Raw genomic sequence first — 288,358 nt, 5'->3', positions numbered from 1 at the left:
ACTATATCACTCCTCCACTGTATCTAGGAAGAGAGCTATAGTTGTCACTATAGGCAGCTCTCCTCATATGGACTCCAAACATGTCTGTATCTTTTCATCTGCAATACATGGGGGCAGGGCAATCAGTAGTTTACAGAAGATTGCTGGAAAGGACGATATTCTTCAGTGCAGCTCACAGGAAATGACAAGGACATGATATTTCTGGCAAGATCCAAACATATTTTCTATATTTGCTGAAATTGTTCTTAGCGGGCAAAAAAAAAAAAAAAAGACAACTAGGGCAGCCATCACATATAAGGACATTAGGCTGCCATATATTGCATTTTTGGTCTTGGATTAAGTCATCCTTTAAATGTGCAATATTTTTCACATTTATTAGCAAATAACCAAAGAAACACTGAGAATAATAACACTTGTTTTCAACCAGTAATGTCTGGTTTAAAGATCCTTTAAAATGCAAAGGCAGGCTTTGGCTCTATCATTTTAACTCATATTGTTCACATGTTTTAAAGTTAATATTGCCTAACATTTATATGCTTACCCAGATTTAGTGCATGTGGCACCGTTTGAAGAACAAATAAAGAATACAATAGTAAGGACTTTGGTTTTGTCACCCCTGTCCAGGCTTTCTTTTTCATTTCATCAGCTGGTGGAATCATTCCCTCTCTATGATTAGGTTTAAATTTTAACCAGTGTGCAGAGGAAGTTTGGAAATTAATATAAGACATTTATGCTTGAAGTCCTTCTTTATATTTTTATTAAAAAGTGTGCAGAAAAAAATCGCATACACAGGCCTGGCATGTATAACATTTAAAGTGGTTATAAACGTTTGATTTTTTTCCTAAATAAACATTCCTATACTTACCTGCTCTGTGCAGTGATTTTGCACAGAGCAGCCCTGACCCTCCTCTTTTGGGGCTTCCTGCCAGAGCTCGAGGCCCCTCCTCTTCATCGGGTGCCTCCATGGAAAGCCGAATTCCATAGGGGCACCCGTGCGGGCTCGCTCCCGAGTTCTGCTGCTGCGTCCATTGACATTGGCAGCGGGACTCAACCCCCTGCTCTTGTGTCACAGCTTTTGATTGACAGCAGTGGAAGCCAATGGGTCCTGCTGCTATCAATCTGTCAAATGAGGAGAGCAACAGTGGCTGGAGCCACTGGGCTTGTGCACAACGCTGTATAGGATCAGGCTCAGGTAAGGAAAAAGGGGGGTCTGGGGGGAGAAGCTGCAGCACAGAAGGTTTTTCACCCTAATGCATAGAATGAAACATTTTTTGCAATTATGGCAACCAGCACTGCAGCACCCTGAACGTTCGTTTTGTACAGAACCACCAAGGTATCTTTTTTGCTGCACACTTCTATGTGCAGAGAATTTTGCTTTGATCCCCCCCCCCCCCCCGCTATCTAAACATGGAATGCAGGCAAATAAAGCTGCAGATCCACACATTTATATATTAAAAAAAAGCAGACCTCTAGTCTGATTATGCACATACATGAATTAGAGAGCCCTCACATCCTCACTTCTGTTATGGTCATGTTGGGATATTCACTATTTGAAATGACCCTTTAAAGAGAACCAAGCGCTAAACAAGAGAGGGCTAAACAAGTGAAGACGCTACATTATTAGAAATTCCTCTGTGCCCCTCTATGGTTTTGTTTCTCATTATAACTGGGCTCTAATTTTCCCTAGCTTATGTTCAAGATACACTAACTGCCACTCCACTGTCCAATGAGAGTACCTTTGCTAGTCACAAAGGCAGTCTCATCAGACAGTGAAATGAAATTTGACAGATCTTAGCCATGGAATTAAGATTTCAGTTAATAAGTGACACTTAATTATCCAATTTCCCAAAGCATTCCCTTGTTCATCTTCCCTTTGCCATGTTCCTTGAGATTGTCATGGTACCAGAGATTGCCACATACCCTAAGATTATGTTACTAAAGGTTAATATATTGCCTTTGATTGTCATGTTAACAGAGACTAACATGTTCCCTGAGATTGTCATGTTACCAGAGTTTGCTAAGTTCCTTTGTATATGTTACCAGAGAGTGCCATATTGTCATATTACCTGAGATTACTATGTTCCATAAGATTGTCGTATTCCTTGTCATTTAACCAGAGATTTCCAAGTTCCCTGTGATAGTCATGGTACCAGTGTATTGCCTGGGCTTGATTCCATTATCCTTAGATAAAGAGTTCCAGCCAGGGCTTTTTTTTCAGCGGGAATGTGGGGGAAAGCAGTTTTGGCACAGCCTTTTAGGGGTACAAACAATAGTAATTGGGGCCTAGTGTGGTTTTGTACGTGTGAGATACATACACTTTTTTTGATCATATTTTCTATTCCGCTATTCAATAAAAAACTTTGGGGATCAATTAAATTGTGGGATAGTCTGTGTTGGTACGTGTGAGATCCACCTTTCCAAGTTTTTGGGGTTCATCTCATACTTCTTTTTTTTTTTTTTTTATATTTCTTTATTAAATTTTCCAGGTAAAAAATTATTTACAACACTCCAATCGCTGGAGAATTTTTTCATATACATTTTACACATATTACCTTTTATCCCTTTTTTTTTTCCCCCTCCCTTCCTTATCCCTCCCCCCCCCCCCCCCCCCGTCTCTTCTTATCATTCGACTCCTATTATTTCTCTGTATTCCCTTGTGTCCTTAAACTCTTGCCACTCATCCCAAATCTCCTCTTCATTCCCCTGTTCCTCCTCCTCTCAGGTCCTCAGCTGCTCCAACTTTCTTATTTTCTCTACTTTTAACAGCCAATCTTTCCTGGAGGGGGCCTCTTCTTTTTGCCAATTAAAGGGAATCAAGCTCTTAGCTAAATTTAATAAGTGAGGGAGTAATGTTTTTTTATATTGCTTCACTGACATATGGGTTCCATGAAACATGCATTTCCAAGGATCCAAGGGAATATCTATTTTAGTAATTTTATTTATTAATTCTATAACTTCGCTCCAGAATACTTTAATTTTTGGGCACTCCCACCATATATGGGCTATAGTCCCTACCATCTGACATCCCCTCCAGCAAAGTCTTGAACTCTCTACCTGAATTCTTCCCATCTTATCAGGAGTGTTGTACCACCTTGTGATCAATTTATAGTTCATCTCCTCCGTGTTGGTGTCTATCGCGGATTTATGTACTAATTGAAGGCTCTTATCCCACTGTTTGTTGTTACTACACGGGCCGAGGTCTCTTTCCCATTTTTCTTTTAATGATATTCCTCTCTCTTTTGTTATTGTTAACAGTATTTTATACACATTCGAAATATTATTTATTATCTTATCCTTAAGACTTAATTGCTCAAAAGGGCGGAGGTCGTTTATATCTCTCAATGGCTGCGGTAGTGACAATGTGAAGTGCTTTAGTTGGATATACCTCCACTCATTTATCTTCCAGTTTTCTTTCCTTTGTTTCAGCTCCGCCAAGGTTATAATTTTCCCCTTCTGTACTATATCCCCTAATTGTGCTTCTCCTTCTTCTATCCATTTACCTAATTCCTTCTCTTCCCCTGGTGCAAAAAATGTTGTGCCCTGTAGCGGGATCAGTGGTGAATTGTGTTTCCAATTTTCTTTTTTATGTATATTATCCCAAACCTTAATAGCATGTCTTGTGATTATATGCGTGTTAGTGTCCAGATTTCTAAACCTCTCAGGTATCCATATAACTTTTGCTAGGTGTGTACCACTCATCGTGCTTTCTATTACCACCCAATTTCTATCATTATTTTTTTTTGTCCATTCTATCACCCTTGTGAGTATTGCTGCAAAATAATAATTTTTAAAGTCGGGTAGGGCTAGTCCCCCTTGTCCCTTACCTTTACATAGTGTAGTGTACTTTACCCTTGGCTTTTTGTATTTCCAAATAAAGCGGGATATTAATCTTTTAAGTGTTTTAAAAAATACTTGAGGTAATGAAATCGGAATCATCTGGAATTTATATATAATTTTGGGCAGGATTATCATTTTTATCGTATTTATTCTCCCTATCCAGGAAAAGATTCTCGGGGATAATCTATTTAATTCTGATCTTACTTCATTCAGAAGTTCTAGAAAATTTGTTTTGTAGAGTTTTTCTGGAGTTGGGGTTAATTTTATCCCTAAATATTTAATCTCATCTTTTCTCCAGTTGAACTGAAATTATTTTTTTAAAAACTCCTCTTCTTGTTTAGGGATATTAATATTTAATATTTCTGATTTTTTTTGATTAATTTTTAAATTGGATAGTTCTCCATATTGTTTCATTATTTTAATTATGTTGGGCAAAGTGATCCTCGGACTACTTATGTAAAGCAGGATATCATCTGCAAAGGCAGATACCTTATGCTCCACTTGTCCCACCTTTATGCCCCTGATGTCCACACTATTTCTAATAGTTGCCAGTAGTGATTCCAAAGATAGGACAAATAACATCGGAGACAAGGGACATCCTTGTCTTGTTCCATTGAGCATTTTAAACGAGTCTGACAAAGTTCCATTGACCTTTACCTTTGCAGTTGGTTGATTATACAAAGTTTTGATCCAGGCCAACATTCTAGGTTTTATTCCCAACTCCACTAGGGTGTTTATCATGAACTCCCAGTCTACCCTGTCAAATGCTTTTTCCGCATCTATTGACAGGAGTAGACTGGGAGCTCTGCTTTTTACCATATGGTCTATCAACAGTATAGTTTTTATCCCATTGTCCCATCCCTGTCTCCCCGGGATGAATCCTACTTGATCATTATGTATCCACTCCCCCATTAGGTTCTTCATTCTAGTGGCCAAAATTTTTGTGAATAATTTAGTATCAACATTAAGTAGGGAGATGGGTCTAAAACTAGAACATAGTAACGGGTCTTTTCCCTCTTTCCGTATAACTGTGATTGATGCTGACAGGGCCTCTCTACTCATCTCGTACTGAGTCCCTATTCCGTTTATATATTCTTTAAATCTTGGGATTAAAATGTCCTTAAATTTTTTATAATAACCTATGGAAAACCCATCCGGTCCTGGGCTTTTACCCAGGCTCGTTTCTTTAATGGCTCTCTCTATTTCTTGTTCTGAGATTGGTCTTTCTAAGAATGTTAACTTTTCCTCATCTATCTTTGTCAGTCCTGCGTCTACAAGGTATTTTTTGATTTTCTCCCTCCTTTCTGTTTCATTCCCCTGTATCTCACCTTTCTTTACTGCATAAAGATTTGCATAGTAGTTTTGGAATTCTTTGGCTATTCCTGTCGTTGTTTGAATTATTTCCCCATTTTTATTTTTAATTTTATCTACAAATTTTTTTCCTTTCTTCTTTTTCAGGATTTTTGCTAGGTTTTTCCCAACCTTATTACTTTCAATGTATTTTTCTTTTATGCATCTTTTCATTTCCTGCTTTATTTCCTGTTCTAGCAGATCTTTCAATTCTTCTCTCTTCACCTCAAGTAAATTATTTATTAATATATCTTGTGTATTTTTATGTTTTTGCTCTAATTGATGTACTTCTGTCATTAGCCTAATCTTATCTTTTATTCTTTCTTTTTTCCTTTGGGTCCCCTTTGAGATAAATATGCCCCTCATATAAGCCTTATGAGCTTCCCATACTATGTCTTTTGGTGTATCTTTTGTATCGTTTATTTGAAAATAGAATTCCAACTCTTTCACTATTTCTTTTTCCCACTTTTTATCTCCAAAAATCTCCTCATTTATTTTCCAAGCATCCATCCTAGGTCGCTCTTTCGCCATTTTTATTTTTACCATAATGGGGGTATGGTCCGACCAAGTCTTGACCCCAATCTCTGCCTCGCTTACCCTTTCGATCCACCTATGTTCGATTAGTATATAATCCAATCTTGAGTATGTTCCATGTACACTTGAGTAACATGTATAATCTCTATCTTTCGGATGGAGAATTCTCCAAATATCTGCCAGTTGATTTGTAAATAATTTTTCCTTTATTTTCTTTGCCTGTACTTTATTTATCCGTAGGGTTTTTGATGTGGTATCTACTTTAGGGTCAAGGCAGAGATTGAGGTCCCCTGCCAGTATGACTCCTCCTTTTTTAAACTCCATTAATTTTCCCAGTACTTTACCTAGGAAGTCTACTTGTCTCTCATTAGGGCTATATATATTTACTAGGGTCAAATCTTCATCTCCTATTTTTCCTCTTAAAAAGAGGTATCTTCCCTCTGGGTCTACCTTTCTCGACTCTAGAACAAATCCAAGGCCCCTAGAAATGCCAATGGCTACTCCCTTGGACTTCCTCCCGGGTGAGTCCGCGTAATACCAGGTAGGATGGCTCTTAGAATACAATCTGATATTAGATGCATGAGATAAATGAGTCTCCTGTAAGAATGTCAAATCTGCTTTCAAATAACTAATTTCTTTTAAAATTTTTTTCCTTTTTTCTGGAGAGTTTAAACCTCGGACATTGTAAGATAATATGTTAACTATAACCATTGTTTCTTAATCTTCATTACTGTCTTTCTCTATCATCTCTTCAACTCTAAAGTGGCCATAAAAACTGTTCAACCAACACCAGGGATCCCTAAGAGATGGCATTAATCCCTCTGATTTTTCTTGTCTTGTGAGTTCTCTTAATTCTTGTATTTTCTTATAGGAGACGTTTTGATCTATTGACTTCTTTTTCCCTCTTTCTTCCCCTTTCCTCTTCCCACCCCTACCCTCCCCTCCCCCAACTATTCCCGGTCCCTCCATCAGGGTTGTCGATTCTCCTTCCTCCCTTTCCAATTGACTTGTGGCCGAGGTCGAGCTCTGCTAGTGGTCACCGTTCCCTCCCATCTTCCCTACCGTAGGGTCTAATGGTGACGGCCCGCTGATCTCCATAGGGCCACCCGTTTTTTATTCTTACTTGCTCCTCCTCCCCTCCTCCCCTTCTCCCGCCAGCCCTCCCCCCCTCCCCCAATCCCCCCGGTCCCCCCAGTCCTTTTTCATCCTTTTGTTTTCATCTTTTTCTTCTGTTTCCACTGATTCAATTCTCCTTCATCAACTTCTTCCTCTGGGCACTCCTGGTCTGTCCAGCCTGGAATATCCATAAGTGGGATTTTTACTGCTTCACAAAAGTCTTTGGTTTCCTCTGGGTATCTAAGGAGTACTGTCCTCCCATCTCTTCTCACTCCTAGGCCTGCTGGGAAGTTCCAAAAGTATTGTATATCTTTTTTCTTTAATATTTCTACCATTGGTCTAAGAATGCGTTTTCTGTTAATTGTCTCTTTTGCCAGGTCTGGGAAAATCTGAATGTCCTCCCCGTCATATTTTAATTCCGGTCTACTTCTCATTTTCTCCCAGATCTGGGCCCTTGTCTCGTATTTATGGAATCTTACAATCACATCTCTTGTTTTCTCTTTTGGTAGATTGGTTGGTTTACGCAACCTATGAATTCTCTCAAACTCAATTTTATCTGTGGTCGCCTTTCCCAGCAGAGGGTTAAATAACTTCTCCAGGGTTTCTTCTAATTTTTCTGTTGGCCCTTTCTCTGGTAATCCTCTTATTCTCAGATTTTTTCTTCGATTTCTATTCTCCTGATCTTCGATTTTGTATAATATATTTCTCTGCTCCATTTTCATTTTTCTCATTTGTTCTTTTAGATTTTTTAGTTCTTTTCCTTGGGACTCAACCTTTTCTTCTGTTTCTTCTACTCTGCCCAGAATATGCCCAAAGTCGACGTGTAAGGTAGCCATCTCGGCTTTGATGGATCTTTCAAGGCTGGCAAACATTTCCCGCATTTCTGATTTTGATGGTGGATAATCTTTTTCATTGAATTCATCTTCTCTATTCATGTCTCCATCCTCTATTGTTATACTGCTTTCTCTTGACACTTGTAGGCTTTCTTCTCCACTTACTCCTATATGCTTTTGATTCTTAGTTTTCTTGGTTCCCTCTGTATTTTTTTTGGATCTAACAACCGGTTGGTCCTCTGGCTGTGTGTTTTGACCTTTTCCCTCAGGTGTCATGTATTTTTTAATTGTTCCTGGGCTTGCTGTCGTTTTTGGAGGCTTCCCTACCACTTCCTTTGCCGGTTTACCTCTCATTGTGGATTCGGCTCTGGGGAATAAGCCCTCAGTATAGCTTCCTCTTATGTCTCTATTTTCAGTATGAACTAAATATCATATACATTTATTCAGTGATTCAAGTAAGAGAGGTCCCACACTTTTTGCACGACAGTCTCACTAGTTCTTAAGCTATACACTCACGCATGATAATATAGCTGTGCTACCAGGGGAAGCTGTTGTTGAAGTCAAACGTATGAAAATTTTGGTGGTTTCCCCTCTCACTTAAGTACTCAGATTCCCGCACATTTCTCAATGCGCGTAAGTAAGATCTGGGGGGTTTCCACCCTCACCTAAGTGAGTAGAGTCCCGCACTTTTTCCAGAACCGTTCAACTAGCTCTTAAGCATACACTTGTAAATAAATACTGTAGCAGTGCTTTCTAAGAAAGCTAGTATTTGAAATTGGTCATATAAGGATTCTGGGGGGTTTCCCCTCTCATTCAAACAGGCAGAGTCCCGAACCTTTTCAACACAAACCCACCTTCTCTTAGACCTTATACTCATAGATGACAATATGTCTTTGCTTTCAGAGAGGGCCGGTATATTATATCCAATAAAGGAGGATTCTGGGGGGTTTCCCCCCTCCCTAAGTAAGCAGAGTCCCACACATTTTTTCCAAACAGTCTCCACAATTCTTAAGCTATACACTCATGAAAGATAATCCAGCAGTACTTTCAAGGAGGGCTGATATTGTGATCATGTGAAATAAAATCCTGGGAGGTTTCCCCTCTACCATAAGTAAGCAGCGTCCCGCACAATTTTCAGAACCATCCCTCTGACTCATTAAACTATAAACTCATAGATGAAAATATACTGATACTTTCACGAAGGGCTAGGAATGAGATCAAATGTAGTGCAATTCTATAGGGGTTTCCCCTCATACTTTGGTAAACAGAGTCACGCACATTTTTTCTCAACAGTCTCATTGACTCTTAAGCTATATACTCCTGGGTGATAATTTAACAGTGCTTCAAGGAAGGCTGATTTTATGATCAGCGCAGGGGGGTTCTAGGGGATTTCCCCTCTCGCTTAAGTAAGGATAGTCCCGCACTTTTTTCAGATTAGTCCCTCTGTTCTATTAAGCTGCATACTTATAGATGATAATAAGACAGTGCTTTTCAAGAAAATCTGATGTTGAGAAATAAACGTACAACCTCTCTGGGGGTTTCCCTCGCACTCAAGCAAGCAAGGTCCCATACCACTTTTCCATCACAGTCACATTAGCTCTTAAGTTATACACTCCAAAATGATGATAGTATTTTTAAGAAAGACTGTTTTGATATCGTTCATATGAAAATTCTGGGGGGTTTCCCCTCTCACCAGTCCCCTTCGGCTAATCTGTGGCGTTCCTTGTAGAGTGGTATGGTGGGGATGATTACGATGTCCAATGTTGCTGGGTCTCTCCAAACTGGATCCCTCCAGCACTGGCCCCTCGGCGGTGTTCACTCCAATCAGACCTTCTCTCCTGATCCTGGACGCCGGCTCTCCCAGCGTCTCAGCAGCCCCTGCGCTCGGCGGCCACCTCTCCAATACACAGCCGATTCCAGTCTCCAGGAGGGACCCAGGGTACTCGTCCTCCCTCCTCCAAGCCTCAGGGAGGGTCGGCAACCAGGACCGGGTCGGGGCCTCCGGGTAGCGGGGAGGGGGGCAGCGAGATCCAGCTAGGCAGGCATCGAGGCTAGGTGAGAGAGCATTCCCTCACATCTCTTTGGGCGGTGGCTCAGAGACTCAGCAGGCCGTCGGGATCAGCTCCATTAGCAGGCTCCTCCCTCCATGTGTGTACGTGTGAGATACATACACTTTTTTTGATCATATTTTCTATTCCGCTTTTCAATATAAACCTTTGGGTATCAATTAAATTGCGGGATAGTCTGTGTTGGTACGTGTGAGATCCACCTTTCCAAGTTTTTGGGGTTCATCTCATACTTCTGAAGATTTGAGGGTGCTGCCTGTTCCAAACTCCTCCTACTCCTCATCCTGCCTTTAGGGGTACAAACAATAGTAATTGGGGCCTAGTGTGCTTCTGTACATGTGAGATACATACACTTTTTTTGATCATATTTTCTATTCCGCTATTCAATAAAAACCTTTGGGGATCAATTAAATTGCGGGATAGTCTGTGTTGGTACGTGTGAGATCCACCTTTCCATGTTTTTGGGGTTCATCTCATACTTCTGAAGATTTGAGGGTACTGCCTGTTCCAAACTCCTCCTACTCCTCATCCAGCCTTTTAGGGGTACAAACAATAGTAATTGGGGCCTAGTGTGGTTTTGTACGTGTGAGATACATACACTTTTTTTGATCATATTTTCTATTCCGCTATTTAATGAAAACCTTTGGGTATCAATTAAATTGCGGGATAGTCTGTGTTGGTACGTGTGAGATCCACCTTTCCAAGTTTTTGGGGTTCATCTCATACTTCTGAAGATTTGAGGGTGCTGCCTGTTCCAAACTCCTCCTACTCCTCATCCTGCCTTTAGGGGTACAAACAATAGTAATTGGGGCCTAGTGTGCTTCTGTACGTGTGAGATACATACACTTTTTTTTATCATATTTTCTATTCCGCTATTCAATAAAAACCTTTGGGTATCAATTAAATTGCGGGATAGTCTGTGTTGGTACGTGTGAGATACACCTTTCAAAGTTTTTGGGGTTCATCTCATACTTCTGAAGATTTGAGGGTGCTGCCTGTTCCAAACTCCTCCTACTCCTCATCCTGCCTTTAGGGGTACAAACAATAGTAATTGGGGCCTAGTGTGCTTCTGTACGTGTGAGATACATACACTTTTTTTGATCATATTTTCTATTCCGCTATTCAATAAAAACCTTTGGGGATCAATTAAATTGCGGGATAGTCTGTGTTGGTACGTGTGAGATCCACCTTTCCAAGTTTTTGGGGTTCATCTCATACTTCTGAAGATTTGAGGGTGCTGCCTGTTCCAAACTCCTCCTACTCCTCATCCAGCCTTTTAGGGGTACAAACAATAGTAATTGGGGCCTAGTGTGGTTTTGTACGTGTGAGATACATACACTTTTTTTGATCATATTTTCTATTCCACTATTCAATAAAAACCTTTGGGTATCAATTAAATTGCGGGATAGTCTGTGTTGGTACGTGTGAGATCCACCTTTCCAAGTTTTTGGGGTTCATCTCATACTTCTGAAGATTTGAGGGTGCTGCCTGTTCCAAACTCCTCCTACTCCTCATCCAGCCTTTAGGGGTACAAACAATAGTAATTGGGGCCTAGTGTGCTTCTGTACGTATGAGATACATACACTTTTTTTGATCATATTTTCTATTCCGCTATTCAATAAAAACCTTTGGGGATCAATTAAATTGCGGGATAGTCTGTGTTGGTACGTGTGAGATCCACCTTTCCAAGTTTTTGGGGTTCATCTCATACTTCTGAAGATTTGAGGGTGCTGCCTGTTCCAAACTCCTCTAACTCCTCATCCTGCCTTTAGGGGTACAAACAATAGTACTTGGGGCCTAGTGTGCTTCTGTACGTGTGAGATACATACACTTTTTTTGATCATATTTTCTATTCCGCAATTTAATCAAAACCTTTGGGTATAAACAATTACATTTCGTGATAGTCTGTGTCGGTACGTGTGAGATACACCTTTCCAAGTTTTTGGGGTTCATCTCATACTTCTGAAGATTTGAGGGTGCTGCCTGTTCCAAACTCCTCCTACTCCTCATCCTGCCTTTAGGGGTACAAACAATAGTAATTGGGGCCTAGTGTGCTTCTGTACGTGTGAGATACATACACTTTTTTTGATCATATTTTCTATTCCGCTATTTAATCAAAACCTTTGGGTATAAACAATTAAATTGCGTGATAGTCTGTGTCGGTACGTGTGAGATACACCTTTCCAATTTTTTGGGCTCATCTCATACTGCCGAGGATTTTAGGGTGCTTCAGTCTGCCTCCGGCCTGTTCCGAACTCCTCCTACTCCTCCTCAAAAATTGTAATCGGGGCCTAGTTTGTGTTTGTACGTGTGAGATACACCGTTTTGTAAAATTTGTCCTATTCCGCTATTCAATATACACCCTGTTTGAGTGTAAAAAATTAAATTGCGGCATAGTCTGTATCGGTACGTGTGAGATACACCTTTTAAATTTGTTTGGCGCATCTCCTTCCCCCGCCAAGGATTGCAGGGCGCTTCAGTTTGCCTCCTGTTCCCAACTCCTCCTACTCCTCTTCCTCATCCTGCCTTTAGGGTACAAAAAATTGTAATCGGGGCCTAGTCTGTGTTTGTACGTGTGAGATACACCGTATTATAAAATTTTTCCTATTCCGCTATTCAATATACACCCTTTTGGAGTGTAAAAGATTAAATTACGGCATAGTCTGTATCGGTACGTGTGAGATACACCTTTTAAATTTGTTTGGCGCATCTCCTTCCCCCGCCAAAGATTTTAGGGCGCTTCAGTTTGCCTCCTGTTCCCAACTCCTCCTACTACTCTTCCTCATCCTCCCTTTAGGGTACAAAAAATTTTAATCGGGCCTAGTCTGTGTTTGTACGTGTGAGATACACTGTTTTATATCCTTTTTTCTATTCCGCTATTCAATATACACCCTTTTGGGGTGCAAAAAAATAAATTTGCGTCATACTTTGCATATTTGACTGTGAGATACACCCGTGCGATACTGTTGTTGTTTTGTTCCGCTATTCAATAAACACCTTTCTAGGGCAAGATCTTAAATTACAGAAATATGAGGAGACCGTCAAATAGGGGCCGTGGCCTGGGTCGTGGTGCTGCTGGTAGAGCTCCTGTTGCAAGGAGAGGACGTGGTCGATCTGTGCCAGCTACACGCACAAGTGAAACACCTTCCTCAAGTGTTAGTAGGCGACAGAACCTGCATCAGTATTTGGTAGGGCATCGTACGCCTCTAGAAGTGATGAGGCCAGAACACAGAGAGGCGATAGTAGATTGGTTTGCTGCTGACAGTGCCTCCAGTTCCTTCACATTGTCTCCCACCCAGTCTACTGCAGAAAGGTCAGAGTTGGCACCTGCAGTCGATGTCCAACCGTCTTTCACCTCACCCCCTTGCAAATCAGGCAAGCAGTATGAGCCCCAAGCCATACAGCAGTCTCTTGTTCTTTTTGAGGACTCTGTCAGCAGGGTTTCCCAGGGCTATCCACCTAGCCCTGCCCCAGAAGTGGAAGAGATTGAGTGCAGCGATGCCCAACCACTTATTTCTCAAGATGAGTACATGCAAGGACCATCGCAGCACGTCTCCGATGACGACGAAACGCAGGTGCCAACTGCTGCGGCGTTCAGCATTGTGGAGACCGACAAGGAGGGCAGGGGTGAAGACTGGGTGGAAGATGATGTGGAGGACGATGAGGTCCTCGACCCCACATGGAATGAACGTCATGCAGGTGACCTGAGTGGTTTGGAGGAAGAGGCGGTGGTCGCACAGAGCCACCAGCACAGCAGAAGAGGGAGCAGGGTGCAGAAGCGGAGCGCCCGTGCCCTAGACACTACGCCTGCTACTGCCCAACGCAGCAAGGGAACGAGCCCACCAAAGTCAGCTCAAAGGAGTTCTCTAGCGTGGAAGTTCTTTAGAAAATGTGCTGATGACAGGACACGAGTGGTTTGCACCCTGTGCAATCAGAGCCTGAAGCGAGGCATAAACCTTCTCAACCTGAGCACAAACTGCATGATCAGGCATCTAAGTGCAAAGCACGAGCTGCAGTGGAGTAGACACCTTCAAAACCAAGAAATGTCTCTGGCTCATCCTGCTTCCTCTTCTGCTACAGTCTCGGCCGCTCCAGCCACATCTGTAGTGATACCGACACCTGCCACCCCGCAAACAGAGGATCTGTCAGCAACACCACCACCTGGGTCACCAACCATCTCCACAATGTCCTGTGGAAGCGTTCAGCTTTCCATCTCCCAAACACTTGAGAGGAAGAGGAAGTACCCCCCTACCCACCCGCGATCCCTGGCCCTGAATGCCAGCATTTCAAAATTCTTGGCCTTTGAAATGCTGTCATTCCGTCTGGTGGAGACGCACAGTTTTAAAAACCTTATGTCGGTGGCTGTCCCACAGTACGTCGTGCCCAGCCGCCACTACTTTTCCAGGCAAGCCATCCCTTCCCTGCACAACCAAGTGGGGGAAAAAATCAGGTGTGCACTGCGCAACGCCATCTGTGGCAAGGTCCACCGTACTACCGATACGTGGACCAGTAAGCACGGTCAGGGACGTTATATCTCCCTAACGGCACACTGGGTAAATGCAGTGGTGGATGGGCCTGAGGCGGATAGCAATTTGGCGCATGTCCTTCCACCACCGAGGATTGCAGGGCTCTTCAGTTTGCTTCCTGTTCCTAACTCCTCCTACTCCGCTTCCTCATCCTCTACCGCCTCCTCATCCGGACAGCGTAACACCTTCACCACCAACTTCAGCACGGCCAGGGGTAAACGACAGCAGGCAGTCTTAAAACTTGCCTGTTTGGGGGACAAACCACACACCGCGCAGGAGTTGTGGAGGAGCATGGAACAGCAGACAAATGAGTGGTTGCTGCCAGCGAGCCTCAAGCCCGGCCTGGTGGTGTGCGATAACGGGCGAAATCTCATAGCAGCTCTGGGCCTAGCCGGTTTGACACACATCCCTTGCCTGGCGCATGTGCTGAATTTGGTGGTTCAGAGGTTCCTTAAAAACTACCCCGATATGTCAGAGCTGCTGCAGAAAGTGCGGGCCATCTGTGCGCACTTTCGGCGTTCACACCCTGCTGCTGCTCGCCTGTCAGCGCTGCAGCGTAATATCGGCCTTCCCGCTCACCGCCTCATATGTGACGTGCCCACAAGGTGGAACTCCACCTTGCACATGCTGGAAAGACTGTGCGAGCAGCAGCAGGCCATAGTGGAGTTTCAGCTGCAGCACGCACGCGTGAGTCGCTCTGCGGAACAGCACCACTTCACCACCAATAACTGGGCCTCCATGCGAGACCTGTGTGCCTTGTTGCGCTGTTTTGAGTACTCCACCAACATGGCCAGTGCCGATGACGCCGTTCTCAGCTTAACTATCCCACTTCTATGCCTCCTTGAAAAAACAATTTGGGCGATTATGGAAGAGGATGTGGCACAGGATGAGGAGAAGGAGGAGGAGGATGAAGAGGTAACATTTCCAAGGCTTTCAGGGCATTCGCAAGGGGCTCCGAGGGTGGGTACCTGCACACACAAACGCCAGGGACACAATTGTCCAGCAGGGGCACAGTTCTCGAGGATGAGGAGGATGAGGAGGAGGAGCTGGAGGAGGAGATGGAACCATGTTCACAGCAGGGTGGCACCCAGGCCAGCTCATGGCCATCACTGGTGCGTGGCTGGGGGGATACAGAGGACACGGACGATACACCTCCCACAGAGGACAGCCTTTCGTTGCCTCTGGGCAGCCTGGCACACATGAGCGATTACATGCTGCAGTGTCTCCACAACGACCGCCGAGTTGCCCACATTCTAACTTGTGCTGATTACTGGGTGGCCACGCTGCTGGATCCCCGTTACAAGGACAACGTACCGTCCTTAATTTACTCACTGGAGCGCGATCGCAAGATGGGCGAGTACAAGCGCACGCTGGTAGACGCAATGCTGCTGGCATTCCCACCTGACAGCGGGGCCACAGTGGAAGCACAAGGCAGAGGAGGAGGAGGAGGAGGAGGAGGAGGAGGAGGAGGAGGAAGAGGAAGAGGAAGAGGAGGAGGAGGAAGAGGTCGCCAACGCAACCAGGGCACCGCCAGCACCTCAGAAGGCAGGGTTAGCATGGCCGAAATGTGGAAAAGCTTTGTCAGCACGCCACAACAAACAGCAGCACCAGCAGCTCATATGGAACGTCTTAGCAGGAGGCAGCATTTCACCAACATGGTGGAGCAGTATGTGTGCACACGCCTAGACGTACTGAATGAGGGGTCTGCCCCCCTTCAACTTCTGGGTCTCCCAAGTTGGGCACATGGCCTGAGCTTGCCCTTTACGCCTTGGAGGTGCTGGCGTGCCCTGCAGCCAGTGTATTATCTGAACGGGTATTTAGCACGGCTGGGGGCGTTATCACAGACAAGCGCAGCCGCCTGTCCAGAGACAATGTGGACAAGCTCACGTTCATTAAAATGAACCAGGCATGGATCCCACAGGAATTTTCCGTACCTTGTGCAGAATAGCGATGGATACCGACCTTACCCAGCCATTGTTCTATTTTTGCTCTTTCTCACTCTTTTGGGGTGTACCCTCATTTGCAATTTGTGAAAAGAAGCAGTGTTGGCTACCTCGTCCTCCTCAGGGCCAGATTAACGTAGGAGCTATTGGAGCTGCAGCTCCAGGCCCCTACCTTTATATAGGCCCCAGGTTGGCAATATTCACTGTTACCGCTCTTCTGTCACTTGTAAACACAGAAGTCTGGCTTCTATGCTCGCTTCCCCAGGCAGCTCCCTCAGAACCTCCCCACACAGCACGAAGGCCGGACAAGGAGGGACAGTTGCCGATGCATGGATGTGTTTATGGGCTTCAGAGACAGCATCCCATGTTGAATTAGGCATGCATGGCTGCACCCTTCCTCCTCTGGGTGCATGCCAAGGCACGGCCCTTAAGGCCCTTCAGAATCCTCAGCACCAAGCCCATGATGCTCTTAATCTGGCCCTGGTCCTCCTCCACCGCCGCTTCCACCTACACCGCCCATAGGTGTGCGCAGCCTATTGCATTAGGGTGTGCACCCCAAATTTTAAATACACATGCATGTGTTTGCCTACATGTACATGGCCCCGAACATTCCCTGCTGGCAAAGTGAAATAGAGCAGAGCAGGTCCGAGGGAGATCTTTCCCATCTCCTCACTGGCAAACAGAGCGATAATGCTAATGTGCCCTAGGTGATTAGGGTGTGCCCAGGTACACCCGGCACACCCTGTGCGCACGCCTATGACACCGCCACATCCACCACCACCTCAACCTCCCTCCTACTCCATATGGGCCTCGTCCTTCAGAGATGAAGAACATTGTTTTATTTTTCTTTTTTTTTTTTGTTGTTTTAAGTTATTTCCCTATCCACATTTGTTTGCAGAGCACTTGCCATGCTCTTAAATATGTTTTGCTGCCATTTGCAGCACTCTAGCCCTTTCCTTTGGTGTTTTAGAGCCATTTTAGTGCCTGAAAGTTCGGGTCCCCATTGACTTCAATGGGGTTCGGTGTCCGGGAAAAGTTCGGCAAAAGTCCGGGACACGGACCCGGACTTTTTTTTAAAGTTCGGCCGAACCCGCCGAACACGGACATCCAGGTGTCCGCTCAACTCTACTCACAAAGTATTCAGTCTGTAGCTCTCTCTGAGTCCAAGGGTAGAGCAACATTATGCTCCAGCCTTTCCCCTTTTATCTCACCTGGATGGCTAATTAACCAATTACCAATCCAGATGAGAGACACAAAGCCGAGCTGGACAGCTCAGAACCAAAGTCCCCTCAAAAACCTGGTCCGGGTTCTGCTAGTCCTGTATATAAGACATAAAGTGATGGGAAATATATCGCACTTCGATGACTTCCCCTTTCCTTATGTCACATATCCCCCCCCCCCGCTCAAGTCACCATGGCTGAACAACTGCCATGGAGAGGCAATGGACACGCGAGAGGACATCTACAGTGTTTTGAAGCTTCCCCGCTCTGTGTTCCACTGTAAGTTTGAATGCTTGTAAAGCCAAGAACCACCTTGTAACTTGGCTGTTCCTTTCTTTATTTTCACACATCCACTTGAGGGGGCTATGGTCAGTGACCAATTTGAACTGTCTACCCAACAGGTAGTACTTGAGGGCGTTCAGGGCCCTTTTGATAGCCAAACATTCTTTCTCGGCAATGGCATAATTTTTCTCGTGTTTGTTAAGCTTTCTGCTGAGATAGACCACAGGGTGCTCCTCCCCCTCTCTGATTTGAGACAGTACAGTGCCCAGACCCACATCAGAGGCATCTGTCTGCACTACGAACTCTTTCCTGAAATCTGGGGTCACAAGCACCGGTTGAGCACACAAAGCTTGCTTCAACCTCCTAAATGCCTTAACAGCCTCAGAACTTCCCGTAATCATGACCGATCCTCTACCCCTGTTCAAATCGGTCAGGGGTAAGTGCAATGGTGGCAAAATTGGGGATGAAGCACCGATAGTAGCCCGTAATCTCGAGAAATGCTCTTACTTGTTTTTTATTTATAGGTTGGGGCCACTTTTGGATCACCTCAATCTTATTAAACAACAACTCACCCTAGCTCCACCGCACTGTGAGAAGATAAAGAGCTACGTGCCGGGCTCAGGCTGAATGTCCAAACCAAATATTTTATGAATAAACCTGGCACACGAAAAGGCTTCTTCCAAGTAAAATTCTTTATTCCAGCATGGATAGCAGTGATAACATAACAAATTTTGACGCGTTTCGGCTTTACACCTTCCTCATAGCATGTACATGTACAATAAAACTTATATAATGTGAAAACTGCTCCTAAAACTAGGGGCGGTACATACTGATTTGCAATTAACATCAATACATAACACCAGGGAAGAGGTGGTGTGTTCAAATCGGTCAAAAATCAAGCAAGGTGTCCAACAGTAAAGTAAACATTAACCCTTAATAAACTTCACAATTATTTCAAGAAAAGGTTCATGTCCATCCTATTGTTCACACGACTAAGTGCTCTTGTGTTGAGATTGTGTATCCACCACACCTCACGCTGTAGTAAAGTATGGTGTATATCACCTCCTCTAGCTGGTCTTCCAACCTGCTCTAAACCAAAAAAGAAAAAAGGACTAAGCTTACCTCCATGGATTTCTCTGAAGTGTTTAGACACACTAGAAATATATTTGGCATTGATGTTTGATGCATCATTGAAATGTTCAGATATTCTTACCCTTAAATTCAGAATGGTGCATCCAACATACTGTAATTGACAAATACTACACTCTATGATATCAATGACCATTTTAGAATTGCAGTTTATATAATGTCTAAGTGAATAAGACTTTCCTGTAGAAAAGGAGATAACGTTTTTACTTTTTTTATGTCTTACACATTGTTTACATGTGAGAAAACCACATGGATATGATCCCACAGTCTTCAATCAAGAATGAGATGTTTGAGGATTGTGGGAACAAAAAAGTGAAGGGGATAGCATAGTTCCTAAAGTGGGAGTTCTCCTACTGGAAAAATGACAACCTTTCTGTAAAATGTTGTACAGTGCATTATCTGTATACAAAATGGGAAGGCAATGTTTGACAATTTTCACTATCTGGTCATATTGTGCTGAATATTATGTTACAAAATGTATGCCTTTTCTAATTGTGCAAGAAGAACGTTTTCTATCTTCAAAGACCGGGTTCATTAACATATTATTTTCTTTCTCATTGTCTAATTGATTACCTCTGTTTATCAGCTCTCCACTATAATTACGTCCTTTTAATCTGTCTGATATAAACCTGCATTCTTGTAGGTAATCTTTGTCCTGGGAACAATTTCTTTTAGCCCTGGTGAACTCTCCTATGGGTAATGCCCGTACAGTATGTGGAGGATGGCAACTATTGGCTGGAAAACGAGTTCCCAGCACTTGCTTTTCTGAACGTTTTGGTATTTACTGTGTTATCCTCCTTGTTAACTGTCAAAACAAAGTCCAAATAGGCAATTTGGACTGGATGAAAATGATGTGTGAGATCTAAATTCAGATGGTTAGAATTTAAGTAGCTCATAATCAAATCAATCATATCGATTGGGCACCTCCACATGAGGATCAGATCATCTATAAAACTTGAGTACCATTCAATTTGGTCCCTGTAAGGATTGCTGTGAGAGAAAATTATTTTCCCACCACCCCATGTATAAATTGGCCAAAGATGGAGAAAATTTGGAGCCCATTGATGCTCCCCGACATTGCAAATAATATTGGGAGTCAAACATGAAGAAATTATTTTGTAATAAAAATTCTATAGCCATCAAAATGAATTCACACAGTTCTGAACTATAATTACTGTACCGTGTAAGATGACAATGTAACAATAGGTAGAGGACCAATTGATTTCCTGTATATGACCCAAAAGATGCCCAGTGTCTCTCAAATAACCCGGCAAACGTTTAACTAAGGGCTGTAAATATTCGTCCACCCATTCAATCTTATTGATTTGAGGCTTAACTAAAACCTGACCTATAATATAACCAAAATATTTTGCTCCTCCAACCCCATGGCACATTTTCTTGGGTTGGCTGTCCCGCCTTCCTAAGAGATTCTACTGTCCCTTGCACCCTTGACAAATGAGATTGCCACTCTGGGCTGTGTATGACTAATAAACGTGCAAATAAGCCGCTGCATATTGTCACTGTGGTTTCAGTGTTCTATCCATCATTCTTTGGAAGGAAGCAGGGGCACTTTGTAAACTGAATGGCATCCTCTTATACTGCCAGTGCCCCTCAGGAGTGGAAAAAGCGGTTTTCTCTGTTGCATTGTCTGTCAGGGGTATCTGCCAGTATCCCTTAGTCAGATCTAATGTGGTTATATATCAGGCAGTTCCTGGTTCTGTCAATGATCTCATACACACGAGGCATCAGGTAAGCATCACATTTGGACACATTATTTAACTTTCTAAAATCATTGCAAAACCTTATGCTTCCATCTGGTTTTGGGACCAGTACAATCAGACTTAACCAATCACTGTGGGACTCTTCGATCACCCCCAGCTTCTCGTCTACCTTCAGGTATTTTATACGGCTTTATATTTACTCGAACATGGGTTCAATAATTATGTCATGCTGTATGATTGTGGTCAATTCAGGCTTTTCTGAGAAAAAAATCTGTATTTTCATTTAGAAACTCTTTTGACTCAACCTGTTGAGCCATCGATAAGGTTTCTGCTATTGGGACCTGCGGTGTGGAGGGGCTTGTATATTTTGGAGGGGTTGAGATAACCACCAGGGCTTTTCTGTCTTTCCAGGGTTTTAAGAGGTTGATATGATAAATTTGCTCGGGTTTTCTTTTCGCCGGCTGGTGAACTTTATAGTTTACTTCGCCCGTTTTTTCCATTATTTCATAGGGGCCTTGCCACTTTTCCAAGAATTTACTCTCAAGAGTTGGGACTAAAGTAAAAAAAGATTGGGACTTTAAATGAGGTGCGTGAGAACAACCATCTCTAAGTAAATTATAGCCGGTCATTGTTAGTTTCAACCCTGTGGGTATCACATAGCCATTGGATTGTATTTTCTTGTGATTTTGCAAATTACATTGAAGGCCAGTCATAGATGGGGCAGGTTGGGGGAGGCTTGGGCTATCTCCATGCCCACCTGTCCCTCATCTATCCATTAGCGAGCATATGCTCCCACTGTGGAGACACTTATAAATTAGTAGTGTTAGGACTGCAAGTAATACAGGGTGCCGTGAAGGGGCCTTGCAGCTTACACATGCATTTGCAAATGTGTGTTAACTAAACCCCTGTTTTTAACCTACATTGTTAGACAGGTTGATTCAATTTCTTAGCAGACTGGTCGATGAGTATGGTTTACTTAGGGCCGGTTGTTCTCACACACCTCATTTAAAGTCCCAATCTTTTTTCCTTTATTTCTATCACAGGGATGGAGATGCAGAGCCTTTACAGGGCTTGTGTCTCATTCAAATTCCCAAAATTGCCCATTCGTAACACAAAGTGTTACAAAAGTAGTAACAACTCACTAGACGTGAATGGCAGTAGGGCTGTAACACTGTAAGAGGATTGTCCCATGATCGTTGAAGTGTTACAGCCCTACTGCCATTCACGTCTAGTGAGTTGTTACTACTTTTGCCTTGTCATTAATAAAGACTGTCTGCACTTAGAGCGCTTTTCTTTTTTTCTTTTAAGATCCATCCCGTGGTGTGGTTTTGGGACTAATAATTGTTCCGCCATGTCCTCTCCTTGCTTTACCACTTGGTACAGCAAATAATTTTTTTGCGCCGTGTAGGGGAAGGACATCCCCACCTCCGGGTCAATGGGTTTCCCCTCTATCATTTTTATGTTTTCCCTGGCTCTAGTCTTTTATTTGTTCCGTACGGAAATCGTCCTTTGTGACTTCTAAGTCAGGCACATCTCACTTGGTCCACTTTCAGAACTAGAGCTAGGCACAACATCCTGTTCATTATTCCCAACCTCTGGGTCAGGCTCCACCTCCTCTTGTACCCCAACCATCCCAGAAAGAGGGAAAGGCATAACATCAGACACACGCACAATATCGTCCTTTATTTTACAGTCAAAGGGCTCTGGACTAAGTTGCCTAGGTTCACCTGTAGGTGGAGCAATACCCACCTCTTTATTTTCCCAAAGTCTCCAAAACTGTGGAAAATCTCTTCCCACTATAGCCTCATGGAGCAAAGAGGGTACTACACCCACAGCATGTGTCACAGAGCCCCATGGGGTATAAATTTCAACTAGAGCAGTTTGGTAGTTATGTGTGTCACCATGTACACAGATAACCCCAATAGTGCTAGGGTGATACTTGTTGCAACTGATAAAGTTGCCACTGACTAGAGTGACCAGGCTACCAGAATCTAGCAGAGCTGTAACTGGCTTTCCAGCAACTGAAATAATACACATTTGTCTTTCAACATGTTCCTGACATGATGCAGTACACACCCCTTGTGCAGAGAAAGACATGCGTTTTCTCAACATAATTGTATCACATTGCATAGGTTCACCCATTAAAGGACAATTAGCAGCAATATGTCCTAAGCTATGGCAACGAAAACATTTTATAGGTTCTCCACTCAGTCCTTTATATGGCCTCATGGTCCTTCCTGACCTATCAGGCCAGTCTCTAGGTCCAGAGCCTACAGTCTCGTTATTTACAGCAAATGTCTAATGATAACCTCCCGAGCCCTTACCCCCTGGAATCGGCTTACCAGGACCTCTGGGCAAAACAGGACGATCAAGCAGAACTATACTTAGTAGTTCTGTAGCTGTTGTGTACCGCTCCACCATGTCCAGTAGCTGGGTAGCCGTTTTGGGGTCACCGTGGCCGACCCATTTCCTCAGGGTGACAGGAAAAGCCCGCAAATAACGATCCATCACCACGCGCTCCACTATCTCCAGTGGCGACGATGTCTCAGGTTGGAGCCACTTCCTGGTAAGGTGTATGAGGTCAAATATTTTGAACCGTGGGGGCTTTTCAGCCTGATAGGTCCCCCGAAACAACCGCTGGGCATGAACTGCAATGGTGACACCCAGCCTTGCCAGGATTTCAGCCTTAATTAAATCATAATCCTTAGCAGCTGCTGGTTCCAGGTCGTAGTAGGCTTTTTGGGGTTCACCTGTTAGAAAAGGTGTCATGTCTCCGCCAACCTTCTCGCACAGCAATCCTTTTGAAAGTGGTGAGGTAGGCTTCCACCTCATCCGTAGATGTCATCTTTTGCAGGTAATAGCTGTCACGCTTCACCTTTTGTTTCACTGGGATTGCAGCCACGGGTTTACCTTTTAACTCTAGGATGCTCTGAGTCAGCTCCTTGAGTAGCTCTCGATATGTTTGCTGGGCCTCTTGATCCGCTCGCTGGGCCTCTCGAGCTGCTTGCTGGGCCTCTGCCAACTGGCGATTTGTTTCTTGTTGGGCTATAGTGGCCTGCTGCTGGGCCTCTGCAAACTGGCGGTTTGTCTCTTGTTGGACTGCAGTGGCTTGCAGTAAAGCTCTTATGATATCCTCCATAATGCAACTTGCTCAGGAAAATGCCTGCCAAATCCACCATATGTGGGGGAACAGCTCAAGTGGGGATCACCTTTCCTGGGAAAAAGGCAAGTGCGGAAGCAAAGTTTCTTTTAAGCGGTTTTGCAGACAGAACTTTTATTTTTAAAAGGTTGCAAACTAAAACAAAACACAATAGAAAATAAATCCTTGCCATCTGGCTCTAACTAAACACATGGGTAATCCTATCTAAACAGGTGGTGGGCTTCTCCCATCCACTTCACAAAACAAAAAAGTACTGCAAACCTTTTTCTCTCACAAAGTATTCAGTCTGTAGCTCTCTCAGCAATGTTGTCTGAGTCCACGGGTAGAGCAACATTATGCTTCAGCCTTTTCCCTTTTATCTCACCTGGATAGCCAATTAACCAATTACCAATCCAGGTGAGAGACACAAAACCCGAGCTGGAATGCTCAGAACCAAAGTCCCCTCGAAAACCTGGTCCAGATTCTGCTAGTCCTGTATATAGGACAGAAAGGGGGAGATTTACTAAAGCTGGAGAGTGCAAAATCTGGTGCAGTTCTACATAGAAACCAATCAGCTTCCAGGTTTTATTGTCAAAGCCTCATTGAACAAGCTGAAGTTAGAAGCTGATTGGTTAACATGCACAGCTGCACCAGATTCTGTGTGCACCAGTTTTATTAAATCTCCCCCAAAGTGAGGGAAAATATATCACCCCTCGATGACTTCCCCTTTCCTTATGATACAATATATATATGCAGGGCTATCCGAAAATAGGTACAGGAACCCAACCACGACCCCCCAAACTTTATCAACTTCGAACAGCATCAAATAGTGGGTGTGGTCAGTTTTCACTAAGCGTGGGAGTGTCTTAAAGGGGTATTAAATAACAGGAGTGCAGAGTTCCGGAAGGGAGAGCTTACACACAGAGCGCAGAGTTTGGGGGTGCACTACGTACATAGTGTAGAGCAGTGTTTCTCAACTCCAGTCCTCAGGGCACACTAACAGGCCAGGTTTGCAAGAAAACTGAAATACATCACAGGTGATATAAATTGCTGCTCAGTGATTGCAGTTTTCTAGTCTGCATCTCCCCAAGGTAATACTTAAAATCTGGCCTGTTAGTGTGCCCTGAGGACCGGAGTTGAGAAACACTGGTGTAGAGTTCAGCAGTGTGCTGCATACAGAGTGCAGAACTCAGGGGTGCGCTACATACAGAGTGCAGATTTCAGCCTTTTTCCACAGCTGCTTATCTCTGCATCCCCCATCCACATCTCACTTTCATACTTCTTCAGCTCTGACTTCTGGATGACACCCCTCCCTCCCGCTACTGCCCCCATCTTCTCCCCACCTCCTTAAGAGCTCCACCATCTTCCACATGTCTTACTTTTGTTGCTGTATTAAGCTGAAGCACACAGTCGGCTCTAGTACCTTCACACTGTAGTTAGCTGTAGCTCTCTCACTTGTGGGGAGATCACCCAGTGGGGGAGTTGGCATCTACTCTGCACCCCGGGCACCTGCATCTCCATTGTTCTCATCATGTACTCAGTGTGTGCCATTCAAGAGGTCAGATTGGAGGGAGCCGTTGGTGGGAGACAAACTGTCACTGATAAACAGAGAAGCCGGACTTCTGTGTTTACAAGTAATAGTGGTGAGCGGGGAGCAGAGAGCCTGAGCCATAAGTGGTGGAACTGAGTTCCACCAAGTTCCAGCTGAAAAAAAGCGCTGTATAATATACATATATATAAAACATTTTTTCTAAATGCCTAAGGGCACTCTGTTCTTTCAGTTTTACAGAAAACTATAAAGAGTTTAAGGGGTCAGGGTCTAGAACAGAAAAAGTTTAGGACTTGGTCATTATCTGACCTTAAGTTTTCTGCTGGAGACCTAAGCAGCATGGCTATTCAGGTACACCCCATGAAGAATATGGTGGAGGCTCTCTATAGACACCTCGAATGCCCGTTTATTAGAAGGGAAACGGTAGGAAAAGGACAACATTTTCTAACCGGTCTCATCAACGGCTGTGATACCTTAAGAGCTTGAGATCATTGCCCAATTCAACCAAAAAACTAAAGGATTAGCAGCTGTATGTATCTAGATCAGGGCCGGACTGGCCATAGGGCATAGCGGGCATATGCCCGGTGGGCCGACCTCCGGGCGCATGTAATTTTGAGTGCCAGTCCCAGACAGTGTCCCTCCCTCCGAGTCCCGTCCTGAGCTGGCCTCTCTGCGGCCGGCCGGCCGCATATTCTTCTGGCCGGCCGGCCGCCGGCCGGGTATGTCACTGCACTCACTGTGTAGTGTCCTCCTAGGCATAGTGGCAGGCTGGCAGCCGCCGGGCTGCGCTCACTGCGGCCGGCTCCGCAGGCGCAGCCATCGCCATACTGGAGGCTGGAGGGGGGGACTGGCTGTGAAGGGGGTGGAGCTAGAGGTGACCCCTTCCTGCTTGATCCGAGCCTGGCGGGAACAGTGTGCAGCCGCACCGAAGATACCGGCACCCAAGGCCTGCAACTCTGCAAGGTAAGGAAGAAAGGAACTCTACTCTTTACAAGACACTCTGCTCTGCTTCATCCCATCCATCCCACCTCCATCCCTCTGTTCTGCCTCATCCCATCCATCCCACCTCCATCCCTCTGCTCTGCCTCATCCCATCCATCCCACCTCCATCCCTCTGCTCTGCCTCATCCCATCCATCCCACCTCCATCCCTCTGCTCTGCCTCATCCCATCCATCTCACCTCCATCCCTCTGCTCTGCCTCATCCCATCCATCCCACCTCCATCCCTCTGCTCTGCCTCATCCCATCCATCCCACCTCCATCCCTCTGCTGTGCCTCATCCCATCCTTCCCACCGTCATCACTGTGCTGTGCCTCATCCCATCCATCCCACCTCCATCACTCTGCTCTGCCTCATCCCATCCATCCCACCTCCATCCCTCTGCTGTGCCTCATCCCATCCATCCCACCGCCATCCCTCTGCTCTGCCTCATCCCATCCATCCCACCGCCATCCCTCTGCTCTGCCTCATCCCATCCATCCCACCGCCATCCCTCTGCTCTGCCTCATCCCATCCATCCCACCGCCATCCCTCTGCTCTGCCTCATCCCATCCATCCCACCGTCATCCCTCTGCTCTGCCTCATCCCATCCATCCCACCGCCATCCCCCTGCTCTGCCTCATCCCATGCATCCCACCGCCATCCCCCTGCTCTGCCTCATCCCATCCATCCCACCGCCATCCCTCTGCTCTGCCTCATCCCATCCATCCCACCGCCATCCCTCTGCTCTGCCTCATCCCATCCATCCCACCTCCATCCCTCTGCTCTGCCTCATCCCATCTCTCCCACCTCCATCCCTCTGCTCTGCCTCATCCCATCTCTCCCACCTCCATACCTCTGCTGTGCCTCATCCCATCCATCCCACCACCATCCCTCTGCTCTGCCTCATCCCATCTCTCCCACTGCCATCCCTCTGCTCTGCCTCATCCCATCCATCCCACCGCCATCCCTCTGCTCTGCCTCATCCCATCCATCCCACCGCCATCCCTCTGCTCTGCCTCATCTCATCTCTCCCACCTCCATACCTCTGCTGTGCCTCATCCCATCCATCCCACCACCATCCCTCTGCTCTGCCTCATCCCATCTCTCCCACTGCCATCCCTCTGCTCTGCCTCATCCCATCCATCCCACCGCCATCCCTCTGCTCTGCCTCATCCCATCCATCCCACCGCCATCCCTCTGCTCTGCCTCATCTCATCTCTCCCACCGCCATCCCTCTGCTCTGCCTCATCCCATCTCTCCCACCGCCATCCCTCTGCCTGATCCCATCCCTCCCACGCCATCCCTCTGCCTGATCACATCCCTCCCACGGCCATCCCTCTGTCTGATCTCCACCCCTCCCATGAGGCAGTGGTGATTGGGGGGATAGGGATAACATCAGTAGCGGTGGTGGTGGGGAGGTGGGGATAGGGATGACATCAGTGGCAATGGTGGTGAGGATAGGGATGACATCAGTGGCAGTGAACATTGTCATTCCTATCCCCACCACCACTGCCACTGATGTCATCCTTATCCCCACCACCACTGCCACTGATGTCATCCTTATCCCCACTGCCACTGATGTCATCCTTATCCTTACCACTACTCCCACTGATGTCAACCCTATCCTCAACACTGATGTTATCTCTATCCCAACCACCACTGATGTCAACGCTATCCCCACCACCACTGCCACTGATGTCATCCCTATCCCCACTGCCACTGATGTCATTCCTATTCCCACTGCCACTGATGTAACCCCTATCCCCACTGCCACTGATGTCACCCCTATCCCCACTGCCACTGATGTCATTCCTATTCCCACTGCCACTGATGTCATTCCTATTCCCACTGCCACTGATGTAACCCCTATCCCCATCACCACTGCCACTGATGTAACCCCAATCCCCACCACCACTGCCACTGATGTAACCCCTATCCCCACCACCACTGCCACTGACGTAACCCCTATCCCCACCACCACTGCCACTGATGTCATCCCAATCCCCACCACCACTGCCACTGATGTCATCCCAATCCCCACTACCACTGCTACTGATGTCATCCCTATTCTTACCACCACTGCTATTGATGTCATCCCTATCCCACCACCACCACCACTGCTACTGATGTCATCCCTATCCCACCACCACCATACGAAACTACATACAAATTTTGGGGGCGCCTGTGAACAAAAACCTTGATTTTACTACACGTGTAATATATCACCCTGCACACTGGAATGAGAGCAATAATTATAGGATCATTATTCATGGTTAACTCTGAACTGATGACCTCTATGATCTTTAATAGCTTTGCCTATAGAAAATATAGGGTACTGAAATGTGTTGCTATTTTCGGGCATGCATAGTCTTAAGGTTTGACATGTTGGGTATTTATTTACTTGACACAAACTCATCTTTTATATTTTACCCAAAAATTGGGTAATATATTTTTAATGTACCCTAAAATTACCTGTTATCTCTTAGCCTGGGTTCACACTAAATGCAGACTTCATCTAAATAGCAACCCGTCCATGCAAACAGATTGTGGAGTGTATGTTAGGTTAACGACACCCCGCAATCAGTTTCCAAAACGCAGCGCGATTTGCAGAATCGGATTGCATCGGATTGCAGGCTAAATAAAACTAAAAAACATAGAGAAACCGGTAGTTGTTTATCATTGGTAATTTTGTTAAAAAAAAAAAAAAATGGGCTGCTCAGCCTAAAATGCCCAGGCCTATTTTTTGTCACAGTCCGGGCCTGATCTAGATTGTAAGGTCTAACGAGCAGGGCCCTCTAAATCCACCTGTATTGAATTGTATTGTAAGGGCTCTTTCACACGGCCGCTCCGCTTGTCCGCAAATCATCCTATTTTTTTGCGGATGATTTGCGGACATAATGTAAGTCAATGGCATTGCGGATGTCAGCGGAATACCATCCGCTGACATCCGATTTTCTTCCTTTCAGTTCTGTTCCGTTTTTTGGAACGGAACAGAACCCTATTTTTTCATCCGTTCAAAAAACGTAAAGGAAGGAAAATCGGATGTCAGCGGTGTCATCCGCTGACATCCGCAATGCCATAGACTTACATTATGTCCGTATATCATCCGCAAACGGATGGGATGATATGCGGGCATACGGAGCGGATGACACAAATGTCATCCGCTCCGTGAAAAAAAAAAAGTCCCGCAGCGGAGCTTTCACACGGAGCGGCCGTGTGAAAGAAGCCTAACTGTATTGTCTTTCCTCATATTGTAAAGCGCTGCGCAAACTGTCGGCGCTATATATATCCTGTATAATAATAATAATATTAATTTAATAGTTGTTGTACTGTATATGTTTGTTTTAATACAAAGAAATCATGTTGTTTATACTACTGTGTGAGCCATCGCTTCTTAACTGAAATAAATTGAATTGTTTCTCCAGATATTGATTCAGAGTTTTTGTGTACAATGCTAGTGACCTTCTAAAGTTTTTTTTGTGGACAGAGAAGGTCTTTCTTTGAATTTGGGGGTTGAACAATAAATCATGGAAGATAAGGTTAATCAGTTGATTATGGAGGTAGGGACAAAAAAGCTGGAGGATCGGAGGACATGTCTGCAGGAGCCTGACATTGCACCCACGATCTCTGTGCTCCCAATATACTTCATCAGGGGATCCCCTCGTCGGGACTGAGCGACAGGCAAACTGGAAGTGTCGCTGGAGGACAAGCTCGATGCTCGTATATGATATTTTTGCTTTGACTGCATAGCAAGTCAATTAGAGTTAATTAGCCGTTTTTACCTAATAAATTTGGGAAACAATATTACACTATTTGGAGCCTTCTTTTCCACACATATCAATCACACGGAGGACATAACTGGAGAGTCCATCTGATTACCATAGATGGGATGTCAACCACCTTAGGGAGCTACCAGTTGAGCCCGTTAAAGTAGGAGCCCCGGAGGCAGCTGAAAGTATAGGACCATTCAGCAAAAGATATCCATTTATGCTGTAACTTAACAGGTGAGAGACTGGCACACACAGACGTGTCACTGCACTGGATAGAAAAGACACCAGTCACTTTTTTTGAACCCTGTATAGTGAAGGGACCCCACACTGATTTATATATCTGCACACTGAATGCTGTTTTTTTATATACTTATATTGATCATTTCTGCTCATAGACTCATATTGATCACTTTGTTTGTTTATTTTTTGCACTTATTAGTTACCATACATGGTTGATGTTGGCTAAAAGGATAATTTATTAGGTGTAACCTGCTTATTGGTCACTTTGAAATATCTTCTGATCACTTTACTTATTTAGAGTGTGATACACGTTATTTTTAATTTGTTTAACCACTTCTGAACCGGAAGGATTTTCCCCCCTAATGACCAGGCTATTTTTTGCGATAGGGCACTGCGTTATTTTAACTGACAATAGCACAGTCGTGCGATGCTGTACCCAATAAAATCCTTTTTTCCCACAAATAGAGATTTCCTTTGGTGGTATTTGATCACCTCTGCGATTTTTATTTTTTGCGCTATAAACAAAAAAAGAGCAACAATTCTGAAAAAAATATATATATATATTTTTACTTTCTGCTATATATCATTCCTAATAAAAATAAAATTAAAAATCCAATTTTTTCATCATTTTAGGCCAATTTGTATTCTGCTACATATTTTTGTAAAAACAATGCCAGTAAGTGCATATTGATTAGTTTGCGCAAAAGTTATAGCATCTACAAAATAGGGGAAAGATTTATGTCATTGTTATTTAATTATTTATTTTTGCTGGTAATGGTGGCGATCAGCGATTTTTAGCGGGACTGCAACATTGCGGCGGACAGATCGGACACCTGACATTTTTTACACTTTTAGGGGGACCAGTGACATTACTACAGTAATCAGTGCTAAAAATATGCACTGTTAATGTACTAATGACACTGGCAGGGAAGGGGTTAACACCAGGGTGATCAAAGTGTTAAATGTGTCACTACGGGGTGCTGTCTGACTGTGGGGGGGGGGTGGGCTTGCTGCATGAACACAGAGACCTGTGTTCCTAAATAAGAGGAACACAGGATCCCTGTGTTGATAACTGACAGAACAGCAGTCTACCATGTTTACAATGGCAGACCCCCATTCTGTCTCCACAGGGAACGATCGCGGTTGCCTGCCGGACCCGCTGACTGGCTCCCCCTGTGGCCAATGGGCACGCGCCCCCGCTAGCAGTCCCGTGAAGCAACTTACAGGTACTAAGCACCATCTTGCAAGCACCTTATACTTTGCCTCAATCAGGGCAACATTCATAATGCCCTAATGTAATGTATGCCTGCTGTCCAGGTTTACCAGTCCTCCGCCTCAGGGGCAATGCCTAAGTTCCTCTCCCAAGCAATTTGGTAGAGAAGTTTTTACGAGGGGGAAACAAAGGGTTTGCACAACATAAAGTATGATATCAATGAAAAAATCAGGACATATTGCACAGATTTGATGCACCTGATGTAAGCAGTTTTAGTAGGCCACTGTTTAGGAGAAAAATCTGGCAGGTTTTAACAGCGATATCAAAATTAGACCACATTATTTCATTTGAACTTTGTTTGCTCTGTTAGTTGCTTTATTAGGCCACAGTTTAGGAGTGAGACAAAAGACAGGTTTATAATCAGGGTTTATAATGAAGAGGCTGGAGGACCTCAGTTATGTGGAACGACTACAAATAATATATATATTACATACTACAATATAACTTATTCTCTCTGGAGAAGAGAAGAAAGGACATGATTGAAATATACAAATCTTTAAATGATGACTGTATCATGACGGAAAAAAATTTAAATTTTAGGTCTCTAAAGAGTACAATGAAGCTGAATGAGAAAGGGTTCAATCATAAGCTGCGTAAGGGGTTCTTTACTGTTAGAGTGGTAAGAATATGTAAATTCCTTCCACAGCTGGTGGTGTCATCAGGGAGTGAAGATCAATTTGTTTCTTATTGAATACAATGTGCCGGGATATTGAAAATGGTAGTGACATAAACACACATACCAGGGGTCAAGTCCTGGGAAAAAAAGTGTGGGAACTCACCCAAGATCCCCCCCCCCCCCCCGGCAGATAGGGAGGAGAGGCAGGCAGAACTTGCATTGCACAAGAGGTACAAAGCAGACTGCAAATGTATCAGGAGCGAGCCATCAACCATGTACAGTCACATCTGGCGTTCCCAGGACGCCGGCACATGGCTCCGCAGTGTGGGCTTTTTTTAATGTGTCCATTGCTGACAACAGTGTTGCCATCTGCAGCCTTTGCAGTCAACGCATAAGCCCAACGCTCACCTAGGGACGACCGCCTTAAGAAGGCACCTGAACTCCCATCACCGAGCCCAGTGGGAGCAACACCGTCAGAACCCACAAAGCCACACTCCAGGCTCTCACTGTCCAGCCTCTTCTCCTTTTCCTTCTCCTTCTCGTCTCTCCTCACATTTGTCCTCCACTCCACCTTCCATGATGCTGTCGTCACGTTGTTCTGGAAAAAGGCAGGCTTCTGCGGCCCAAATGTTGGAGCGTAAAAAAATGATGACGCCGGATAACCCTCTTGCCCAACGTTGCTGGCTTGTCGGAACTGATAACCCGCCAACTACTGCCATACCAACTGGTGGACTCGGAGGCCTTTCGTAAATTTGTGTCCATTGGAACACCACAATGGAAGGTCCCAGGCAGGAAATATTTCTCGCAGAAGGGCATTCCAGAGCTGTATGGCCATGTTCAGTGGCAAGTGAATATATCTCTGGCGCACACTGTTGGTGCCAAGATACATCTGACCACAGACACATGGTCTAGCAAACACGGGCAGGGAAGGTATATCACTTTTACTGCCCACTGGGTGAACCTTCTGACGGCCGTCAAGCACGTAACCCATTGCACTCGTGTAGATTTGGTTGTACCGCCGCGGATTGCATGCAGGCCTGCCTCTTCTCCTCCTCCTCCACCTCCTCCATCCTCCCTCTCCTCCTTGGCTGACTCCTCCTCTTCCGCTGCTACCGTCTCTTCCACTGCGCCGCCCAAGATCCCCAGAACCTATTCCAAATGCCAGGTGAGACGTTGCCATGCTGTGCTGCTTCTGTTGTGCCTGGAAGCCAAGAGCCACACTGGTCCTGCACTCCTTTCAGCTTTGCGTTCACAGGCAGATCAGTGGCTGACACCGCTGAATTTGACAGTTGGTAAAGTGGTGTGCGACAACGGTGCCAATCTGCTGAGCGCGCTGAAACAGGGCAGATTGGCACCGTGCCAATGTGCTGAGCGCGCTGAAACAGGGCAAAATAACACACGCGCCATGCATGGCACACGTCCTGAACTTGGTGGTGCAGCAATTTGTTGCCAAATACCCTGGGGTCCAGGATGTATTGCGGCAGGCCAGGAAAACCTCGGGCCATTTCAGAAGATCTTACACAGCCATGGCTCGCCTTGCTGACATTCAGCCGCGATACACAACCTGCCCGTCAGGCGTCTTATTTGTGACTGCCCGACGCGATGGAACTCAACGTTGCATATGCTTGACAGGCTGCTCCAGCAGAAATGTGCAGTTAACGACTACCTGTACGAACTCTGCGGCTGGACAGGTTCTGGGGAGCTTGGGTTTTTTTCACCTCGCCAGTGGCTGCTCATGTGGGGCGCATGCAGACTTCTGCGTCCATTCGATGAGATCACCAAACTGGTCAGTCACGGCCAGGGCGCCATAAGTGACATCATACCTTAAGCCTTCTTTCTGGAGCGTGCATTGCATCGTGTCATTGATAAAGCTGTGGAGGAGCAGGAGCAGGAATATGAGGAAGTCGCAATGTTGGATGAATTCCCAGTGGGTGCTACTCCATCTGAGACAAATCAACAGCAGGAGTCTGAAGAGGAGTCAGAGGAGGATGGTGCTGGGGGGGGGGATGAGGAGGAGCAAGAAGAGCATGCTTTAAACCTTTCTCGGATCCCTGGTGTTATCCATGGATGGGGGGGGGAGGAGAACGAGGACGACATTATCCTGGATGATGAGCTGGAGCCAGGCCACTACACCGCTTTCAGTTTAGTGAGAATGGGGACCTTCATGCTCCAGTGTTTTAAGGGGGACCCCCATATAAAATGCATAAAGGCCAAGGACCAGTACTGGGTGGCAACATACTTAGACCCCCGATACAAACATAAAATGGCGGAAATGTTACCACAATCACAGAAAGCGGTCAGAATGCAGCGCTTCCAGGCCTTGCTGCGGGAAATGCTGCATTCTGCTTTTGCGTGCGCTCGCAGAGGAATTTCCAGTCACAGAGAGACAGTTGCAGGTAGCAATCCAACAGCGCCTGCAAGAAGAGGGCGGTTTGAAGATGTCCTGGTCACTTCAGATATGAGATCCTTCTTTTAGCCGAACCATCGACAGCTGTACTCCGGATCCAGCAACAAGGAACGCCTAGACCGACAGGTGTCCGACTACATCGGGTTAACGGCCGATGTGGACACTCTGAGGAGTGATGAACCCCTGGACTACTGGGCGGGCAGGCTTGACCTCTGGCCAGAGCTTGCACAATTTGCAATGGAAATGTTGGCTTGCCCCCCGTCCAGTGTCCTGTCCGAAAGGACGTTCAGCGCAGCAGGGGGGATCGCGACCGATAAGCGCACTCGCCTAGCTCATCACAGAGTTGACTACCTCCCATTTATAAAAATGAATGAGGCATGGATCTCTGAGGAATTCAACACATGTGACCAGTAGACCATGTTTGATTACAATTCCTCATGATAGGCCACAAATATCCGCCAGACCGCCATCCACCCACAACAATTCATGGTCCCTGTCTTCGGTAAATACAGCGGCATAAAAGGCATTTCATGTCCATTAAATTGCTATTTTTTGGGGCCTATATAGGCCGACACTTACTTCTGTATACTGTGAATGCCTAATGTACCTCCAGCCATCAAATACACTACGTTCTTAGCTGTCCAGTAAACCCATGTGGGCTAATTTTTGGGGCCTGTACAGGCCGGCCCTTATTTCTGTATACGGTGAATGCCTAATGTACCTCCAGCCATCAAATACACTACATTCTTAGCTGTCAGGTAAACCCATGTGGGCTAATTTTTGGGGCCTATACAGCGCCGACACTTACTTCTGTATACTGTGAATGCCTAATGTACCTCTAGCCATCAAATACACTACGTTCTTAGCTGTCAGTTAAACCCATGTGGGCTAATTTTTGGGGCCTATACAGGCTGACACTTCTGTATACTGTGAATGCCTAATGTACCTCTAGCCATCAAATACACTACGTTCTTAGCTGTCAGTTAAACCCATGTGGGCTAATTTTTGGAGCCTATACAGGCCGACACTTACTTCTGTATACTGTGAATGCCTAATGTACCTCTAGCCATCAAATACACTATGTTCTTAGCTGTCAGTTAAACCCATGTGGGCTAATTTTTGGGGCCTATACAGGCTGACACTTCTGTATACTGTGAATGCCTAATGTACCTCTAGCCATCAAATACACTATGTTCTTAGTTGTCAGTTAAACCCATGTGGGCTAATTTTTGGGGCCTATACAGGCCGACACTTACTTCTGTATACTGTGAATGCCTAATGTACCTCTAGCCATCAAATACACTATGTTCTTAGCTGTCAGTTAAACCCATGTGGGCTAATTTTTGGGGCCTATACAGGCCGACACTTACTTCTTTATACTGTGAATGACTAATGTACCTCTAGCCATCAAATACACTACGTTCTTAGCTGTCAGTTAAACCCATGTGGGCTAATTATTGGGGCCTATACAGGGCGACACTTACTTCTGTATACTGTGAATGCCTAATGTACCTCTAGCCATCAAATACACTACGTTCTTAGCTGTCAGGTAAACGCATGTGGGCTAATTTTTGGGGCTTTTTATGGCCGACACTTACTTCTGTATCATGTGAATGCCTAATGTACCTTCAGCCACAGAATACTACGTTCTTAGCTGTCAGGTAAACGCATTTGGGCTAATTTTTGGGGCCTTTTATGGCCGACACTTACTTCTGTATCATGTGAATGCCTAATGTACCTTCAGCCACAGAATACTAGGTTCTTAGCTGTCAGGTAAATGCATGTGGGCTAATTTTTGGGGCCTTTTATGGCCGACACTTACTTCTGTATCATGCGAATGCCTAACGTACCTTCAGCCACAAAATACTACGTTCTTAGCTGTCAGGTTAAACGCATGTGGGCTAATTTTTGGGGCCTTTTATGGCCTACACTTACTTCTGTATCATGTGAATGCCTAATGTACCTTCAGCCACAGAATACAGCATTCTTAGCTGTCAGGTAAACCCATGTATGCTAATTTTTGGGGCCAATACTGGCCGACACTTACTTCTGTATCCTGTGAATGCCTAATGTACCTTCAGCCACAGAATATTACGTTCTTAGCTGTCAGGTAAACGCATGTGGGCTAATTTTTGGGGCCTGGAATGGCCGACACTTACTTCTTTATCCTGTGAATGCCTAATTTTTCAGACTGGAAATTAAAAACAATGGGTCTGTAAAGGTTCCGCCAAATTGTGGAATGGATGCGGACCCATTTTACAGATGTGTGAATGGACCCTATATGTATTAGACATGTATTTACCGACTGCTGTCAGTTCTGGCTGATTTATGAAAAAAAAAAATAATAATATTTTTTGCTGTAAGAAAAAAAATAAATACATTTAGGGCAACTTTTTCAATTGCAATACTTCTGTTATGACATTGTCCATGTGCTGGGACTATTTGTGCACAGCTAGTACATTTTTTGTGGCTGCATATATGACCTAAAGGTTTTTAAAGTCCGCCTCCCATTAAAGTCAATGGGGCCCGCCATGAACTTGTTCGTCCATCTGCAGTAGCCACTATTTTGTTAGCTTTGCTGTGTGCTTAGGGTCGTTGTCCTGTAGAAAGATGAACCTTCACCCCAGTCTGATGTCGAGAGCTCTCTGGAGCAGGTTTTCATCAAGGAGGTCTTTGTACATTGCTGTATTCATCTTTCCCTTGATCTTGACTAGTCTCCAAATTCCTGCCACTGAAAAACATCCCCACAGCATAATGCTGCCACCACTATGCTTCACTATAGGGATGGTATTGGCCAGGTGATGAGCGGTTCCTGGTTTTCTCCAGACATGACACTTGCCATTCAGGCCAAAGGGTTTGATCTTTATTTCATAAGACCAGAGAATTTTGTTTCTCGTGGTCTAAGAGTCCTTCAGGTGCCTTTTGGCAAACTCCAGGTGGGCTTTCAAGTGTCATGTACTGAGGAGTGGCTTCCCTTTGGCCACTCTACTATACAGGCCTTATTGGTGGACAGCTGCAGAGATGGTTGATCTTCTGGAAGGTTCTCCTCTCTCCACAGAGAAACGCTTGAGCTCTGTCAGAGTGACCATCAGGTTCTTGGTCACCTCACCTCCCTGACAAAGGCCTATCTCCCCCAATCTCTCAGTTTGGCTGGGCGGCCCACTCTTGGAAGAGTCCTGGTGGTTCCAAATGTCTTCCATTTATGGATGATGGAGGCCACTGTGCTTATTGGGACCTTCAGCGCAGCAGAAATTTTTCTGTACCCCTCCCCAGATCTGTGCCTCAATACAATCATGTCTCGGAGGTCTACAGACAATTCCTTGGACATCTCATGGCTTGGTGTGTGCTCTTACATGCATGTTTAGGGCCGGTGCTAGACTATTTTGTGCCCCCCCCAAGAAATTGGTTTGCGCAAAAGTTATAGTGTCTACAAACTATGGGATAGATTTATAGAGTTTTTATTTTTTACATTTTTTTTTTTACTAGTAATGACGGTGATTAGTGATTTTTAACGAGACTGCGACATTGCAGCGAACATATATACCCAATGTCCTTGTTTAAGCTCCTAACAGTGGGACTATTGTGGAGGGCTGGAGGGTGGATGTTATCTATATTAAGTTGCTGGTATCTGCTTGCAGTATGCCTTGGGTTCACCAATGCCAATGTTTCCCCACAATCCAGTATCCAATATTTGTCCAATAAATATCTAGATGATGCTATAATACAGTGACTACACAGGGAATTCCGAAGAATATGACTGCTGCAGCTGCAAACTGTGTATAATGTTTGTCTACAGCCAGGCAGCAATTATTACAGGCCACTGTTACACACACAGCACACTGTACCTTCTCTTCTCAGTTCCAGCCTCCACGGTCCACACTGACACTGTTTAGGACAGATAGGGTCTGTGTGGGCTCCTCTGCTCTGTGGGTGGGACCGGACTGGAGGAGGTAATGATGTCATGCTGAGGTGGGCGGCGCGCTGCGCCCACGCTCAGCACCCCATTGGCTGGCACGGCGCCTGTAATGTTACACAGTCCCAGCCAGGCCACAGCTAATCGTAATCGCAACAGAGATTGGTGGGGTCTAGCGGGTGGCGGCATCAACCACCAATCCAATTCGCGCACAGAGATATCGCTGCCTGAACGGACCATGTGTGAGGCCTGCACAGCACAGCAATGCACACAGTGAGTGACACTCAGAGTCAGCACACTGTCACACAGCACTATTCCGGGGGAGCTGCACTGGCCGGCCTGCACCCTCCTGACTAGGCTAGGCAGCAGTGTGCCCTAGGTGGCTGCCTAGTTCACCTGGCGGGAGCGCCGGCCCTGACTGTGGGACCTTAGATAGACATGTGTGTGCCTTTCCAAATCATGTTCAATCAAATTAATTTACCACAGATGGACTCCAATCAAGTTGTAGAAACATCTCAAGGATGATCAGTGGAAACAGGATGCACCTGAGCTCAATTTTGAGTGTAATGGCAAAAGCTGCAAATACTTCTGTACATGGGATTGTTTTTTATTTTTTTATTTTTATTTGTAATAAATTTGCAAAGATTTCAAACAAACAGCTTTCACATTGTCAATATGGTGTATTGTTTGTGGAATTTTGAGGAAAATAATGGATTTAATCAATTTTGGAATAAGGCTGTAACATAACAAATGCATAAAAAGTGAATACTTTCCAGATGCACTGTATATTATAAAAACAAATAATGGCATTCTATGATATGTGGTGCTTTACCCACTAAATGTCATCCAGTTAGGTTTTAGATTTACTTTATTTGATCTTACTTCAGTAAATGAAACATCTTATTGGTTGCTATGGGCTACTACACTTTGCACTTTAGCTTCACCGTATGCACCAATGTATTACTATTACATAAGTCCCCTTATTCTAAATTTCATTTTTAATGTGGTTTTATTTTTACACATGGGGTACTACTCCATGAATTCAACTTAACCAGTTACTATTGCAGAGGAGTCCAACTCTAAAGATAGTTTATAGGACTATTCTGTGGCAGAATGTTGCAATATGATAATGTACATTCCAGACTGAATTACCTTTGTTACAAAACCTGTTTGCTGGAACAAAACTCTTGTCATCTCCTCCAAACATTTTGTTACAACATTAAAAAGGAGGAAGTAAATGAAGTGGATATCACATTTTAGTGTTTTACCTCATTTGCTTTCGCAATAGATGTTCCTCTTCAACAGCTGTTAACAATACAATGGACGAGAAAGGTGCGGCCTATATATTTGTACAAAGACAGTTAAAGCTGCTCACATATTTTCCTGCCCAAGTAGGAATTATTGTATATCTTAAATCACTATTAACCACTTACCGACCAGCCGCCATACACATACTGCAGCAGCTTCCCGCAAAACGATGTACCCATACGCCGCTTTGCGGGAGCTCTCGTTGGGGTGCACGCGTGCCTTCCACCAGAGGAGAAGCTAATCTGTGGGGCTGGCGGCAACAATTGCCGCTGGGCACCCGCGATCGCTCCCTGTGGAGACAGAACAGCGGTCTGCTGTTGTAAACATGGCAGACCGCTGTTCAGTCAGCAATGAACACAGGGATCCTGTGTTCCTCCTATTTAGGAACACAGGTCTCTGTGTTCATTCCATAATTCCATCCCCCCTACATTTAGAAAGCACCCCCTAGGGACACATTTAACCCTTTGATTGCCCCTGGTGTTAACCCCTTCCCCGCCAGTGTCATTAGTACAATAACAGTGCATATTTTTAGCACTAATTACTCTAGTAATGTCACTGGTTCCCCCCAAAAGTGTCAATAAAGTCAGTTAGGTGTCCAATCTGTCCGCCGTAAATGTCGCAGCCCTGCTAAAAATCGCTGATCGCCGCCAATACTAGTAAAAAAATAAATAAATAAATAAATAAAAATGACATAAATCTTTCCCCTAGTTTGTAGACACGATGACTTTTGAGCAGACCAATCAATATACTCTTATTGGGATTTTTTTTACTAAAAATATGTAGCAGAATACAAATTGGCCTAAAATTATGAAAAAATAAAATTTGTAAATTTTTTTTTATTGGGAATGTTATATAGCAAAAAGTGAAAAACGTTTTTTTTTTCTCTTCAGAATTGTCGCTGTTTTTTTGTTTATAGCGCAAAAAATTAAAATGGAACAGGTGATCAAATACCACCAAAAGAAAGCTTTATTTGTTGGGAAAAAAGGACATAAATTTTTTTGGGTACAGTGTCGCACGACCACACAATTGTCAGTTAAAATAACGCAGTGCCGTATCAAAAAATGGCCTGGTCATTAAGGGGGAAAACCTTCCGGTTCAGAAGTGGTTAAAATGTAACCAGACAGGTTACAGATCTGGAAAAACAGTATCTCTCCTGCGCTCAAGTGGTGTGCAAGAAGGTGAGTGATCTAAAAGGTCTCATTGCCCCCTCAGGACCAATAACACTGAAAGACAACAAGAGAAGGGCGCACTGACCTTGTGCATTACCACTAAAAAAGTTTATTAAAATCCAAATAGATAGCAACCATTATACTCACAAACATAAGATGTATACATGGTCGCCACTGTGACAATTTTGGCTCTGAGGAAGAGGGTTCTCCTTCAAAACGTGTAAGCCAGGTCATTGTGGACGTCATCACGCCATCCAGCAGTATAGAAGTGTCCTGGAGGCGATTGGCTCTTATTTCCGGCATGCATGTATACATCTTATTTTTGTGAGTATAATGATTGCTATCTATAATAACATTTTTCAGGTTACAGATCTGGGCCAGACCCAATATGATATGTTGTGGTGTTGGCCCTGAGTGAAGATAGTAGTCAATTCAGATATCAGAGTATGATCTGTAGTCAATAACAAATGGAGATCATTATATAGCTACCTTATATAGCTACCTTTTTCCCATTCTGAACTGTGCAGGTAGAGGGAATGTCTTCCAGCGCTAACTTGTTTTGCAGATGTTTGGTGGTCAAATGCCAAAAGCCACACAAACAGCTGAAGGTGGAGGGTGAAAAGGTGTAACACAATCCATCATTCATTTAAGGACACTAACCTTACACTATGCCCACCAATCACTGCGGCACTACCTTGTATGGTACATGTTCTTTAGTCCATCTCTATACCAATCATGAAAGGACCAAGGACCACTAGATTGAATTTTCTACCCAGGTCAAAGGTTCCTCCCCACCCCCTGAGGGAAACAAAAACCCTCCTTTTAACCAATGCAAAGCACAGTAGAGCTTTCTTTAAGTAGCACTTATCTAAATGTTTCATATCCACCAGAAATGGAACCCCAAAAATAATTACTCTATTCCTTATTTTAGGACATTGGGTGATTTCATGCAACTCATTCCTTTTTGCTCCTGGGTCAACTGTGATGATTGTTAAGCTGTTGGAATGATATGGGATGCATAAAAATGAAAAATACACCTTGCAGAAGATGAACATTGTGATATACAAATATCTTACTGGTGACCTTAGAATAGGGGAAAAACTTTCAGTGGGTGGGAGTTTAAAAAGACATTCGGCTATTCATGGAAATTGGAAGAAAAGCGGTTTAACCTTAAATGTTAAGATTGTAAAGGTAGAAGTTTTTTTTTTTTTTTTATCCTAATACATTCTATGCATTTAGATAAAAAAAAACCTTTTGTGTGCAGCAGCCCCCCTCAGCCCCTCTAATACTTACCTGAGCCCATCTTTATCCAGCGATGTTGCAGGAGTGTCTTAGCTGCCAGAGACTCCCCTCCTCATTGGCTAAGACAGCAGCACGGCATGATTGGCTCCCGTCATGAGATAGGGCAGGGCCATGTGCTCGATTGCTGTGGGGGTACTCAACAGGAGGGAGGGGAAAGGAGCACAGAAGAGGGACCAGAGAAGAAGAGGATCTGAGCTGCTCTGTGCAAAACCAACTGCACAAAGCAGGTGTGTGTAACATGTTTTTTTTATAAAAAAATAAATAAATAAATATGAGACTTTACAATCACTTTAAACTGTGTAGAGGCTTCTTTACTGTCAGAGCGGTAAGGATGTGGAATTCTCTTTCACAAGCAGTGGTATCAGCAGGGAGCGCCGATAGTTTAAAAAAACTATTAGATGGACACCTTAACAACCACAACATACAGGAATATACGATTTACTGTTGACATAAACACATGCACACACACCACAGGTTGAACTGGTTGGACTGGTGTCTTTATTTAACCTTACTAACTATGTAACTAATGTAACATTAATACATACCTGTCCCTCCACCTGTATCTCAAATCCTCACTGCTTTGCAGAGATAAGGCCTCCGGTAGAATCTTTGGCATTAAGCACTTCCAGGTGTTTTGGATGTCTACATCCCACATATTGTGACCTGTCAGCCCCTACATCCCTACTGTGCCTCTGGGACAATTCTGCCAGATGCCATAGCTCTACAAAAAAAGCAAAGATCCAAAATGTGAGCAGCGCTACAAGTAATTACTAATGCTCTTCTTTCAGAGGATTTGGTTTCCATTTTAATTTGAATACAGGGCCTTTTTACAAATATGATGTTAAAGTATATTTCTAGGCAAAACCTTCCTTTGCTCTCTGTGTCCCAACTGATGACGGAGGACCTATCAGTTTACTGACAGCTGCCGGTACCATGTGATAACTGAGACCAATCACAGCAGATCACATCACATAACAATTGTACACAAAAAATGGCTTTAATTCATGCCATCCATTGTGTACTATTATGTCAATCTATGTGATTGGTCACAGTGATCACAGCCCATCTGTACCATGTGATTAGCTGTGGCCAATCACAGCTAGCCACAACAGTAAACACTGAATGAATCCTTTTTATTCAGTAAAAATGGTTGCTTAGTTATTTTATTATTTATTACAGGTGCTTATATAGTGCTGTCAATTTACACAGTGCTTCACATACACTATATCACCAAAAGTATTGGGACGCCTGCCTTTACACGCACATAAACTTTAATGGCATCCCAGTCTTAGTCCGTAGGGTTCAATATTGACTTGGCCCACCCTCTGCAGCTATATCAGCTTCAACTCTTCTAAGAAGGCTGTCCACAAGGCTTAGTAGTGTGTCTATAGGAATGTTTGACCATTCTTCCAGAAGTGCATTTGTGAGGTCAGGCACTGATGTTGAAGAGAAGTGATTTGGACCAGTGCACAAAGCAAGGTCCATAAAGACATGAATGAGTGAGTTTGGGGTGGAGGAACTTGCCTGACCTCAACCCGTCAGTGGCGGCTGGTGCGTTGGGGGCGCAGGGGTGCCGCCCCCCCATCCATGCGTCCGGCCCACTAATCTGCATGCGGGGCACCGTGCGCATGGAGCTCAATGGGTTTTTTTTTTAATCACCTGATTAGAGCCAGAGGCTCTAATAGGCTTCAGAAAAGGGTGGACCCTTCTGGGCTTTTTTTTTTTTTTTGCGATATTAATAAAAAAAGAGCGAAAATTTTGAGAAAAAATTACATTTTCAACTTTGTCTTTTAAAAAATATCCAATATACTCAATTTATGTCATATATTTTGGCCAAAATGTATTTAGCTACATGTCTTTGACAAAAATTCTCAATGAGCGTATTTTTATTGGTTTGCGCAAAAGTTATAGCGTCTACAAACTATGCTGTAAAAACTGAAATTTACGCAGCTTTAATTACTGACTGCCTATCTCATTTCATGAAGTGCTAAAATGGCAGGGCAGTACAAACCCCTCCAAATTACCACTTTTTGGAAAGTAGACATCTTAAGGAAAGTCCTGAGAGGCATGTTGAGCTCATTGAATATTTCATTTTTTTGTCACAGGTGTTTGAAAAATGACTAAAAATATATATATATTTTTTTAAACAAAGTTGTCATTGAAATGATATATTGCTCACACATGCCATGGGTATATGTGTAATTACACCCCAAAATACATTCTGCTGCTTCTCCTGAGTACAGGGATACCACATATGTGAGACTTTTTGGGAGCCTAGCTGTGTACGGGACATGGAAAACCAATCCCCACCATCAGAATTTCAAAGGGCGTACATTTTTCATTGCATTTTCTCACTACCTATAACGGTTTAAGAGGCCCTAAAATGTCAAGATACCACAAAACCCCCCCCAAATGATCCCACTTTGGAAAGTAGACACCCCAAGTTGTTTGCTGAGAGGCATGGTGAGTCCATGGAATATTTTATATTTTGCCACAAGTTTTGGGAAAATTACAATTCTTTTTTTTTTTTTAACACAAAGTTGTCACTAAAAGATGCATTTCTCACACATGACATGGGTATATGTGGAATGACACCCCAAAATACATTCTGCCACTTCTCCTGATTATGGGGATACCCCGTGTGTGAGACTTTTTGGGAGCCTAGCTGTGTACGGGACCCCAAATATCAATCACCATCTTTAGGTTTTCTAATGGCGTAAATTTTTGATTTTACTCCTCACTACCCATCACAGTTTCGGAGGCCCTGAAGTTTCAAGATAGCACAAACCCCCCCCCCCCCCCCCAAATGACCCCATTTCGGATAGTAGACACCCCAAGCTATTTGCTGAGAGGCATGGTGAGTCCATGGAATATATTATATTTTGCCACAAGTTTCAGGAAAATTTAATTTTTTTTTATTTATTTTTTTTAACACAAAGTTGTCACTAAATGATAAATTGCTCACACATACCATGGGTATATGTGGAATGACACCCCAAAATACATTCTACTGCTTCCCCTGAGTACAGGGATATCACATGTGAGACTTTTTGGGAGCCTAGCTGTGTACAGGACCCCGAAAACCAATCAACACTCTCAGGTTTTCTAATGGCGTAAATTGTGCATTTCACCTCTGCACTACCTGTCACAGTTTCGGAGGCCCTAAAATTCCAAGATAGCACAAAACCCCCCCAAATGACCCCATTTTGGAAAGTAGACACCCCAAGCTATTTGATGAGAGGCATGGTGAGTCCATGGAATATTTTATATTTTGCCACGAGTTCCGGGAAATATATATATATATTTTTTTTAATTTTTTTTTACAGAAAGTTGTCACTAAATTATATATTGCTCACACATGCCATGGGTACAAAATACAATCTGCTGCTTCTCGAGTACAGGGATACTCCATGTGTGAGACTTTTTTGCAGTCTAGCCAAGTACAGGACCCCAAAAACCAATCCTCACTTTCAGGCTTTCCAAGGGCGTAAATTGTTGATTTCACTCCTGACTACCTATCAGAGTTTCAGAGGCCATGAAATGCCAAAACAGCACAACCCCCCCCCCCCCCCAAATGACCCCTTTTTGGAAAGTAGACACCCTAAGCTATTTGCAAAGAGGCATGTTGAGTGTTTTGCAGATCTCACTTTTTGTCACAAAGTTTTGGAAATTGAAAAAAGAGGGAAAAAAATGCATTTTCCTGTATTTTTCTTCATTTTCCAAAAAAAAATGAGAGCTGCAAAATACTCACCATGCCTCTCAGCAAATAGATTGGAGTGTCTACTTTGCAAAATGGGGTCATATGGGAGGGGGGGTTGTGCCATCTTGGCATTTCATGGCCTTTAAAAGTGTGATAGGTAGTAAGGAGTGAGATCAACAATTTACGCCCTTAGAAAGCCAGAAGGTGCTGATTGGTTTTCGGGGTCCTGTACACGGCTAGACTGCCAAAAAGTCTCACACATGGGATATCCCTGTACTCAGGAGAAGCAGCAGAATGCATTTTGGGGTGTCATTTCATATATACCCATGGCATGTGTGAGCAATATATCATTTAGTGACAACTTTGTGTAAAAAAAACAACAAAAAATAATAATAATTTTCCCGAAACTTGTGGCAAAATATAAAATATTCCATGGACTCATCATGCCTCTCAGCTAATAGCTTGGAGTGTCTCCTTTGCAAAATGGGGTCATTTTGGGGGGTTTTGTGCTATCTTGAAATTTCAGGGCCTCTGAAACTGTGACAGGTAGTGCAGAAGTAAAATACACAATTTACGCCATTAGAAAACTTGAAGATGGGGATTGGTTTCGGGGTCCCGTACACAGCTAGGCTCCCAAAAAGTCTCACACATGTGGTATCCCTGTACTCAGGAGAAGCAACAGAATGTAATTTGGGGTGTCATTTCACATATACCCATGGCATGCATGAGAAATATATAATTTAGTGACAACTTTCTGTAAAAAAAAAAAACAAAAAAAAAAACAAATTGTCATCTTCCCGAAACTTAGGGCAAAATATAAAATACTCCATGGACTCAATATGCCTCTCAGCAAATAGTTTTGGGTGTCTACTTTTCAAAAAGGGGTCATTTGAGGGGTGTTTGAACTGTCCCGGCATTTGATGCTTAATCTTAGCCACACATCACCCACTCTTCTAACCACTTGAAAACCAAGCCTTTTCTGTGACTTTTTTTTTACATGAAAAAATATATTTTTTTTACTAGAAAATTACTTTGAACCCCCAAACATTATATATTTCTTTAAAGCAGAGGGCATATAGAACAAAATGGTGTATGTTTCAAATTTTTTTGTCACACGGTATTTGAGCACAGATTTTCCAAACGCAATTTATGTGAAAAAAATACAATTTTTTTAAATTTATTGCACAAATACACTATATAATTCCAAATTGTTTGGTAAAATTTAAAAGATGATCTTATGCCAAGTACATAGATACCAAATATGACATGCTTTAAAAACTGCACACGCCTGTACAGCTGCAACAAACTACGTACATTTTTAAAAGCCTTTAAAAGTCTTTACAGGTTACCACTTTAGACTTACAGAGTAGGTCTACTGCAAGAATTACTGCACTCGACCTGGCATTCACGGCGATACCTCACATGCATGCTGCAATTGCGGTTTACATATGACACTAGACCAACGCTTGTGTGCGCCTTTGCGCGCAAGCACGGGGGGGGGGCAGAGGGGGGGCTTGATTTTTTTTTTTATTTATTTTGCTTTTTTATGTTATTTTGACACCTTTCCTTTCATTTTTTTTTTTTTTTAATCATTTTTATTGTTATCACAGTGAATTTAAATATCCCCTCTGATAGCAATCTGTAGTGACAGGCAGGTACTCTTTTTTTTTAGACTCTAGATCTCTCCTCTGACCTTAACGCATCTGACCACACCAAAAATGGTGTGTTAAAATACTTTCCCAATTCCCCAATGGCGCTGTTTATTTCTGAAATGCTTGTAGCTTCCGGTATCTTAGGCCATAGAGATGATTGGAGCCATTCTCATCTCCAATCAGCTCTATGGTTAGATAATTGAACCACCGGCTGCACTCTCGGGTTAACCGGTGAGACAGGAGAGCCAGAGAAAAACCACGGAAGGCGGCGGAAGGCGGCGGTAGGGGGGGGGAGTCCCCTCCCACTGCATGTAAAAGCAGTCTAGCGGCCAATTATCCATTAGGATTGCTTTTACATGTAAGCCGACCGCTGGCTGTAAAAAACGATACCAAGTTGATGCCAAAATCTGCAGGCATCATCCTGGTATAACCATTCAAAGTCCAGCAACGTACCAGTACATTGCTGGTCCTTGTTTGGCATATAGTGTAGGTTTTTTTTTTTCTTTTCATGCAGCCTGTGGGCTGAACGAAAAAAAAGAGAACCTAACAGAAATCACCACAGGAATATTGTGTAGTATTACACACCATTAACCGCCCAAACAGCCACCCACTGAATTTAATGGTGGGTATACATGACAATATTCCACGTATACCTACTGTAAAGGTATTTTAACTGCAGTGGTGAAATCAGCCTACCACAGCTGCTGCCATCAGAGGTATCCATATATGCTGTGCGCAAACACTGTTTGTGTCAGAATATATAAAATCAATGTGGCAGCCGACGGGTACCTGCAAAAGAAACAGGTTAACAAAAGAATGAAAAACAAATAAAAGTACAGTAAATGTACAGTAGGAAGAGTAGAAGAACATAAAAAATGACTGACACGACAACTGTTTTTGGATTTTTTATTTTTTTTTTTGTAACACTTTTTTTTCTGTGAACTGCGATTTTCCAGCTTGGGTCTCTCAAAATGTCGATAGCCATCGAACATCTTTCGAGACCCTGTGTTTGTGTGCCCTACACTGTGTCGTGCTGTACCCTACACTAATACTCTACTAATGTATGGTAGCGCTCGAAACATTCCCCCGATGCAGAGACCAGGTTGGTCAGGACATCTGGGACAATAATAGCGGGTGTCACGCCTATATCCACGCCTGCTAGAGACACAACATCTTCTTTGGTGGTGTCTTTGGGTAGGGGTACGCAGGAGGACATGTGGAAAATGTCTCTCATGCAGCCGGCTCACTGCATCTGGAAGGGGAAGTTGGGCAGGCATACCTCCTGGGTACAGGTAGGCACTGATGATCACTTCCTGGAATTCTTGGAAGGATCCAGTTCGTCCTGACGCCCTGTATAGGACAAAGGCGTTCAGCATAGCTAATTGGAATAAATGAACAGACACTTTTTTGTACCAGCATCTGGCTTTACGGGCAACTAAATATGGCGCCAAAAGCTGGTCGTTAAGGATCACCCCTCCCATATTAAGGTTGTAGTCGTGGACAGAGAGGGGTTTCTCCATAACGCCAGTTGCCATTGGATCGTCGTGTTTGTGTGAAGGGAGGACAGAACGAAAACATCCAGTGTATCCCTCCAATTCACTGCAAGCAATTTGTCCATTTTCAAGCAGGCTCTCTCCCCCCCGAATAAGACAGGAATTTACAAGCCGTTGGGGGAAGCCCCGGCGATTAGGTCGCACGGTGCCACATGCGCCAATTTGTAATTCAAGAAGGTGACTAAATAGTGGCACACTTGTGTAGAAGTTGTCCACGTACAAATGGTACCCCTTTCCGGATAAGGGTGACACCAAGTCCCAAACTATCTTGCCGCTGCTCCCTATGTTGTCTGGGCAGTTGGGGGGCTCCACAGTGCTATATTTTCCCTCATAGACCCGGATACTAACTGTATAGCCTGTGGCCCTGTCACAGAGCTTGTACAGCTTGACCCCGTATCTGGCACGCTTGCTGGGGAGGTACTGTTTCATAGCAAGGCGGCCAGTAAACTTAATCAGGGACTCGTCAACGCAGACAACTTGTTCGGGCGTAAACAAGGCTGCAAACCGCTGATTGAAGTGGTCTATGAGGGGCCGAATTTTGTGGAGCCGATCATATTCAGGGTCTCCCCAAGGACGACAGATTTCATTGTCGTTGAAATGCATAAATCGCAGAATTTGCTCGTATCTCGCCCTGGACATGAGGCAGAGTACATGCGCATATGGTGAAGTGGGCTAGTGGACCAATATAGCCGCAATTCACTATGGTTATGCCCATGTGGAGGGAAAAGCCCAGAAAGATTTTAAAATTGGGAACCGTTAAAGGTTTCCAGCCGAATGGTCTGGCTAGGGGCGAATTTGGGTTGGCGGCTATAAATTGTTGTGCATATAAATTTGATTGATCCACAATAGATCTGAAAAGATCTTCCGTGAAGAACAGCTCAAAAAAATTCAGGGGGGTAAAACAAGCTGTCTCCACGTGGATTCGAGGTTGGGCAGTGAATGGGGGAAGTACTGTAGAATCAGTGGGTTGCCAATTGGGATATGCCAGCGCATCAGGGAGGGCACTATGGGCTCTACGGACCTGTTTTCGAATACGCGGTGGCTGCGGGCCACTACTCGTGCTAGCCACCGCACCAGCTTCAACTGCACTTATGGGACTCGCCACGTCACCAAGTGTTACTGCAGTGCTAGTTGTACTAGGTCCAGGGTGTACTAGGCCGCTGGCGCTTACCAGGCCACCAGAAGGATGAGCGGCACTAGTACCGACACTCTGCTCCATACGAGCACCCTGCGATTCCTGCATCTCATCAACTCCAGAATGGAGTTGGGTACGCCTGGGTCTAACAGGGACCCATCTGTCGTTGGAGCTATCTGTCAGGAAGCTGCTGCTGTCATCAGGTTTGTATACTGACCCTGATTCTACCAGTGAGGCTTCCTCATCGCTCTCATCTGACATGGTCAGTATACTGTAAGCCTCTGCACTACTGTACCAACGTTTGGTCATTTTAGTTAACTAAATTTACCGGTACAGTAGTGTGACTCACAGGTAATAAAAGCACCTGGTTGTCAAGGACTATTTCAACCGCTACTTTTGTGTGTTGTGTTTTTTTGTAAGTGACAGTAATCTATTGATTACTACACTTACCTGGGTGGGGTGGGGTGGGGTGGGCGGAGGAGTTAAACGCAGGTGCTGGCAGGAATCAGTGCTGATCGTGCAAACACCGCGTTTTGGGAACCCTAAACTATGGGGACGCTAGTATAGTTCTGATCAGATCAGATATTGATCTGTTCAAACACTATACTAGTAATGGAAGTGTATGTGTGTGTGTGTGTGTGTGTGTGTGTGCGCGTGTGTGTGTGTGTGTGCGCGTGTGTGTGTGTGTGGTAATCAAGGGGTTATTTCTAACTATGCGCCAGGGTACTGCGCTATTTTAGACTGATGCTAACACTAGCTAATGTCACCTGTGTCACTAATAATAGTGATCAGAAAAAAAATTGTACACTATAAAAGTGACACTGTGACAGGGCAATGAAGGGGTTAACTGGGGGTGATCAGGGGTTTAAATCTTTATTGGGGGTGTGGCGGAGACCCTAAACCTCCTTGGGACAGAAACAAACTCGCTAACGCTAACTCAAGTCACAATCACACTAATACAAAATACAGTAAAACAGTATATTACATGTGTATTAGTGTGCAATGTGACAGGGGGGAAGGGGTTAACTGGATGTGATCGGGGGGGGGGGGGATAAGGGGGTTAAATCTTTATTGGGAGGGGGTGGCGGGTATCCTAAGGATAAAAGGAATGGCCGCAAGCGCTAAACCTGGTCACAAGTCACACTTATACGGTTATATAGAAAATGCTATATACTGTATACAGTGTGTGTTGTAACAGGGGGTGTAGGGGTGATCAGGGGTGGATCAGGGGGTTAAATCTTTATTGGGGGGGTGGCGGGGACCCTAAACCTGCTTGGGACAGAAACAAAGTCGCTAGCGCTAACTCAAGTCACAATCGCACTAATACAAAATACAGAAAAACAGTATATTAAGTTTGTATTAGTGTGCAATGTGACAGGGGGAAAGGGGTTAACTTGGGGTGATCAGGGGGGGATCAGGAGGGATCAGGGGGTTGAATCTTTATTGGGAGGGGGTGGTGGGTATCCTAAGGATAAAAGGAACAGCCGCAAGCGCTAAACCTGGTCACAAGTCACACTTATACGGGTATATAGGAAAATGCTATATACTGTATACAGTGTGTGTTGTGACAGGGGGTGTAGGGGTGATCAGGGGGTTAAATCTTTATGGGGGGGTGGCGGGGACCCTAAACCTACTTGGGACAGAAACTAACTCGCTAGCGCTAACTCAAGTCACAATCGCACTAATACAAAATACAGAAAAACAGTATATTACATTTGTATTAGTGTGCAATGTGACAGGGGGAAGGGGTTAACTGGGGATGATCAGGGGGATATCAGGGGGTCAAATCTTTATTGGGGGGGTGGCGGGTATTTTAAGTGTAAAAGGGAGGGCCACAAGCGCTACACCTGGTCACAAATCACACTTATACGGGTATATAGGAAAATGCTATATACTGTATACAGTGTGTGTTGTGACAGGGCGTGTAGGGGTTAACTGGGCAGGCGATCAGGGGTTAAGTGTGCCTATCTAAGTGAGTGTGGGTGTGCTTGGTGCAGTACTCACAGACTCACAGTTAGATGTGCTCTCTCCTCTCGATGAATCCAAAAAGGATCATGGGAGGGGAGAGCACGTCTTTTCTGAGCCTGTGTTTACATTACACAGGCTCAGCATGGAATCTGATTGGACAGGACCGATCAACAGGTCCAGACCAAAAATCATTGGCCTGGACCTGAGGACTGATCGGTTCTGAACCCAATCAAACCATCGGCGGCGGGGGGGGGGGGGGCGTGGGAGCGCGCACCAGACCGGCGGGAATGAGCGACATAGTACTACGTCACTTTGCCTGCACGGGGCTGACTGCCGCAGTAAATAGTCATGCGGAAATCGGCAAGTGGTTAAAAATAAATACTCTAAATAAGTATGATGACTAAGCCCCTCCCCTTCATGACATTGTTAAAAATGGGCAAACCATGGGTGACCTTAAAATGATGCCCCCTCCTGAAAAAAGTTCTGCGGATGCCCATGTATATGTCATAAGTGAGGATTTAGATCTACTTTATTTGATTTTACATTAGTAAAAGAAATGTCTTATTGATTGCTGTGGGCTACTACTTTTTACACTTTAGTTTCACGCTATCCACTGATTTATTGATATTAAAAAAGTCCAGTTTGCCCTTTTACTGTGGTTTTGTTTTTGCATATGAGGGCACTGCTCCGTGAATTCAACTTACCTGAGATTTAATCAGCAATCAAATAAAGTTTCCTGTTCTATAACGAGTAAAACCAGTAATTGATCATATCTGAATAGTTTCTATTGGCAACAACTCCCCTTTTGCCCAGTTTTAGGTAATCATGTACATTTTTAGAAACATGAGCTGGTGTTTTTACATGGCTCACACTTTTACCCACATCGTGTGCTCTAAGCAAGTCACATGCGTTCTGTGGTTGATGTTCCCAACAATGTCTTGTGTAACTTTTACCACAATATCGTTTCTATCACATCTACTATGGAAGTAGTAAGAGGATGTGGTGTTTTTATGTTTTCTGTAAGAACTGCAGCACGTCATGATACTTCTTTATTGCCAATGCCATTTGCCATTCTATAATATACACACTGATGGAACAGTTCTACCGCAGTTGATCATGGGGAAACACAATAATTCGTCTGCCTTACATCACAGTGTTATGTTGTAAATATGCAAATGTTTTCACATGAATTTATGGAGCACTTACGTGCATTTTGGTTTGTTTTAGTGAACATGTTAATACATTTAACACATACATTGCCTTGAAAAAGTATTCACACCCCTTGAAAGGGGGAAGTGGCACATAATTGTGAAATGGAAGGAAAATGATAAATTGTTTTCTGATTTTTTTTACAAATAAATATGTAAAAAATGTGGCATGCATTTGTAATCAGCCCCCCCAGAGTCAATACTTTGTAGAACCACCTTTCCCTTCAATTACGGCTGCAAGTCTTTTAGGTATGTCTCTAACAGCTTTACACATCTAGAGAATAGAGTTGAGCGGACACCTGGATGTCCGTGTTCGGCGGGTTCGGCCGAACTTTAAAAAAAAGTCCGGGTCCGTGTCCCGGACTTTTGCCGAACTTTTCCCGGACACCGAATCCCATTGAAGTTAATGGGGACCCGAACTTTCAGCCACTAAAATGGCTCTAAAACACCAATGGAAAGGGCTAGAGTGCTGCAAATGGCAGCAAAACATAGTTAAGAGCATGGCAAGTGCTCTGTAAACAAATGTGGATAGGGAAATAACTTAAAACAAAAAAAAAAAGAAAAATAAAACAATGTTCTTCATCTCTGAAGGACGAGGCCCATATGGAGTAGGAGGGAGATTGAGGTGGTGGTGGATGTGGCGGTGTCATAGGCGTGCGCACAGGGTGTGCCGGGTGTACCTGGGCACACCCTAATCACCTATGGCACTTAGCATTATCGCTCTGTTTGCCAGTGAGGAGATGGGAAAGATCTCCCTTGGACCTGCTCTGCTCTATTTCTCTTTGCCAGCAGGGAGAGTAATGTATCGGGGCCATGTACATGTAGGCAAACACATGCATGTGTATTTAAACTTTGGGGTGCACACCCTAATGCAATAGGCTGCGCACACCTATGGGCGGTGTAGGTGGAAGCGGCGGTGGAGGAGGACCAGGGCCGGATTAAGAGCATCATGGGCTTGGTGCTGAGGATTTTGAAGGGCCTTAAGGGCCGTGCTTTGGCATGCACCCAGAGGAGGAAGGGTGCAGCCATGCATGCCTAATTAAACATGGGATGCTGTCTCTGAAGCCCATAAACACATCCATGCATCGGCAACTGTCCCTCCTTGTCCGGCCTTCGTGCTGTGTGGGGAGGTTCTGAGGGAGCTGCCTGGGGAAGCGAGCATAGAAGCCAGACTTCTGTGTTTACAAGTGACAGAAGAGCGGTAACAGTGAATATGGCCAACCCGGGGCCTATATTAAAGTAGTGGCCTGGAGCTGCAGCTCCAATAGCCCCTACGTTAATCTGGCCCTTAGGTGGACGAGGTAGCCAACACTGCTTCTTTTCAGAAATTTTAAATGAGGGTACACCCCAAAAGAGTGAGAAAGAGCAAAAATAGAACAATGGCTGGGTAAGGTCGGTATCCATCGCTATTCTGCACAAGGTACGGAAAAGTCCCGTGGGATCCATGCCTGGTTCATTTTAATGAACGTGAGCTTGTCCACATTGTCTCTGGACAGGCGGCTGCGCTTGTCTGTGATAACGTCCCCAGCCGTGCTAAATACCCATTCAGATAATACACTGGCTGCAGGGCACGCCAGCACCTCCAAGGCGTAAAGGGCAAGCTCAGGCCATGTGCCCAATTTGGAGACCCAGAAGTTGAAGGGGGCAGACCCGTCATTCACTACATGTAGGCGTGTGCACACATACTGCTCCACCATGTTGGTGAAATGCTGCCTCCTGCTAAGACGTTCCATATGAGCTGCTGGTGCTGCTGTTTGTTGTGGCGTGCTGACAAAGCTTTTCCACATTTCGGCCATGCTAACCCTGCCTTCTGAGGTGCTGGCGGTGCCCTGGTTGCGTTGGCGACCTCTTCCTCCTCCTCCTCCTCTGCCTTGGCCTTGTGCTTCCACTGTGGCCCCGCTGTCAGGTGGGAATGCCAGCAGCATCGCGTCTACCAGCGTGCGCTTGTACTCGAGCATCTTGCGATCGCGCTCAGGTGAGTGAATTAAGGACGGTACGTTGTCCTTGTAACGGGGATCCAGCAGCGTGGCCACCCAGTAATCGGCACAAGTTAGAATGTGGGCAACTCGGCGGTCGTTGTGGAGACACTGCAGCATGTAATAGCTCATGTGTGCCAGGCTGCCCAGAGGCAACTAAAGGCTGTCCTCTGTGGGAGGTGTATCGTCCGTGTCCTCTGTATGCCCCCAGCCACGCACCAGTGATGGCCATGAGCTGGCCTGGGTGCCACCCTGCTGTGAACATGGTTCCATCTCCTCCTCCAGCTCCTCCTCCTCATCCTCCTCATCCTCCAGAACTGTGCCCCTGCTGGACAATTGTGTCCCTGGCGTTTGTGTGTGCAGGAACCCACCCTTGGAGCCCCTTGTGAATGACTGGCCTGAAAGCCTTGGAAATGTTACCTCTTCATCCTCCTCCTCATCCTGTGCCACATCCTCTTCCATCATCGCCCAAATTGTTTTTTGAAGGAGGCATAGAAGTGGGATAGTTAAGCTGAGAACGGCGTCATCGGCACTGGCCATGTTGGTGGAGTACTCAAAACAGCGCAACAAGGCACACAGGTCTCTCATGGAGGCCCAGTTATTGGTGGTGAAGTGGTGCTGTTCCGCAGAGCGACTCACGTGTGCGTGCTGCAGCTGAAACTCCACTATGGCCTGCTGCTGCTCGCACAGTCTTTCCAGCATGTGCAAGGTGGAGTTCCACCTTGTGGGCACGTCACATATGAGGCGGTGAGCGGGAAGGCCGAAGTTACGCTGCAGCGCTGACAGGCGAGCAGCAGCAGGGTGAGAACGCCGAAAGTGCGCACAGACGGCCCGCACTTTCTGCAGCAGCTCTGACATATCGGGGTAGTTTTTAACCACTTGCCTACTAGGCCTATTTTTGACATTTGGTGTTTATAAGCTAAAATCAGTTTTTGCTAGAAAACTACTTAGAACCCCCAAACATTATATATTTTTTTTTTAGCAGAGACCCTAGAGAATAAAATGGAGATTATTGTAATATTTTTTATCACACCGTATTTGCGCAGCGGTCTTCCAAACACAATTTTTTTGGAAAAAAATCACTTTTTTTGAATTAAAAAATAAGAATCCAGTAAAGTTAGCCCAATTTTTTTCCATAACGTGAAAGATAATGTTACGCCGAGTAAATAGATACCCAACATGTCATGCTTCAAAATTGCGCACGCTCACGGAATGGCGACGAACTTTGGTACTTAAAAATCCCCATAGGCGACATTTTAAAAATTTCTACAGGTTGCCATCTTAGAGTTACAGAGGAGGTCTAGGGTTCAAATTATTGCTCTCGCTCTAACTATCTCGGCGATACCTCATATGTGTGGTTTGAACACCGTTTACATATGCGGGTGGGGTTTCCGTGTGCGTTGGCTTCTGCGCGCGAGCTAACGGGGACAGGACGCTTTAATTTTTTTTTTTTTTTACTGTTTATTTTATTTATTATTTTTTTTTTTACACCGTTTTTTTAAAAAAAAAATTGATCATTTTTATTTCCAATACAAGGAATGTAAACATTCCTTGTAATAGAAATAGGCACAACAGGACCTCTTTTTTGTGAGATCTGGGGTCAAAAAGTCCTCAGATCTCACAAGTACACTAATAAAGTTGGAAAGGAAAAAAAAAAAAAAAATGACAAAAAAAAAAAAGGGACCTTTAAGTCGGTTGCTCGGCAACGACGTTTGCCGTCGCTCCGGTCCTCCAAGACAATAGAGTCGAGTGAGGGCAAGCTTGCCCTCACTCGACATCCTGTCTGTGAGGATCCGGGACCCGATCGTTTTCCCCGCTGCCGGCGGGTCCAGTAAGCGGGGAAAAGGACCGGGACGCGGCGGGGGGGGGCACCTCTTCCGCCATCCCGGAGGGTGATCTTGCGGCGAATCCGCCGCTGGGACCACCCTTATCGGAAAGCCCATCGCCTGCAGTTTAAAAAAATACCAGGGTTATGGCAGCTATCTGCTGCCATAACACCGGTATTTAGCTTTAAACTCAGGACGTATATGTACTATGGGCCGGTATTGAGGTGGTTAAGGAACCGCTGCACCACCAAATTCAGCACATGCGCCAGGCAAGGGATGTGCGTCAAACCGGCTAGGCCCAGAGCTGCTATGAGATTTCACTCGTTATCGCACACCACCAGGCCGGGCTTGAGGCTCGCTGGCAGCAACCACTCATTTGTCTGCTGTTCCATGCTCCTCCACAACTCCTGCGCGGTGTGTGGTTTTTCCCCCAAACAGGCAAGTTTTAAAACTGCCTGCTGTCGTTTACCCCTGGCCGTGCTGAAGTTGGTGGTGAAGGTGTTACGCTGTCCGGATGAGGAGGCGGTAGTGGATGAGGAAGCGGAGTAGGAGGAGTTAGGAACAGGAGGCAAACTGAAGCGCCCTGCAATCCTCGGTGGTGGAAGGACATGCGCCAAATTGCTATCCGCCTCAGGCCCATCCGCCACTGCATTGACCCAGTGTGCCGTTAGGGAGATATAACGCCCCTGACCGTGCTTACTGGTCCACGTATCGGTAGTTAGGTGGACCTTGCCACAGATGGCGTTGCGCAGTGCACACCTGATTTTTTCCCCCACTTGGTTGTGCAGGGAAGGGATGGCTTGCCTGGAAAAGGAGTGGCGGCTGGGCATGACGTACTGTGGGACAGCCACCGACATAAGGTTTTTAAAACTGTGCGTCTCCACCAGACGGAATGACAGCATTTCAAAGGCCAAAAATTTTGAAATGCTGGCATTCAGGGCCAGGGATCGCGGGTGGGTAGGGGGGTACTTCCTCTTCCTCTCAAGTGTTTGGGAGATGGAAAGCTGAACGCTTCCACGGGACATTATGGAGATGGTTGGTGACCCAGGTGGTGGTGTTGCTGACAGATCGTCTGTTTGCGGGGTGGCAGGTGCCGGTATCACTACAGATGTGGATGGAGCGGCCGAGACTGCAGCAGAAGAGGAAGCAGGATGAGCCAGAGACGTTTCTTGGTTTTGAAGGTGTCTACTCCACTGCAGCTCGTGCTTTGCACTTAGATGCCTGATCATGCAGGTTGTGCTCAGGTTGAGAAGGTTTATGCCTCGCTTCAGGCTCTGATTGCACAGGGTGCAAACCACTCGTGTCCTGTCATCAGCACATTTTCTAAAGAACTTCCATGCTAGAGAACTCCTTTGAGCTGACTTTGGTGCGCTCGTTCCCTTGCTGCGTTGGGCAGTAGCAGGCATAGTGTCTAGGGCACGGCCGCTTTGCTTCTGCACCCTGTTCCCTCTTCTGCTGTGCTGGTGGCTCTGTGCGACCACCGCCTCTTCCTCCAAACTACTCAGGTCACCTGCATGACCTTCATTCCATGTGGGGTCGAGGACCTCATCGTCCTCCACATCATCTTCCACCCAGTCTTCACCCCTGCCCTCCTTGTCGGGCTCCACAATTCTGAACGCCGCAGCAGTTGGCCCCTGCGTTTCGTCATCATCGGAGACGTGCTGCGATGGTCCTTGCATGTACTCATCTTGAGGAATAAGTGGTTGGGCATCGCTGCATTCAATCTCTTCCACTTCTGGGGCAGGGCTAGGTGGATGGCCCTGGGAAACCCTGCTGACAGAGTCCTCAAAAAGAAGAAGAGACTGCTGTATGGCTTGGGGCTCAGACTGCTTGCCTGATTTGCAAGGGGGTGAGGTGAAAGACGGTTGGACATCGGCTGCAGGTGCCAACTCTGACCTTTCTGCAGTAGACTGGGTGGGAGACAATGTGAAGGAACTGGAGGCACTGTCAGCAGCAAACCAATCTACTATCGCCTCTACGTGTTCTGGCATCATAACTTCTAGAGGCGTATGATGCCCTACCAAATACTGATGCAGGTTCTGTCGCCTACTAACACTTGAGGAAGGTGTTTCACTTGTGCGTGTAGCTGGCACAGATCGACCACGTCCTCTCCTTGCAACAGGAGCTCTACCAGCAGCACCACGACCCAGGCCACGGCCCCTATTTGACGGTCTCCTCATATTTCTGTAATTTAAGATCTTGCCCTAGAAAGGTGTTTATTGAATAGCGGAACAAAACAACAACAGTATCGCACGGGTGAATCTCACAGTCAAATATGCAAACTATGCCGCAATTTAATGTTTTTTACCCCAAAAGGGTGTATATTGAATAGCGGAATAGGATAAAAAACGGTGTATCTCACATGTACAAACACAGACTAGGCCCCGATTAAAATTTGTTGTACCCTAAAGGGAGGATGAGGAAGAGGAGTAGGAGGAGTTGGGAACAGGAGGCAAACTGAAGCGCCCTGCAATCCTTGGCGGTGGAAGGAGATGCGCCAAACAAATTTAAAAGGTGTATCTCACACGTACCGATACAGACTATGCCGTAATTTAATTTTTTACACTCCAAAAGGGTGTATATTGAATAGCGGAATAGGAAAAATGTTATAATACGGTGTATCTCACACGTACAAACACAGACTAGGCCCCGATTACAATTTTTTGTACCCTAAAGGCAGGATGAGGAAGAGGAGTAGGAGGAGTTGGGAACAGGAGGCAAACTGAAGCGCCCTGCAATCCTCGGCGGTAGAAGGAGATGCGCCAAACAAATTTAAAAAGGTGTATCTCACATGTACCGATACAGACTATCCCGCAATTTAATTTTTTACACTCAAACAGGGTGTATATTGAATAGCGGAATAGGACAAATTTTACAAAACGGTGTATCTCACACGTACAAACACAAACTAGGCCCCGATTACAATTTTTTGTACCCTAAAGGCAGGATGAGGAGTAGGAGGAGTTCGGAACAGGCAGACTGAAGCACCCTCAAATCCTCGGCAGTATGAGATGCGCCCCAAAAATTGGAAAGGTGTATCTCACACGTACTGACACAGACTATCCCGCAATTTAATTGTTTATACCCAAAGGTTTTGATTAAATAGCGGAATAGAAAATATGATATCAAAAGGTGTATGTATCTCACACGTACCGACACAGACTATCCCGCAATTTAATTGTTTATACCCAAAGGTTTTTATTGAATAGCAGAATAGAAAATATTATCAAAAAAAGTGTATGTATCTCACACGTACAGAACCAGACTAGGCCCCAATTACTATTTTTTGTACCCCTAAAGGCAGGATGAGGAGTAGGAGGAGTACGGAACAGGCAGCACACTCAAATCTTCAGAAGTATGAGATGAACCCCAAAAATTGGAAAGGTGTATCTCACACGTACCAACACAGACTATCCTGCAATTTAATTGTTTATACCCAAAGGTTTTTATTGAATAGCGGAATAGAAAATATTATCAAAAAAAGTGTATGTATCTCACACGTACAGAACCACACTAGGCCCCAATTACTATTTTTTGTACCCCTAAAGGCAGGATGAGGAGTAGGAGGAGTACGGAACAGGGAGCACCCTCAAATCTTCAGAAGTATGAGATGAACCCTAAAAATTGGAAAGGTGTATCTCACACGTACCAACACAGACTATCCCGCAATTTAATTGTTTATACCCAAAGGTTTTTATTGAATAGCGGAATAGAAAATATTATCAAAAAAAGTGTATGTATCTCACACGTACAGAACCACACTAGGCCCCAATTACTATTTTTTGTACCCCTAAAGGCAGGATGAGGAGTAGGAGGAGTATGGAACAGGCAGCACCCTCAAATCTTCAGAAGTATGAGATGAACCCCAAAAATTGGAAAGGTGTATCTCACACGTACCAACACAGACTATCCCGCAATTTAATTGTTTGTACCCAAAGGTTTTTTATTGAATAGCGGAATAGAAAATATGATATAAAATTGGTGTGATTTATCAATAGCACATGTGAACAGCAGTGTCTTATATCATTCAGCTCTGCTGCAGGCTATGGAGGGAAAAAAAAAATTCCCCTTTTAAGTTTGTAATTTTTAACTAGATTAGTACAGACTATGCCACAATTTAATTTTTTTAACCCAAGGGTGTATATTGAATAGTGGAATAGAAAAAAGTGTATAACTTTTGAAATCTCTCAATAATAGCACGTGAACACAGCAGTGTATGATCAGAGTCAGCACAGCACAGCACTGAAGGAAAAACGCTGCACACAGTGACTGATAGAAAAAGACTTTTCTCCCTCCTCCTCAGTGGGCAAAAAAGATTGTGTTCACTGCACCCCACACACAGCAAAATCGATGTGGACCACTGACACCTGCCTATCTCCAGGCTCTCCCTAAAAGGATTGATAAGATCGGTCACTGCAAACCCCCCCCCACACACAGCAAAATCGATTGTAGAAAACTGACCCTAAAAATCAGCAGCCTCACCCTAAAAGGATTGATAAGATCGGTCACTGCAAACCCCCCCCCCCACACAGCAAAATCGATTGTAGAAAACTGACCCTAAAAATCAGCAGCCTCGCCCTAAAAGGATTGATAAGATCGGTCACTGCAAACCCCCCCCCCCACACAGCAATATCGATTGTAGAACACACTGACCCTAAAAATCAGCAGCCTCGCCCTAAAAGGATTGATAAGATCGGTCACTGCAAACCCCCCCCCCCCCCACACAGCAAAATCGATTGTAGAAAACTGACCCTAAAAATCAGCAGCCTCGCCCTAAAAGGATTGATAAGATCGGTCACTGCAAACCCCCCCCCACACAGCAATATCGATTGTAGAACACACTGACCCTAAAAATCAGCAGCCTCTCCCTAAAAGGATTGATGAGATCGGTCACTGCAAACCCCCCCCCCCCCCCACACAGCAAAATCGATTGTAGAAAACTGACCCTAAAAATCAGCAGCCTCGCCCTAAAATGCCCTACAACTCGCCCTGCCTAACACACTCCGACCTGTCCCTCAATTCTATCCGGACACAAATGAGTTTTGCCTGTCTGTCCCTAATCAGCAGCCAGCACGTATGATGTGTGCTCTGTCCCTGAACTACACAGCAGAATGACGCAGCGGCGCTCGGTCTCGAACTTAAAGACTTAGTCACATGCTTCAGATGGCCAATCACAGCTACTAATACATTTGTAGGCATGGCTGGGATGGCTTAAGGCACACCAGTTAAACGCTTGTTGATTGGCTGTTGAAAGCCCGCCATGAAAAGCGCGCCAATGCATACAAAACCCGGAAATAAAACGACCGAACACGGATTTTTACACGAACATACAGTAAAGTTTTCGGGTCCGTGTTCGGGTAACAAAAATCCAATTATTCGGTACGAACACGAATAATACAGTCCGTGTTCGCTCAACCCTACTAGAGAATGAAAATGTTGCCCATTCTTCTTTGCAAAATAGCTCAAGCTCTATCAGATTGAATAGAGAGTGTCTTTGAACAGCAATTTTCAAGTCTTGCTTCAGATTTTCAATAGAATTTAGGTCTAGACTTTGACAAAGCAATTCTAACACATGATTTGATCTAAACCATTCCATTGTAGCTCTGGCAGTATGTTAAGGGTCATTGTCCTGCTGGAAGGTGACCCTCTGCCCCAATTGCAAGTCTTTTGCAGACTCTAACACATTTTCTTCCAAGATTGCCCTGTATTTTTTCTCCATCCAGCTTCCCTGTCCCTGCTGAAGAAAAGCATCCCCAAAACATCCTGCTGCCACCACCATGTTTCACGGTGGGGATGGTGTGTTCAGGATTATGTGTAGTGTAAAGCCCCATACACACGAGTAGAAATTTGGCCCGGAAATTTAGTCCGACGACTAATCTGCCAATTTTCGGCTTGTTAGTATGGTGCTTCCGACAACTGACTCCGACTTTTCGGCCGAAAAAATCCTGGTGTGCAGGCTAGAACACATAGAAAGCAATCCAACACATGACATCACTTCTGAAGTAGAATTCTGTCTGGGGGAAAATTTGTGTGCTGTCTAGAGCACATTCCAACCAACAGACACCACTCAGGACAAAAGACAGACGACCGCTCGGCGGAAATTCGTTGCGTGTGTACGAGGCTTTAGTTTCTGCCACACATAGAGTTTTGTTTTTAGGCCACGTGCAGGGCCGGCGCTCCCGCTAGGCAAGCTAGGCGGTCGCCTAGGGCGCACTGCTGCCTAGGGGCGCAGTCACGGATGCAGTTCTCCCTCCTGCTCCCACCACGGATAATGGCCCCCTCGCACTGCGCGCCCCCATGGATGCTGTCCCCCCTTGCGCTGCGCCCCCCCATGAATGCTGGCCCTCTAGCGCTTCCCTCCTCTTTAAGCGCCCGTGATGTGCAGCTCCGCCCACCGCTACTTCCGGGTTTCGTCACATGGAGCAGTGGGGGGCAGGGAGGGAAGTGCTGGCGGCGGGATCTGGCTGCCCCGGAGACCAGAGAACACAGAATGCTGAGCCAGGAGGAAGCGGTGCTGTGGCTGCTCGGGGGGAGGTAAGATTAGTGCATGGAGACCTTTGTGTGCTCCTGATGTGCCTTATGTTACCTGACACCCTGCTACCCCCTCTCACCTGACACGCCCTGACACCCTGCTACCCCCTCTCACCTGACACCTGCTACCCCCCTCACCTGACACCCTGCTACCCCCCCACCTGACACCCTGCTACCCCCCACCTGACACACTGTCCTCCCACCTGACACCCTGCTACCCCCCCTTACCTGACACCCTGCAAACCCCCCCACCTGACACCCTGCTACTCCCCCACCTGACACACTGCTACTCCCCCTAACCTGACAAACTGCTAACCCCCCTCACCTGACACCCTGCTACCCCCCCTCCCCTGACACCCTGCTATCCCCCCTCACCTGACACCCTGCTACCCCCCCCCACCTGACACACTGTCCCCCCCACCTGACACCCTGCTATCCCCCACCTGACACACTGTCCCCCCACCTGACACCCTGCAACCCCCCTCACCTGACACCCTGTTACCCCCCCCCACCTGACACCCTGCTACCCCCCTCACCTGACACCCTGCTACCCCCCTCACCTGACACCCTGCAAACCCCCCCACCTGACACCCTGCTACCCCCCCCACCTGACACCCTGCTACTCCCTCTAACCTGACACACTGCTAACCCCCCCTCACCTGACACACTGCTAACCCCCCCTCACCTGACACACTGCTCCCCCCCTCCCTGACACACTGCCCTCCCCCCCTCCCTGACACACTGCCCCCCCCCCCAACCTGACACACTGCTCTCCCCCCCTCCCTGACACACTGCCCCCCCCTTCCCTGACACACTGCTCTCTCCCCCCCACCCTGACACACTGTTTTCCCCCCACCCGGACACACTGCTCTCCCCCCCTCCGTGACACTATGAGTAATGCAAGTATAGGGGGGAGTATGGAGAATGCATTGATGCGAATATAGGAAAATAGGGACATTTTGACGTTTTTTTTATTTATTTATGGGGGGGGTGCAATTAGCTGGTCTTGCCTAGGGTGCAGAATAGTCTAGCACCGGCCCTGGCCACGGGACTTCTTATGGCTTTCTTTCAACAATGTAAAACAAAATCTCCTGCGCTCGAGTGCTGTCTGATGGAGTAAAAAGAGGTGCACTACAAACTCAGGTGTTGAAAGAGCTATCGGTCTTGCTGCCCCCTTCATGATCAAGGGTATCCAGAACCAACTGGTAGAGAAGACAAAAAAAGAAAAAGAGGGGCGCACCGACCTAGTGCATTACCATAAAACCATTTATTTAAAATATTAAAAAGTGTACAAAGTACTCACAAGACTGGTGTGATACAACACACATCAACATAGCATATGCAATCTCCAAGGTAGCCAGGTCCCAAATGTAGCGAATGGACATGCAGATGGTCGCATGGGGCTGCTGTGGCTAGGCTGACGCGTTTCAGGGGCGAACCCTCTTCCTCAGAGCCAGAAAAAGTGCTGCTGGATCACAAGCCGGACGGCCGAAGACTAAATGGGAGCTGGCCACACCTCTTCCTGCTCCACCCCAAACCCAAAGGCGGGACAAAGGGGATGGAGGGAAGGGGGGAAAGAAAAGGGAGGGGGAGGGGAAAGGGGAAGGGGGAAATGGGACTCATAGAATAGGAAGGACAGCAAGAAGGGGAGGGAGGGAGGTGTGGGGGTACTGGGACAGGGAAGGAACATGGACGAGGGGGGGCAGGGGCACTTGTCCAGCCCGGGCCAAAACACGCCCACCTTCCAAGGCCAGCCCGGACTGTGTGATCAGCAGCAGAATATACAATAAATGAAACACTTGTTCAAACACGAAAGGAAAAAATAGAAAACCAAATGTGATAAATAATACATTGAAAAAATATATATATACACAATCAATACCTTAAATCTCTGTAGGTTCAAATAAATACTCCACTGCCTTACTTGTGTATCTTCAGTATAACAGCAAGCAGATCAGTGTCAACAATAACCCCTGACCTGCAATAATGCAGGGGAGACACTGTCCATGGAAGTAGGACATTTAGAAATGGAACATTATGAAACATATACAGTGTATTTGGTATGGTACACGGGGACCCTATTGGTATCTGCATACAAAGTGGTACCTGTGATCCTGATGTAGGGTAAGGCGCCGTGACATGTCCGCTGACCGGGACCAGAATGGTACAGTGTGTGCTTGACAAACCCCCATTCGAATGGCCGTTGTCACTATACAGACATGTGTAATATGGAAAATATATTTAAACCAATACTAGCTATTCATTATGTGCATGAAGGAATGCTAATACTGATGGCCAAAGATGGACTATCACAGCCATCCAACTCGGATGACTGTACCACAGAAGAAAAAAAGGGGGGGGGAAGGAAGAGAGAAGAGAGAGATTCACACAACTGTGTGAAGCTCGATCTCCTCATTCAAACCCTTGGGGGCAAGAGACCCCAGGGTGAATATCCAATAGGCCTCTCTGGTACAGAGCCTTTGGTACTTAAGGCCACTATCCAAATCTTTGTTGATGGCCTCTATCCCAAAGACCCTCAAGCCTTCAACACTACTATTGTGTGCATCCAGAAAGTGCCGGGGAACAGAATATTTATCTTTCCGGAGAGTGATGCCACTTTTATGCTTACCAATTCTTACTCTCAGAGGTCTAGTAGTGCGGCCGAAATAAAGGAGGCCACAGGGACAGAGCATCCCATAGACTACATGGGTGGTGCTGCAGTTGATGAACTGGTTGATCTTATAGGTTTTGCCATCAATAGCTGCAACATCTTTTTCTGTGGCACATGTGTGCGCACGTGCCACAGTTGTTGACACCACACCTATAGCACCCCTTTTGGTCAAAGACTTGGCCCCAGGCCCCATTCAACCCATTAGTCTTCCTGTCTCTTCTAACCCTACTAGGGGCCACCATACTTCTGAGGTCCCTAGGTTTCCTGAATATAAGGTTCGGGTATGGGGGTAACAGGGTCCTGTTGGAGGATTTTCCAGTTCCTCCTCAGGACCTTCTGTATTACAGGGGCTTGGTTATTAAACCTGGTACAGAATCTGACCTGCACTACCCCTTCTGTTCCAGGATTTCCCACTTTCACTCCACCTGTGTCAGCCGGAGAGGTGTCATAGAGGGACAGATACTTTCCATAGGCCTCCTACCCGCACTTCCGGTCTTCTACTTCCGGGTGCGGGTTGGCGTGCTTTCCAGGGGAATGACACAGCCATTCGAATGGGTGTTTGTCAAGCACACACTGTACCATTCTGGTCCCGGTCAGCGGACATGTCACGGCGCCTTACCCTACATCAGGATCACAGGTACCACTTTGTATGCAGATGCCAATAGGGTCCCCGTGTACCATACCAAATACATGGTCAACACCAAATGTCCCATTTCTAAATGTCCTACTTCCATGGACAGTGTCTCCTCTGCAGTATTGCAGGTCAGGGGTTATTGACACTGATCTGCTTGCTGTTATACTGAAGATACACAAGTAAGGCAGTGGAGTATTTATTTGAACCTACAGAGATTTAAGGTATTGATTGTGTATATATATTTTTTTTCAATGTATTATTTATCACATTTGGTTTTCTATTTTTTCCTTTCGTGTTTGAACAAGTGTTTCATTTGCTGTATATTCTGCTGCTGATCACACAGTCCGGGCTGGCCTTGGAAGGTGGGCGTGTTTTGGCCCGGGCTGGACAAGTGCCCCTGCCCCCCCTCGTCCATGTTCCTTCCCTGTCCCAGTACCCCCACACCTCCCTCCCCTTCTTACTGTCCTTCCTATTCTATGAGTCCCATTTCCCCCTTCCCCTTTCCCCTCCCTTTTCTTTTCCCCCCTTCCCTCCATTCCCTTTGTCCCGCCTTTGGGTTTGGGGCGGAGCAGGAAGAGGTGTGGCCAGCTCCCATTTAGTCTTCAGCCGTCCGGCTTGTGATCCAGCAGCACTCTTTCTGGCTCTGAGGAAGGGGGTTCGCCCCTGAAACGCGTCAGCCTAGCCACAGCAGCCCCATGCGACCATCTGCATGTCCATTCGCTACATTTGGGACCTGGCTACCTTGGAGATTGCATATGCTATGTTGATGTGTGTTGTATCACACCAGTCTTGTGAGTACTTTGTACACTTTTTAATATTTTAAATAAATGGTTTTATGGTAATGCACTAGGTCGGTGTGCCCCTCTTTTTATTTTTTTGTCTTTTCTTTCAACAATGGCTTTCTTCTTGCCACTCTTCCATAAAGGCCAGATTTGTGGAGCGCACAACTAATAGTTGTCCTGGACAGATTCTCCCACCTGAGCTGTGGATCTCTGCAGCTCCAGTTACCATGGGCCTCTTGGCTGCTTCTCTGAATATCTGCTCTCCTTGCCCGGCCTGTCAGTTTAAGTGGTAGGTCTTGGTAGGTTGGCAGTTGTGCCATACTCTTTCCATTTTCGGGTGATGGATTGAACAGTGCTCTGTGAGATGTTCAAAGCTTGGGATATTTTTATAACCCAACCCTGCTTTAAACTTCTCCATAACTTTATCCCTGACCTGTCTGGTGTGTTCCTTGGCCTTCATGATGCAGTTTGTTAACTAAGGTTCTCTAACATACCTCTGAGGACTTCACAGAACAGCTGTATTTATACTGAGATTAAATTACACACCGGTGGACTCTATTTACAAATTAGGTGACTTCTGAAGGCAAATGGTTCCACTAGATTTTAGTTAGGGTAGTTAGGGGTATCAGAGTAAAGGGGCTGAATACAAATGCATGCCACACTTTTATGTTTACTTGTAAAAAAAACACTTTGTGTTGATCTATCAGATAAAATCCCAATAAAATACATTTACGTTTTTGGTTGTAACTAGAGTTGAGCGCACACTTGGATGTCCGTGTTCGGCGGGTTCGGCCGAAATTTAAAAAAAAGTCCGGGTCCGTGTCCCGGACTTTTGCCGAACTTTTCCTGGACACCGAACCCCATTGAAGTCAATGGGGACCCGAACTTGCAGGCACTAAAATGGCTCTAAAACACCAATGGAAAGGGCTAGAGTGCTGCAAATGGCAGCAAAATGTAGTTAAGAGCATGGCAAGTGCTCTGCAAACAAATGTGGATAGGGAAATAACTTAAAACAACAAAAAAAAACCAGAAAAATAAAACAATGTTCTTCATCTCTGAAGGACGAGGCCCATATGGAGTAGGAGGGAGGTTGAGGTGGTGGTGGATGTGGCGGTGTCATAGGCGTGCGCACAGGGTGTGCCGGATGTGCCTGGGCACACCCTAATCACCTAGGGCACATAGCATTATCGCTCTGTTTGCCAGTGAGGAGATGGGAAAGATCTCCCTCGGACCTGCTTTGCTCTATTTCACTTTGCCAGCAGGGAGAGTAATGTATCGGGGCCATGTACATGTAGGCAAACACATGCATGTGTATTTAAACTTTGGGGTGCACACCCTAATGCAATAGGCTGCGCACACCTATGGGCGGTGTAGGTGGAAGTGGCGGTGGAGGAGGACCAGGGTCGGATTAAGAGCATCATGGGCTTGGTGCTGAGGATTTTGAAGGGCCTTAAGGGCCGTGCCTTGGCATGCACCCAGAGGAGGAAGGGTGCAGCCATGCATGCCTAATTCCACATGGGATGCTGTCTCTGAAGCCCATAAACACATCCATGCATCGGCAACTGTCCCTCCTTGTCCGGCCTTCGTGCTGTGTGGGGAGGTTCTGAGGGAGCTGCCTGGGGAAGCGAGCATAGAAGCCAGACTTCTGTGTTTACAAGTGACAGAAGAGCGGTAACAGTGAATATGGCCAACCTGGGGCCTACATAAAGGTAGGGGCCTGGAGCTGCAGCTCCAATAGCCCCTACGTTAATCTGGCCCTGAGGAGGACGAGGTAGCCAACACTGCTTCTTTTCACAAATTTTAAATGAGGGTACAACCCAAAAGAGTGAGAAAGAGCAAAAATGGAACAATGGCTGGGTAAGGTCGGTATCCATCGCTATTCTGCACAAGGTACGGAAAAGTCCCGTGGGATCCATGCCTGGTTCATTTTAATGAACGTCAGCTTGTCCACATTGTCTCTGGACAGGCGGCTGCGCTTGTCTGTGATAACGCCCCCAGCCGTGCTAAATATCCGTTCAGATAATACACTGGCTGCAGGGCACGCCAGCACCTCCAAGGCGTAAAGGGCAAGCTCAGGCCATGTGCCCAACTTGGAGACCCAGAAGTTGAAGGGGGCAGACCCCTCATTCAGTACGTCTAGGCGTGTGCACACATACTGCTCCACCATGTTGGTGAAATGCTGCCTACTGCTAAGACGTTCCATATGAGCTGCTGGTGCTGCTGTTTGTTGTGGCGTGCTGACAAAGCTTTTCCACATTTTGGCCATGCTAACCCTGCCTTCTGAGGTGCTGGCGGTGCCCTGGTTGCGTTGGCGACCTCTTCCTCCTCCTCCTCCTCCTCCTCTTCCTTTTGCTTCCACTGTGGCCCCGCTGTCAGGTGGGAATGCCAGCAGCATGGCGTCTACCAGCGTGCGCTTGTACTCACGCATCTTGCGATCGCGCTCCAGTGAGTGAATTAAGGACGGTACGTTGTCCTTGTAACGGGGATCCAGCAGCGTGGCCACCCAGTAATCAGCACAAGTTAGAATGTGGGCAACTCGGTGGTCGTTGTGGAGACACTGCAGCATGTAATCGCTCATGTGTGCCAGGCTGCCCAGAGGCAACGAAAGGCTGTCCTCTGTGGGAGGTGTATCGTCCGTGTCCTCTGTATCCCCCCAGCCACGCACCAGTGATGGCCATGAGCTGGCCTGGGTGCCACCCTGCTGTGAACATGCTTCCATCTCCTTCTCCAGCTCCTCCTCCTCATCCTCCTCATCCTCCAGAACTGTGCCCCTGCTGGACAATTGTGTCCCTGGCGTTTGTGTGTGCAGGAACCCACCCTCGGAGCCCCTTGCGAATGACTGCCCTGAAAGCCTTGGAAATGTTACCTCTTCATCCTCCTCCTCCTCCTCATCCTGTGCCACATCCTCTTCCATCATCGCCCGAATTGTTTTTTCAAGGAGGCATAGAAGTGGGATAGTTAAGCTGAGAACGGCGTCATCGGCACTGGCCATGTTGGTGGAGTACTCAAAACAGCGCAACAAGGCACACAGGTCTCGCATGGAGGCCCAGTTCTTGGTGGTGAAGTGGTGCTGTTCCGCAGAGCGACTCACGCGTGCGTGCTGCAGCTGAAACTCCACTATGGCCTGCTGCTGCTCGCACAGTCTTTGCAGCATGTGCAAGGTGGAGTTCCACCTTGTGGGCACGTCACATATGAGGCGGTGAGCGGGAAGGCCGAAGTTACGCTGCAGCGCTGACAGGCGAGCAGCAGCAGGGTGAGAACGCCGAAAGTGCGCACAGACGGCCCACACTTTCTGCAGCAGCTCTGACATATCGGGGTAGTTTTTAAGGAACCTCTGCACCACCAAATTCAGCACATGCGCCAGGCAAGGGATGTGCGTCAAACCGGCTAGGCCCAGAGCTGCTATGAGATTTCGCCCGTTATCGCACACCACCAGGCCGGGCTTGAGGCTCGCTGGCAGCAACCATTCATTTGTCTGCTGTTCCATGCTCCTCCACAACTCCTGCGCGGTGTGTGGTTTGTCCCCCAAACAGGCAAGTTTTAAAACTGCCTGCTGTCGTTTACCCCTGGCCGTGCTGAATTTGGTGGTGAAGGTGTTACGCTGTCCGGATGAGGAGGCGGTAGAGGATGAGGAAGCGGAGTAGGAGGAGTTAGGAACAGGAGGCAAACTGAAGCGCCCTGCAATCCTCGGTGGTGGAAGGACATGCGCCAAATTGCTATCAGCCTCAGGCCCATCCGCCACTGCATTTACCCAGTGTGCCGTTAGGGAGATATAACGCCCCTGACCGTGCTTACTGGTCCACGTATCGGTAGTTAGGTGGACCTTGCCAGAGATGGCGTTGCGCAGTGCACACCTGATTTTTTCCCCCACTTGGTTGTGCAGGGAAGGGATGGCTTGCCTGGAAAAGTAGTGGCGGCTGGGCACGACGTACTGTGGGACAGCCACCGACATAAGGTTTTTAAAACTGTGCGTCTCCACCAGACGGAATGACAGCATTTCAAAGGCCAAGAATTTTGAAATGCTGGCATTCAGGGCCAGGGATCGCGGGTGGGTAGGGGGGTACTTCCTCATCCTCTCAATTGTTTGGGAGATGGAAAGCTGAACTCTTCCACGGGACATTGTGGAGATGGTTGGTGACGCAGGTGGCGGTGTTGCTGACAGATCCTCTGTTTGCGGGGTGGCAGGTGCCGGTATCACTACAGATGTGGCAGGAGCGGCCGAGACTGCAGCAGAAGAGGAAGCAGGATGAGCCAGAGACGTTTCTTGGTTTTGAAGGTGTCTACTCCACTGCAGCTCGTGCTTTGCACTTAGATGCCTGATCATGCAGGTTGTGCTCAGGTTGAGAAGGTTTATGCCCCGCTTCAGGCTCTGATTGCACAGGGTGCAAACCACTCGTGTCCTGTCATCAGCACATTTTCTAAAGAACTTCCACGCTAGAGAACTCCTTTGAGCTGACTTTGGTGCGCTCGTTCCCTTGCTGCGTTGGGCAGTAGCGGGCGTAGTGTCTAGGGCACGGCCGCTCTGCTTCTGCACCCTGCTCCCTCTTCTGCTGTGCTGGTGGCTCTGTGCGACCACCGCCTCTTCCTCCAAACTACTCAGGTCACCTGCATGACCTTCATTCCATGTGGGGTCGAGGACCTCATCGTCCTCCACATCATCTTCCACCCAGTCTTCACCCCTGCCCTCCTTGTCGGTCTCCACAATGCTGAACGCCGCAGCAGTTGGCACCTGCGTTTCGTCATCATCGGAGACGTGCTGCGATGGTCCTTGCATGTACTCATCTTGAGAAATAAGTGGTTGGGCATCGCTGCACTCAATCTCTTCAACTTCTGGGGCAGGGCTAGGTGGATGGCCCTGGGAAACCCTGCTGACAGAGTCCTCAAAAAGAACAAGAGACTGCTGTATGGATTGAGGCTCAGACTGCTTGCCTGATTTCCAAGGGGGTGAGGTGAAAGACAGTTGGACATTGGCTGCAGGTGCCAACTCTGACCTTTCTGCAGTAGACTGGGTGGGAGACAATGTGAAGGAACTGGAGGCACTGTCAGCAACCCAATCTACTATCGCCTGTACTTCTTCAGGCCTCATCACGTCTAGAGGCGCATTATGCCCTACCAAATACTGCTGCAGGTTCTGTCGCCTACTCACACTTGTGGAAGGTGTTTCACTTGTGCGTGTAGCTGGCACAGATCGACCACGTCCTCTCCTTGCAACAGGAGCTCTACCAGCAGAACCACGACCCAGGCCACGGCCCCTATTTGACGGTCTCCTCATATTTCTGTAATTTATGATCTTGCCCTAGAAAGGTGTTTATTGAATAGCGGAACAAAACAACAACAGTATCGCACGGGTGTATCTGACAGTCAAATATGCAAACTATGCAGCAATTTAATGTTTTTTACCCCAAAAGGGTGTATATTGAATAGCGGAATAGGAAAAAGGATAAAAAAAACGGTGTATCTCACACGTACAAACACAGACTAGGCCTCGATTAAAATTTTTTGTACCCTAAAGGGAGGATGAGGAAGAGGAGTAGGAGGAGTTGGGAACAGGAGGCAAACTGAAGCGTCCTGTAATCCTTGGCGGTGGAAGGAGATGCGCCAAACAAATTTAAAAGGTGTATCTCACACGTACCGATACAGACTATGCCGTAATTTAATTTTCTTACACTCCAAAAGGGTTTATATTGAATAGCGGAATAGGAAAAATGTTATAATACGGTGTATCTCACACGTACAAACACAGACTAGGCCCCGATTACAATTTTTTGTACCCTAAAGGCAGGATGAGGAAGAGGAGTAGGAGGAGTTGGGAACAGGAGGCAAACTGAAGCGCCCTGCAATCCTCGGCGGTAGAAGGAGATGCGCCAAACAAATTTAAAAAGGTGTATCTCACATGTATCGGTACAGGCTATCCCGCAATTTAATTTTTTACACTCAAACAGGTTGTATATTGAATAGCGGAATAGGACAAATTTTACAAAACGGTGTATCTCACACGTACAAACACAATCTAGGCCCCGATTACAATTTTTTGTACCCTAAAGGCAGGATGAGGAGTAGGAGGAGTTCGGAACAGGCAGGAGGCAGACTGAAGCACCCTCAAATCCTCGGCAGTATGAGATGCGCCCCAAAAATTGGAAAGGTGTATCTCACACGTACCGACACAGACTATCCCGCAATTTAATTGTTTATACCCAAAGGTTTTGATTAAATAGCGGAATAGGAAATATGATCAAAAAAAGTGTATGTATCTCACACGTACAAAACCACACTAGGCCCCAATTACTATTGTTTGTACCCCTAAAAGGCTGAATGAGGAGTAGGAGGAGTATGGAACAGGCAGCACCCTCAAATATTCAGAAGTATGAGATGAACCCCAGAAACTTGGAAAGGTGGATCTCACATGTACCAACACAAACTATCCCGCAATTTAATTGATCCCCAAAGGTTTTTATTGAATAGCGGAATAGGAAATATGATCAAAAAAAGTGTATGTATCTCACACGTACAAAACCACACTAGGCCCCAATTACTATTGTTTGTATCCCTAAAAGGCTGAATGAGGAGTAGGAGGAGTATGGAACAGGCAGCACTCTCAAATCTTCAGAAGTATGAGATGAACCCCAAAAACTTGGAAAGGTGGATCTCACACGTACCAACACAAACTATCCCGCAATTTAATTGATCCCCAAAGGTTTTTATTGAATAGCGGAATAGGAAATATGATCAAAAAAAGTGTATGTATCTCACACGTACAAAACCACACTAGGCCCCAATTACTATTGTTTGTACCCCTAAAAGGCTGAATGAGGAGTAGGAGGAGTATGGAACAGGCAGCACCCTCAAATCTTCAGAAGTATGAGATGAACCCCAAAAACTTGGAAAGGTGGATCTCACACGTACCAACACAAACTATCCCGCAATTTAATTGATCCCCAAAGGTTTTTATTGAATAGCGGAATAGGAAATATGATCAAAAAAAGTGTATGTATCTCACACGTACAAAACCACACTAGGCCCCAATTACTATTGTTTGTACCCCTAAAAGGCTGAATGAGGAGTAGGAGGAGTGTGGAACAGGCAGCACCCTCAAATCTTCAGAAGTATGAGATGAACCCCAAAAACCCCAAATATCATTCAGCTCTGCTTCAGGTCACAATTTAATTTTTTTTAACCCAAGGCTGTATATTGAATAGTGGAATAGAAAAAAAGTGTATGATTTCTGAAACCACTCAATATTAGCACATGTGAACTGAACACAGCAGTGTATGATCAGTCACTCAGCACAGCACAGCTGAAGGAAAAATGCTGCACACAGTGACTGATAGAAAAATACTTTTCTCCCTCCTCCTCAGTGGGCAAAAAAGATTGTGTTCACTGCACCCCAAAAAGATTGTGTTCACTGCACCCCAAAAAGATTGTGTTCACTGCAGGCCACACACAGCAAAATGGATGTGGACCACTGACACCTGCCTATCTCCTATCCCACACCACACAGCAATATCGATTTTAGTTTGTAGAGCACACTGTCTGACCCTAAAAATCAGCAGACTCTGTCCCTAAAAGGATTGATAAGATCGTAGATCGGGTGACTGCAAACCCCCCCCCCCCCACACAGCAATATCGATTGTAGTTTGTAGAACGCACTGTCTGACCCTAAAAATCAGCAGACTCTGTCCCTAAAAGGATTGATAAGATCGTAGATCGGTCACTGCAAACTCCACCCCACACAGCAATATCGATTGTAGTTTGTAGAACACACTGACCCTAAAAATCAGCAGACTCTCTCCCTAAAATGCCTACAACTCACCCTGCCTAACACACTCCGACCTGTCCCTCAATTCTATCCGGACACAAATGTTTTTTTTTTCCTGTCTGTCCCTAATCAGCAGCCAGCACATTGATGTGTGCTCTCTCCCTGAACTAAACAGCAGAATGACGCCGCAGCAGCGCTTCCTCGAACTTATAAAGACTTGGTCACATGCTTCAGACGGCCAATCACAGCTACTGATACATTTGTAGGCATGGCTGGGATGGCTTAGGCACACCAGTTAAACGCTTGTTGATTGGCTGTTGAAAGCCTGCCATGAAAAGCACGCCAAAGCATGCAAAACCCGGAAATAAAATGACCGAACACGGATTTTTACCCGAATATACAGTAAAGTTTTCGGGTCCGTGTTCGGGTAACAAAAATGCAATTATTCGGTACGAACACGAATAATACAGTCCGTGTTCGCTCAACCCTAGTTGTAACATGACAAAATGTGGAAAATTTCAAGGGGTATGAAAGTTATTGTATTAAACGGAATGTTTTTTGGAGTACATTTAAAACATTTTAAAATAATGCTCAGTTTATGTAAACACATTTAAATGCATCTTAAATATGGAAAAAAAAAAAAAAAGCATGCTTTTTTAAAATGCAAAAATATCAATGGGTAGTCAACATATTCATAAACGAGTAATTTGCAAGACACTAACTAGGAGCCTCCTTATCCACAGGCAGTGCTGTATTTTGGCCTAGGCCAACAAGGCCCAGGCCTAGGCACTGATTAGGCCTAGACTTTGCAGGGGGGCAGCAAAATAGCTGCCCCCACCTCCACCTGAGAATCTATTGGCCACTGCTTGCTAGAGCCGGTTGGCATCTAGCAACCAGTGACGTCACGGCCGTGACTCCCTGGCCCTGGCCATGATTCAAAGTGGATTAGGATTTAACTTCCTCCTCCTCCGCACCTAGTGCTCGTGGGGCCCAGAGAGTCCTGCTGGTCTGGTGACAGTGGGGTGCAGGGCAACAAAGCAAAATCCACCAATCCACCGCCGACAGCTGCTGCTGCTGTTGAGCTGCGGCTTCTTCACACAGTGAGCGGGCAGCCGGCCATCCCTGACTAGAACTGAGAGCCTGCGAGGGAGAAAGTCCTCCACTACCACGGCCCCACCCTGTCCTAAGCAGCAGCGGGTGCAGCATCCCTGGCCCCTCCAAGAGCCTGCACTCCTTCTCAAACCTCCTCTCTGCTCCCAGCTGGGACATCAACAGGCTGCCCGAGGGCCCAAAAGACGAGAACGGGTGGGAGGTATGTGCATCACACACACCTACCCACAGACATGGGGAACAGGAGCGACTGCAGGCAGGGCTAGGGGGTCTCCAACCCCTCCTCTTCCACCCCCCCTCTCTCTCTCACCCCCTCTATCTCTCTCTCTCATTCCCCCTCTCTCACCCCCCCTCTCTCTCTCTCTCTCATCCTCCCTCTCTCACACCCTCCCTCACCCATCAACCTCTCTCTATCCAAACTCCCTCTCTCTCTCGCCCCCCCCTGTCATGAGATCTCAGTGGTTCTTGCTGGGACTTGTAGTCCTTCAATTTTGGATGGCGCTGCATCCGTTAAACAGGAAGAGGTGGGCAAAATTAAATAGGAGGGGGAGGAGGGGCGCCAAATTTTAGTCTTGCCTAGGGCAGCACAAAACCAAAATACACCACTGTCCACAGGTGCCACATATGATCACAGTAAAATTTTTAATATGATTATCAACTGTGAATGTCAGCTCCATCCAGTGTATATGTAGCAATATTTCAAGGACTTGAGCCTGATGTGGGTCTGCCATTGTCACCGATGACACCTCCAGCACATTTAAGTTGTGAACCCAAGTGTGAGAATTGAGATATTGACCACTCCGGCATCTTTGGTTGGTTTTGTTTATTGTATTTTGGGGATGGGAGAAGGGAATGAGTGGGATACTCCTCTGGCTCAACTAGGTTAACTGGGACTTTATACAAAAATGCCCGTTGGTGCTGTCTTGACGTCAGCTGAATGCCAACCAGCGCTTGCTGGCGTTTGAAGATACTGTTATACTGAACTTGTGCTGGAACTTCGACTTTAACTTGTTTGTTAACTCAGAAGATCCAGGACTGTAGAACACTTGACTCCTGACACTCAATTTAGCTCCAAAGTCACTGAACAGCTCCCTTCAGTCCTTCACTGACCAAGGTAGCTCCTTGTCACTGCTTGTGCCAGTGCAACTCTTAACTCACACTGTACACATAAGCTCTTCAGGGCCCAACCGCTGGCTCCCCCTCTAACACTTCAGGGTCCTCTGACTAGGCACCCCCTTTACAGCTAGCTGACTCTTGGATCCCTGGAACCTTCTCTGGAGTGGTCCCCTCCACACTAGGCAGACCCCCAGGGGTAGTTCACAGTACTCACGACCTTGGCAGGCTTTACTGGAACTAAACCCCTCTTCCTCCATTGGTCCTCGGCACACCCGATCCCCTCTGCAGCTAAACTCAGCATTCTCTGGATTCCCAGGCAGCCACCCGAGTCACCCGATCCTTCTGACAGGAGGAGAGACAGCCATACTCTCCCTCCTGGGATTCTGCTTCCCATCATGTGTTCCCCTCAAACTTATACCCACTCCCAGGATCCTCTGTGGCAGAATCTGCCTTCTAGGGTAGATACAGGCCCGAATGTGTCTCTGATTGGATTTCCTCCACTGCCCAATGAGAATCCTCTCATGGAGCCAGTGGGGAGACTCCCCCCTCAGCAGACACACCTGGGAGACATGACAGCCCAGCTGAAATAATGGCCCTGCTGTTAGGCAGCCAAGGCCCACTATACTTTCACCTAGCACCTACCTGTAGGGTGCTACATACAGTGCTTTGCGAAAGTATTCAGTCCCCTTGAACTTTTCGACCTTTTGCCACATTTCAGGCTTCAAACATAAAGATATAAGACTGTAATTTTTAGTGAAGAATCAACAACAAGTGGGACACAATCGTGAAGTGGAACGAAATTTATTGGATATTTCAAACTTTTTTAACAAATAAAAAACTGAAAAATTGGGCGTGCAAAAATATTTAGCCCCTTAAGTTAATACTTTGTAGCGCCACCTTTTGCTGCGATTACAGTTGTAAGTCGCTTGGGGTATGTCTCTATCAGTTTTACACATCGAGAGACTGAAAATTTTGCCCATTCCTCCTTGCAAAACAGCTCTAGCTCAGTGAGGTTGGATGGAGAGCATTTGTGAACAGCAGTTTTCAGTTCTTTCCACAGATTCTCGATTGGATTCAGGTCTGGACTTTGACTTGGCCATTCTAACACCTGATATGTTTATTTGTGAACCATTCCATTTTAGATTTTGCTTTATGTTTTGGATCATTGTCTTGTTGGAAGACAAATCTCCGTCCCAGTCTCAGGTCTTTTGCAGACTCCATCAGGTTTTCTTCCAGAATGGTCCTGTATTTGGCTCCATCCATCTTCCCATCAATTTTAACCATCTTCTCTGTCCCTGCTGAATAAAAGCAGGCCCAAACCGTGATGCTGCCACCACCATGTTTGACAGTGGAGATGGTGTGTTCAGGGTGATGAGCTGTGTTGCTTTTATGCCAAACATAACGTTTTGCATTGTTGCCAAAAAGTTTGATTTTGGTTTCATCTGACAAGAGCACCTTCTTCCACATGTTTGGTGTGTCTCCCAGGTGGCTTGTGGCAAACTTTAAATGACACTTTTACTGATATCTTTAAGAAATGGCTTTCTTCTTGCCACTCTTCCATAAAAGCCAGATTTGTGCAGTGTACGACTGATTGTTGTCCTATGGACAGAGTCTCCCACCTCAGCTGTAGATCTCTGCAGTTCATCCAGAGTGATCATGGGCCTCTTGGCTGCATCTCTGAGCAGTCTTCTCCTTGTATGAGCTAAAAGTTTATAGGGACGGCCAGGTCTTCATAGATTTGCAGTGGTCTGATACTCCTTCCATTTCAATATAATCACTTGCACAGTGCTCCTTGGGATGTTTAAAGCTTGGGAAATCTTCTTGTATCCTAATCAGGCTTTAAACTTCTCCACAACAGTATCTCGGACCTGCCTTGTTCTTCATGATGCTCTCTGCCCTTTAAACGGACCTCTGAGACTATCACAATGCAGGTGCATTTATACGGAGACTTGATTACACACAGGTGGATTCTATTTATCATCATTAGTCATTTAGGTCAACATTGGATCATTCAGAGATTCTCACTGAACTTCTGGAGAGAGTTTGCTGCACTGAAAGTAAAGAGGCTAAATAATTTTGCACGCCCAATTTTTCAGTTTTTTATTTGTTAACAAAGTTTGAAATATCCAATAAATTTCGTTCCACTTCATAAATGTGTCCCACTTGTTATTGATTCTTCACAAAAAAATTACAATTTTATATCTTTATGTTTGAAGCCTGAAATGTGGCAAACGGTCGCAAAGTTCAAGGGGGCCGAATACTTTCGCAAGGCACTGTATATAATGCAGTATTTTCTTTAACCACTTGCCGACCAGCCACTATACTTATACAGTGGCAGGTCCGCTCTGTCCCGCAAAACGATGTACCTGTATGTCGTTTCGTGGAACCGCTAGTGAGGACATGCACACGCGCCAATTGGCCACAGGGGGGAGCCAATTAGCGGGTCCGGGCGGCCGCAATGTCTGCCAGGCACCCACGATCACTCCACGTGGAGACAAAATGGCGGTCTGCAGTTGCAAACACGGCAGACCGCTTTTCCGTCAGTAATGAACACAGGGACATCCTCTTATTTAGAAACACAGGTCTCTGTGTTCATTCAGCAAACCCCCCCCACAGATAGAATTGTTGTTTATAGCTCAAAAAATACAAATCACAGAGGTGATCAAATACCACCAAAAGAAAGCTTTATTTGTGGGAAAAAAAGGACATCAATTTTATTCGGGTACAGCATCACACAAACGCGTGTGATTTAAAAGCATTCAGATGCATTTAAATGCTTCCAAGTAACAAGAAATGCCGGCACACGAATGCTTCGTTTTTTTTATGTGATTTATTCCAGCATGACAGTAGTGTACAACATGGTAAAATGCTATGCATTTTGGATACAGCAATCATTTGTTACAGCATTTTTTTATACATACACTATGTACTGCTGCAGAGATTGAATTGATGGTTCTGGTTTTGTTAGTTTAAAGGAGTTGTAAAGGCAGAAGGTTTTTTATCTGAATACATTCTATGCATTAAGATAAAAAGCCTTCTGTGTGTAGCAGCCTCCCCAGCACCATGAGTCCCTCCCCCATCCGGGACTCTACCCCCTGATTGGCTGAGACACAGCCATGGCGCTATTGGCTCCTGCAGCTGTCAAAGTCATTTACCCAATCAGGAAAGAGAGGTGGCGGGGCTGAACCGCAGCTTTGTGTCTGAATGGACACAGGGAACTGCAGCTTGGCTCAGGTGTCCCCATAGCAAGCTGCTTGCTGTGGGGGCACTCAACAGGAGGGAGGGGCCAAGAGCAGCAACGAGGGACCTGAGAAGAGGAGTATCCAGGCTGCTCTGTGCAAAACCAAATGCACAGAGGAGGTAAGTATGACAGGTTTGTTTTTTTTGTTTTTTACAAAAAACAAAGACTTAACCTAAACTCTGTTATTATTCGCTTCTGCCTGCAGTTGGGGAGTGTCTTTGGCAATAGTGTGAGAATTCTAATTTATGAATATTTATTTACTTCTGGTTAACCATTAAAGTGGTTGTGAACCCACTTTGGTGACATTTTATTTACCTATAGGTAAGCCTATATTAAGGCTTACCTATAGGTACTGTAAATATCTCCTAAACTTGCACCGTTTAGGAGACATTTACAGTGCATGCAGTCGATTACATCATCAGCGCATGCGCTCTAAAGAACGGCCACCTGTGCCATTCCTTCAGAGCCCAGTGCCGTGAACGGCAGCTCCTGCGCGCATGCGCGGGAGTGATGTAATCGCGCCTCCTGCCAATCAGATGGCCGGAGGACGCGAACAAGGAAACAGGGCGGCCGGACATGTCGGCCGCCCTGTCGCTGAGTGGGTGGCACTGCGAGGGCTTCGTTCTAAGGTAAGTATTTCATAATGAGCTAGTATAAACTGATCTAGACTGCCTAAATGCTGATGAATTGTCGATTTATTTTAAAAATATATCTCCTCCTTATTGCTTTATCCTAAACTGCTCCTACTTTCCCACCTTTGATAAGCAGGAGATGCATGTTCTGTGGTGTGTCCACCCTGCTGATTTTTTTGGGCTTCCAAAGAGGCCATCCAGAATGCTCAACGGAAAAACTAATAAAGAAATGTAAAGACCAAATCCAAGTGGTGCATTTTAGGTGCATTTTGTTTAAGGCACATATTATTGTGTATATTCATGAAAGTGCATCAAAGATATCGCAAGCAGGATTTTTTTTTTGCGCACTGCAACTAACATACACATAAAAACGCACAAGTGTAAACTGGACATTGGTACACAGTACCCAGAACATAAAGCAACACACCTTAAAGTGGAACACTGTCAGTCAACATTGACTGTTTTTACTTCTTTTGCTGCTTTCATTAGTAAATGGATAGGAAAGTTTGCTTGGTATAAAGTTTTTTTTATATATTTCTTTAGTTACTTCCTGGTTTCCATGCCTAGGCAAATGATGTCATACATCCCAGAAGTCTTCAGTGCAGGAAGAGGAGAGGAGGGGCTTTCTTACCTAAGCACACCCTCTCCTGTTTGCATACCTGATCTAAGGGCAGATGGATTCCAGGAAGTAAATGCTACTTGAATCATCTGTCCTTACTCAAGATGGCCATGAGCAGAAATGCTAGGGAAGTCTTTTTCAAAGAGATTTCTCAACAAAATAAAGCATGGAGACCTGGATGGATGGGAAGTTGGCTTTGAATATTAAAAATAAATTAAATTGAATTTTGTGGTTTGTGTTGTTCAGATGAAGTGTAGTGATGTCACGAACCTAAAATTTGCCGTTCGCGAATGGTGAACGGGAACCTCCGCAAATGTTCGCGAACGGGCGAACCTGGCGAACCGCCATAGACTTCAATAGGCAGGCGAATTTTAAAACCCACAGGGACTCTTTCTGGCCACAATAGTGATGGAAAAGTTGTTTCAAGGGGACTAACACCTGGACTGTGGCATGCCGGAGGGGGATCCATGGCAAAACTCCCATGGAAAATTACGTAGTTTAATCCATAAAGGGCATAAATCACCTAACATTCCTAAATTGTTTGGAACAACGTGCTTTAAAACATCCAGTGTGTGTATACGATTAGGTATGATGTTGTATCAATCAGGTAGTGTAAGGGTTACGCCCGCTTCACAGTGACAGACCAAACTCTGACAGACCAAACTCCCCATTTAACGCACCGCAAACAGTCCATTTGCAGTGGGCACAGTACACTCTGTGGACTTGACACTCACTGGCAGGCCAGGCAACTGCAATTATAAAAAAATATATATATTTTTAATTTTCAAGCTGCTGTGCCACCGTATATATGAGTGGTGGGCACTGTAGTGGGCACAGTACACTCTGTGGACCTGACACTCACTGGCAGGCCAGGCAACTGCAATTATTAAAAAATATATATTTTTTTAATTTGCAAGCTGCTGTGCCACCGTATATATCAGTGGTGGGCACTGCAGTGGGCACAGTACACTCTGTGGACCTGACACTCACTGCAATTATGACAGAGGAAAAAAAACAATTATTTTTTAAACTGCAGGTACTGTGCCACTCGATATGAGTGTGGTGTGCACACAGTACAGTCTGTGGTGGGTCTGTGGCCTCTCACACATGGCGGGCAGGCAACTGCACAATATATATATATATATATATATATATATATATATATATATATATATATAAAAAATTACTCAAATACCAGCCCTAAAAAGGGCTTTTTGGGGTGCTGTCAGGATGCTGTCCTTACAGCAGGAGTGGACCGAGAACACTATCTATAATCTAATAAGACTAACAACTGTCTCTATTAACAGCAGCAGCAGCAGCACTCTCCCTGCTCTCACTACTTACACTGCTTCAGAATGATCTAAGATGGATGCTGCCCTTGCTTTTTTATAGGAGGTGGGAGGGTGTGGGAGGGAGGGTATGCTGATTGGCTGGAATGTGTCTGCTGACTGTGAGGTACAGGGTCAAAGTTTGCCTCAATGATGAAGTATAGGGGGCGGACCGAACATCAAATATGTTCGCCCGCAGCGGCGGACACGAACAAGCGATGTTCGCCGGGAACTGTCCGCCGGCGAACAGTTCGGGACATCTCTAATGAAGTGTAGTTCTATTTTAATGTTAACAAATGTGAAATATGACACAAATTTCTAAATGTCTTAATTTTGGCAAGTGCTTGCACAATTGTTCAACTGTTAAAAAAACAATGACTGAATCAGCAAATTTGTAATTACAGTGCCTTGCGAAAGTATTCGTCCCCCTTGAACTTTTCGAACTTTGGCCACATTTCAGGCTTCAAACATAAAGATATAAAACTGTAATTTTTTTGTGAAGAATCAACAACAAGTGGGACACAATCATGAAGTGGAACGAAATTTATTGGATATTTCAAACTTTGTTAACAAATAAAAAACTGAAAAATTTGGCGTGTAAAATTATTCAGCCACTTTACTTTCAGTGCAGCAAACTCTCTCCAGAAGTTCAGTGAGGATCTCTGAATGATCCAATGTTGACCTAAATGACTAATGATGATAAATAGAATCCACCTGTGTGTAATCAAGTTTCCGTATAAATGCACCTGCACTGTGATAGTCTCGGAGGTATGTTTAAAGCGCAGAGAGCATCATGAAGAACAAGGAACACACCAGGCAGGTCCGAGATACTGTTGTGGAGAAGTTTAAAGCCAGATTTGGATACAAAAAGATTTCCCAAGCTATAAACATCCCAAGGAGCACTGTGCAAGTGATAATATTGAAGTGGAAGGAGTATCAGACCACTGGAAATCTACGAAGACCTGGCCGTCCCTCTAAACTTTCAGCTCATACAAGGAGAAGACTGATCAGAGATGCAGCCAAGAGGCCCATGATCACTCTTGATGAACTGCAGAGATCTACAGCTGAGATGGGAGATTCTATAGGACAACAATCAGTCGTACACTGCACAAATCTGGCCTTTATGGAAGAGTGGCAAGAAGAAAGCCATTTCTTAAAGATATCCATAAAAAATGTTGTTTAAAGTTTTCCACAAGCCACCTGGGAGACACACCAAACATGTGGAAGAAGGTGCTCTGGTCAGATGAAACCAAAACCAAACTTTTTGGCAACAATGCAAAACTTTATGTTTGCGTAAAAGCAACACAGCTCATCACCCTGAACACACCATCCCCACTGTCAAACATGGTGGTGGCAGCATCATGGTTTGGGCCTGCTTTTTTTCAGCAGGGACAGGGAAGATGGTTAAAATTGATGGGAAGATGGATGGAGCCAAATACGGGACCATTCTGGAAGAAAACCTAATGGAGTCTGCAAAAAACCTGAGACTGGGATGGAGATTTGATCCAAAACGTAAAGCAAAATCTACAATGGAATGGTTCACAAATAAACATATTAGGTGTTAGAATGGCCAAGTCAAAGTCCAGACTTGAATCCAATCGAGAATCTGTGGAAAGAACTGAAAACTGCTGTTCACAAATGCTCTCCATCCAACCTCACTGAGCTCGAGCTGTTTTGCAAGGAGGAATGGGCAAAATTTTCAGTCTCTCGATGTGCAAAACTGATAGAGACATACCCCAAGCGACTTACAGCTGTAATCGCAGAAAAAGGTGGCACTACAAAGTATTAACTTAAGGGGGCTGAATAATTTTGCACGCCCGATTTTTCAGTTTTTTATTTGTTAAAAAAGTTTGAAATATCCAATAAATTTTGTTCTACTTCATGATTGTGTCCCACTTGTTGATTCTTCACAAAAAATTACAGTTTTATATCTTTATCTTTGAAGCCTGAAATGTGTCAAAAGGTCGAAAAGTTCAAGGGGGCCGAATACTTTCACAAGGCACTGTAAATTTCTAAAGAACATAAACCATAGAAACCAGGCCCGGACTGGCCATAGGACACACCGGGGCCAAAGCAACTGCGGTAGCTGAGCTGCTCCTTGAGCCCATGCGGCTCACCCGGGATTTCTGCAGCTGGCCACCTATTTAGTTTAGTAGTTGGGGCCAAAGGGCGGAAACTACCCACCTGCCCCATGATCGTGAATAGGAAGGAGCTGCAATGGATCCAATCATCTGATGCCACCTGCTGGACCAGAGAGAAAGTGAGTGCCCGTGCATCCTCCCTGTGCACCTGAATAGGGGGAGTGGCAGAGCAGCTGCATACAGAGGAGTTGATCTTTTCATTGTCCCGCCTTGGCCAGGAGTTGATCTGGTGGTCAGGTGTGTTCTGGGTCTTCTCCCTGCTGCTTGGGCCACGGGGTGATTCCAATTCTGGGGAAAGCTTCTCATTATCAGCTACCTTTTGGTATGAGATTCTTGCTCTACCCAGTGTCCAGCTTTTGTCAGTTACCTGATCCTATGACCCATAAATACCCTCTTCGACTTCCTGCTGGCGCCTTAGTATAGGTTTTGGTTCCTGCTTGTCTGCTGTGTATGTTCTATTCTCGTTGCTGACCTTGGCTTACTCTGACCACTCTTTGGATCAACCCTTTGGACTGTACTGGATTTGGCTATCGAACTCGACTCGCACTTGACCTCTCTTCGGATCACCCCCTAGGATTGTACCGACTCTGGCTAACAAACTCGGCTCACTCTTGGCTACTCTTCTGGACCTCCTCCCGACCTACTCCTAACCGTGAGTCATTTTCTTATTTGTTGTTCCCCAAGTTTGCTGGTTGCACTTTCATTTGAGGTCCTGATATTTCGGCTAATGGACCCTATCCGTTTCTCCACCTGATACCAGGATAACAAGACTACTGGTCAGGAAACCGGAGGAGCGGTTGGTGTCTCTGGCAAGCCTGACATTTATATTCCTCCTGCAGCCACTAAATCCCTGAAGGAGGGAGAGGAGGAGAAGGAGGCATTCAGCTACTACAGGATGAATATGAAAATATTAATTACTCTATATGCAGCTGATCCGCAGCTCCTCCTAACTTCTTTAGCTGACCCCCCCAGTGCTCCATGGCCCCTCATGCTCTGCAGTTCTAGTGCTCTCCAACTCCCCACATCAACTGCCCACATCCCCCCTGTGCTCTCCACTCTATCTGGTGCTCTTCAGATCCCCCAATGCTCTCCAGCCCAGCCCCAGTGCTCCCCAGCTTCCTTATGCTCTTTGTCTCCCACCCCACTGTGCTCCCTGCCCCACCCAGTGTGCTCTCCGGTGCCCCCCAGTGCTCTGCATCCCCCTGTGCGCTCCAACCCCCCCACCGTGCTCTCCAACCACCCCCAGTGCTCTCTGCCCCCACGCTCCCTACCCCTGCCAGTGCTCTCCTCCCCCTTAGTGCTCTCTGCCCCACCCCGTGCTCTCCACCCCTATCTGTTCCCTCTGCCACCCATGTAATCTTTCCCGGTTCCTCTCACCCCCTGCATCTCTGCAATGTTCCCCTCTCCTTTCTAATGCAGGCTGCTGCAGGGGAGCTGTCAGAATGGAGAGCAGGGAAGGGACCAGTATCATGGGCTGCTCAATCTAAAATGCCTGGGCCTATTTTTTGTCCTAGTCCGCGCCTGATAGAAACGATACATTGCTAATTATTCTTAGGCATTTTCTTCATAGAAATGTCTTTCTCTGTCCATTCCATACTCCATTCAAAGCTAAAGAAAAGGATTGTACTGGATAGTGCTACCTAATCTATGCTAAAGTCCAATTCCAGTAAATATGTTTTTAAAATGTGGCAAAGTGTGGGGAAAGGTTTCTACCCTCTGTTAAATTTTTATTGCAGTCTGTGACTTCAAATAGGTGATGAGAGGAGGAAATGGTAAACCTCTCCAAATACAAAATCTATTTATTTTAGTATATATGGAGAAGAGTAGACATCTAGCCATGTTTTACTGCTATGTATAGTCTTTCTGACCCAGTCACATCCCTGATCATGTCTTGCCCTGGTGTCAGTGGTACAAAAAATGATTAAAAATATCCCTACTGGAGACACCTTTTCCTTCCTATTTACAAGGATACCTCCTTATTCATGAGAAAACGCTTTTGGCTGGAGATGAGCTTTAAATAATCTACGTTTGCAGTTAAGACTTTTTTAATGTGTTATGAGCCAAGTCAAGCCCTGCCCAGTATTACTAAGGTATTACCTATCCAATGTTTTCATTGATATTTTAGTTATAATGGATCAAATCAATCCCCAGCTTCTTTCTGGTGAGTTTGAAATTTACCTATTTTCCACGGTGAAGGGATATTTGGGAAGAAAGAAAGGAGCACCTGCACTTTATTATTTATCTACAAATTTTCTTTGGACTATTTTTTTATCTAGAAGTCACATTTTGGTGGATGTTACCATATTATGGACTGTCTATCATCTATTCAGTATAGATGACAGTTGTGCACATGAACTTTAACCATTTATTAATTTTTTTATATATATTGTTGTTTTTTCACAATATGAAGCACAGTATTCACATAATTTATTTATTTAATTAGCACTATTTAATATTTATAGAGTGGTTTTATAGTGTATATTTACACATTTTTTTGGTTGACACACTTTCAGCAAGCGCTATAGGTAATCACCCTACCTCTGATTACTATATTTCATCAATACGTCAATTTGTAAAAAAAAAAAAAAATCTTCATTTTGCAAAAAATTGTGGGAAAAAATTACAACTTCAAAAAACTCACCTTTTAAATACCTTGGAATGTCTACTTTCCAAAAAGGGGTCATTTGGGGGGTATTTGTACTTTCCTGACTTTTTAGTGTCTCAAGAAATTAGATAGGCCTTCAGTACATCAGGTGTGATCAAGTGTGATCAATTTTCAATGATTAGCGCCATGAGAGCACTGAAAGCTGAAAATCGGTCTGGGCAGGAAAGGGGTGAAAGTGCACAGTAGGCAAGTGGTTAAAATGGTCTGTGGCAAAGTGGAATACTGTTCTGTGGTCAGACGAATCAAAGTTTGAAGTTCTTTTTGGAAAACTGGGATGCCATTTCATCCGGACTAAAGAGGACAAGGACAACCCAAGTTGTTATCAGCGCTCAGTTCAGAAGCCTGCATCTCTGATGGTATGGGGTTGCATGAGTGTGTGTGGCATGGGCAGCTTACATATCTGGAAAGGCACCATCAATGCTGAAAGGTATATCCAAGTTCTAGAACAACATATGCTCCCATCCAGACGTCGTCTCTTTCAGGGAAGACCTTGCGTTTTCCAACATGGCAATGCCAGACCACATACTGCATCAATTACAACATTATGGCTGCGTAGAAGAAGGATCTGGGTACTGAAATGGCCAGCCTGCAGTCCAGATCTTTCACCCATAGAAAACATTTGGCGCATCATAAAAAGAGGAAGATGCGACAAAGAAGACCTAAGACAGTTGAGCAACTGGAAGCCTGTATTAGAAAAGAATGGGACAAAATTCCTATTCCTAAACTTGAGCAACTTGTCTCCTCAATCCCCAGACGTTTGCAGACTGTTATAAAAAGAAGAGGGGATGCCACACAGTGGTAAACATGGCCTTGAGATGTGTTGATGCCATGAAATTTAAAATCAACTTATTTTTCCCTTAAAATTATAAATTTTCTCAGTTTAAACATTTGATATGTCATCTATGTTGTATTCTGAAAAAAATATTGAAATTTGAAACCTCCACATCATTGCATTCTGTTTTTATTCACAATTTGTACAGTGTCCCAACTTTTTTGGAATCGGGTTTGTAGTTTGGTCCTGAAATAACTGTCAGAAACTTCCCTCTCTTCCCGCAGCAGCAACACATGGGAACTTCACAGAGAAAACCATACTCAGATCTAAATTAACGCAATGTATTATAAGCACAAGAACACAAGTGATCTGGACAACACAGTAAATGCATACAAAAAAATGGAAACAACCTACCTAAATAGACACAGATAAGAAGGGGAATCAGGTAGAGCAGAGTCAGGCAGGAGTAAAAGTAAAAGAAAAGAAGACAGGTAAGAAATGGGGGCCACAACTGGTACCAGGTTCAAGCACTATTGACCAATTGCTGGCACCAGGTGACTGCTGGGTGACTTCCCTGGTGGACACTAAAAGAACGCTATTCAAGTCCAAGGACCACCACTTCCACACATTTCAAGGGTCTTCTCTACATCATTCTGACAGGGTACAGGCTTTTTACTGATGCTCCATTCTAAAGAAAACAAACTGTGAGGTTCCATTCACACCTGAGCGTATAATTTTCAGGCGTTATTTTGGGCTTTTATCAAGCGTTTTTTTTTTCAGGCGTTTTTTGGAGCTTTTTTCAGGCATTTTTCAGGTGTTTTTGCAAGTGTTTGGGGGCAGGCATTGAAATCTAACAAAAATGCTTGTAGTAATCTGCCAAAAAAAGAAGCTGATGTACTTTTTTGAGCTTCAGGCGTTTTGCTTCAGGCGACAAAATGCTCCTATGTGAACAGGGAAGATTGAAATGAATAGGATTTTGCTTGTTGGGCGTTTTGAGATTTTACAGATGAGCTTTTTACGAGCTGAAAAACGCTCAGGTGTGAACAGGGCCTAAAACTTTGTGCACCTTTTATTTTTTAATGCACATTAAATGCATTTAGCTGATTTTTAAAGTTCAGCTGAGCTTTTACCTAACTGCAAACAAAAAAGCAAAATATTCTTTACACAATGGTAGTTTTCAAAGAAGGAATTATCCCTTGATATCCCTTTTATTTTAAACATTTTTTAGGACTTATTTTATAAAGTGTTGGCTACACTTCAAAGATCTCCTTGTAACTCTATGTACCTTTGTTAACTGAGCTCCAAAATTTTTCACAGTTCAGGATTACGTTGTTGTAATTGTGGCATAGTTACTATCCTTTATTTTGTCTTTAATGAACTCACACAGATAATATTGGCCTTTTCTCCATGCATTCACATTTACATTGAAATACAGTGTATAACTACACTTCACTATGGTTACCCAATGATTCATATTTCAGTTTGGGTGGAGTAGGTTTTTAGTGTATACACATGGCAGTAAAAAATAATATAGTTAAAGACAATAATAAGCACAGCACAACCAACAAAATGTTTACAGAAAATCATGTATTTTTTTTGAGATTCATGATACATTAACCACTTAAGCCCCGGAGGATTTGGCTGCTAAACGACCAGGGGGTATTTTGCGATTCGGCACTGCGTGACTTTAACGGACAATTGCGCGGTCGTGCGACGCTGTACCTAAACGAATTTGGCGTCCTTTTTTTCCCACAAACAGAGCTTTCTTTTGGCGGTATTTGATCACCTGTGAGATTTTTTGATCACGCGCTATAAACAAAAAAAGAGCGTCAATTTTGCAAAAATAGCAATATTTTTCCCTTTTTTTATATGAAATTCCCCCCCAAAAAAATGTAAAAATCTAAATTTTTTAACATTTTCGGCCAATTTGTTTTATGCTACCTATGTTTGGTAAAAAAAAATCGCAAAAAGCGTATTTTGATTGGTTTGCGCAAAAGTTATTGCGTTTACTGACTAAGGGAAAGATTTTTGTCATTTTTGTTGTTTTTTTTTTTTAACGCGTAATGGCGGCGATCTGCGATTTTTTTTGCGGTACTGCGACATTGCGGCGGACAGATCGGACCCTTGACTGACATTTTTGACACTTTTGGGGTTACCAGTGACATTTCTACAGTAATCAGTGCTATATATATGCACTGTTACTGTAAAAATACACTGGTAGTGAAGGGGTTAACTTTATTTGAGAGGGAGGGGCTGTGTGTGTCCCTAGGGGCGTGATTCTAACTGTGATTGGCTGTGGCTTCAGCTGTATGCAGAGTGATCAACGGATCTACATAGTAGATCCATATGATCAGCTCTCATACAGAGGGGAGAATGACAGGCAGCTTGTTTACACAAGCTGCCTGACTTTCTCCCTCTCCCCCGCAGATCGCAGAGTGGCCGGCGGACATCGGGTCCGCCGGTCACACGCGCAGGGGGGGTCCGTGACCACGCGGGAGCGGGAGCGCGCCTCCGGCGGCGCGCGCTCGCTCCCTAGACCCTCACAAGCTAGTGACGTAGCCCTACGTCACTTTGCCTGTGAGGGGCTGACCGCCGACGTAGATCGGCGTGCGGCGGTCGGCAAGTGGTTAAAACTACCAGTTGCAAACACTGCTTGGACATGAGGAACTCAAATCAGGCAACCTATGCAATAAAGATGGGCTCAGGTGTGTTCAGGATCCTAGTCCAAACCCACCTGCCTGATCCCGCCAGGAAGCCGACACTTCACACCGCTGATCACAGGCAATGAGACACTGTCCGCAGCTGCAGATCGGGAAATGTCTATCTGCCTGTGATTAGCGCTGCGCAGTGTCGGCTACCTGGAGGGATCGGGCAGGTGGGTTGGGACTATCATCCCGAACACGCCTGAGCCCATCTCTAATATGCAACATGCAAGTAAAATGCTTAAAAAATCATAAAGCTACGGAATTTTAAGAATTATTTACATCCTGCAAAACAGTTAAGTACTGCATAATAGGCTGCCTGTCTTTTACAGCTACAGCATCCTTTAAGTGGTATTAAACCCAAAAGCAAACATTTATTTTATGGCAGCTTACCAATTCTTAGATGTGATGGCTGCATTTGTTTTCTTTTTTAGGCTTCCTTTCATTTAGTTCTGCTTCAAATACAGCAATTACAGTGTTGCGACTAACCATTTACCACTGACAGGAGTGCTTACAATGATCAGATTTTTTTTATTCATGTAAACCCTTTATCCCAAATGAAAGAAAACTGTTGCTATAACTGCTTGTGTAACTGTAATGTGAGCTGGAGTTTGGTTTCAGTTTGTTAGTGTATTTAAATCTGCTAGTCCATCTAATACTCCCCTCCCCCCCAGACTGACAATGCTGCTGTCAAAACATGTCTCTCATACAGAGTGTAGGCACTCTAATACAGGAGGTGTGTTACTGGAGAGATCACCAAGTAACAACAGAGGGGAAAAAAGCTTAAAAAAAAAGAAAACAAATGCAGTCATTAAATCTAATGATTGGTAAGCTGAAATATATTACATTTTTGATTTTGGGTTTTATATCACTTTATTGAATATTACTAAAAATGTATTACGTTGTGACAGCAAAGATAACGTTGTTGGGGCTTATGTAAATGGGTAGTGTTTTCCTGCATTTGACATTCATTTTCAATGGCAGTTCAGAGGCTGCATTTAACCTGCATTTGCATTTTTTTGGAAGCAGGTTGGCATAATAGAATATGTCTAAACTGCAGGTAAAGCAGGTCAAATGCAGCCTTTTCTTGTCAGACGCTGCATTTCCCATTCAAACTCAACTGCATGCTTTCAAATGGAAAATGCAGTATTTGACTAGAATGTCTCTAAATATTAACCTTTGGTAACTTTATACATATTTACACAGAAAGCTGCTATTCAGATATGGTCAATGTTTTTTAGTGCATTGCCAGTAGATCAATGCCTTTTATCATACCCTATAGTGCTACAGGCCCCTTCTAGATTTTAATAACTGTCCATGTCCCTGTTAGGGAGATTTACTCTCTCTAATTGTGCTGTCACGTGTCACCAGTTATAAAAGTGAGGGTAAATCCACAATTTTTAGTTGCTGTTAGAACAGGAATAGAGGGGAAATCTTCTAATGGAGACTCTTGATCCTAAAACAACTGTCTAAGGGCTCTTTCACACGGATCCGTGCTGCTCAGCGGGGATCGATCCGCCGATCCCCGCTGAGCCGGCGGATGACAGCTCCGTCTCCGTTTGCAGTGTGGAGAGAGAGGTGTCACAGCTCCCGCTGCTCTCTATGGGGGATCGGATGAGAGTGGACCGTCTGTCCGCTCTCATCCGATCCGATCTAATCCGATCCCTGAACGGATGGAAAAATAGGGTTTCCATCTGTCCAGATATCATGGACAGGATCGGATACGGATGGCAGCGGAGATGTCTCCGCTGACATCCGCTGCCCCATAGACAAGCTACTGACAAACTGCTGACAAGCTACTAAAAGGTAAAAGACACTGGGTTTCTATTGTAAATAATGTAATACAAATTTCTGTAATGTACAGAATTATAATATATCACCACAAATGGACTTCTTAGAGGTAGCAATCTACAGTAAGAGGACGGGTCTCAGAGAAGATAACAGATCAAACATTGCTGCCCACCCATCATAGTAATATGACCTATATTACCTCAAGTGAAGGCAAAGTGTACTATCAGAAAAAAAAAAAAAAATTCACTTTACTTATTAGTTCCTATTAATAAAATCAAGAAATCAGCAATGTCACAAACTTTTCATAGTGTTTCTGTTAGGATCAGCCTTATTGGTCCTGGCTCCCCAGAAGCTGTCCTATATGCTCTGCCTAGTCATCTGAGCCTATGACGGACATTAAATGTGGGAGTTTTCTTGGCCCTTTGCTGGACATCTTTCAGGTAAATGGTAAAAATATAAAAAAAAATTACCAACAGGAATAAGTGTAGTAAATGATGCCAAAAACTGCAACATTTTATAAATTGTCTTATTTAGCTACTTTGAGCTGTAACAGAAACATTATTTAAGCTTTTCTAAGCTCATATACTCCATTATATGCTCACACAATGCTCAAGTCACACATTCAAACTTTATTGAACAAGTGGCAGAAACACTCCAGCCATTCCTTCTTCACTGAGATTTCACCTCTTACTAAGATTTAATCATAATGTTAACTACAATGAATAGTTGTACAACTAGGCCCTAATGGGAACTAAACACATCAATGAAGAGGAACTGGTGGAGTGTTGTTGCCACTGTGAGAGGCTTGCATTTCTATATTCACAGTAAGGGTAGGTGATGAAGCCTGGAGCTTGGCTTGCACATTCGGCTGAAGTGAGCAGCTTAAGCAGCTTGGGACTTAGAAGTGGTGACCTGGATCCATGACTGACTGGAGACAGATGAAAACCTTACTTACGTATAGCTGTAAATGAAAGGAGGTAGATATACAATGGCTGCATTTGTAAAATCTTCTACTGAAATGATAATATAACATAGCTTCTAAAAATGTTGGATTGTAGTATTGTCACTTGAAAATGTGTTTAATCCTTAAAGCTCAGGTTACATTTTTTTCTTTAAAATCAGCACCCGAGACGGCACTTACATTGAATAATAAGTGTCCTTTGTGCTGGTGTCTGCTGTTTGTTGAAATTTTCATTCCTCCGTCCCCCCGAATACTACCGCAGCTGTGAGTGCCTGTGGTCCAGGGCTTAAATTAAAACCACTTAAGCCCAGGAGGATTTGGCTGCTCAAAGACCAGGGCCTATTTTGCGATTCAGCACTGCGTGATTGTAACGGACAATTTTGCGGTCGTGCGACGCTGTACCCAAATTAAATTGACATCCTTTTTTCCCGCAAACAGAGCTTTCTTTTGGTGGTATTTGATCACCTGTGCGATTTTAACTTTAAACAAAAAAAGAGCGACAATTTTGAAAAAATAACAATATTTTTCTCATTTTTTATATGAAATTCCCCCCAAAAAATGTAAAAATCAAAATTTTTTAACATTTTAGGCCAATTTGTTTTCTGCTACATATTTTTGGTAAAAAAAATCGCAATAAGCATATTTTGATTGGTTTGCGCAAAAGTTATTGCGTTTACTAACTACGGGAAAGATTTATGTCATTTTTATTGTTTTTTTTAACTAGTAATGGCGGCGATCTGCGATTTTTTTTTGCAGGACTGCGACATTGCAGCGGACAGATCAGACCCTTGACTGACATTTTTGACACTTTTGGGGGTACCAGTGACATTACTACAGTAATCAGTGCTATACATATGCGCTGTTACTGTAAAAATTACACTGGCGGGGAAGGGGTTAACTTTACTGGTCATCAGTGGGTTAAATGTATCCCTAGGGGCGTGATTCTAACTGTGGGGGCGTGGCTTGTGATGTAACCACAGAGACATACGATCCTACATAGCAGGATTGTACAGTCTCTGCAGTTACATCAGGGAGAATGACAGACAGCTGTGTTTACATCAGCCGTCTGCCTTTCTCCCTCTCCAGCGGGAGATGGCGAGTGGCCGGCGGACATCGGAGCCGCCGGTCACTCGCACGGGGATGTCAGGGAACGAGCGGTGGAGGGAGCGCGCCTCCTGCGGCGCGCGTTCGCCCCCTAGAGGCTCGTGGGTGAGCGACATACCCCTACGTCACTTTGCACAGCAGCGGCTGCCTGCCGCAGTATATTTGCGGTGGGCGGTCGTTATGTGGTTAACCCCTGCAACACTGGAAGATCACAGCTATGGGGGTTTCCAGGGGGGCAGAGGAATGCACATTTCAATGAACATAGCAGTCACGAGCACAAGGGACACTTCATTCAATGTAAGTACCATCCCTGATGCTGATTTAAAAAAAATATATTTAACTAAACTTAAGCTTTAATAAATGCCAGTTAAAGGTTTAATACTGTATTCAGTAATGTGTCCATATTTTGAAGACTTCTTCATGAATGCACATTTTTTAGTGTATAAGTCAGAGTTCTCATAGTTCACATATTGACATATCATTGTCATATATTCTCTGTGCATATGTAATCCAAATCTTTGTCAGAATGGCGTCGAGCTGGAGGCATTCGATATCGTATATTTTTCCAGAACCTTGTGTTTGGAGATAATGAATCTTCTGTGAATGTCCCCTTCCATCGGACAACACCTTGTTTCTGTCTGATATATTTAATGGACTCTGGCATGAAAGTGCAATCAGTTATTTTTTCCATCTCAATCAGTATTACTTTTATTTCATTCCGGATTAAAGCATCATACATGGTGATTTTTTGTTCAAAGTCTGCTCCAAGGTTACTTTCATTGTAAACCTGTCCCAGGACAATGATCAGTCTTCTGCTTTGTGAAATGGCTTCATCAACTAGGTCTGCCATTGCTGTAATCACATAAAAAGGGGTTTTATTCATATAAAAATGTCTAAAAAGCTGAATATAACAAAATAAAGCCCCGTACACACGTACCGATCGTCGGCGAACGATCGGCCATCTTTTGTCCCCGGGCTGTCGGTGTCTGTTGAAAAGTGCAAAGACAGCACAAGAATTTTGTCCGCCGACTACAGCCGACTGCAGAAGTGATGTCATGTAATGGTTAACTTTCCCTGTGTTTTTTCTTTTCTGAGCATGCCCAGTCTTGCAAATCTGCGGTCTGTCGGCCGAATTCTGTACTGACTGGCGAACAATCGGCCGCTCTGGTGTCGGCATACAAAAATTTTAATGCTTGCATGACAGATTCTTGTCGGCAAAATGTGCGCTGACATCTGTCGGAGGCATCATACTAACAAGCGTACAATCGGCAGATCGTTCGTCCGCCGACGCTTGTCTGCCGACGATCGGTACGTGTGTACGGGCCTTAAGCAAGCACTGCTTACAGATCAGATTTTATAAAGCTTTTAGTTCTGAATATTTAGAAGAATAAGTAATTTTAGACCTTAAAGCGGTTGTAAACCCAAAATTAAAAAAAAATAAATAAATAAAAAACCTGCAAGACAAAGGCATAATGAGCTAGTATGCACCACATACTAGCTCATTATGAAACACTTACCTTACAACGAATACAACGAAGCCCCAACACGGACCCCCGGACACCGCTGCGGGCGCTGACATGATCCCACGGCGTCTCTTCCAGGTTCGGCGGCTCCGACGCTGTGATTGGCCGGAGCCGCGATGACGTCACTCCCGCACATGCGCGCGGGAGTCATTTTCCGGCAAGCTCCGGGTAAGGGAAGCTGAAGGTCCGCCGGACCTTCAGAGCGCATGCGCCGCTCGCGTGAGCGACTGCATGCACTGCAAATATCTCCTAAACCGTGCCGGTTTAGGAGATATTAATTGTACCTACAGGTAAGCCTTATTATAGGCTTACCTGTAGTTAAAAGTGAAAAAAAACGGGATACTACCGCTTTAATGGCTAATAGTTTTGCATGATCTATATACTGCATATCTGTTCAAAATATACTCATGCTAATATCATGCTTAATTCAAGAATAGAAGAGTAAAATTCTGTAACTAATATTGCTGAATGAAATATATAATACACCTTACAGTCTTACCTCATTAACCTATTGGCATAGGGGCATATTTATAAAGGAGTGGAGTATCCTTATGGCTATACACCTGCTTTTTAAATATATACTAAAAATATAATTTTCCAGCACATTGATAAAGCCCCGGGTTGTTTTTTTACAAATGTGCTTGCTTCAGGACTTTAAATAAATCTAAATCTGGGCAAGATAGCAAAGAGAAGAACTTTTGTTGACAAAAGTTTTCAAAGTCAGACTACAGCCTCTCCACCAGCAACATATGGCAGATAGAGTTAAACATTTCAGAATGGCTAAGCACAATAAATTAGGAATACACTATATATTGGGACACCTACATTTACACACTCATAAACGTTAATGACATCCCATTCTTAGTCCGCAGGGTTCAATATTGAGTTGGCCCACCCATTGCAGCTATAATAGCTTTACCTTTTTTGGGAAGGTATCCCACAAAGTTTAGGAGTGTGTCTATGGGAATGTTTGATCATTCTTCCAGAAGCGCATTTGTGAGGTCAGGCACTGATGTTTGATGAGAAGGCCTGGCTCACAGACTCCACTTTATCCCAAAGGTGTTCTATCGGATTGAGGTCAGGAGTGTGCAGGCCAGTCAAGTTCCTCCACCCCAAACTCGCTTATCCATGTCTTTATGGAACTTACTTTGTGCACTGGTGTGCAGTCATGTTGGAACAGGAAGGGGCTATCCCCAAACTGTTCCCACAAAGTTGGGAGTATGAAATTGTCCAAAATGTCTTGGTATGCTGATGCCTAAAATGGTTGTAATTATATTCTATGCATTAAGATAAAAAAAAACCTATGTGCAGCAGCCCCCCTAATACTTACCTGAGCCCTTCTCTAGCTAGCGATGTTGCACTAGTGCCTCAGCTGTCTGGGACTCTCCCTCCTAATTAGCTGAGACATAGCACCAGCGCCATTGGCTCCTGCTGCTGTCAATTAAAGTCAGTTAGCCAACCAGGAGAGATAAGGAGCGGGACTCCATGTCTGAATGGACACACAGAGCTGCGGATCGGCTCGGGTGCCCCCATAGCAAGCTGCTTGCTGTGGGGGCATTCAACAGGAGGGAGGCACCAGTAGTGCCAGTGAGGGACCCCAGAAGAGAAGGATCCAGGCTGCTCTGAGTAAAACCACTGCACAGAGCAGGTAAGTGTGACATGTTTGTAATTTTGAAACAAATAAAAAAAAAAACAAGACTTTAGTATCATTTTAGGAGTTCCCTTCACTGGAACTAAGGGGCCAAGCCCAACCCCTGAAAAACAACCCCCACACTATAATCCCCCCTACACCAAATTATATGGACCAGTACACAAAGCAAGGTTCATAAAGACATGGGTGAGCGAGTAAGTAAATAATCCCTGAATTAACCAAAAGACATCTAGAGGTTGATTCAATAACACTAGAAAATGCAAAACCTGGAGCTATGTATAGAGACCAATCAGCGTCCAATTTTTTATTTAATTTTTTTTTTCAGTTAAAAGCTGATTAGCTACAATTCACAGTTGCACTAGATTTTGCACTCTCAATTTTTAGTGAATCAACCCCATAGTTATCCTATTCTCTTCCATCCAAACCTCATCTATATAAACTTTTAGAAAATGTCCATTTAGCTAATGCCAAAAGTAAAGAAGAAACAAATGGGTGACTATCAGTGTGTGTGGAAATCAATATAACACAGAGAATACTATTTGAGGAAACTTGCCTTGCCCAGGTAAATCATCTCTTCCAAGAATAAACAGTTGATAAGCACACTGCTTTTCAAGAACTTCAGGAAGCAACTTGAGCACAAATAAGTCCATGTCATATGCACAGTTTCCCATGGCATTTTTTGGATACATAATGTAGGCATCATACATCTTGCCATCTGCAAATATAATGTAACAATTTCAAATAATGAAGTCATAATTATTAGATTGTTTTCCAAATCAGAATCACTCAAAGTGGCTTTTCTCTTGAGCTAGTTGCCCCCCTCTCCTCAAATTCATTAAAGCAACAATACAACATTCAAAAATCTTAAAATACTTATAGAATACAGTACTGTGCAAATATTTTAGTCAGGTGTGAAGAAATGCTGTAAAGTACTGTTTATTTTTATCCATTTACAAAATGCAAAGTGAGCAAACAGAAGAAAAATCTAAATTAAACCTATGTCTTCAAACCAGCATCAATTCTTACACTTGCATAAAAATCAGAGATATTGTAGGAATAAATTTCTGGTGTGAGATTAACCAATTATACCAAGCAAGTGCTAATGATCATCAATTTCCAATGGAGGTTGAAACACAGTTATTAACTGGAACAGAAACAGCTGTATAGGATGCTTAAAACTGGGTGAGGAACAACCAATCTCTGCAACTAAGGTGAGGTTGTGGAAGACAGTTTCATGTCACAGGTCATATACCATGGCAAGACTGAGCACAGCAGCAAGAAACAAGGTAGTTATACTGCATTAGAAAGGTCTCTCCCAGGCAAGGATTTCAAAGCAATCTGGGGACCAATGAGACCAGGTGGATTTACTTGATGCATACACTCCAGCCGGAGGGTCTCAATATTGACATAGACTTGAACTGCTTCATTTCGGATATATAAAACCTTCCAACACACATTTTACTGCCCCTGATTTTTAATGATTTTTAATTGAATGCCATTGTAAGGTTTTTAAGGTCCTTACTCAAAATACTCTCTATGTATCTCTTCCAATTTTTACCTTTTTTTCCCCCCTTTTTTTGTTTGTTTCCCAAATAATTTTTTAAAAAAAGATCCCGCGCTAGGCGTCTAGTGACAAATATATTTTTCTATGGATCGTGCGTACCAGGTCTCTCACGGACTACTATATCTCATAAGGTAAATTTTTTCTTTTTTTCTTTTTATCTTTTCATTAACTCTTATATCATCTAATTTAACACACCACTACACATGTAATATTCACGATATTATACGTCATAAATTCCGCATATGTATTTTTGTCCCTCCTAGAAGGGCCCAGTATTAATAACTTGATCCAAGTTATATATTATAAACATACCTCAAGTGAAATTAATTCCCTTCTAAAAACCTCCTCACACAGCCAAACCTAGAATGAATAATAATTTTTTATGTGGCCTTACATATACACATTTTTTATGTGGCCTTAAATATATATTTTTATACTCCAATACATTTTCCCTCACAAGTTATACATCTTTTTAATTTTATATTTTTATGCTTATATATGTCCTCACACAGCTTCATTTAGAATTTTATGTGGTCTTATATATGTCTTTTTCTATCACATACAAAAGACTGATTAAGCAAAGACAAGAAAAGAGCACATCTAAGCAAGGATTAAAGAAAAATAGTTTTTTTTGTGTCTTTTCTGCTGCAGATTGTGCACTGTATATCAGTGAATATACTTTTAGGGTTCAGCTGCAGTGTCCTGGCATCTGGAGTGTGCCATATTTGTAAACTGTCTTGCTTGCAATAGAATTTGTACATTTTTTTATGCACTCTTGAGAATCGGCATCCCTGTTACATAGCAAAGCCAGGTCAACTACCCAGTTTTTCTAAACTGCAGTTAAAGTGGTTGTAAACCCTCACATATACTAAGTAAAGTGAACAGCCTCAGATGATACACAAAGAATAAATAAATTCTCCTATATAAGTTTTACTTGTATATCTGCAGTCTTCCCCTCTCTACACCCTTTAAAAAGAACAGATCGTCTTAAAAATCTTTCTTCATTATTCAGCAGTTCTTAGGGGTGGGTATTTGCACTGTGTGAGAGCTGATTGGAGGAAAGGGACACACCCCCTTCACATAGGCAGAGGAATGAAGGAATGTGCAGAGCTGTATTCTGAATAGACAAGCTCCCTGCTTATCTCCCTCTAAGCTCCCTCCCCAACACAAATTTTCAGCTACTGTTCTCTCATGTGTCAGAGAACTTGTCAGAAGTGACTCATGATAATAACAGAGGAACAAAGCACCAGAGAGAAACAACACTTACAGCTTTGGAGACAGAAAAGTAAGCACTACAGATATATGTGCTTAGTTCAAATTTCACAAATAGGGTTTTTACAGCCATTTTAACCACTTTACCTCCAGTCACATTGCTGCTACTGCAGCAATGTGGCTCGTTATCGTCCAGCGACGTAGACCTACGTCGCTGGACTCCGCCCCTTGTGGGCGGCGCGCACCGTCGGAGGCTCGCTCCCGCTGTGTTCAGTCACAGCGGGAGTCGGGCCAGGGGAGGAGCGGCGCCGATTGGAGAGGGGGGAATCTAGTTTGGAGATCCACCCGCTTGTGTAAACAGAGCGGGCGGATCTCCTAAGTGACAGGCAGGGACAGATAGCATGGTTCAGCATAGTTGAACATGCGATCTGTCCTTCTGTCACTCAATCACCTCCCCCCACACACGTTAGTAGTCACCAGGCATACATTAACCCCTCCCTCTCCAATAAAATTAACCCCTTCCCTGCCAGTGTCATTTTTACAGTAACAGTGCATATTTATAGCACTGATTACTGCAGTAATGTCACTGGTACCCCCAAAAGTGTCAAAAATATCAGTCAAGGGTCCGATCTATCCGCCGCAATGTCGCAGTCCCGCAAAAAAAATCACAGATCGCCGCCATTACGCTTTAAAAAGAAAACACCAAAAATGACAGAAATCTTTCCCTTAGTTAGTGAAACGCAATAACTTTTGCGCAAACCAATCAAAATACGCTTATTGTGATTTTTTTACCAAACATAGGTAGCAGAAAACAAATTGGCCAAAAATTTAGATTTTTACATTTTTTTGGGGGGAATTTCATATAAAAAAATGTGAAAAATATTGTTATTTTTTCAAAATAAACGCTATTTTTTTGTTTATAGCGCAAAAAGTAAAAATTGCACAGGTGATCAAATACCACCAAAAAAAAGCTCTGTTTGTGGGAAAAAAAGGACGTAAATTTTGTTTGGGTACGGCGTCGCACGACCGCGCAATTGTCAGTTAAAGCCGCACAGTGCCGAATGGCAAAAAGTGGTCTGGACGTAAGACAGCAAAATCCTCCGGTGGTAAAGTGGTTAAGCACTACACCTTGATTATCAACCTTCTTTTTAGCTCACAGTGCTGTTGTGTCTCCCCTGGTCCTGCTGTTTAGAGAACCATTATTTGTAATTTGAATACATTTATGTATTATATTTATTTATATTATGCATTAGGAATACATAACTGTATTAAACATTGGTGCTTTATACATGCTTGGAGTTAGACTTTCAACTAAAAAAAAGCTCACACAATCTTGCATTGCAGCATATATACCTGCTGAAAAGTTGCTAAAGTCATATGATTTATTTGTATTATTTGACTTGTATTGTTTCCTTTCAGATTTTGATTGATTTAAAGTTTACATGACTTGAAGTAAACTTGTATTTACTACCAATTCTCCCAAATTAAAGACTGACAAATGTAGCAACATGTATGGTCACATACCCTTTAGAGCACCCCAGGAACCATAAAACGTCATGACGAGCTCTATGATTGCAAAGAGAAACTTCATTTTCTAACAGTGGCGGCTGGTGCTCAAACTTTTCGGGGGGGCGCAAACAGAAAAATGTAATAGGCATTACTTTGCGGCAAAAAACGCTGTAAAAAATTGCGTGACTTTGAGGTCGCAAAAGTGTAAAAGGGGCCTTCAGTAATTAAGGTATAGTGTATAGTTTCAATGCAGAGAGACCAGCGTGCCCCTTTTCAATGCAAAGAGACCAGCGTGCCTCCTTTCAATGCACAGTGACCAGCGTGCCCCCTTTCAATGCAGTGACCCGTGTACATGCCCCCTTTAATGCAGTGACCAGCGTACATGCCCCCTTCAATGCAGTGACCAGCATACATGCCCCCTTCAATGCAGAGATCAGCATACATGCCCCCAATGCAGAGACCAGCATACATGCCCCCTTCAATGCAGTGACCAGCATACCATTTCCCCAATGCAGAGATCAGCATACATGCCCCCAATGCAGTGACCAGCGAACATGCCCCCAATGCAGTGACCAGCGAACATGCCCCCAATGCAGTGACCAGCGTACATGCCCCCAATGCAGTGACCAGCGTACATGCCCCCAATTCAGTGACCAGCGTTCATGCCCCCAATGTAGTGACCAGCATACGTGCCCCCAATGTAGTGACCAGCATACGTGCCCCCAATGTAGTGACCAGCATACGTGCCCCCAATGTAGTGACCAGCATACGTGCCCCCAATGTAGTGACCAGCATACATGCCCCCAATGTAGTGACCAGCATACATGCCCCCAATGTAGTGACCAGCATACATGCCCCCAATGCAGTGACCAGCATACATGCCCCCAATGTAGTGACCAACATACATGTCCCCAATGTAGTGACCAGCATACGTGCCCCCAATGTAGTGACCAGCATACATGCCCCCAATGCAGAGATAAGGGTGCGTGCCCCCAATGCAGAGATAAGGGTGCGTGCCCCCAATGCAGTGACCAGTATACATTACCCCAATGCAGAGATCAGCGTGCGTGCCCCCAATGCAGTGACCAGCATATATTACCCCAATGCAGAGATCAGCGTGCGTGCCCCCAATGTAGTGTTCTGAGCCCACTGCTCTACTCCCTGTTCACCCACGATTGTGCTCCTCTGTATAAATCCAACATCTTTATCAAGTATGCGGATGACACCACCGTGGTCGGCCAGATTGAAAACAATGACGAATCGGCCTACAGGGAAGAGATCTGTAATCTGGCAGTATGGTGTGCCACCAATAACCTGACTCTCAATGCCACAAAGACCAAAGAGCCCATTGTGGACTTCCGGAAATCCAACAGTGGGAGACATCTACCAGTCAACATCAATGGAACCGAGGTAGAGCGAGTCTCCAGTTTTAAGTTCCTGGGAGTTCACATCTCTAAGGATCTGCCCTGGCAGCAGAACAGCTTTGGTAAAAAAAGCACAACAACGTCTGTATTTCTTGAGAAGTCTCAAGAAATCTCATTTGTCCCCTGGGATTTTAACGAGCTTCTACCACTGCATCATTGAGAGCATCCTGACCAACTCCATCACTGTATGGTACGGAGGCTCCACTGTGAGTGAACGTAAAGCACTGCAAAGGGTGGTAAAAACCGCTCAACGCATTACTGGCACCCAATTACCTGCCATTGAACACCTTCACCACAGCAGATGTTTGCGCAGAGCTCACAACATCATCAAGGATTCTTCGCATCCCAGTCATAAACTGTTTAACCTCCTTCCATCAGGAAGGAGATACAGAAACTTGCGCACTAGAACCAGCAGGTTCAGGGACAGTTTTTTTCCATCCACCATCATATTACTGAACTCAACATTACACCGCTAATCATTACAAAACAAACACAATAAAAAACTGCATGTAACCTCTGTACTATACATGTACATGTACTACATAGTATATCTTTTCACTCCTCAGTACATCTGCACTATTTATATCTGTATGTATCTTTACCATTACATTTCATTTTGCCCAATATTTCACATTCATTTGTGTATATAATGCATGTGTATGTATATATATATATATATATATATATATATATAGTGTATATATATTTTTTAATTATGCTAGATGGTTATCTGCACTGTAAATATGCTAGATATTTATCTGCACTTTTGCACGATTGCTACATTTTGCACTTCTGGTAGATGCCAAACTGCATCTCGTTGCTGTGTACCTGTACTATGCAATGACAATAAAGTTGTATCTATCTATCTATCTAGTGACCAGCATACATTCCCCCAATGCAGAGATCAGCATGCGTGCCCCCTTACTTACCTGGAGCAGCAGCGGCGGCGATCGGCTTCTCCTCAGTCCCCCGAACGGCTTCTTCTCCTCGGTCCCGGCGGCGCGTCTCCTCCAGTCCTTCCGCTCCCGCCTCCTCCTCGGCAAATGGCATGGGGTTTGCCTTGCGGCCAATCAGGAAGCGCGTATCGGATGCACTTCCTAAATGGCCAGGAGGAGGAACAGTGTAACAATAGCAAATTTTCATTCGCTATTGTCTCACAATAGGTGGGCTCGGGACACATTGCTCTGCGCCCCGGGTCAACCCTTTGCATCGCCCTATTAGAGCCTCTGGCTCTAATCAGGTGATGCAAATAAAAAAAAATCCCCATTGAACTCTATGTGTCCGGCGCCCCTGCATGTAGATTAGGGGGCCAGACGCATGGATGGGGGGGTGGCGCCCCTGCGCCCCTAACGAACCGGCCGCCACTGTTTTCTAAGTTGCTAAGAAAACGGGAATTTGTTTTTAACGTGATTGGATAACTAAAGGGAATTTTCGCAATGTTTATTGTGTAAAGATTATCAACTCCTACAGTAAGTCAGCCTCATTAAGTGGATCAACCTTATCTGTATCATTCCTTTTATATTACCCCTTGCTATTGCAGTTACTAATATCAAAACATACCATTTTGGTGAGGATGGGAAAAACAGGAACTCCTGTACCAAAGAACGAGGTCAACTTTAAAAAGTTTAATGATAATTATGGTGGCAATAATTAAAAATGCTGTTGTCACAAAAAACGCAATCAAGAATCCCTGTAAGTTAGGACCTGTGGAAATTAAAGTAAAATACAATAAATTAATCAAATACATTTAATTGTTTTTAAAGAAACACACAGTTTGTTGACAAAATCACTACGTTAAAAAAAATAAAAATTAAAGATACAAAATGGACATTCCCACAACATAAAGCCTAGCTAATTTAAAGTAGAATAGGCCAAACCTTTTTTTTTTCATTTTGGATAGAACAAGTGGGGAGTATAACCCTGGTCAGATTTTTTTTCACCATCTGTGTCCCAATGCAGAATTTTTCCTTTACTTCCTGTCCCATATCCAAACAGGAAGTAAGAGGAAATCTCTGCAAATTAAAATAATTCCTTGGAGACCCCTAGATCCTCAGAACTAGTGTTCCCATTGGAAGATTTCCCCTCTATTACTTTCCTGTAGACAACTCAAATTTGGGATTTTCTTTTACTTTCACGTTTAATGATAATGGTAAACAGGACAAATAGAGAGGATGAATCTCACTAACAGGGTATAGGCAGCAATAAAAACTGAAAAGCATTTTAATCCCTCTCCACTCTATCCAAAACGAAAAAAAAAAAAAAGTTTTGCCTTTAGTTATACATTAAGTGATAGATAATCAGGGGATAATATGTACATTTTTGTACAAAAAAAGTGATCTTCACACAAGATAAATGTATTAGCAAACATGATATGCCTGCCTCTGAAATGGTTTAGATGCACCAAACTCTCCACTTACTCAATATAATAAAAGAAGACATTAACACAATTGGGGCATCCGTTCAAAGAAGAAGCATCTCTTCATTATAGTAACTAATAAACTAGGTATTGGACAGCCTACCTTACATGATGTAATAAAAACAGCCTACCTTACATGATTGCATGGGCACTAGATCCAGACAATGACATTGATTTGGAACACTGGGGCAAATGGAACTAATGTGAACACAATCAACAAATCTTCTAATAAGGCCAAATATAAAGTCTGAGATGGTATCTTGTTCCGACCAAACACTTAAAATTTAACATTCTCCCTATGCAGATAGGCTTCATGTACCTTAACTGCTGGGCTTGTCCCAAGATCAATTGGTTTTGAACCAGAAATGTTGGAAGATAGACCCAGTAAACCTAGAGGTGGTTAATGCCCTTACTATAAATGCCAAACTATTGTGGACCCTTGCCCTTGAGAACCTGGACAATATACCAAAAGACACAAGAGATATTCAAGCCCATGGATCAAATATATATAAACCAAATAAGGTCACAGCTGAAAGGCAAGAAACAAAAACTCTCTTTATGTGCAGTGGGGGAAAGGGGCTGGGAATACTCAGTTTTCTTTTTTAAAGAGGAAGTAAACCCTCCTCTGCAACTTTTACCTATAGGTAAGCCTATGATAGGCTTACCTATAGGTACTGTAAATATCTCCTAAACATGCACCGTTTAGGAGATATTTACCTTAAATGCAGCCAGTGACATCACTGACACATGCGCTCTCAAGGAACGGCTGCTGGTGCCATTCCTTCAGAGCCCCGTGCCGTGACCGTTGGCTCCCGCGCGAGTGACGTAATCGCGGGTCCGGCCAATCAGATGGCCGGATGCCGCGATCCCGGAAGACGGGCAACTGAACATGTCGCCTGTCATACAGGTAAGCGGGCGGCACGGCGGGGGCTCGTCTAAGGTAAGTATTTCATAATGAGCTAGTATGCGATGCATACTAGCTCATTATGTGCTTCTCTTTCAGGTTGGAAAAAAAATTAAAAATTTGAATGAGTTTACAACCTCTTTAATTTCACAATTCTCTCTTCTTCTTACTTACTCACTCTTAAAGTTTTGGCTATGAAGAAACCTCCAGCTCTAATATTTATGTAGGGAAAAGGTAACTTATATGTATATTCTTACTGATCAATAGCATTAGTAATATTTAATATTTAGAGATAGTATAAACTTTTTTTTTTAATTTATATCTTTTTCAATTTTTTATACATATATTCCATACAATTACATAACATCATCCAACACAACTAGCTTCTACAATAATTTCAAAAACATACCAATATGTCATGTCACTATATTTCCTCAACTCCCATCAATTCACCAAACAAATCATACCTAAATATAACAAACCCCGGGGACAAAAAAGGAGAAAAAAAAAAAAGAAACCGGGGGGAGAATCTCCCTTGATACCTCCTAGAAGGGGAAGGACCGCTTGATCTCCACAATAAGGCACCCCTATACCTTCCCTTAGCCCCCTTTTATAATTGTCTCCCAACCTATAATATATAGTTACACCTCGACCCAACCGTTTCTGCTTCCTCTCCATGACCCCCTCTGCCTAATTCATCTACAAATACTGAACCCAGGGCCTCCATCTACTCCTCACCTGTTCCTCCGTATTTCCCAGCATGGCTGAAAGCTCTTCCATTTTAAAAATCTCATTGACTTTCGCAGTCCAAACCTCTATTCTTGGTGTCACCTCCTGTTTCCAAAAAAAGGGTATACATGCTTTTGCCGCGTTGAGCAATCGCAGGACCAGGGATTTCCTATGACTCCTCGCTGAGCTCTTTGTCAAATGTAACAAGGCACACGCAGGGTCATTTTGTATCTGTATTTTGTATCTTTAATGGCTACTGCTATCTTTTCCCAGAAAGGGCGAACCGCTTTATATTCCCAGAATATATGCAGCATATTTCCTTTTTCCACTCTACATCTCCAACATTTGTCCGATATCGTTTCATCTATTTTATGCAATACTGCTGGAACTCTATACCATCTAGTCAATATTTTGTATCCTGTTTCTTGAATTTTGCTGTCCATTGAGGATTTATGGACTAGTCCTAAGATTTTATTGACTTGTTCTCTGGTCCATGACACATTTAATTCCTGTTCCCATTTTTGTATAAACCGTAGATGCTGTTCTTCTATTTCTTCTGTTAATTGTGCATAAAATACCGAAATCAAATGGCCAGTATTATCACCTGTTCTGCACATATTTTCAAAATATGTCAACTCTCGTGGAACATACCCCCTTTGCTGCACTGCCTTAAGGAAATGGTGTATTTGATAAGCACTAAAATAGTCTAGTGAACCACCTATTGCCTCCCTGATCTCCTCGCTAGAGGGTATAGGGCCATTTTTCCAAATCTCATAAATACGTGATCTACCCTCCTGCGCCAGCTTCCTTACGCTGCCATTTACACATCCTGGAGGAAAGTCTGGGTTTCCTACTAGTGATATCATTGGTGACGGATCTGGAGCTATCCTCCAATGCCTCTGGATTCTTCTTGTCTCTTTTAGTGTTGCACCCACTGTCGGATGTTTATAGATCTCATTTTTTGCTTCATACACTGACCAGGGAGCCGGAGGGGACATCTGCCCAACTTCCTCAATCTCCACATTCACCCATCGTTTAGACATTCTACTACAGTGCCAATCTGTCACCCTACCTAGATGTATAGCTCTGTAATATTTTAGAATATCTGGCACCCCAATGCCCCCTCTAGCTTTAGGGAGAAACATCGTCTGCATCCTGATTCGGGGGGCCTTATTTCCCCATATGTAGGAACGAAATAGACCCTTTATTGTTTGAAAAAATGCTAATGAAACCTCGATCGGGATTGCTTGCATAATATACAAGATTCGGGGTAGCACATTCATCTTGAGTACGCTACATCTACCGAACCATGTTAATGCTAATAATTGCCATGCTCTAAGATCTGTCCTAATCTTTTCTATTAGGGGTAGATAATTCTTTCTATACAATTCTAAAGGGTCCGATGTTATCTGTATCCCTAGATACTTTCGTTTATCTGTAGCCCACTGAAACGGAAATGCTAATCGTAATAACTTCTCTTCTTGGATGGATAACGAGATGTTAAGTGCCTCTGATTTAGTTAAGTTTATCTTGTAATTTGAAAGATTGCTATATACCCGCAAAGCCTCTAAGATACTCGGAAGCGTTATGCTTGGGTTAGTTGCAAAAAATAACAGATCATCCGCAAATGCGGCTACTTTATGCTGTTCCCCTCCAATTTGTACTCCCGATATATCCGGAGCACTCCGCACCCTACACAGCAATGACTCCAAACACAAGACAAAAATAAGTGGGGACAATAGGCACCCTTGCCGGGTGTCATTATTTATTGTAAAATAATCTGACCTCCACTCATTTACTCGCACCGCTGCTGTGGGTGAATTATACAGAGCCATAATATACTGTCTCATTTGCGGACCCAGCCCTATATATGACAGGGTGGCGCGGATGAAATCCCACGCCACCCTGTCAAAAGCTTTCTCCGCATCTGCAGCTAGAAGAACCAATTTCTTCTGTGTTATTCTTGCCCAATGTATCAAATCAATTGTTCGGATTGTATTGTCCCGGGCTTCCCGGGACGGTACAAATCCCACTTGGTCATAGTGTACCAGTTCCTTTTGTGAGGGATTAGCTCGGTGGCGGGTGTGGATGACCCCTTGGGGGGTGCGTTTTCCCAGAGAGGTAGCCGACAAGTGCTTGCAAACAAACAGTGTGGTTTATTAAAGGGTGTTTTCTTCACCAGGCTGTATGCAGCAAAACATCCAAAATAAAATAAAACAGAAAATAAATCCTTGCCTCTGTGGGCGGCTACCTTCTCACAACTGGAACCTGCCTAAGTGTCTGTCTCCAACCTACCGTCGGGCAGACTTCCTTGTCCTACAGTGGACACTCAATAGTCCTTTTATAATAGTTTCACAGGGCAACACAGTCCTTTTGTTTCTTTCACACAGAAACACTTCGTCTTCTCACCTTTGAGACGTATTCACCCTTGGTTACCGTCCCGGGCACACATCACTCCGGGGGGTCTTCTCCCAGGCCCACACATCCTGTCGGGAGGCACACGCTGACTGTCCTCCTGCTCCCAGCCCACATGGCTTCAGGATGCAGCTTCTGGAGGCAGCAAACAATAGGAATTTCTCTGAACAAATTATAGAGCCTTAACTCCCTCATTCTGAACAGGTGAAGGCCTTTCAACTTCCTGCTGGCTAGCTCTGTAGCCAACACCCTAAATTAATTAATGGACTTTCTAACTCAGGTGGAAATGTATCTCCTTCCTGTGACTACATTCCCAGATTTAGCTGACTTCCTGTTACATACCCCCCCCTCTTGTTTCAACCCTAGGGTTGGGACACAGATTTCCAGGCACGCATGTGTCAGGCACTGCTGACTCACTGATAAGCCTCCTATTATCCTCAAGCTTCCGGATGAAACTGTTTTGTCATCTTCATTGACGGATTTCTCATAAATGCCACACAGTTTGTCTCTCATCTCATATACACATTCTTCAACTGCATTTTTGGCATCATTTCGCTCCTTCTCGTTTCTGTCATCTTCATTGACAGCTTTCTCATAAATGTCAGACAGCTTGTCCCTCATAACCGTCTGTCCAATCCACCATGGAGGACCGTGATCCATAGGCAACTCAATTGGGCTAGTCTTAATGTCTTCAACATTCTTAAGACGCCTCTCTCTGCAATCCATAAATGTTTTCCACAAAACTTTGAGAACCTTTGCTTCACTAAGCTTTGTTCCAAGTAGGGACTCTTGACATCCCTCTGTGACTTGAGTTGCCTCTCCATACAGCTGTACACAATCATTGACTTTTTTGTTGTAAAAGGGAATGATCTTCCTTCTTGAGCTTTGCTTGCTCTAAGATGCTGTGCAGAGGATTTTCCAATTGAGACAACAGGCTGTCACACATTTCTTCAAAGTGACCCCTGTTCCTTTTCCCAGAGATATCAATATCATTCACCAAACATTTCATATTCATAGGCAGATCTGAAGCAGTTGCACTCATCAACTTCTTAAACTTTTCGCCCTCCTGAGCGAGTCGCAGTAAAGGCCTACTATTTGATTTGATATTCAGTTTATATTTCTTGCCAAACTCTTCACAGAAGTAGCCAACCAGAACATCATCAACTCTCCTTCCACCAACATAGGGGTTAAAGGCAACAACACAGTTGAACCCAGCGATCTGGGTGGTATCCATTATAGACCTCCTCTCTGCATCAGTGAAGAAGCATGGAACTGCAACACATTCTTTTACAGGTTTCTTCAATGCACTTTCTGCTGAACTATTTGACCGCTCAAGGTCACCTAGTTCTTTTTCTCTATCTGAATTCCACATGGAATGCATCTCAAGATCACGATCAAACTTCTGCCACCCGTCTTTCACCAGTTCCATTTTGGAAACACTCCCTGAAAGGCACTTATTCATTTGCTTCACGTTTTCACCAACAGCCTTAGTTTTCTCCACTAGGTTTTCAGCCTGAACTGAGAAATCACCACATTTCTTACTCAGCTCCTTTGTTTGCTGAAGTTCTAATGATACATTTTCCAATGCTTGAAGTTTTTGAAGGAACGGTTTATTCCAAAGGGGTGATTCAAGCCACATGTCGTCACATTTCTGAGGCTCACTCAGGACAGACCCCAAAACACTGATCCTTTTAAAAACTGCATCAGGCACACTATCCCCTCTTTGGGACAGATCCTCTGTTGCCTGGAATTCCTCTTCCAGTTCCTGCAACGGAATCTTCATCTCTTCTAGTTGCTGTTCTAAGGCTCGCTTAGACTTTTCTAGCTCCTGAACGCTTTTCACAACATCATCCTTGGAGCTGACCAATTCTTCCATTTCTGTACGCAGCTGTTTAACACTTTCTAGTTCAGCCTTACACTCTAGAGCTTCCTCCAAAGAGCGAGCCAAGAACAGGGCTTTGCTCTCGTTATCACGCACCTCCGTTTCTGCACGTGCGCGTTCTTCTGCATATTTTGCAGACACAGTCTTCTCTTCACCAAGCATCTGATCAAACTTCTTTTTCACATCTTCAACACACTGTAATGAACCAACGCTTTCTTCCATGCGTTTTTTCATATCCGCTATCTGAGCTTGCAATGTTGCGACTTGCTCTGATAGGTTTTTCTTTGCTTCCGCCTCCTCTTTTAATTGTTCCAGGAAGCCATTTTTCTCATCTTCCATTTGTTTGAGCTTTGTGCTAAAACTCAGCCTTTGACACCTCTCTTCCTGTAAGAGTTCCTGCGTGTCTTGCAGCTGCGATTCCAAGATAGAAAAATCTTCCGCAATTTCTCTAGATTTGCTGTCTGCTTGAGAAAGCTGATTTGTAACATTGTCCAACTCAACCTGCAGTCGGTTTGCCTTCTCTGACAGCTTAGCACACAATCGGTCACCTTCTGACACCTTGACTTGCGATTCCAGAAGCCGTGCCTCTACTTTTTCCCTCTTATGTTCACAATCTCCTTTTCCCTGCATAAGAGCTTTCACCTCATTGGCTAGCTTCTGGGAATGAGACTGTAATTCTGCCACACAGGCTTCTTTCTCCTTTAACTGCTGCTGGAAACGTTGGGCTTCACCTTTCCAACTTTCACAGTCTGCACGTAATTCATCTACCACATTGCTCAAAGTGGTGAGCTCATACACAGTACTCAGTAATTTAGCCTCTCTTTCACTTTTCTCATTGTCGCTGAGAGACAATGTCGTTTTCAGAGCGACATTCTGTTCCTGCGACTCCTGCAGGTCTATTTTTGTAACTCCCAAACACTGAAGACTTTTTTCCAGCTGATTACTCAACTCCAACATATCAGCCATACTTTGCTTCTGCAAAGTCTGAATTTCACTTTCCTTTTCCATGAGGATGGTATCTTTCTCCATTATAGTCTCTCTGCGTTTTTGCAACTCGACCAAAAGAAGAGCAGTGGATTCTTCCCACTGTGACACATGAGACTTGAGTAGTTCATTCATTTCCTGCAAGTTTCTATGCTCCATTTTAAGCAATTCCAAGGCTTGTTCCTTTTCTTCCATTTTCCGTTGCAAGGCATCCAACTCAGCCCTGCACACATACTCGGTTTCCTCCAAACCGATGGCCTCCATTGGCTGCTGGCGTCTCTGTTTCCAGCCTGCCATGCTCTCTTGATGAGCCTTTTGTTGAGCTGCAAAGCTCCGTTGTTTCAGCATCTCCCCCATTTTGGGTTTACTTTTCATCTGAGCACACTGCGTCTCCATAGCAGTTTCATCAGTGTTGCTAGGGACAACAACCTTCCTCTTTAGTAGACTCTCTTTAGGCATGGATGGGGTTGGTTCAGACGGTAACATCCCCTCCATCCATAGAATCCGGTCTCTCATTTCATCTATCTTTGCATTTTTCAGGCGTTTGGATCGCCCCATCTTCAATAACTCCACAAATTTTTCACAGTCCAGCAAAAAATTTTCAGACCACTGTCTCTTTAACACATGTAGTTTTTCTCTCTCTTGCAAGATCTCTTTTCCTGCACACACAGTTTGTGCAGTCACTTGCACCAGACACAACAAAGTTCATCAAAAAATTTTGAGACCCCTGTCTCTTTAAAACACTTTTTTTTTTTTTTTTTTTTTTTCTGTCAGGATCTTCTCTCCTGCACACATAGATTGTGCAATCTCATGCACCAGACAAAGTTCATCAAACATTTGCACTTCCTTGCAGGGATCTCTGCTTATGCCCACTGCATACCTCCACCATATGTGAGGGATTAGCTCGGTGGCGGGTGTGGATGACCCCTTGGGGGGTGCGTTTTCCCAGAGAGGTAGCCGACAAGTGCTTGCAAACAAACAGTGTGGTTTATTAAAGGGTGTTTTCTTCACCAGGCTGTATGCAGCAAAACATCCAAAATAAAATAAAACAGAAAATAAATCCTTGCCTCTGTGGGCGGCTACCTTCTCACAACTGGAACCTGCCTAAGTGTCTGTCTCCAACCTACCGTCGGGCAGACTTCCTTGTCCTACAGTGGACACTCAATAGTCCTTTTATAATAGTTTCACAGGGCAACACAGTCCTTTTGTTTCTTTCACACAGAAACACTTCGTCTTCTCACCTTTGAGACGTATTCACCCTTGGTTACCGTCCCGGGCACACATCACTCCGGGGGGTCTTCTCCCAGGCCCACACATCCTGTCGGGAGGCACACGCTGACTGTCCTCCTGCTCCCAGCCCACATGGCTTCAGGATGCAGCTTCTGGAGGCAGCAAACAATAGGAATTTCTCTGAACAAATTATAGAGCCTTAACTCCCTCATTCTGAACAGGTGAAGGCCTTTCAACTTCCTGCTGGCTAGCTCTGTAGCCAACACCCTAAATTAATTAATGGACTTTCTAACTCAGGTGGAAATGTATCTCCTTCCTGTGACTACATTCCCAGATTTAGCTGACTTCCTGTTACACTTTATATACGGTAAGATACGATTCGCCAGAATTCTCGAGTACAGTTTAGTGTCATACAGGTAAGCGGGCGGCACGGCGGGGGCTCGGTCTAAGGTAAATATTTCATAATGAGCTAGTATTCGATGCATACTAGCTCATTATGTGTTTCTCTTTCAGGTTGGAAAAAAAATTAAAAATTTGAATGAGTTTACAACCTCTTTAATTTCACAATTCTCTCTTCTTCTTACCTACTCACTCTTAAAGTTTTGGCTATGAAGAAACCTCCAGCTCTAATATTTATGTAGGGAAAAGGTAACTTATATGTATATTCTTACTGATCAATAGCATTAGTAATATTTAATATTTAGAGATAGTATAAATTAATTTCAGTTTCATTGGAAACTAATGTTAGTATATATACATGTGTGCATGTGTGACCATTTATACGCACCCAGTCAATTCATGCGGATGCGTGTTGAGATACACATGCGTACATGTACGGTTGGTGGGCGTCATATTTTTGTTTTTGTTTTGTTTTCCACAGTGTCATGTAGTTTATATATATATATATATATATATATATATATATATTTTTTTTTTTTTTGTATGGCATTTATTGTATTATGAATTTTTTATCAACTTTTATCAAAATTGCACAATTTATGGATATATATTAATGTTTTGATATGATTGCCCTTGATTATAGACTCTTTATTGGTAGAGAAATATACTATGTATATTAGCGCGCCAGAGAGCTGGTATCTATGACCTGGTTGGAATTATATATTAAATAAATTTGTGATAATAAATAAATTAGATAAATGCAGCTGCTAGTAAAGTGCGGGTGCAGAAATTGAAAGAAAAGTATTCACAATAGTGATACCTCTAGCGCTTGCTGTTCCCTAGTGGAAATGCTTATACTCAAATATGTGCTAAAAGTTCATAGGGGAAAATAAATACTCAATAATATATATCACCTCAAAATTAATGATAAAAGTGAGTAAAAAATTGATTAATAAAAAATTGATTAATAAAAAATATAGTCCATCCAATGTATAGTGATAAATCAATCAACTTTTAAATATAAAGTACATAAAGTCCAATTTCAATATATGTGCTAAAGTGCTGGTGCTTCTTCTAATAACTTGGTGCTTCCTTTCCCGTGATAAATAAATAAATTGCCCACTCACCAGATGCTGTGGGTTCTATATGTCTTATGACATTAGAACCAATCGTGCTTCGATAGGAAAAACCTTTCCAGGTTCCGATTCCCTCTCTCTGGATGTGGACCGGCGCTGCGGTTAATCTTCCACCATGGAATGAGTCTCCTCCAACCACGGGCCAAATTGTGAGATGTATCCCTGTAAATCACCTCCAATCACAAGCCGTGATGGGGGAATAAATGGATAGTGTGGTATTGTTTTCCAAAAGTTTTATTGCACACACTAAAATCGCACACTCAGCGGTATAAATCCATCCATAAATCCAAAGGTGATAAAAACAGGTGTAATACACTTCCACGGTTCCAAAAAATTGCAGCAAAGTGAGGAAAAACCGTGCTCAAATTCAAAATAGTGAGAAACAAACAGGACAGGATCGTCATACACGTGTGCTGGAGAAGTGGAGAGCGGTAGTTCCGGTTTGCGTTCCACTCTAGCAACGTATGACGTCACGGCGTGCGTTCCACCTAACGCGTTTCGTCATTGGTTTAGACGTCTTCAGAGGTGGAGTCACACGTCTAGCTCAGTTCTTATATGCCGGAGCTACCACTCTACACTCCGCCTATCTCCGGACATCGAATCTTCTATCGGAAACAGGAAGTGATTCCATGTCCCCGCTTTACCATTGTGCTATACACACCATAACAGAAATAAATCATACCAATTACGTTTATGCTATCTCAAATTGTGTTTCTTAATAACAACAGCCATTCTCCCCCAGATCTATAGCGCTTGGCTTTCATACCTTGTGTATGCTATTTTTATTGTTTGTTAGTTTTCAATCGTACTTTAATTGAATAACAAATTTCTAAAAATATTTATAAATGACATTTTGGTCCATCTTTATATAATTTTATGGCATCGTAATAACTTTATGAGTTTGTATATTGCATAAATATTAATTTAATTAAAACCATTTTATTATTATAAATTAATACTCTTACTAATAGAATATATGGATATATTTAAAATTATTATTTTTTATTTTTTATTCTATATTTAATATTTTAGTGTTAAATGTGTAAAATTCGTGAGTATAGAAACAATAATATTACTACAATAATATTAACAATACTATTGTATAATTAAAATATATCATACTGTATTTAAAATATTATTTTTAAAATTATTATTAAAAAAATATTTTTCAAACTTAAGCGGAAATTAAAAGCGGAAATTTTACTAATACTTTATTTTATGGATTTGATATAAAACAATTAATGTCCATGTCAATGTTCATACCCTTGGGTTGCATGGTAGAAAGTTCATATATCCATGAGACTCGTTTTGAGAAACGGCGATTCGCATGTTGTTACCCCTCCAATTTTGTTCAATCCTGTCAATGCCCAAGATGGTAAGAAAGGTGGGGTCCCTATTATGTGCCTGTCTAAAATGTAGGGAAAGGCTGTGCTTTCTAAATCCTTTCTTGATGTTGGCGATGTGTTCGCCCATACGCACCCTAAGTTCCCTTGTGGTGCGACCAACGTACTGAAGCCCGCAAGGGCAAGTCAGGAGGTATGTAACATGGGAAGTACGGCATGTGATTAATTTCTTTATATTATATTTCTTTTTAGTCACATTTGATTGAAATTCAAGTACTTGTCGTTTTCTAGTTTTTACAGTTCTACATGATATGCACCTTCCACATGAATAAAAACCTTTGTAATCTAAAAAAGTTAAAAGTTTCTTTGGGGGATCCGGGACATTTTTCACCAGTTTGTCTCTGAGGTTAGGGCCTCTTCGGTAGACAAACTTCGGGCGATTCGGAATGACCTCCCTCAACTTTTCATCTCTCAGCAGAAGGTGCCAGTGCTTTCTTATGATGTCTTCCACTTCCTTATATCTTACATTATATTGTGTGATGAAGTTCAAAGAGTAATCCTTATTTTCTTTTTTCTTGTCTTTTAAGAGTATTTCTCTATTCATACCTTTTACATCTTCTCTAATTTGTTCAAGTATAGGTCTTTTATATCCTTTTTCATGGAACCTGTCTAAAATCATATCCGATTGGATGTTAAAATCATGTTCATTGCATTAGTTCCTCTTTAAGCGCATCAGTTGTCCCTTAGGGATTTCTTTTTATCCAGTTAGGATGGTGTCCACTGTGAGTAGAGATATATCCATTCCTATCTGTTGCTTTAAAGTGCGTTTTTGTGCAAAGTCCACTTTCTCCCTTAAATATAGTGAGGTCCAGATAGAGTATTTCATTCTTATTCCATGTTCCACTAAATTTAATTTTGTAACGATTAATATTCAAATCTTCTATATATTTCCTCAGAGTTTCTTCCGATCCTTTCCAAACGATGATCACGTCATCTATATACCTTCGGTACATTATTAGTTCATCTCGTTTTTTTCCCCAGATTTCTTCTTTTTCCCACTTACTTAGAAAAAGATTGGCTACACTGGGTGCATAGCGGGCGCCCATAGCAATTACTTTGTGTTGGCGATAGTATTCTCCCTGATGCCAAAAATAATTACTCTTCATTGCCATCTTCAAGAGTTTCAGAATAAATTATTTTTGTTCCGATTCCAACTCTAGTTGATCCTCTATGGCCCACTTGATGGCTGACAGGGCATCCTCTTGTTCAATGTTTGTGTATAACTATTCCACGTCTATTGTGGCTAAAATGATATCATCATTTTCCCATGTGTGTGAATCGATAAGATTTATAAGATGTTTACTATCTCTGAGGTGTGATGGGTATTTTGTAACCAGAGGTTTCAGATAGGTGTCTAGGTATTCTCCTATACGTGAGAAGAGGGAATCTATCCCACTGATTATGGGCCTGCCCGGCGGTTTTTCAGGGTTCTTATGGACCTTAGGGAGTTGATAAATGACAGGTATCCTGGGGGCTTCGGGAAGTAAATATCGATATTCCTTGTTAGTAAGTATTCCCTTTTTGTGTGCCCTCTTCAGATATTTTTTACATTTCTTTCTATATACGTTTAAAGGATTACTTTTCAGTTTTGTGTAGGTTTCTTCATCATGCACTAGCTTATTAAGTTCTTCATAGTAATCCTCTTTCTTGAGGATCACTATGCCCCCCCCTTTGTCCGCGGGGCGGATGACAACATTTTTTCTTTGTTCCAATTCTCGTATCCCCTACATTTTAGACAGGCACATAATAGGGACCCCACCTTTCTTACCATCTTGGGCATTGACAGGATTGAACAAAATTGGAGGGGTAACAACATGCGAATCGCCGTTTCTCAAAACGAGTCTCGGTGGATATATGAACTTTCTACCATGCAACCCAAGGGTATGAACATTGACATGGACATTAATTGTTTTATATCAAATCCATAAAATAAAGTATTAGTAAAATTTCCGCTTTTAATTTCCGCTTAAGTTTGAAAAATATTTTTTTAATAATAATTTTAAAAATAATATTTTAAATACAGTATGATATATTTTAATTATACAATAGTATTGTTAATATTATTGTAGTAATATTATTGTTTCTATACTCACAAATTTTACACATTTAACACTAAAATATTAAATATAGAATAAAAAATAAAAAATAATAATTTTAAATATATCCATATATTCTATTAGTAAGAGTATTAATTTATAATAATAAAATGGTTTTAATTAAATTAATATTTATGCAATATACAAACTCATAAAGTTATTACGATGCCATAAAATTATATAAAGATTGACCAAAATGTCATTTATAAATATTTTTAGAAATTTGTTATTCAATTAAAGTACGATTGAAAACTAACAAACAATAAAAATAGCATACACAAGGTATGAAAGCCAAGCGCTATAGATCTGGGGGAGAATGGCTGTTGTTATTAAGAAACACAATTTGAGATAGCATAAACGTAATTGGTATGATTTATTTCTGTTATGGTGTGTATAGCACAATGGTAAAGCGGGGACACGGAATCACTTCCTGTTTCCGATAGAAGATTCGATGTCCGGAGATGGGCGGAGTGTAGAGTGGTAGCTCCGGCATATAAGAACTGAGCTAGACGTGTGACTCCACCTCTGAAGACGTCTAAACCAATGACGAAACGCGTTAGGTGGAACGCACGCCATGACGTCATACGTTGCTAGAGTGGAACGCAAACCGGAACTACCGCTCTCCACTTCTCCAGCACACGTGTATGACGATCCTGTCCTGTTTGTTTCTCACTATTTTGAATTTGAGCACGGATTTTCCTCACTTTGCTGCAATTTTTTGGAACTGTGGAAGTGTATTACACCTGTTTTTATCACCTTTGGATTTATGGATGGATTTATACCGCTGAGTGTGCGATTTTAGTGTGTGCAATAAAACTTTTGGAAAACAATACCACACTATCCATTTATTCCCCCATCACGGCTTGTGATTGGAGGTGATTTACAGGGATACATCTCACAATTTGGCCCGTGGTTGGAGGAGACTCATTCCATGGTGGAAGATTAACCGCAGCGCCGGTCCACATCCAGAGAGAGGGAATCGGAACCTGGAAAGGTTTTTCCTATCGAAGCACGATTGGTTCTAATGTCATAAGACATATAGAACCCACAGCATCTGGTGAGTGGGCAATTTATTTATTTATCACGGGAAAGGAAGCACCAAGTTATTAGAAGAAGCACCAGCACTTTAGCACATATATTGAAATTGGACTTTATGTACTTTATATTTAAAAGTTGATTGATTTATCACTATACATTGGATGGACTATATTTTTTATTAATCAATTTTTTATTAATCAATTTTTTACTCACTTTTATCATTAATTTTGAGGTGATATATATTATTGAGTATTTATTTTCCACTATGAACTTTTAGCACATATTTGAGTATAAGCATTTCCACTAGGGAACAGCAAGCGCTAGAGGTATCACTATTGTGAATACTTTTCTTTCAATAGACTCGTTATTGTCATGTCCCTTTAAAAAACTGTGAGGGGAGGAGCCGCTATATCGTTATATATATGAGGGCAAAAGATCTTTGGGGTGTTGAGACCTGAAGGAGGCCACGCCTCCGAAACGTTGTCCTTAGCAACCCCATGAATGTCATGTCCTGGGTCCTGATCGGGGATCTCCCCTCTGTGTAACCGCACTGTCGGCTACAGCATCCGGGTCTTGGAGAGTGTGCAGCGGTGGCTGGACCGTGCGCAGGCGCACCGCATTGAGTTACCTTGAGTCATCTGAGGTGGTTGGCTTAGCCGGACGTTATCCACTTATTAGTGCGGGAACGAACAGCTGAGCCGCCGGCAAGGAGGAGAGTACCCTGTACACATCAGATCGGGGGATATTATTTCCATGCATGACACTACACATGTTTGTGAGTACCTGTTTTTACGGCTTCTATTATTTTTATTAAATGGTGTTACACTAGGGCGGTGTGCGCTCTGTTTCTTTTGTTTTCTGCGTAAATTCAAAATAACAGATTTTCTCTAAATATGTAGTGTTCATAGAATTGCACTACCGGGGGAGGGGAGGAGCCTGAACATGGCGCCGGATTCGAATGCGCGCTAGTGCTGACAGGGAAGCCGCCGGAGACATGCAGGTGAAAGCTCCTGCTCACCTACCCCCCATGAGAGACTAAACTGGACCCTTACACCCTTCCACCTTTCCAGACCGCAAGGAGTACGAGCGGGGAGGACCCCAACGGCATAGAGGTTCGGTAGATCCCTGCCGGGAGGCAGGTACCTCCGTAGAGCGGCGTGCAGCTGGAGGAAGGTCCGCTCCGGAGGAGGAGATCCCGAGCGCCACTAGGGGGCCGCAGCGTACGAGCGGTAGGAAACAAACAAGCAGCCACTAGGAGGAGAGACCCGACGCCGGCAGAGACCGGACCGAGCCACCCGAGGAGGCACAAGGACTAGCGACCCCACTAAGCGGAAACCGATGAGGCATGAGAAACGAGGGACTGGTGAGAGGGTGGAAAACCCCCCCAAACTTTTTCTAAACCCTTAGTATGTATTTATGTTTCACTATATCGGTGCACACCTATATACAGTGTTAACTATATACCTAGCCCGGATCAACCTGCTATATTGGCCATATTTTCCTATGGAAGGACACTGACTACAGAGTGTAGACTAGGACTTGGTTAAAAGTTTCAGGAAGTGAGACTACCCCTACCAATATCCCAGAATACGAGAGGAAAGAGGTCCCCAATAAAGGGAAGAAGAACAAGGGGGAAAACGCATAAACGGCAGGACTCACACCAGGGACCACCGCCCCCTAGAGACCCACGTTACTAAATTACGTGGCAAGATAACCAGGAGGGACATTTGTAAAGATCATTAGAGACTTCATCTTAGAATCATTCTATTAGAGGTACTATCCTTGAATGATGTAAACGGGGGAAAGCCTGAACACCGTTAAGAAGAATCCGTGACTACCGAGGACCACCTGGTTAACCACTTTAATACAGGGCACTTCCCTCCCTTCCTGCCCAGGCCAATTTTCCCCTTTTAGCGCTGTTGCAATTTGAATGACAATTGCGTGGTCATGCAACACTGTACCTAAACCAAATTTATGTCATTTTCCCCCCACAAATAGAGCTTTCTTTTGGGGGTATTTGATCACCTGTGCGACTTTTACTTTTTGCTAAACAAATAAAAAAAGACCGAAAAGTTTGAAAAAAAAAAAAAAGTTTTTTTGTTTATGTTATACAATTTTGTAAATAAATACGTTTTTTTCCTGCACTGATGAGCACTGATGAGACTGCACTGACAGGCACTGATGAGGAGGCACTGATGGTTTGGCACTGATGGGGTGGCACTGATGGGGTGGCACTGATAGGCGGCACTGATAGGCGGCACTGATATGCGGCACTGATATGCGGCACTGATAGGTAGCACAGATATGCAGCATTGGTGGGCACTGATAGGCGGCACTGCTGGGCACTGATAGGCGGCATTGATGGACACTGATAGGTGGCACTGATGGGCACTGATAGGTGGCACTGACGGGCACTAATGGGCACTGATAGGTGGCACTGGTGGGCACTGATGGGCACTGATGGGTGGCACTGACGGGCGGCACTGATGGGCACTGGTGGGCAATAATGGGCACTGGTGGGCGACACTAAAGGATAGCAATGATGGGCACTTGTGGGCAGCACTGATAGGGAGGACACTGGTGGGCATCACTGATGGGGAGGGCAATGGGGGGCTCCCTGAGCCCTGATTGCCATCCCTGGTGGCCATAGTGGGCATCCCTGGGGTCATAGTGGGCATCCCTGGGGTCATAGTGGGCATCCCTGGTGGATCTAGTGGCATCCCCCCCGAGGGTCTGCACTGGTAATCAATGATCTGATTACCAGTGCTGACCCCCCCCCCCTGTCAGGGGAGCCGCCGATCGGCGCTCCTTTGCTCGTGCCTGTCAGGCACGAACTAAGGATAGCCGATCAACGGCTGTTCCTATTTACTATGTGACCAGCCGTGATTGGACACGGCTGATCACATGGTAAAGAGCCTCCGTCAGAGGCTCTTTACCGAGATCGGAGATGCAGGGTGTCAGGCTGACACCTCGCATCACGATCGCCGCTCTGCGCACCCCCGGGGGGCGCCCAGAGCTGTGTTATCCTGCCGCCGTCATATGACGTCCGGTCAGGATAACACAACCACATTCCCGCCGTCAATTTGTAATAGGGCGGGCGGGAAGTGGTTAAATGTACTACCCTTGAAAAAATATATCCTCATATTTACACTGTCTTTTATGAACCATACCCCTTCCTACCTGTAAGAAACTAGGGATATAGCCAAATCCCGGAATACCGGAAAAAAAAAAAAAAAACAGGGGGGGACTATTGGCTATAGCTACACCTATCCCAGCTGAGTTAAGGAGAGTTTTCCCAGTGGGAGAAAAAAGAACACAAGTATAAAAACCAGATATCATAATATATACAAAAGGAGATATCATGTCAAAAATAAAGAATAAACAGACAAAGGAGGTGACGGAGAAACCGCCAAAAATCACAGCAAGTCCTGGGACTATTAGAAAGTATATGACACAAGACGGGAAGGGACAAATAGAATCAGCTGAAAATCAACCAGTTGTAAAATCAAAACAGAACAATGAGGGAGATAAAAAGAACAAAGGTACAAAAAAGATAGAGACATCGGGAGAGGAAAATTTGGATTCATCCAGGGAGAGTACACTGACACCAGGGGACTGTGAACTAGGAAAGGAAGAAGAACAGAGGAGAAAAGATCAACCACCTACAAAAAACAGAAATGATAGAAATGTTCTCTAATCTGGAGAGATCAATTAAATCTGAAATGTCTACTTTATATAGAGACCTAGGACACTCACTGGTTAGAATAGAAGAAACAGAAAAGAAGCTTAATATACACGGGAAAAAAATAAAGAAAATAAAAGACCAAATGAAGAGATTACAGTTAGAACAGAGGAATATGGCTTATAAGATGGAAGATCAAGAGAATAGAAATATATGGAAGAATTTACGGATCAGGGGGCTACCGGAAAAGGGTAGAGAAGAAAAATTAGAAGAAATGTTAGAAAGTGTCTTCAATCCTCTATTAGGGAAAGAAACTACGGATAAAATACAATTTGAAAGAGTCCATAGAATACGGAAACCTCTGAATGCTCCAAAGGATAAACCAAGGGACGTGATAGCGAGATTTCATAAACAGGGCTTGACAAATTTGCCTGAAATCTAGGAGCCAGCTAAAAAAGTTAGGAGCCAGTTTTTTTTTTTTAAACTAACAACCAAGCTTTATTTAATAAAACGGATACTAAATTTACACATAAATACGACTAGAACCCCACTCTCCTCTATAGCGCAATTGGATGGAAACCGACTGTCTGTCTTTTTCCATCCGATGCCATCTGATCCGATCCTCCGATTACCGCTCCATAGAGGAGAATGAGGGGTCCGATCAGGTCTGTCTGAAAAACTGACAGGCGGACCCGATCAGACAGCCTGTGTGAAAGGGGCCTTCGGCTGTATATATAATATAAACATTCTTTTTTTTTTCAATTCTTATTAACCTCCCTGGCGGTATGATTATGTCTGGAATTACATACCAAAAGCGGTACAATTCTTTTCATGGAAATTTGGCGTTATGTATTATAGGCCTATAATTCTTAGTAATTACTGACTTAAACCTGACCAAAACAAGACTCTAGTAGACATCCCAGATGTGATAAATTTGAAACACAAACGCATGAATTATAATCGAATCAATAATATTATTTTATTATTTAATATATAATATATATAATAAAATTATATTATTGATTAGATTATAATTCATGCATTATATATTATATATAGATATGTGTGTGTGTGTGTATATATATATATATATATATACATATATATATATATATATATATACACACATATATATATATATATATAATATATAACGCATGAATTATAATTGAATCAATAATATAATTTTATATATATATATATATATATATATATATGCATATGCATATATATATATATATATATATATATATATATATATATATGCATATATATATATATATATATATATATATATAATATAATATAAAGTGTGTTTTGTGCAACGTTTTTTTTTTTTTTTTTTTTGAATTTCCCTCCCTAGTTCCGCTCCCATGCAGCATTGCTGCTGCAGGGAACGGAACTAGGAAGTGATCGTACCGACGGAGGGACGGAGGAGCGGCGGGACTCTCGGCTGGCGGTCGCAGCAATGAGAGATCATCGCTGGATCGCCAGGAGAAGGTAAGAGAAGCTCCGCTGCGCTCTCTGCAATCCACCCCGAGCGTGACTCGGGGTTACCGCTCCTGCAATGAAAAATCCACCCCGAGTCACGCTCGGGATTACCGCTAAGGCGGTTAAAAAAAAAATGATATATAATATATATGTATATATATATATATATATATATATATATTTTTTTTTTTTTTTTTTTTTTTTAATAAGAATTGAAAAAAAAAAAAGAATGTTTTATTTTTTTTTTTTTAATAATTAAAAAAAGAAAAAATGTATTATTATTTATTTTTTCTTTAATTGAAAAAATAAATTAATAATAATAACCACACTCCCTGTCCACTTACCTTTAAGCAAAGGTAACTGGACAGAGAGATGAAGCCTGCAAAAACGTCCCATCTCCTTCCAAAGAGCAGATGAGAAGGAAGGCATTGAGAACATGCATTACTCCCGGCCACCACAAGAGGGCGCCAGTTCCCCTAGCCTCTCATCTAACAGAAGAAGGCCGAAAAGTCGGGGCCTCAATTTATGGACGGCGTGGAAGTCCGTGCACTCGGGAAAGAAGGTGGGGGCGCAAAAGGGACAGGACAGCTCCTGCAGGGCCCCCCAGGCGCCAGGTCGCTAATTCTAGTCGCAAATGCGACCTGGCGCCCGGGGTTTGTCGAGGCCTGTTCATAAATGTGATGTGAGAGCTCAAATCTGGGAAAAGATGAGGGACAGACCAATAATGAGATATGAAGATGTAGAAATACAAGTCTTCCCAGACCTCTCTCAGGATACAATCAGTAGAAAACGTATTCTAAAACCAATTGTCGATGTATTAAAGAAACAAAATATTCAGTACTTTTGAAGTCATCCTCCAGGACTAGGAGCCCGTAAGGATGGAAAAATGACCCTATTGAGGTTTCCAGAAGACACCCGGACTTTCTGCGAAATTTTGAAAATACCAGTAATGGAAATCCCGGAATGGACAGATCAAGAACCCCCAGAGGAGGTCTCAGAAGATGAAATCGAATGGGAAGAAGAGATAAAGAAGAAACAGAAAACAAAGGAAAAAATTAAAGTATAAAGCCCGGACTGGGGGAGGGTCTGAGAATCGGACTGGGGAAGATGTGGGCTGGTTAGGGGGGAAGGAGTGGAAATGTGAGGGGGGGGGGAACGAAGGAGGAAAAGGAGCATTAAATGAAGAGTTTTAAGAGGGCGGCTCCCGGGAGGTAATAGAGCGCACTTCGACCTTTCACCCCCAAACAGGGATGAAGGGAAGAACTGGTGAGCAAGGGCAGAGCTCAACCCTAGGGGAATGTCGATGGAAGTGGAGAGGAGAGAAATCGACTAGCCTAGTTATGGGGCAAGTAGATACTAGGAGCCCACAGAGGGGAGGATTAGATGGGTGGGGGGGAGGGGGAGGGGGGTGGGGGGATGGTGGAGAGAGAGTGGGAGGGGGGAGGGGCAGAAATAGGAAGAAAAAAAAGATAATAAAAAAATGTCCCGTATATCATGCTCACAAGATAAACAAAAACCTACACACAAGAGGGAGAGCCCGAACCTCCGAGACCACCAGCCAAATAACTCCAGGTGTGATGAAAAGAAAAAGATAAGGAGTAAAACTAAAACGTGGGTAAATAGGTACATCAAGATAAAGGGATGGAGGATGTAAACTTTATATCTTATAATGTACGGGGAATGAATTCACCGGTTAAGAGACAGAGAATCATGAGAGAAATTAATTATTTGAATGCAGATGTAATATTTTTACAAGAGACACACATTACACATTCCACAAATATTAGGTTTTACTCACAAAAACATCCCATATGGTACTATGCGGACTCATTCAAGAAAAAATCTAGCGGAGTAGCAATTGGATTTGCCAGGGGAACAAGATTTGTACTGGAGGAGAGGCTGGTGGACCCGGAGGGAAGGTTCCTCTTCTTGAAAGGAAAGCTAAATGATGAGGAAATCACATTAGCCAACCTATACAGTCCCAATGAGGGACAAGTGTCCTTCTTGGGTAAAACACTGGGAAAATTAATACATTTTAGGAGAGGAGGGGTGATCTTAGCAGGAGATCTCAACCTGAGCCTTGACCCAAAGATAGACAATACAGCGCGGAACCAAAGGATCTCGATTCACCAGAATAAAGAGATTAAGAAAAAACTATACCAAAACCAATTGGCAGATATATGGAGAATCGTCCACCCAAATGAAAGGGACTACACCTACTATTCAAATATACACGGGACATATTCAAGAATCGATTACTTTCTGGTAGAACACTGATGGATAGATAAAGTAATAGAGGCGAAGGTTGGGATCAGAACCTGGTCGGACCACTCACCCATCTCATTAAAAATGAAATTGGGCAAAATACAACCTAAAATGAATGTATGGAAAATTAACGAAGAACTTATCAAGGATAAAATCTGGGGGAAGGAAATTGAGAAAGAATTGAAATTCTACTTCCAAAATAATGACTTAGAGGAGACATCAAAAAACATCATATGGGAGGCACATAAAGCCTATATGCGGGGTATACTTATATCAAAAGGAGTACAAAGAAAGAGAGATAGTATCAAAAATAAAGATAGATTGATGAGAGAGGTGTACGATCTGGAACAAAAACAAAAAAAAAACAAATAAGGATGAGTACACCCCCTTGTTAGAGAGGAAAAAAGAGGAGTTGAAAGAACTACTAGAACAGGAAATCAGACAAGACTTTAATAGGGTGGCAAGAGATATATGTAGAAGGAAAAAAAATTGGAAAAAATCTGTCAAGAATTATTAAGAAAAAAAAAGCAAGGAATTATATAGATAAGATTAAAAATAAAGATGGCGAACTAGTCCACTCAGTTACTAAAATAGCACAGGAGTTTCAAAAATATTACAGTAACCTGTATGCGGTAAAAGGGGAGGTAAAACAAGGTGATCGTACGGATAGGGTAGAGAAGATCAAAACTTATCTGGAAAAAGCAAAAATGCAAAAAATAGATGAGGATAAATTAATATCATTAGAGGCCCCAATTACAAATCAGGAGATAATTAGAGCAATAAAAGAAACTACTATGGGTAAAAGCCCAGGACCCGATGGGTTCACCATCGGGTACTATAAACAATATAAAGATCTCCTTATCCCAAGGCTTGAAAAATATATAAATGGACTAGGTACCAATTTCAACATGAGTAAGGAAGCCCTCTTAGCGTCCATTACAGTTATTTTAAAAGAAGAAAAAGATCAAACGTTATGTTCTAGTTATAGACCGATATCCCTTTTGAACGCAGATACCAAACTATTTACAAAAATATTGGCAATAAGAATGAAAAGGTTAATGAATGAGTGGATCCAGGTAGGTTTTATACCAAAAAGGCAAGGTAGAGATAACAGCATTAGAACAATCCTACTGATGAAACAAATGCGTAAAAATAAAACCCCAAGTGTAATACTGTCGATTGATGCCGAGAAAGCATTTGACAGGTTTGATTGGGAGTTTTTAATGAGAACACTAGAGGAATTAGGATTGGGGCCTAGGATGATGGCGTGGATAAAGACTTTGTATAACCAGCCCTCCGCAAGAATAAAAATAAATGGAATACTATCGGACCCTTTTGAGATGTACAACGGAACGAGACAGGGATGCCCCCTGTCTCCAATGCTGTTTGTGATCTCTTTAGAACCATTATTAGCAACAATTAGAGGCTGCATAGATATCAAAGGGATAAAAGTGGGGAAGGTGGAACATAAGGTCGCTGCGTTCGCAGACGACCTGCTGTTCTACGTCTCTAATCCTAGAATCTCCCTCCCAAACCTAATAAAAAACCTGAAACAATATGGAGAACTCTCAAATTTTAAAATCAACCAAAAAAAATCAGAGATTTTAAGCATCAAGATGAGTATACAGGAGAGGAATAGGCTAGAAAGTGAATTCCCGTTTGTGTGGAGAAAAGAAGATTTAAAATACCTTGGAATTAAACTAACCCCCTATCCAGAAAAACTATATAAAATAAATTTCCTACCTTTATTAAATTAAATTAAAACAGAAATAAATAGACTAATATTGAGAGCCATATCATGGATAGGAAGAGTCAATATTATAAAGATGGTAATTTTACCTAAAATATCATATAAATTTCAGATGATACCAATACAAATCCCTCAGGTATTTTTCAAAACACTAAAAGCACTAATAACCAAGTTTGTTTGGAAAAATAAAAAAACAAGGATTAAGTACACAACTTTAAGTAGAAGTAAGGGAGAGGGAGGTCTAGCACTCCCGGATTTTAAAAAATATTATCAGGCATCAATTCTCACACGGGTGTTGGAATGGGGGAAATATGAGCGCGAAAAAAATTGGGTTAAAATGGAAAATATAATGAGTGACACAGAATTAGGTAAAATGATTTGGATTCCAAAAAAATACAGAAAGCTAAATAGTAACACTCACACTATTACACGACAGGCACTGAAAATTTGGGATATAATATACACCAGAGAAAAATGGAAATATAACTCACCACTAATACCACTTCAAGACACTAAATTTTTTGCACCAGGGGAAGGTAAGGAATATGGAAAATGTCTGGGAGAAGGGGATGTAAGGTTAAAGGATATTATGAAACAGGGAAAAATAATCACGTTTGTGGATTTAAAAAAGAGGAGGGATTGGAATCTCACTGAATGGAGGTACGGCCAGTTGAAACACTTCGTTAATTCTCTTCCCCAGCCGATCAGGGAGATAAATGAATTATCACCATTTGAACAGATATGTATATCTGAGAAAACACGAAATAATATCTCAAATGTATACAAAATCCTGGGCGAAGGTGAGGGACTGGCATTACCTCCATTTGTGGACAAGTGGGAAAAAGAACTGGGTGCCCATAGCCAAGGTTTTCAATGGGAAAAAAGTCTGAAATTGGTCCATAGCTCTGCAATAGACATGAGTATGGCAGAAACTAACTTTAAATTGATATCCCGGTGGTATAATACCCCAGATAAAGTGGGGAATTACCACGGGGAGAACTCAAAATACTGCTGGAGGGGATGCCAAGTTTCGGGCACAATAATGCACATTTGGTGGGAATGCCCAAAAATTAGCAAATATTGGCAGGAAGTCTTAGCCGCTATTAAAAAAATTACCAACATAGAAATTGATAAAGATCCTTGGGTTTGTTTATTCCATGGGACTAAAATGTCGATAAAACAATATAAAAAATCCTTGATCCCACATCTGCTGAATGTAGCAAAAAGGTTTAATCCCCCTTAAGTGGAATGAGAAGGAACCTCCTTCACTTAAGGAGTGGCATTTACGAGTGGAGAAAACGAGAATGTTGGAATCCTTAAGAGTGTGGGGAGAAGATCAATACGAGAGCAGAATAGAGATTTGGGAAACATGGCAAAAATATAAAGAAAGAAGGGACTGTTCCTAGTTAAAAGATAGGGAGGGAGTAGGTAAGCGGAAAATAGGGGGGAGGGAGAATGGGGTGCTTTAGTGGGAAAAATTGTTTTTTTGATGAAAATGAAAAGATGTGTATTACTTTTTACCTTTGTACATGAAAATCTTTAATAAAGAAATATAAAAAAAAAAAAAAAGAATTGCACTACCATGTAAATGGCCGTGAACACTGTGCTCTGCTCTGTTTGTGCTGATGTAAAATGGCCAGCTTATCTTCTTAAATTGACTTCACATCAGCTCACCCCCTCCTTGCACAGTGTCAGCAGAACCCGCCTCCAGGTTCTCTGAGAGATGGGGGGGGGGGGGGAATCTAAGAAAATCAGGGCACAGATGGAATGTACAGGAGATTTCTGAGGGAAGATAGAAAAAAAGAGTTTGGGAGCAGTAGTGGGACACTGCTGTGGGCAAGTATGTAACATGCATGAGATGATTAGTGTGTGCACGCCTATGAGTTGTACTCACTTTGGCTCCGTGGTGTCTGACAGTAGTAGCAGTGACACCTCTGCCGAGATCAGCTCCAGCCCCTCCCACCTTCAGCCCTCACGAGTCAGCTGACCTTTAGTCTCCGCCCCCCGGCCTGGCTCCAGAGACAGCCCAGCTGCTGATGCTGCTTTGTGTCCCGGCTCATAGTTACATAGTTACATAGTTACATAGTTAGTGAGGTTGAAAAAAAGACAACAGTCCATCCAGTTCAACCTATGATGTGTGTGTGTGTGTTTGCTTTTAACCGTACATTGTATACCCCTGTATGTTGTGGTCTTTAAGGTGTCCATCCAATAATTTTTTGAAACTATCAATGCTGATACGACTGCTTGTGGAAGAGAATTCCACATCCTTACCGCTCTTACAGTGAAGAATCCCTTACGCACTTTAAGGTTAAACCGCCTTTCCTCAAGTTTTAATGAGTGGCCACGTGTCTTATTGTATCTCCTTTCTCAGAGCTCACTGGGATGCACCATCTGCCCGCCTGGACGGGGGGGGAGACATGGAGCATGTCGTGTCCAGAAGTCCACTTTCCTTTCCTTCTGCTGTCCCTAACCCGCACAACCGGACAATGAGGAGGGGGCACCTCCGGCGCCCCTGACTTATGTGCACTAATATCAGCCGCCCTGCACACAAAACTGCTAGAAAAAAATGTGGGTGTCAATTTGCCGCCCCCCCTCAAACTGCCGCCTGGGACCAATGGACCCAGCAGGACCCATGGTAGGGCCGGCCCTGCCCTGAGTTAGGTACTTCTTAAGAGGTATTAAACCCAAAAGCAAACATTTATTATATTGTAGCTTATCAATTCTTGTGTGTGATAGCTTCGATATTCAGTTTTTTTTAGGCTTTCTTTCTTTTATTCTCACCCGATGATCTGGCCTGTAAGTCTGTTGTTTTTTAATAGAACAAGTTCTCCTTCAAATATAGCAGTTAGAGTGTTGCAACAAGCCATTTACCACTGTCAGGAGTACTTACAATGATCAGCTTTTATTTTTTTTTGTATGTAAAACATTAATCCCAAAAGGAACAAAACTGTTGCTGTAACTGCATATAAAGTATTAGCTGGAGTTTGGCTTAAATTTTTTAGTGTGTCTAAATCTGCTACAGAGGTTTTAAACTCAATTTAATCAGGGGCCGCATCAGCATTATGGTTGCCCTTAAAGGGCCGGTTATATCTGTAGGATTAGATGTCCAGAGCACCCCACGCCCCCTTACACGAGATGTCAAGAACCCCCCCCCACCATCAGAAGTCAAGAGTCACCCACCCTTCCTTACATCACAGTGCACTCCCTTACCTTGTGCTGCTGCCCAGGAAAAAGATGCGGGGTGGTTCTGGGAAGAAGTGCAGGGTCTGGAGAACCAGAGGAGGGCTGGAGTAGGCTTCCAGAGTCTGCTGAGACCAGGAAAAACAAAGGCAAGAAGGTGTTGCGGCTGCACAGAGAGGTGCAGGATCTGTAGGAGGAGTTCTGCCCTCCTCTCTGCTGCGAATTGCTGAGAAATGAGGGGAGGGGGGCCTTTCTGCAGCTGCACAGAGAAGTGCAGGATCTGGCAAAGGAGTTCTGTCCTCTCTGCTGCCGGCTACAGAGACAAGGTGGGGACAGAAACAAGGGGGGTGCCGCAGCTTCAGGAGAGGTGCGAGGGCCACATGCAATGGCCTGGGGGGCCGAATTCAGCCCGCGGGCCTTGTGTTTGACACCTGTGTGCTAGTGCACCTAACACTGCCCTCCCCTCAGACTGCCAATGCTGCTGTCCTCTGCTGCTCCTTCATCCAAAGTGTTGGCCCCCTAATACAGGAGGTGTGTTACTGGCCAGATTACCAGGTGAAACCAGAGAGAAAAAAGCCTAAAGAAAGAAAACGAATGCAGCCACCACATCTAATGATTGATAAGATCCAATATATTACATTTTTGGTTTGGAGTTTAACCGCTTCCCCACTGCTCACTGTGCTGCTACTGCGGCACAGTGGCTCGTTATCGTCTGGCGACGTAGGTCTACGTCACCAGACATTCCCCTCTCTCTGCGGCGCGCGTGAGGCGCCGAAGGCTCGCCCCCGCTGTTTTCAGTCACAGCGGGAGTCGGGCCAGGGGAGGAGCGGCGGCGATCGCCGCTGCTCTTGCCCGATCGTCGGGGAATCTAGTTTGGAGATCCGCCCGCTTGTGTAAACAGAGCGGGCGGATCTCCTAAGTGACAGGCAGGATCAGATTGCAGGTTTCAGCATAGCTGAACCCTCGATCTGTCCTTGTGTCACTCAGTCACCTCCCCCCCCCCCACACACGTTAGTAAGCACCAGGCATACATTAACCCCTCCCTCTCCAATAAAATTAACCCCTTCCCTGCCAGTGTCATTTTTACAGTAACAGTGCATATATATATAGCACTGATTACTGCAGTAATGTCACTGGTACCCCCAAAAGTGTCAAAAATGTCAGTCAAGGGTCCGATCTGTCCGCCGCAATGTCGCAGTCCCGCAAAAAAAAAATCGCAGATCGCCGCCATTACGCGTTAAAAAAAAAAACACCAAAAATGACAGAAATCTTTCCCTTTGTTAGTAAATGCAATAAATTTTGCGCAAACCAATCAAAATACGCTTTTTTTACCAAACATAGGTAGCAGAAAACAAATTGGCCAAAAATTTAAAAAAAATTAGATTTTTACATTTTTTTGGGGGGGAATTTCATATAAAAAATTTTAAAAATATTGTTATTTTTTCAAAATAAACGCTCTTTTTTTGTTTATAGCGCAAAAAGTAAAAATAACACAGGTGATCAAATACCACCAAAAGAAAGCTCTGTTTGTGGGAAAAAAAGGACGTAAATTTCGTTTCGGTACGGCGCCGCATTGTCAGTTAAATTCGCACAGCGCCGAATCGCAAAAAGTGGCCCAGACGTAAGACAGCAAAATCCTCCAGTGGTAAATGGGTTAATAATGCTTTAAGGGAACTCCCATCAGAAAAGTGGCGTTAGAGCCATTTTGAATTTCAACCATTATATTCAGTGAAGTGTAAGTATTTTTATAGCCAAAAAAATGTGGATTTTAACATTAGTATGAAAAATGAAAACAATTACTCTAGAGGGGAACGAGTTGAAGCGGTGGTGTGAGTGAGCGGAGGAGTCTCGGTAGCGTGACCGAGCGGAAGGTTGCTGACAGGCGGACGGAAATGCTGAACAGAGCGGGGCCTGGCTGCAGCGGAGAGTGGAGCTCACAGTTTGGGTGAGAGACATCCAGTATCTACATCTTTATTAATCACAGACCTAGGCTGAATCAGGGCGGGGCAATCAAACTGTTTGCTTTACAAAGGGCCATACTGATATATAGCTAACCACTGGACACTGCAGATATACATATAGTGCGAGGTGGGTGAACTAGGCCTTAAGCCCACTTTCCAGTCCTAGGCTGTTAACCTGTTGTGACGCATCAAGATTTATTACGTTTACTTCTCTGTGGATTACAACTATTGATTACCTTGGGGAATACAGTTCATCATCCTTACCTAATACTTTCCTTGGATTGTTGTGAATTCCTTGCCGGTGAAGACAAGTGTCGGGATTCGAACCCGTGACCAGCCACATCCCAGGCGGTAGCCCTGCTTACTAGGCTACCGTCCTCTCTGGACTTTCCTCCCTGAACATTCCTCCCTGAACATTCCTCCCTGAACATTCCTCCCTGAAGCCTATTATTTCAACCTTAGTCTTGCCAAGCCTTGCTCATCACCCTTGATTCCTGACACCTGGTACTTCCCTATATAAGTCCAGCCCCGTGCACTCAAGTTTGCTGATTATTGAGCTCCTGAGCCTTGATCAAGCTACTCCTCACCTGCTGCTCTTATCTACTACCACAAATCCAACGCTGACCAGGAATTGACTACCGACTACTCTTCTGCTTTGTCCCCATCTACTGAACTGCTACCTCTGTTGCCGATCCGGATTGTCTGACTACGCTTACTGCTGCCCGCCCCGACCTTTGGCTCGTCTGACTTCTCTCTGGGTATTCCCTTGTCTGCTCCTCTGCCTTTGGACCGAACCTGCACTCTGCCTGGCTGGGTGATCCTGAGGACCGCGTCCTGGTGTTAGCTTGCAGCGCAGTCTATCCCCACCATTAGGGGCTCTAGTGAAAACCAGCTAGCACTTAGTTTCCGCACCTCAGGTGAACCCGTGTCCTCATCAGAGTACTACGTGGTGTCCATCCGGTATCCAGCACCTACTACCTGCCTGCGGTCTTTGCCACTGGGCTCCACTCCTAACTCCGGCCAGCAGTCCTCTGACTCAGGTGAGCCTGTAGGATTGTTACAGAATAATCAGCCTAACTATGGAGTCCGCATTGACCACTCTGTGTAGACAGGTCACTGAACTTCAAGAATTTGGTACTACGTATCAGGAGAAATTTGCCCAGCTCCAAGAAGTAGTCAAAAGCCAACAGAAGGAGATTATTGAACTACAGAGGCAACTCCTAGACGTCCGCGGCGCTGCCGCAGACACCCGCATGCCACTCCCATCAAAATTCGGTGGTGACAGACCCCAGTATCAGGGATTTCTGAACCAATGCCGCATCTATTTTCAGATGAACCCGGCCCCCTTCACCACCGATAAAAAGAAGGTGCTATTCATGATCAATCTCTTGACGGATGAAGCATTAGCATGGGCATCGCCATACGTGGAGTCTAACAATCAGCTCCTGAACAACCTAAACAACTTCATCACCGCCATGAGCCTAGTCTTCGATGACCCCAACCGCTGTGCGACGGCCGAGGGGCGACTACATAGTCTGCGACAAGGGAGACGCTCCGTCGCCGAATATACCGCCGAATTTTGCCGTTGGGTCACGGACACCACCTGGAACCCAGCAGCACAGAGGAGCCAATTCCGGCGAGGCCTGTCTGAAGCAATAAAAGACGAACTCGCCAGAGTTGAAGCCCCGGACGATCTGGATGACTTTATTCAAGTATGCATCCGGATAGATCAAAGACTCTCCGAGAGGAAGAGGGAAAGATTCTGGTCCTCGGACCACAGACCCACTTACTCCTTCTCCTCTACCGCCCAGCGCGACCCCCAGTCAGCACCTGAACCTATGCAGGTCGACGCACTACGGAGGTCTCTATCCACAGCTGAGAAGGAGAGACGGCTGGCGGAAAACCTCTGCCTCTACTGTGGAGAGCCGGGTCATTTTGCCATCAAATGTCCCAATAAGATTCGAAGAACTATTGCCATCACGGAGCTAAAGGAGCAATCACAGACTCCAACCCCGCCAGCAGCCCCTGAAGATAACAATACGGCGGCTCATGGATCCCACTTCATCATCCCCATCCTCATCGACATCGAGGGGCGACAACTCCCCTGTTCTGCGATGTTAGACTCCGGGGTGGGAGGCAACTTCATGGACCTAACCTTCGCCCGTGAAAAGAACATTCCAATGACAATGAAGGCAGCCCCTGTTGACCTGGAAACCTTCGACGGATCCCCACTCTCCTCGGGGCCGGCGACTCATGAGACCATCGAACTACAACTCCTTATAGAACCTGATCACCACGAGAAGATCCACTTCTCGCTGATCGCCTCCCCAAAGTTTCCGGTGATCTTGGGCATCCCATGGTTGGCCACCCACGACCCCTCGGTGGACTGGGAAACCCGCTGCATACAGTTCCCATCCGAGTTCTGCTCGCTAAATTGCTCCCACAAACCCGTGCTTCCACCCGAAGACACCACCATATCTGAGCTATCCGTCAAGGATCTGCTACCCCCTCAATACCGCGAGTTCCAGGATGTCTGCGACAAGAAAAACGCAGACAAGCTGCCACCACACCGACCCTATGACTGCCCTATAGAACTGTTGCCCGGGGCCAAAATACCCTTTGGCAGTATCTACCCCCTCTCGGAGCCTGAACTCAGGACCTTGAAAGAGTACCTGGACGAGGACCTAAGGAAGGGGTTTATCCGGCCCTCTACCTCCCCTGCGGGAGCCCCCTTTTTCTTCGTAGAGAAAAAAGACTCCTCCCTGCGTCCCTGCATTGACTACAGGAAGCTTAACGACATAACCGTAAAGAACCGGTACCCACCCCCACTGATTTCAGAACTCCTCAAGAGACTCCGGGCGGCGAAGATTTTCACCAAACTTGACCTTCGAGGGGCCTACAACCTCGTCCGAATCCGCCCTGGGGATGAATGGAAGACCGCCTTTCGGACACGTTATGGTCACTTTGAGTACCTAGTCATGCCTTTCAGACTCTGCAATGCACCCGCCACCTTCCAGCACTTCATTAACGACGTCCTCAGGGACATGCTCGATCTGTTTGTAGTCGTTTACCTGGACGACATCTTGATCTTCTCCGAAAACCTCGAGCAGCACCACGAACACGTCCGCAGGGTACTGCAGAGACTCCGACAGAACTCTCTCTATATCAAGCTAGAGAAATGTGAGTTTGAGCGAACCACCACTCAGTTCCTCGGATACATCATCTCCCCAGAGGGCCTAAGTATGGACCCGGGGAAGGTCCAAGCCGTGATGAACTGGCCAATTCCGAGAAACGAGAAGGAGATACAAAGATTCATTGGCTTCGCTAACTTCTATCGGAAGTTTATCCGGAACTTCTCCAAGATCATAGCACCAATTACCCAACTCACCAAGAAATCAGTCCCCTTCTCCTGGACACCAGAGGCACAGGAGGCCTTCACCAAGTTGAAACTCCTCTTCACTTCCGCTCCAATCCTAATCCACCCAAACCCCGAGCTGCCATTTACAGTCGAAGTGGATGCATCTGACTCCGCGGTGGGGGCTATTCTGTCACAACGGACAGGGGAGAAGATGCTACTACACCCGTGCGCATATTTCTCCCGCCAGATGTCCCCCTCCGAGAAGAATTATGACATCGGGAACAAGGAACTACTGGCGATCAAGGATGCCTTCTCTGAGTGGAGACACCTGCTGGAGGGAGCCACCAACCCCATAATCGTACTAACTGACCACAAGAACCTCGAGTTCATCCGCAGCGCTAAGAGACTCTCAGCCAGACAGGCCAGATGGAGCCTATTCTTTTCCCGCTTTAACTTTCTCATCACCTATCGCCCCGGATCAAAGAATGGTAAGGCTGACGCCCTCTCCATAATGTTTTCCGAGCCCTCGCAGAGTAACAAGGGCCAAAACAACATCCTACCCCCTAAGAACTCCTGGGCACAATCAAAGAAGGATATGAAAATGACCCCTTCCTTGCCCATCCCACAAGGAATGTCAGCCTTACGTTTAAGAACGGTCATTGGTTTCATCAGGACGTACAGTTATATGTACCAGAAATCGCACGGCTCGAAGTACTCAGACTCAACCATGACTCCAAGCTGGCCGGCCATCTAGGCACAAGAAAGACCCAGGAGCTTCTCTCCCGCTCCTTCTGGTGGCCAACATACAAGGAGGACATCAAGAGGTACATCTCCTCGTGCACGGTCTGTGCCCGCAATAAGACTCCTCGTTCCTCTCCCGTGGGTCTATTACAACCTCTCCCCATTCCCTCCCGCCCCTGGGGCTCGATCTCCATGGACTTTGTGGTAGACCTTCCTCCTTCAAAAGGGATGAACACCATCCTGGTCGTAGTCGACCGCCTCACCAAGATGGCCCATTTCATCCCCTACAAAGGCCTACCCACCGCCAAACAGACGGCCGATCTTATTCTCAGAGAGGTCTTCAGGCTGCATGGGATCCCGGACGATGTGGTCTCCGACCGAGGCGTACAATTTGCCTCTAAGTTCTGGAAGAACTTCTGCTTGGCGCTCGGGGTTAAGGTGAACCTGTCCTCCGCTTTCCACCCCCAGTCAAACGGGCAGACGGAGAGAACTAATCAGACCCTAGAGCAGTACCTACGCTGTTTCAGCTCCCACCTGCAGGATGACTGGCTTGACCATCTCTCCACGGCCGAGTTTGCCTACAACAATGCTGAGCACAGCTCAACCAAGCAAAGCCCCTTCTTTGCTAACACAGGCTCGCACCCGGTGTTCATTCCGCACCTACCTGTCGCCTCCACCCTCCCAGCAGTGGCAGAACGCTTAACAACCCTACAGGAGGCACAAAAGAACATTATAAACAACCTCCAGCTCGCCCAGAGGCGCTTTAAACAGGGAGCAGACAGACGCCGCAAACCCACCCCGGGTTTCCATGTGGGAGACAAGGTGTGGCTGTCCACCAGGAACCTCAGATTGAAGGTCCCCTCCAAAAAGTTGGCCCAAAAATACATGGGTCCGTTCCGGATCTCCGCTCTAATTAATGAGGTCACGTTCTGGCTCGATCTTCCAGACTCCATTAGGGTGCACCCTGTCTTCCATTGCTCCCTCCTCAAGCCATACGTGGAGAACACCTTCACAGGCCGCAACTCGCCCCCTCCACCACCCGTGAGGGTACAGGGTGAAGAAGAATACACTGTAGCAAACATCCTTGACTCCAGGATCCACTGGGGAAGACTACAATATCTAATTGGTTGGGAGGGCTACCCTCTCGAGGATAACTCCTGGGAACCAGAAGAAAACGTCCACGCCCCCAGACTGGTAAGAGAGTTCCACCAACGGCACCCCGGTAAGCCTGCCCCTGCGGTGCCCGGAGGTCACCTTGGAAGGGGGGGGAGTACTGTCGGCATTCAAACCCGTGACCAGCCACATCCCAGGTGGTAGCCCTGCTTACTAGGCTACCGTCCTCTCTGGACTTTCCTCCCTGAACATTCCTCCCTGAAGCCTACTATTTCAACCTTAGTCTTGCCAAGCCTTGCTCATCACCCTTGATTCCTGACACCTGGTACTTCCCTATATAAGTCCAGCCCCGTGCACTCAAGTTTGCTGATTATTGAGCTCCTGAGCCTTGATCAAGCTACTCCTCACCTGCTGCTCTTATCTACTACCACAAATCCAACGCTGACCAGGAATTGACTACCGACTACTCTTCTGCTTTGTCCCCATCTACTGAACTGCTACCTCTGTTGCCGATCCGGATTGTCTGACTACGCTTACTGCTGCCCGCCCCGACCTTTGGCTCGTCTGACTTCTCTCTGGGTATTCCCTTGTCTGCTCCTCTGCCTTTGGACCGAACCTGCACTCTGCCTGGCTGGGTGATCCTGAGGACCGCGTCCTGGTGTTAGCTTGCAGCGCAGTCTATCCCCACCATTAGGGGCTCTAGTGAAAACCAGCTAGCACTTAGTTTCCGCACCTCAGGTGAAACCGTGTCCTCATCAGAGTACTACGTGGTGTCCATCCGGTATCCAGCACCTACTACCTGCCTGCGGTCTTTGCCACTGGGCTCCACTCCTAACTCCGGCCAGCAGTCCTCTGACTCAGGTGAGCCTGTAGGATTGTTACAACAAGTGAGGCCTCACTCTCCAGGAAACTCTTGCAATCCATCATAAAGGGGGCCCTCGTTGGTATACAGAGTGCACTCTGATAGTTACTTTAGTATTGTTATATTGTTTATTCTACATTAAGTTATCCAGTGTAGTCAGTCACTATTATCTGTGGTCACTCTCTAATTACACCAGATTCTTCAAAGTATTGTTTACTGTTGCTGAACGCAAACCTCTAGCATACACATACATTTATTTGTATATGTATGTGTGGCCTGCTTTCCGGATTCTGAGTGCTAAACTAAACCCAAATCCTTGGTTGGGAATTCAGGATCTATCTCTTTAGCAACATTTGTGTTATTTCTGATTCTGTTTGCATATTCTTGTTTTACATCAAAAGTTAAAGCAGTAAACTGATTATTCACTGCAATACTTGTGGTCTTAATCATTCAAAATGACAGAGCTAATGGTGTCAGATGGTTTGGAGTGGGCTCAGGGCACAAGAAGTGAAGAGGATACCCATGCAATAAACCACTCTCTTGGGGGCAGGGCTACAACAAAAATTACAATAATACTATATGATTTATTTTCCTTTATCAAGAGGACTGACTTTGTGCCTTTTTATATAATTAGCTTCAAAAAATATTCTACTCATGTACTTTGGTCTGAAAATAATTGATCATTTGTTTCTTAAAAGAAGATTACTACAGTATATGTGAATACATACCTGGTCGTTTCAGTATAAAAAATGCCTGACTATATGCTGAAATGGTGTCAGCATAACAAAAAAATCGTAGACCATAATCTTCTTCCTTAACACTTAAAAAGGTTATATTTTGGCATAGCACATTTTGTCCATCTTTGACTGCTTTACTGTAAGAAGAGAAGTCATATTAATATTAGCTCAATCCTTCTCTTTAGATGCGTAATGCTAATGATTAAAGCTCCAAAAAAAATTAATTTGTCTACTAAAGCAAACAGATTTCAGGTACATCAGCATTTTATAACATTTGCAGCTGTTACTTATCCCTAATATCCATAAACCTCCCTTTCATTTCCCATGCTGGAAACCATGTCCCTGTTTTCTACTGCTGACTAAGTGTATGATGCATTTCTATGTATTCTGTACATTAAAGTGATACAAAGGTTTGTTTGTTTTTTTAATAAAAATACCAAACATGTTATACTTACCTGCTCTGTGAAGTGGTTTTGCACAGAACAGTCCAGATCCTCCTCTTCTCGAGTCCCTCTTCGGTTTTCCTGGCCCCTTCTTCCTGTCGAGTGCCCACACAACAAGCAGCTTGTTATCGGGGCACCCGAGTCGAGCCATAGCTCCATGTGTCCATTCAGACACGGAGCCGTGGTTCATCCCCCTCTCTCCTGACTGGTCTTAACTGACTTTGATTGACAGTAGTGGGAGCCAATGTCTCAGCCAATCAAGAGGGAGAGTCCCGGGCAGCCGACGCATTTGTGTACATCACTGGATAGAGATAGGGGGCTGAGGGGGGCTGCTGCACACAGAAGGCTTTTTATCTTAATGCATAGAATGCATTAAGGTTAAAAAAAAAACTTCAGGCTTTACAACCCCCTTAATTAACTTAATTGCAACTTTGACTTGATTTTTTTTATTATATGAGTTTTATTATTAAGCCCAATACCAAATCTGGTGCAGCTATGCATGATAGTCAATCAGCTTCTTATTTTAGCTTGTTCAATTAAGCTTCAACAAGACAAAAATAAAAAAGGTGTGTAACCTTCTTTAGCCTAAAATTGCTAAATATGAAGAACAACATGCACCTTGTGTATCAAAAATAAATGTAATGGCTAATATCTAAATGAGTACAGACATAGTACATTAGACTTGACACAGAGGCTGTTTACTGAGGCTAGCTATACATGCTAAACTATGGATGGAGAAATTTCCACTGTCAGCTATTGTATTTAAGCAGCGCGACACCCCCACATGTCACTGTAGTCACTGTTCAGTGGACATTACTTAACTCATCTCCTTTGATTTTTCAATTTTTAGATTTTATAATTTACCTTTGACGATCCAGGTAGTGTCGACAGAGCCACACATGGCTTGAATTTTGTCCAATTCAGCAGAAGCTGGCCCAAAAATATACTATGCATGGTAAACTTTAGCAAAGTGATTATCTGCTTAGCTTAGTGAATCTGTTATGGCCAAGTTCTCTTTAACTTCTTCCCATCCGCGCTACAGCCTATGTACGGCTGCAGCGCGGATTCACATTTTCGGGAGGCTGTTTTTATACGGCCTCCCAGAAACAGTCTCCCCGCGCGCTCCCAGGAGCGCGCATCAGGGAAAATCTGTGTCGGCCGTGTCCCTCGGACACAGCCGATCACAGATCGTCGTGAATGGCCAATCACAGCGGCCATTCACCACGTGATCGGACCGTCCAATGGGAGATGATCTCATATGTAAACATATGAGATCATCTCTCATCACCAGCGCTCCTTCCTCACACGGAGACTGCAGTGTGAGGAAGGAGGGAGAGCTGCCCAGCGCCGGGGACACAGAAGAATGTAATCAGGGCACTGATCACCAGTGCACTGATTACACAAGGTAAAAAAACATGCCCACAGTGCCCGCCATCAGTGCCCCCCATCAGTGCCCACAATCAGTGCCCATAGTGCTGCCAGTCAGTGCCCATCAGTGCCTGCTCATCTAGGCACTGATGAGCACTGACTGGCAGCACTATGGGCACTGAGTGTGGGCACTGATGGTGCTGCCCATCAGTGCTCAGCAGTGCCGCCCATCAGTGCTCATCAGTGCCACCCGTCAGTGTCCATCAGTGCCATCAGCCAGTGCCCATCAGTGCCACCCGCCAGTGCCCATCAGTGCCGCCCGTCAGTGCCGCCTCTCAGTGCCCAGCAGTGCCACCTCTCAGTGCCACCTCTCAGTGCCCAGCAGTGTCACCTCTCAGTGCTCATCAGTGCCGCCTATCAGTGCTCATCAGTGCCGCCTATCAGTGCTCATCAGTGCCGCCTATCAGTGCCACCTATCAGTGCTCATCAGTGCGGCATATTAGTACCTCCTCATCAGTGCCCATAAGTGCCACCTCATCAGTGCCCATAAGTGCCACCTCCTCAGTGCCCATCAGTGCAGCCTATCAGTGCCCATCAGTGCCGCCTCATCAGCGCACATCAGTGAAGGAGAAAAATTTATTTATTTTCAAAATTTACTCGCAGAAAATAAGAAAAACTTTTTTTTTTTTCAAAATTTTCTGTCTTTTTTCTTTTTTTTTGTAAAAAATAAAAAACCCAGAGATGATTAAATACCATCAAAAGAAAGCTCTATTTGTGTGAAAAAAATGATAAAAATGTCATATGGGTACAGTGTAGCATGACCGCGCAATTGTCATTCAAAGTGTGAGAGCGCTGAAAGCTGAAAATTGGCCTGGATGGGAAGGGGGTTTAAGTGCACGGTAGGCAAGTGGTTAATCATCCAGTCATTTACAGATAAAACACAGCTTCACTTTTGTCAGTAAGCTCAGTTAAAGTTGTTCTCAAGGGTGAAGGGTTTTTACCTTTATACATTCTATGCATGAAGGTAAAAAACCTTCTATATGCAGCTGTCCCCCCCCCCCCCCCCCAAATCCTTACCTGAGCCCAGACTAGTTCCAGCAATATGTGCAAGAGCATCTGCTCTATCTACTCTCCTCCGCCTCATTGGCTCAGACACCGCAGCGGGAGCCATTGGCTCCCACTGCTGTCAATCACTGGCAGTGAGGAGGGACTGGGGGGTGGGCTGAGCCCCATTCTGTGTGTCAATGAACACACAGAAGGGGTTCGGAAGTGAGCACAAACGAGTACCCCCAGAGCAAGTGGCTTGCTATGAGGACACTTAGCAGGAGGGAGGAGCCCAGAGTGCCATCAGGGGAACCGAAATGAGGGAGTTTGGGGCTGCTTTGTACAAAACTTTTGCACAGAGCAGGTAAGTATAACATGTTTATTATTATTATTATTTTTTACCTTTAGTATCACTTTAACATTTACTAAAGAAGCAGTTTCTGTTCTGTTTCAAATACAGCTTTATTCATTGACAAAACTCTCTCCAGACAGTATGACCACCTGCTGACTTGGCAGCATCCACAGGCAGCTTAAGGCTCCATTCACACTTGTGCGACTTGTCATGTATCTTTGGACATCAGTCTTATTACAAGTCGCACCCCATGTTTTCCAATGAGAATCGTTCATATCTATGCAACTTACAGTATGCACTACTTTGGTCTGACTTTCATGCAACTTGAGGGCCACAGGCTTCAATGTTAACTCTAAAAAGTCGCATGAAATTTGCACCTGAATATTTTACATGCTGCAGTTTTTTCAGACTTTGGAGGCACATCCTGGTTGTTAAGGAGCCGGCACCCGCCAGCATCCTTAACAACCAGTAAACAACATGGTTTTTAAGGAGAAGATGGCCGCCTGCGTCCTTAACAACCCGTGAATAAGGGGTTGTTAAGGAGTGGGCGGCTACCATGTCCTTAACAACCATTGACTCAACAGCTGTCAGCAGGAATGCCAGCATTAAAAAATAAAAAAAAAAAGCTTGGTGTGGGACCCCCCAATCTATACCAGGCTCCTGAAATCTGGTATGGATTTTAAAGGGACACCATTTAAAAAAAAATTGGTGTGGGGGCCCCCCACAAAATCCATACCAGACCCTTACTTGAGCATGCAGCCCAGCAGGCCAGGAAAAAGGGGGGGCACTTAAGAAACTAAGGGGTGGGACCAGGTGCTGCTAAATGAACCCCTTAGTTCATTTAGCAGCAGCAATAAAGCATAACTGTCAGTCGGTGGGAGCCAGCATCGGGTGCGGACCTTTTATTTATTTTTTCGGGTCAGTGGAGCGGCATTCATCATGAATGACAATGGATATACACCGGGGGATATTTTCTTTCTTAAAATAAAGGACTTGTCAAAAACTGGTTCCTGTCTTTGTTTACACTATTTTTTTGTTTTTGTAAATGAGTAAGGGTACTATGTACCCCATACTCATCCACATGGGGGGGCAAAATCTGTGGGCCCTCTTGTTAACCACTTTAGAACCGCTCACAGTAATACTACTGCGGCAGAGTGGTTCGTTATCGTCCAGCGACGTAGTATTAACGTCGTTAGACACTCCCCCTTCTGGGCGGCGCTTGCGCGCCGCCGGAGGCTCGCTCCCGCTGTTTTCATTCACAGCGGGAGTCGGGCCAGGGGAGGAGCAGCGGCGATCGCCGCTGCTCTTACCCGATCGTCGGGGATCGAGTCTGGAGATCCGCCCGCTGTGTGTAAACACAGCGGGCGGATCTCCATAGTGACAGGGAGTGACAGATCGGACTGTTCAGCATAGCTGGACATCCGATCTGTCCATGACTCACACAGTCACCTCCCCCCCTACACGTCAGTAAGCACCAGGCATACATTAACCCCTCCCTCTCCAATAAAATTAACCCCTTCCCTGCCAGTGTCATTTTTACAGTAACAGTGCATATTTATAGCACTGATTACTGCAGTAATGTCACTGGTACCCCCAAAAGTGTCAAAAATGTCAGTCAAGGGTCCGATCTGTCCGCCGCAATGTCGCAGTCCCGCAAAAAAAATCGCAGATTGCCGCCATTACGCGTTAAAAAAAAAACACCAAAAATGACAGAAATCTTTCCCTTTGTTAGTAAACGCAATAACTTTTGCGCAAACCAATCAAAATACGCTTATTGCGATTTTTTTTACCAAACATATGTAGCATAAAACAAATTGGCCAAAAATTTTTAAAAAAATTGGTTTTTACATCTTTTTTGGGGGGAATTTCATATAAAAAAATGTTAAAAATATTGTTATTTTTTCAAAATAAACGCTCTTTTTTTGTTTATAGCGCAAAAAGTAAAAATCGCACAGGTGATCAAATACCACCAAAAGAAAGCTCTGTTTGTGGGAAAAAAAGGACGTAAATTTCGTTTGGGTACGGCGTCGCACGACCGCGCAATTGTCAGTTGAAGTCGCACAGCGCCGAATCGCAAAAAGTGGCCTGGACGAAAGACAGCAAAATCCTCCGGTGGTAAAGTGGTTAAACGGGGGTTCCAGATTCTGATTAGTCATCCCTGCACCCCCACAACCCCCAGGCCAGGGTTGTGGAGAAGAAGCCCTTGTCCTCATGAACATGGGGACAAGGTGCTTTGGGGGGAACCCCCCCTACCCCAGAGCATCCCCCCTATGTTAAGGGCATGTGGCCTGGTTTGGCTTAGGAGGGGGGCTCTTGCTCATCCCCCCCTTTCCTGGCCTGCCGGGCTGCTTGCACAGATATACTGTAGGTCTAGTATAGATTTTGGGGGGACCCTCCCGCTGATTATTACAAAAAAATTGATGTGGGGTTCCCCTCAAAATCCAAATCCTAAGGGTCTGGTATGGATTTTGGGGGAACTTAACCATTTTTAGGAAAATTTTGGTGTGGGGTTCCCAACAAAATCCTTACAAGGCCCAAAGGGCATGCATTTTTTTTTTTTTTTTTAATGTTGGCAATCTTTTGTTTACATTCAGTTGTCAGTGGCACCTTAAAGGGCAACTTAAACTTTTGTGAGAATTAGTGAAGTATCCCCCCCACCGATTTTCCTAAGTGCAGACCACCTGGTGACCTTAGGACCTCTGCTGCATTTATTGTTAGCCGGGAGAGGAAAAGCTAATGGACACTGTCAGTATTATCTAAAAGAGGAAAATTAAATGTTTTTTTTGTTTATTAACAAATGCAGTATACCACACTGACCTGAACATTCTTCTATAGGCTAACTGCAGCTTGATTCTCGGTAAGTACTTATGTGATAGAACTCTTCAGACAGATTTCACTGTTCAAATATTGAACCAAGTATTGCAAAATTGCCTTTACAAAAAAAAAAAAAAAGAAAAAGAAACCTATTCCCTATAATGCAAAAATACCATTTTATGTGATTTACATATACTTACTATTGCATTCCCTCTATCACTCTGTCATCATCAAAATATTCATTAATAAAAGAATCATTATACTTCCAGGCCAAAAAGAGGTTTCCACTTAACAGAGCTTCACAGGTTACAGTTACAGAAGTTCCTAAAAAGAAGATATAAATACACCATAATATAGAGTACATTAAAAAACATTTCATATTTCTGATATGTGCCTGCTGCACCATGTACTTGGTATGAAAATGTATCCTGTTCTCTTTATATTGCTTCCTTTATGTGAAATCCCTAGTGTTCCTGCCAGTCCCTCTGTTTTCCAATAAAAAACTGACCACACTAAGCAACAGAACACATCGTAGTCAGTTCTCTAGCTATGCTGGGAACTCAACGTGCTGTCCTCCAATGATCAAACTTTTACTGACACACCCCTCCTGCAAAGACTTTAAATGGAAATTTCAGTGTGCTGCTGTTTCTCCTCCCCTACCTCTTATGTAACTGAGAATAGAGAGAATGTAATCAATTATTATAAGGGTAAAAAATGTATTTATAATGCTATTTTATATTAATACACAAATATTTTGCTTTTTATTTCTATTTTAAACTGAATGGGTTGTTTTACAAGGTGATTGTTTACAATCACTTTAAGAGTTGCAGCATACACCAATACTGTGTTCCCACTCTTAAAACAGCAAGCCACCTAAAAAGGTGATGTGCTGCTCCCAACAATTTATAGTAATTCCCATATAAACATATGATCCATTCTTGCTCCCCCTGGCTGAATGCAGGTGTTGCTATACATGTACGAGAACAAAAGCAATGAAAATAAGATAATTTTGTGATAAACGCAACTGGAAAAAATGATCAAATCCAAGCTTGCATAACATCAACTTGTTGGAAAGGAAGGAACGGAAGGCCACCACAAAGGGTTCACTGAACAATGGGGTTGGAGGAAGGAATGTAGTTGCTACGGGTAATTATGAACTGGTGGGAATTAATAGCAGACAGACAGAGGAGAATGGCACCAGGCTTGGGTGACGGGTCCTCTGGTAGCGAGGGTGTTGGTGCTCTGGCTTCCTTCCTAGCAGTCGATTCCCCAAAAGCAACAAGGACCAAACCCATGGTACGGAGACCCGAAGAGCCTAGTCGCATGGTACCGGAGAGAGCTAAAGGAGTTAAGTAAGTGCACGCATGAGGCCCTCGCTTAGTGCTCAGTGGGACCCTAAACTGTCACTGGGAGTGAGGTGACAGGAAAGCTGGACTGGTAGAGCAGGACACAGGCTCAGCAGTGCCCCCCCCCCCCTCTAAATGTTATACTATATTACCAAAAGTATTGGGAAGCCTGCCTTTACATGCACATAAACTTTAATGGCATCCCAGTCTTAGGCCGTAGGTTTCAATATTGAGTTTGCCGACCCTCTGCAGCTATAACAGCTTCAACTCTCCTGGGAAGGTTGTCCACAAGGTTTAGGAATGTGTCTATGGTAATGTTTGACCATTCTTCCAGAAGCGCATTTGTAAGGTCAGGCACTGATGTGGATGAGAAAGCCTTACAGTCTCCACTCTAATTCATACCAAAGGTATTCTGTCGGGTTGAGGTCAGGACTGTCTTGAGGCAGGCCTGTCAAATTCCTCCATCCCAAACTTGCTCATCCATGTCTTTATGGACCTTGCTTTGTGCACTGCTGTGCAGTCATGTTGGGACAGGAAGGAACCATCCCCAAACTGTTCCCACAAAGTTGAGAGCATGAAATGGTCAAAAATGTTTTAGTATGCTGACGACCTAAGAGTTCCCTTCACTAGAACTAAGAAGCCAAGCCCTACCCCTAAAAAACAGCCACACATTAAAATTCTCTCTCCACCAAATGATTTGGACCTGTGCACAAAGCAAGGTCTATAAATACATGGATGGATTTGGGGTGGAGGAACTAGAGTGGCCTGCACAGAGTCCTGACCTCAACCTAATAGAACACATTTGGGATGAATTAGAGCGGAGACTGCGAGCCAGGCCTTTTCGACCAACACCAGTGCCAGACCTCACAAATGCACTTTTGAAAGATTGTTCAAACATTCCCATAGACACACTCCTAAACCTTGTGGACAGCCTTCCCAGAAGAGTTGAAGCTGTTATAGCTTCAGACTAAGACTGGGATGCCATTAAAGTTCACGTGTGTGTGTAAAGGCAGGCATCCTAATACTTTTGGTATTATAGTGTATTTTCTGGAAGATACATTTTGGAAGATACTGTAGGTGTGAAGTGATAAGAAATAAATGTTGCACAGAAGGGATCTGTATGTCGCTGCACAACTGCACACAGTGTACAGCTCATCTCTAAGCTAGGTTTCCCCTTTAATGTTGACTTTCACATGAACGCGGCCCTGCTTGGTCCCGAGAATTGGTTAGCACATACACGCAAAGAGGTCTCCCAACGTGCAGGGCAAGTAAGCCTTGGCCTCAAGGGATGGGGCTCAGTGCTTGTTGCAACTTCCCATCTAGAAGCGCCCACATTTTTAGGCTTCAAGAGGGGTGGAGCTACAACCACCAATGGCAGAAATTTTTTTGGGGGTTTTTTTTATTATCCATTGCTTTTTAATGGGGACAAGTACTATGTGCACAGGACTCCACGGGAGATTTACCAACTTTTGCTTCTGATTATAGGTCTTCTTTAAGTGTATGCATTCAGTTTGAGACATCACCCTTTATTAGAGTTTTTTTTTTTTTTTTTTCAATTAAAACGTAACCAAAGTCTCATTTTTACAAGCTGTGATCAGAAAGTTCTTTATTGCAGAAAAGATATGCAACATTCTGCAAAAAAAGTAACCTACCTGCCTGCTTGCAGTCTGCTTTAGATTGTACAGTGAGCCGTTACATTCCTGCACAGTGCCTATGTAACGGGATGACTGCACTCTTGAGCATGTGCAGGAGCAACATCATCCCGCACAGCTAATGAAGATGACCCCAGCCCAGCACCTGGAAGAAGCCAGGTAGAAGATTCCAGTGAGAGGGGGTGTGTGCCTTTCCTCCAATCAGCTGGCTCACAGTGTATGGCCAAACTTCCCTCCCACATGTGAATCAGGAAGAGAAAATTCTAACAGGAGGTGCACTTTCTAAACAGTCTAGAAAGCTGAAGACAGAACATATACAAGTAGAACTTATTTAGGAGGATTTTTTTCCATCTCTGTGTATCATCTGAGGCTGTTCACTTCACAGAGTATGTGTGAGGGTTTACATCCACTTTAATTTCTGTCTCAGTTTGGGGTAGAATGTTATCTTGTGCAATTTTAATAACACAGCAAAACTCACCTATCTCTGCATCTATGAAGTTATCTGTTGGATATGTTATATTGGGTTTCAAGCTGACTATGAGTGGTAATTCTGCAAAAAAAATAAAAAAAATCCTATTACATATAATGCACTCTAGATTTCAGTACCTATTTATACCTATTATACCATCGTACTGTATGCTCTGCATATACAATAATACATTTTATATTTACTTTTGTACTGAAGGCTTTATGCTGTTTTAGACACCATATAATGAGAAAAAGAAGTGCTAGCTCTTCTCTATGGTATAAATAGACAAATAAATAGACAATCTGTTGCAATATCGGTCCTTAATATAGTGTATAAAGTATTTGACCATGACTTTTCTTAATCATTCTCTTTATATAAAACTATTTGAAATCTATGACTACTATCTATTTTTGGATCATCCCAGGACAATCTGAGAAAACAGAAAACATTAAGATCAAATGTACATTTAGAATATTTTAAAATTGTTTATAGTTAGAAAGGCTCTGACATTGATGCCACTGAAGAGAGGTTATGGTAGGGAGGAGTGGTAAGGGCAGGGAGGTGTAGTGAAGGCAGGGGAAGAGTGATGAGGGTAGGGGGAATTATTAAATTTGGGAAAAAAAAGGAATTATTAAAGGCAGGGAAGACTGGTAAGGGAAGGGAAGATTGGTAGTTACAGAGACCAGGTGTTACATTTGTGTGTAGATCCTTACACCCATAATTGGCTTGTTTACATTATTTCTCACATCCCCCGGAGAGGAGAAACCTTCCAAAAATGGACGGTAACTCACAGGGAAGAATACTGTAAGGTGGAGTTAGGCAAGTGTGGTAAGGGCAGGGAAGAGTGGTAAGTGCACAGAAGAGTAGTAAGAGCAGGGAAGAATGGTAAGGGCATATAAGGGTGGATGTGCATGGAAAAAAAGTGTTGAGGATGAGGTGGCAGAGTGGTGCTTTTTTTTTACATCCTGACATCACTCTCTCTTGTATTTTATTTCACCTACTCCTATCCTGGGCCTATAAGGTCTGGGTGGTTTTGCTCCTAGGGTATATCCCCAACCATCTAACATACCCAACATCTTTATATACTCCTCTGTTTTTTTTAATCTTAACCAATCTCCCCAAATTTCCATGTATTTCTCACAAGAGTCCTCTGCTGCGGATATCATCTTCTCCATGGATCTTGCCCAATCCACCCTTACGGGCCCATTACCTCGGGCTTGGGGCTTCTGGGACTCGCCAGAGCACTGGAATCAAACTTTTAGCAGCATTCAATAAGTGGGGCACTAGCATATTTTTGTATACTGTCACTTTTCCCTCCGTGCTATGAAACAAACAAACCCAAGGTTCCACCTGAGCACAGTCTCCTTTAATTTGGTGTATTAACCTGATAATCTCATTCCAAAAAACTTGTACCTTTGTGTACTCCCACCACAAATGCGCAAACGTTCCAGGGGCTTCACATCTCCTCCAACAGGTTGAGGATATCTCTGCACCGAACCTCTGGTCTCTCTGTGGGGAAAGGTACCACCTAGCAAACAACTTATAACACATCTCTGTTGTCCTTAGATCTACTGAAGAATAGCAAGCTAATCTTAAGACTTTTTCTCTTTTCTTAATCTTGAAGGGGCCCTAATTCCTGTTCCCATTTCTCTAACTAGGGCGGGTATACAGGTTCTAATTCCCTCAGTAAAATCTTATATATCTTTGATATGCTATGCTTAACACATGTGGAGGAGCTAAATAACTTTTCCAGTGGTCTCATATTGCCCCTTCCCCGCAGAGGCTGCGGTAGGGAGTGCACAAAGTGGTGCAATTGTGTATATCTCCATTTATCAAGTGACATATTCCCCTATTTTTGTGTTATTTCTGAAAATGTGCACATTCTGTTCCCTACCATTACATATTGCAATTGTATCACTTCCTTTTTTGCCCATCTAACGAAATATAAATAATATTCTTTCCTGGGTTTAAAATAATTTGTGTCTAATAATAAAATCAAAGGCACATTATAATCCCAGTGTGCTTTTCTATATAAGCTATCCCATATTCTTAAAGTGTTTCTAGTAGTTGTGCTATTACCCAAGTTCCGATATGCCCATGGAATCCAGGCCATCTTTCCCAAATCTGTCCTACTTTGTGTATCTTCAATTCCCACCCAACTCTTGCCTTCCTTATTATGAATCCAATCTGCTATTCGTGCTATGGAGATTGCCTGATAATATTTCTTAAAATTGGGTGCCGCAACCCCCCCGGACCTTTTTTCCTTTATTAATACTGCATAGGCAATTCTAGGATGTTTATGCGCCCATATATTTTATTATAATTGCTCATAATTTTCTGAAATTATCCTGGGGGAGGGTGATTGGGACCATTTGGAATATATAAATACATTTGGGGAGAATATTCATTTTTACTACATTAACTCTACCCAACCATGAGAGAGGTCTATGCCTCAAGCGGTTCAGTTGTTTTTTTGCCCTATTCAATATGGGTATGTAATTGGCCTCAAATAGGGTTGCTGTGGATCTAGTTAGTTAGCACCAAGGTATCACAATTCCTCTCTACACCATACAAAGGGGAATTTGGGCTGGATTGCCTGTTGTTCTTTCTTTGATGTTGTAATATTGAAAATTTCCAATTTGGCAATATTAACTTTGAAATTTGATAATTCCCCATATCTCCCTAATTATCCTAGCACCAATGGGAGATAATACATCATCCGCATATGCTGCCACTTTGTACTCTCTATATTCCCCACTCGCACCCCTTTAATACCTATATTTTTGCGCACTGCTGCCAGTAGGGGTTCTAGAGCCAAGACAACAGCATAGGGGAAAGGGGGCACCCTTGCCTAGTTCCATTATAAAGCTCGAAAGGGGAGGACAGACTGCCGTTCACTCTTATTCTCGCCAATACATCATCCTATCTCCAATATCTGGGTGCCTCAGAGTCTCCAACATGAAGCTCCAATCGATCCTATCGAAAGCCTTTTCAGCATCTACTGACAGTAAAATGGTTGGGTGCCCTTCTCTTTCACTTCATGGATTAAAAGGAGTGACTTAAGGCAATTGTCCCTCCCCTCTCGCCCAGTAACAAAGCCTACCTGATCATTATATATCCATCTTGGCAATAAGGGTTTTAGCCTTTCTGCTATGATTTTTGTGAATATTTTTATATCAGTGTTTAAAAGGGAGATTAATCTATAGCTTGTCGGTGTTGATGGGTCTTTCCCTTCTTTCAGAATGAGAGTTATGTAAGAAAGAAGAGATTCTTGTCTCAAATGTTATCCTTCCCAATTGTATTAAAATATATGCATAATTTAGGGACTTAAATCTTTTGGAACCTTTTATAATACCTAATAGAATATCCATCAGGGCCCGGACTCTTCCCCAAGGTAATATTCCTTATTGCCCATCCTACCTCTTCCTGTGCAATCGGGGCCTCTAGATCCTCTAGCTCCTCCTCGGGCAGCCTAGGGAGGTCAAGTTCTTGCAGGTATGCCCTCACCACTGGATCCTCCTTTTTTACTTTCACTGCCTTCCTTATTCTGTCTGACATTGTACAGCTGGTAAAATAGGAATGGAATACCTGAGCAATATCCTGGGATGCCTTTACTATTTGCCCATTCTTGTATTTAATTTTAGGAATATTGGATGAATTTTTTTTCTCCCTTACTGCTTTTGCTAGCCATTTCCTGGGTTTATTTCCCCATTGATATTTTTCCTTCATCACTATATGAAATGCAGTTTTTGTCTCGTACTCCATAAGAGCCGTTAATTCTCCTCTCTTCTCAATTAATTCTCGCTGCTCTGGAATGCCATTGGATCTGGCCTGTTGTTCCAAAATATTAACTTCCCTTAATAACTGGTTCTTCCTCTCCTTCTTTTCCCTCTTTCTTTGTGTCCCAATGCCTATCAATATCCCTCTTATGTAAGCCTTATGCGCTTCCCATAGAATAGTCTGTGAAATCTCCGGTGTATCATTAATCACAAAGAAACTCTCCAATTCCTTTTCCACCTTCTCTGTTATTTTGGGGTCCTGGATAAGAGACTCATTCAGTTCCCAGGCCCTTTCTCTAGGTGCTACTGTTGAGAAATCCAACTGGGTCAACACTGGGGCATGGTCAGAGAGGCAAAATAGTCACATCCTTAAGGGAGGTTAATAATTGATGTTCTATTAGGATGTAATCAATCCCTGAATAAGACCCATGTATTGGGGAATAACAAGTATAATCTCTCTTTGGATGTCTGATCCTCCAAGCATTGACCAGCTGACATTCCCCCAATAAGCTTTTAATTTCCTTCTGCCATTGTAGTGGGAGACTAGAGAGTCCCATCGATTAATCTATACGTGGGTCCAACTCCATATTAAAAGTCTCCCTTTTATAAGGGAAGCTACAATGAGCTTCCCTTTTTTAAATATCATAAATGTTTTCAGAATTTTCCTCAAAAACGTATTTGGCTCTCTATTGGGTGCATAGATGTTTGCAAAAGTACACTCCGTTTCAGATATTTTCCCCTTATAAACAGAAACCTTCCCCCAGGATCTGCCAGCTGTTCTTTTAGCATAAATATGGTGTATCTATTGAATCCAAACACCACTCCTCGTTAGTGGCTCAAAACCGTGTCACCATAAAACCACATAGGGAAGTGGCGAGATGATAATTTAATTTAATTGAATCCCTGAAGCATGTGTGATATGTGTTTCTTGTAAGCAGGCTACTCATATCCCATAATGGAGCAATTCTCCAGTGAGCCAGGGCTCTTCATCCACGGCCGCGGCAGGTGGAGACCTCGGGCTCAGTATCCATCAGCTCTTCGGATACATGTAGCGGCGGCGGGGGTCGGGCGGCGGGCAGCGATGGGCAGCAACGGGGACTCAATTAGCAGCTCGTTCCATAGCGGGTGTACATGTCATCATGCCAGAGCTCCTCCCCCCAAGGTGACAAAGTGGTTAGAGTGGAGCTGTAAGAGAGTTGACCCAAGGTGTATCAGGGTGGCAAAGTGGTGAGAGCAAGAGGGGAGACAGAGTGTTAAGAGTGTGGGGAGCTGCAGAGTGGTAAGGGGGATCAGAGGAATGGTGATAGCAGGGGCAGGTGGATGGGAATAATCAGAGTAATTGTGGTGGTAAGCAGAATTTTAAAGCAGAGGGATTTGGCATAGTGGTGAGGGAAGCGAGGGGAAGAGAGGATGCATTTCTAAAATACATAAAGATGTTCATGCAAGCGGAGTGAAAACATATTGAACGTCAATATTGGGAGCATCCCTCAACCAATTAAATACCACTGTGATGGACACATGTGCAGCTATGTCATACTCAAGCATGCGCAGTGTATTGTGGCTCTCATCTTGTGGAGGCTTCAACCCTCTGATGAAATCCTGCATGTGGGGTTGCGCAGAATAATAGTAGTAATAGAATAATAGATATTAATATACAGGATTTATATAGTGCCAACAGTTTTCACAGCGCTTTACAACATGAGGGAAGACAGTACAGCTACAATACAATTCAATACAGGAGCAATGGAGAAATTAAAAGTTAATTTGTTAGGTGGAGGATAGGTTTCTCTGAAAAGTTTTCAGGGATCGCCTAAAAGTGGACAAAGTAGAATATAGTGGGACAGATTGGGGAAGGGAGTTCCATAGAATGGGGGAAGCTCGGGAGAAGTCATGGAGGCGAGCATGGGATGAGGTGACAAGGGAACTTGAGAGCAGAAAGTATTGGGAGGAACGAAGGACAATTTTGTTGGTATTTTAAGAGTAGGATAGTGATGTAGCTGGGGAAGAGTTGTGGATGGCTTTATAAGTTATTGTTAGTATTTTTAATTTATTCCTTGGGTGAGTGACAGTCAATGGAGGGGTGGAAGACACTAAGGGGCTGATTTAAGAACATGTTGGCGCATTTGCATCATTCACATCATTAAAATAAATGGAAAACAACTGCAACTTGCACCGGATGCGCAGAATCGTTTTGCACACTAGCACAGATACGTTCTTAAATACAAGTGAACGCGCATTAGGCACCTGCTCAGTGTAATGCTAATCTGCAGGTAGCACATCTTAATGAGCTTTTGATTAGCAGATGAAGTAATTGCTTCCAGCTTTATTCCATTCATTAACTTCCTTTTGAAACAATGCAATATTTATTTTATAGATCTTCCTCTTATCAATATTTGTGCGGATGATCCCCTTGACTTGGATGTGAAAAATCATATTTGCCAAAATGTAATTGTACATGTATATGTGGCCCTCTCCAAAACTGTGCATTTTATGGAGATGGTCAACAATCATTGGTGGATCTTAAACTTCCATGAAAATATCTTCTCAATACATGTCTGTGTATTGTGTATTCTGATCCCGTCACTCCCCCATACACTGTACAATCTGATTGGACAACGATTGCATCTACTCATCTGTCAGACCAAGTCACTCCCCCATACACTGTACAATCTGATTGAACAATGATTGCATCTATTGATCTGTCTGACCAAGTTACTCTCTCATACACTATACAATCTGATTCCAATTTCACCAGTGCACCACAGGCGCAGGTCTGCCCGTGAATGGTTGGTGAAATATATATCACAGGAGATGTAAGGGAGAAAGTGCAGCACCTTGCAGGGTATACAAAATGTGCAAGCATGCCCACAGTCATATACAACATTCCACATGCGTGGGATATGCCTTTGGGGATCTACAAGCCATCTTATTGAAGATCACAACAATGCTTTACATTGTTTTATTCTTATCATGTATATATATCATCAAATCTACACTATTTATCCCAACACTATTTTGCCCTCTATGTCTGTAGGATAACAATTAACACAAAAGGGGAGGTTTACTAAAGCTGGTGCACACAAAATCTAGTACAACTGTGCATAGTAACCAACCAATCAGCTTCTAGGTTTTATTGTCAAAGCTAAAGCTGGATACACACGATACAACTTTTGTTGTTTGATTTCCTTTAGATTTACCTTCAACTATGTAGTGAATGGGTCTGTCTGATTGCATACACATTGAAAGTGTTTAGGTGTTTAGGTTTTACCTCATATTATATTTATAGGGTTTTGGTAAATCTAAAGGAAAAAATCAATAGGAGATTGTAAAATGTGTATCCAGCTTTAATCGAACAAGCTGAAATTAGAAGCTGATTGGTTACTATGTACAGCTGAACCAGATTCTGTGTGCAACAGTTTTAGAAAATCTCCCCTAATGAGTAATATGAACTCTCACTTTCTTTCCTGTGTCTCTTTTTTATACTACTTATGGATTGCAATTTTCTATATTTGCAGTAACAGAAGCATATCTTGTATTTTTAAGCCGTCAAACATAACAAGTTTAGAAAAATAATTTTGTGATAGTAAATCTTTATAATTACCCTTTATGGTATTAGTGATGGACCGTGAGATGTTATAGTTGGTCCCATTGTGTATAAGCGAAGTTACACATGTGTACTTTCCGTTATCTTCTGGAATCACATTTGAGATGCTCAAAAATTGATTTATTGTAAAATATTTGTCTGTTGTCATATCCAAGGGCTTGCATTCCTGTACAAAATGACAACAGCAATTTCTGTATAAATACATAATAAGAGCTTTTCCTTGTTACTAGTTGGTATTATGGTGCAGCTTGGACCAATGTAAGTATGCAGTATGCATATGAAGCAGCCATTAGAAATTTTGGGGCCACATAAAACCTATTTGCCGGCAACCCTCCGACTGCCACCTAACTTTAGGGCACAGGAATTAACAACAGTGGGCTGATAAGTGCTCATTAGTAGGGATGATCGAACGGTTCGGGTCAACCATCGGTTCGGCCCGAACATTGGGTGTTCGAGGTTCGGCCGAATTTAGAACTTTTTGCCCAAAAAGTTCGGAATTCGGCAACCAGAACCGACCAAAATGCAATGGGACAGGAAATGGGCTTTAAAAGCCCGTGATTGGACCAGAACCATCAGTAAAAGCCAATTGAGGGGCAGGAGAATGCTAGGAATGTGATTGAAGTGACTAGGGGGTCCATAGTCCAATCATTAGTGAATACGCCCCCCAGTATATAAGATAGACCCCGCCAAATTCCTAGCATTCTTGTACGGGACATGAAAGAGAGTGGAATGCTGTTCTGTTCTAATGTGTTACAAAGTGTCATTTAGCTATTTTTAGTGTGAGGAAAGGGATATCTAGTGTAGTTAGAGTGCTCCTTTTACACTTTAATTAGCTTCAAAAATTTAGTTTCTGTAGGGAAAGTGTTAAGTGTAAGGGGACCGTAGTGTAGTGTAGGGTTAACTGATAGTGACTGCTATGGAAGGGTGACAAAACCCCTCCATAGCAGGGTGACCGCTATAGAGAAATAATCATTTCTCTGAGTTGCTTCGGAACTGGAATATGGCTTCTCACCAGCCAAGCATTTTTTATGCTGCAGGGGCTGCCACTGCCAGTGCTTTTTTGAGGACATGTTTGATGTCAGACATGACATCTGAACATGTGTATAGGGGGTATATATACACATATATGTCTGTATATATACCCCTAGACATATATAGGTGTGATAGTAGCAGAAATATATGCTTGCGCTAATGAAATCATCTACAGTAATATATTTCTGCTACTATCACACCTATATATGGCTAGGTGTCTATACACATATAAGTATGTGTGTATATATACCACTATACACAAGTTCAGATGTTTTGCCTGCCTCAAAAGAACCCAAAAAAATGCCAAAAAAAACGCTAGTGTCAAAAAAAAAAAAATGCCCAGGTGTGTTTTTGCTGGCATTTTTCGGGGGTTTTTGGAGGCAGGCAAAACATCTGAACTTGTGCACAGTACCACTATACACAAGTTCAGATGTTTTTCCTGACTGCAAAGAACCCAAAAAAATGCCTGCTATTAAACCGGCAAGGTGTTAAAGCAGAGAAGCCAACCCCCTGTGCTGAAAGTGTTCTAATACAAACAATCCTTTTTTTTTTATGGTTCTGGACATGCTACAGAGCTGAAACTTCACAGGTACGCCTTTTAGACCCCCCAGACACAAAATCACACAAAAAAGTTCTTAAAAATTGTCATTTTTGATAAAAAAGCCAATTATTGAAAAAATTAAAAAAAAAAAAAAAAAAAGAGAGATTTTTTTGGATTTCGTATCTGGGGGGTCTAAAAGGTGTACATGTGAAGTTTCAGCTCTGTAGCATGTCCAGAACCATTAAAAAAAAGATTGTTTGTATTAGAACACTTTCAGCACAGGAGTATGGCTTCGCTGCTGTAACACCTTGCCGGTTTAATAGCAGGCATTTTTTTGGGTTCTTTGCAGTCAGGAAAAACATCTGAACTTGTGTATAGTGGTACTGTGCACAAGTTCTGATGTTTTGCCTGCCTCCAAAAACTCCCAAAAAATGCCAGCAAAAACACACCTGGGCATTTTTTTTTTGACGCTAGCGTTTTTTTTGGCATTTTTTTGGGTTCTTTTGAGGCAGGCAAAACATCTGAACTTGTGTATAGTGGTGTATATACACACATACTTATATGTATAAACACACCTAGCCATATATAGGTGTGATAGTAGCAGAAATATATTAGTGTAAATGATTTCATTAGCGCAAGCATATATTTCTGCTACTATATGTGGGGGTATATAGAAATCAATACCCAAAGGGATAAATATCAGTGCAGGGGCAAGTGTGAGTATCTAAAGGTGAATACCCAAAGGGAATAAATAACCGTGCTTCTTATGAAATAATGGATAGTGAAAAAAATGGGATACCAAGTCGCATATGTGGCGAGAGAAGGGAGTATTCCCAAAACATACAAAAAGGTAATAGGGTAACAATCATAAATAGAGTGAGGTGTAATCCTCAAAGGAATATGCTATAATATTAGTCCCACACACAAAAAGTGCTAACGTGCAGGATTATAACTTAGTGCAGTTTATATTGGTATGCTAGTCCAAATGGCAAAATAAAGTGCTCCGGTGCAGATTTTCACTCAGTGCCGCTTCCCAACATGGGTGACTGGTGTGACCTCAGTGACTCTTCAAGTGTGGCCGGTGTGATGGGTCAAGGTGCTCCCCACACTCCCAGGACCACACTTACCAGAAGGGGGGTACCCCTACAGGGGTAATAGGCCTATACTCCAAGTAAGATGTGGCTCCTATATCCCTCACAGATCCTTATTGGGTTCCTCTGGTTCTGGTGTCAGTAGAAGTCATATCACCCTTGTTTGGCTGGAAATATCACTGGGGGTCTTAAGGTGGATGCTCTCATTTGTGTCCCGGATATATATATAAGGAAGGAGACTTGTATAGTGTAGTACAGTTTGAATAATATAAAGTTTATTAAAGAAATGTACTCACGTCTACACAGTTAAAATCAGGCAATATACACAGCATGAGCCAGGGATGTCCGCCACGATCTATCTGTTCCGGAACGCTATGCGTTCCACGCGGTCCGGAAGTGCGTTCCAAGTGTAAAGGCGGAAGTGACGTAGTGATGCTCTATGCGTTTCATCATAAAGACGTCATCAGGAGTGGTCTTTATGACGAAACGCATAGAGCTTCACTACGCCACTTCCGCCTTTACACTTGGAATGCACTTCCGGACCACGTGGAACGCATAGCGTTCCGGAACAGATAGATCACGGCGGACCTCCCTGGCTCATGCTGTGTACATTGCCTGATTTTAACTGTGTAGATGTGAGTACATTTATTAAACTTTATATTATTCAAACTGTACTACACTAATATTATAGCATATTCCTTTTGTTTATAAATAGAAATGTTATTTATTTCCTTTGGGTATTGACCTTTATATACCCACACCTGCCCCTTTGTGGGGTTTGCTCCTCCTTGCTTTCCTTTGTGGGGTTTGCTCTGCATAGAGCCTATGCACATATAGTCACTGTAGCACTTTATAATTACACCTTTATTGTTTGTTGCACTTTCTATGGTACACCAACTATATTGGATATATCAATTATTCTACCACTGAGGTTTTCGGTCACCTCATTTATATGCACTTTAAAACCCCAAGTACCATTGTTTTTATCAGTTATTTGTCCTGCATAATATGTATTGAATATTTAATTATGTATTTCACCTAAAGGTCACTTTAATAATTGTACGCTTACTTGTAACTGGTTTTCTATACTGTGGACACTTTAATACTTCTTCTGTGCCTGTATTATAGTTTTGGCAGCGCCATTTACCTCCTTGTCGTCCTTATATTAGGGAGTACTGTTTGCATGAAGGGGTGTACTTGGTCAGCTACAATGTTTAGGTAGGTGGTATGTGTCAAAGTAACATCCACATGAAGGGCAGGATTAGGGTTTCCCATTATCACATGAAAGCATCACACTGCCTCTGCCAGCTCGCCTTCTTCCCAACACTGCATCCTGGTGCCATTCTTTTACCCTTGTAAGGCACCCTGACTGGTCTGTGGCTATGCAGCCCCATACACAACAAGCTGCGTTGCCCATTTTTTCTGCTTCAGCCCATCAGTATTAGGGACAACATGTTTGTCTCCTGCCTAGTATATCTTACCAACATACAGAAGCCATTGAAACAAATTAATGAATGTTACTCGATTAACCTTTCAGCGGTCATACAGTTATGGTTGATCAGTGTATATTTTTGATGAAAAGTTAAACAAAATTGTATAAGGGTCCATTCAGACTAGCGCGACTTGTCAGGCGACTTGTCAGCCTGACAAGTCGCGCTCGGTCGCTCGCCATAAATTAGCACAGGACCCGTTCTAATAGGAGCGACACAAGTCGCTCCGACTTAGAAAAAGGGTCCTGTACTACTTTGGGGCGACCTGGAGGCGACTTGCATTGACTTCAATTATATGAAGTCCGTACAAGTCGCGCTGTGCACCGCGACTTCACAGGTCACCCCACAAAGTCGGATCGCGCCAGTCTGAATGGGCTGTAAAGCAGGAGTTCTTTAAAAAAAAAAAAACATAGACTGGTTATGTACAGCTATGAAAACACAAATAAAGTGACCCTTACAACAATGTATAGTAATCCATAATTCATGACACAACTGCAGTGTATATTGTACTGCAGCTTTCCATGTACATATTTTAATATATAAACAGTGATATAATATTCATATACATTTAATTTTGACATGGTTTAATACCACAGCAAATCAGTATTCTTAGATAGTAAGTTTCCTTAGAGCAGAAAATGTGTCTGCAGAGCACTCAGTTTGTACAGTGTTGTGTGCAATACTGGATGAATCCGGAGGGTAAATTCTAATGCCATGTACTGCAATATTAAGACTACCCCTCAGGTACAAAGAACCGGGCCCCCTGGTATACGTGGCACTGCAAGGAGTGTAAGCTGCTCCTCTTGCTGTGGGCTGTCAGGATGTTGAGCTGGGGCTCCAGCACTCCCTCTTCCTGGTCAGTGCCACTGTGTACAGTTTGTGCAGATTGCAGTTGCACTCTGCAAGTGCAATTGCTCTAGAGCTTAGTAAATTAGGTAAAGCTTCACTTTGCAAAGGATACCCAATCACATGCAAGGAAAAAAAAAAAGCATTTTTGCTTGCACATGATTGGATGATGGAAGTCAGGGATCCTCCTAATTTAATGAGCTCTTGAGCAACTGCTCTTGCAGAGTGCAGCTGCACTTTGCAAAGTGCACAGTCTATTTACATTTAGTGAATAAACCTCCAAGGTCCCTTTCAGAAGAGCAATCTGATCGGGTACCCCTGTCAGTTTTTCAGGCAGACACGATCGGAGGATATATGCACTAGTGATATCGACCGATATTGTTTTTTCATTGCCGATACCGATATTTTGGTCATCACGTATGGGTAGCGGCCGATATTTTTGTACATTTAAAATTATAATTTTTTTTTTTCACTTTACAGGTACTGTTGTGGAGGGATCTGGGGGTCTAAAAGACCATAAACCCCTCCTCTGCACTTGAATGCTGTAATTTCTTTAATCTGGCGCCGAGTACCCGGAACTTCTGGAAGTTATGTCATGACATCCCTTCTTGCTGAACTGATGGGGCATTGGCTGGTACAGGAGGGCTGGCTCTGACCTCCTTTTATCAGTCCTGTATGCAAATCTCACATTTGACCAATCCCTGTGTAACCTGCAAATCACTGTAGTAGTTGCCACTACTACAGTGATAGCAGGAGTTTTCTAGGTCTAGTGCCAAATGGCTGTAGTTTTGCATAGTAATCACAGAGGATCACTTGCCTCCATTCCAAGAAAGTCTTGTATTTTTTTCAAGAAATACAAGGTGTTCTCTGATTGCACGTGGGGGAGATGTAGAACAGTATTATCACAATCCCCATCTCATCCAATTAGACAACGCCCTGTATTCATTGAAACAAGGTTTTCTCTGAATGGCAGCAGTGCCGAGCGAAAGACCCTCTGCAGTTACTATGCAGAAATTAAGTCTCAAAGGACCAAGAAAACTACTATTATTACTGATGGGCAGGTCGATCAGTCAGGTATGAGATATACATACTTTATATGGTTCAAGCTGGATCGATGTAACTATGAAAAAAAAATCATAACTAAACTTCAGCTTTAAATGAAGTAGGAAAATAATGGTTCTACTGGCAGGATCAACATGTAAAAAAAATTTAGAGGAGAAAAAGAAACACTACTGTGTTAATATTTATTACAAAATGCACTATATATGTAATGTTTTATTTTATCCATGGTTCAATCTTAATGCCTATTTTACAGTTGTGGTCAGGTGGAGCAGTAAAAACAGTCAGTTGGCATACACATATGTGGTATGTTATATGCAACATGGCCTGCGAAACACAACCTATTCAAGTGAATTGAGCCTCACCACAACTAGGTGGTTAGGAGACAACATAATGCCTCCTCTCTACCTATCAAACTCTCCCGGGATCACTCTTCAGAGGGCGACCACAACTATTAACCCATCCCCCTAACTATGATCCTTATCTTAGAGCAGTGATGGTGAACCTATGGCATGCGTGCCACAGCTGGCACGCAGGGCCCTCTCTGTGGGCACGTCAGCTATACTGGGAAGCTGCCGCCGCTGATGCCTCAGCTCTCTAATCCTCCCCCCGAATGGCAGCGATGCTGTGACAAGGGGGGAAGCGAGCGTGGATGGTCAGTGTACTTCCCCGCTCGCCGCCCTTCTGTCAAGCAGCGCTGCACAGGGACAGAGCAACGCTTGCAGAGATCGCCGCCCACTCTGATTCCTCCTGCCTCCCCATTGGCTGCAGCCAAGCACCAATGAGGAGGTTGACAAGTGCACCATGGGACATTTAGTCCCAGAAGACTATGGGGAGAGAGAGATAGAGACTGTGAGAAAGATTGGAGCACCACACTGTGAGCCAGGGACAGAGAGGCTGAGAGGATACCCCCCTGCAGTGCCAGTTACGGGCCTTGCCACGGGCAACCGAAAGTGAGTGGACATCTGTTCGGAGGAAGTGTTGCTGTGTCGCTGGGATTGGTGAGAGGCCCTTGCGGCCAATATCTGTGGTGGTTAATAATTGCAGTGTTGGCACTTTGAAAAAAATAAGTTGGTTTTGTGTCGCAGTTTGGGCACACGGGCTCAAAAAGGTTTGCCATCACTGTCTTGGAGCTTCTGTACATTTCTGCCCATGGCAGTAATGCAGTTCATGTTACAGCACTGGGTAGTACTGCACTGCACAGAACAGCAACTGCTTTAGTTTGACTAATCAAAGCAAAGGAAGACTTCCTTTTTCACTGTGCTTAGTCCACTGAAAACTGCTGACCCCCAAACCCTAAGAGGCGAACATTTGTCCATACACACTTCTTTATAGATCCCAAAATAATTATAATTTCATTTCCTGCAGTAAAAATTGCAACTCTTAGTTCAAATATAGAGGTACCTTAAACCAGTAGAACTGTGCAGTCTCAGCATCAACATATTCAGTTACATATGGACATTGAATTCTCAGCGATTTTTCCCTGAATAGTAGATAATTGTATAATGCTTCATCTTTATAACACAAACCATTATCATTCTGAAACACGTCCACTTTTACAACTTCTTGCAAACATTCTTTTGCATCTCTGTGTATGTAAGAAAAGAAAGCATTACTGTAAGAAATAAACTTATTACCTGAATGAGACCACATGTTCCCAATGGAAACCAAGTCACATAAAATAGGATCATTTGGTTACGTAGAAAAGTGTTTCTCAACCTTTTTTTAGTCAAGGCGTCCTTTAAATTCCCCACAATTCTAAAGGCACCCCCTTCTAAAATTTAAAAAACGAAACAAATAGTTTTGCATAATGCAGCATCACCCACACATAGGACACGCAACATTAGCAGTGATTTATTCTTCCAAAGCAAATACACCTTTGCACACTGGTACTGATTAGTATTCCAATGTTTCTCTTCTCCCACGGTTTCTCTCCCTCACTCACCTAAAGTGACCCTGGGGTTGAAGGAGAGGGGTAGTTGTCTAATGTCCTCCTTATTAACTGATGACATCTTTAGTGTTCAGGACACTGGCAGATGGAAAGTTGTAATGGTGTACAATGAAAACCTGTGGCTTTGAGTAATTAATAGACAGGCTTGATCCAGCTCTTCTAGGAAGGATGTCCACAAGGTTTAGGAGTGTGTCTATGGGAATGTCTGACCATTCTTCCTGAAGTGCATTTGTGAGGTCAGGCACTGATGTTGGAAGAGAAGGCCTGGCTTGCAGCCTCCACTCTAATTCATCCCAAAGGTGTTCTATCAGGTTGAGGTCAGGAACCCAAACTCGCTCATCCATGTCTTTATGGGCCTTGCCTTGTGCACTGGTCTAAATCATTTGGTAGAGGGAGGATTATGGCGTGGGGTCGTTTTTCAGGGGTGAGACTTGGCCCTAAGTTCCAGTGAAGGGAACTCTTGAGGCGTCAGCATACCAAGACATTTTGGACAATTTCACACCAGTGCACAAAGCAAGGTCTATTAAGACAGTGTTTCTCAACTTTGGTCCTCGGGGCACACTAACAGGCCGGATTTTAAGTATTACCTTGGGGAGATGCAGACTAGAATACTGCAATCCCTGAGCAGGAAATTATATCACCTCACCTGTGATGTATTTCAGTTTTCTTGCAAACCTGGCCTGTTAGTGTGCCCTGAGGAACACTGAGTTGAGAAACACTGCATTAAGACATAGATGAGTGAGTTTGGGGTGGAGGAACTCTGCACAGAGTCCTGACCTGAACCTGATAGAACACCTTTGGAATGAATTTCAAGCAGAGACTGCAAGCCAGGCCTTTTCGTCCACATCAGTGCCTGACCTCACAAATGTGTTTCTGAAAGAATGGTCAAACATTCCAATAGACACACTCCTAAACCTTGTGGACAGCCCTCCCAGAAAGGTTAAAGCTATTATAGCTGCAAAGGGTGGGGCAACTCAATATTGAACCCTACGAACTAAGACTGGGATGCCATTAAAGTTCATGTGGGTTTAATATTTTTGGTAATATAGTATATAGTATAGTATAATATAGTATAAGTTTGAAAGTAATTCCAAAAAAAGAATAATAAGTAAATGGGTAAACATGGAAATGTGCCATTGCTGCAACATTTTTATTAAGTTATTATGTTAGTTCCTGAATACCTCGATGCCAACCATGTATATTTTGCATAGATTGTATCTAAGCCCAAAAACAAAATTTAAATATATTGCAGTACTTGGGGACATATTATTTTTCCAGAAAGGTTAATTAAGCCTTTTACATGTATTGTCTTTTGTGCTATTTTATTTTATCTTTTTTTTTTTTTACCTAAATGTAGGCAAGACTGAATCATTTCCTACAAGGGTAAAAAGAGAAAAACTAAAAGGATTTGGATTTTTCTGTCAAACAGCATGTCACACCAATGCTTTACCTCAATGGGGTGGAATTCTTTGCTGCCCCTGTTGATGTTTGGCAATCATTTGATGAACTGACAAATATTTTTTTCAATACTTTTTAGAAGGAATGTACTTCTATATAGACACACCCATATACAGTACCAGGGTCTCATCATTTTCTCTTACCTGTACACACATAAATAAAAGCCTGAATCTTCCAGCCTTGCAGGGAAAAACTTCAGGTAGTTGCTATCTTGATGAATTCTTGCCTGTAGGTCTGTGGATATTTCTATCTTTGAGCCATTTATAAACCAGGTTATGTTGTAACTGTTGCCGGACTCTGGGGGTTCAAGTGGGCATCTGACAAAAAATGGTTCTCCATTAGGGACTAAAGTTTTTGTAGGCTTTCCACCTGCAAGTGAAAACGTGATATATAAATAAAACACTCCATAAAATATGTTTACAAAATGTATTATGAGTAAAAAAAATCATATGTTAACCACTGATGCAATAAATCCTATCCTAAAATTGCCTAGGTCCTAGAAAATGTATTTATGCCCGAGCTTCGAACATTAAAAATATCATTAAGGTTCATGCACAGATGAACTGTTTTCCTGCATTTGACGTGTGTTTAAAATGCATGTCCAACGCAGGTTAGCAAATGTGCATTGACTTCAATAGAGTAACGTACATGACAGTTGAGAGGCTGCTTTTGACCTCTTCTGTAACATATTTGGTGTGATGGGACTATCTCAAAAGTCAACAATTTTGGAACCACGCCTATCATTCAATTACAACAGTAAGGAGGCAACCGATCAGTAAAAACTAGTGATCGACCGATATCGTTTTTTAATTGCCGATACTGATATTTTGGTCATCGGGTATCGGCTGATATTTTCAGAAATTTAAAAAACATTTTTTTTTTTTCAAAGGTACTCTTCTGGAGGGATCTGGGGGGTCTAAAGACCCCAAACCCCTCCTCGGCACTTAAAAGCATTCAAAACCCCAAGTTTAGCTGTTTTGAATGCTCGCATTTTTTTGAATTTGGCGCCGAGTACCCGGAAGTCATGACATCACTTCCAGGTTATTTACACGGAGACCCGATCAGAGCCGAATGCGGCTTTGATTGGGTCCTCTCTTCGAAGGCCGTGCAGGCTGGCTGCCTGGGTCTCCCGGTGGGACGGGAGACCCGGGCGAGCCGCGGAAGGCGACGGGAGGGGGGGGACGTCCCCTTCCACTCCTTGTAATGACAGCCAATCGGCTTCTCAGCAGCATCGGCTGTCATTACAAGACAGCTGACCGTCGGCTATGGACGCCTGTACCGGGGTGATGCCTCTAGCTGCAGGCATCACTCCAGTACAGCACTTTCCCGAAATATCGGCAATATCGGTAACCTCAGGGGCCGATTCCGATATATAGGGGGAAGTGCATATCGGCGTTGCCGATAATTGATCCATCCCTAGTAAGAATCCATTAGAAGCACTCCTGAAAAATAAAACTACATTGCGCTACTTTTGAATCCCGTTTACTTACGCACATCTTCACAGCAGAGAAGCAAATTATTGTCAAGGCTTGGAAATAAACGACCATACTACTTGGCAAACTCTTTTCTCATAACATCCCACAGGGCAGCACAGTGGTGTAGTGGTTAGCATTTTTGCCTAGCAACAAAAGGGTCGCTGGTTCAAATCCCAACCACGACACTCCCTGCCTGGATTTTGCATGTTCTCCCTGTGCCTGCATGGGTTTCCTCCGGGTACTCCGGTTTCCTCCCACACTCCAAAGACATGCTGGTAGGTTAATTGGCTCTAGTGTGTGTATGCATACCTGCCAACTGTCCCGTTTTTCCCGGGACAATCCCGGCAAATAGGAGCCTGTCCCGGGTAATTTACATTGTCCCTGATTAACAGGGACAATGTAAATCATTAAAAACATTAAACAGTGTTGCTCTCTCCCCAGCTATGTGTTGTAGTTCTGGCAGCACGTTGTCTGTCTCTCGGTGCCCGCTCACTCTTCCCGCCTGTCGCAAATTTAACGTGTCACCGGAGGCAGGGTGTCAGCATGGTGCACTTTCCGAAATCCGCCAGCAGGGGGAGGCAGAGCACCTTTCGACAAGCTGACACTTTATAATTGCAGGGAATTGTGATGATAATTTTAAACTTTAGGCAGAAGTAGTGCAGCTGAATGGGAGAATATTTCCAACTCCAAATATTTCCAACTCTGCTACTTTGGCCCCAAGTTTTTAATTCCCTTTTCAAATTCCTGTAATTCTCTCTTTATGAAGTAGACCCTATAATCTGATAAGTAGGCAGAGATTAATTATGCAGAGTGGGCGGAGCTTCGGGGAAGTGGGTGTGGTAAGTAATTGATAGCTGTGCTGCAAAGTGTCCCTGGAAATTTTTTTCAAATGTTGGCAACTATGTGTATGTATGAATGTGACCTTAGATCGTAAGCTCCTTGAGGGCAGGGACTGATGTGAATGTATATGTAACGCACTGCATAAATTGACAGCGCTATATAAGTACCTGAAAATAATAAAATAAATGTACAGTATGTATCAAAAGAAGTTGTGGTAATTTGAAATGATAGATTTCTCTAATTACAAAGAATATGGAGTTCCTTGATGACACACATTTTAATTCATAGCTATAATGCATGATCTTTCAGTCGGGATAAAAACTTTTGGTACTTAAAGCTGTATTAATGGGTCTATTTATAAAACGTGGTGCATGAATGTCAGAAGCATTACTTCCAGTTGAGCAAAATGTCCTGTATTTTTTTCTAAGACACTAGCTCCAACTAGTGGCCAATACGCAGTAAAGTTTTCTCATTAAAGTGGTAGTAAACCCTGGAATTTTATTTTTACCTACAGGTTAGCTCATAATAAAGCTTACCTGTAGGTTAACTACTTCTGGACCGGAAGTTTTTACCCCCTTAATGACCAGGCCATTTTTTGCAATATGACACTGTGTTGTTTTAACTGACAATTGCACAGTCGTGCGATGCTGTACCTAAATAAAATTGATGTCCTTTTTTTCCCACAAATAGAGCTTTCTTTTGGTGATATTTGATCACCACGGCGGTTTTTATTTTTTGCGCTATAAACAAAAAATTGCAACAATTCTGAAAAAAAAAAAACAAACAATATTTTTTTACTTTCTGCTATAAAACACAGCCAATAAAAAAAAATTAAAAAATCAAATTTTTTCATCATTTTAGGCCAATATGTATTCTGCCACAAATTGTTGGTAAAAAAAATCACAATAAGTGTATATTGATTGGTTTTCGCAAAAGATATCGCGTCTACAAACTAGGGGATAGATTTAAGGCATTTTCATTTTTTTTCGTTTTTTACAAGTAATGGCGGCGATCCTGCGATTTTTAGCGGGACATTGTGGTGTAACAGATGGGACACCTAACTGACATTTTTGACACTTTTGAGGGGACCAGTGACATTACTATAGTAATCAGTGCTAAATATATGCACTGTTACTGTACTAATGACACTGGCACGAAAGGGGTTAACACCAGGGGCAATCAAAGTGTGTCCATAGGGGTTGTTTTCTACCCCTGTGGGGGGTGGACTCACTAGATGAACACAGAGATCTATGTTGTTGAATAGCAGGAACACAAGATCCATGTGTTCATCTGTGACAGACCACCGTTCTGTTTCTATGGGGAGCAATCGCGGGTAGCCGGCAGACATCGCGTCCGCCGGATCCGCTGATTGGCTCCCCCTCTGGCCAATCACTGGCTGTTGCACAAATAGCCCCCACAATCCTCCACTGGCTATTGCACGAAGCGACGTACAGGTATATTGTTTTGCACAATAGAGCCGACCTTCCACAGTATATGTGTGGTGGCTGATCGGCAAGTGGTTAAATGAATATCTCCTAAACGTGCATTGTTTAGGAGAAATTCTTGCAAGCAGCAGCTGGTGACATCACTGGCTCATATGCTCTGAAGGAATGGCATACCTGCGCTGTTCCTTCAGAGCTGTGTGCCACGGCCGAGACTCCAGGGCATGCAAGAGTGACGTCATCCTGGCTCCCCGAACCCCCGGAAGAAAACCAGGAGATAATGGAGGCCTCTGCAGCGGTGACAGCGTGCCGCTGTAGGGCTTCTTTTTAAGGAAAGTCTTTCATAATGTGCTTCATTTTAAGGTAAGTCTTTGATTATGATATTGCCTTGCAGGTAAAAACTTTTTTTTTTTCTTTACACGGTTTACTACCGCTTTAAAATAGTTCAGAAACTTATACTGCATTCTGGCCACTAGAAGGAGCTGATGGTACAGGCAATAATTTCACAAGAAATACAGTATATGGTACATTTTGTTCAACTTGCACAAAAGTTTATGACATTTGGGCAGAAAATGCTTTACAAATAGACCCTTAAAGCGGAGTTCCACCCAAAAGTGGAACTTCCGCTCATTTGCTTCCCCCCCCCCCCCTCCGGTGCCACATTTGGCACCTTTCAGGGGGAAGGGGGGAATGGGTACCTGTTTTTGACAAGTACCCTTCCCCACTTTTGGGAGACAGCGCCGTGGCGCCATCCACCAGAAGTTTGTCCTCTTTCCCCCACCGCCGAGCCTATAAGAATGCGCGGCGCGCTTCGCACATGCGCAGTAGGAAACCGGCTGTGAAGCCGAAAGGCTTCATTGCCGGTTTCCCTTACAAAGAATGGCGGTGGCAGCACCCGGGAGCCAATCTGAAAATCGGTTGGGGTGCTGACATTGTGGGCTCCCCGGACAGGTAAATGTCTATATATTAAAAGTTAGCAGCTACAGTATTTGTAGCTGCTGACTTTTAAATTTATTTTCTCCATCTTTAAGTGTTTGCTAACACAAGTTACAACATATTCCTGTGTTTACAGATGTTTATTGTCCACTTACCGTACTGTAGGTTTACTTCTACAATGAGGGCCAGCTACACAGAATCACGTAATGATATGTGTGCCCACCCTCCCGGCTATGCTGTGACTGTCTCCAGAACATGCCAATAACCGATTTCCAGCCAATGAGCTATTGCCAGGACCCACGATCTGCGAAGCAAGTGACAGGAGAGAGCTTTGTGTATGTAAATAACACAAAGCTCCCTTCTGACAGCAGTGATGTTCTGGTTTTTTGTTTCCCTGCAAAGCAGGGCCATACACTGTCACATGTCACAGGCCGGCCATACACATGTCAAATTCCAAACAATTTTTCTGTCAAAAATTGCACCTTTGAATATTTGCTCGATTTTCAACCATTAGCGTTGCCACAGCAACTGCCGATATTTGTGCGGCCGTCGAGGTTGAGTGATCGGCATGTTGGAAATTTTTGGAAAAATTTATAAATTTCTAATCAATGATGGGACAGATGTGCAAGAAATATAATCAAAAAAGAAATGCGCATGATCTGTGACCTGGAAAGAACAGAAGATTTATTTTCCATAACAACATGAGATGAAATTAAAGGCTTAGTTGGTCGAATTTTGACATCAATGGTGGCACCATCGGATTACAAAATGCACAAATGTTTGATTTTTGATTGACAAATAGTTCGGAAATTTGACCCATGTATGGCCTGCATTAGTGAGCCACACAGTAAATACATTACATATAGTTAGGCCCACAATTAACCACTTGACTGCCCCAGATGTTAACCCCTTCCCAGCTAGTGTCATTAGTACAGTGTCAGTGTATTATTAGCACTCATCCCTGTATGTCACTGGAGATGTCAGTGGCAGTTAGCATTTCCCACAAAGTTGCTGTTAGTGTCAGATTACTGATTACAGTTCTGCTAAAAGTCGTTGAACCACCCCCCCCAGTATAGTATAAAAAATATATATATATAAATTCCAGTATATATCTCATAGTTTGTAGACACTAGTCCTTTCACGCAAACCAATCAATATACATGTAGCAAGGTTTCCAGACCTATGGCCTGATGTGGGTCTGCCATTAGTACCGGTAATCTCTCCAGCCTATGTTAGCTGCGACCCTGGGTGTGACAACTGAAGCAGCGACAACTCCGGCATCTTTGTTTGTGGTTTTTATTGGAATAAAGGGGATGGGAGAAGGGAATGAGTGGGATACTCCTTGAGGCTTAAACTAATTTCAATTGGGACTTTACTTCTGAAATGCCCGTTGGCGCTTCCTTGACGCCAGCCAGCGCCAGCCAACACTCACTGACACTGAGAACACTCTGTAGAAAAAAAGAAGTGCTGAATCCTTGACTTATAGTCCAGAAGATCCAAGACTGAGAACTGTAGAATTCCTGACACTGTTGTACTATGAAAGTCACTGAATACTTTCCCCCGCCTGGCACAGCTTGAGGTAGAACTCTGTATAGCTGTCACTTTAACTGGCACGCTCTATGCAACTGCAGGTGCCCTCTTTGACCTTGAACTCTTTAGGGTCCACTGACAATGTACCCCCTCTGTAGCTTCAGGGTTCTCAACCTAGGTACCCCCTTTACAGCTAGCTGACACTGGATCCCAGAACCTCTCCCGGAGTGGTCCACTCTAACTTCAGGCAGACCCCAAGGGGCCATCCTCAGTATTCACGACCTGTGTAGGCTTTCCTGGGACTGGACCTCTCTCTCTCCCCTCAGCTCAACTCAGCACTCTCTGGACACTCAGACGACACCCCGAGACATCCACCTTCCTCAGACAGGAGGAGAGACAGCCATACTCTCCTTCCTGGGACTCTGCTCCCGCCAAAGACACCGTGCCACGCACTTCCCCCCAAACGTATACCCACTCCCAGAATCCTTTGCAGCATAATCTGCCTTCTGGGGTAGTTACAAGCTGGGATGTGTCCCCTGATTGGGCTTCCAACACTGCCCTATGAGAATCCTCTCACAGGAGCCAATGGGGATACTTCTCCTCTCAGCAGGCACATCTGGAAGCCCTGACACCCTAGCTAAATAAATCACAGCCCTGCTGTTAGGCATAGAAGGCCCACTATACATTTACCTAGCACCTACCTGTAGGGTGCTACATACACTTATTGGGATTTTTTTTTTCAAAGACATGTAGCAGAATACATTTTTGCCTAAATGTATGAAGAAATTTGATTTTTTAAATTGTTTTTTGGATATGTTTTCTAACAGAAAGTAAAAAATATTGTTTTTTTCTTTTTTTTTCAAAATGTATGCTGTTTTTTCATTTATAGAGTAAAATATACCACCAAAAGAATACCGTATTTGTGGGAAAAAATTATATAAATTTTGTTTGGATACAGCGTTACATGACCGCGCAATTGCCAGTTAAATTAGCACAGTGCTGAATAGCAAAAAAATGGCCAGGTCATGAAGTGGGTAAAATCTTCCAGGGCTGAAGTGGTTACCCTGTTGCCAACTGCCCCACGTACATATACTGTGGAGCAATGGCTCATCTGCGCAGAATCACTTACCTGTACGTGATTCTGCACTTCCAGGTCTGAGGTGCGCACGCGCAACGCCGGCACTCCCCTCCCGCTGTGATTAGACAATCACAGTGGGAGCCAATCAGCAGGTCTAGCGGACTCGATGTCCAAGGGCAGCCTGCGATAGTTCATGAGAGAAGCAGAATGGCGGTTTGCCTATGTAAACAAGGCCGATTGCCGTGTTGTCAGTAGGGAAGGTAGTGATCTTATGTTTCTGAGAAGCAGGAATGTGGATCTCTGCCTTCCCACAGTACAAGCACCTCCCCCACAGTTAGTAAACGCTTCCTAGGCACACATTTAACCCTTCGAATGCCCCTTCCCTGTCGGTGTCATTAATACAGTGACAATGCATATTTTTGGCACTGATCACTGTATTAGTGTCACTGGTCTCCAAAAAAGTGTCACTTAGCGTCCGGTTTGTCCACCACATCATCGTAGTCCCGCTATAAGTCGCTGATCGTTGCCATCACTAGTAATAAATAAATAAATAAATAAATAAATAAAATAAAAATTCCATGAATATATCTCATTATTTGTAGACGTTATAACTTTTGCACAAACCAACCAATAAACGCTTATTGAGATTTTGTTTAGTAAAAATATGTAGCAGAATACATATGGGCCTAAATTGATTTTTTATTGGAAATGTTTTATAGCAGAAAGTAAAAAATCTTGTTTTTCTTTTTGTCAAAATTGGCGTTCTTTTTTGGTTTATAGCTCAAAAAATAAAAACCGCAGGAGGTGATCAAATACAACCAAAAGAACGTTCTATTTGTGGGGGAAAGAAAAGGACACAAATGTTGTTGGGGTACAGCGTAGCATGACTGCGCAATTGTCAGTTTAAAGTAGCGTAGTGCCGTTTCGCAAAAAATTACCTGGTCATGAAGGGGGGGGGGTAAAACCTTTTGGAGCTGAAGTGGTTAAAAGGAATCCCATGCCACCCCAATATTATCTGTCCAACCTAACTGCCACATTTCCTTTATGTTCACTATTCAACAACCAAGTAGTCCTATGTTTTGTATTCAGCCTTTCTATGTGCATTCCTGGTTTAGATGAGAGCAGGCTACACTAATAGGCAGATAAAGAATTTTCCAAGCAATATTTGCAAGTAAACCAGTATTATAACCCATTCCAATTTAAGAAAAAGTACAACATTAATACTGTACAGAAAGCACTGGCAATTGAGTCCCCAAGGTCAGATACAAATACACCAGAACAGAAAATGTTAGGAGCTCATTGCCTTTGATGCCATGACATCATGCAATATACCTCAAGCATATGCACAGATCAGTTTACAGCACCAGGCTGGCAAGTAGAGGCATTTTTTTCTGCTTCTGTCTCTTCTGCAATAAAAGTCCGCCCGCTCGCCGTTTCTTAGATCAAAATGTTAGTTCCACTTTAAATAAAATGCTCCATGGGGATTGTTTGATCAGTTCTAACATTTTAAAAAGATTAATAGGTAGAAAAAAAGTTTTCCACAAAGATCCCACAAACACAGTCACAGACCAAGAACATGTATGAGGATCAGGAAAGTCAGATAAACGTCAGAGGCCCTTCTCTGTATACTGGGCCTGGGGCAGTGACACAATGTAGTTGAGCAAGAGGATTAGAATGACAACCAGGTAACTTGTAATTGTATGAGGAGATATCATCAATTGCATCCTCCATGTCTTTCTCATGACAGATTTCCTTTAAAGCTGTCTTATTAGACCTGTAATACATTGTGCCAGCAGCACCTTGTACCTCTTATGGTTAGTTAACATGTAAAGAAATACTCCTTGCTGAATTGCAAAATAAATTACTTAAGTCAATAATGACTAATAAAGTCATTGTTGACTCTCAAAGGTCCCAAACCTGAGCCTTCTGACTTGGGTATGCAATGAGGTTGATTTACTAAAGGCAAATAGACTGTTTACTTTGTAAAGAAAGTTGAACTTTGCGAGGAGACTTTCCCCAGAGCTTATTGAATGAGGAGAAGCTCTTCTGACTTCCTTCATCCAAGCATGTGCCATCAAAGATTCAGTTGTTTTTCTTTTCCTTGCATATGGTTGGGTATTCTTTGCAAAGTGAAATTTCACCTTATTCACTATAGCTCCCAACTGTCCCTGATTTTGGGGGACTGTCCCTGATTTAGAACAAAGTCCCTCTTTTCATTTGTCCCTCATTTTGGTCTGATCTACATACAGTAGTTGTATATAAAATGCACTATTTATCTTTCAAAAAGTGTTTCCAAGAGCTAAACCATTCATCCGATTTCTAAATTGCTGCATTTGTAAATGTCATAAGCCAGTATAAGGCAATAATAGTGATAAAAAAAGCACTTGTGAGTTTAACAAATCTTTTTGTTGTATAATTTTCTGTCTACTGGGCACTTTCACCCCCTTCCTGGTCAGGCCAATTTTCAGCTTTCAGCGCGGTCACACTTTGAATGACAATTGTACAGTCATGCAACACTGTACCCATATGACATTTTTATCATTTTTTTTTAACACAAATAGAGCTTTCTTTTGGTGGTATTTAATCACCACTGGGTTTTATTTTTATTTGATAAACAAATGAAAAAAGACCGAAAAAAGACTTGGAGCCTCTGGGGTATCATGTGATCGCTATGATTGGTCATAGTGATCACATGATTACAATGTAAACAAACAGTCATGAATGGCTTCTATTTATGACTATTGTGATGCTGTGATTGGCCCACAGCTTCACATGGTACCTGGACCAATCACAGCATCCTGTACCATGTGATTAGCTGTAGCCAATCACAGATCACAATAGTAATCAAGCTGTAATGAGTGAAAGCCATTCATGACAGCTAAAACTATTGCTTATTTTTAAACACGGCAAGAACTAGGTAAACGTGTAAACAAACATATGTATAGTATGAGAATACGCAACTTATATTTGCCACTTGGAAGACATATAGCAAAGAAAAATCAATACAGGATGCCTTAGGTCATTTTCATGGCATTGGATGAATTACATATTCCATCCAGGGGGGAGAATGGAATAAGACTCTGCTCCAGCGGGAAATACGCTGGATCAGACGTCTTAATGGCACGACCCCACCTGGATTGAATGAAACGGAAAGTTATAGACCCTTTTTGGAGGGTTTTGCTTCAGGAAAAACGGATTTGAGACTATGCACATTATATCTGCACATACTATCAGAAACTATGCACATATAGAGGGTTTAAGATGCAAGGGGATACCTTTGGTGTCTCTCTCTGTACCGATGTAGATGGGGGACGTGACTAGTTGGACTGGGGACTGAACACATTCTTCTTAGGATCAATAGATTTTTTTTCTCCACTGAAATTTTATTTATTTGTATGTAAAATGTATTTTTCTATTTTACATAAATGTGTCTTTTAAGATGTTTCATATGTAATCGCTCAGCCGCAACATCAGGGGTTTATCCCAGTTTGATGCTAAACAAGATGCGGGGCTCAGCGAAATAAAAAGATGATCATGTAAAGTGATTTATGTAATTGTAATATTTTGCACCAATTGATATCCCGGGGGGGCTCAGGCATTGTCAGTCTGAAGGTCCTCTATAGCTTTGAGCACCCAGCACAGGAAAGGCCCAGGTTACATCACTGGGGCTCGCAATATCCCTAAGGGATGAACCTTGGTTCCCCATATAGGTTCAGGGTCTGGACTTATTGTGATACATATTCCTGTGTCAGCGGCTGTGTTCCAAATGTGGGCAGCACATATCTCCAACCGGTAACCCTTGTTTTGATTGGTGGATGTGGGTAGCAGGCATCTGCACAGCGAGTGGGTGTTGCCAGCTGATCCATGGGCTTCAACACTGAAAGTTCTCGGACCGGCGGTGACATCACTACATTAGGCATCACACCGCGCATGCGCGGTACATTTAGGAAGATGCCGAGAGCCTCGAGGAGACAAGCACCATCCGCCACTTGTGGTGGACATAGGAGAGAGGGGAAGCTTCAATTTGGATGATGGAGAGCGGACTTGGATAGCAAACCACATTAGGAACAAGAAGACACTGTGTGACTTTCAGCTTTAATGTAAGTAGTAAGTAGGCCTTTCATTCCCGGATTATTTAGCATGGAAGATTAGACATCTGTGCTCTTGTATACTATGGAGTTGGTTGGAGTCTGAATATGACCTGTACCCCTCTCCCTTCTTAGGGTTACACTGGTGAGGTCTTCACCATTATCTTTCTCCTTTTGGTTGGGGATCGCTTGAAACTCTCCACAAGACATCCAGTAATTTTTGCCCTGTAAATACAATCATGTTATGATCACATGTATATTGGAAAGGGCATCCTGGTTTTGGATACATGTCTCTCCCTATAAGCCCCCTTAGGGGAATCTTGGGAGACCTTTTTCTATATAGTTTATATAAATATAAATATCTTTCCTTTCCCTAGTTGGGGTATACATAGAGGATACAAATATCTCCTCTCTGAACAGATATTTATCTGTATTGGAAAGTGGATCTAGTGGGAGTCTACATGGGACCTGACAAGGCTCTTGTGCTGATCGCTTAAATGTGGAATGACAGACTACTTGCCGGATGGCTACTGGTATGTCAATGGTGCATGGAAACATGAATATATGAATATACGTATATATATATATATATATATATATATATATATATATATATATATATATATATATGTGTGTGTACATACAGTATTATATTTGTATAACAATATATAGAAATATTGAAATGAAGGAATTGTAGCTTATGTATTACAGAGTGGTAGATAATCCCTGATGAAGAAAAGTGGGGGTTCAAGATTTTCAGTATTTTTTCATTTATATTGCAAAAAAAAAAAAAGTGGTGATTAAATACCACTAAAAGAAAGCTCTACGTGTGAAAAAAAATGTTATAAATTTCATTTTGGTACAGTGTTGCATGACTGAGCAATTACAGTTAAAGTAGCACAGTGCTGAATAGCAAAAAATTCCCTGGTCATTAACTGGATAAAACCTCCCAAAGGTTAAGTGGTTAAACTTTCAACTAAGGGCTCTTTCACACGGGCTTTCCGTGTGAAAGCTCCGCTGCGGTCCTTTTTTTTTTTTTTTTTTCACGGAGCGGATGACATTTCTGTCATCCGTTCCGTAGGTCCGCATATCATCCCATCCGTTTGCGGATGATATGCGGACCTAATGTAAGTCTATGGGGATTGCTGATGTCAGCGGATGACACCGCTGACATCCGATTTCCCTTCCTTTCCGTTTTTTGAACGGAGGAAAAATAGGGTTCTGTTCCGTTCGAAAAAACGGAACAGAACTGAAAGGAAGGAAATCGGATGTCAGCGGATGGTATTCCGCTGACATCCGCAATGCCATAGACTTACATTATGTCCGCAAATCATCCGCAAAAAAATAGGATGATTTGCGGACATATGGAAAGCCCGTGTGAAAGAGCCCTAACTGTTTGTCTTCTGAAGCCATGGTGATTTGGCTTGAAGACAGAAGGAAGTTCAGTTTTTCAACAATGCCTAGGGTCATAAGGAGAAGAAGGCAGAAAATAGAAGCATAGATTTAGGTTGGATTCAGTCTTGTGTTTTGTGTTAAAACATGGTAACAAGCTTTAAATTGCATAACACCTTTCAACTGAAGGGCTGCCAGTACACATGATCACAGCCAAAACCCCACTTGGCTCTTTTGCGGTAATGCAATGTGCAGCACCACAGGGTGGTGTATAACAGTGCAGGTGCATTGATTTAGTGCATTGGGAGCACCCCATACACTGATGCACGTTACTACAACACAACAATGTGAACCTGGCTCTAAAGTGTATGATAAGCCAAAATACTTTTTGCAGATTTGTTTCAGAGTGGGGAAGGATTAGCAACCCAATCAAGAGTTTACGGCTGTTTGTTTAACTTCTGGGGAGATTCAGCCCCTCTATTTGGCCTAGTAACCACTGTCACCAGAAATGAAACAAGGGAAAAATGCAGAATTTTGAGTTACCATTGGAACTAGAATAAAGGGGAAATCTTTTAATTGGAACATTTGTTGCAGTAATAATTGTCAAAGAGATTGATTTTCTGTTATAGTTTTTTGTCCTTCTAAAGACTAAGTTACCTTCCTACAGACATTTTTGGGGTCTCTAAATTGTGTAGATTGTCTTCAACTACAGCAATTACTTTAATGATGACAAAAATGCAAGAGGAATTGATGGAACTTTTCAGATGCAACATACCAATTGACAAAAACTTCATAAAAAATGCAATATTTATTAGAAAGTTGAGTTAAAATATTATATTTATAAAAAACCATATACAGTCATAACCCATTCTTACTCTTACACTGAATGGGTATGTGCGCTTACTATGGAGAGGGTAAATTATAGTGACATCTCGTTTTTACCCAGGCATTTGAATGTACTTTGGTAGTTCTATTAAGACTTTTTATGTTTTTCAGTAAGGATGGGCAGGACCAGTATGGAGCTTGCCTGCTGTATAATGGTGCTTTTTTTCTGTTTACAGCCGTTATGAGTAGTGTTGAGCGAACACGGACTGTATTATTCGTGTTCGTACCGAATAATTGGATTTTTTTTACCCGAACACGGACACGGACACTTTACTGTATGTTCGGGTAAAAATCCGTGTTCGGTCGTTTTATTTCCGGGTTTTGCATGCTTTGGCGCTCTTTTCATGGCGGGCTTTCAACAGCCAATCAACAATCGTTTAACTGGTGTGCCTTAAGCCATCCCAGCCATGCCTGCAAATGTCTTAGTAGCTGTGATTGGCCGTCTGAAGCATGTGACCAAGTCTTTATAAGTTCGAGGCAGCCGCCGCAGCAGCGTCATTCTGCTGCTTAGCTAAGGGACAGAGCACACATCAATGTGCTGGCTGCTGATTAGGGAAAGATAGGCAGGAAAAAACCATTTGTGTCCGGATAGAATTGAGGGACAGGTCGGAGTGTTTAGGCAGGGCGAGTTGTAGGCATTTTAGGGATAGAGTCTGCTGAATTATAGGGTCAGTGTCTTCTACAAACTACAATCGATATTGCTGTGTGGGGGGTGGGGTGAATCTGCACTCAATCCTGATCTACGATCTCTTCTCAATCCTGTTAGGGACAGAGTCTGCTGAATTTTAGGGAAACTGTGTTCTACAAACTACAATCGATATTGCTGTGTGGTGTGGGATTGGAGATAGGCAGGTGTCAGTGATCCACATCCATTTTTCTGTGTGTGAGCTGCAGTGAACACAATCTTTTTGGGCTGCAGTGAACACAATCTTTTTGGGCTGCAGTGAACACAATCTTTTTGGGCTGCAGTGAACACAATCTTTTTGGGCTGCAGTGAACACAATCTTTTTGGGGTGCAGTGAACAAAATCTTTTTGGGGTGCAGTGAACAAAATCTTTTTGGGGTGCAGTGAACACAATCCTTTTTGGTGTGCAGTGAACACAATCTTTGTGGGGTGCAGTGAACAAAATCCTTTGTGGGGTGCAGTGAACACAATCTTTTTGGGGTGCAGTGAACAAAATCCTTTTTGGGGTGCAGTGAACAACATCCTTTTTGGGGTGCAGTGAACACAATCTTTTTGGGGTGCAGTGAACAAAATCCTTTGTGGGGTGCAGTGAACACAATCTTTTTGGGGTGCAGTGAACACAATCTTTTTGGGGTGGAGTGAACAACATCCTTTTTGGGGTGCAGTGAACAAAATCCTTTTTGGGGTGCAGTGAACACAATCTTTTTGGGGTGCAGTGAACACAATCTTTGTGGGGTGCAGTGAACACAATCTTTTTGGGGTGGAGTGAACAACATCCTTTTTGGGGTGCAGTGAACAACATCCTTTTTGGGGTGCAGTGAACACAATCTTTTTGGGGTGCAGTGAACACAATCTTTGTGGGGTACAGTGAACAGAATCTTTGTGGGGTGCAGTGAACACAATCTTTGGGGGGTACAGTGAACACAATCTTTTTGGGGTGCAGTGAACACAATCTTTGTGGGGTGCAGTGAACACAATCTTTTTGGGGTGGAGTGAACAAAATCATTTTTGGGGTGCAGTGAACAACATCCTTTTTGGGGTGCAGTGATCAAAATCCTTTTTGGGGTGCAGTGAACACAATCTTTTTGGGGTGCAGTGAACAAAATCCTTTGTGGGGTGCAGTGAACAGAATCTTTGTGGGGTGCAGTGAACAAAATCTTTGGGGGGGTACAGTGAACACAATCTTTTTGGGGTGCAGTGAACACAATCTTTGTGGGGTACAGTGAACAGAATCTTTGTGGGGTGCAGTGAACACAATCTTTGGGGGGTACAGTGAACACAATCTTTTTGGGGTGCAGTGAACACAATCTTTGGGGGGTACAGTGAACACAATCTTTTTGGGGTGCAGTGAACACAATCTTTGTGGGGTGCAGTGAACACAATCTTTGGGGGGGTACAGTGAACACAATCTTTTTGGGGTGCAGTGAACAACATCCTTTTAGGGTGCAGTGAACACAATCTTTGTGGGGTGCAGTGAACAACATCCTTTTAGGGTGCAGTGAACACAATCTTTGTGGGGTGCAGTGAACACAATCTTTGTGGGGTACAGTGAACAGAATCTTTGTGGGGTGCAGTGAACACAATCTTTGGGGGGTACAGTGAACACAATCTTTTTGGGGTGCAGTGAACACAATCTTTGTGGGGTGCAGTGAACACAATCTTTTTGGGGTGGAGTGAACAAAATCATTTTTGGGGTGCAGTGAACAACATCCTTTTTGGGGTGCAGTGATCAAAATCCTTTTTGGGGTGCAGTGAACACAATCTTTTTGGGGTGCAGTGAACAAAATCCTTTGTGGGGTGCAGTGAACAGAATCTTTGTGGGGTGCAGTGAACACAATCTTTGGGGGGGTACAGTGAACACAATCTTTTTGGGGTGCAGTGAACACAATCTTTGTGGGGTACAGTGAACAGAATCTTTGTGGGGTGCAGTGAACACAATCTTTGGGGGGTACAGTGAACACAATCTTTTTGGGGTGCAGTGAACACAATCTTTGGGGGGTACAGTGAACACAATCTTTTTGGGGTGCAGTGAACACAATCTTTGTGGGGTGCAGTGAACACAATCTTTGGGGGGGTACAGTGAACACAATCTTTTTGGGGTGCAGTGAACAACATCCTTTTAGGGTGCAGTGAACACAATCTTTGTGGGGTGCAGTGAACAACATCCTTTTAGGGTGCAGTGAACACAATCTTTGTGGGGTACAGTGAACAGAATCTTTGTGGGGTGCAGTGAACACAATCTTTGGGGGGTACAGTGAACACAATCTTTGTGAGGTGCAGTGAACACAATCTTTGTGGGGTGCAGTGAACACAATCATTGTGGGGTGCAGTGAACTCAATCTTTGTGGGGTACAGTGAACACAATCTCATACTTCTGAAGATTTGAGGGTGCTGCCTGTTCCATACTCCCCCTACTCCTCATCTAGCCTTTTAGGGGTACAAACAATAGTAATTGGGGCCTAGTGTGGTTGTGTACGTGTGATATACATACACTTTTTTTGGATCATATTTTCTATTCCGCTATTTAATCAAAAACCTTTGGGGATCAGTTAAATTGGGGGATAGTCTGTGTTGGTACGTGTGAGAGAGATCCACCTTTCCAAGTTGTTGGGGTTCATCTCATACTTCTGAAGGTTTGAGGGTGCTGCCTGTTCCATACTCCCCCTACTCCTAGCCTTTTAGGGGTACAAACAATAGTAATTGGGGCCTAGTGTGGTTGTGTACGTGTGATATACATACACTTTTTTTGGATCATATTTTCTATTCCGCTATTTAATCAAAAACCTTTGGGGATCAGTTAAATTGGGGGATAGTCTGTGTTGGTACGTGTGAGAGAGATCCACCTTTCCAAGTTGTTGGGGTTCATCTCATACTTCTGAAGGTTTGAGGGTGCTGCCTGTTCCATACCCCCCCTACTCCTCATCTAGCCTTTTAGGGGTACAAACAATAGTAATTGGGGCCTAGTGTGGTTGTGTACGTGTGATATACATACACTTTTTTTGGATCATATTTTCTATTCCGCTATTTAATCAAAAACCTTTGGGGATCAGTTAAATTGGGGGATAGTCTGTGTTGGTACGTGTGAGAGAGATCCACCTTTCCAAGTTTTTGGGGTTCATCTCATACTTCTGAAGATTTGAGGGTGCTGCCTGTTCCATACCCCCCCTACTCCTCATCTAGCCTTTTAGGGGTACAAACAATAGTAATTGGGGCCTAGTGTGGTTGTGTACGTGTGATATACATACACTTTTTTTGGATCATATTTTCTATTCCGCTATTTAATCAAAAACCTTTGGGGATCAGTTAAATTGGGGGATAGTCTGTGTTGGTACGTGTGAGAGAGATCCACCTTTCCAAGTTGTTGGGGTTCATCTCATACTTCTGAAGGTTTGAGGGTGCTGCCTGTTCCATACTCCCCCTACTCCTAGCCTTTTAGGGGTACAAACAATAGTAATTGGGGCCTAGTGTGGTTGTGTACGTGTGATATACATACACTTTTTTTGGATCATATTTTCTATTCCGCTATTTAATCAAAAACCTTTGGGGATCAGTTAAATTGGGGGATAGTCTGTGTTGGTACGTGTGAGAGAGATCCACCTTTCCAAGTTGTTGGGGTTCATCTCATACTTCTGAAGGTTTGAGGGTGCTGCCTGTTCCATACTCCCCCTACTCCTAGCCTTTTAGGGGTACAAACAATAGTAATTGGGGCCTAGTGTGGTTGTGTACGTGTGATATACATACACTTTTTTTGGATCATATTTTCTATTCCGCTATTTAATCAAAAACCTTTGGGGATCAGTTAAATTGGGGGATAGTCTGTGTTGGTACGTGTGAGAGAGATCCACCTTTCCAAGTTGTTGGGGTTCATCTCATACTTCTGAAGGTTTGAGGGTGCTGCCTGTTCCATACCCCCCCTACTCCTCATCTAGCCTTTTAGGGGTACAAACAATAGTAATTGGGGCCTAGTGTGGTTGTGTACGTGTGATATACATACACTTTTTTTGGATCATATTTTCTATTCCGCTATTTAATCAAAAACCTTTGGGGATCAGTTAAATTGGGGGATAGTCTGTGTTGGTACGTGTGAGAGAGATCCACCTTTCCAAGTTTTTGGGGTTCATCTCATACTTCTGAAGATTTGAGGGTGCTGCCTGTTCCATACCCCCCCTACTCCTCATCTAGCCTTTTAGGGGTACAAACAATAGTAATTGGGGCCTAGTGTGGTTGTGTACGTGTGATATACATACACTTTTTTTGGATCATATTTTCTATTCCGCTATTTAATCAAAAACCTTTGGGGATCAGTTAAATTGGGGGATAGTCTGTGTTGGTACGTGTGAGAGAGATCCACCTTTCCAAGTTTTTGGGGTTCATCTCATACTTCTGAAGATTTGAGGGTGCTGCCTGTTCCATACCCCCCCTACTCCTCATCTAGCCTTTTAGGGGTACAAACAATAGTAATTGGGGCCTAGTGTGGTTGTGTACGTGTGATATACATACACTTTTTTTGGATCATATTTTCTATTCCGCTATTTAATCAAAAACCTTTGGGGATCAGTTAAATTGGGGGATAGTCTGTGTTGGTACGTGTGAGAGAGATCCACCTTTCCAAGTTGTTGGGGTTCATCTCATACTTCTGAAGGTTTGAGGGTGCTGCCTGTTCCATACCCCCCCTACTCCTCATCTAGCCTTTTAGGGGTACAAACAATAGTAATTGGGGCCTAGTGTGGTTGTGTACGTGTGATATACATACACTTTTTTTGGATCATATTTTCTATTCCGCTATTTAATCAAAAACCTTTGGGGATCAGTTAAATTGGGGGATAGTCTGTGTTGGTACGTGTGAGAGAGATCCACCTTTCCAAGTTTTTGGGGTTCATCTCATACTTCTGAAGATTTGAGGGTGCTGCCTGTTCCATACCCCCCCTACTCCTCATCTAGCCTTTTAGGGGTACAAACAATAGTAATTGGGGCCTAGTGTGGTTGTGTACGTGTGATATACATACACTTTTTTTGGATCATATTTTCTATTCCGCTATTTAATCAAAAACCTTTGGGGATCAGTTAAATTGGGGGATAGTCTGTGTTGGTACGTGTGAGAGAGATCCACCTTTCCAAGTTGTTGGGGTTCATCTCATACTTCTGAAGGTTTGAGGGTGCTGCCTGTTCCATACTCCCCCTACTCCTAGCCTTTTAGGGGTACAAACAATAGTAATTGGGGCCTAGTGTGGTTGTGTACGTGTGATATACATACACTTTTTTTGGATCATATTTTCTATTCCGCTATTTAATCAAAAACCTTTGGGGATCAGTTAAATTGGGGGATAGTCTGTGTTGGTACGTGTGAGAGAGATCCACCTTTCCAAGTTGTTGGGGTTCATCTCATACTTCTGAAGGTTTGAGGGTGCTGCCTGTTCCATACTCCCCCTACTCCTAGCCTTTTAGGGGTACAAACAATAGTAATTGGGGCCTAGTGTGGTTGTGTACGTGTGATATAGATACACTTTTTTTGGATCATATTTTCTATTCCGCTATTTAATCAAAAACCTTTGGGGATCAGTTAAATTGGGGGATAGTCTGTGTTGGTACGTGTGAGAGAGATCCACCTTTCCAAGTTGTTGGGGTTCATCTCATACTTCTGAAGGTTTGAGGGTGCTGCCTGTTCCATACCCCCCCTACTCCTCATCTAGCCTTTTAGGGGTACAAACAATAGTAATTGGGGCCTAGTGTGGTTGTGTACGTGTGATATACATACACTTTTTTTGGATCATATTTTCTATTCCGCTATTTAATCAAAAACCTTTGGGGATCAGTTAAATTGGGGGATAGTCTGTGTTGGTACGTGTGAGAGAGATCCACCTTTCCAAGTTGTTGGGGTTCATCTCATACTTCTGAAGGTTTGAGGGTGCTGCCTGTTCCATACTCCCCCTACTCCTCATCTAGCCTTTTAGGGGTACAAACAATAGTAATTGGGGCCCAGTGTGGTTGTGTACGTGTGATATACATACACTTTTTTTGGATCATATTTTCTATTCCGCTATTTAATCAAAAACCTTTGGGGATCAGTTAAATTGGGGGATAGTCTGTGTTGGTACGTGTGAGAGAGATCCACCTTTCCAAGTTGTTGGGGTTCATCTCATACTTCTGAAGGTTTGAGGGTGCTGCCTGTTCCATACCCCCCCTACTCCTCATCTAGCCTTTTAGGGGTACAAACAATAGTAATTGGGGCCTAGTGTGGTTGTGTACGTGTGATATACATACACTTTTTTTGGATCATATTTTCTATTCCGCTATTTAATCAAAAACCTTTGGGGATCAGTTAAATTGGGGGATAGTCTGTGTTGGTACGTGTGAGAGAGATCCACCTTTCCAAGTTTTTGGGGTTCATCTCATACTTCTGAAGATTTGAGGGTGCTGCCTGTTCCATACCCCCCCTACTCCTCATCTAGCCTTTTAGGGGTACAAACAATAGTAATTGGGGCCTAGTGTGGTTGTGTACGTGTGATATACATACACTTTTTTTGGATCATATTTTCTATTCCGCTATTTAATCAAAAACCTTTGGGGATCAGTTAAATTGGGGGATAGTCTGTGTTGGTACGTGTGAGAGAGATCCACCTTTCCAAGTTGTTGGGGTTCATCTCATACTTCTGAAGGTTTGAGGGTGCTGCCTGTTCCATACCCCCCCTACTCCTCATCTAGCCTTTTAGGGGTACAAACAATAGTAATTGGGGCCTAGTGTGGTTGTGTACGTGTGATATACATACACTTTTTTTGGATCATATTTTCTATTCCGCTATTTAATCAAAAACCTTTGGGGATCAGTTAAATTGGGGGATAGTCTGTGTTGGTACGTGTGAGAGAGATCCACCTTTCCAAGTTGTTGGGGTTCATCTCATACTTCTGAAGGTTTGAGGGTGCTGCCTGTTCCATACTCCCCCTACTCCTAGCCTTTTAGGGGTACAAACAATAGTAATTGGGGCCTAGTGTGGTTGTGTACGTGTGATATACATACACTTTTTTTGGATCATATTTTCTATTCCGCTATTTAATCAAAAACCTTTGGGGATCAGTTAAATTGGGGGATAGTCTGTGTTGGTACGTGTGAGAGAGATCCACCTTTCCAAGTTGTTGGGGTTCATCTCATACTTCTGAAGGTTTGAGGGTGCTGCCTGTTCCATACCCCCCCTACTCCTCATCTAGCCTTTTAGGGGTACAAACAATAGTAATTGGGGCCTAGTGTGGTTGTGTACGTGTGATATACATACACTTTTTTTGGATCATATTTTCTATTCCGCTATTTAATCAAAAACCTTTGGGGATCAGTTAAATTGGGGGATAGTCTGTGTTGGTACGTGTGAGAGAGATCCACCTTTCCAAGTTGTTGGGGTTCATCTCATACTTCTGAAGGTTTGAGGGTGCTGCCTGTTCCATACTCCCCCTACTCCTCATCTAGCCTTTTAGGGGTACAAACAATAGTAATTGGGGCCCAGTGTGGTTGTGTACGTGTGATATACATACACTTTTTTTGGATCATATTTTCTATTCCGCTATTTAATCAAAAACCTTTGGGGATCAGTTAAATTGGGGGATAGTCTGTGTTGGTACGTGTGAGAGAGATCCACCTTTCCAAGTTGTTGGGGTTCATCTCATACTTCTGAAGGTTTGAGGGTGCTGCCTGTTCCATACCCCCCCTACTCCTCATCTAGCCTTTTAGGGGTACAAACAATAGTAATTGGGGCCTAGTGTGGTTGTGTACGTGTGATATACATACACTTTTTTTGGATCATATTTTCTATTCCGCTATTTAATCAAAAACCTTTGGGGATCAGTTAAATTGGGGGATAGTCTGTGTTGGTACGTGTGAGAGAGATCCACCTTTCCAAGTTTTTGGGGTTCATCTCATACTTCTGAAGATTTGAGGGTGCTGCCTGTTCCATACCCCCCCTACTCCTCATCTAGCCTTTTAGGGGTACAAACAATAGTAATTGGGGCCTAGTGTGGTTGTGTACGTGTGATATACATACACTTTTTTTGGATCATATTTTCTATTCCGCTATTTAATCAAAAACCTTTGGGGATCAGTTAAATTGGGGGATAGTCTGTGTTGGTACGTGTGAGAGAGATCCACCTTTCCAAGTTGTTGGGGTTCATCTCATACTTCTGAAGGTTTGAGGGTGCTGCCTGTTCCATACCCCCCCTACTCCTCATCTAGCCTTTTAGGGGTACAAACAATAGTAATTGGGGCCTAGTGTGGTTGTGTACGTGTGATATACATACACTTTTTTTGGATCATATTTTCTATTCCGCTATTTAATCAAAAACCTTTGGGGATCAGTTAAATTGGGGGATAGTCTGTGTTGGTACGTGTGAGAGAGATCCACCTTTCCAAGTTGTTGGGGTTCATCTCATACTTCTGAAGGTTTGAGGGTGCTGCCTGTTCCATACTCCCCCTACTCCTAGCCTTTTAGGGGTACAAACAATAGTAATTGGGGCCTAGTGTGGTTGTGTACGTGTGATATACATACACTTTTTTTGGATCATATTTTCTATTCCGCTATTTAATCAAAAACCTTTGGGGATCAGTTAAATTGGGGGATAGTCTGTGTTGGTACGTGTGAGAGAGATCCACCTTTCCAAGTTGTTGGGGTTCATCTCATACTTCTGAAGGTTTGAGGGTGCTGCCTGTTCCATACCCCCCCTACTCCTCATCTAGCCTTTTAGGGGTACAAACAATAGTAATTGGGGCCTAGTGTGGTTGTGTACGTGTGATATACATACACTTTTTTTGGATCATATTTTCTATTCCGCTATTTAATCAAAAACCTTTGGGGATCAGTTAAATTGGGGGATAGTCTGTGTTGGTACGTGTGAGAGAGATCCACCTTTCCAAGTTGTTGGGGTTCATCTCATACTTCTGAAGGTTTGAGGGTGCTGCCTGTTCCATACTCCCCCTACTCCTCATCTAGCCTTTTAGGGGTACAAACAATAGTAATTGGGGCCCAGTGTGGTTGTGTACGTGTGATATACATACACTTTTTTTGGATCATATTTTCTATTCCGCTATTTAATCAAAAACCTTTGGGGATCAGTTAAATTGGGGGATAGTCTGTGTTGGTACGTGTGAGAGAGATCCACCTTTCCAAGTTGTTGGGGTTCATCTCATACTTCTGAAGGTTTGAGGGTGCTGCCTGTTCCATACCCCCCCTACTCCTCATCTAGCCTTTTAGGGGTACAAACAATAGTAATTGGGGCCTAGTGTGGTTGTGTACGTGTGATATACATACACTTTTTTTGGATCATATTTTCTATTCCGCTATTTAATCAAAAACCTTTGGGGATCAGTTAAATTGGGGGATAGTCTGTGTTGGTACGTGTGAGAGAGATCCACCTTTCCAAGTTGTTGGGGTTCATCTCATACTTCTGAAGGTTTGAGGGTGCTGCCTGTTCCATACCCCCCCTACTCCTCATCTAGCCTTTTAGGGGTACAAACAATAGTAATTGGGGCCTAGTGTGGTTGTGTACGTGTGATATACATACACTTTTTTTGGATCATATTTTCTATTCCGCTATTTAATCAAAAACCTTTGGGGATCAGTTAAATTGGGGGATAGTCTGTGTTGGTACGTGTGAGAGAGATCCACCTTTCCAAGTTGTTGGGGTTCATCTCATACTTCTGAAGGTTTGAGGGTGCTGCCTGTTCCATACTCCCCCTACTCCTAGCCTTTTAGGGGTACAAACAATAGTAATTGGGGCCTAGTGTGGTTGTGTACGTGTGATATACATACACTTTTTTTGGATCATATTTTCTATTCCGCTATTTAATCAAAAACCTTTGGGGATCAGTTAAATTGGGGGATAGTCTGTGTTGGTACGTGTGAGAGAGATCCACCTTTCCAAGTTGTTGGGGTTCATCTCATACTTCTGAAGGTTTGAGGGTGCTGCCTGTTCCATACCCCCCCTACTCCTCATCTAGCCTTTTAGGGGTACAAACAATAGTAATTGGGGCCTAGTGTGGTTGTGTACGTGTGATATACATACACTTTTTTTGGATCATATTTTCTATTCCGCTATTTAATCAAAAACCTTTGGGGATCAGTTAAATTGGGGGATAGTCTGTGTTGGTACGTGTGAGAGAGATCCACCTTTCCAAGTTGTTGGGGTTCATCTCATACTTCTGAAGGTTTGAGGGTGCTGCCTGTTCCATACTCCCCCTACTCCTCATCTAGCCTTTTAGGGGTACAAACAATAGTAATTGGGGCCCAGTGTGGTTGTGTACGTGTGATATACATACACTTTTTTTGGATCATATTTTCTATTCCGCTATTTAATCAAAAACCTTTGGGGATCAGTTAAATTGGGGGATAGTCTGTGTTGGTACGTGTGAGAGAGATCCACCTTTCCAAGTTGTTGGGGTTCATCTCATACTTCTGAAGGTTTGAGGGTGCTGCCTGTTCCATACCCCCCCTACTCCTCATCTAGCCTTTTAGGGGTACAAACAATAGTAATTGGGGCCTAGTGTGGTTGTGTACGTGTGATATACATACACTTTTTTTGGATCATATTTTCTATTCCGCTATTTAATCAAAAACCTTTGGGGATCAGTTAAATTGGGGGATAGTCTGTGTTGGTACGTGTGAGAGAGATCCACCTTTCCAAGTTTTTGGGGTTCATCTCATACTTCTGAAGATTTGAGGGTGCTGCCTGTTCCATACCCCCCCTACTCCTCATCTAGCCTTTTAGGGGTACAAACAATAGTAATTGGGGCCTAGTGTGGTTGTGTACGTGTGATATACATACACTTTTTTTGGATCATATTTTCTATTCCGCTATTTAATCAAAAACCTTTGGGGATCAGTTAAATTGGGGGATAGTCTGTGTTGGTACGTGTGAGAGAGATCCACCTTTCCAAGTTGTTGGGGTTCATCTCATACTTCTGAAGGTTTGAGGGTGCTGCCTGTTCCATACCCCCCCTACTCCTCATCTAGCCTTTTAGGGGTACAAACAATAGTAATTGGGGCCTAGTGTGGTTGTGTACGTGTGATATACATACACTTTTTTTGGATCATATTTTCTATTCCGCTATTTAATCAAAAACCTTTGGGGATCAGTTAAATTGGGGGATAGTCTGTGTTGGTACGTGTGAGAGAGATCCACCTTTCCAAGTTGTTGGGGTTCATCTCATACTTCTGAAGGTTTGAGGGTGCTGCCTGTTCCATACTCCCCCTACTCCTAGCCTTTTAGGGGTACAAACAATAGTAATTGGGGCCTAGTGTGGTTGTGTACGTGTGATATACATACACTTTTTTTGGATCATATTTTCTATTCCGCTATTTAATCAAAAACCTTTGGGGATCAGTTAAATTGGGGGATAGTCTGTGTTGGTACGTGTGAGAGAGATCCACCTTTCCAAGTTGTTGGGGTTCATCTCATACTTCTGAAGGTTTGAGGGTGCTGCCTGTTCCATACCCCCCCTACTCCTCATCTAGCCTTTTAGGGGTACAAACAATAGTAATTGGGGCCTAGTGTGGTTGTGTACGTGTGATATACATACACTTTTTTTGGATCATATTTTCTATTCCGCTATTTAATCAAAAACCTTTGGGGATCAGTTAAATTGGGGGATAGTCTGTGTTGGTACGTGTGAGAGAGATCCACCTTTCCAAGTTGTTGGGGTTCATCTCATACTTCTGAAGGTTTGAGGGTGCTGCCTGTTCCATACTCCCCCTACTCCTCATCTAGCCTTTTAGGGGTACAAACAATAGTAATTGGGGCCCAGTGTGGTTGTGTACGTGTGATATACATACACTTTTTTTGGATCATATTTTCTATTCCGCTATTTAATCAAAAACCTTTGGGGATCAGTTAAATTGGGGGATAGTCTGTGTTGGTACGTGTGAGAGAGATCCACCTTTCCAAGTTGTTGGGGTTCATCTCATACTTCTGAAGGTTTGAGGGTGCTGCCTGTTCCATACCCCCCCTACTCCTCATCTAGCCTTTTAGGGGTACAAACAATAGTAATTGGGGCCTAGTGTGGTTGTGTACGTGTGATATACATACACTTTTTTTGGATCATATTTTCTATTCCGCTATTTAATCAAAAACCTTTGGGGATCAGTTAAATTGGGGGATAGTCTGTGTTGGTACGTGTGAGAGAGATCCACCTTTCCAAGTTGTTGGGGTTCATCTCATACTTCTGAAGGTTTGAGGGTGCTGCCTGTTCCATACCCCCCCTACTCCTCATCTAGCCTTTTAGGGGTACAAACAATAGTAATTGGGGCCTAGTGTGGTTGTGTACGTGTGATATACATACACTTTTTTTGGATCATATTTTCTATTCCGCTATTTAATCAAAAACCTTTGGGGATCAGTTAAATTGGGGGATAGTCTGTGTTGGTACGTGTGAGAGAGATCCACCTTTCCAAGTTTTTGGGGTTCATCTCATACTTCTGAAGATTTGAGGGTGCTGCATGTTCCATACTCCTCTTCCTCATCCTCCCTTTAGGGTAGGAAAAAATTTAATCGGGCCTAGTCTGTGTTTGTACGTGTGAGATACACAGTTTTTTATCCTATTCCGCTATTCAATACACACCCTTTTGGTGTAAAAAACATTAAATTGCGGCATAGTTTGCATATTTGACATTTGCATATATTGTGCCTTGTTGCGCTGTTTTGGGTACTCCACCAACATGGCCAGTGGCAATGACGCCATTCTCAGCTTAACTATCCCACTTCTATGCCTCCTTGAAAAAACAATTTGGGCGATGATGGAAGAGGATGTGGCACAGGATGAGGAGGAGGAGGAGGAGGATGAAGAGGTAACATTTCAAAGGCTTTCAGGGCAGTCATTCGCAAGGGGCTCCGAGGGTGGGTTCCTGCACACACAAACGCCAGGGACACAATTGTCCAGCAGGGGCACAGTTCTGGAGGATGAGGAGGATGAGGAGGAGGAGGAGCTGGAGGAGGAGATGGAACCATGTTCACAGCAGGGTGGCACCCAGGCCAGCTCATGGCCATCACTGGTGCGTGGCTGGGGGGATACAGAGGACACGGACGATACACCTCCCACAGAGGACAGCCTTTCGTCGCCTCTGGGCAGCCTGGCACACATGAGCGATTACATGCTGCAGTGTCTCCACAACGACCGCCGAGTTGCCCACATTCTAACTTGTGCTGATTTCTGGGTGGCCACGCTGCTGGATCCCCGTTACAAGGACAACGTCCTTAATTCACTCACTGGAGCGCGATCGCAAGATGCGCGAGTACAAGCGCACGCTGGTAGACGCCATGCTGCTGGCATTCCCATCTGACAGCGGGGCCACAGTGGAAGCACAAGGCAGAGGAGGAGGAGGTCGCCAACGCAACCAGGGCACCGCCAGCACCTCAGAAGGCAGGGTTAGCATGGCCGAAATGTGGAAAAGCTTTGTCAGCACGCCACAACAAACAGCAGCACCAGCAGCTCAGATGGAACGTCTTAGCAGGAGGCAGCATTTTACCAACATGGTGGAGCAGTATGTGTGCACACGCCTACATGTAGTGAATGACGGGTCTGCCCCCTTCAACTTCTGGGTCTCCAAATTGGGCACATGGCCTGAGCTTGCCCTTTACGCCTTGGAGGTGCTGGCGTGCCCTGCAGCCAGTGTATTATCTGAACGGGTATTTAGCACGGCTGGGGGCGTTATAACAGACAAGCGCAGCCGCCTGTCCAGAGACAATGTGGACAAGCTCACGTTCATTAAAATGAACCAGGCATGGATCCCACGGGACTTTTCCGTACCTTATGCAGAATAGCAATGGATACCGACCTTACCCACCCATTGTTCCATTTTTGCTCTTTCTCACTCTTTTGGGGTGTACCCTCATTTAAAATTTTTGAAAAGAAGCAGTGTTGGCTACCTCGTCCTCCTCCTCAGGGCCAGATTAATGTAGGGGCTATTGGAGCTGCAGCTCCAGGCCCCTACCTTTTATATAGGCCCCGGGTTGGCCATATTCACTGTTACCGCTCTTCTGTCACTTGTAAACACAGAAGTCTGGCTTCTATGCTCGCTTCCCCAGGCAGCACCCTCAGAACCTCCCCACACAGCGTGAAGGCCGGACAAGGAGGGACAGTTGGCGATGCATGGATGTGTTTATGGGCTTCAGAGACAGCATCCCATGTTGAATTAGGCATGCATGGCTGCACCCTTCCTCCTCTGGGTGCATGGCAAGGCACGGCCCTTAAGGCCCTTCAAAATCCTCAGCACCAAGCCCATGATGCTGTTAATCCGGCCCTGGTCCTCCTCCACCGCCGCTTCCACCTACACCGCCCATAGGTGTGCGCAGCCTATTGCATTAAGGTGTGCACCCCAAAGTTGAAATACACATGCATGTGTTTGCCAGCAGGGAGAGTAATGTATCGGGGCCATGTACCTGTAGGCAAGGAGAAATAGAGCAGAGCAGGTCCCAGGGAGATCTTTCCCATCTCCTCACTGGCAATGCTATGTGCCCTAGGTGATTAGGGTGTGCCCAGGCACACCCAGCACACCCTGTGCGCACGCCTATGTCACCGCCACATCCACCACCACCTCAACCTCCCTCCTACTCCATATGGGCCTCGTCCTTCAGAGATGAAGAAGAACATTGTTTTATTTTTCTGTTTTTTTTTGTTGTTTTAAGTTATTTCCCTATCCACATTTGTTTGCAGAGCACTTGCCATGCTCTTAATTACGTTTTGCTGCCATTTGCAGCACTCTAGCCCTTTCCTTTGGTGTTTTAGAGCCATTTTAGTGCCTTAAAGTTCGGGTCCCCATTGACTTCAATGGGGTTCGGTGTCCGGGAAAAGTTCGGTAAAAGTCCGGGACACGGACCCGGACTTTTTTTTAAAGTTCGGCCGAACCCGTCGAACACGGACATCTAGGTGTCCGCTCAACCCTAGTTATGAGCCATCTTCCTCCTTTGGTTAATACACAAATAAATCCTATGTTCTTTTTTGTTCAGTTCTCTGCATACTAATACTACTGTTTATCCCTCTGTGAGGATCCTTTGCCCCCGTATTGGTCATCTTTGGTAGCAGACATTGAAAGTCACATTTATCATCTTTTGCTGTGAATTGCTGGGCAATTATTTGGAATCAAAATATATTGTTTTTCTTTGTTTATATTACATCCAGTCTGGTCCCTGTATGCATCCTGTGGCCAGTCCTTTTCGGTTTGACATCACTGAGAACATCTTTTGAATAGTTCAGATTATATACTCTAGTTATATATGAGTAACCATGGGGTAAGCATGCTGAATAAACATTCTTGAATATGTATAGATATTTTTGTAATAGTATCTATGAATATTTATACATTGTCTTTATTTGATAGTGTCATGACCCTTAAAGGACAATACAGTTGGGAAAATAATTATGTGATCACCTGCAGATTTTGTAATTTTGCCCACTTACAAAGAAATTAAGGGTCTATGATTTTTATCATGGGGTCATTTAAAATATAAAGACAGAATATCAACCAAAAATCTAGAAAAAACACATGATGCAAATGTCATACATTGAGTTACAGATCAGTGAATAAAATAAGTATTTAATCCCCTACCAACCAATAATAATTCTGGCTCCCACAGACTGGCTACGGTATGTGCTTATGTGGCACAAAGATTAGTCCTGTCAATTTAAGAAGGTGCTCCTAATAAGACACATGTCCACAGAATCTCTTTCTTCCATTCAAACCTCACGATCATGGGCAAGACCAAAGAGCTGTCAAAGGACAAGAGGGACAAGATTGCAGACCTGCACAAGGCTGGAATGGGCTACAAGACCATCACAAGAAGCTTGGTGAGGAGGAGACAACTGTTGGAGTGATTATTAGCGAATGGAAGAAATAAAAAATAAGCACCAATCACCCTCGGTCTGGAGCTCTATTTAAGATTTCGCTTTATGAGGTAAGGATAATCATGAGAAAAGTGAGGGATCAGCCCAGAACTACATTGGAGCAGCTTGTGAATGATTTCAAGGCAGTTATGACCACAGTCACCAAACAAACCATTGGTAACACAATAGGCCGCCATGGATTGAAAAACTTCAGCCCCCGCAAGGTCCCCCTCCTCAGGAAGGCACATGTACAGGCCCATCTGAAGTTTGCCACTGAACATCTAAACGATTCAGAGAAGGATTGGGAGAAAGTGCTGTGGTCAGATGAGACCAAAGTTGAGCTCTTTGGCATTAACTCAACTCGCCGTGTTTGGAGGAAGAAAAATGCTGATTGAGACCCTACAGTCAAGCACGGAGATGGAAAAATAATGCTTTGGAGCTGTTTCTCAGCTAAAGGTACAGGCCGACTTTGCCGCATTGAGGGGCCAATGGACAGGGCCATATATTGTAAAATCTTAGATGAGAACCTTCTTCCCTCAGCCAGAACACTGAAGATGAGTCATGGATGGGTCTTCCAGCATGACAATGACCTAAAACATATCGCCAAGACAACAAAGGGATGGCTCAAGAAGAAGCACATTAAGGTCATGGTCTCCAGCCTTAATCCTATAGAAAATGTATGGAGGAAGCTGAAACTTGGAGTTGCTAAGCGCCAGCCATGAAACCTTAAAGATTTAGAGAAGATCTGTAAAGAAGAGTAGGACAAAATTCCTCCTGAGATGTGTGCAAACATGGTAGCCAACTACAAGAAACGTCTTACCTCTGTGCTTGCCAACAAGGGTTCAGTTTATAACATTTGTATTGTGTTTTTTTCTGGATTTTTGTTTGATATTCTATCTCTATCATTTAAAATACACCTATGATAAAAATTATAGACTTGATTTCTTTGTAAGTGGACAAAGTTACAAAATCTGCAGGGGATCTAATAATTATTTTCCCTACTGTACAGCCCCTGAAGAAGCCCATAAGGCGAAACGTGTCGGGATTTATCATCACAATACCGATACGAAATTAAGGACCATAAGAATTGAGTCATGGTTGTATATGGTTTTATATGGATATAATATTTTAACTCAATTTTCTAATAAATATTGAATTTTTTATGAAGTTTTGGTTAATTGGTATGTTATACCTGAAAAGTCCCATCAATTTCTCTTCCATTTTTTCCAAACACTAAGGGATGTGGTGCTGTAGCTAAATGATGATTCACCCACATTGATCCATACTTTAATGATGACTTTACAGGAACAATAAAGCAAATATAAAGAGCAATCTTAACAATTTCTTACAGCACACAGCAACATTGCATAAATAACTATGCCTTTAAAAATGCACTTGATAATCAATTTTAAAACCACTTAGTGGGCATACTATGTTACAAATATGTTTATTGATTATCCCAAACATATTCCTTTAATACACTGAGCTACATTTTGGATTATTTTACAAAGACATATGAAGAATAGCTCATTAAAAGGGGAAAAATGTAGCTGCAACAGGAAATTGCCAGCACATCAAGAATGTAGACTTGTGGTCATCAGCCCAGAAGTACAAAAGAATGATCTTTATGGTAAAAATGAATGTGGCCATTCTGATAAGAAAACTGTTGAAAATGTGTGTTGTCTGCATGAATCACCCAATAAATTCAAAGTTTCAAACAAAGAAATAATTACTAACAGTTTGATCATTTTAAAAGGGCTACCAGATGCATAGACTACTTTTTTTTTAACTTTATCAGTTTTAAGTACAGATTGCATAAACATTTTCTTTGCAGTCTTCACCTATAGCAGCTGCATTTCCTATAGAAATAATTACATTTACTGGCACTTATATCATAGGATTTAAAGAAACCAGTCACAAGCAGGCTTATGCAGGCATTTGAATATTTAGACTTTAATTATTAGAACTCTCTAGGTGTTTATCTGAACAATATACATCCCCCTTATTTATTTGACTTATGCCCCGTACACACCTTCCGATAATCCTACGACAAAACTCGCTTTCGACCTGATCGCACGATAATCTGATCATTAGTACACAGCTTTCGACAGCCGATCACGACAGTTCATCCAACAAAATCCAAAGGGACAAACAGGAAAACTTCTGTCGTACGACAGCCTCGCGAACGACAATCGTTTCATCAGTACAGTATGCGTCTGCTAAGAATAGATCGACAAAGACCACGCATGCTCAGAAACACTAAAATAGCCTGGCTGCCATTGTTTTTGTTTTGCACCATCTGATACATAGCTAAGCAACTAGGAAGCTTTTCCAGAATCGTACGACAACAATCATACGGTATGTACACATTGTTGAATTTGATGTTAGTATCATGCAACAAAATGCGAACGATAAGTCGTCCGATTATCTGAACCTGTGTACGGGGCATTACTATGCCTGAGATTGACACTTTAACTAGGGAGTCAGGGGTTACCTGCAGCCTGACAGTTGCTGCCCAACCACACGCACTGTAGACTCATAAAATGATGGACAAAAAAGAGACTGGCCTGGAGAGTTTGGAGAACAGCTTGGATCTGGCAGGAGCATAACTGTGAGTATAATGCTGGCCATAAACTAGCCAAAAAATCGTCCGATCGTTTATTTTTCGTCCAGTTAATGGGCACAAATAGAAAATTGTTTTTAACTTTTCAGAGCCGAAAAATCAAAAGACCAGTTTGAAAAATTCTGCCGAACGAACGATAAATTGAAAGGTAATGTATTTCTCGACCGAACTGTTTGCACTAGGCATATGTGACAAACTGAATGAAAAACAGATTTATTTATGTCCATTGAACGATTTATCGTTCGAAATTCGGTCATTACATGATGGCTCTGACGGACAATTTTTCTTTTTTCGATAATGAGTTTGAACGATTTTTCGGCTAGTGTATGGCCAGCTTAGGCTGGTCAAACACTTTTAGTAACAGATTCTTTTATCTGCGTAATACAGCATGAAAAAATAAATAACCCCTGCTGGGATATTGTATTCTGACAGCTACCAGTGGCTGTCAGATTACACAAACAACAATTGCATGTAACTGGATTTTTCGTTAGGTGGGAGAGGCCAACAGGGATGCCTACTATGCAAAATTTCACATGGTTCACCTGGAACAGTGTATGGCCAGATTTAGGGGGAATGAAAAGGGGAGAGAGGAACATTAAGGCTTCGTTCACATATATGCAAATTGGATGCATTTTGAACCGCATCAAATTCGCATGGCATGTGAACCAAATCAGCTTTCTATTGAGCCAGTTCACTTATCTGCAGTGCAGTGGCAGTGCGAATTCAGTACGATTTTATATCCTGTCCTGTGTTTTTTCTGAGCACTGCGGTGCAGTTCAGATGCAAAATCCACTCTCATTGCCTTCTATGGAAACTATTCTGAATCACACATGTCATCAGTTTTGAACATGAATTGCAAAAAAAAAAAAAAAAAAGTGTGGACCCTTTGGGTCTGGTATGGATTTTAAGGGTAACCCCATGCCAAAGTTTATAAAAATAAATAGTGTATGGGGGTCCATACCAGACCCTTATCTGAGCATGCAGCCTAGCAGGCCAGGAAAGGGGGGTAACAAGTGTGTTTGGGTTAGGGGGGGTCTGGTATGGATTTGGGGCGGGACCTCACACCATTTTTTTCTCAAATTTTTTTTTTTTGTGGGGTTTCTCTTAAAACCCATACCAGACACACTGTTTTTTTCTCAAATTTTATTGCTAGTAACTCTTTGGTTTACATTCAGCTGTCAGCGGGGAACTGCTGAAAGGTGATGAGTCATCTGTTAAGGACGCATCGGTCGGCTTCCCGGCCCACTCCTTAACAACCAGCTATTGTTAAAGTGGCCGCCCGCTCTGAAAATTCGGATCTGAAATGTATCTCAAATCACAGCTGGACTGCTAAACAGCTGCTTTGGAAACTCGCAGTGAAAACGGACCTGAAATTCGCACTGCACATGTGTGAAACTAGCCTCAGGGAAACCGTAAAAAGTACAATACAGTTTCCAGATTTTCTATTAACCACATTTTTACTGGTCATGTGGCAAACCTATATACTTAAAAATGACTTTAAATATTTGAAAAGTAACCCTTTACACACAGATGCTGAAAAGCACAATATTTATGACAATATTCTATTCATGTGTAGTTTATACTAATATAATTCCTTAATTGTAAACAATTTTATATGATTCCTAAGTGCCAGTTCACACATATGCGATGCGGGAACCCTGCAAATCCACTGTGGGTTCCTGCATCGCACTAGTCTCGCAGGCAGTTCACACTGCCATATGCAAATCGTTGGGGGTGTCAATACAAAGTTAACGACACCCCAGATAAGTTCGCATATCACAGTGCGAACTGTCATTTCGGACATGAATCGGATCGCATAGGTGTGAACACCCATGTGATCCGATTCTGGTCCTGTGCGACTTTGGTCCAAATGGGATGCGAATTCAACCATACAATCTGTATGGCTGAATTCTCAACACACACATCACATGTGATTTGCAGAGCAGTGCGGTTTGAATCACACGCGATGTATGACATTGCATATGTGTGAACTGGCACTTAAGCTTATAAAAAAAGATAAATTAGTAATTAAAGATTTTATATCTACCATAAAAAGTCATGTACACTTACCTGACAGCAAACACGAGTGACTTAGACTAATAAGAAATAAAATAATAAATAGTTGTCCCCACATTTTATGGACCTGAAAAACAAAAAAATTAAGTATTTTTAGGTGCCTACATAATAACGTATTCTGATATACTTATCAATATTTACATAATTTAAGAAGAAAAAAGTGCAAAGAAAGTAGTATTGTAGAGCTTGCTGTGACCCACCTCTCTTAACCAATGGTACAGTTTACCTGAACTAGATAGAGTAATGACACATACACTGAATTGTCATATTAATTAAATACCTACCTGCTGATTAGTAAGGCTTGAAAGTAAGCATAATGATATTAGACCTGAGGATCAGAAAATGTCCCTCTTCCCTTTGTCACTTGTATCTGCACTGTATAAGAAAAGGGGAATTCTAGAATGTTTACACTGCAATCTCCATGTAAAGATTTGTCCTTGTTTGCTCTATAATACATTCCAGAGATCAATAACTAAAACTAAAAATAAATCAATACTTAGAATGATTAATGTAATAAAAATGGGAATTCCCTTTAACAAGCCAAAACAAATTACATTACCCAGTGTGAGAAGATCATTTGAATGGGGTGGGGCAGCTTTGTAGAAATTATAAACTCAATAAAAAACATTCCAACTTGTCTTAAATATAGAAGCACTGACACTTAAATTAAAAGAAAAAGAGATCCTCCACTCCAAAGTCACACTGCCCCTTAAGATGGGTGCCGGACTGAAAGGGAGTCGTCTGTGCTCTATGCACACCAGAGAAGAGATACTCAGCCACACACCAATGACATCACAGGTTTTAGCAAAATTTTATTCCACAGTCCCAAAAAGAGTCCCTGCCCATGAAACGCCCATGGAATGTCAGAGGTCTATGACTAAATCTTTGTTTATGAAAAGCCTCAGAGTGGGTGTTTCATAGACAGGGACTGTTTTTTGTCTCTGTGGAATAAAGCCCCGTACACACGATAAGAAAATCTGAAGGGAAATTTCGTCCGACAACCGATCTGCCGATTTTCGGATTGTTAGTATGCTGCGTTCGACAGCCGATTCCGACTTTTCGGCTGACAAAATCCTGATGTGCAGGCTATAAAATTTTTGTTGTCCGTAATACAACGTCCGATTTTCGTCTCATTAGTACAGATTTCCACGGAAAGAAATCTTAAGAGCAAGACTAGGCATGCTCAGAGACGAAAGAACACATACAAAGCAATCCAACACATGACATCACTTCTGAAGTAGAATTCTGTTGTACAGGAAAATTCGTATGAAAATAACCATCACTTTCCACATCAGACTAGCATGCCACAAAAAACGGACGACAGATCGTTCGATAATCTGATCGTGTGTACAGGGCTTTAGGCTTTGTGATGTTGTTGGTGTGCAGCTTCCTTAAATTAAAAGGTTTAGTTTTATAATATTTAAGCAAATGCAAAAATGATTGGTAAGGTAAATACTGGGGACCACTTACATTTTAACATTTATGCAAAATACTTTTTATTAAATAGGTTTTGGTAGTGGTCCCATGACTGCTATCACTGTCTTAATGGGGCTGCAGCAGAACTTGTCCTTGTTGGTTGACACTGCTCCCTGCTAGAGTCACTATCAACCAGAAAAAAAAGCATGTACTGGCTGGACAAGATTACATGTAGGATGCCATGTCTTGCAATGAAAGCCTGTTGTACACATGTGGCAGCGCTCACTCTATTATGACAATGCCCTTAATATTTTTTTTATTTTATTTATTTATTTCAGGTACTTACCGTATATAGCGCTGTCAATATACATATACATTGTACATTCACATCAGTCCCTGCCCTCAAGGAGCTTACAATCTAAGGTCCCTATCTCACATAGATACACAGTAGGGACAATTTTTTTATACAGGATTCAATTAACCTACCAGCATGTCTTTGGAGTGTGGGAGGAAACCGGAGTACCCGGAGGAAACACACGCAGGCACAGGGAGACATGCAAAACTCCAGGCAGGTAGTGTCGTGGTTGGGATTTGAACCAGTCGGAAAGGGAGGTTTGGTTCCTCAGGCCAAAAAGAAGAAAGGTGGGATTTTGTAGGCAAGGGTAAACTAAGTCAATTTTATTAAAAGATTTACACATAGATATCGCAAGGTGCAGAAAAAACAAAAAACTAAAAGAACATATGAATAATTCATGTAGCAGGTTTACAGACAATTATGAACCATTTTACTTATTAAAGGTTGAAGTGGTGATTCCCGGTTGTAGAACTGGGGTTCCGACGCGTTTCGGCACTAAGAGCCTTTATCAAGGAAAACAAACACCACCATATTCTATAAAGTGAAAAAGTGAAGAAATACAGAAAAATGAGTGACTTGATGTGCAAGGTCATATCAAAAAGCAAAGTAACAATATAACATGGTTTTTTCTTATTTGTGTACCTAGATTCCAGGAATAACTATGCCCCCGTTTCCCCATCTTTAGGTCAAAATCCATCCCCAGATTGCTCCGCACCAGAATTTTTTTCTCCCCCTTGTTCTCCAGTGCCTGATTGCTTTATTACTATTTAGGAGGTACTCTCCTTCATACTTTATTCACATTGTTTTGCTGACCTTTATTCAAGAATTAATAATTAATGAGCTTTTTTTCATATACTGAATATATTCATTTATTGTAATTGTGTCCAGTATTCCAGGGATTCTCAGACCTGTCACTGTGGGGGGAGGATCATGTGCCTGACAGCCCACCCGGACCTTGTACCCGGCACGGCAAGCCCTCCTCTTTTTGGGGGGCTTTACCTGGAACCAGCGTGAGACCTGAGGCTCTTGCAGCCAGCCAGCAGCACGCTGGGACGGACTGGTTCCATTCTCCGTGTCGGCAGCTTCCAAGTATGCTTAGCCGCGTCACGATACTGACAGGCTGTGCGCGCAGCCTGTTGACACGCACGTACTACGTGCGGCCTCAGCTCGTGATGCTCTACATCGGCGTCGCCCAGTGCGGTACCGCGCATGCGCGACCCGCATATAAGGACGCCGGGGATCCACAGGATCTCACTCCGCTCCATCCAGCGAGGAGTGAAGATCCAGGAGCCGACGGTCTACACCTCCCAGTCACTTCAAACCTCCTCCATCCCATGGAACCTCCAGCCCTTTACTAAGTAAGTCATGGCTCAGCGCCACCTGCTGGCCAAATTTCAACATACATGTATACTATTTTTACATTGATATTTTCCCTACTTGGCAGATACAATTCTACGGACATTGCATCCCGGGAAAAAGGGAAAAAGGGTTTTTTCTTTGACTCCAGAAATTCAGCATTTTTGGGGATCTTTCCAAAAAACCTCCAAGTAAGCAACTTTCAATTTTGCTTCAGTATTATTTTGAGAGAAATTGCTACTCTGTGCAAATAAATAAAAAACCAAAACCCCAACAACCCCCCCCCCCCTTTATTGGCTACAGGTTCACAACCCAGGGACCATTGGAGGACCATCAGTGCCTTTTTCAGCTAATAAATGTGAGTTTTCCCCCCTTGCATACCCCTTTTTTTACTATCCACATGCCTCATTTCCTATGCATAAAACTCTGTCCATCCTCCAGGAAAACCAGGTGTTTGTGGCACACATAGGAGTCTGGCTTTCTACATACCACAGGCTTTTATCTATCTCCAAGAGAATTTTTTTCATAACCTGAGGTAATTCAAACTCCCTTATTCAGCCCCAACTGGACATCAGGTAATACCTACCCGTGTTAAATATTTTGTATTTCTTTAGACCCAACAGGCCCAAGGATCCAGTCACAAGCCTGGGGGGCTTTTGAGCCTGAGAACCCTCCCGCTGTTTTATGGGCATAGTTATTCCTGGAATCTAGGTACACAAATAAGAAAAAACGATGTTATATTGTTACTTTGCTTTTTGATATGACCTTGCACATCAAGTCACTAATTTTTCTGTATTTCTTCACTTTTTCACTTTATAGAATATGGTGGTGTTTGTTTTCCTTGATAAAGGCTCTTAGTGCCGAAACGCGTCGGAACCCCAGTTCTACAACCGGGAATCACCACTTCAATCTTTAATAAGTAAAATGGTTCATAATTGTCTGTAAACCTGCTACATGAATTATTCATATGTTCTTTTAGTTTTTTGTTTTTTCTGCACCTTGCGATATCTATGTGTAAATCTTTTAATAAAATTGACTTAGTTTACCCTTGCCTACAAAATCCCACCTTTCTTCTTTTTGGCCTGAGGAACCAAACCTCCCTTTCCGAATGTACTTAGGGATGATGGCAACATAGTTTAATCTTCTTTGTATATCTCTAAAACCACCCCCAGGGATTTGAACCAGTGACCCTCTTGTTGCTTGGTTGAAAGTGCTAACCACTACACCACTGTTCCGCCCCGCAATATAATGCAAGCAAGACAATGTCATCTTAGCAAGGTAAGCGATTTTGACTAAATAAATATGAGTAGGGAGAAACTTTTTTTTTTTTTTTTTACCTTTATAGATTAAAAAAATTCACAGAAACACATATACAAAGCAAGTTTAAAGGCATAAGACCAGCTACTTATTGTTGTATGTGCTATGGGTTTTTGAAACAGAGAATAGCAGAATCTGTTTCCTTTCAGACTTTCTGTCTCTAATTCAAAGCTTGTATGCTACAATAGAAAGCAAAGTGATATCTAATATGAGCCACTCTGACTCATTAAACTTTGTGCGTAATCTCTAGGAACAAAAATGTAATTAGGATTATCTGGGTGAATGTGTAAACAGGAGCCTATCAACTTGCTGGAAATATTAAAATATGAATTATTTCATCAAATATAAAATATTAGTCATTGGGCAGTTTTAAAGTAGTCTTGGGATAATTTCAAAAATGGCAAACCTGTGGCTATCACAGCAGGGATATATCCATGATCAAGATGTGTATTTATAAAAAAAAATCATATAGACATTTGGCCAGTGAAAATGCATATACATCCATTCTGTGTGAATGGGACAGAAAAATAAATTTTCTGTGCTGGCCAAATGTTTTACGTTCCCATACATCCCCATAAAAGCTTTATCATGAAGATGTACTTGAGTGCTCAAAAGCAGAGATCTCTGGATATCTGGAGTGAGAAATAGGGCACATTCACTTGGGTGTCTAAAATACCACATTAGGATGCACACAGTTTTGTATGCATTTTAACATAGCATTACAGGAATCAATAGGGCCATGCACATACTGCATCTAAAAATGAAAAAAAGTAGGACACAGCTGCATCTAGGGTCTTATATATCAACATATTTTACTCGTGTCTACACATAAAGTAATTAATTGTGTGCATCTAAATACCATCTAAACGCATTTAAGAGCGATAACTTTAGGTACCTATTTTACGCAGGATCTTCTGTTAGCTCTGCCAGCAAGAACCTGCATTCTGTGCAGAAATGATGCATATGCCCGTGTGAATGAAGCCATAAACAACAGTGGGGGATAATTTGCAGAAAACTCAAAAGTCAGTTTTGGGTGGACCAACCCTTTATTAACTGTAAAAAAAAAAATGGCTCCTGTTTTTTTGTTTTTTTCTTTTTAATTGCTGTCTCAGAGATAACTACATCCCCATTTCTTCTTTAAGTATCGTAAAAACAGAAGTGAAAGCTACAGAAGTAGAGAAAAAACAATGTTAACTCTCCCCCACTGTATCCAAAGCATGAAAAAAATCTTTGTACAAGAAATTACCTCCAGTTAGATATGAAAAACACAAATGAACATACCTATTAGTACATCATTAAATATATTTTTTAAATAAAAGCAGTGTAAGTTCTAGAATTTGACCTAGTATGTAGTCCCTGTATAGAAGGGCTGGAGTGTAAGAGGAAAAAGCAGTACAAACAGACAATTAGTTCATGTGCTGACAAGAAGTATGTGCTGCTTCTTTATTCACTGTCTAGTCACAGGCTGAGGTGGGTCCAGGAAAACCTGGGCCCAGATAAAGTGTGTTGAATGATGCTGGACATCAGACTGAGGACATCGAGCAGCAGAAAAAAAAAAAAAAAAGAGAATTGCGAGGGAAATCTCTGGGTAAAATATGAATATGGCAGCAAAAACTTTTCTTTTTGTATTTTATCTTTAAATAGGGTATTCATTTTTATCTTTCGATTTTTTGTCTGGCATTTTGCTTAATACATACTGACTGTAAAAGCACATTATTGAGCTGTTCTTTAGATCTTGCAACATAAAGGTACCAGCCATCTATCATTTGTCAAATGCATCATTATCACCCTGTTCACCATACTATAACTTACGTAAGTTGCATTTCAGGTTTAGGGATGCACTTAAATTACTCCGCACAATACTTAAACCTGACCTGTTTTGCAAGCAGGATACTGTGTTTTTTGGCTCTACACACCCAGTTGTCCTCAGAGATGGAAAATCTGCAGCACATGGAGCAATACCAGTAGTTTGTGGATAAACATATCTATACTAGCTTAAGGATCACTTGGAATTCCTAGTTTAAAATACATTTTTTTAGGTTATGTAACTATACTTGTTTAAATCTATCTGTGTTAGGTGAATGATAATGACTAAAACTAAAAGGTTTTTTGATATTTTTTTAGATCTGCTGTTTTGCTCTTCTCTGGTACAATAAAATGTTCCTTCCTTTTTTAGTCCCCGCTAAAACAGGAAGGTAGGGTGAACATTTTTACTGCTGGACCAAATCATTCTACTGCCAATGACTCCTTCATAAAAGAGTGGCAGCCGCAATTTCTAGTTTCATCAATAGTGGTATAGCTTCAAGTGGACCATTTATTACCTGTATAAATCTGCATGAAAAAAATTCCTGCCACACCAGTATATAGAGCAACAGTATACAATTTGAAAAATTTTCTACCTTTCTTCATTTAAAACTAGTCCTAGAGCTCTAGTCCAGTGAGTCTGCCAAGGCTGAAATTATGTCACCAGTCAGCTGCAAGCAGGGGAAAACATTTCTTCGGTCTTCTCCCTCCCAGTGGTCACCAAAAATGTACATTAAAACTTAGTAGCAAGTTGCAAGGTGAGAGTCTGCAGGAGGAGTTTGATCTGTGCGTGAGATTTGTAAACACAGTCAGAACTACATACTGTAATGGCGCTTTTCCACTGCATGGAACCGAACGGTTCAGCTCGCTTTTGTGCTTTTCCGCTGCTGGCACCGCATGGTACGGTGTAGGAACGGTTCGGTACGGTACGGCGGCGCTTTTCCACTGCATGGAACCGAACGGTACGGCTCTCAAAAATAGTACCACCTCAATTGTGGTTCCAAGAGGTACCATACCCGGTACCATACCCCACAATCCTTTGCATGCAGTCACTACTAGCCACTGATTGGTCAGAGAATCGTTGTTATCCCACCCACTTAACTTTAGTACTACTTTAGTGGAAAAGCAAACCATACCGTACCGTACCAAACCGTTCTAACACCATACCATGCGGTACAAGCAGTGGAAAAGCAAACCGGGCTAAGCAGGGCCAAGTAGAGCCGAGCCGGTACTTGCAGCAGAAAAGTGCCATAAGTACTAAGGTTTACATAACTCTGTTAACCCTGTGTAAGCATCTTGGTCTAGGACAGCCTATCTCAACCAGGGTTCCTTGAAACCATAGGGTTCCTTCTGAGGTTTCAAGGGTTCTTTGAGTAACCTCTAACAAAACCACTAATATAAAGGGCATTTTTCCTCCAATGTTCCACTAATATTAGAGTCTTTATCCTTCGAACATAAATGCAAGGGGTTCTTCTCTGCTGGCCGCAAATATAAGGGAGGCTCTTCACCAATGACCTTTAACCACTTGCCGACCGCCGCACGACTATCTACGTCGGCGGTCAGCCCCTCACAGGCAAAGTGACGTAGGGCTACGTCACTAGCTTGTGAGGGTCTAGGGAGCGAGCGCGCGCCGCCGGAGGCGCGCTCCCGCGTGGTCACGGACCCCCCCGCGCGTGTGACCGGCGGACCCGATGTCCGCCGGTCACTCTGCGATCGGCGGGGGAGAGGGAGAAAGTCAGGCGGCTTGTGTAAACAAGCTGCCTGTCATTCTCCCCTGTGTATGAAGGATGATCATACGGTTCTACTATGTAGAACCGTTGATCACTCTTCATACATCTGAAGCCACAGCCAATCACAGTAGAAAGCACGCCCCTAGGGACACACATAGCCCCTCCCTTTCAAAAAAAGTTAACCCCTTCACTGCCAGTGTATTTTTACAGTAACAGTGCATATGTATAGCACTGATTACTGTAGAAATGTCACTGGTAACCCCAAAAGTGGCAAAAATGTCAGTCAAGGGTCTGTCCGCCGCAATGTCGCAGTACCGCAAAAAAAAACGCAGATCGCCGCCATTACACGTTTAAAAAAACAACAACAAAAATGACAAAAATCTTTCCCTTTGTTAGTAAACGCGATAACTTTTGCGCAAACCAATCAAAATACGCTTTTTGCAATAATTTTTTACCAAACATAGGTAGCATAAAACAAATTGGCCGAAAATGTTAAAAAATTTTGATTTTTACATTTTTTTGGGGGGAATTTCATATAAAAAAATGTGAAAAATATTGCTATTTTTGCAAAATTTACGCTCTTTTTTTGTTTATAGCGCGTGATCAAAAAATCGCACAAGTGATCAAATACCACCAAAAGAAAGCTCTGTTTGTGGGAAAAAAAGGACGCCAAATTCGTTTAGATACAGCGTCGCACGACCGCGCAATTGTCCGTTAAAGTCACGCAGTGCCGAATCGCAAAATACCCCCTGGTCAGGAAGGGGGTAAAATCTTCCGGGGGTTAAGTGGTTAAATAGGGAGAAATGTTCTATTGACAACCAATGTAAAGGATGGTCTTCTGCACTAATCAATAATGTATGATCTTCAACAGTCCACCAATGTGCGGGGTCCATTGCCCTACTGACCATAAATGTAAGAGGCCTTTCTCTGTTAACCACCAATGTAAAGGAGGCTATTCTCCACTGACCTTCAATATAGGGGACAATTTTCTACTGACAACCAATGTAAGGAAGGGCCTTCTTCACTAATCAATAGTATGAAAGCCATTCTTTAACTGTCCACCAATGTGAGGGGTACCTTGCCCTACCAAGCATAAATGTAGAGACCTTTCTTTGCTAACCATCAGTGTAAGGGGGCCCTCTCCACTGACCATCAATGTAAGGGGCAGTTCCCCCCTGACCACCAATTGGATTTAAAGTTTTGATTGTCTGCTTTTCTTTTTCTGGACAATATTTGCAGTTTTATTTCATGGTTATACACACGTAGCTTTAATGATTGTATCTACAACTTACTTCCATGCTCATGTACTGTGAGCTGTAGCTATAAATATGTTTAGCAAGATTCTCTAAGACCTGAACATTTTTTCAAGAGTTTCTTGGAAATAAAAAGGTTGAAGCCACATTCCTGCTACCTAACATCCTCTTGGCTATTTTGAAAAGTTTCCTTAAGCTATGTTTTGTACTTGTTTTTATTAAAAATATATTGAAAGTGAAATAACAAGGTTAGGAAAGTTTGGTCCAGGATGATTCCTAAACAAAGATAACTCCATACAATTGAAGGAAAAAGCAGCTAAAGGCATTATTAGGATTATTCTGATCTTTAAGAGGTAATGAATTCCTGTAATTGTAACACATACTGTAAACAGTACGTTGCATGCATGCACTTAACGTGAAAATATAAACATCATGCTGGGTCCTCTTTAATCCTTTTTACTCCCACCGTCCTACAGCGGTGGAAGAAGGGGATTTGACACACATTCCCAGCAGCTGCAGCCACCGGAAACATGTGTACACTCCACAAGGCAACTTTCTAATTAATGAAATTCCGTGACTGTACAGCTTGCCCGATCATTTTCTGTGACCCTCTAGAGTGTGCCCCTTCCAGGTGACCCCCCATCCTCATGGTAGGTTTCACTAGGTGGTGAGGGGGGAGACCAACAAATATTTGGCTCTTTTATCTAAAGTTAACACTAAATTGATGACCTGTATGGGCTTTTAAAGCATCGCCTATAGAAAATATAAGGTACAACACACAAACATTTAAAGCTTGACTTGTTGGGTATCTATTTACTTGGTGCAACCTCAACTTTTAGATTTAAAAAAAAAATGAGTAATATACATGTTCTTTGCCCTAAAATTAACTTTAGTGTGTTTTTTAAAAGAAAGTATGTGATTGGTAAGCCATTGGCCCTTGTGTGAATATTATGTGCTTAAATAATAGGAACTTTGACCATTTCATTCTACAGGTTTACCGCTTTCAGAAAATATATAATGTTTGGGGCTTTTAATGAATCTTCAGGCCTAAAAAATATATTCTTTTATACTTACCTGTAAAATCCATTTCTTGAAGTACATCACGGGACACAGAGCCATAAATCATAACATATGGGTTATATAGCCACCTATAAGTAAAGGACACTGGCAACCAATGATCAGAATTGATGACCCCATATATACCCTCTCCCATACAGGAAGTACCTCAGTTTTGTAGCAAGCAATAAAAGTACCCATAGAAGAGGGGAGGGACCTTTGTGTCCCATGATGTACTTCAAGAAATGGATTTTACAGGTACGTATGAATCAAAAATTAATTTTGCTTTTCGTACATCACGGGACACAGAGCCATAAATCATAACATATGGGATGTCCCAAAGCAATGCATCTGAGGGGAGGGGGACACCAAAAAATACCGCCATCTGACCCTTAACAGAAGGATTACACCACCGCCTGCAGTACACTGCAGCCAAAAGCAGACTCCTCTTTGGTCCCAACATCCACTCTATAGAAACGAGTGAACATATGCACCAATGACCAGGTCGCGGTCTTGCAAATCTGAGCCATAGAGGTTTGATAGAATGTGCCTTTACAGGAAAAGGTGGAACCTTTACTACTAAACAATACACCTGGGTACTAACCTGGCAAATCCAACAGGAAATCATAGATTTAGATACTGCCAACCCCTTCCTGGGGCCTTCTGGCAGCACAAACAAGCTCTCGGTCTTACGAATCTGAGCTGTTTCCTGTAAATAAAATTTAAGTGCATGCATTACATCAAGAGAATGCAATAACCTTTCTTACTCTGAGTGAGGATCTGGAAAAAAAGAAGGTAGTATAATGTCCTGATTCAAATGAAAGGTGGACACTACCTTGGGCAAAAATCTGGGTGAGGATGTAAAATCACCCTATCTTGATAAAATATCAAGAATAGCTCTTTACAAGAAAGAACTGCTAGTTCTAATACCCTTCTAGTCTAAGTTATCGCAATCAAAAAGACCAGTTTCTTGATCAAAAAGACCAGGGGAGCCTGCCCCAGAGGTTCAAAAGGCTGTTTTGCAAAACTGCCAACACCAAATTGAAGTCCCAAGGGCAATGGTGGCTTCACTAGTAGAAGAAAACGCAATATTCCCCAGACGAAGGTTTGAACCACGAATGGGAAGCGATCGGTTCCTGAAAAAAAAAAACAATAAAGCTGAAATCTGCCCTTTAACCTTGCTCAGGGCTACTTTCACATCTACCCCTGCTTGCAGGAAGAATGGAATTCTCCCAATAATATATGTGCAAGGATGCCATTTCCTGGCTTCACACCAGGCAATGTAGGATTTCCAGACCCTGTAATAAATATTCCTAGAGACTGGCTTTCTGGCGTTTATCAGTGTATGAACTGCAGGGCCAGATACACCCTGCTCTTCCAAGATTAAGGCTTCAATAGCCAAGCCATCAAATTTAGAGACTGCACAGCAGGGTGGAATATCGGACCTTGAGAGAGCAAGTCCGGAAGCAGTGGAAGAACCCAGGGCCTCGTCACTGTCAACCTCTGGATTTGTGCATACCGAATCTTCTTCGGCCAAGCAGCAGCTACTAGGATTACTGGTTTCCCCTCCAGCTGGATCCTGCGCAAAAAAAAAACGCAATATCAGCTGTACTGGAGGAAAGGCATAGATCAGGGAATACTCATCCCAAGGAGTCACCAAAGCATCCACTCCGACTGCGAGTGGATCACTGGTCCTGGACACAAATCTCTACAATTTTTTGTTGAACCTGGATGCCAACAGATCTACATCTGGGACCCCCCAGCGTAGGCAGATCATTTGAAAAATCTCAGGATGTAAAGACCATTCCCCCGGAAACATCTGTTGATGGCTCAAGAAATCTGCCTGCCAGTTCTCTATTCCTGGAATAAACACTGCTGTCAGAAATGGCACAAACTCTCTCTCTCTCTCTCTGCCCAGGACAGGATAATATCCACCTCTTTCTGGGCTGATCAATTCCCTGTGCCTCCTTGATGGTTGACATAAGCCACGGCCGTGGAATTGTCGGATTGCACCCTGACACGGTGACCCCTGAGGTCTGGGCATCCAGAATTTCAGAGCCCGACTGACTGCATGAATTTCCAAATTGTTGATGGGGAGACGACTCTCGACCCAAGACCATTTCCCCTGGACAGTGGCTTCCTCCAGAACTGCTCCCCAGCCGGAGAGACTGGCATCTGTAGTCACCACCTTCCAGGTCACTGGAAGAAATGATTTTCCCTTCTCCAGAGTTCTGGTCAACAACCACCAATTCAGACTCTGTCCTACTCTTGGTAGCAGAGATATGGACCGGTCCAAAGACTGAACTTTTCCATTCCAGGCAGACAGAACGTTGTTCTGCAAGGGTCTGGCATGGAATTGAGCATAGGGAATTGCCTCGAATGTGGACACCAAAAAACCTGCAATATGTTAAATGTTTGCTTTTGGATTTACTATCGCTTCAACTATATAACATGTCAAATTTATTTTCATTTTCAGCAGGGCAGGGCCACAAAGTGGAAATTATGGTTTCCAATCGCAAAATGAAAGAAACCTTTGATGGGTCTGAAATATAGGCACATGAAGATATCCATCCTTGATGTCTATGGATGCTAGAAAATCCTCTCCCTGCATGGAGGCTACGACTGAACAAATTGATTCCATGCGGAAAGAACGAACGTTCACAAACTGATTCAGCACCTTGAGATCCAAAATAGGTTTCACATCCGCATTTAAATTGGGGATTACGAATTGGTTTGAGTAAAAACCTTTGAACCTTTCATTTTCTGGAACCTCGGTTATCACCCTCTGAGCTCTCAGCTGGTCCAATGCCTGAAAGAGAGAGCTTTCTTTTAGGGGATCTGTTGGTATACTTGACCTCACAAACCGAGGATACGGGAACACCCAAAATTCCAGCTTGTATACCTGTGAAATGGTGGAGACAACCCAGTTATCTTGAATTAACTCCACCCATGCCCCTGAGAACTGCAAGAGCCGACCCCCACCCAGTGGGGGCGCCCCCTCACTGAGAGGGCTTAGAGGAAGACTTGGCTGATCTCTGGGCCCAGGGCTTTTTCTGACCTTGCTCCGAAGGCTTGGGTCCGGATGCAGACCTCTTCCTCTTTACAGGTAGCAATGTACTCTTCGCCCCCCGAGATCGTTTGGATATACTTATCCAGATCATCACCAAAAAGGCGTTCTCTCTGAAAGGGGAAGCTAACCAGTCATTTTTTACATGGTAATTCCGCAAACCAGCTCTTTAACCAAAGGATTCTGCGCATATGCACTGTCATCAGAGCAAACCATGACATTTGCCTTATGGAGTCCGTAAGAGCATCTACTGCGAAACACAAAGTGCGAGGTAGATCTGACAGATCTTCCACAGACTCTCCTTGAGAAGGAACTGTCTTGGCCACTCGCATTATGCGGTCTTTCAAAGACTGACACACTCCTATGGCTGCTGCTGCTGGTTGTACTGGAGAACCTGCAACCGCAAAGGTGGCTTTCAAATAAAGATTCCAACTTTTTATCTGCTGGATCTTTAAAAACCTGGGCATTATCTGCAGGACAGGTTAAATTATTGTTAACCGAAGATATGGCTGCTTCCACAGTGGGAATTTTCCATCTCTTAGAAAACTTATCCTCCATAGGATATAACAATGAAAACCTTTTAGGAGGAACAAACATCCTATCAGGATGATCCCAGTCATTATACACTTCTTGCTCCAAGAGTGGATGCATGGGAAATGACCAAGGACTCTGAGGAGGGCACAATGAGCCTAGAGAGGAAAAAGAGGTTTCAGTTGTCTCTAGGGGCGGGAGTTTAAACTCAGCCCGGACCATCTCAGCAAGAGATTGGATAAACAATCTCTGGGATTGAGAGGCTGATAGAGATTCCTTTGACTCTTGACTCCCCGGAAGTGGAAATTTCAGATTGACCTTCTATAGGGTCACCCTCAGCTACATCTTCCACATCCTCTGCCCAATCCTGAACTGATTCAGGGGGCGGCTCAGGAGAGGGGGATCTAACCCGCTTCTTTCCTCCATGTGGTGCTGCAATCATGTCAGCAATCCTACCCTCTAGGCTGGCTAATGCCGATGCCAAATCGTCCTTGGTAAAATAGGCTGTGGCAGAAGTACACGGAGTACCTACTATGCCTAACAACCGTAATGGCTCAGGATGACTCACCAGTCCTGCCGCAGGAAACTGCTATAAGCAACAATCTTCGCTCTTCACGGTGAGCATGATCTTAAAGACCTTCAAGGACTGGGTCCCCTATATAAGAGAGGCCACGACCTTGGACCTGTAAAGCACCGTGCACGGAGTGCCTTTGGGGTTTGGTAATCCAAGGGTCGCGATCCCAGGGTCCAGCCTAGGGATGCACCGATCCGATATTCGGATCGGATATCGGCCCCAATACGGGCAAAATAGCTGGATCGGGGGATCGGTAAAATTAAGAGATCCACAGGCCGATCCGGTTTTGCTCTTTACATAGCATGTGAGGAAGCAGAGAACAGCTGTCAAAGAAAAAAAAAAAAGAGCCTCCTGCAAATGCCTTTCAACTCTACCAGTTAGGGCTCCTTCACACGATCGATCCGCCAATCCCCGCTGAGCCGGCGGATGACAGCTCCGTCTCCGCCTGCAGTGCGGAGAGGGAGGTGTCACAGCTACCGCTGCTCTCTATGGGGGATCGGATGAGAGCGGACCGCCTGTCCGCTCTCATCCGATCCGATCCCTGAACGGATGGAAAAATAGGGTTTCGATGCGTCCAGATTTCACGGACAGGATCGAATACGGATGGCAGCGGGTGTCAGCGGAGGTGTCTCTGCTGACATCCGCTGCCCCATAGAGCTGCATGGAGGATCCGATCAGATCAGCCTAAAAAACTGACAGGCGGATCTGATCGGATCGCCGTGTGAAAGAGCCCTTAAGTAAACACGATGATTACAATGTATCTTTTCGTTCCGTCTGCCGGAGGAGGGAAGTTTAACCTCTTAAAGACTAAACCCATGACATTTTAGATTTTGAATGCAAAATTGTTATAAGTTATCTGCCGATACCGATCCGGAAGTATTATTTTGTTATAAGCTCACAAAACAGTACTTCCGGATCGGACTCGGGATCGGCGATTTCACAAAGCAAAAGATCTGGATCGGGACCAAAAAAGTCAGATCGGTGCATCCCTAGTCCAGCCCCTAAAAATCACAGCGTTACAGGCAAAACCTTGTATCTGCTTCCCGAGGCTCAGATACCATCCTTTTATTCCATTGACTGTTTTAGATGGATCCGATAGCTAACCCCTTAGATCCAGTGATCTTTGTTTGGGGTATGATAGCAAAATCTTCTTTCTTCTTCTTTGAAACATAACAAACATGTGGAGCACCTCTCCAAAGCAACCTTCACCTTTTGACACTGGCAAAAAAACTTCTTGTATGGGAGGGGTTATATAGGGGTCATCAATTCAAATCGGTTGTTAATGTCTTTCACCTATATGTCGCTATATAACTCATATGTTATGATTTATGTCTCTGTGTCCCGTGATGTACGAAAATAAATGATTTTTTTGATATGTGTCCAAAAAATGCAAAAATGGCTATGGCATTAACACACACATGTTCAGGATGGACAAATGTTCCCAAAATCTTCTGTAATAAACAAATTCCTATGGTCATAATCTCCATTTAGGCTGGGTTCACACCTAAATCGGATGCGGCTCAACACAGGGGGTGCGGTGTGTCCCTGTTCTCCGTTTCAGGGGCAAATGTTTGCCTGAATTCGGACCTGAAATGGAGCCAAATACGCACAGGACCCCTGTGCAATCCACTCCGCAGCCGTCACAGAGATGTGTGAACTGGCTCTATTGAGAGCCGGGCACACTCTCCTGTGATGCAAATTGGATGTGGGGAAACCCACATCGAATTCGCACTAGTGTGAACCCAGCCTTAGTGGCCATAATGTGATATGTTTTCTTATTGAGGTATTTCAGACAACTAAACTGCACTTTGGCCACTAGAGGGAGTTGACAATCCTAAGGATTAAAGCAGAGCTCCACCCAAAAGAAGAAGCTCCCCTTGTTCACACCCTACCCCCTCCCACCCCCCCCCCCCCCCACTGCCACATTTGGCAGCTTTGTTTTGACAGGTACCCGCTCCTACTTCTGGGGAAGATTTTGCAACATTACCGGCCCCTCCTCCTTCCTCCATCGCCTCCTGGGACACACGCAGGCTTCACGGCCAGTTTCCCCTTACTTACAATGCCCGCTCCTGCACCCGAAGCCGATTGACAAATTGGCTCAGGGTACCGACATTACAGGGTCCCAAAACAGGTAAGTGTGCTTATATTAAAAGTCAGCAGCTACAGTATTTTTTTTTCCAGACTGGAGCCCCTCTTTAATCCATACAAAAAATACAGAGAAATTTGTACAGCCAGCAACAATGTGTGTGATATTCATCCAACAAATGTTTATAAAATAAGATCCCTAAGACTAGCACTGGAGCTTGATCATTCAGAGATAATGGCACTCAGATATCTTGCTGAGTACAAATAGAACTTTGGAAAACAATCTGCTATACAACAAGTGTCTGTGAGATAAAGAAAAAAAACACCTTAAAATGTCTTCAAATGTCTTCCTAAGCAAGAAAAAGATGTATTGCTAGAAATAGGTGCTTTATATAATGAACATAAAGATAACAAAACTTTTACTGTAAGTATGAATCACCTTGACCACAATGACAGCAAGCTTATCACAGCCGTCTGTAGAACATACTGTGAAAACATGCCTGTTATTCACAGCCCTAGAGACAGAGGTTATTAGGGTTGATTTACCAAATGAAACAGGCTGTTCACTTTGCAGGGGAATTTTTCCCAGAGATTAGTGAATTTGGTGAAAACGTACTACCCAATCACGTTCAAGGAAAATAACAAAACCAGCATTCTTGCTTGCACATAATTGGATAATGAAAGTCAGCAACACTTTACTTCATTCACTAAGCTAAGGTAAATTTTCTTTGCAAAGCCAACAGTCTACTTGCCTTTAATTAATTAACCCCTTTGTGTTATAACTTTAAACATTGATCGTTAGTATTTGCTACAGAAACAAAATGTATGTTTAGCATCCCTTTCATATGGACGGACAGATCAGGTCCACCTGTCAGTTTTCTAGGCAGACTGGATTGCACCACTCTTTGCCCTCTATGGAGCGGCGGGTATCAATGGACACATGTATGTTGACATCTGCTGCTCCATAGAGGCCCATGGATGGTCCGTCTGGGGGATCGGATCAGATGACATTCGGATGGAAACAGATAGGCGATCTGTTTCCATCCAACCACCCATAGAGGAGAGCGGGCTGTGTCCGTGTTCGCTCTGCATAAGTGAGGCGGATCATCCATCCACCTGCTCAGCAGGGATCAGCAGACAGACTCCCCGCTGAGCTGGCAGATCTACTGGCAGAGTCCACCGATCTTAAAGGGGCCTAAATAATATTTACGCATCGGTATTCTAGCAGAGGAAAACATCTGAGACTAATTCTAAGAAGCACCTTACCTATGGATCAGAAAAAAAAAAAAAACATTACCTTGAATTAGGTAAGTAGTTGTGATGCATATTACAAAATACAAAGGTATTTCTTTTTAGAAAGGTTTTCCATTTCTGCTAAACACCTTACAGCAGAAACATGAAAAGACTGTAGCTTTGCACTTTCTTAAAGTGCATCCCAAAGTTTTTTTGGATAAGGTAAGCAGAGCTGGGACTGGGATGGGCAGGAGGGAAGGCTGCCCTGGGCACTGTGGTATCATGTGAGGTGCGGGGGTGCCACAAGGAGAATGGGGGAAGGGAATTTGTGTTGGGGGGCGGCAGGAGGAAAGAACTGTTCAAGGAGGGGAAATTTGGGGAGGTGTGCTAGAAGTGGTGATTTGGGGGCAATCTGTGCTTTCAAAGGACGGGAAGGGGGAATTGAGTGGTTTGTGCTAGAAAAGGTAATATGGTAGAAGGGGACATTTTTTGGGAAGGGAGATTTTTGCTAGTAGGGATGTTTGAGGGGCATTTGTGCTAGGAGGAGAAATTTGAGGGGGGGGGGGTTTGTGCTAGCTAGAATGGAGGATTAGGGATGAGGAAATTGTGCTGGGAGGGAGTATTTGGCGTGGGGGGGGGGGGGTTGTGCTCAGAGGGAAAATTTGAGGGGTAGAGGTTTTGTGCTATGAAGGGGGATTTGTTATTTTTTTTTTGGGGGGGGGGTGAATTGGGAGCATATGCGAGGAAAGGAGAGAATTTTAGCTGGGGGATGGGGGAAAGATTTGTACTGGTAGGGGGATTTCTGCAGGGGGGTAAATTTGTACTGGGAATAGGGGGAATTTATGCTTAGAAGTTGAACATGCAGATTAGTGTTCGATTTCATTTTGTGGTGGAGAGGATTACACACATAATGTTCACACATCTTGGGGGGAGCGCAGTTTGACATGTTCCCCCTGGGCTCTAGGTGACCTTGTAGGGGCGTAAGAGTAAGAAAGTGTCGAAACCTCTGTCATGCTCTTACAGCTGTGTATGTCCCTTCACCTCCAACCCCAATAACTATACACGATTTGAGGGAAAATGTCTTCAACAGTGATACATATACAGCAAGCCTCACCCACTCTAATAAAAAGGGCTTTGTATGTTCTTGTTGGAGGGATGTTCTTTTCTCTCTGTCTTGCTGACCATGCAAAAAGAGAAAGAAAATGTCCCCAAATGGGATACAGCAGTAAAAACTCCACAAAGGTTCTAACTCTTCCTTACCCTACATTTTAAAAATCATTACCAGCTCTGTCACCTACCTGGCTGTAAAATGTAAAAACATGAAAATCATAGGTACATACAGTATTTTATACAAATGTTATCATTCACCCCTATGGAATGCATAAGCATCAATCTGTAGGCAGCACCGCTTGTTAGTAAGTACAGTGTCAATTGTAAACTATGAGCCCAATTAACTATCGGCTGTATGCCATCAAAATAACGCAGGTTGCGAAATTTATCCTATAGCTCTAAATAGGCAATGAATCACAATCTATGTCTCTGTAAAATGCGGCATGTGCGTCAGAAATTGGGATTTTCCTATTTATTTTATATGATATGTGCATACAATAAATACGTTAGTGCCCCAGGCAGTAGGTGGCACATTTTCCTATTCATATTTGGAAATTATGTATATTATTACCACTCAATTTAATCCAAAATGAGTACAATGGGATTGTTAAAGCCTAACTCCAACATTCATTTCACTTTAAATTGTTTGTTTAGGCCAAACTACTGGCCAAATGAACTATTTAAAGTGAAAGATAGGATGGAATTGGGCTTTAGCGATGTATAACATTGTTTTGTACTCCTTTTGGATTGATATTAATAGTATAGTATTAGTACCTGGCATACCTCCTTCTTATTTGCTATTCCACTGACAGGCTCCTCTTCTGAACCTTGAACTGAGTTCAGAAACTACCGGCTTTTCATGAATTCTTCAAACAATTTCAACATTGACTTATCTGTCCTTAGCTAACAATCAAAATTGTTTCTGTGACAGTTATTGGTCATGCTCTGTTACCGAGCTTTGTTTACGTTACCTCGCGTTATACTGTAAGTCAAACGTTGTTACTTACTTGCATTATTCAATAAAATACTTGAAACAGAAAATTGTTTCTGTGAAAAAAAAATACATTTTCCTAACACTCAGCACTTCAGAGCTCAGAAGCTTGCTGAGTGGTAATCACCTCATGGACACCTGAGGGGCACATATGCCACTTCCTCATTTAACCACTTTAGGACCGGAAAGGATTTGCCCTCTTAACCTCCCTGGCGGTATGATTCTTTTGGATTTTAGGTGCTGAAAGCGGTACCATTATTTTGCATGTAATTCTTGTGAATGAGCAGCCCAAACCAACTGTATACATTTATTATATATATTATATATATATATATATATATATATATATATATATAACCCTCATTCAGTGTGAACCTAGGCTTAAAGTGTTTAAGGAAGTGTATTACAAGCGTTTTACAGCTTGAGGTGTTTTTGATTAGCCAATAGAAAGCACTAGGGGGAGGAGAGGGAGAGGAAATTAGGGGTGGAGAGCTGCTATTGAGCAGAAAAATGCTCGTAAAACGCTTGTAAATTGCTCAAGTCATGCGTTTCTATTAAAGTCTATGGGGCAAAAAAAAGCTTGTAAGCTGCCAAAAAGAAGCTCATGTACGTTTTTGAGTGACAGTCGTTTTTTTCAGGTGACAGAACGTTAAGATGTGAACAGGGGCCATTGAAATTATTGGGATTTGGCTTGTTGAGTGTTTTAGAGCTACAAGCTTCAAGCAGAAAATCGCTCATGTGTGAACGGGGACTAAAAGTGAAATTTTTTCTACAAAGTCCAGGACATTGGGCTTTTCCTCCAGACACTCCGCCATTGCTTTTTCATTTTTACAGTTCCTCAGAAGTGTCCACTGGAAAAGAAGTAATGTTATGCACTAAAATACTGATCGGTGTACGGCTGAAACTAATAATTGATATAATCAATTATAAAAATAGTTGCCAACTATTTTCATTATCGATTAGCTGAACAACTGATTAGTTGGCCTGCCTACAGAATGCATTAGTGATCGACCGATATCGTTTTTTAGTGCCGATACCGATAATTTGGTCATCGGATATCGGTATCGGCCGATATTGGCCGATATTTTCGGACATTTAAAAAACATTTTTTTTTTTTCACAGGTACAGTTGTGGAGGGATTTGGGGGTCTAAAAGACCCCAAACCCCTCCTCTGGACTTAAAAGCATTCAAAACAGCCAAGTTTGGCTGTTTTGAATGGTGTCATTTTTTTTAATCTGGCGCAGAATACCCGGAAGTGATGTCATGACATCATTTCCGGGTTTTTACATGGAGACCCGATCAGAGCCGAATGCGGCTGTGATCGGGTCTTCTCTTCAGCGGCCATGGAGGTAGGATGCCCGGGTCTCCCGGTGGAACGGGAGACCCGGGCGAGCTGCGGAAGGCAGTGGGAGGGGGGGAACGTCCCCTCCCGCTCCTTGTAATGACAGCTTAGCGGCTTCTCAGCTGTATCGGTTGTCATTACAAGACAGCCGTACCGGGGTGATGCCTCTAGCTGCAGGCATCACTCCTGTACAGCACTTTCCAAAATATCGGCAATATCGGTACCTCAGGGGGCGATTCCGTTATATCGGGAAAAGTGCATATCGGTCCCCCGATATATCGGCATTGCCGATAATCAGTCGATCCCTAGAATGCATTATTCGTTTACTTATCAGAAAATACAGTGCAGCACACATACAGCTCAGTTCACTGTCCATACATGTCAGTAAGTGCCTGAGAGCTTGTGAGTGTGTAAGGAGCAATGCATCATGGGATATGTAGTCCTGGGCAAGAGACGGAAGTGACTGAAAGTGATTCTAAAGGCAGAAGTTATTTTACCTTGCTATAGGGGCACTTTGTTCTATACTTTGCAGCTTGTTATAGGGGCACTTTGAAGTCAGGAGGACCCCAGAAGATGAGGATGGGGGATGCTCTGTGCAAAACCATTGCACAGAGCAGGTAAGTATGACAGGTTTGTTATTTAAGAAAAAAAATGTCAACGTTTACAATCACTTTAAGGTGCAGGGAAGGTCAGCATCTGAACCCAGAGAAGCTGGAGGCTGATAGACTGGAAGTAAATTAAGGCATTACAATTGCATTTAAAGTAAAAGCTTACCAGTATTGTGCATTATATGTAAATCATTTTATATTTAAAATGATTATATCCATACAAAAGAGTCTCAGGCTTGGTTCTAACATGCGAATTGGATTGCGGGTTTCCCCACATTCAATTTGCATGACAGGTGTGTGTTCACACAGCTCTGGGGTGGCCGCAAGCCGCATTCAAAAAGAGTCCTGTGTGTCTTTGGGTCAGATTCAGGTGCGAATTCAGGCAAAAAGTCAGACCTGATGCGCACCTGAATTGGTGAACAGGAGGGCACCGGACCCCAGGCACGAACCCACGGCCGCATGTGTGTGAACCCGGCCTTAGCCCTTACTACTACTTTATTACAAAAGATTTATAAGTCCCCCCCCCCCCCACCTAATATATAATTATTAATACTATTTTTTTTCACTATAAATTAACCCCTTTTAGTAGTGATTATCTGCTTTTTGAACTATAAGCCCTGGTTCACACCAGTGCGGCTTTGAAATCATGGCTTTCAACTTAATTTAACAGAAGTCTATGCAAGTCGCAATGAAATCAGTCAAAAGTAGTGCAGGAAAGTTTTTTATAATCTCTGCCACGAGTCGCGGCGATATGAACGGTTCCATTGCCAGTAATGGGGTGCCACTTGTCATGCGTTTTGGAACTTTTATATCGCATGACAAGTCGCACTGGTGTGAGCGGGGGCTTAAGGGCTCATTTTTATTTTTAACCCCATCATGACAGGTGATACAAAAAGCATGCTACTGCTACCAGTGCCGGAACAAGGTCATCCAGCGCCCAGGGCAAGAATGCAAACTGCGCCCCCCCCTTCCACTTAGGGTTGGTGTCAAAGCAACCCCCCCCCCCCATCCCTGCAATAAACCATTGTGCCCAGGGCAATCGCTCCTCCTGCCCACCCCTCATCCCGGTCCTGACTGCTACTAAATGTCTTAGTGACAGCAGGAGCAGGTAGTTTGTATCAAGCTACCTGCCTATGACAAGGGAGTCTGTCATGCATAATATTATATTACAATCCTGTCTGAAAATCTGCAAAACAGTGTTTTACGTCTTTTTAAAAAACGTTTTTCTTTAAATAAAAAATTTGATCTCAGAGTCTGATAAAATGTACCAGATTCAACCTCTAAGTGCCGGTTCACACTAGTGCGGCTGCGGTGATCGCATGTAATATCGAAGCGCACTGCTCCTTCATTACATGCGATCGACTGTGCGGTGCAAATTCAGCCATACAATTTGTATGGCTAAATTCGCACTGCACCCGCAGCAAAGTCGCACATGACCCTTTTTTTCAGCCTCATCAGGATCGGATCCATCCTGTGCAAACTGTAAAGATCGCACTGCGATATGCGATCAAACTGGGGGTGTCGTTAACATTTCATTGACACCCCCAGTGTATCGCATATGGCAGTGTGAACTGCAAAGGGTGCGTTTGCAATGCGGGAACAGGCTGCGAATTCGCAGCCTTCCCGCATCGCATAAGTGTGAACCGGCACTAATAGTGTATATGTATATATTGTCTTTTATTCCCAGAATTGATTAGATATACCACTTCATACAGATATTCAGGAATAAATTGTCTTTTTTTTAAACTTTACATATTGACTAAATTATACACCACATCTTTTTGAGTTTTTTTATCCGATTAACTGATTGATCGGAACAAAAATTGGCCAATTAATTGATTATGAAAATATTCATTAGTTGCAGCTCTAATTTTAAGACACAAATACTGCACGTTTCGAAGGAATAATGCATGTCTTATTTTATGAGCATTTTTTGATGAATTACAAAAATATTTGTAAAAACGCTATGCGGCTATTATAAAAGCTAAGCTTAAAGTGTTAAATACCATTTCATGAACTGAGCCCACTATGTCTAAAACACATGTGACTGACGCACCTGATAATACATGTGCAAACAATCCCTTCAAAGTATTTGGAGAATTTATTAGAAAGATGGCTACAATTTAGTCAGATAAATGAATGAATTCTTAGAGAAAAAAAATAAACAAAGCTTAGTTACAGGACCACTACTGAAAAAAATATTATTTCCTGATAATTGTATTTGGGTAATACATGTAATTATGATATTCAATATATAGATTTCTTTTTTATTTAATATGCCTTTATTTATATTTTTTTCAGCATTCATATACAGACCATGGTGCACAGTAAAAGTAACAGAGATTGAGACCAACTACAAAACTACCAGTGGAGCGTACAAACTTTTATTAAAAGTTATATTAAGGCTTACCTATAGGTACTGTAAATACCTATAGGTATAGGAGATATTTACTGTATACTGTGCCGATAACTTCATTGACGTCATTACGACTCTAGCCAATCACAGCGCCGGAGCCCGCAAAACACAGGTTGTGTCAGCAGCATGTGGGCGCCGCTGCAGGGCTTTGTTCTAAGGTAAGTATTTCATAATGAGCTAGTATGCAATGCTTACTAGCTCATTAAGCCTTTGTGTGCAGGTTTTTTTTTTCCTCACGGGATTTACAACCTCTTTAACCTCTTCCACCGGCTGTACACATATATGCAGCCTCTCGACGGGTGGGCTATAACACAGAGAGGCCGCATATATGTGATCGGGAGCTTTCCAATCATGTGACAGCTATGACAGCCCACCTCCTAGCATTTAGAACTTCCTAAAGGGCCGGGAGGTGGCAACGTGAAAGGGGTTAAGCTGAGCTGTTTAGAAGATTTCAGTGTCAGTTCCAGCTAATGACGTCACTTTCGCATGCGCATTCGCAGCACAGTGCTTGTGTCGTGATTGCAGAGAGCGCCATGCCGTCAAGGAAATTCCTGGACCAATGCCTGGGGGTGACATAATCATCACCCCACCATTCAAATTGCCTGGAGAGTGCAATCCTTGAAAGAAGATGGGCGAAGATGGATGCTCCCTGAGTAATGACTGCTCTGAGTTGTAGGGCTTTGTTTGACAGGTAAGTTTGTCATAATGTGCTAATATGCGGTGTATACTTGCATATTATGGCATAAACCAACTGGGGCTAAACTAAGAAAAAAATGGAGTTTAATGCAGCTTAAAGAGCCTGTTTTTACTGCCTGTGAATGTAAGCAAACCCAAATAGTGGCAATTACTACAGTGAATGTCAGCTTCCCCAGCGATAATTCAAGTATGAGATATGCATACCAACACTGTACCAAACCAGACCAACTTAAGTATGCAATCATTTAGATTGTAAGCTCTAACAAGCAGGGCCCTCTGATTCCGCCTGTATTGTTATTGTACTATTTGCCCTAACGTTGTCAAGCGCTGCGCAAACTGTTGGCGCTATATAAATCCTGTATAATAATAATAAAGATCATAAAAGAAAGAAAGAAAGAAAGAAAGAAAGAAAGAAAGAAAGAAAGAAAGAAAGAAAGAAAGAAAGAAAGAAAGAAAGAAAGAAAGAAAGAAAGAAAGAAAGAAAGAAAGAAAGAAAGAAAGAAAGAAAGAAAGAAAGAAAGAAAGAAAGAAAGAAAGAGAAAAGAAAATGAGAGAGAGGAGAGAAAAGGAGAGCAAAGGAAGGAAAGTAAAGGAGAGAAAAATGAAAAGAAAAGAAAAGGAGAGAAAATAAAGAAAAAAAGAAAAGGAGAGTAAAAAAGAAAAGAAAAGAAATGGAGAGTAAAAAAGAAGAAAAGGAGAGAAAGGTAAAAAAAAAAAGTAAAGGAGAGAAAAGAAGAAATGGAGATAAATGGAAGAAAAGAAAATATTAAAAAAGAAAAAGGAGAGGAAAGGAAGAAAAGAAAGGAAAAGAAATGGAGAGAAAGGGACAAAAAGAAAAGAAAATGGAGAGAAAGGGAAGAAAAGTAAAGGAGAGAAAAGAAGAAAGAGAGAGGAATAGAAGAAAAGAATAGAAAACAATAGGAAAGAAAAGGAGAGGAAAGGAAGGAAAGAGAAGAAATTGAGAGAAAGGGACAAAAAGAAAAGAAAAGGGGAGAAAGGAAAGAAAAGTAAAGGAGAGAAAAGAAGTAAGGGAGAGAAATGGAAGAAAAGAAAAGAAAACAATAGAAAAGAAAAGGAGAGGAAAGGAAAGGAAGAAAAGAAAAGAAATGGAGAGAAAGGGACAAAAAGAAAATAAATGGAGAAAAAGGGACAAAAAGAAAAGAAAGGGAGAGAAAGGGAAGAAAAATAAAGGAGAGAAAAGGAAGAAAAGGAGAGAAATGGAAGAAAACAAAAGAAAAAAAAAAAACAATAGAAAAGAAAAGGAGCAGAAAGGAAGAAAAGAAAAGAATAAAACATTCTAATAAGAGAAGTATGAGCACAGATGAGATATTCTCCTGTACAATGTAGTAGTTATAGAATAGGTGAGTAGTGTGTAGATATAAGTCAGCACATCCCCCCCTCCTCTCCTATATCATGGTACATAGATGTAGTCAGGGCCGGCGTTAGGGGGGGGGCAAACTGGGCAACTGCCCAGGGCCCCCGAATGTCCAGGGGCCCCGGGCCACTGTCAGCAGCGGCCAGCGGGCTCCAGGGGCAGACTGAGCGGTCGCCGGTCGGTCGGGCACTTCGGACGGGAAGGGAACCCGCCGCCCAGTACAGCACTAATTCACCCGATGTTGTCTCAGAGTGAGACAACATCGGGCTATCGCCGGGAACTGCCGCTCGGCGACCAGCGCTAAGTGGGAGAAGTGGAGGGGCCCTGCGTCCGCCGCTATAGAATTAGGGGGCGGGGCCCGGCGGCCAGTTCTATATTGAAGTGTGAGGAGGGGAGGGGCACGGCGGCTGTCACTACTGAAGTGGGAGGAGGGAAGGGACCCGGCGGCCAATGGCATTGAAGTGGGAGGAGGGGAGGGACCCGGCGGCCGTGCTATGGAAGTGGGAGGAGGAGTCCGGTGGCCAGCGCTGCATCTGTGGGAGGAGGGGCCCGGCGGCGCTGTCTTTCTATGGTGTCCTCATAAGTGGTGACAGAGGTCAGTGAGTAGATAATAAGCAAGCCCAGCTAACTACCACATCCACTGACACCCCCACCAACATGTGATCTCCCCTAAATTCACCATAGTGCCAGTGGTGAACTTGGGGGAGAGCACATATTGGTGGGGGTGTCAGTGGTGAATTGTGTGATGGGGGGACAACGACACACACAGCAGTGGTGAACTTGGGGGACATCACATATTGGTGGTGGTGTGGGGGGTATGACACAGCAGTGGGGAATTTGGGGGACATGATCACATATTGGTGGGGGTGTCAGTGGTGGTGTAGGGGTGGGAATGACACAGCGGTGGTGAATTTTGTGGGGAAATCACATATTGGTAGGGGGTCTGTCTGTGGCACAAACCCCCTACCAATATGTGATTTCCCCACAAAATTCACCACCGCTGTGTCATTCCCACCCCCCACCACACAATTTACCACTGACACCCCCACCAATATGTAATCTCACCAAATTCACCACTGCTGTGTCATTCGGAGGGAATGACACAGTAGTGGTGAATTTGGTGAGGAGATCAGTGGTGAATTGTGTGCGGGGGGGGTATGATACAGTGGCGGTGTAGCCCCCCCCCCAAAACCACACAATTCACCACTGACACCCCCACCCTAATATGTGATCCCCCCACCAAATTCACCAAACCTCCCTGTACGCCGTCAGAGAAGAGGCAGCGGGCGGCGCCGACCGAGTCGCAGCGCCATGGAGGAGGAAGAAGTCGACTCCCGAGCAGCACGGACGGTGACGGGCAGCGCGCATGCAGGTCGAGACGAGGACTCGGAGGGAGAAGACGTCCGACCGAGTCCCGAGCAGCACGCCAGACACGGTGACGGCAGTGGCACCAGAGGTAAGTGAAGTCCTCTGGGGGGGGGTCACGCATTGATGGGGACATGCTGGACACTGCATTGATGAGGGACATAATGGTTAGGTCACTGTGCATTGATGGGGGACATGCTGGTCAGGTCACTGTGCATTGATGGGGGACATGCTGGTCAGGTCACTGTGCATTGATGGGGACATGCTGGTCAGGTCACTGTGCATTGATGGGGGATATGCTGGTCAGGTCACTGTGCATTGATGGGGGACATGCTGGTCAGGTCACTGTGCATTGATGGGGACATGCTGGTCAGGTCACTGTGCATTGATGGGGGACATGCTGGTCAGGTCACTGTGCATTGATGGGGGACATGCTGGTCACTGTGCATTGATGGGGACATGCTGGTCAGGTCACTGTGCATTGATGGGGGACATGCTGGTCACTGTGCATTGATGGGGACATGCTGGTCACTGTGCATTGAATGGGGACATGCTGGTCACTGTGCATTGGTGGGGGACATGCTGGTCACTGTGCATTGATGGGGGACATGCTGGACACTGTGCATTGATGGGGGACATGCTGGATACTGTGCATTGATGGGGGACATGCTGGTCACTGTGCATTGATGGGGACATGCTGGTCAGGTCACTGTGCATTGATGGGGGACATGCTGGTCACTGTGCATTGATGGGGACATGCTGGTCACTGTGCATTGAATGGGGACATGCTGGTCACTGCGCATTGGTGGGGGACATGCTGGTCACTGTGCATTGAATGGGGACATGCTGGACACTGTGCATTGATGGGGAACATGCTGGACACTGTGCATTGATGTGGGACATGCTGGACACTGTGCATTGATGGGGGACATGCTGGACACTGTGCATTGATGGGGGACATGCTGGACACTGTGCATTGATGGGGGACATGCTGGACACTGTGCATTGATGGGAGACATGCTGGACACTGTGCATTGAATGGGGACATGCTGGACACTGTGCATTGATGGGGGACATGCTGGACACTGTGCATTGATGGGGAACATGCTGGACACTGTGCATTGATGGGGGACATGCTGGACACTATGCATTGATGGGGGACATGCTGGTCAGGTCACTGTGCATTGAATGGGGACATGCTGGTCAGGTCACTGTGCATTGATGGGGGACATGCTGGTCACTGTGCATTGATGGGGACATGCTGGTCAGGTCACTGTGCATTGATGGGGGACATGCTGGTCACTGTGCATTGATGGGGACATGCTGGTCACTGTGCATTGAATGGGGACATGCTGGTCACTGTGCATTGGTGGGGGACATGCTGGTCACTGTGCATTGAATGGGGACATGCTGGACACTGTGCATTGATGGGGAACATGCTGGACACTGTGCATTGATGGGGGACATGCTGGACACTGTGCATTGATGGGGGACATGCTGGACACTGTGCATTGATGGGGGACATGCTGGACACTGTGCATTGATGGGGAACATGCTTGACACTGTGCATTGATGGGGGACATGCTGGACACTGTGCATTGATGGGGGACATGCTGGACACTGTGCATTGATGGGGGACATGCTGGACACTGTGCATTGATGGGGACATGCTGGTCACTGTGCATTGGTGGGGGACATGCTGGTCACTGTGCATTGAATGGGGACATGCTGGACACTGTGCATTGATGGGGAACATGCTGGACACTGTGCATTGATGGGGAACATGCTGGACAATGTGCATTGATGGGGGACATGCTGGACAATGTGCATTGATGGGGGACATGCTGGACACTGTGCATTGATGGGGGACATGCTGGACACTGTGCATTGATGGGGGACATGCTGGACACTGTGCATTGATGGGGGACATGCTGGACACTGTGCATTGATGGGGACATGCTGGTCACTGTGCATTGAATGGGGACATGCTGGTCACTGTGCATTGGTGGGGGACATGCTGGACACTGTGCATTGATGGGGGACATGCTAGACACTGTGCATTGATGGGGAACATGCTGGACACTGTGCATTGATGGGAGACATGCTGGACACTGTGCATTGAATGGGGACATGCTGGATACTGTGCATTGAATGGGGACATGCTGGATACTGTGCATTGAATGGGGACATGCTGGACACTGTGCATTGAATGGGGACATGCTGGTCACTGTGCATTGGTTGGGGACATGCTGGTCACTGTGCATTGAATGGGGACATGCTGGTCATTGTGCATTGAATGGGGACATGCTGGTCACTGTGCATTGGTGGGGGACATGCTGGACACTGTGCATTGATGCGGGACATGCTGGACACTGTGCATTGATGCGGGACATGCTGGACACTGTGCATTGATGGGGGACATGCTGGACACTGTGCATTGATGGGGGACATGCTGGACACTGTGCATTGATGGGGGACATGCTGGTCACTGTGCATTGATGGGGGACATGCTGGACACTGTGCATTGAATGGGGACATGCTGGTCACTGTGCATTGAATGGGGACATGCTGGTCACTGTGCATTGAATGGGGACATGCTGGTCACTGTGCATTGATGGGGGACATGCTGGACACTGTGCATTGATGGGGGACATGCTGGACACTGTGCATTGATGGGGGACATGCTGGTCACTGTGCATTTATGGGGGACATGCTGGACACTGTGCATTGAATGGGGACATGCTGGTCACTGTGCATTGATGGGGGACATGCTGGTCACTGTGCATTGATGGGGGACATGCTGGTCACTGTGCATTGAATGGGGACATGCTGGTCACTGTACATTGAATGGGGACATGCTGGTCACTGTGCATTGATGGGGGACATGCTGGTCACTGTGCATTGATGGGGGACATGCTGGTCACTGTGCATTGAATGGGGACATGCTGGTCACTGTGCATTGATGGGGGACATGCTGGTCACTGTGCATTGTGGACACTGTGCATTGATGGGGGACATGCTGGTCACTGTGCATTGTGGACACTGTGCATTGATGGGGGACATGCTGGTCATTGTGCAGTGAATGGGGACACGCTGGTCAATCTTGAACCAACCTAATGATTGTTTGTTAAGTCACGCAATTTTTTACAGCGTTTTTTGCCGCAAAGCAATGCCTATTACATTTTTCTGTTTGCGCCCCCCCCCCCCCAAAAAAAAATTTTGAGCACCAGCCGCCACTGGTAATTCGTATGTGTCCTGGATTAAAGGGGTGAGGTAGCAACCCTACCCCACCTAGACCTGGCAATTTACTATTGTAATGCTCTGGTTTTGTCTATGTATGATTTTTGTAATGCACTGGTCTTGGTTTGTGAATTATTTATATTGCACTTGTTTATAAATTATTGCACTTTTGTTACTTGTGTCTAAAGATTTTACAAAGGGGCCACGTCACTGTCAGGAGCCCATAGCACCGATCTTACAGATTCCTAGCGTACCTGTGGAAGGACACGGCCCCTCTCTTCCCTTTCCCTTGCCGGTTGGTGCAATTGGGTGCCGCGCAGCATATCACCATATATGGCGCCTATATTTTTGGTAGAATATAAAAATATTTGGGGCCCCACTTTTAGGTTTGCCCAGGGCCACACTTTGTCTAAAACCGGCCCTGGATGTAGTAATATATACCTCCTGGATGTGCTGGGACATCGGTGTCATCAGCTGGCCCTGGGCAGAGCGGACATCCCTGTAGTGTCAGTGCTCAGCACTGTTCCTGTACTCCGTGTTCATGTCCGGCCTCAGTGCTGGAAATACTTCTCTTCCTGCGAGGGAGGAGAGGCTGGAGATTTCAACATCCCTCAACATGTTTGTACAGATTTATTTCCCAGCATTTCCAGGGCTTGGACTGTAAGCAGTCGCATGCCAAGAGAATTAACCGTCCACGTTCCAGAAGATTGCTAATAACTCTGTACTATAGAGCAGCATTTCCCAAGCAGGGTTCCTTCAGAGCTTTATTGGGGTTACTTGGGCAATGAGCACCTTCTGCCTCTCACATGAGTAATGAGTAACCACTGACACCAATGATCTATTTATCAATCTGTATCTTCCCAATGACCAAAATATAAGGAGCCTTCTTCCCTTTATTATTATTATTATTTTTATATAGCACCAACAGTTTGCACAGCGCTTTACAAGGTTAGGGCAAACAGTACGGTTACAATACAATTCAATACAGGAGGAATCAGAGGGTCCTGTTTATCACACTATTCATACCTATGCGTTTTTCAGTGCATTTTCAGTTTTGCAGAAACACACAACAGTCAATATAACATACATGGTTTCTTATGGGTTACATTCACACCTGTGTGTTTTCCACCGGTGCGTTTTTTGGAAAGGGTAAGGGACTTTTTTTCCTGCAGAAAGTTGCATTGTCCATTCCATAGACAATGGAAATGTATAAAAAACGCAGTGCTTGTGTTTTTTATGCGTTTCTGCTGCATTTTTGCTGGTTTCTCCTCCAATCTTACAGACACCTCCCAAAAATAAAGTAAAGTTTTTAGTTGTAGCTCAACATTGCCAACATCCCTGGACTGCATGTATATGGAAAAGGAACCCTTAGTCTTGGTTCACACATATGCGATGCGGGAACCCTGCAAATCCACTGCGGGTTCCCGCATCGCATTCAACTCGCAGGCAGTCCACACTGCCATATGCAAATTGTGTGGAAGTGTCAATACAAAGTTAACGACACCCCCAGATCAGTTCGCATATTGCAGTGCGAACTGTCAGTTCAGACAGGAATCCTATCGCATAGGTGTGAACACCCATGCGATCAGATTCTGGCGCGTACCCAAAAAAAGGGTCCTGTGCGAGTTTGGTCCGAATGCAATGCGAATTCAGTCATACAAACTGTATGTCTGAATTCGTATCGCACAGACATCGCATGTGATTTGCAGAGCAGTGCACTCCAAATCACATGCAATGTCTGTCATCACATGTATGTGAACCGGGACTCATTGATGGGACAGCAACCACGGGGAGACAAGATATCACTTCTTAAACCATGTTGTAAAATAAAAGTACGAACAATCTTTTATGGTTACAATAAGTGCCCGTTCACATACGAGCGACGCTACTTCCCGGGGCGACCTCCGAGATCGCGGTGCGAGCAGCGCGCCGCGACCTCGGAGCGGCCGCCACGGACTTCATATCATTGAAGTCTATGGCGGTCGCCTCCTGGTCGCCCCAAAGAAGCTCCGGACCCTTTTTCTAAGTCAGAGCGACTTGTGTCGCTCCTATTAGAACGGGTCCGCAGCTTCCCTATGGAAGGTGACCTACGGCGACCTGTGAGGCGACCAGGTCGCCTCACAGGTCACCCTAATGTGAACGGGGACTTATAGGTCTATCTTAGTTACAATAATATTATTGTAGCTATTATTGTAACAAATAAAGATTGTTTGTACTTTTATTTTATAACATGGTTTTAGAAGTGATATCTTGTCTCCCTGTGGTTGCCATTTAAAGTCCCATCAATGAGGGTTCTTTTTCCATATATATCCCAAAAATGTAAAATGCATTAAAAGTGTGTATGAAAAAACTCACCAGGAAAATGCATCAACTTCAACCTGCATAGATGTTAACCAGGCCTTAGGGCATGTTCATGCCACTTCTGCATTCCCGGTACATTTTTACATGCACATTTTCTATGCTTTCTGGTGCATTTGTGATGCATTTCAGTGCATTTTTTATGGCTTCTGGTGCATTTTTCCTTTTTTTTCTTCTTTGTCTCAGGGCCAGTTGTCACCAAGAAAAGCACAGGGATGCACCACGCGTGGTTCAGTGTGGTGCACTTTGAGCCCATTCATTTAACCGGCTCAAATCACACTGCACCAAAAGTAGTACTTGCACTACTTTTGGAAACTCATTGCAACTGGATTGCATGGTACTTCTGTTCTGATCTGGTGTAGGCAAACGCACTGCCTTTGCATCCTGCATTTGGGGTGCTGTTACCTTAACATTGACACCCACTGAAGATCGCAACTGTAGTGCGTTTTGAACGCGGTACGAGAAACTCGCACAGAACGTGGATTTCCAGCACCACGTTCTGCTGTGAACGGGGCCTCAATTTAGAACATGTGCATTTCAGCACATTTTTTATACATTCCAGTGCATTTCTGAAGCATTTTGCTGTGTTCCAGATGCCTTCCATACAGGAAAAATGCAGCATGTTTTATTTTTGTTGACTGTGCTGGAACTCACTGCACTGGTGTGAACTAGGGCCACTGGAATGCATAGAAACCTTGTCCATGTATTTTTTATGCAGATGAAAAATGCACTGGACTGCATCTGTAATGAACCAGCCCAAATGCAGGATGAGCTGTAGATATAGTTATTATTAGCAGGGGTTCCCTGAGACAAGAAAGTTATTTTGAGGGTTGCGCCATGTTTAAAAGGTTGGGAAAGACTGCTTTAGGCTCACTAGATAACAAACGTGGGCTGGTGTAATGAAGGTGGCAGCATGAGAGGATGACTTTTTTACACCCCATTGTGTGTTGTTATTACCGGCGATAACTATGACAATAAGATTAAACTTCATGTTTCAGAGACTGCTCAGAATAATATTAAAGTGGAACTTCACTCTCTCAGTCAGGATTGTCTAACTTTTAATCCTCATTCTGCTAGTATTAGTAAACAGACAGGAAAGTATATCACATTTACTTGTTTCAGGCTCGGTTCACACTTATGCTATGCGGGAAGGCTGCGAATTTGCAGCCTGTTCCCGCATCGCAAACGCACCCCTGGCAGTTCACACTGCCATATGCGATACGCTGGGGGTGTCAATGAAATCTTAACGACACCCCCAGTTTGATCGCATATCGCAGTGCGATCTTGCAGTTCGCACAGGATTGGATCGCACAAGTGTGAACCACTGTGCGATCCGATCCTGATGCGGCTGTAAAAAAGGGTCCTGTGCGTCTTTGCTGCGGGTGCGGTGCGAATTTAGCCATACAAAGTGTATGGCTAAACTCGCACCGCACAGCCGATCGCATGTAATGAAGGAGCAGTGCGCTCCGACATTACATGCGATCGCCACAACCGCACATGTGTGAACCGGCACTTAAACTCTTCTTCAGCTACTTCTGGTTTCTAGATAAGTGATGTTGTACATCCTAGAAGTCTAAAGGAGGGGATTGAAGGGTTGTTTCAGCTAAGCACACCCTACTGCCTGCATGCCTATCTAAGGGCAGATGGATTCCAGGTGTATGCTACATGAATTATCTACCCTTACTCAAGATGACCATGGCAAGAGATTCTAGGGGGTGTTTTTCAAAGTGATTTCTCATCAAAATAAAACATGGAGTCATGAATAGATGGGGAGTTTGCTTGAATTATTAAAAATGAATTAATTTACAGATGTCGAACTTATGGAAAAACTGACAGCTAGATTTTATGATAAATTGGAAGCACATAACTAAGTATGGGAGTTATGACATTTTAGGGAGGACCCACCTTGAACAGATCTTCCCTGATCTTCCTCATGCCCAAGCTGTTAGGTCCTCGCTGGGGATATTGAATGTTGCAGCAATCCTTCCCTTCCCTGCTCTTTCCTTTTCCTCTTTTCTTTGCTCTTCTTGCCCTGGTTGCTTCTTTTTATTTGTTTTTCCTTTTATCCTCACCTCCTGGGATACTTTGTATTCAATTATTTTGGTTATGCCTATTGAATGGTATTGAGTTCTCTTTTGATCATTAAATACCAGTACACACCCCACTTTGAGCTGTGTTCACCTGCCATGTATTTCCCATAACTGCGATCTACACTGTTGTACCTTTCTAGGTGTTCACGCCATTTGTTTGAACTTGCTAATGTCCTATGTGCTACTACTTTGTGTACTTGGAATGTATATTGTCTGTCTTGTATAAATTGCATGCATCATTTTTATTTCTCCTTGAAATCTTTAATAAAAAATGTTAATGATTAAAAAAAAAATGAATTAATTAGTGTTTTTGGTTTGTGGTGATCAGAGGCAGTGTAGTTCCACTTTAAGTGTCCAGATCTTGTAGGAATAGTCCTTTCAGAGCCAGATCCCTCTGCCCTCTTTTCTCCTCACTATGGATGAACTTGAGTTCGGACTGAACCCAGACGGCCAGTGCCAGGCCAATCAACTGCTGCAAGGCATTCCCCAACAAACAATACACATTAATATGTGATACAACGTGCGTTAATGCAAAACACAAGTACTGTAAAGTGTGAATGAGCCCGGTATCTACCTAACACCACTACTATAATTATCATACTATGCCCGGGGCCATCTTTAAGATTAATTTTTACCCTGGGCAAACATTTTATTGGGCCACCCAGCTAGACTCAAAATGAGTTTACTGCAGCAGATCAGGCAGCGATTGCGATCTGCTGCCAGAGGTTACAATACACATCATTACCGATCACTGTGACCAATCCCCGTACACGTTACGTCCGAATGGGCGTGGACTTCTTCAGCGGTTATAGAGATAGGTCCGTGATCCTGCATTTAATAGAATAAGCCTGCACCACTGTCTGTCTGATCCATCTGGAGATAGTCACGGCAGACGCAGGCAACCCCTTTCTAGGGCCATCTGTGATCACAAAAAGTGAATCAGCCTTACGAAAAGAGTCAGTAGTAGCCAAGTACACCCTGATCACCCGAACCACATCCAAGGAGTGTAACGCAAACTCCCGAGGATGACTGGGCTTAGGACACAGGGAAGGTAACACAATATCCTCATTCAAGTGAAAGTCGGAAACCACCTTAGGAAGGAAGGATGGATTCGGACGGAGAACAACCTTATCCCTATGAACCACCAGATATGGGGAATGACAAGACAACGCTGCCAGCTCCGACACCCTGCGTGCCGAAGGGATAGCCACCAAAAAGGCCACCTTCTGGGATAAGGTAAGCAAGGGAATCTCCCTAATATTTTAAAAGGGAGGTTTCTGGAGAACCGACAACACCAAATTATGATCCCAGGGCGGCAAGGGCGCGTGCACCGGAGGAGCCAGGTGCCGCACCCCCTGGATGAAATTCCGCACCAAAGAATGAGTAGCCATTGGCCTTTGGAAGAAGATTGCCAATGCTACAACCTGACCCTTGATAGTGCTCAAGGCCAGCTTCTGCTCAACCCCCCGTTGCAGGAAGGCCAATATCCGAGCCACCGAGTAAGAACGTGGAGGAACCCCGAGGGACTCACACCACGCAATATAAGACTTCCATGTGCGATGATAGATCTTTCTGGAAGTCGCTTTCCTCGCTTTAATCAGAGTAGGAATAACTGAAGCAGACAAACCCTTGTCCTTCAGCACCTGGCTCTCAACAACCAAGCCATCAAAGCCAGCGATCGTAAAGCAGGATGGAAGATCGGTTCTTTAGACAGCAGATCCTCCCTGAGAGGAAGTCGCCAAGGAGCGTCCGCGACCAGCCTGACCAAGTCGGCGTACCAGGCCCGGAGAGGCCAGTCCGGAGCCACAAGGATGACTGGAATTCCCTCCGCCTCTATCCTGCGAAGAAGTTTCGGCAGCAACTTGAGAGGAGGAAAGGCATACAGCAGCTGATACTGCCCCCACGGAGCAACCAGCGCGTCTGCGGCGTCCGCCAGAGGATTGCGGGAGCGGGCTACAAACCTCTGCACCTTCCTGTTGAGCCGAGATGCCAACAGATCCACGATCGGGGTGCCCCAATGAAGACACAACTGGTGAAACACCTCAGGATGAAGAGATCATTCCCCTTGATCCAAGGTCTGACGGCTGAGAAAGTCCGCCTGCCAATTTCCCATGCCCGGAAGGTGAACTGCGGAAAGAGCCGGAACAAACCGTTCCGTCCAATGAAGAATGCCGGCCACTTCTACGGCCGCCAGAACACTCTTGGTGCCCCCCTGGTGATTGACATAAGCCACAGCCGTTGCATTGTCCGACTGAATCCGAACCGGTAGCCCCGAAGATGCTCGATCCAGTGACCCAGGCAAAACCTGATCGCTCTCAGTTCCAACACATTTATCGGCCACCTGGATTCTTCCAGGGACCAGAGCCCCTGAGCAGCCAGAGACTCCCTGGTCCGCTCGCTCAGCCGGATCCGATTGTCCAGGGAATCGGGATTCCGGTTCCATTTGAGAAGAATCTCCTTTTGGAGAGTCCGCATATGAAACTGAGCCTGCGGAGACTCCGTACCGAGGAGGAGGTCGTCCAGGTAGCCCAGAACTGGGGCCAAAACCTTTGTGAAAACCCGGGGAGCAGAAGCGAGACCAAAGGGTAACGCCACAAACTGATAATGGTCCTCTCCCACAGCAAAGCGCAGAAACTGCTGGTATCCTGCGTAAATGGGAACATGAAGATAGGCATCCTTGATGTCTATGGACGCCAGAAAATCCCCCTGATGCAGGGAGATCACCACTGTGCGAATGGCCTCCACTCCTTGTTGCATCAAGTCCTGCACTGCCCCCAACAGAGCCGTTAGGCGATTCGGGGACAGTCGCATATTGGAAGGGAAGAACCGCACTGGTGGAAGCGATCGAAACTCGATCTTGTATCCCGACCGTATGACCTCGTGAACCCATTTGTCTTGAATCCTGGAGAGCCATGGGTCCGGGAACCAGCGAAGACACCCCCCCACCCCTGATATGGGTTGGGGCGCACCTTCAGGCTGAAACCCCCCGGGGACACTTTGGAAGACTTCGCCTTGTCACCCGCCCCGGAAGAGCGAAAAAACTTCTTGTGAGCTGAAAAGGAAGGTCCCTGTCTGCGATGAGGTTCCTTACCCTTATTAGCCTGTGGTAGAAAGGTGCTCTTGCCCCCAGTGAGATCTTTGATAATCTCATCCAAGGTAGCACCAAACAGGCGATAACCCTGAAAAGGGAGATCAGTCAAGGCTTTTTTGGAAGCCTGATCCGCCGACCAGCACTTCAACCATAGCATGCGCCGGAGGACCACTGCCGAGATCGACACACGCCCCAGCAATGGAGTAGCGTCCAGTGCGGCATCACAAACAAACTGTTGCCCCTGCACCATCTGCTCCAGCAAATCCGTTACAGCAGGGGGGAGTCTTCTCCCCTCCAGGTCATGGCGTAACAGCTTGGCCCATTCCGTCAACGTCTGTGAAACCAGAGCAATGGTAAACACTGGCCTTAAGGCCGACCCTGCCAGGGAGAATATGGAACGGGACACAGATTCCGCCCTACGATCAACTGGATCCCGAAAGGACAAGGAATCCTCCAACGGGATAACAGTAGCCTTATTTAGTCTGGAAACCGGCGGATCCACCGAAGGTGGCACCGTTCGTCTAGCAATCCGTTTGGGCATCCCAGGGGGTCGTTTTGGATGGAACCACTCCTTCTTAATGATATCGTCAAAGCATTTGGGAAAGGGAAACACCTTCGCCACACTGGAGGGCTTGCGAGTGCCAAAGGCAACTTCCGTATGAGCTGCATCCGCAGGTGCAACCTCCAGTTTTAGGGTCTCCCGGACAGACACAATCAGTGCGTCCACTAGTGCCTTCTCTTGCGCTATGGCGGAGGCAGAAAGGTCATCCTCACTATCAGAGGAGACGGGGCGTAAGACAGCAGCCCCAGAGGAGGAACCCACAGCAGCAGCAACTGGCTCAGGATCAGAATCTGAGGCATCAGACAAGACAGGGGTAGTCGGGGGTCGCTTTTTAGCCCCCTGTCCCTGACAGGCCACCTCCACCCGGGACACAAATGACTCCAGGACAGCTGAAAGCGCATCAATGGTGAGCGGAGAATCGGAGGGCCCTGCAGCCACCTCGAGGGGATCAGGTGGGGACACATGTGCAGCAGAGTCCATGGCAACACCAAGGGAACCCGTCAGCAAAATATGTCAAAATGTCACCCAGCGATGCAGCGCCCCTCAATGGTCAGACAGCGTGCCTCGAGACCCCCGCAGAGAGAGAGAGAGACCCCCAAAAGGCTCACCACACGATGCACCAGAGTTCAACAGGACTGCTCTCAGCGTTTGTCTGCATGACAAGGAAGTCCTGTGGAGTGATCTTCCCGGGTCTAGGGAGGGGCTCCACCCCCTCACACGCCCTCAGTAACTCCCACAGCTGCCCAGCTCTGCAAACAAAACGAGCTGGGTGTACCAAGATGGCCGCCCCCATGAGCCACATGAGGGACTCCAAACAAATGGCGGCCCCGCGCGCTGCGGTGGGAAGGGGGTCCCCACATCCACTAACAGACGATCGATCGGCAGGTAGGCCCTGGGAAGCCAGGGAGGAAGCCCCCCGCACAACAGCCGTCCGCATTCGGGACCCCCCCACCCCCTTAGCAGCTTGCATGAACGGCGAGCAACCCCACACACACACAAACAACCCCCCCCCCCCCCGTAGGGGGGAAGGGAGGAGGGAGAGGGACACCACAGGGGGAGGGTGCACAGGGGAACAGAGGGGAACCGAGATTAGTGTGGGTCCGACCGTCCCAGGGAGGGGCCCGGGTCCACCCCAGAGTCAACCATGAGAAGCAGGGGAGAAGCATTTACTCACCATACCGGAACAGAGCGGGCGCCACTCCAGACAAAACCCCTCACCGCCCAGTGGGGGAGGGTGTCGGCCAAAGGAGACGCTGCGACTCGGCCGTCGACCGGTCGTATGCGACTCGGCGGGACGTTTAACCCACGGGCCAGTCCCCGTCCAGCGGGACTATGCCGCGGCCGACCCAGCGCGGAGTTGGGTCTGCACGCGCTCGTAGGCCGGCTGGGGTGACCACTGGATCTCAACATCCAGCCCGTTGCCCAGATCTGGCATAATTGCTTGAAGATCTCACAGGAACAACTGGAGAAAAAAGCTAACTAAAAAAGATTTATCTAAAAAAGCTTGCCAGAACCAGAGATCCCAGCAAGAAACTTAGGTCCTTACTCCTGACTAGGCAGAAAAAAACTGACATACTGTGGCAGGGAGAGAGATGATATACCCCCTGGGACTGCCCATGGGTGTAGCCAGAACTTTTTTCCTGCCTAGTGTCCTACTCCTGTAAGGGGCAGTATAACCCTACGGATATCAAGATATCAGTCCTGCGTCTGTCAATGAGCGACAGAGAAATGGCTATTCAGCATTTTGAGCATTTTTGAGCCATACACTTTTGTGGGAGTATAGCTTTGCTAAAAAACGCTTAAAAAACGCTAATGAAAAAAAGCTGCAAAACGTTGCCTTTTTTACGTGGCATTCTACAGCTAAAGCTACTGGCGTTTTTATAACGTCCAGTGTGCATGAGACTTAAAGGAGGTTTCCTGGATCTTTATAAATGAATGGAGCCTAGGCACACAACCCATGGCCACAATCTATTCTCTAGCAATTACAGGCTTTATTTTATGATATCAGATTCCAGGTGCATGTGTTCCTTATCAGGGAGTAAATGTTTTTTTTTTTTTCTTTGACACAAAGCAGTGTGCGCTTTACTAATATTTTAATTTCTATAGGAGAAAAGGAGGGATGGAGTCCCCAGAATGACTAAGAAGCTTACTGATGGGGGCCCCCCCACACGGCCACACCATTTCTACATCATAATAGAGCTGTCAGTGATGCAGTGAGTGTGAAACCAGTATTACCTCTGCTACTTCTTTGACTACACTATGCTAATAGATGTATCTGTGACTCATACAGTACTATAGTTTTAATTGAACAAAAACCCTCTGAGTCCTAATAAATGTCACAATAATGATCTATATCAAGCAGACATTGGTTTTGCCAGATCACTAGAGCACAATACTAATTACAGTTTGTAGATGTTAATATAGATGGAACAGATATAATTCTCATTTGCTTAGCAACAAAGCACAACTAAGGCTGCACCATGGGTATATATGAAAACCTGCTTAGTACATGCTGTATAACACAATGTCCGCATGCCACAAAACATTGTCTTTGAAACTAAAATGTACTCATTTGTGGATGCTAATACGAAGACACATGTTCAGCAGTAAAAAAAAAAAGGAAGTACCAATAGAAATTTAAAAAAGTAGAAATAAGCAATTTTCACATCTTTAAACAAAAATCTACCCTATCTATCTAGGGTTACAACAGGTGTAAGATTTTAACTGTTGGTTATGTCCCTGTTACAGAGTTGTTCCCTTCTTCCTATTCTAAAGTGTTTCTAGGTAATGGAAAAGCAATTAAAGTGATATCTCTCCGCGAGGATAAAGGGCAGATAAGCCCTCACTGCGTTTTGTCCCAACAAGCACCAGTCACTTCCATGCCTGGACACACACGGTGGTAAAAACTTAACGGACCTAACCTTTCCACACTTTACAGGAAATGTAAAAAAAAAATTGACTTAAAAAAAGGTCCTTCATACTTTCAATGATCGAGGAGCCTTGCATAAAGCTGGATACACACTATCCAACTTTTGTGGTTAGATTTCCTTCAGATTTACCTTTTCTATGTAGTGCAAGGGCCTGCCAGATTGCATACAAATTGAAAGTGTTTAGGTTTGACCTCATATTATATGGTTTTGGTAAGTCTAAAGGAAAAAGTCTTCAGAAAATCTTATAGTGTGTATGGCCCATTAGGGCAGCACAGTCTTTTTAAACCTTACCTTAATGTATAAAATTGCACCTGCAGTATTTCTAGCAGCACAGCACAAATCACAATATGTCCTTTGCTGTGTGCGGTAGGAAAAGTGCACAGCAGCCGTTGTATGCATGTATTGGGATGCTATTCTAAATGAATTACCATGAATGTATGCAATGCAGTGCTTTACATACTCCAGTCCCCACTCTTAAGGAGCTTACAACCTAAAGCCCCTATCTCACATGCATACATACATGCACTGCACTAGGATCACATGTGAACTGCACAGAAATGCACAGCACATTCCTGTGCCACTTATGGTGTGAGGCGCCCCTACACCTAAAAGGTCCATGTACTACGTTGGTGTGATTCCAGCACAATTTCGGTCCCATATACTATGCAAAATACTTCAAAGTAATATCCAAGTTGCACTACATAATTGCACTAAAAATCAGTTCAAAATTGGATTGCAGCCATATGACCACGCTTGGATCAAAATTTGGCCAATTTAGCAGGATTTCAATCCATGTATGGCTGGCTTTACTGGTCACATCACATCACAAGCCTAAAAAAAAAAAAATGAATACAGACATCGCATCTAAGAATTGGCAAGCTGCAATATTATAAATGATTGCTTTGAAGTTTAATACCGCTTGTATGTATGCAGCTGCATACTCAGAAAGTTATGAAATCACTGAAAGTGCTGAGGGTTTCTTATCACTTTAATATCATGTCACTGCACCAAGGCCATAACACTGTAAATATGGCTTGATATTAGTATGATAATAAATCTTTTCTTATATAAATTCCTAAAAATCGACAGTAAATATGTAGTCATACCTTGTTAAATGCTTGTATTAATGCATATCCTACCTGTCATGCAGGAGTTCTCTGTCCTTTGCCACCCTTCTCTGCATAAACACTGCACTGTTTCATGTAGCTCTCCTTATATAAAAGCAGACAGGCAGGGAAACTAGGGGAAAGACCTGCTACTCAGCAAGTAAAAAAAAGGAAGCTGTGACCACGGAAAGATTAAGATAGAATCTCGGTTTCTACATGCCGTGGGACCAAAGGCTTAGCAGATCTACTAATCAAGCGCTGAATGCACCTACATTACTTAAAACACTGATCATACTTTACCTTCCCAATACTATTCTTTAATGGTCACTAAAACGTATGCTATCTACAGGTCCACACACCTTATTAAAAGAGAGGTATGGGTTTCAGGGAAAAAAAAATTCTACTCACATGAGTGGATGCAGCATCCAACCCTGCTGCATCTGCCCCCGCCCCCCCCCCCCCCCCCCAACTACTAGCCTCACTAGAGAGCTGTCCTGTGGAGGGATGGGGGCAGCTGGCTTAGGCTCTCAGCGGCCCACTGAGAGGCTGAGCCAGCTGCTAGTCCAGACATCTGGGTGGATCCTAACCCTATGGTCAGGATCTTTTCAGAGCCTGGATCGGCACTGTGATGTCAGCCGACAGCAGGCTTTTTTTCAAGCTACTTTTGCTTTATTTTCACCTGGTAACCTTGGGGGCCTGGTTGGAATGGCATTTAAGCGGCTATGTCCCATCCTACATTATCCTACATTATCCAATATGAGATGAAAGCATTTTGTTTTCCAAACTTTTCAGCCAAAGTTCAACATAAGCGGGGAAAATTGGTGAAAATCAAGAAAAGGTTTCAATGACTTCACTTGTCTTTAGCCATGTTATACCCTGCAAAGCCAATTCAAGTAGACAAGCTCAGTTTTTTGAGGCTGCCGAGGTATCCTTTTGGCTTGACAGTAATGAGTACAGTTTTCGCCTCTGAAATATTGATGGCGAAAAGGACTGACATCTGTTCCATATTCACTTCTCCCTGGTATCACCTTCGCTGCAGTATCTTACTTGAAACATATGCCACTCCTATCTGGGGGATCATTAAATATGTTCATTCATGCGAGAAGTGTATTTTATAAGTGTTAACGCTTCTTTCTGTCTTTTTGTCAGAACTCTTATTTTTGTCACACACAACTGAGAGAAACTGTTTTGCCCAGTTGGCAACCACTTCGAATTTCAACAGTCCCTGAGAGACAGTCATGGCAATGCCTTCTCTTTCCTGCACAGGGCTTGTTGTCAAAGTTGGCCCGTTGCCATGTTCAGGGTCCCCATGGTTTACAGCGCAGTTGCGCCATCTTGTTCATTATTTCTTCAGCGGTTTCCTCCAGAGTAGCTCATTGCCCCGTTGCTTAATTTACATTCCATCAACAATGAATAATGTGTTCCACTGTCTGGCTTTCCTCACGCTGTGTAGCACTGCCCAGCTTGTCCGTCAACAATACCCTGCCTGCAATAACCAACGGATTTGCAGTATGTGAGTCCGTCATTTAAACTTTGACTATTTGGGAAGCTCTCCTGCTACCATTCATTTCAGCCCTATCATGGCGGACGTACTCCTTGTATATTGGAATGTTTGTGGTGTGCATAATCTTTTAAAATGATCTATGATTACTGCCTGCATCCACAGTTTCATACTACCGTTTTCGGGCTCCAGGAGACTTATCCCACCAGTGAAACCAAGTGCTGTTTGCAACACTCCTGGGTGGGCCGTGCATACTACTCCATGCATATGTCTTTCTCTCATGGAGTGAGCATGCTGGACCACTATTAATTGGATTTCGAGGAGATTGACTCTCTGGTAGATGTTGATAGACACTATGGGGTTGATTTCCTAAAATTAGAGGATGCAAAATGTGGGGCAGTTGTGCATGGTAGCCAATCAGCTTCTAACTTCTGCTTGTTCAAATAAACTTTGGCATAAAATCTGCAATCTGATTGGTTTATATGCAGATCTGCACCAGACTTTGCTCTCTCCAGTAAATCAACCCCTATGTCTTTATACTGTAGATTGTGTACCCTCGCATATGTCATAGAATGTTTATATATTCTACCACCCTTTTCTAGGGACTTATTACAGAAACTGTTGTCGTACCTGGTTGGTAATCCTGAGGTCCCCATATTGATCCTAGAGGACTTCAACTGCTACTTTTGGACAGACAACCACCTATATCCTTGCCCACCTGCACAAGGGGCGCCAGTTTTAACATGCTTCCTGATGGAGGTGGAATGGCTGGATTTATGAAGACATACATTCCCCTGTACAAAACAATTCTGCTGTTTTTCTAAAAGGCATATGCCCCTTTTCAGGACAGATTGTTGTGTTGGTACTTTATCTGTGGTCTCTTTAATATCTATGGGCTAGTAATGTAGGCTAATTCCATCTCCCCAGTGGTCTCGCTTACTGCTCAACCCCTGACAAACCTTTCTAGAGCTTTTTGGAAACGTAACGCTTTTTGGTTGCAGTTACACATTACTACTTCTTTTCTCAATCATGAACATCACCAGTATCCTGTTCAGAAATGGGAAGCGAATAAAGCTTTTCTCCGAGGCCTATTTATATTGAAAAAGGCCTCCTCAGATCTGACATGTGAGGTTTAAAACCAGGTGCGACAACTTGAATCAGCCTACATTACTAGCCCGTCTGATTCTACGAGTGAGGTATAGATGTTAACCCAAGATGCCCTGGACCAACTGACTTCCTCCGCAGTGGAACACAAAAGGTTCTTTTGTAAATTAGCATTCTTCAAGGAGAGAGAGAAGGCCAGTTGCCTTCTTGTTAAAATTGTTCTCTTCCAACAGACATTCCCGGTTATTGGACCCATCAGGTCCTAAGTGGGCCATATTATTAACACCCCTGAACATGTATTAAACAAATTGGCATGATTTTACTCAGATCTATATCATATGAGAAGGGTATATGCATCAGGAGAAACTGCCCAGTATCTCCAGAGTATCTCCCATCCCACCTTTATTTGCAGCCCAACGGCAGAAATTGGATGCTCTTTTTACTTTAAAGGAGCTATAAGGGGTGGCCAGATCCTCCTCCATTTGCAAAGCTCCTGGAGACGACGGCATACTGATGCAGGTATACAATCTTTATGGGGAATTTTTACTTCCACACTTGTTAGAGGTATTTAGTGCTTCTCATCCCAAACACCATCTTCCTCCATCCATGTCAAGGGATAATATTGTCCACTTACTGAAACCTGGAAAAGACCCAATAGATCCTAGTTCCTATCAACCTATTTCTCTACCAACTGGTTAGCTGTCCCTGGGTGACTATATCACTCCTCCACTGTATCTAGGAAGAGAGCTATAGTTGTCACTATAGGCAGCTCTCCTCATATGGACTACAAACATGTCTGTATAGTTTCATCTGCAATACATGGGGGCAGGGCAATCAGTAGTTTACAGAAGATTGCTGGAAAGGACGATATTCTTCAGTGCAGCTCACAGGAAATGACAAGGACATGACATTCCTGGCAAGATCCAAACATATTTTCTATATTTGCTGAAATTGTTCTTAGCGGGCAAAAAAAAAAGACAACTAGGGCAGCCATCACATATAAGGACATTAGGCTGCCATATATTGCATTTTTGGTCTTGGATTAAGTCATCCTTTAAATGTGCAATATTTTTCCAATTTATGAGCAAATAACCAAAGAAACACTGAGAATAATAACACTTGTTTTTAACCAGTAATGTCTGGTTTAAAGATCCTTTAAAATGCAAGGGCAGGCTTTGGCTCTGTCATTTTAACTCATATTGTTCACATGTAAAGTTAGTATTGCCTGACATTTATATGCTTACCCAAATGTAGTGCATGTGGCATAGTTTGAACAACAAATAAAGAATACAATAGTAAGGACTTTGGTTTTGTCACCCCTGTCTAGGCTTTCTTTTTCATTTCATCAGCTGGTGGAATCATTCCCTCTCTAAGATTAGGTTTAAATTTTAACCGGTGTGCAGAGGAAGTTTGGAAATTAATATAAGACATTTATGCTTGAAGTTCTTCTTTATATTTTTATTAAAAAGTGTGCAGAAAAAAATACCATACACAGGTCTGGCATGTATAACATTTAAAGTGGTTGTAAACGTTTGATTTTTTCTTAAACAAACATGCCTATACTTACCTGCTCTGTGCAATGATTTTGCACAGAGCAGCCCTGACCCTCCTCTTTTGGGGCTTCCCGCCAAAGCTCGAGGCCCCTCCTCTTCATCGGGTGCCTCCATGGAAAGCCGCTTTCCATAGGGGCACCCGTGCGGGTTCGCTCCCGAGTTCTGCTGCTGCGTCCATTGACATTGGCAGCGGGACTCGACCCCACCCCCTGCTCTTGTGTCACAGCTTTTGATTGACAGCAGTGGAAGCCAATGGGTCCTGCTGCTATCAATCTGTCAAATGAGGAGAGCAACAGTGGCTGGAGCCACTGCGCTTGTGCACAACGCTGTATAGGATCAGGCTCAGGTAAGGAAAAAGGGGGGGGCGGGGGTTGGGGGGGGGGCAGAAGCTGCAGCACAGAAGGTTTTTCACCCTAATGCATAGAATGAAACATTTTTTGCAATTATAGCAACCAGCACTGCAGCACCCTGAACATTCCTTTTGTACAGAACCACCAAGGTATCTTGTTTGCTGCATGTGCAGATGTACACTTCTATGTGCAGAGAATTTTGCTTTGACCCCCCCCCCCCCCCCTGCTATCTAAACTTGGAATGGAGGCAAAAAAAGCTGCAGATCCACGCATTTATATATTTAAAAAAAGCAGACCTCTAGTCTGATTATGCACATACATGAATTAGAGAGCCCTCACATCCTCACTTCTGTTATGGTCATGTTGGGATATTCACTATTTGAAATGACCCTTTAAAGAGAACCAAGCGCTAAACAAGAGAGGGCTAAACAAGTGAAGACGCTACATTATTAGAAATTCCTCTGTGCCCCTCTATGGTTTCGTTTCTCATTATAACTGGGCTCTAATTTTCCCTAGCTTATGTTCAAGATACACTAACTGGCACTCCACTGTCCAATGAGAGTACCTTTGCTAGTCACAAAGGCAGTCTCATCAGACAGTGAAATTAAGATTAAGATTTCAGTTAATAAGTGACACTTAATTATCCAATTTCCCAAAGCATTCCCTTGTTCATCTTCCCTTTGGGGAAGAGGCTGCCATGTTCCTGAGATAGTCATGCTACTAAAGAGTGCCATGTCCCCTGAGATTAACATGTTACCCGAGATTGCCATGTTCCCTGAGATTATCATGGTACCAGAGACTGCCATGTTCCTTGAGATTGTCATGGTACCAGAGATTGCCACATACCCTAAGATTATGTTACTAATTGCCTTTGATTGTCATGTTAACAGAGACTAACATGTTCCCTGAGATTGTCATGTTACCAGAGTTTGCTAAGTCCTTTGTATATGTTACCAGAGAGTGCCATATTGCCATATTACCTGAGATTACGATGTTCCATAAGATTGTCGTATTCCTTGTCATTTAACCAGAGATTTCCAAGTTCCCTGTGATGGTCATGGTACCAGTGTATTGCCTGGGCTTGATTCCATTATCCTTAGATAAAGAGTTCCAGCCAGGGCTTTTTTTTCAGCGAGATTGCGGGGGAAAGCAGTTCTGGCACCTCCAGCACTAAATGTATGTTATATCAAGAGGTATGCTGGAGGGTTTATTGATGCTAGCTGCTGGAGAATCTATTGTCACTGGTGAGAATCTGTTTTTGTGTGAGAGTCTATTGCTACTGGTGGGGGATATATTGTTGCTAGGGGGTCTTATGTTGCTGGTGGGAATCTACTATTGAGAAAGGGTCTGTTGTTACTGGCGGGTCTATTGAGGCTGGCTGCTGAGAGATCAGTTGTTGCTACTGGGGGCTTTAATGTGCTGAAGTGGATCTTTTGTTGCTGGGTGGGGTATTTTGTTGTGGGTTGTCCATTATTGCTGTGTGGGAGAACGATTGTTGCCTGGGGGGGATCAACTGTTGCTCGGAGGACCTATTGTTGTTGTGGTGGGGTACATTGATGCTGGGGGAGTCTATTGTTGTGTGAGGGATCTATTGTTTCTGGCTCCAGGGGATCTATTTTACTGCTTTTCTTGATATTAGACAAAAACAAAATTCCATACAACTTACTGTATTTGGCACCACAAAATGATACTTGGTAAATGGTACAGGGAGGTGGGTAGGGGGTGGAACCAAGGAACAGTGCTTGGAGGTTGTAGGGTTTTAAGACAAGGGGGGGGGGGGGTTTCCACAATAAATTTTGAAAATTACATAATATTACATTTCCTGAGTCCTGGCTTTCTTTTAGAGCACTGTTGCTCAGGCCTCATTCATCGGTACTCCAAGCCACCTAACACAACATCCCAGTGCTTGTGCACCAACGTTGTACCTTCGTCAGCTCTCTGTCTTTTTCCAACAGCTCCCAGCTGCTCTGTCTCTCGGGCCCCTATCTGTCCTGTCCCAGACAGCAAAGTGCAGAGATGAATACCTTTTTAGCTACTGCCTTGCAAATTATAAAGGCTACAAACACCTGCATGCTCAGCCTTCTGGTTACTCGCAAGACTAGGAGGACCCTAGGTTGGAGACCCTTTATCATTTTCTCCTTGGCAGGGCCTATTACATAGCCACACTTAGCAGTCAAGACGGTGTTTATATGATCTGCACACAAACTGATATACCTCATTGACAATTAAAGCAGGTGGAGTAGGTAAGGATAGACACTGGAGATTTGTGAGCGATGGCATTCTGATGGAATAAGACTTTGAAGATACAAAGTTGATATGGCTATGCCTCTAGCTGGAAACAGGATTTAGCATGTTTTTGATATTTTTGGAATCCAAGCTAATAGATTGATAGGTAGATAATTCCAGGGCAATGGTTTGAGATAAAGTTGAAAACAATATGCAGCATATTTAACATTATTCAGTCCGTGTGATTTTTTTATTTTATTTTTTTTTGTTAGAAGTTGTGCAGCTTTTACTCTGCTGTTTCACTTCTGCTTCACTCTGCTAGTTTTAATTATAAGGGACGCTGACCTCAAGATTAAAATTGTCATGCTACAAAAAGAAATGCTAAGATTGCAAAAATGAAATCCCTTCCTTTCCAAGAGGTTTCAATATCATCTCTGTTCACAATAGACATATAATATTATATCATCATGAGAAATAAAACTGGCCTAATACAGAATATATAAATGTCAATGAAGGCCCCTGTTAGCTCTCCCTGCAATGGTAAGTAACACAATGTGGTTGATTTACTGAAGGAAAATAGACTGTGCACTCTGCAAGTGCAGTTGCTCCAGAGCTTAGTAAATGGGGTTAAGCTTCACTTTGCAAAGGATACCCAATCACATGCAAGAAAAAAAAAAACAGCATTTTCTTTTTTTTCCTTGCACATAATTGGATGATGGAAGACAGCAGAACTTCCCCTCATTTACTAAGCTCCTGAGCAACTGCTCCTGCAGAGTACAACTGCACTTTGCAAAGTGCGTAGTCTATTTGTCTTTAGTAAATCAACCCTAATGTCTATGAAACTGTACTCAGGCCAGGCTAGTGGAGCAAAAAGGGAATACATATTGCCAAATGGGGCAAGAAACACACATGCAGAGTCAAGGAACAGAGACAGGGCAAGTGGAAGCCTGCAGGTCCAAATTTAACAAATGCTAGAGGAATTATACACATTGTGTGGTTTTGCCTGCACAACTTCAAGATATACGCTTTGCTTACAAACATAGGTGTGTGCAGCTTATTGCATTAGGGTGTGCACCCCAAAGCTCAAACTCACATAGGTGTGTATGTATGTGTATAAATATATATATATATATATATATATACATACATACAGTGTATATATATATATATATATATATATATATATATATATATATATATAGATGTGGCCAGGTGAAGAAATCAATTCCGGCATGATTAAGGCTAATGTACTATCCATTTAATATCTGGGCTTCTGCTAAGAGACTGGTGTGTTGGATTGTGGGAAATATAGTCCCGAAGAGAGTGAAGACTGTGGACGGCACACTAGGTTGAATTCTACTCCCAGGGAGCTGTGGGTTCCGCGGGGACTGATGGGAGAGTCTATAAATTAGGGGTGGGACCAACGGTTCGCTCTCTTGCCTGGGGGACAGTGTGCTGTGCAGAAGGAGGAAGAGCTGCTGCGGTGTGCAGGAGAGAGAGGCCGCGGGCCTAGCGGAAGACGCCTTGGAGAGGTGGCGGATGTCACAGAGGAAGGTGACGGACTGAGAGCAGAGACACCGGAGAGAGGTGGCGAGTGTTACCGCGGAGTAACTGGCCTGGTGTGGAGGACTGCTGAGCAAGGACACCAACGGATTGGGTGAGAGATATCTGATTACAGCAGACACTTTAACTCACAGATACAGATCAAGTAAAGGCCTGTGACGCAGTACAGATACAAAGGGAGTTTCACTGTGATAGAACGGTTGCCATAGGACACTGCAGTACTGTAATAGTGCGTGGCAAGCCAAAAAGGCCTCAACCGTATACACACAAACCCCTAGATGGTGTACATCTTAGACAGAGCCTGGATATCAATATTACTTCTCTTTTGGATCACAAATATTTCCCTTTCTCATTCTGGATTACAAATATAATTCTTGGAATGGTTAGGAGCTTCACTGCCAGCGAAGATTAGCAAGGCCTTGCCCAGGAGGAGACTCATATAATCCATAGAAAGGGGGCCCCCTATAGGTGACAGATTGGACTCTATCAGATTGTATTGCAATATATTATTAGAGCAGCTGAGCTTATTCAAACTGATTGCTTTGTTCTTCAGTAGTTTAAGGATATTTGTTTATACCTGTTTGGTCACTCTCACACCATCAAAGGAGGAATGATCTATTGAAGTAGCAATTAATATATTATTTCTTATCCAAACCAGTAACATAATTACATTTGTTTATCTTTTTGAAAATTTAGGATTCTAAGTCTTGCACCCCTTTATGACATTGGGGCTTTAAAGACTGAGAATCTCAGCTTGGTTCTCTTTATCTATATTTCCTGTTGTGTTGAACTCACCATTGTTCAGTTTCTTGAATAAGACAGTAAAACTGATCTTTCATTATTGAAACTTTGTTGATGTCTATTTAATCATTATGTCAGAACCCATAGTGTCAGTCAGGTCGGAAGGGACTCAGGGTCCAGGAAGTGAGGAAGATTTGGACACCCATGTGGGGGTCATGCTACATATATATATATATATATATATATATATATATATATATATATATATATATATATATATATATATATATATATATCCTTGTCAAATTTTGCGTTTATGCCTTTAAAAACTTGTATTGTTCAACTATAATCAACTATATATTTACATCTACACACTCAATACACAGAGAGAAAGTGGGGGAGGGGGGAGAGTGTGAGAGAGAGAGAGAGAGAGAAGGGGGCTAGGGAAAGAGGGAGAGAGAGTGGGTGAGAGAGGGGAGGTGGGGGGTGAGAGAGAGAGAGAGAAGAGAGAGAGAGGGATGAGACACAGAGAAAGAAGGTAGTGAGAGAGAGGTGGGGGGCCAAGAGAGAGAATGTGCTGAAGAAGAAGATCATGGGATGTGTAGTTTCATCACTTTTATGTGGATCTGCACTCTGTTGGGAAAAACGAGGAGGAGAGCAAACTTGTACAAACTGCCCAGGAAGGTTCGGGGGCACTTGGCGCAACACTGGGCAAATAGAACGGTGTTCAAGATCGAGTGCTGAGATCACTGACACCAGTTTGTCAGTCGATACTTAGCTGTTACAAAGACACAGAGCGGAACAACCAATCTATCCTTAGTAGTTCCAGAGACACAGAGTGGGAATCCCAGTCCACTCCAAGCTGTTCCAGAAATGCCAAGCAGGTTCACCGTAGTCGCTATATTAGTCCACGAGGGGCCCCACCGCAGCCAGTACTGTTAGCTGAAGTGCAAGATTTCATTGAGAGGTTTGTTAACCCATTCCTTTTACTGCACAGCAGATACTGATACTTAAGCACATCCCTGCCTTACCTCATCATCCATTGGGAGTTTTTAGCCTATACAGCCTGTTATCAAGGCTACTGCCTCAATTATCCAGAACTGAATTTCTGACTCAGTATCACTTTTTTAACTCTCTTCCCTTCCTGAATTTATTTTATTCCTACCACTGCATTTGAGTTCTTTTGTGAGTTAAACCCCTCCATTTACCTTTTCTATAGTTGTCATCCTGACTTTAAGCAAGTGAGGACCATTGAGTTCCACCAATTCTGAATCACCATGAAGGCCCCAACCAAGCCGGCAAAACCAAATCCTCCTTTTCTCATCTGCGGGTGAAACTATTTTTTTTTCCCTTTCAATATTGACCTCCACAGACTTTACCATTCAGGCCTTAGTTATTGGAGATTGCTTAATGTGTGTACAATAAAATCATGCAGGCAGGCTTGAGCATAGCGGGGTCACTCCATAGGGTCTGATGGTGACAGTCTCCAGAGGGATTGGAACTATATTGCTTGGCTGCCATTATTGCATCTATTGTAATCCCATTACAGTTTAAGCTGATCTTAGTATTTGGTGATGAAGCCTGGGCCCTGTCATTCATTGCCTTATTGGCCAAAGACATCTGTAGCATTGAAAGTCTCTGTATAGCGTTAGGGGTTATTGTTACCTTTTGTTTATTGAATGTGTTACTCTATTCTGTTTTAGACTGTTTGATAATAAAAGATCTCCAGTTCCTACACCATTTTGTTTTTCCTGTCTTATTGAAGAGGGGGTGTGTTAGAGTGGTCAAAGTGATAACATCAATAGTTCGTCCATCAGATTGTAACTGAAAAATACACATATGCATTTACTTAAGTTTGTTTCAATTGACAATTTCATTTTCACATGTAGGACACATCTTCCTGCTAGATATCTTCCAATGTCGAAGGGAAGTAAGCATGATGTGTCTTTCATCTGCTGCATTGAGTTTCCTTGCCCGACTATTGCGTCTACAGTCCTCAACTACGCCCATTTCTTTCTGCTTCTTCCAAAATCCCTGACATTGTGCAAGTGTACAAAGTGTGCAAGTGTAAGAATGGATGCTGGTTTGAAGCCAAAGGGTATTCGCACATTGAATATTGATTTAATTTATATTTTTCTTTTGTTCGCTCACTTTGCATTTTGTAAACTGATAAAAATAAACAACTCAAATATATATTTTTCAAAGCACTCTTACTTTACAGCATTTCTTCAAATCTCTCTAGAAGTTTTACACAGTGCTGTGTAATATATATATATATATATATATATATATATATATATATACACAGTATCTTACAAAAGTGAGTACAACCCTCACATTTTTGTAAATATGTTATTATACCTTTTCATGTGACAACACTGAAGAAATGACACTTTGCTACAATGTAAATTGGTGAGTGTACAGCTTGTATAACAGTGTAAATTTGCTGTTCCCTCAAAATAACAACACACAGCCATTAATGTCGTAACCGCTGGCAACAAAAGTGAGTACACCCCTAAGTGAAAATGTCCAAATTGGGCCCACTTTGCCATTTTCCCTCCCCGGTGTCATGCGACATGTTAGTGTTACAAGGTCTCAGGTGGGAATGGGGAGTAGGTGTGTTAACCACTTGCCGACCGCCGCACAACTATAAATGGCGGCAGTCAGCCCCGTACTGGCAAAACGACATAGGGCTACGTCGCTCGCCCACGAGCCTCTAGGGGGCGAGCGCGCGCCGCCGGAGGAGCGCACCCGCCCCCGCTCATTCCCTTCCCTCCCCCGCGCGAGTGACCGGCGGCTCCGATGTCCGCCGGTCACTCGCGATCTCCCGCTGGAGAGGGAGAAAGGCAGGCGGCTAATGTAAACAAAGCCGCCTGTCATTCTCCCTGGTGTAACAGCAGAGATCATACGATCCTGCTATGTAGGATCGTATGTCTCTGTGGTTACATAAAAAGCCACGCCCCTTTACAGTTAGAAGCATGCCCCTAGGGACACACTTAACCCCTTGATCTCTAATAAAGTTAACCCCTTCCCTGCCAGTGTCATTTTTACAGTAACGGTGCATATTTATAGCACTGATTACTGTAGTAATGTCACTGGTACCCCCAAAAGTGTCAAAAATGTCAGTCAAGGGTCCGATCTGTCCGCCGCATTGTTGCAGCCCCGCAAAAAAAAAATAATTGCAGATCGCCGCCATTACTAGTAAAAAAAAAAACAATAAAAATGACATAAATCTTTCCCGTAGTTAGTAAACGCAATAACTTTTGCGCAAACCAATCAAAATACGCTTTTTGTGATTTTTTTTACCAAACATATGTAGCAGAAAACAAATTGGCCTAAAATGTTAAAAAATTTTGATTTTTACATTTTTTTGGGGGGGAATTTCATATAAAAAAATGTGAAAAATATTTTTATTTTTTTCAAAATTGTCGCTCTTTTTTTGTTTATAGCGCAAAAAGTAAAAATCGCACAGGTGATCAAATACCACCAAAAGAAAGCTCTGTTTGTGGGAAAAAAAGGACGTCAATTTCATTTGGGAACGACCGCGCAATTGTCTGTTAAAGTCACGCAGTGCCGAATCGGGTCTTTGAGCAGCCATATCCTCCAGGGCTTAAATGGTTAAATTTGGTGTTATCGCTCTCACTCTCTCATAGTGGTCACTGGAAGTTCAACGTGGCACATCATGGCAATGAACTCTCTGAGGATCTGAAGAAAAGAATTGTTGCTCTACATAAAGATGGCCTAGGCTATAAGAATATTATCTAGACCCTGAAACTGAGCTGCAGCACGGTACCCAAGACCATACAGCGGTTTAACAGGACAGGTTCCACTCAGAACAGGCCTCACCATGGTTGACCAAAGAAGTTGAGTGCACGTGCTCAGCGTGATATCCAGTTGTCTTAAGGTAATAGACACATGAGTGCTGCCAGCATTGCTGCAGAGGTTGAACGGTAGGGGGGTCAGCCTGTCAGGGCTCAGACCATACACTGCATACTTTATCAAAGTGGTCTGCATGGCTGTCATCCCAGAAGAAAGCCTATTGTAAAGATGATGCACAAGAAAGTCCACAAATGGTTTGCTGAAGACAAGCAGACTAAGGACATTGATTACTGGAACCATGTCCTGTGGTCTGATGAGACCAAGATAAAATTATTTGGTTCAGATGGTGTCAAGCGTGTGTGGTGGCAACCAGGTGAAGAGTACAAAGACAAGTGTGTCTTGCCTACAGTCAAGGATGGTGTTGGGAGTGTCATTGTCTGGGGCTGCATGAGAGCTGCCGGCACTGGGGAGCTACAGTTCATTGAGCGAACCATGAATGCCAACATGTACTGTGACATGCTGAAGCAGAGCATAATCCCCTCCCTTCGGGGACTGGGTCGCAGGGCAGTATTCCAACATAAGGACCCCAAACCCACCTCCCCAGATTACCACTGCCTTGCTAAAGAAGCTGAGGGTAGAGGTAATGGACTGGCCAAGCATGTCTCCAGACCTAAACCCTATTTAGCATCTGTGGGGCATCCTGAAATGGAAGGTGGGGGAGCTCAAGGTCTCTAACATCCACCAGCCATGTGATGTCGTCATGGAGGAGGACTCCAGGGGCAACCTGTGAAGCTCTGGTGAACTCCATGCCCAAGGGGTTTAAGGCAGTGCTGGAAAATAATAATGCCCACACAAAATATTGACACTTTGGGCCCAATTTGGACATTTTCACTTAGGGGGTTACTCACTTTCTTGCTAGTGGTTTAGACATTATTGTCTGTGTGTTGAGTCATTTTGAAGGGACAGCAAATTTACACTGTTATACAAGCTGTACACTCACTACATTGTAGCAAAGTGTCATTTCTTCAGTGTTGTCGCATGAAAAGATAGAATAAAATATTTACAAAAATGTGAGGGGTGTACTCACTTATGTGAGATACAGTATATATATATATATATATATATATATATATATATATTGTGGGGGAACAGCTCAAGTGGGGATCACCTTTCCTGGGTAAAAAGGCAAGTCCGGCAGCAAAGTTTTTTTAAGCTGTGTTGCATACAGCACTTTAATTTTTAGAAGGTTGCAAACTAAAACAAAACCCCAACACAACAGAAAATAAGCCCTTGCCGTCTGGCTCTAAATAAACACACGGGTATTCCTATCTAAAAAGGTGGTGGGCTTCTCCCATCCTCCTCACAAAACAAAAAAGTACTGCAAACAATTTTCTCTCACAAAGTATTCAGTCTGTAGCTCTCTCTGAGTCCAAGGGTAGAGCAACATTATGCTCCAGCCTTTCCCCTTTTATCTCACCTGGATGGCCAATTAACCAATTACCACTCCAGGTGAGAGACACAAAACCCGAGCTGGACAGCTCAGAACCAAAGTCCCCTCAAAAACCTGGTCCGGTTTCTGCTAGTCCTGTATATAGGACAGAAAGTGAGGGGAAATATTTCGCACCTCGATGACTTCCCCTTTCCTTATGTCACATACCCCCCTCTGCTCAAGTCACCATGGCTGAGCAACTGCCATGGAGAGGAAATGGACACGCGAGAGGGCATCTACATTATTTTGAAGCTTCCCCGCTCTGTGTTCCACTGTAATTTTGAACGCTTGTAAAGCCAAGAACCACCTTGTAGCTCTGCTTTTCCTTTCTTTATTTTCACACATCCACTTGAGGGGGCTATGGTCAGTGACCAGTTTGAACTGTCTACCCAACAGGTAGTACTTGAGGGCGTTCAGGGCCCTTTTGATAGCCAAACATTTTTTCTCAACAATAGCATCATTTTTCTCATGTTTGTTAAGCTTTCTGCTGAGATAGACCACAGGGTGCTCCTCCCCCTCTCTGATTTGGGACAGTACAGTGCCCAGACCCACATCAGAGGCATCTGTCTGCACTACGTCCTCTTTCGTGAAATCGGGGGTCACAAGCAGCCGTTGAGCACACAAAGCTTGCTTCAGCCTCCTAAATGCTCCGCAGTGTGGGCTTTTTTTAATGTGTCCGTTGCTGACAACAGTGTTGCCATCTGCAGCCTTTGCAGTCAACGCATAAGTCGCGGTAAGCCCAACGATCACCTAGGGACGACCGCCTTAAGAAGGCACCTGAACTCCCATCACCGAGCCCAGTGGGAGAAACACCGTCAGAACCCACAAAGCCACACTCCAGGCTCTCACCATCCAGCCTCTTCTCCTTCTCCTTCTCATCTCTCCTCACATTTGTCCTCCACTCCACCTTCCATGATGCCGTTGTCACACTGTTCTGGAAAAAGGCAGGCTTCTGTGGCCCAAATGTTGCAGCGTAAAAAAATGATGACGCCGTATAACCCTTTTGCCCAACGTTTGACTGCTGGCTTGTCGGAACTGATAGCCCACCAACTACTGCCATATCAACTGGTGGATTTGGAGGCCTTTCGTAAATTTGTGGCCATTGGAACACCACAATGGAAGGTCCCAGGCAGGAAATATTTCTCGCAGAAGGGCATTCCAGAGCTGTATGGCCATGTTCAGGGGCAAGTGAATATATCTCTGGCACACACTGTTGGTGCCAAGATACATCTGACCACAGACACATGGTCTAGCAAACACGGGCAAGGAAGGTATATCACTTTTACTGCCCACTGGGTGAACCTTCTGACGGCCGTCAAGCATGTAACCCATGGCACCCGTGTAGATTTGGTTGTCCTGCCACGGATTGCATGCAGGCCTGCCTCTTCTTCTCCTCCTCCTCCTCCTCCACCTGCTCCTCCATCCTCCCTCTCCTCCTCGGCTGACTCCTCCTCTTCCGCTGCTACCGTCTCTTCCACTGCGCCGCCCAAGATCCCCAGAACCTATTCCACATGCCAGGTGAGACGTTGCCATGCTGTGCTGCTTCTGTTGTGCCTGGAAGCCAAGAGCCACACTGGTCCTGCACTCCTTTCAGCTTTGCGTTCACAGGCAGATCAGTGGCTGACACCGCTGAATTTGACAGTTGGTAAAGTGGTGTGCGACAACGGTGCCAATCTGCTGATTGTGCTGAAACAGGGCAAAATAACACACGTAATTTTTTTTTGTGTTAAAGATTCAGCGCTGAATTATGAGAAAACAATATGTAGACCAGCAGCTAACACTTCAAGGGCAAAAACACCTTAAAACAATGTATAAAATAGTAGTGCAGCGCAGTCTAAAATCCTCTGATAGATATCCCACAGAGACAAAATCAACATAAAAATGCACAATGATATTGATAGAAGTATTGCGAGAGACAGTCCATAGTTTGAAGATATGTAAGAAAGGAAAGGTAGTCCACTTGTGGTTCGGTGAAAAAACACACAGCAAATGTGACTTCCGTGCTTGCAGCTTCCCTCCACCAAGCAATCCTTAGCCGAGACCTTGGAGCTGTGTTCCCTGATTCTTTTGAGAGATATATGTGTTTTGACCCTGTAGGGTCGCGTTATTAAGGTGAGAGGCAGAGATTGCTTGGTGGAGGGAAGCTGCAAGCACGGAAGTCACATTTACTGTGTGTTTTTTCCCCGAACCGCAAGTGGACTACCTTTCCTTTCTTGCATATCTTCAAACTATGGACTGTCTCTCGCAATACTTATATCAATATCATTGTGCATTTTTATGTTGATTTTGTCTCTGTGGGATATCTATCAGAGGATTTTGGACTGCGCTGCACTACTATTTTATACAAAATAACACACGTGCCATACATGGCACATGTCCTGAACTTGGTGGTGCAGCGATTTGTTGCCAAATACCCTGGGGTCCAGGACATCTTGCGGCAGGCCAGGAAAATCTCGGCCCATTTCAGAAGATCTTACACAACCATGACTCGCCTTGCTGACATTCAGCGGCGACACAACCTGCCCGTCAGGCGTCTTATTTGTGACTGCCCGACGCGATGGAACTCAACGTTGCATATGCTTGATAGGCTGCTCCAGCAGAAACGTGCAGTTAACGACTACCTGTACGAACTCTGCGGCAGAACAGGTTCTGGGGAGCTTGGGTTTTTTTCACCTCGCCAGTGGCTGCTCATGCGGGACGCATTCAGACTTCTGCGGCCATTCGATGAGATCACCAAACTGGTCAGTCATGGCCAGGGCGCCATAAGTGACATCATACCTTACGCCTTCTTTCTGGAGCGTGCATTGCGTCGTGTCATTGATCAAGCTGTCGAGGAGCAGGAGCAGGAAGATGAGGAAGTCGCAATGTTGGATGAATTCCCAGTGGGTGCTACTCCATCTGAGACAAATAAACAGCATTAGTCTGAAGAGGAGTCAGAGGAGGATGGTGCTGGGGGGGATGAGGAGGAGCAAGAAGAGCATGCTTTAAACCTTTCTCAGATCCCTGGTGTTATCCGTGGATGGGGGTAGGAAAACAAGGACAACATTATCCTGGATGATGAGCTGGAGCCAGGCCACTACACCGCTTCCAGTTTAGTGCGAATGGGGGCCTTCATACTCCAGTGTTTTAAGGGGGACCCCCCGTATAAAATGCATAAAGGCCAAGGACCAGTACTGGGTGGCAACATACTTAGACCCCCGATACAAACATAAAATGGCAGAAATGTTACCACAATCACAGAGGGCGGTCAGAATGCAGCGCTTCCAGGCTTTGCTGTGGGAAATGCTGCATTCTGCTTTTGCGTGCGCTGGCAGAGGAATTTCCAGTCACAGAGAGACAGTTGCGGGTAGCAATCCAACAGCGCCAGCAAGAAGAGGGAGGTTTGAAGATGTCTTGGTCACTTCAGATATGAGATCCTTCTTTCAGCCGAACCATCGACAGCTGTACTCCGGATCCAGCAACAAGGAACGCCTAGACCGACAGGTGTCCGACTACATCGGGATAACGGCCGATGTGGACGCTCTGAGGAGTGATGAACCCCTGGACTACTGGGTGGGCAGGCTTGACTTCTGGCCAGAGCTTGCACAATTTGCAATGGAAATGTTGGCTTGCCCCCCATCCAGTGTCCTGTCCGAAAGGACGTTCAGCGCAGCAGGGGGGATCGTGACCGATAAGCACATGACTAGCTCATGACAGTGTTGACTACCTCACATTTATAAAAATGAATGAGGCATGGATCTCTGAGGAATTCAACACATGTGACCAGTAGACCATGTTTGATTACAATTCCTCATGATAGGCCACAAATATCTGCCAGACCGCCATCCACCCACAACAACTCATGGTCCATGTCTTCGGTAAATACAGCGGCATAAAAGGCATTTCATGTCCATTGAATGACTCATTTTTGGGGCCTATACAGGCCGACACTTACTTCTGTATACTGTGAATGCCTAATGTACCTCTAGCCATCAAATACACTACGTTCTTAGCTGTCAGTTAAACCCATGTGGGCTAATTTTTGGGGCCTATACAGGCCGACACTTACTTCTGTATACTGTGAATGCCTAATGTACCTCTAGCCATCAAATACACTACGTTCTTAGCTGTCAGTTAAACCCATGTGGGCTAATTTTTGGGGCCTATACAGGCCGACACTTACTTCTGTATATTGTGAATGCCTAATGTACCTCTAGCCATCAAATACACTACGTTCTTAGCTGTCAGTTAAACCCATGCGGGCTAATTTTTGGGGCCTATACAGGCCGACACTTACTTCTGTATACTGTGAATGCCTAATGTACCTCTAGCCATCAAATACAGTACACTACGTTCTTAGCTGTCAGTTAAACCCATGTGGGCTAATTTTTGGGGCCTATACAGGCCGACACTTACTTCTGTATCCTGTGTGAATGCCTAATGTACCCCAGCCATCAAATACACTACGTTCTTAGCTGTCAGTTAAACCCATGTGGGCTAATTTTTGGGGCCTATACAGGGCGACACTTCTGTATACTGTGAATGCCTGATGTACCTCTAGCCATCAAATACACTACGTTCTTAGCTGTCAGGTAAACCCATGTGGGCTAATTTTTGGAGCCTATACAGGCCGACACTTACTTCTGTATACTGTGAAAGCCTAATGTACCTCTAGCCATCAAATACACTACGTTCTTTGCTGTCAGTTAAACCCATGTGGGCTAATTTTTGGAGCCTATACAGGGCGACACTTACTTCTGTATACTGTGAATGCCGAATGTACTTCTAGCCATCAAATACACTATGTTCTTAGCTGTCAATTAAACCTATGTGGGCTAATTTTTGGGGCCTATACAGGCCGACACTTACTTCTGTATACTGTGAATGCCTAATGAACCTCTAGCCATCAAATACACTACATTCTTAGCTGTCAGTTAAACCCATGTGGGCTAATTTATGGGGCCTATACAGGCCGACACTTACTTCTGTATACTGTGAATGCCTAATGTACCTCTAGCCATCAAATACACTACATTCTTAGCTGTCAGTTAAACCCATGTGGGCTAATTTATGGGGCCTATACAGGCCGACACTTACTTCTGTATACTATGAATGCCTAATGAACCTCTAGCCATCAAATACACTACGTTCTTAGCTGTCAGTTAAACCCATGCGGGCTAATTTTTGGGGCCTATACAGGCCGACACTTACTTCTGTATACTGTGAATGCCTAATGTACCTCTAGCCATCAAATACAGTACACTAAGTTCTTAGCTGTCAGTTAAACCCATGTGGGCTAATTTTTGGGGCCTATACAGGCCGACACTTACTTCTGTATCCTGTGTGAATGCCTAATGTACCCCAGCCATCAAATACACTACGTTCTTAGCTGTCAGTTAAACCCATGTGGGCTAATTTTTGGGGCCTATACAGGGCGACACTTCTGTATACTGTGAATGCCTGATGTACCTCTAGCCATCAAATACACTACGTTCTTAGCTGTCAGGTAAACCCATGTGGGCTAATTTTTGGAGCCTATACAGGCCGACACTTACTTCTGTATACTGTGAAAGCCTAATGTACCTCTAGCCATCAAATACACTACGTTCTTTGCTGTCAGTTAAACCCATGTGGGCTAATTTTTGGAGCCTATACAGGGCGACACTTACTTCTGTATACTGTGAATGCCTAATGTACTTCTAGCCATCAAATACACTATGTTCTTAGCTGTCAATTAAACCTATGTGGGCTAATTTTTGGGGCCTATACAGGCCGACACTTACTTCTGTATACTGTGAATGCCTAATGAACCTCTAGCCATCAAATACACTACATTCTTAGCTGTCAGTTAAACCCATGTGGGCTAATTTTTGGGGTCTATACAGGCCGACACTTACTTCTGTATCCTGTGAATGCCTAATGTACCTTCAGCCACAGAATACTACGTTCTTAGCTGTCAGGTAAACGCATGTGGGCTAATTTTTGGGGTCTTTTTTGGCCGACACTTACTTCTGTATCATGTGAGTGCCTAATGTACCTTAAGCCACGGAATACAGCATTCTTAGCTGTCAGGTAAACCCATGTGGGCTAATTTTTGGGGCCAATACTGGCCGACACTTACTTCTGTATCCTGTGAATGCCTAATTTACCTTCAGCCACAGAATATTACGTTCTTAGCTGTCAGGTAAACGCATGTGGGCTAATTTTTGGGGCTTGGAATGGCCGACACTTACTTCTTTATCCTGTGAATGCCTAATTTTTCAGACTGGAAATGAAAAACAATGGGTCTGTAAAGGTTCTGCCAAATTGTGGAATGGATGCGGACCCATTTTACAGATGTGTGAATAGACCCTATATGTATTCGACATGTATTTGCCGGCTGCTGTCAGTTCTGGCTGATTTATGAAAAAAAAAATTTTTTGCTGTAAAAAAAAAAAAAAAATTTAGGGCAACTTTTTCAATTGCAATACTTCTGTTATGACATTGTCCATGTGCTGGGACTATTTGTGCACAGCTAGTAAGTTTTTTGTGGCTGCAAATATGACCTAAAAGTTTTTAAAGTTCGCCTCCCATTAAAGTCAATGGGGCCCGCCGCGAACTTGCGGTTCGCGGACTTTTGAGAAAATTTGCGGCTGACGTTCGCGAACCGCGCCGGCCGATGTTCGTCCATCTCTAGTAGCCACTACTTTGTTAGCTTTGCCGATGTTCTAGTAGCCACTACTTTGTTAGCTTTGCCGATGTTTGTCCATCTCTAGTAGCCACTACCTTGTTAGCTTTGCTGTGTGCTTAGGGTCGTTGTCCTGTAGAAAGGTGAACCTTCACCCCAGTCTGATGTCCAGAGCTCTCTGGAGCAGGTTTTCATCAAGGAGGTCTCTGTACATTGCTGTATTCATCTTTCCCTTGATCTTGACTAGTCTCCAAATTCCTGCCACTGAAAAACATCCCCACAGCATAATGCTGCCACCACTATGCTTCACTATAGGGATGGTATTGGCCAGGTGATGAGCGGTTCCTGGTTTTCTCCAGACATGACACTTGCCATTCAGGCCGAAGGGTTTAATCTTTATTTCATAAGACCAGAGAATTTTGTTTCTCATGGTCTAAGAGTCCTTCAGGTGCCTTTTGGCAAACTCCATGCAGCCTTTCAAGTGTCTTGTACTGAGGAGGGGCTTCCCTTTGGCCACTCTACTATACAGGCCTTATTGGTGGACAGCTGCAGAGATGGTTGATCTTCTGGAAGGTTCTCCTCTCTCCACAGAGAAACGCTTGTGCTCTGTCAGAGTGACCATCAGGTTCTTGGTCACCTCCCTGACTAAGGCCTATCTCCCCCGATCTCCCAGTTTGGCTGGGCGGCCCACTCTAGGAAGAGTCCTGGTGGGTCTTCCATTTATGGATGATGGAGGCCACTGTGCTTATTGGGACCTTCAGCGCAGCAGAAATTTTTCTGTACCCTTCCCCAGATCTGTGCCTCAATACAATCCTGTCTCGGAGGTCTACAGACAATTCCTTGGACATCTCATGGCGTGGTGTGTGCTCTTACATGCATGCATGTTTAGGGCCGGTGCTAGACTATTTTGCGCCCTGGGAAAGATCAGCTACTTGCGCCCCCCCAAAAAAATTGGTTTGCGCAAAAGTTATAGTGTCTACAAACTATGGGATAGATTTATAGAATTTTTATTTTTTACATTTTTCTTACTAGTAATGACAGTGATTAGTGATTTTTAATGAGACTGCGACATTGCAGCGAACATATATGCCCAATGTCCTTGTTTAAGCTCCTAACAGTGGGACTATTGTGGAGGGCTGGAGGGTGGATGTTATCTATATGAAGTTGCTGGTATCTGCTTGCAGTATGCCTTGGGTTCGCCAATGCCAATGTTTCCCCACAATCCAGTATCCAATATTTGTCCATAATAAATATCTAGATGATGCTATAATACAGTGACTACACAGGGAATTCCGAAGAATATGACTGCTGCAGCTGCAAATTGTGTATAATGTTTGTCTACAGCCAGGCAGCAATTATTACAGGCCACTGTTACACACACAGCACACTGTACCTTCTCTTCTCAGTTCCAGCCTCCATGGTCCACACTGACACTGTGTAGGACAGATAGGGACTGTGCGGGCTCCTCTGATCTGTGGGTGGGACCGGACTGGAGGAGGTAATGATGTCATGCTGAGGTGGGCGGTGCGCTGCGCCCACGCTCAGCACCCCATTGGCTGACACGGCGCCTGTAATGTTACACAGTGCCAGCCAGGCCACAGCTAATCGTAATCGCAACAGAGATTGGTGGGGTCTAGCGGGTGGCGGCATCCACCACCAATCCAATTCGCGCACAGAGATATCGCTGCCTGGACGGACCATGTGTGAGGCCTGCACTGCACAGCAATGCACACAGTGAGTGACACTCAGAGTCAGCACTATTCCGGTAGAGCTGCACTGGCCGGCCTGCACCCTCCTGGCTAGGCTAGGCAGCAGTGTGCCCTAGGTGGCTGCCTAGTTCACCTGGCAGGAGCGCCGGCCCTGACTGTGGAACCTTAGATAGACAGGTGTGTGCCTTTCCAAATCATGTCCAATCAAATTATTTACCACAGGTGGACTCCAATCAAGTTGTAGAAACATCTCAAGGATGAGCAGTGGAAACAGGATGCACCTGAGCTCAATTTTGAGTGTAATGGCAAAGGCTGCAAATACTTCTGTACATGGGATTTTTTTTTTTTTTTTATTTGTAATAAATTTGCAAAGATTTCAAACAAACAGCTTTCACATTGTCAATATGGTGTATTGTTTGTGGAATTTTGAGGAAAATAATGGATTTAATCAATTTTGGAATAAGGCTGTAACATAACAAAATGCATAAAAAGTGAAGCACTGTGAATAAATACCAGATGCACTGTATATTATAAAAATAAATGATGGCATTCTATGATATGTGGTGCTTTACCCACTAAATGTCATCCAGTTAGGTTTTAGATTTATTTTATTTGATATTACTTCAGTAAAGGAAACATCTTATTGGTTGCTATGGGCTACTACACTTTGCACTTTAGCTTCAATGTATTACTATTACATAAGTCCGCTTATTCTAAATTTCATTTTTAGTGTGGTTTTATTTTTACACATGGGGTACTACTCCATGAATTCAACTTAATCAGTTACTATTGCAGAGGCGTCCAACTCTATATATAGTTTATAGGACTATTCTGTGGCAGAATGTTGCAACATGATAATGTACATTCCAGACTGAATTACCTTTGTTACAAAACCTGTTTGCTGGAACAAAACTCTTGTCATCTCCTCCAAACATTTTGTTACAACATTAAAAAGGAGGAAGTAAATGAAGTGGATATCACATTTTAGTGTTTTACCTCATTTGCTTTCGCAATAGATGTTCCTCTTCAACAGCTGTTAACAATACAATGGACGAGAAAGGTGCGGCCTATATATTTGTACAAAGACAGTTAAAGCTGCTCACATATTTTCCTGCCCAAGTAGGAATTATTGTATATCTTAAATCACTGTTAACCACTTACCGACCAGCCGCCATACACATACTGCAGCAGGTTCCCGCAAAACAATGTACGCATACGCCACTTCGCGGGAGCTCTCGTTGGGATGGGCGCGTGCCTTCCACCAGAGGAGAAGCTAATCTGTGGGGCTGGCGGCAACAATTGCCGCCGGGCACCCGCGATCGCTCCCTGTGGAGACAGAACGGCGGTCTACTGTTGTAAACATGGCAGACCGCTGTTCAGTCAGCAATGAACACAGGGATCCTGTGTTCCTCCTATTTAGGAACACAGGTCTCTGTGTTCATTCCATAATTCCATCCCCCCTACATTTAGAAAGCACCCCCTAGGGACACATTTAACCCTTTGATTGCCCCTGGTGTTAACCCCTTCCCTGCCAGTGTCATTAGTACAATAACAGTGCATATTGTTAGCACTAATTACTGTAGTAATGTCACTGGTCCCCCCAAAAGTGTCAAAAAAGTCAGTTAGGTGTCCAATCTGTCTGCAGTAAATGTCGCAGCCCTGCTAAAAATCGCTGAATGCCGCCAATACTAGTAAAAAAATAAATAAATAAATAAAAATCTTTCCCCTAGTTTGTAGACACGATAACTTTTGAGCAGACCAATCAATATACTCTTATTGGGATTATTTTTTTTTTTACCAAAAATATGTAGCAGAATACAAATTGGCCTAAAATTATGAAAAAATTAGATTTGTAAATTTCTTTTATTGGGAATTTATATAGCAAAAAGTGAAAAACATTGTTTTTTTCTCTTCAGAATTGTCGCTGTTTTTTTGTTTATAGCGCAAAAAATAAAAATGGAACAGGTGATCAAATACCACCAATAGAAAGTTTTATTTGTGGGGAAAAAAAGACATCAATTTTTTTTGGGTACAGTGTCGCACGACCGCACAATTGTCAGTTAAAATAACGCAGTGCCGTATCAAAAAATGGCCTGGTCATTAAGGGGGAAACCTTCCGGTTAAGAAGTGGTTCGATCTGGAAAAACAGTATCTCTCCTGCGCTCAAATGGCGTGCAAGAAGGTGAGTGATCTAAAAGGTCTCATTGCCCCCTCAGGACCAAGAGTATCCAAAAACACTGAAAGACAACAAGAGAAGGGCGCACTGACCTTGTGCATTACCACAAAAAAAGTTTATTAAAATCCAAATAGATAGCAACCATTATACTCACAAACATAAGATGTATACATGGTCGCCACTGTGGCAATTTTGGCTCTGAGGAAGAGGGTTCTCCTTCAAAACGCGTAAGCGAGGTCATTGTGGACATCATCACTCCATCCAGCAGTATAGAAGTGTCCTGGAGGCGATTGGTTCTTATTTCCGGCATGCATGTATACATCTTATGTTTGTGAGTATAATGGTTGCTATCTATATGGATTTTAATAAACTTTTCAGGTTACAGATCTGGGCCAGACCCAATATGATATGTTTTGGTGTTGGCCCTGAGTGAAGATAGTAGTTGATTCAGATATCAGAGTGAGATCTGTAGTCAATAACAAATGGAGATCATTATATAGCTACGTTATATAGCTACCTTTTTCCCATTCTGAACTGTGCAGGTGGAGGGAATGTCTTCCAGCGCTAACTTGTTTTGCAGATGTTTGGTGGTCAAATGCTAAAAGCCACACAAACAGCTGAAGGTGGAGGGTGAAAAGGTGTAACACAATCCATCATTCATTTAAGGACACTAACCTTTCACTATGCCCACCAATCACTGCAGCACTACCTTGTATGGTACATGTTCTTTAGTCCATCTCTATACCAATCATGAAAGGACCAAGGACCACTTGATTGTATTTTCTACCCAGGTCAAAGGTTCCTCCTCACCCCCTGAGGGAAACAAAAACCCTCCTTTTAACCAATGCAAAGCACAGTATAGCTTTGCATTGGTTAGAAATGAAACCCCAAAAATAATTCCTTATTTTAGGACATTGGGTGATTTCATGTAACTCATTCCTTTTTGCTCCTGGGTCAACTGTGATGATTGTTAAGCTGTTGGAATGATATGGGATGCATAAAAATGAAAAATACACCTTGCAGAAGACGAACATTGTGATATACAAATATCTTACTGGTGACCTTAGCATAGGGGAAAAACTTTGTGGATGGGAGTTTAAAAAGACATGCGGCTATTCATGGAAATTGGAAGAGAAGCGGTTTAACCTTAAATGTTAAGATTGTAAAGGTAGAAGTTTTTTTTTTTATCCTAATGCATTCTATGCATTAAGATAAAAAAAAAACCTTTTGTGTGCAGCAGCCCCCCTCAGCCCCTCTAATACTTACCTGAGCCCATCTTTATCCAGAGATGTTGCAGGAGTGTCTTAGCTGCCCGAGACTCCCCTCCTCATTGGCTAAGACAGCAGCACGGCATGATTGGCTCCCGCTGCTCTCAATCAAAGTCAGTCAGCCAATCATGAGATAGGGCAGGGCCATGTGCTCGATTGCTGTGGGGGCACTCAACAGGAGGGAGGGGAAAGGAGGACAGAAGAGGGACCAGAGAAGAAGAAGATCTGAGCTGTTCATGTTTTTTTTATAAAAAAAAAAAAAAAAAAGAAATATGAGACTTTACAATCACTTTAAACTGTGTAGAGGCTTCTTTACTGTCAGAGCGGTAAGGATGTGGAATTCTCTTTCACAAGCAGTGGTATCAGCAGGGAGCGCCAATAGTTAAAAAAAAAAATTAAGATGGACACCTTAATGACCACAACATACAGGAATATACGATTTACTATTGACTTAAACACATGCACACACACCACAGGTTGAACTGGTTGGACTGGTATCTTTATTTAACCTTACTAACTATGTAACTAATGTAACATTAATACATACCTGTCCCTCCACCTGTATCTCAAATCCTCACTGCTTTGCAGAGATAAGGCCTCCGGTAGAATCTTTGGCATTAAGCACTTCCAGGTGTTTTGGATGTCTACATCCCACATATTGTGACCTGTCAGCCCCCACATCCCTACTGTGCCTCTGGGACAATTCTGCCAGATGCCATAGCTCTACAAAAAAAGCAAAGATCCAAAATGTGCGCAGCGCTACAAGTAATTACTAATTCTCTTCTTTTGGAGGATTTGGTTTCCATTTTAATTTGAAGACAGGGCGTTTTTACAAATATGATGTTAAAGTATATTTCTAGGCAAAACCTTCCTTTGCTCTCTGTGTCCCAACTGATGACGGAGGACCTATCAGTTTACTGGCAGCTGCCGGTACCATGTGATAACTGAGACCAATCACAGCAGATCACATCACATAACAACTGTACACAAAAAATGGCTTTAATTCATGCCATCCATTGTGTACTATTATGTCAATCTATGTGATTGGTCACAGTGATCACAGCCCATTTGTACCATGTGATTAGCTGTGGCCAATCACAGCTAGCCACAATAGTAAACACTGAATGAATCCTTTTTATTCAGTAAAAATGGTTGCTTAGTTATTTTATTATTTATTACAGGTGCTTATATAGTGCTGTCAATTTACACAGTGCTTCACATACACTATATCGCCAAAAGTATTGGGACGCCTGCCTTTACACGCACATAAACTTTAATGGCATCCCAATCTTAGTCCGTAGGGTTCAATATTGAGTTGGCCCACCCTTTGCAGCTATATCAGCTTCAACTCTTCTAAGAAGGCTGTCCACAAGGTTTAGTAGTGTGTCTATAGGAATGTTTGACCATTCTTCCAGAAGTGCATTTGTGAGGTCAGGTACTGATGTTGAAGAGAAGTGATTTGGACCAGTGCACAAAGCAAGGTCCATAAAGACATGAATGAGTGAGTTTGGGGTGGAGGAACTTGCCTGACCTCAACCCATCAGTGGCGGCTGGTGCGTTGGGGGCGCAGGGGCGCCGCCCCCCCCCCCCCCATCCAGGACGCATGGAGCTCAATGGGGTTTTTTTTTTTAATCACCTGATTAGAGCCAGAGGCTCTAATAGGCTTCAGAAAAGGGTGGACCCTTCTGGGCTTTTTATTTTTTGCGATATTAATAAAGAAAGAGCGAAAATTTTGAGAAAAAATTACATTTTCAACTTTGTCTTTTAAAAAATATCCAATATACTCAATGTATGTCAAAATGTATTTAGCTACATGTCTTTGACAAAAATTCTCAATGAGCGTATTTTTATTGGTTTGCGCAAAAGTTATAGCGTCTACAAACTATGCTGTAAAAACTGAAATTTACGCAGCTTTAATTACTGACTGCCTATCTCATTTCATGAAGTGCTAAAATGGCAGGGCAGTACAAAACCCCTCCAAATAACCACTTTTTGGAAAGTAGACATCCTTAGGAAAGTCCTGAGAGGCATGTTGAGCTCATTGAATATTTCATTTTTTTGTAACAGGTGTTTGAAAAATTACTAAAAAACTAAAAAAATTTTTTTTTTAAACAAAGTTGTCATTGAAATGATAATATTGCTCACACATGCTTCTCCTGAGTACAGGGATACCACATATGTGAGACTTTTTGGGAGCCTAGCTGTGTACTGGACCCGAAAAACCAATCCCCACCATCAGAATTTCAAAGGGCGTACATTTTTCATTGCATTTTCTCACTACCTATAACGGTTTAGGAGGCCCTGAAATGTCAAGATACCACAAAATCCCCCCAAATGACCCCACTTTGTAAAGTAGACACCCCAAGTTGTTTGCTGAGAGGCATGGTGAGTCCATGGAATATTTTATATTTTGCCACAAGTTTTGGTAAAATTACAATTCTTTATGTTTATTCTTTTTTAATACAAAGTTGTCACTAAAAGATACATTTCTCACACATGACATGGGTATATGTGGAATGACATCCCAAAATACATTCTACTGCTTCCCCTGAGTACAGGGATACCACATGTGTGAGACTTATTGGGAGCCTAGCTGTGTACAGGACCCCGAAAACCAATCAACACTCTCAGGTTTTCTAATGGCGTAAATTGTGCATTTCACCTTTGCACTACCTGTCACAGTTTCGGAGGCCCTAAAATTCCAAGATAGCACAAAACCCCCCAAATGACCCCATTTTGGAAAGTAGACACCCCGAGCTATTTGATGAGAGGCATGGTGAGTCCATGGAATATTTTATATTTTGCACCAAGTTCCTGGAAATATATATATATATATATATATATATATATATTTTTTTTTTTTTTTTTTACAGAAAAGTTGTCACTAAATTATATATTTCTCACACATGCCATGGGTATATGTGAAATGACACCCTAAAATACATTTTGCTGCTTCTCCTGAGTACAGGGATACCCCATGTGTGAGACTTTTTTGCAGTCTAGCCGAGTACAGGACCCCGAAAACCAATCCCCACTTTCAGGCTTTCCAAGGGCGTAAATTGTTGATTTCACTTCTGACTACCTATCACAGTTTCGGAGGCCATTAAATGCCAAGACAGCACAACCCCCCCCCCCCCCCCAAATGACCCCTTTTTGGAAAGTAGACACCCTAAACTATTTGCAGAGAGGCATGTTGAGTGTTTTGCAGATCTCACTTTTTGTCACAAAGTTTTGGAAATTGAAAAAAAAAGAGGGGAAAAAATGAATTTTCCTGTTTTTTCTTAATTTAAAAAAAAAAAATGAGAGCTGCAAAATACTCACCATGCCTCTCAACAAATAGATTGGAGTGTCTACTTTGCAAAATGGGGTCATATGGGGGGTTTTTGTGCCATCTTGGCATTTCATGGCCTTTAAATAGGTAGTAAGGAGTGAGATCAACAATTTACGCCCTTAGAAAGCCAGGAGGTGCTGATTGGTTTTCGGGGTCCTGTACGCGGCTAGACTGCCAAAAAAGTCTCCCACATGGGGTATCCCTGTACTCAGGAGAAGCAGCAGAATGTATTTTGGGGTGTCATTTCACATATACCCATGGCATGTGTGAGCATTATATCATTTACTGACAACTTTGTGAAAAAAAAACAAAAAAAAATAATAATTTTCCTGAAACTTGTGGCAAAATATAAAATATTCCATGGACTCATCATGCCTCTCAGCTAATAGCTTGGAGTGTCTCCTATGCAAAATGGGGTCATTTGGGGGGGTTTTGTGCTATCTTGAAATTTCAGGGCCTCTGAAACTGTGACAGGTAGTGCAGAGGTAAAATAAGCAATTTACGCGATTAGAAAACCTGAAGATGAGGATTGGTTTTTGGGGTCCCGTACACAGCTAGGCTCCCAAAAAGTCTCACACATGTGGTATTCCTGTACTCAGGAGAAGCAGCAGAATGTATTTTGGCGTGTCATTTCACATATACCCCTGGCATGTGTGAGCAATATATCATTTAGTGACAACTTTGTGTAAAAAAAAAAACAACAACAAAAAAAAAAGAAATAATAATTTTCCTGAAACTTGTGGCAAAATATAAAATATTCCATGGACTCACCATGCCTCTCAGCAAATAGCTTAGAGTGTCTACTTTGCAAAATGGGGTCATTTGGGGGGGTTTTGTGCTATCTTGAAATTTCAGGGCCTCTGAAACTGTGACAGGTAGTGCAGAGGTAAATTACACAATTTACGCCATTAGAAAACTTGAAGATGGGGATTGGTTTTCGGGGTCCCATACACAGCTAGGCTCCCAAAAAGTCTCACACATGTGGTATCCCTGTACTCAGGAGAAGCAACAGAATGTAATTTGTGGTGTCATTTCACATATACCCATGGCATGCATGAGAAATATATCATTTAGTGACAACTTTCTGTAAAAAAAAAAAAAACAAAACAAAAAACAAATTGTCATCTTCCCGAAAACTTAGGGCAAAATATAAAATACTCCATGGACTCAATATGCCTCTCAGCAACTAGCTTTGGGTGTCTACTTTTCAAAAAGGGGTCATTTGAGGGGTGTTTGAACTGTCCTGGCATTTTATGCTTAATCTTAGCCACACATCACCCACTCTTCTAAACACTTGAAAACCAAGCCTTTTCTGTGACTTTTTGTTTACATGAAATTTTTTATTTTTTTTTTACTAGAAAATTACTTTGAACTCCCAAACATTATATATTTCTTTAAAGCAGAGGCCCTATAAAACAAAATGGTGGATTTTGCAAATTTTTTTGTCACACGGTATTTGAGCACAGATTTTCCAAATGCAATTTATGTGAAAAAAATACATTTTTTTTAATTTATTGCACAAATACATTATATAATTCCAAATTGTTTGGTAAAATTTAAAAGATGATCTTATGCCGAGTACATAGATACCAAATATGACATGCTTTAGAAATTGCGCACACCTGTGCAGCTGCAACAAACTACGTACATTTTTAAAAGTCTTTACAGGTTACCACTTTAGACTTACAGAGGAGGTCTACTGCAAGAATTACTGCACTCGACCTGGCGTTCATGGCGATACCTTACATGCATGCTGCAATTGCGGTTTACATATGACACTAGACCAACGCTTGCGTGCGCCTTTGTGCGCAAGCACGGGGGGGCAGGGGGGGCTTGATTTTTTTTTTATTTATTTTGCTTTTTTATGTTATTTTGACACCTTTCCTTTCATTTTTTTTTTTTTATAATCATTTTTATTGTTATCACAGTGAATTTAAATATCCCCTATGATAGCAATCTGTAGTGACAGGTACTCTTTTTGAAAAAAATTGGGGTCTTTTAGACTCTAGATCTCTCCTCTAACCTTAACGCATCTGACCACACCAAAAATGATGTGTTAAAATACTTTCCCAATTTCCCAATGGCGCTGTTTATTTCTGACAAAACAGACGTCATGAAATGCTCGTAGCTTCCGGTATCTTAGGCCATAGAGATGATTGGAGCCATTCTCATCTCCAATCAGCTCTATGGTTAGATAATTGAACCACCGGCTGCACTCTCGGGTTAACCGGTGAGACAGAAGAGCCCGAGAAAAACCACGGAAGGCGGCGGTAGGGGGGTGTCCCCTCCCACTGCATGTAAAAGTAGTCTAGCGGCCAATTATCCACTAGGATTGCATTTACATGTAAGCCGACCGCTGGCTGTAATAAACGATACCAAGTTGATGCCAAAATCTGCAGGCATCATCCTGGTATAACCACTCAAAGTCTAGAAACGTACCAGTACATTGCTGGTCCTTGTTTGGCATATAGTGTAGGTTTTTTTTTTTTTTTTTTCATGCAGCCTGTGGACTGAACAAAAAAAAAGAGAACCTAACAGAAATCACCACAGGAATATTGTGTAGTATTAAACACCATTATCCGCCCAAACAGCCACCCACTGAATTTAATGGTGGGTATACATGACAATATTCCCCGTATACCTACTGTAAAGGTATTTTAACTGCAGTTGTGAAATCAGCCTACCACAGCTGCTGCCATCAGAGGTATCCATATATGCTGTGCGCATAAAATCAATGTGGCAGCCAACGGGTACCTGCAAGAGAAACAGGTTAACAAAAGAATGAAAAACAAATAGAAGTATAGTAAATGTACAGTAGGAAGAGTAGAAGACATAAAAAATGACTGACACGACAACTGTTTTCAGATTTTTTATTTTTTTTTGTAACACTTTTCTTTCTGTGAACTGCGATTTTCCAGCTTGGGTCTCTCAAAATGTCGATAGCCATCGAACATCTTTCGAGACCCTGTGTTTGTGTGCCCTACACTGTGTCGTGCTGTACCCTACACTAATATTCTACTAGTGTATGGTAGCGCTCTAAACATTCCCCCGATGCAGAGACCAGGTTGGTCAGGACATCTGGGACAATAATAGCGGGTGTCACGCCTAAATCCGCGCCTGCTACAGACACAACATCTTCTTTGGTGGTGTCTTTGGGTAGGGGTACGCGGGAGGACATGTGGAAAATGTCTCTCATGCAGCCGGCTCACTGCATCTGGAAGGGGAAGTTGGGCAGGCATACCTCCTGGGTACAGGTAGGCACTGATGATCGCTTCCTGGAATTCTCGGAAGGATCCAGTTTGTCCTGACGCCCTGTATAGGACAAAGGCATTCAGCATAGGCAATTGGAATAAATGAACAGACACTTTTTTGTACCAGCATCTGGCTTTATGGGCAACTAAATATGGCACCAAAAGCTGGTCGTTAAGGATCACCCCTCCCATATTAAGGTTGTAGTCATGGACAGAGAGGGGTTTCTCCATAACGCCAGTTGCCGTAGGAATTTGGATCGTCGTGTCTGCGTGAAGGGAGGACAGAACGAAAACATCCCGTGTATCCCTCCACTTCACTGCAAGCAATTTGTCCATTTTCAAGCAGGCTCTCTCCCCCCGAATAAGACAGGAATTTACAAGCCGTTGGGGGAAGCCCCGGCGATTAAGTCGCACGGTGCCACATGCGCCAATTTGTAATTCAAAAAGGTGACTAAATAGTGGCACGCTTGTGTAGAAGTTGTCCACATATAAAATGGTACCCCTTTCCGGATAAGGGTGACACCAAGTCCCAAACTATCTTGCCGCTGCTCCCTATGTAGTCTGGGCAGTTGGGGGGCAGTTGGGGGGCTCCACAGTGCTATCTTTTCCCTCATAGACCCGGATACTAACTGTATAGCCTGTGGCCCTGTCACAGAGCTTGTACAGCTTGACCCCGTATCTGGCACGCTTGCTGGGGAGGTACTGTTTCATAGCAAGGCGGCCAGTAAACTTAATCAGGGACTCGTCAACGCAGACAAACAAGGCTGCAAACCGCTGATTGAAGTGGTCTATGGGGGGCCGAATTTTGTGGAGCCGATCATATTCAGGGTCTCCCCGAGGACGACAGATTTCATTGTCGTTGACATGCATAAATCGCAGAATTTGCTCGTATCTTGCCCTGGACATGAGGCAGAGTACATGCGCATATGGTGAAGTGGGCTAGTGGACCAATATAGCCGCAATTCACTCTGTTTGGTTATGCCCATGTGGAGGGAAAGGCCCAGAAAGATTTTAAAATTGGGAACCGTTATAGGTTTCCAGCCGAATGGTCTGGCTAGGGGCGAATTTGGGTTGGCGGCGATAAATTGTTGTGCATATAAATTTGATTGATCTACAATAGATCTGAAAAGATCTTCTGTGAAGAACAGCTCAAAAAAATTCAGGGGCGTAAAACAAGCTGTCTCCACGTGGATTCCAGGTTGGGCAGTGAATGGGGGAAGAACTGGCGCTGTAGAATGAGTGGGTTGCCAATTGGGATATGCCAGCGCATCAGGGAGGGCACTATGGGCTCTACGGGCCTGTTTTCGAATAGGCGGTGGCTGCGGGCCACTAATCGTGCTAGCCACCGCACCAGCTTCAACTGCACTTATGGGACTCGCCACATCACCAAGTGTTACTGCAGTGCTAGTTGTACTAGGTCCAGGGTGTACTAGGCCGCTGGCGCTTACCAGGCCACCAGAAGGATGAGCGGCACAAGTACCGACACTCTGCTCCATACGAGCACCCCGCCATTCCTGCATCTCAACAACTCCAGAATGGGTTAGGGTACGCCTGGGTCTAACAGGGACCCATCTGTCGTCAGAGCTATCTGTCAGGGAGGCACTGCTGTCATCAGATTCGTATACTGACCCTGATTCTGCCAGTGAGGTCATTTTAGTTAACTAAATTTACCGGTACAGTAGTGTGACTCACAGGTAATAAAAGCACCTGGTTGTCAAGGACTATTTCAACCGCTACCAAAAAAAACTGCTAATGCTAGCAGGGATCAGGCCTGACTCTGCTAACACAGCGGTTTTGTGTGTTGTGTTTTTTTGTAAGTGACAGTAATCTATTGATTACTACACTTACCTGGGTGGGGTGGGGTGGGCTGGGCGGAGGGGTTAAAGGCAGGTGCTGGCAGGAATCAGTGCTGATCATGCAAACACCGCGTTTTGGGAACCCTAAACTATGGGGACGCTAGTATAGTTCTGATCAGATATTGATCTGTTCAAACACTATACTAGTAATGGAAGTGTATGTGTGTGTGTGTGTGTGTGTGTGTGTGTGTGTGGTAATCAAGGGGTTATTTCTAACTATGCGCCGGGATCTGTGCTATTTTAGACTGACGCTAACACTAGCTAATGTCACCTGTGTCACTAATAAAAGTGATCAGAAAAAAAATTGTACACTATAAAAGTGACACTGTGACAGGGCAAAGAAGGGGTTAACTGGGGGTGATCAGGGGGGGGGGATCAGGGGGTTAAACCTTTATTGGGGGGGTGGCGGGGACCCTAAACCTCCTTGGGACAGAAACGAACTCGCTAACGCTAACTCAAGTCACAATCACACTAATACAAAATACAGTAAAACAGTATATTACATGTGTATTAGTGTGCAATATGACAGGGGGGAAGGGGTTAACTGGATGTGATCAGGGGGGGGTCAGGGGGTTAAATCTTTTTTGGGAGGGGGTGGCGGGTATCCTAAGGATAAAAGGAACGACCGCAAGCGCTAAACCTGGTCACAAGTCACACTTATACGGGTATATAGAAAATGCTATATACTGTATACAGTGTGTGTTGTAACAGGGGGTGTAGGGGTGGATCAGGGGGTTAAATCTTTATGGTGGGGGTGGCGGGGACCCTAAACCTACTTGGGACAGAAACTAAGTCGCTAGCGCTAACTCAAGTCACAATCGCACTAATACAAAATACAGAAAAACAGTATATTACGTTTGTATTAGTGTGCAATGTGACAGGGGGGAAGGGGTTAACTGGGGGTGATCAGGAGGGATCAGGGGGTTGAATCTTTATTGGGAGGGGGTGGCGGGTATCCTAAGGATAAAAGGAACGGCCGTAAGCGCTAAACCTGGTCACAAGTCACACTTATACGGGTATATAGGAAAAGGCTATATATTGTATACCGTGTGTGTTGTGACATGGGGGTGTAGGGGTGATCAGGGGGTTAAATCTTTATTGGGGGGGTGGCAAGGACCCTAAACCTACTTGGGGCAGAAGCTAACTCGCTAGCGCTAACTCAAGTCACAATCGCACTAATACAAAATACAGAAAAACAGTATATTACGTTTGTATTAGTGTGCAATGTGACAGGGGGGAAGGGGTTAACTGGGGGTGATCAGGGGGGATCAGGGGGTTACATCTTTATGGGGGGGTGGCGGGTATTTTAAGTGTAAAAGGGAGGGCCGCAAGCGCTACACCTGGTCACAAATCACACTTATACGGGTATATAGGAAAATGCTATATACTGTATACAGTGTGTGTTGTGACAGGGGGTGTAGGGGTTAACTGGGGGGGGCGATTAGGGGTTAAGTGTGCCTATCTAAGTGTGTGTGGGTGTACTTGGTGCAGTACTCACAGTTAGATATGCTCTCTCCTCTCGATTAATCCAAAAAGGATCATGGAAGGGGAGAGCACGTCTTTTCTGAGCCTGTGTTTACATTACACAGGCACAGCATGGAATCTGATTGCGCAGGACCGATAAACAGGTCCAGGCAAAAAATCATTGGCCTGGACCTGATCACTGATCGGTTCTGAACCCAATCAAACCATCGGCGGCAGGGGGGGTGGGCGTGGGAGCACGCACCAGACCGTCGGGAATGAGCGACGTAGTACTACGTCACTTTGCCTGCACGGGGCTGACTGCCGCAGTAAATAGTCATGCGGTGATCGGCAAGTGGTTAAAAATAAATACTCTAAATAAGTATGATGACTAAGCCCCTCCCCTTCATGACATTGTTAAAAAGGGGCAAACCATGGGTGACCTTAAAATGATGCCCCCTCCTGAAAAAAGTTCTGCGGATGTCCATGTATATGTCATCTAGTGAGGATTTAGATCTACTTTATTTGATTTTACATTAGTAAAAGAAATGTCTTATTGATTGCTGTGGGCTACTACTTTTTACACTTTAGTTTCACGCTATCCACTGATTTATTGATATTAAAAAAGTCCAGTTTGCCCTTTTACTGTGGTTTTGTTTTTGCATATGAGTGCACTGCTCCGTGAATTCAACTGACCCGAGATTTAATCAGCAATCAAATAAAGTTTCCTGTTCTATAACGAGTAAAACCAGTAATTGATCATATCTGAATAGTTTCTATTGGCAACAACTCCCCTTTTGCCCAGTTCTAGGTAATCATGTACATTTTTAGAAACATGAGCTGGTGTTTTTACATGGCTCACACTTTCACCCACATCGTGTGCTCTAAGCAAGTCACATGCGTTCTGTGGTTGATGTTCCCAACAATGTCTTGTGTAACTTTTACCACAATATCGTTTCTATCACATCTACTATAGAAGCAGTGAGAGGATGCTGTGTTTTTATGTTTTCTGTAAGAACTGCAGCACGTCATGATACTTCTTTATTGCCAATGCCATTTGCCATTCTATAATATACATACTGATGGAACAGTTCTACCGCAGTTGATCATGGGGAAACACAATAATTAGACTGCCTTACATCACAGTGTTATGTTGTAAATATGCAAATGTTTTCACATGAATTTATGGAGCACTTACATGCATTTTGGTTTGTTTTATTGAACATGTTAATACATTTAACACATACATTGCCTTGAAAAAGTATTTACACCCCTTGAAAGGGCGTAGTGGCACATAATTGTGAAATGGAAGGAAAATGATAAATGGTTTTCTGATTTATTTTACAAATACATATGTAAAAAATGTGGCATGCATTTGTAATCAGCCCCCCAGAGTCAATACTTTGTAGAACCACCTTTCCCTGCAATTACAGCTGCAAGTCTTTTAGGTATGTCTCTACCAGCTTTACACATCTAGAGAATTAAAATTTTGCCCAGTCTTCTTTGCAAAATAGCTCAAGCTCTATCAGATTGAATAGAGAGTGTCTTTGAACAGCAATTTTCAAGTCTTGCCACGGATTTTCAATTGAATTTAGGTCTAGACTTTGACAAAGCAATTCTAACACATGAATATGATTTGATCTAAACCATTCCATTGTAGCTCTGGCTGTTTGTTAAGGGTCATTGCCCTGCTGGAAGGTGACCCTCTGCCCCAATCGCAAATCTTTTGCAGACTCTAACACGTTTTCTTCCAAGATTGCCCTGTATTTTGCTCCATCCAGCTTCCCTGTCCCTGCTGAAGAAAAGCATACCCACAACATCCTGCTGCCACCACCATGTTTCACGGTGGGTATGGTGTGTTCAGGATTATGTGTAGTGTTAGTTTCTGCCACACATAGAGTTTTGTTTTTAGGCCACTGGTCTTCTTATGGCTTTCTTTCAACAATGGCTTTCTTCTTGCCACTCTTCCATAAAGGCCAGATTTGTGAAGCGCACGACTAATAGTTGTCCTGGACAGATTCTCCCACCTGAGCTGTGGATCTCTGCAGCTCCAGTTACCATGGGCCTCTTGGCTGCTTCTCTGAATATCTGCTCTCCTTGCCCGGCCTGTCTGTTTAGGTAGTAGGTCTTGGTAGGTTGGCAGTTGTGCCATACTCTTTCCATTTTCGGATGATTGATTGAACAGTGCTCTGTGAGATGTTCAAAGCTTGGGATATTTTTATAACCCAACCCTGCTTTAAACTTCTCTATAACTTTATCCCTGACCTGTATGGTGTGTTCCTTGGCCATCATGATGCGTTTTGTTCACTAAGGTTCTCTAACAAACATCTGAGGACTTCACAGAACAGCTGTATACTGAGATTAAATTACACACCGGTGGACTCTATTTACAAATTAGGTGAGTTCTGAAGTGGTTCCACTAGATTTTAGTTAGGGGTATCGGAGTAAAGGGGCTGAATAGAAATGCACCCCACACTTTTATGTTTACTTGTAAAAAAATTTGAAAACCATTCCACTTCACAATTATGTACCACTTTGTGTTGAACTATCACATAAAATCCCAATAAAATACATTTACGTTTTTGGTTGTAACGTGACAAACTGTGGAAAATTTCAAGGGGTATGAAAGTTATTGTATTAAAAGGAATGTTTTTTGGAGTACATTTAAAACATTTTAAAATAATGCTCAGTTTATGTAAACACATTTAAATGCATCTTAAATATGTAAAAAAAAAAAGCATGCTTTTTTAAAATGCAAAAATATCAATGGGTAGTCAACATACTCATAAATAGAGGTGTACCGAACTGTTCGCCGGCGGACAGTTCCCGGCGAACTTAGCATGTTCGCGTTCGCCGCTGCGGGCGAACATATGCGATGTTCGGTCCGCCCCCCATAATACATCATTGAGGCAAACTTTGACCCTGAACTTTACAGTCAGCAGGCACATTTCCAGCCAATCAGCATACCTCCCTCCCACACTCTCCCACCTCCTATAAATAAGCAAGGGCAGCATCCATCTTAGATCATTCTGAAGCAGTGTGTGTTAGTGAGAGCAGGGAGAGCTGCTGCTGCTGCTGCTGTTAAGCTAGGGACAGTTAGTCAGTGTTCCGGGTCTTGCAGTGTTCTTGGTCCACTACTGCTGTAAGGACAGCATCCTGACAGCACCCCAAAAAGCCCTTCTAAGGGCTGGTATTTGTGTAATTTTTTATATATATATATATATATATATATATATATATATATATATATATATCTAGTGTCCCCAAAAGCCCTTTTAAGGGCTGGTAATTGAGGATTTTTTTTTTATTTATATATATATATATATATATATATATAGTGTCCCCAAAAGCCCTTTTAAGGGCTGGTAATAGAGTTTTTTCTTTTTATATATATATATATATATATATATCTATTGTACACTGCAGTTGCCTGCCCGCTGTGTGTGAGAGGCCACAGACCTACCACAGACTGTACTGTGTGCACACCACACTCATTTCGGGTGGCACAGGCACAGTACCTTGCATTTTAAAAAATATTTTTTTTTTCCTCTGTCATAATTGCAGTGAGTGCTGTGTCAGGTCCACAGAGTGCACTGTACCCACTGCAGTGCACTGCCCACCACTGATATATATACGGTGGCACAGCATCTTGTTGCAAATTGAAATAAAAAAATATTTTTTATTATTGCAGTTGCCTGGGCTGCCAGTGACTGTCAGGTCCACAGAGTGTACTGTGCCCACTGCAGTGCCACTGTGTGCCCACCCACCACTGATATATAAGGTGGCACAGCAGCTTGCAAAGTAAAAAAATATATATATTTTTTTTATAATTGCAGTTGCCTGGGTGCCAGTGACTGTCAGGTCCACAGAGAGGGTACTGTGCCACTGCCCACCCACCACTGATATATAAGGTGGCACAGCAGCTTGCAAAGTAAAAAAATATATATTTTGTTTATAATTGCAGTTGCCTGGGTGCCAGTGACTGTCAGGTCCACAGAGTGTACTGTGCCCACTGCAGTGCCACTGTGTGCCCACCCACCACTGATATAGAAGGTGGCACAGCAGCTTGCAAAGTAAAAAAAAATATATATTTTTTTATAATTGCAGTTGCCTGGGTGCCAGTGACTGTCAGGTCCACCGAGAGGGTACTGTGCCACTGCCCACCCACCACTGATATATAAGGTGGCACAGTAGCTTGCAAAGTAAAAAAAATATATATATTTTTTTTAATTGCAGTTGCCTGGGTGCCAGTGACTGTCAGGTCCACAGAGTGTACTGTACCCACTGCCCAACACTCCTATAGGGTGGCACAGCACCTTGCACTCATAGTACAACACATTAAAAAAAAAATGACAGGCAGAGGCAGGCCACCCCGCAAGGGCCGTCGTGGTCGTGGTGCTGTGATTTCCTTAGGCCCTAGAATAATGCCCAGTGTTCAGAGGCCACCACAGACCCTGAACTCAAAAAATTCTGAGGACATAGTTGACTGGCTTACACAGGACACCCAATCGTCTACAGCTTCCGCTCGGAACCTTAATGCACCATCCTCCTCCAGCTCAGCTTCGGGCACCTCTCAATTTACCACTCGCCAGCCCGCCGGCACCACCACCAACACTAGCACCACAGCCGCTTCACTTGATCCTTTAGAGGAGTTATTTTCACATCAGTTGGAAGAAATAAGTGATGCGCAACTATTAGTGCCAGAGGATGTAGATAACGGGGATATGTCTCATTCAGGCAGCATTATACACATGGACGTACATTGTGATGATGATGATGATGTTGTACCTGCTGCTGCTGCCTTTGCTGAGTTGTCAAGTGAAGCGGCTGATGATGACGATGTGTCTGTGGATGTCACCTGGGTGCCTGCTCGAAGAGCAGAAGAAGAGGGGGAAAGTTCAGATGGGGAGACAGAGAGGAGGAGGAGACGAGTTGGAAGCAGGGGGAGGAGGTCATCGCAAGGAGCTAGTGGCGCAGTCAGACAGCATGTAGATTCGGCACCCGGGGTCAGCCAGACAGCACGCCAATCAACGCAAGCTGTTGCCACCACCAGAATGCCGTCCTTGCAAAGCTCAGCAGTGTGGCATTTTTTTTGTGTGTCTGCCTCTGATATCAGCGATGCCATTTGTAACCTGTGCCAAAAGAAACTGAGTCGTGGGAAGTCCAACACCCGCCTAGGTACAACTGCTTTGCGAAGGCACATGATCTCACATCACAAACGCCTATGGGATCAACACATGAGTAAAAGCAGCACAGAAACTGAAAGCCACCATCCTCCTCCTGGTCCAGCATCTTCAGCCACGTCAACCACTGCTGTCCTCCATGCCCCCTATCAACAACCCGCCCCTCCGCCTCTCACCTTCAGCAGTTCCTGCTCTCCTGCCCACAGTCAGGTGTCTGTCAAGGAAATGTTTGAGCGTAAGAAGCCAATCTCACAGAGTCACCCCCTTGCCCGGCGTCTGACAGCTGGCTTGTCGGAACTCTTAGCACGCCAGCTTTTACCATACAAGCTGGTGGAGTCTGAGGCCTTCAAAAAATTTGTCGCT

General features: G+C 43.8%; 1 protein-coding gene across 1 annotated transcript; it reads right to left on the bottom strand.

The window, feature by feature from the left end:
• Positions 1–96,010: 96,010 nt before the first annotated feature.
• On the bottom strand, positions 96,011–235,212 carry LOC309547231 (interleukin-1 receptor-like 2). The gene is made up of 11 exons (XM_082247046.1): positions 235,073–235,212; positions 203,707–203,779; positions 168,956–169,181; positions 166,808–166,991; positions 159,342–159,510; positions 151,971–152,042; positions 148,695–148,818; positions 142,465–142,610; positions 106,262–106,405; positions 99,546–99,707; positions 96,011–96,670 (listed from the first exon to the last, which is right to left on the bottom strand). Exons 1-11 carry the CDS (start codon positions 235,100–235,102, stop codon positions 96,303–96,305), a joined length of 1,698 nt encoding a protein of 565 aa, XP_082103172.1. The 5' UTR covers positions 235,103–235,212; the 3' UTR covers positions 96,011–96,302.
• Between the last annotated feature and the right edge of the window lie 53,146 nt (positions 235,213–288,358).

This window comes from Pelophylax lessonae, assembly GCF_965119305.1.
Source record: "Pelophylax lessonae genome assembly, chromosome: 2".
In the NCBI taxonomy this organism is placed as follows: Eukaryota; Metazoa; Chordata; class Amphibia; order Anura; family Ranidae; genus Pelophylax; species Pelophylax lessonae.
Note: the sequence above shows the minus strand (reverse complement) of the source record. Positions and strands in the feature narration are given on the sequence as shown.

What these genes read in the sequence shown, in the direction of transcription:
- LOC309547231 (XM_082247046.1), bottom strand. Translation starts at nt 235,102, where the DNA reads ATGACACCGATGTCCCAGCACATCCAGGAG. An exon ending in TGTCCCAGCACATCCAGGAG is followed by an intron (nt 203,780 to 235,072) that starts GTATATATTACT and finishes TTTGTTTTTCAG; the next exon opens with GTCCATAAAATGTGGGGACA. An exon ending in CACAGTTCTACTGGTTTAAG is followed by an intron (nt 159,511 to 166,807) that starts GTACCTCTATAT and finishes CATTTTGTACAG; the next exon opens with GAATGCAAGCCCTTGGATAT.